The 288358-nt window shown below is 48.9% G+C and overlaps 2 protein-coding genes, 1 non-coding gene and 1 pseudogene across 6 annotated transcripts; 3 read left to right on the top strand and 1 right to left on the bottom strand.

The window, feature by feature from the left end:
- Positions 1-80259: 80259 nt before the first annotated feature.
- Coro2b (coronin 2B) lies at positions 80260-186342 on the top strand. 3 transcript variants are annotated; one of them, XM_036192165.1, is made up of 12 exons: positions 80260-80801; positions 128089-128289; positions 159987-160103; positions 173271-173420; positions 174199-174363; positions 175285-175401; positions 176450-176554; positions 177033-177129; positions 178224-178336; positions 178626-178716; positions 178911-179050; positions 184418-186342. In XM_036192165.1, exons 1-12 carry the CDS (start codon positions 80787-80789, stop codon positions 184547-184549), a joined length of 1443 nt encoding a protein of 480 aa, XP_036048058.1. In that variant the 5' UTR covers positions 80260-80786; the 3' UTR covers positions 184550-186342. The 3 variants fall into 3 exon arrangements, with proteins under 3 accessions (XP_036048058.1, XP_036048057.1, XP_036048056.1); XM_036192164.1 differs by lacking the exon at positions 80260-80801 and adding an exon at positions 97520-97727; XM_036192163.1 differs by lacking the exon at positions 80260-80801 and adding an exon at positions 97773-97814.
- A 39377-nt stretch (positions 186343-225719) lies between these two features.
- LOC118588187 lies at positions 225720-225826 on the top strand. Its single transcript, XR_004945576.1, has one exon. It is a non-coding gene; the product is annotated as a U6 spliceosomal RNA (small nuclear RNA).
- Positions 225827-235005: 9179 nt separating this feature from the next.
- Positions 235006-272872, bottom strand: Anp32a (acidic nuclear phosphoprotein 32 family member A). Of its 2 annotated transcripts, none has more exons than XM_036192152.1 (7): positions 272656-272872; positions 242359-242508; positions 242034-242156; positions 239752-239944; positions 238656-238753; positions 236440-236503; positions 235006-236198 (listed from the first exon to the last, which is right to left on the bottom strand). In XM_036192152.1, the coding sequence occupies exons 1-7, from the start codon at positions 272707-272709 to the stop codon at positions 236137-236139; spliced, it is 744 nt and encodes a 247-aa protein (XP_036048045.1). In that variant the 5' UTR covers positions 272710-272872; the 3' UTR covers positions 235006-236136. The 2 variants fall into 2 exon arrangements, with proteins under 2 accessions (XP_036048045.1, XP_036048044.1); XM_036192151.1 differs by lacking the exon at positions 272656-272872 and adding an exon at positions 271956-272114.
- LOC118586823 lies at positions 269663-273157 on the top strand (annotated as a pseudogene).
- Positions 273158-288358: the final 15201 nt, after the last annotated feature.

The following is a 288358-nucleotide window of genomic DNA, read 5'->3' as shown; positions in this document are numbered from 1 at the left end:
ATCCCTCTTCTGTCTCCTAGACTGGACTCCTGGATCTCTGCCTGGTGTTTGGCTGTGGATCTCTGCATCTGCTTCCATCAGTCATTGGAGAAAAGCTCTGTGATGACAGGGTATTCACCGGTCTGATCACTGGAGCAAGTTGAGTTCAGGCACCCTCTCCACTATTTCTAGTAGTCCAAGCTGGGGTCATCCGGGGATTCCTGGCAACTTCCCTAGCACCGGGTTTCTCTCTATCTCCATGATATCTCTCTCTATCATGGTATCTCCTTCATTGCTTTCCCACTCCATCCCTGTTCCAGCTCAACCATCACATTCCCTTATGTACTCATCCCTATCCCTTACTCTCCATTGCCCACCCTCATCCTCAGTTTACTCATGGAGATCTCATCTATTTCCACTTCTCAGGGTGATCCATGTGTCACTCTTTGCGTCTTCCTTGTTAGCTAGCTTCTCTGGAGTTGTGGGTTGTTGTCTGGTTATCTTTTGCTTTATATCTAGTATCCACTTATGAGAGGATACATACCATGTTTGTCCTTCTGAGTCTTGGTTACCTCACTCAGGAGGATATTTTCTGGTTCCATCCATTTGCCTGCAAACTTCATGATGTCATTGTTTTTCTCTGCTGAGTAGTACTCCATTGTGTATATGTACCACATTTTCTTAATCCATTCTTCAGCTGAGGGGCATCTAGGGTTTGTTTTTTTTTCCAGGTTCTGGCTATTATAAATAATGCTGCTATGAACATAGCTGAGCATGTGTCCTTGTGGTATGAGTATATGCCCAAGAGTGATATAGCTAGATCTTAAGAAAGATTGATTCCCAATTTTCTGAGAAATCGCCACACCGATTTCCCAAGTGGCTATACAAGTTTGCATTCCCACCAACAGTGGAGGAGTGTTCCCCTTGCTCCACATCCTCTCCAAGCTGTCTTCAGTGTTTTTGATCATAGCCATTCTGACAGGTATAAGATGGTATCTCAGAGTCATTTTGATTTGCATCTCCCTGATGACTAAGGATGCTGAGCAATTCCTTAAATGTCTTTCAGCCATTTGAAATTCTTCCTTTGAGAATTCTTTGTTTAGTTCTATAGCCCATTTTTAATTGGATTGTTCATTATTTTGATGTCTAGTTTCTTGAGTTCTTTATATACCTTGGAAATCAGTCCTCTGTCAGATGTGTGGTTGCTGAAGATGTTTTCCCATTCTGTAGGCTGTCGTTTTGTCTTATTTACTGTGTCCTTTGCCTTACAGAGGCTTCTCAGTTTCAGGGGTCCCATTTATTAATTGTTCTCAGTGTCTGTGCTACTGAAGTGGTCTCCTATGCCAATGCATTCAAGACTACTTCCCATTTTCTCTTCTATCAGGTTCAGTAGAACTGGCTTTATATTGAGATCTTTGATCCGCCTGGACTTGAGTTTTGTGTGTGGTGACAGGTATGGATCTATTTGCAATCTTCTACATGTTGATGTCCAGTTGTACCAGCACCATTTGTTGAAGATGCTTTTTTTCCCCCATTGTACAGTTTTGGCTTCTTTGTCAAAAATCAGGTGTTCATAGGTGTGTGGGTTAATGTCAGGGTCTTCAATTTGATTCCATTGGTCCATATGCAGATGGACAGATTTTACATCAGCTCCTACTCCCTCTCCACAGCTGTAGCCTTAGGCACTCCAGGCCTCAAAGAAAATTCTTTGAAGTGATGGCAGAATTCCAGTCTCACAGGGTCCTTTAGGGGCTGGTGATGTAGTTAAGTTGGCAGAGTGCCTGCCTAGCATGCACAACCCCCAGCACTGGATAAGTCAGGTGCCCACCTGTAATTGCAGCTCTGGAGAGATGGAGGCAGAAGGATCAGGAGGTCAAGGTCATCCTTGGCTATATCAAAGGGTCAAAAATAAAATGGGATTTTATTTATTTGTTTGTTTATGGTAAGAGTCTCACCATGTAGCCCAAAATAGGCTTTTGATTGATTGATGGTAAGAGCCTTACTATGTAGCCCAAGCTGACCAGAACTCAAAGTCCTCCTGCCTCAGCTTCCAATTCATCACTATGTCTGGCTCCATAAGGTTTTGGTTTTGACAGTGATATTGGGGATTGAACCTGGGGCCTCAGACATGCTGGGCAAGTGTCCTACGAAGTCCTCAGTAGGATCGTTTGGAGGGAGATTGCAAGTGTGCCTCCATTCCCCCATGCAGAGTTTAAACAGAGCCAGACAACCTCGTGATTTACCAGCTAACTAAAGGAAAGAGTACTGACAGCAGCCACAGCCACGGAACCTGTCTGAGAACTCCACCGCCTTTCCTAGGAGGAATATGCCACGCCTATCCCCATCCCAAGTTCACCGTCCTGTTTTCTAGCAGCTAAGCACTTGCTTCCCCAGGCACAAGGCTGCCAGGTGTCTCCACCTTCCTACCCCTGTCTCAGCCCCCAGAGAGCAGCTAGATGGTCTTATACCTCACAGTTGCATTTATTTGGATAATTTCTGCTTTATAACAGAAATTAACAATCTATAACCAAAATCTGAAGGTAATATTACTGGAGTCACACACAGCAGGCAGCCCAAGGGACAAGCAGAATGGCTGCATTTGGGGTGCCGCGTCATACTGCACATGCAGCAGGGAAGGGGAGGCAGTCCAGGAGACTCCTCCAGCAGGACAATCAGCCAGAGTGTCAGGGGCTCAGACCACATGTCTCTGTATTATTAAGAGAGCCGCATTTCTTTGAGTCTCCTAGGTCAGGGCCACATGCTGGGCCAGATTAATGTCCTTTCTGGCAAGAATGGACACTGATTTCGGCTAAGAATGGCCATCCTTGGGGGTCAAACCCAAGGATACTCACCCCCCCCCCCCGTCCCACCCCACATACACACCTCCAAAAGATCAGGTCCAGGGCATCACTGAGAGGAATGCCTAGAGGTGCGTTCAGAACCTTGGGGAAGAAGCCTTCACCAAATACTAGCCCTAGGATCCACCACACCGCACCCAGGGGAACGAGCAGGCTGGGGTCTGAGGTTCTGCCTGTGGGCTCCTGCTCCCTCTCTTCCATCCACATCTCTCACTGTGGGAGGGAGGACCCCAGTCCTTCTCACCCTGCTCCACAGTCCCTCTCCCCACCCTCCCCACTGCCCTCTCTTCTCCCCACCCTCCCCTCTGCTCTGCCCTCACCTCTCTCCCCCTCCCCTCTGCCCTCACTTCTCCCCACCCTCCCCCTGCTCTGTACTGATTACTGCTTTGCTCTTCCTACTTCATCTGCCTGGGTTTCTCTGAATGTTTCTCTTTCCTGAGCTGACCACATCTTCCAGGCCCTCTTTCTTCTCTCAGGCCTGCCTTGAATTTGCCCCTGCTTTTCCTAGCATGTGAAGTCCACTTGAAATAAGGGTCTCTGGAGACCTTGTCACAAACCCCAGGCTCTGGATCTCATCATGGAAATGTCTGTCCCCAGCCCAACCTGTGCAAGGGTGGAAGGGAGAGTTTGGGGGAAGGACAAGGATTCTGAAGTGTCTCAAATCTCCCCAGACAGTAGGGGTGGAGGTGACTTGAGGTTTGTGTTGGCAGTATCCAGAGATGGTGCAGGTCACCTAATTCTCTCCTCATTTTGGGGGATTCCAAGGAAGGCCTGAACCCAAAGGGCCCTACTGTCTTGGTGAGGAGGGCAGGAACAGCTGGAAGCTTCTAGAACCTTCTCAGTTGTCCTGAATGGGTTTTGGAAGAAGGCCCCGGAACTCTCTCATGCCCTGTCATCAGCCCCAAGAGGGCCTGCCTGGGAGCTCACAGGTGCCTTGTCTGTTCCAGAATGGGCAGAGCAGCTGGGTTTGGGAGGCAGAGACTGCCCAGGCATGGGTGGGGCTGGAGGCCTCCTCCGCCCAGGCATGGGTGGGGCTGGAGGCCTCCTCCACCCAGCTCAGCAGCCCGGCCTAGCGCTGTGATGCACTAGGTCCCTGTGGGTCCCCATCCTGGAGGATAGCTCCTTTCAACTTGAACTTGCTGCTCTCTGAAGGCTCCTCAATCCCTGAAGTACAACAGCCCTGGCTTTCAGCTCTATCCAGCTTCTTCCTCTGTGGTGTAGAGGGCAAAATGCCATCCCTGGACCCTCCCCAAATTCCACATGATCTTCCAACAGGGCGGAAAGGGTGCTGCTCTCTGGAAGATCCTGTCTCCAGGCATCTGCAGGGGGGACCTGCCTGCACCAACTCTGTAAATGCTGGCTTTGTTCAGGGAAGGACCTAGGGAAGCTTCAGGGCTGAGGGTGTGACTGCCTTCCCTCCTGGGCTACACGAGGCAAGAGGCCAATAATGTTGTGCCAAACAGGGCAGCCCACCCAGGCAGCGTGGAGAGGAGCACCTACGTCTCTGCGCACGTTTCAGGTCCTCCTCTTTCCTCTTCTATCGTCTCTTCCTCCTTCCACTGGTCTCTGTCTGTTCTCTGGCCAAATGTACTCACATCCCTTACCTCCCTGCCTCTGCATAAAATGTCCCCACCTCATCTACCCAAGGTCCAAGCCAAAGGCTGCCTCTTCCTTGAGGCCCATCTGGAATCCAGGCAGAACTGAGTGTGTGTCTCTGATGACATCTGTAAGCTTTGTTAGAGTGAGTTGCAGGCTGCCTTGCTCTGGCATTTACTGTGTCTATTATGCCTGGGTATCTTCCTCCTTCCCACACCCCAGCAAAACCCAGGCACACTCACTGTCTTAGAAGTTTTATATCCATGTAACACTATTAACTAGCTGAAAGCTAGCATTTACTGAGCGCTTACCATGTGCCTAGTGAGACTTAGAGTTTGTTATTAACTCATATAACACCCCCTCCAACTCCCCTCAGGTAAAACAGGGAAGGCCTGGAAGCTTCCATATGCCCCCACCCTCCTCACTAAGACAGCAGGAGCTGCCTCTTTGGCCCAGAGAACTAGACAGAAGGTCCTAGCCCATCCCACGACCTTGGCTGCCAAAGAATCCCAACATGCTGAGAGATGAGATGCCTCCTCACAACCCCATAGCAGGCACTAAGGAAACTAAGACACAGAGATGTTAGGTAACCTGTTTAGAGTCACACAGTAAGTTACAAAGTATGGAGCCAGCCATGGACAGCTTGGGTCCTCTGTCTGTGCCTTTCCCCCTGTTTATGTGTGGTTGTGAAGATAGGGGTTTGCCTTCTGGGATTTGAATCAGGGCTTCCCTAACTGCATGGATTTGTTAGGGCCACCTGATGCTCAGTGCCTGATGTTCCGCCTGTGTGAAACTGGTAACCATGGTTACGCATACTTCAGGGTTGAAAGAGATTTCAGTGATGGTGTGTGCAAAAGAAGTCATAGCCCAGAAAAGCCGAACTGTAGATGGAGATGACCCCAGTCTAACTGGGAGTTCACCAAGGATGCTTGGCCCCTAGTAACCTGACTGGCCACTGCTCTTTGAACTGCATGGTGCCCTTTCCACCTCTTTATCCCAAACACATTTTGCTTCTCCCAGCAGGGACTTCTGTTTATTTAGTCCACATAGATGCTAAGGTCTGTGTGAAGCTCTGGGCTCTGTTGCAGTCCCACACCACTCCTTGCACACCCATCCCACCCCCTCCCATTCATCTCCAGCTACCCCACACCTGGCCTGCTTCTCCTGGAAACTTCATCCCCACGGGGATGAAGCAGAGCAAATGGCTGCTGCTGAGCCAGCCAGAAAATTCCTGAAGTGTGAGCAGGTTGGTTTTCATCAAAAGATTCGAAAGTTCGGGATGGCCAGACATTTCTCTTTAGGGTAATGACATTTGCAGGCTCCACAGCCTGGCTCCAAGCTCCTGTACCCTGTACTCTTTGCCTTCTGAAGTAGTCCCAGAATCCCTGAGCTAGACTCCAGGAGACCTCCTCCCTCCCAGAGACTTTCTTGGGATATGATCAGATGGGACGAAGCCCAATTCTTATATACTACACGTCCCAGGCTGCTGGGATGTAGTTCCATTGTTGGGATGTAACTCCATAGTAGAGTGCTTGCCTAGCGTGCACAAAGCCCTGGAATTAGCCCCCAGTATTTCAAAGACTGGGCAAGGTGAAACCCACCTATAATCTCAAGACTTCGGGGGTGGAAGTTCAAGGTCATACTGGGCTACATAGCGAGTTCAAGAGCAGCCTGCAAGAAACTCTCTTTGAAGCAACATCATCAAAAACAACTAGATATCCTAACCAGTGGGCTGTAGGGGACCCAAGGCTCCAGGTCCTGCCAGCAACCCTCCAGCTGCTGGCCTCTATGATGATGCACCCACAGAGTCCCTCCTACCTAGCTGTTTAGTGATTGCCAACCTGGCAGGGTCTAGAATCATTTAGGCAACAAGGCTTCGGGTCCACCTGTGAGTGAGTTTCTAGATCAAGTTAACTGAGATGGAAGATTTTCCTGTGAAAAGCACCATTCTGGAGCCTGGGGTGCCAGACTTAATAAAAAGGAGACGTTGAGCTGAACACCAGCATGCATCTCTCTGCTGGGGATGCAGTGTGGCCAGTTGTCTGGAGCTCCTGCCTCCATGATGGACTGTGCCTTTGATCTGTGGGCTTAAGTTCTTGTCACAGCAACGAGAAAACTAAGACACCTCCACAGTGTGAGCAGCATCTTCTAGTCCCAGGAGCAGAGGGGTAGAAAGCAGCTGGCTGTCTTAGTTAAGGTTTCTTTTGCTGTGAAGAAACACCATGACCAAAAGCCACTTGAGAAGGAAAGGGTTTGATTGGCTTCCACTTCCACATCACTGTTTGTCATTGTTCTGGAGGTGGTGGGACCTGGGAGAGTGGAGCAGATAAAGGAGGCGGACTAAAGTCTCATGAAATAGCCAACACTTTTCAGAGCACCAGACAATTTATACTCTGAGGGTTAAGAAGATTTACATGAGTAAAGTGTACAATTCTTGCCTGTGGTGGACAAGCCACACATGGCAAAAGCATGTTTTTCATAGAGGCATATAAACAAATAACAATAACCAGTTGCATGTACTGAATAATCCGAAGTAAACTCACTCCTATCTGCTACACTTGGGAGAGGCCCGGCAGCACATTCCAAGAACAAGTCTGTGTTTTTTGAAGAAAAACACTATAAGACTCTTGTCTGTTTCCTAGAATTTTCTCACAAGCACTCAGAAATCTCACATGATTCCTGTCTTGGACTGTGTTCCAGTAACTGTTCCTTACTGGAGGAAGTCAGGACAGGAACTCAAACAGGGCAGGAACCTGAAGGCAGGAGCTGATGCAAAGGCCGTGGAGGAGTGCTGCTTACTAGCTTGCTCCAAATGGCTTGCTCAGCCTGCTTTCTTAAGCACCCAGGGCCACCAGCCCAAGGATGGCACTGCCCACAATGGGTGGGGCCTTCCCCCATTAACTCCTAATTAAGAAAATGCCAGACAGGTTTGCCTACAACCTGATCTTGTGGAGGCATTTTCTTGAGGTTCTCTTTAGCTTGTGTCAAGTTTGACATAAAACTATTCGGCACAGAGATTGAGTTCTGTTCTGTTCTACTCTACTCTACTCTGTTCTGTTCTGTTCTATTCTGTTCTGTTCTGTTCTATTCTATTCTATTCTATTCATTTCTTCTCCTCCTCTTATACCCAACCCAGACCCTCCACTTGACTAGAGGCATTGGCCCTCCACCATACATATCTCTAGGCCTTTATGTATCCGTGCCCTTGGCTTCTAGGCCTTCTGTCTTGAACTGGACATGGCATCACAGATCTCTTGATCTCCAGCTTGCAGACAGTAGATCATAGGGCCTCTTCAGCCCCCACAGTCATGACCACCATTAATATGAATCCATCTTCATTTGTAGATGTATTTGTCTAATCTGTTCTATTTTGCTGGAAGACCCTGACTAATCTGAGGTTCACTGAATAGAAGGAAATAGGATTTGGGAAGTCAGGTCAAGAAGAGTGACTGCCTCCTAGCCATCTATCAGCACTGACCACTGAAGCCTCAGGGAACCAAGCTTCTCATGCAAACCCATTTGGAAAGTTATGGCAGGGATGGGTGGGGGCTAAGGGTGCAGCTCAGTGGTAGGTGTTTCTCTCGCCTTCACCCAGCCCTGGGTCCAATCTTCAGCTTAAAACTAACAAACCTAGGCAAGATGTTATATACTTGTAAACCTGCTGTGAGGACTCCGGAGGCAGAGACAGGAAGATCACTGCTTTGGGTTTATAATCTCAGAGCTGGGGAAATGGAAGGAGAAGGACCCTGCGCCCCCCCCCCCCCCGCGTGCGCAGGCCTTAATGAGGGTATAAAGGAGGCAAGCGTGCTCCCAGAGGCTTAGGCACAGAGGGAAACGAGACACAGTCATGAACAGAACCCAGGGAAAACATAAGACGTCAGGAATAGAGAGAGGAAAAGAAGCCACAAAGAGACTGAAAGACCATGGGCAAGGAGGATAGGAAGCCATGGAGGGGTTAAAAGGAAGCCAGGCATGATGTTCAGTAAGAAGGGGGTGGGCCAGAGGCGTCCAGTGCTGGTTCCAGGCCACGTAGGTGAGAAAAGGGATAGTGAGCCCTCAGAATGCATCGGCAAGCAGGTCCCTGGCAAGCTTGGCAAAACCCATTTCTTTATGAGAGGTGGGCCAAGAATCACATTACAGTGGAGAGAATGGAGGAAGCAGGTGTGTGTGTGTGTGTGTGTGTGTGTGTGTGTGTGTGTGTGTGCAAGCACGTGTGCACATATGCATGTGTGTTCAGCTCTTTAGGCTTGAGAGAAAAAAAGAGAATTCAGAAGGAAGAAGAAGGAAAAATGGAGGGAGATTAGTACTTTTTTGGCTTTGAGTTGGGATGAGTGAATTTGCCACAGTACAGAGAAGAGACTAGAAGGGAGAGGTTGAAAGCACAGGAGGGAAAGAAGGAGGGATGGAGGGAGGGAGAGAGCAAGACAGACAGACAGAGACAGATAGAGATGCTTGAAGCTGGGCTGCAGAGAGGAGCTGCTCCCAGAAGGTAGTCAAGAGGAGAGGCAGATAGAGCGGCTCAACCCGGAAGAGACTGTAGTCCTGCAATGGACACACCCTAAGTAGGCAGGGGTGGGAGGTGGGGTGGGAGGTGGGGTGGGCGGGGGCCAGAGGCTTTAAGTGAGTCTCTGTCCCAGCTGCTCTGACCTTGTTCCCTCTGTCCCTGCTGAGCTTCTGTGTGACCTTCAGAGGTGGCCCCCACCTCATTGCCCTAGGAAGCCACTGCATCTTCCAATAGGCTCACCACCCCATGACGTCATTCTCCCTGGACTTCACAGTTTTCTGAGGAACCTAGAATATTCTTAACTCTCCAGAGTTAAGAAAAACGTGTTTTTGTTTTTGTTTTGTTTTGTTTTTACAGGAACTCTGTCATTTGTAGTCTGTGCAAGATCCCCCTGGCAGGCAGAAGAACTGTCCCTGTAAATGTCCGTGTGTCTGACTTTTGAGTCCTCTCTTTAGAATGTTACTTCTCTTGGAAAAGTGACCTCTGCCTGTGTGGATAGGATTAGGCTCAATCATCAGCCCAATGCCATAGCCAAAGTCTGTTCAAGGGAGGCGGAGGAGATGGCTTCCACCACACAAGCACAAGGACCTGAGTTTGATCCCCAGAGTCTACATTAAAAACAAAACAAACAAAAACCCTGGGTAAGGTGGCATGTGCTTGCACAGCATTAAGGAAGTAAAGACAGGTAGATCCCAGGCTCTTTGGCTGGCCAGTCCAGCCTATCCGCAAGTTCCAGGCCAGTGACAGACCTTGTTTCAAACAACAATAAAAAGAGGCAGGCCTTGCCTGAGAAATGATGCCCAATGTTTTCCTACCTCCAGGCACCCGCAGCCACATATGTACTTGCATCCATGCACACATAGGCACACACACAGGTACACATGCACAAAAACTAATTAATTCGTTAACATAAATGCAAAGGATGTGGGGGTGATCTTGTGGCATTGCTGACTTCAGTGGTGGAGGAATGCCAGGGAAGGCAAGAAAGACTCAGGCGAGAGCACAGGTACTTCCTTGGGGCTCTGAGAGCACAGCCAAAACCTTAGCTCTACCCCCAGCGGGGCTGATCTTGGTTCTGGCCTCCAGCATCAGAAAATAATAAAATTCTATTGTTTAAAGCCACTAAGTTTATGAGATCAATTGCAAACTGGTACAGGCCTGTCTAGGGTGTCTCATAGCTGCTTTTGTCCTCCAAAGAGTTTAGATGCCCTTACATCCATATTAGGCCCTACTCTGATGACTATATATAGCCATTGATATAATAATAATAGTTAATGTCTCTGGACCTGTGTATATTGATGTTGGGGAACCATCCTCAACCACTCTTATACCTTATTTATTACAGGCAGGGTCTCTCAATCAAACCCAGAGCTCACTGATATGGATAGCCTTGCTACCACCTTGCTCTGGGAATCATCTTTCTTTGTTTTCTGGAGCTGGAATTAGATGGGCTGCCACTCCTACCCAGCATTTACATGAGTTTCTGGGGGATCTGAACTCTGGTCCTTATGCTTGTACAGCAAGCTTGTTAACCTCTGAACCATCCCCCAGGGCTCTGGGTACATGACTTGAAGTTAATATTATTGCATTTTAGCTCTCATGCTTAATCATCATTTTTCTCTCAAAATTTTTTTTTTAATCTACAGGTGTTGAATCTGTGTGATACACTGGATTCCATCAACTGCCCTTGAATTTGACAGCTAAACTTTCTGTCTACAGCCTGTCACCACCAGCACTTTGGGGTGAACATCCTCATCCAGCTTCTTTACGGATCCATGAGAGAGTTTCTCTGGTTTGGGTACCCATGGGTGGATCTGTGACTCAGGAGAACCACACAAAGCTCACCCGCAAGGACCAGCTCAGTAGGTAAAGGCGCTTGCCATCAACCCTAACCTTTTGAGCTTGATTCCTGGGACTCACATGCTGGAAGGAGGAAGCTCAACTCCTGCAAGCTGTCCTCTGACCTACACACACACACACACACACACACACACACACACACACACACACACACATGCACCCTCTCCTCTATACATATAAATAAATGTAATTTTAAAAACTGGAATAAAAACAAAAACGTATTCACTAGTACCAGGCCAGTCTTCAGAATAAAGGCCCCCTCTTACCTCCCCTCCTGCTATGCAGTGACTCTCGATTCCACAGTGTTTGCTACCTGACTACCCAGTGTTGCTGGCAAGGAGGCATGTGCTGTTCGCCGGAGTCTGCCTCTCCCAGAGGATCATCTTAACCATTTGGCACTTTCCCCCTGCGACCCATGTGTTTATCATCTTTGCAGATGGATTAACAGTTGTGTGTCTCAACTCACTGAGTCAGGAGACTGCCGTTTGTCTCAGTATCTAATGGGCTTTAGTCATAGAAACCATTTGCTTCCAAGGATGCCATTTAACTCTGCACGTTGTGTTATTATTGAACAAAACCTGTTCATTTTGACCCTGACAAGCCATCACTCTTCTCTTTTAAGGTTTATGCATGTGGAGCCTTGTGTATAACGCCATCCTCTGCTCCCGGCTACATATTCTTAGACTGTCTTGCCACACTTAATTATCTTTTGTGAGCTTTCTAAAGTTATGTTTGTATCCAACTGGTGTTTATCACCATTGTAAAGTTTCACAACTCGATCCACAAATACCTTATTAATTTAACACTCTCTTGGGTGATTTGTAAACATGTTGTTCTTGTGAATTGATGTTTATTTCCAGCTCCATTTCTTGTGATATTATTTATTCTAGATACATGCTAATGAATTTTCTTGATAGGCTTTGTATCCCCTTAAATTATTTATTTTGGTTCTATTTGTTTGTATTTATCATTTTTTCCACAATTTATATTTTCACCCTTTCCTTTGCTACTTGGAATCTTCATTTCTTTTTTCTTATTTTATTACTTTGGTCATGTCCTCTAGGTCTAAGTTGAAGAGTTGTGACAGTCAGTTTTCCACTGCTATAACAAAATTCCAGAGGCCAGTAGCCTCTGGAAAGAGATGTATTTAGCTCACAGCTTTAGGCACTGAAAGCTCAAACAGCATGGCCCTAACTCTTCAAGGGGCCACATCATGGTAATGACAATATGAAGAGAGTTCACACACGAGGGAAAGATTGTGTGGTAAGACAGGAAATGAAGCATCGAGTTTGCCCTTTTATAGCAACTCCTCTCTAGAGACCTGACTCAGAGGCCCTTGAGAACCACCTTAGTGCCTAATGCCCTCACTCACTCCCAGTAGGTCTACCTCTTAAAGGTCCCAGCACCTCTCCATACTACCACACTGGGGATCAAGCCTTAGAGGACACAGCACTCAAACCAGATCCAAACACACCACCATCCAGCCAGTCTCCCAGCAGGCTGAAAATAGATCTAAAACTTTCTTGTCAAGAGTATTTGCTGTAGGCTTTTAGGATGGAGCCATTCTTAAATTAAAGATGCTTCCTTCTCTTTTGGTGTCTAAAGAGCTTTACTGTAAAGAGATGTCAAACTTTCTAAATACAATTTTTTGCACCTATTGAGATATGTGATTTTTCTCTATTCTCTTTAGATTTGATGAAAAACATCAAAACATGATACTGGGTCATTCTTGGAATCCTGGTGTGCTATTTAGAAATACTTTGTGCTGGATGTGGTGGCATGCCTCTTAATCCCAGCACTCAAGAGGCAGCGACAAGTGGATCTCTGTGATTCTGGGGCTAGCCTGGTCTACATAGTGAGTTCCTGGCCATCCAGGAATACACAGTAAGACCCTGTCTCTAAATAAATAAATAAATAAATAAATAAGTAAATAAGTAAATAAATAAATAGATAAATAGATAAATAGATAAATAGATAAATAGATAAATAAATAAATAAAACAATTTGCCAATATTTACATGGAATAAGCAGAACAGGGTCACAGAACATTGTTGATAATTTTTTTTCTTGTGTTGTTTGTAGCATGAATCCTAAATGGTCTTATAATAAAAACCTCGAGAAAGATATTGAGGTAAATGCTGAAGGATCAGAAAGACAAAGGAACAAGCCACTGCCACTTCCCACCTCACCAACTCCTTGCCCAAAAGGGGGAGTCCTGTCCATGAATCCTCAGACTGAGTGCCTCAGAGATCCTGACTCCTCCTGCCTTATATTCCTTTCTCTCCTAGCCACATCACTTCCTGTCTCAATCCTAGTGCTGGGATTAAAGGTGTGAACCATCACCACCTGGCTCTGTTTCTCTTTTAGACTGGATTAATCTCAGATAGGCCAAAGTGGCCTTGAACTCACAGAGATCTGTCCATCTCTGCCTCCCATGTGCTAGGAGTAAAGGTGTGTCCCGCCACTGCCTGGCCTCTATGGCTAACTAGTGGCGGGCTTTGCCCTCTGATCTTCAGACAAGCTTTATTAAACCATACCCAAAATATCACCACAGTTTTTGTGGAGCCTCCTAAGGGGTCCAGCAGGTCAGGCATGGTGATGCATACATGTCTCTAAACCCAACATGTAGGAGTTCAAGGCCAGCCTGGGCTACATAGCAAGACCATGCTTTCAAAACAGAGGCAGGAGTGTCTGGATCCTTCTGTGAGAGTTTTTACCAGGTGGACACTGTGCTGCCCCAGCACCCCCTCTCTGGTGCATATGGTGTCTAAAAACCATGAAGCCTGTAAGAGATGACTCGAGGTCCTTTCTAGCTGTGAGTTGTCACTAGTTAGAGGGATTGGTCACTTGAGCAAAGCTAGAGACACCAAAGCTCAAAAGAAGCAGCCTCTTTTAAATCATCATGATAAAAACGTGAACAATATTAACAGCATGCTCTGCTGCAAGCCAGTGATTGCCCTACAGACTCACATACCAACCAGCCCTGTGACACACACATTGGTCAGAATGCTTTCATCTATTCTGGGAGATGTGGTGGTTTCTTCCACTTCACCGGCTTTGCTTAGCATGAGATAGACAAAGATTCAATCACACAATTGGGTAACTGAGCGCCAGCCAGTCTGACGGCACACGGCATCACTTTTCTTGGATCTGTAAAGAATGTGTTTGTTACCGTAAAAAGGAAAGAGGAAATGTGGTCACCCTCCTTCCATTATTACAGCTGTCATCTGCTGCCCTCTTGCCATGCTGCCGCGTGCTGCCGTCCCAGGGCCAGATCACAACGGTTTTTGCCTGAAAAGATCCTTTCAAGAGGTCAGGGCTCTCTCTGAGGGAGGATGTGGCTCAGCTGGCAGAGTGCTTGCCCAGTATGCACAAAGCCCTGTGTTCCATCCCCAGCACTAAGTCAACTGCGGGTGGTATGTACTTGTAATCTCAACACTCAGGGAGATGGAGGGGGGAGGATGGGGATTTCAAGGTCATCCTTGGGTACACAGTGAGTTTGAGGCTAGCCTGGACTACATCAGATCCCGACTTAAAAAACACTTTGACAGTAACTAAGCTACTCCAGCACACGATACTGACACCACACAGTTGATGTGACAGTGACATAAACAGCCATGGTCAGATCCTGAATGAAGAATTCTATCACGGCTGTCACCTGCCAGACGGAAGTTGATGATGTGTCACTGATACCAAACACATTCTGACTCAGAGACCTGAGGAAGGAATGAGGAAGGGGCCTGTTATCGGAAAAGAGAAGTGAAGTGCTGAACTGGGGGTGAGGGCCACAGATGTGCTGCCAAGATGACTCCGAGCTCATCCCACCCTTGAGGTCTACATCTCCTCCCCTGAGCCCATCCCACCCTTGAGGTCTACATCTCCTCCCCTGAGCCCATCCCACCCTTGAGGTCATCATCTCCTCCCCTGAGCCCATCCCACCCTTGAGGTCATCATCTCCTCCCCTGAGCCCATCCCACCCTTGAGGTCTACATCTCCTCCCCTGAGGAGGTACTGTGTGACCAGCTGTCCCTCCTGCTTTGTGAGCAGCAGCACTTAGAGTCAGGCTGGCTGGGGTGCAGCTCTGTCTCCTGTCTGGGGGTGGAGGCCAGTCATGGAGCAGTGAGCTCCTGGCAGGTAGAGGCAGCCTGTAGTTGTTGTTTTTACTCTTTTCTCTTTGGGGGGAGCCACCACCCAGCTCCCAAATAATCACCCAGAGACTTATTCTTTCTTATAAATGCCCGGCCTTAGCTTGGCTTATTTTTAGCCAGCTTTTCTTAACTTAAATGATCCCATCTACCTTTTGCCTTTGGGCTTTTACCTCTGTCTATTTCTGTATATCTTTTCTTTCCTTCTTATTCTGTGGCTGGCCCCCAGCATCCTCCTCTTCTCCTCTTCTCCTTGCTCTTCTTTTCTCTCTCCTTTATTCTCTCGGCCTGCCAGCCCCACCTATTTCTCTCTCCTGCCTTGCTATTGGCCATTCAGCTCTTTTTTAGCCCAATCAGGTATTTTAGACAGGCAAAGCAACACAGCTTTATAGGGTTAAACTAATGCAACATAAAAGAATGCAGTACATCTTTGCATCATCAAACAAATATTCCACAGCATAAGTGAATGTAACACATCTTGAAATAATATTCTATAACAGCAGCCACTGAGGCCTGGAGCCCATATTCAAGGATGTTTCCTGCTCTTAGTCAGTGTTTTATTATTGCAGAGAGATGCCATGACCATGGCAATGCTTATAAAAGAAAACGTTTAGTTGGGGGCTTGCTTACAGTTTCAGAGGTTTAGTCCATGATCATCATGACAGAGAGCCATAGTGGTAGACAAGTGTGATGCTGGAGAAGTAGTTGAGAGCCATAAGTTAGTCCATAAGCAGAAAGAGAGAGAGAGAGAGAGAGACAGAGACAGAGACAGAGACAGAGACACAGAGAGACAGAGAGAGACAGAGACAGAGAGAGACAGAGACAGAGACAGAGATACAGAGACAGAGACAGAGACTTGATTTTTCTTGGCACCCCAGGGCCATTGCACAGCTCCACACTTGCTGTGTTGGCACTCTGGGACAGCCCACTACTCGGATCCAGCACAGCCAGTAGTCCAGCCTAGGGTCAGCACTGGTCACCTCCCTGGAGGATCATGGGCTCCTCTGGGAAGACGGGATTGTCTCTAGGAAAACATAGCTATGCAGCATGAGTGTTCTGGTAGCATGACGTGTAACCCAGTGGTATTGACATGTAGAGACAAGGGCCCAGGGTTATGGCTGCTCCTTCCACCTGAGTCAACAATCTCCACTAAGCCATTGATTATCTTGTTAATAAGAACTTCTGTGAGAATGAAATATAACAAAATGTTTTCAATTATAGTGGAAACTGTAAAGGGATAATAAAAATAGGTCCTGGTTGCTCTGTTGCTGTGATAAAAACACCATGACCCAAAGCAACTCAGAGAAGGAAGAGCTTCTTTTGGCTTTTGGTTCCAGGTGGGTAAGAGTCCCCCGTGGCAGGGGGAAGCAGGGCAGCCAGCAGCAGGTATGGCGGCAGGAGCTGTAGGCTGAGAGATCACTTCCTCCAGCAAGGTGACGTCTCCTAGACTTTCCTAAACAATGCCATCAAGTGGGGACCAAGTGCTCAAATGCCCGAGCCCACAGGGACATCACAGGGAAGAGGAGAGGGAAACACTGTTGACAAATGGTGCTGATTACTGGGCTTTCAATCATAGAAGGGATCCGGAAATGCGGTTCATTGGGAAAAGAGGGGGAAAGGTGTGGTGAACATGAGGGCTTGTCTCCACTCCAGAAGACACTATTACCCCATTTTGCAGATGGAGATATTGAGGCTTAAAGACTGAGCCCAGAGTTTCGTTGGGTAATGGGTGCCATGATACCTGTTGGATTTGTGAGGGATGTTTCTGATGGCTCTTTCCTCCTCCTCTTCTCTAAAAACTCTCTGCTTTTGTCCCTGGATCAGCATGGTGTGGAAGAGAAGCAGCTGAGGAGTGTTTGCTGTGGCCGCTGGGCTTCATTCTTTAGCCAAATCATTTCACTTCATCCTCAGGACAACCTTCCAAATGGGGTGTATGTTGGCGGAAAGCTCCAGAAACTGTTACAGATAAGGAAACCACACTGAATGTGGGTTGATGACTTGCCAGTAAGAAGCCGACCCAAGACTTGTGCATGTGTGTGTGTCCACATGGGTATGAGGATTTATATTCTTGTCCCATGTATGTGGGTGCACATGTGTGTGCATGCATGTGGAGGCCTGTTCCTTGGTTACTGTCTACCTCCTTCTTTGAGGCAGGGTCTCTCTCAGAGACATGAGGCTCTCCCATTTGGCTAGGCTGGCTGGCCCACAAGTCCCAAAGATCTCCCTGTCTCTATCTCCCCAGTGATGAGATTACAAGCCCAGGCCACCATTCTTGGCTTTTTCATGGGTTCAGAGGATTGAATTTGGGTCCTCATGCTTGAATGGCAAGTACTTTATTATACTATCTGAGCTCTCTCTCCAGCCATCTCCAGCTCCAAAGCCTACTCTCTTACCCTGGCATCGTCCAGAAACTACAGCAGGTGGAAGTCAAAGCCTGACCTCCAAGCCTTGCCCAACCTTCCGACAACATCTCAGTATAACTTTGACCTTGCCAAGCATGCTCATTCATAGAAAAATGAGCTTTCCCACTAACACTTGGTTCTTGGGGGTAGCCAAAGACTGAGTGAATGGTTATTAAAAGGATCCATTTGTGTCATAGATGGAAGTGGCTTGTAATGTCCTCTGAACTCTCTGCCTCTAACTTCCCTCTTCCCAATTTCCTCTCTGCCCCCAGTGTCAGAGTCAGGACAAAAGTGACAGTTTTTTTCTGAGAGTCACAAGCAGGGTCTGACCCTCAGAAAGCATACAACCCACCCACCCCTGCCTCCTGGGGATGCCCCTCATTTTCAGGCTGCTCCAAAGACCCCAAGAAGCCTGCCATGGTTCCCGGCTATGGAAATAATCAGCACTGTTCTTCCTAGTTGGAATCAAGCCTCATCGGCCTCTGTGCTGGCTGGTTTTATGTCAACTAGACACAAGCTAAAGTCATTTGAGAGGAGGGAACCCCAACTGAGAAGATGCCTCTCTAAGATGGGGCTGTGGGCTAGCCTATGGGGCAGTGATTGATGGCGAAGGGCCCAGCCCGTTATGGGTGGTGCCATCCCTGGGCACCTAGGTTCTATAAGAAAGCAGGCTGAGCAAGCCATGAGGAGGAAGCCAGTAAGTAACACCCCTCCACAGTCGGTCTCTGCATCAGCTCTTGCCTCAAGGTTCCTACCCTGCATGAGTTCCTGCGCTGATTGCTTTTGATGATGAACTGTTATATGGAACTGTGAGTGAAATAAACCCTTTCCTCCCTAACACAGCAATGGAAACCCTAAGACAGTCTCTGAAATACGATTATTCTTTGCTGTATTTCCAAATCCTCACCTGTTCTATTTTTACTTCCATAGCTAGATGAGCTCTGCAGCAGGCAATTCCAGCACAAAGGGTCCTAATTAATTTCCCCTGCCTTTAAATATACATTTTTTTCAAAGTATGCATTTGAAAAGGACATTAAACAAATCCCAAGACTCCTGAGGTGGATTCCAACGTACCTCTTGCTGTTTTCCACTTGGAATGCAGCCTGCCCCTCACAGCCTGCTGGGTGGCCTGGCTGTGGCCTGATGTTTGCAGCTGGGTAGAGCTCACCCTTCCTCCTCCTACAGGATGGACAGCCTCCTCCATCCATCTCTGGGCCACACACTGCCCTGCATGCCAGAGTCTGAGGGCCCAGGAAGAAGAGGCGGGGAAGAAAGTGGGGCTCTGAGGGCTGCAGTCTCTGAAAAAGACCAGGGCCATTGGAAAAACCATTATGGTGGATTCCTTTGCCCTGATTCTTCGCCACAGAGCCAAACCACATGTGGTGACTTATCCTCATTCTGGCCGGCTGACTTTGCAGGGATCTTCCTCAGAGTGCCTGTGTCCTTGCAAGGCCACCAGGAGTCTGAGCCAAGAGCCCAGTTTGATGGCCATACTTCTGTGATCTGAAACATGGGCTTGGGCTTATCCTGTGGGAAGGGTTCTGCCTTTGAACTTCTAGCTGAAGAAAAGGAGTTTTGAAGAGCAGATGTTTTTGGAAAACACACATGAAAAGGTTCTCCCCTTTCCCGCTCTCCACTGCCAGAGCACAGGCTCCGGTCCCTGGAATTTATCCCATAGCAAGGCAGGGAAGAGTTCCAATATGTGAATTCAGCCTACTGGATACAAGAGCCCCAGACCTGAAACCTACCATTAACTCTTGTAGGATGTGGGTGTTACCCAGTTGAGAAGCAGGTCACTGCTAGTGAGGGTGTTGTGGGTGGCAGTGACCAGGGGCCTCCCTTCTCTTCTTCTCTCCCCTACACCCTTCTCCTCTTCCCTCTGCTCTTTCTTCCTCTCTCCTGCCTGGCACTCTCCTCACCCCACACCTCAGCCTTTCTCTCTCTTTCCAGTGCCAGTGGCCATGTCAGAGGAGCAGCAGGTGGGAATTGAAGATCAAGATGTCAGCCCACCAGGAGGCAACTCCATGATGGGTGAGTCTCGCATAGGCAAGGCCCCGAGACCACAGACACCAGAATATTTTTTGCTTCTGCTGTGCCTTCACGTGTTTGCCACTGCCAACTTTCTCTGGTATCTGGCATGGTGTGAATGGGTGTGGGGAGATCCACACTGCCTGTAATGTAGTGTGTTTATCTCATGGAAACATCCTGTTCTACTGGGCATTTTTACCTGTGGATTATTATGAAGATGATTTCTTCCTAAGATGTACTGTCTAATTGATAATAATAATAATAATAATAATAATAATAATAATAATAATAATGTTAGTTTAAATAGAGTTTTGATGATAAAAAAATAAAACAAGGAAGTGTCACCACCTAGAACACATGAGTTTCTTTTAAGGAGCCATATAGATTGTGGCTTAGGTTAATGACTAAGAAAAAAACTGAGTCCCAGTAGCCCAGCTAGCTTAAATTCTTTTAACCTTGATGTTGGGAGATGTGTTCACAGGTTTCAGAGTACATCACAGCTGAAACAAAGCTCTGAAAATAACTTAAAGTTAGACTAAGATGTTTTTGTCAAATAGCTTTGAGATGAAAACCCCAAGAAGATAATCTAAAGTTTTAGAAAGGCACATAGTTGAGTGAGGAACTCTTTAAGGTCAGGGGACAAGAACAAAGCAGACCAGTTATCATTAACTGACTCGCCTTTCTTGCTAGGATTGGTTGATGACCAAAGGTGATGAGTAATTCCTTATACCCATTTCTGCCCTCAATCTCCTGAAAAAAAAACTATTGATGAGTAGGTATATAACCTAAAGATTTGAAATAGAGTTGACTGATTCTTTTCCATATATAAAAGTTTAGGTTTGTGATTCTTTTTAAGATTCTTTATATAAGATTGCCTTTGAAGATAAGTAATAAAGTGCTTGGTCCTTTCTTTGTAACTGCAAAATTCAGCCTGCCAGTAAAAGGATACCTTGCTTACTTACACTGATAGACCCCAGACTCAGGGTACTACCTTCTCGGGTGGGCACCCCAAGAACCCAGACTCCAGTCCAGCAAGAGGGTTTATTCAGGCGTTTGTACAAATGGGCTGTCTCCCCTCCTCAGAGTAAGAGAAGCCCTGAACTGCAGTCACGTACAATTTTTATAGGCCAAAAATCATAAGCTTTACATAAGACTGCGGGGCTCTACAGGATTGGTTACTTTAAAGGTTACCTTAGGTTCAATTGAGGTTTTTTTTTGAGAACTTCTGGGGGGTTTACACATCAGGGCGTGGGCAAAGGTTACAGTTGTTTTTCCCGGAACACAGTAATTATCTTAACTACAGTTGAGCAACATATCTTAACAGAAATCTTAACTATGGTTGAATAATGGTTTAGCAATTCTGCTTTTAGTACAGGTTTTAGTTCCTCATTCCTGGGGGGTGGGGGGTGGGGATAGACCTGAAGGCTCAGGGTCTTTCAACACTCTGCTAATCTATAACAAGTTGCTTGTGTATGAATGTATATGGGTTCTTGGGGTAATTTGTTTTTCACCTGTAATGTGTAAAATGTTTAATCATGTAAGGGATATGGGAAACATGCTGTTTTTACTTGTATTCATTCTTATCATCCACTTGAAAAACAAAATGTAACCACACTATACTTTTTATTTTGCCTGAAAAATTTTGCTGAGGTATATAAGCTGTAAGGGAAAGAATAAAAATAGAGTTAAAATGAGTTAGAGGGAAAACATCAAGAATGAGAGAAGAAAATTACCAGGAAAATAAAGAATAGAGAATGCAAAAGAAGAATAAATAAAGGTCTGAAGGAAACCATCAAGAGTGTGTGAGTGTCTTTTTCCCTAACCACCTCAGACAAAAAAAAAAAAAAAAAGTCTTAGTATGTGCCACCTCCCATGGATTCCATTTGAGCTGCTGGAAGCTGGTCCCCCAGGCAGCGATATTCCAGGTCTCTCCTCTCCTCCCATCTTGCTCTCCCTGGTTTCCAGGAGCAGTGTCCAGCCTCTTTCCTCAGGACAGAGCTCCCAGGAGCACTGCAGGCCTGCTGCTGGAACTTTCTGGGCCTTCTGGGCATGCTCTTCAACTGTGCCTAGAGCCGGTGATGTATTGATCTCTGCCCTGGGACTGGATGTCCTGCTTGTCCCGGGATTGACCTCTCTCTCCTCTCTGGTGGAGAAGAAAGTGTGGGCATGGCTGATGAATGTACTTTCTTTTTCTTTCCTCTTCTTTTTTTTTTTTCCTTCCGAGACAGGCTTTCTCCATGTAGCCCTGGTTGTCCTGGAACTTACTCTGTAGAGCAGGTTGGCCTCAAATTTAGAGATCTACCTGCCTCTGCCAGCACTTGGGAGGCAGAGCTAGGCAGATCTCTGTGTGTTCAAGGATACAGCCAACATGGAGACACATGTCTTTAATCCCAGAAAGCCAGCCTTTAATCCCAGGGAGTGACGGCAGAAAGTAGGAAGATACATAAGGCATGAAGACCAGAAACTAGAAGCATTTGGCTGGTTAAGCTTTTAGGCTTTGGAGCAGCACAGTTCAGCTGAGATCCATTCTGGATGAGGGCACAGAGGCTTCCAGTCAGAGGAAACAAGACCAGCTGAGGAACTGGCGAGGTGAAGAAACTGTGGCTTGTTCTGCTTCTCTGATCTTCCAGGATTCACCCCAATAACTGGCTCAGGTTTGATTTCATTAATAAGAACTCTTTAAGATTCCTGCTACATCTGGCGTGAATCTTAAAGAGCTCCTTCAGCACTCTAGTACACTGGTTACTTTTCTCATTAGTACAACAATTCCTGGCTCAAGGAAAGTCGTGCTTATTTTGGCTCACAATTTCAGAGGACTTCAGTTCATTAGCTCAGGGAAGGCAAAGAGAGCAGTTCTGTTCATGGTGACAGGAGCAGGCTGAGGGAAAGAGTGAGGGGGAGGGAGAGAGAGAGAGAGAGAGAGAGAGAGAGAGAGAGAGAGAGAGAGAGAGAGAGAGAACACTCAGGGGACATTTAAAGGCTCATCTTCAGTCACTTATTTCCACTAACTAGGCCACCCCAAAGTTTCCAGAACATCCCAAACTAGCCCCAAGCAGCTGGTGACCAAGAAACTCAAGATGTGAGCCTACAGGGGACATTTCAGATTCAGATCATAGCACCTGAAATGAGCTCCAGTCTAGGAGAATAGGCTAAAGATGAGGAGAAGGAAGAGAAGAGATGGGGACAGAGTAGAGGGAGGTGGAGGAGGGGAGGGGAGGTAGATGAGGAGAGGGGAGAGCAGAGGGGGGCAGAGGAGTGGAGAGAGGAGAGGGAAGCAGGAAGAGGGAGTGTGATGGTATTGTGTTCCCCGAAATATTGTGCACGCTAATAAATTTATCTGGGGTCAAAGAACAGGATGGCGACAATATTAAACATAGAGGTTAGGCAGTGGTGGCGCACACCTTTAATCCCAGTACTCGGGAGGCAGATCCAGGCAGATCTCTGTGAGTTCAAGGTCACATTGGAAATAGCCAGGCATGGTGACTCACACCTTTAATCCCAGAAAGTGAGCCTTTAATCCCTGGGAGTGATGGCAGAAACCAGAAAAGATATATAAGGCGTGAAGACCAGAAACTAGAAACATTTGGCTGGTTAAGCTTTTAGGCTTTGGAACAGCAGTTCAGCTGAGACCCATTTGGATGAGGACTCAGAGGCTTCCAGTCTGAGAAAACAGGGTCAGCTGAGGAACTGGCAAGGTGAGGAAGCTGTGACTTGTTCTGCTTCTCTGATCTTCCAGCATTCACCCCAATAACTGGCCTCAGGTTTGATTTTATTAATAAGAACTTTTAAGGTTCCTGATACAAGGGAGGTCGTTCCTGGCCCCTGCCCCTATACCCTCACATGCTGGCTAACAGTGACTCACATTTTGCCAGGACTGGTACCTACATCTCACGTAGGAAGGATTAAAGGTGAGTTTGCAGATCACATACCCTAAAGGCCCGGCTCTAGGCTCAAGGCTGCATATCTAGTAGTGAAGGCAGAGAAGGAGAGTGTAGGGAGCAGAGGGGTTGAACAACCCCACACACTGGAGGGCACTTGTGGGCCGCACTCCAGAACAGAAGTATCCTGAAGGGCACTTCAGGGGCACCCAACCCCAGTAGCCTGCAGAGAGGACAGCCAGGATGGGTGAGGGCTGAGGAGACAAGCACATCTCAGAGCCTGTGCAGGTACACAGCAGTGCATCCATGGGTGTGCACTGCTGCAACCTCAGAAATAGCAAAACTGGGACACATAGCAAAGACACTTTGAAAAGAAGGTGGCCAAGAATTTACCCAAAGCTTAAGGCACGTTGATTCTGTGTTAATTCTTCATTAAACCCAGAACCTAGGCAGTCTGACACATATATTTAAAATACATTTTTCATTACTAATATTAGTATTTACCCTTTCTAGGGGTTCATAAATTTCACTCATCTTTTTTTAATTTTTAAAATTCTGTTTACTAATTCTATTGTGTTTGTCTGTGTTTATGTTCATGTATGTGTATGGTTTCACAATAGCACAGTGTGTGAGACAGAGGGAGAGAGAGAGACAGAGACAGAGACAGAGAGAGAGAGAGAGGGAGAGAGAGGGAGAGAGAGGGAGAGAGAGAGAGAGAACAAAATTCTAGAATCCTCTCCTTTATATGTGGGTTCAGGGTTTAACTCACTTCTTCATGCTTAGTTGCAGATACCTTTATCAGCTGAGCCATCTTGCTGGCACATTTTCATTAATCATTTTTTAAAAAAATATTTATTTAATGTATATGAATGAGTGACCTGTCTTCATGCACGTCAGAAGGAGGGAATCAGATCCCATTGGAGATGATAGTGAGCCACCATATGGTTGCTGGAACTGAACCCAGGTCCTCTGCAAGAGCAGCCAGTGCCCTTAACCACTGAGCCATCTCTTCAGCCCTCATTAATCTTTTAAACAACTAAGTTTTGATGATAAATTTTCTTTATTATTTATATTTATCTGCTCTTGTTTCTATTATTTTTTTCCTCTAATTTTTGAGGATTATAATGTACTGAGTTTTTTTTAAATTTCTTGAGATGAATAATTATATAACTGATTTTTGGACTTCTAACAGAGAAATTTAAGGTTGCATGTATATCTCTAAACATGGCTTTAACTTTCTCTGGAGATGCACATTAGATAGATGGCTTTGGGCCTGTCTTTTTCTCTTATATAAGCAATTTTAGTTATTTTGGTTTTGGTTTCTTTTTTGGTTTTTTGAGACAGGGTTTCTCTGTGTAGCCCTGGCTATCCTGGGTCTCACTTTGTATATCAGGCTGGCCTGGAACTCACAGAGATCCTCCTGCTTCTGCTTCCTGAGTGCTGGGATTAAAGGTGTACACCACAACTGCCTGGCTTGCCATTTTAGTTATAAACTTCCCACTAGGCACAGATTTAGGTATAAGTTTTGATATTTCACATTTATCTGTCCAACTGTCCTTGGATTTCTACTGTGACTTTAAAAATCCATACCTAGAAACACAAGGCTTAAATCTTAAACATCTGAACTTTTGGTATGCAATTTTTTCTTATCAGTCCTTAGATTTCATTCACTCACTCACTCTTTCATTCCAACTAATCAGATGGATACTTTTAATCATTTCTGTCATCTGAATTTTGTTTGTTTTGAGTCAGGTTTCTTTTTTATATAAATTTTTGTGTTATTTTGTTTTTTAAGACAGGGTTTCTCTGTAGCTTTGAAGGCTGTCCTGGAACTCTCTCTGTAGACCAGGCTGGCCTCAAACTCACAGAGATCCACCTGCCTCTTCCTCCCAAGTGCTGGGATTACAGGCATGTGCCACCACCACCCAGCTATATAAAATTTTTAATGGTTTATTTGTATTTTATGTGCATTGGTGTTTTGTCTGTATGTATGTCTATGTGAGGGTGTTGGATGCCCTGGAACTGGAGTTACAGACAGCTGTGAGCTGCCATGTGGGTCCTGGGATTGAACCCTGGTCTTTTGGAAGAGCAACCAGTGCTCTAACCAACCCTCCTGCTGCAAACTCCCTGTGGATTACAGGCACACACAACCACACCATTTGCCATTTGAACTTTGTTGAGATGTGCCTGATGGGTTGGCCTGTAGTCAGTGTAGATGCAGAGCATGCCTTTTCCATCCCTTTACATGTAGATTCTCTGTACCCAAGCTTAGGTGGACTCATGCAAAGCTGTGATTTTTATGTTTAAAAAAAAAATACTGTGGTCTAGAAAGATGGCTCAGCAGCTAAGAACACAAACTGTTCTAGCAGAGGACCTGAGTTGGTTCCCAGGGGTGGCTCACAACTCCACAGGGCTGTAAGTCCAAGCATTTGATAGCCCTGTCTGGTCTCCAAGAGCACCTGCCTACATGTGCATACACACACACACACACACACACACACACACACACACACACACTAATTAAAAATAAAATAAATATTTAAAAAGGTTGAGTGTTGGCATTTTCATTTTTTTTTTTGATCATAGATTCTCCTCTCCTGCATCTTGTTCACATTTCCTCCACTCCACCCAGCTCCCCCACATCTCCCCTCTCTCCCAGATCCACTCCCCACTCCATCTCCCTTCAGTCCAAGAGACAACAACCAAACACGACAAAACAAGATGTAATAAGACAAGGTGTAAGCCTGAATATTAAGACTGGACAAGGCAACCTAAGAGCAGGCAGAAGAGTTAAATTCACACCGGCTCCCACAGATAGGAGTCTCACAGAAACACGAAGCTAACAGCTACAACATACACACAGAGGACCTGGTGCAGACCCTTGCAGACCCCATACTTGCCACTTTAGTCTCTGGGAGCCCATATGCACCCTGCTTAGTTGATTCAGTGGGCCATGTGCTCCTGGTGTCCTCCATCCCTTCTGACTCCCACAATCTTTCTGCCTCCCTTTTCCTCAACTTCCCCGAGCTCCAAGGGGAGGGACCAATGGAGACCTCCAATGTAGACTCTCTCTCTGAATAATGTCTGGCTGTGGGTCTCTGCCTCTTGCCCCTGCCTGCTGCCAGAGGAAGCCTCTCTGATGACGACTGGATAAAGTACTGATCGATGAGTATAGCAGAATATCATTAGGAATCACTTCATTGTTTTTTTTGTTTTGTTTTGTTTTGTTTTTTTAACCAGTCATGTTGTGTTCTACCCTAGATCTCTGAGCTATCTATCTGTTCTCCAGCTCCTGGCCATCCAAGCAGCGCCTGGGCATGGGCTCCCTCTCCTGGTGTGGGCCTCCAGTTCAATCAGACATTGGTTGGCCACCCCACAAGTTCTGTCCCACCACTGCCCCAGCCCATCTTACAGGCAGAACAGATTGGAGGTTTTGTAACTGGGTTAGTGCCTACATTTCTCTTTCAGTAGCCTGCAGAGTACATCCTGCACCAGAGACTAGAACGTAGGGGTGAAGGCACCACACAGGGACCAGCTCAACCTCTCTACATTTAATGTCTTTGGCAATGGGGCCCCAACGTACTGGTACTTTCATACCAGTTCAAGTTAACATTTAAAATGAGTCCTTATCAGCGGCATGGTTGTGAAATCCCCTCTTCCAAAAATCCTTGTCTTTTAGATTGAATATTTGACCCATTTAAACTTAGAGTATTCATTTCTCTGACTTGTTTGGTCTTATTATTTTTACAAATCACTTTTTTTTTTTTTTTTTACTTTTCCTACACATTTTATTGTCCTTTTTGCCTTTTTAAAAAGTTACTGTTTGTCTTCATTATTCCATCTCCTCCATTAGCATATCAGGCTTTCAAAAATCTCTTTTATTGTTTGACAGTTTCATGAATTTATACAATGAATCATATCAATTTACTGCCTCTTTAGAGACTACCCTAGATTATATGTTCTAAATCCTTAGACAATGCAGGAATTGTAGAACTTTTTTGCTCCATTTATTCCTTCTTCTTCTTCTTGTGTTATTAGTATCTGCTGAGGGCCATGGGAGTATACAGCAGGTGATAACTAGTGTTCAGCAGGTCAACTTACCAGATGAGTAATTCTCTGTAGGGGAGCCCCACTTGGCAAAGTCCATAGGGTCACTGGCTGTGGAAACTGGTTGTTTTCTGTCTGTAACTTTCTCAGGTGCCACCACTACACCTCCCTAAGAAGAACAGCTGTGGGGTTCTTTCCACAGCCCATTGGTAGTGTGTTTTACATTTGGGAAGATGATTTCTGTTTAAGCTGTATAATTCTGATGCATAGAAATAATACTGGAATGTTTTTCTTAACTGACACGGGAAAGTAACAGTATTTTCCCTCACAAAGACAGTTAATTTTAGACTTCAGAACAAATTCAAAATAGACTAAGTTGCCCATGCAGAAAATACACAAAGACTAGTTCCAGGTGTTTATTGCTAAATCAAGGTCAAGCTGTTTACACTGACACATGACCCCCCCACCACCACAATTGACTGCATGTACCGCTCAAGGTTCTGCTAACTAACTGTTATTATTTAATTTCAGTGTCATTTTCTGCCTGAGAACTCTAACCAACTTAGAGCGACATGCTTAGCCAAGCTTACTCACTGGCCAGTCAGTGTGACCTTCTCAGCCTGAGAAAAACTGTGTGACTTACCATGTGTTAGGAGAATGGGTTGGACCCTGTAAACATAACATATAATTGTCCAGAGTTTGGCTGTGAGAGAGTAGTGAGTGTGTGAGGGTGTGTAGGTATGCGTGCTGCATGAGGGATGTAGCTGAATTGGAACTAAAGAGAACTGGAACCAAAGAGTTAGACTAGAGAGAATTGGGGGAAAGGAGTGAGTGAGTGTGAGAGTGAGGGGTGTGTGTGTGTGTGTGTGTGTGTGTGTGTGCTCAAAAGGAGACAAGTGTGCAGAAGGAGTAATGTGAGAGTGAATGAATTAATGAGTAAAGAAAGAATAAACGATGTAATAATACATGAAGGGATGTAGCAGAGCAGAGAGAAGAAATGTGTGTAGAAGAGAGATGAGGAGCTGTGGGAAAAGGAGATGTCAAGGACAGTGAAGCTGTGTAGATAAGAAAAGTGACTGTCACAAGGCTATGTGGCTGTGTGGAGAATGTGTGGAGAATGCAACAGTGTGGGATGTGTGTATGTGCAGACAGATTTTCAGAGAAAGAGATTTTTCTAGATAAAGTGAAAGAGTAAGTTACCATCAGAAAGCAGGTGCAGATAGATATAAACTTATTTCTAAATATCCTCAGATAGAAAAAGTCTAGCCCTCAGATAGATAAGAATTTCTCCTAAGCCCTTTGTGGATTTCTTTTTTTTTTTTCTTTTTTCTTTTTTCTTTTTTTTTCTTTTTTTTGTGTATGTGTGTATACCCAGAGGTGGCCTTGGAACAGGCTCTCCAAAGACTACCTGTGTCATCCAATTTAGTCTTGCACATATTTTAAATTTCACATCACATTAATGTCTTACAAAGTTGATATTCATTTATACTTACACATTTAACACATCTCTTCCTACATTTCCTTCTCTCCATCTCATACAATTTTACTTTTGCTAAAGAACTCATTTGAGTGTTTATACTGGGGCAGGTCTGCAGTGGTGGAATTCTCTTGGTTCTTTTCTGTGATTTCATTTTGGTCAAACTCTCAGAAGATATTTTTGCTGGGTATGGAATTCTACTTGTCAAAAATTTTTGTTTTAGAAGCTTGAAGATACTATCTTACATTGCATGAATATTAAATGGTCTTATAATAAAAACCCAAAGACAGGTATCAGGGTGAAAGCTGAAAGATTTCAGAAGCTGAGCAAGCCACAGCCACCACCTCTTACCTCACCAACTCCTCAGCCTGAAAGAACAGGAGTTCCTGTCTCTTCCTGCCTAATATTCCTTTCTCTGCCCAGCTATATCACTTCCTGTCTCAACCTTCCTAGTGCTGAGATTAAAGATGTGTGATCCCAAGTGTTGGAATTAAAGATGTATGCCACCATTGTCTGGCTGTTTCTCTTCTAGACTGGATCAATCTCATGTAGCCCAGTGTGGTCTTGAACTTACAGAAATCCAGAAAGATCTCTGCCTCTGCCTCCGGAGTGCTAGGATGAAAGGTGTGTGCCACCACTGCCGGACCTCTATGGCTAACTCTGTGGCTAGCTCTGTCCTCTGGTCTTCAGGCAAACATTGTTTCCAAGATTACAAACAATGTATTGAGGTAGCTGTGGCTTGTTCTTCTCTCATCTTCCCGCATTCACCCCCATAACTGGCCCTGGATTTGTTTTTATTAATAAGAACTTTTAAGATTCCTGCTACATCTGGCGCCCAACGTTCATGGTACAAATTCATGAAAAAGACACTTGCTTGTGGCCTTTTGGGCCCCAGCTCAGACCTGAGCTACCCTCAGCCAGTTGTGGTGATACACACCCATAGGATTTACTGAGGGAGGCAGAGGCAGAGGATCCCTTTGCTACAGAGAAGCTTCAGCCCGGGCCGAGCCACAAACGGCGGTGGTGGGACCGTGGAGGCAGCGGCTGCTATTCCTCACATCTGGCTGCTTCTCATCGTGTTGGTGACTGTGGTGATGCTGCTACCTGGGACAAAGGGTTTACTGCTGCTTGTGCAGAGAAGAATTGCCAGGACCATTGTGTTATAAGAAAGCATCGACAAAGGTCAGTTTGGAAAAGTTTGGCAAGAGAAATGATGGGGAGAAATTGCTGTGAAGATTTTCTCTTCTAGGGAAGAACATTTGTGATTTCAAGAGACAGACATTTATCAGACTGTGATTGCTCCAAACCACAGGGGAGGCACAAAAAAAAAAAAAAGTCTGCAGGGAACCATGACCATACCTAACAGTGACTTTGAAATCTTCAAAAAGGTGACAGGATCCAACAATGATGATTCCACATGGACTATGGTAAAGCCATTAACACCACAAAAAGATCAGCTTTGGACTACATACTGCTCAGGACAATTTTGAGATGGCTAGCTGAGATAGATGATCCAGCCTGGCAGGCTACTTGAACAAGGACTTGAGACAAGCTCTGCACTTTCTCATTATGCAGCAACTGAACAAATGATACAGGACTTGTCAATTAACCCAAAAATTTTCTTTTCAGGATTCCCTAAAGATGTCTTCACCCCCAGAAAGCAGTAAGTAATTTTAAGAAAACGATGCCCACATTCCCAAGACTTGGGATGGGAGGTTTTTGGTCATTTAATGAGATTTGGATATTGTCATTGTTTACAATGATTGGTTACTAGGTGTTAATTGTTAATGGTCAGGAAAAAAGCTGAACATGGATATTAGATTCAGAGGTTTTGTTTAAAAAGAAAGGGAAAAGAAAGAAGAGAATGAGAATATAGATATGAGATGGATCATTGACTCTACTCTGAGAAAAAAGATAAATAATAGAATAAATGGGTAGATCATTGAATCTATTCTAAAAACAAAAAGGGGAAGATAATAAAAATGACAAAAGGTAGATTACTGAATCTATTATGAAAAGAAAAAATACTTTAAAAAGGAACTACTTGTTTTAAATAGGATAAGTAGTGAAATTTTTTATCTGAGTTTATCAAATGTTACTGGACTGCACATTGTTAATATATATATTAATGGAGTTTTTATCTGAATCTGTCAAATGTTAATGGACTAGACATTGTTAATGTGATTCTTGACTGTATATATTGTATATACTTATTGGATAGTCTTTCTTGTATTAGTTATAAGCTTTAAATTTTAGACAAAAAAGGGGGAAGTGTGGTGGTGGTGTTGTCCCCAAAATATTGTGCACCCTAATAAACTTATCTGGGGTCAGAGAACAGAAGAGCCACTAGATACGGAGGCTAGAAAATGATGGCACTCACACCTTTAATCCTAGCATTCCAGAGGCAGAAATCCCTCTGGATCTCTGTGAGTTTAAGACCACATTGGAAACAGCCAGGCATGGTGACACATGCCTTTAATCCCAAGGAGTGATGGCAGAAAGCAGAAAGGTATATAAGGCGTGGGGACCAGGAACTAGAAGCTTTTAGCTGGTTAAGCATTTAGGCTTTCGAGCAGCAATTCTGCTGAGATTCATTTAAACTCAGAGGCTTCCAGTCTGAGGGAACAGGATCAGCTGAGGAATTGTCAAAGTGAGGTAGCTGTGGCTTGTTCTGCTTCTCTGATCTTCCAGCATTCACCCCAATACCTGGCTCTGGGTTTGTTTTTAATTTATTAAGACCTTTTAAAATTCATGCTACAATATATCACCACAATCTTACTGTTTTCTAGCTTTCTTTTTTTCCCTTGTGCTTCTGAAGGAATATGTCTCAATACCATAATCTAGAATATTCTCTTAATCTTTGGTTACACAGGTTTACTGTGGTGCTTCTGGTTGGAATTACTTCCTGTTAAACACACTTGGACTTTGTAACATCTTTAGCTTGATGCTGTATAGTTGGTGGAAAATTCTTATTCATTATTGTTGTGTCTTTTTAAAATATCACTTCCCCATTCTTCTCTTCTTCCAAGATTCCAGTTTTATGCATATTTGTACTTTTCACCATTGCCATATGTTTCTCATATTTTTTCAAAGTATGCTGTGACCAATCTTATTCAGCTGTGCCAATCTGCTGTTGAGTTATTTATTAATCTTGTGAGTGACAATTTCAGCTTTTGAATGTCCATTTGGCTTTTTATGGATGGAGTTCTCGTGTAAAACTTTGCTTTATCTATTTATGAGAACATTAATTACGATGATTTTAAAGTCATTATCTCATGACCCTAACATCTAGACCACCTGTCTTTGGTCCTCCTGCTGTTTTTCCAGGATCCTGTAACTTGATAAACCTAGTGCTTTTTGTTTTTGTTTTTTTAAATTGGATCATAAAGAGTGTCCAAAAAAATCAGTGGAGGTCTTTGAAGATGTCATTGTCTCCATAAGATCCACCCTGCTTGCTGGGAAGCAGATAGTGTAAGTTTACCCACTAACCTCCATTCTCACCCCATCCCCTCATCCCCCCCCCCCCCCACCAACCACCCTCCCATGACAGGAAGCTGATTCTAGACTCTTCTGGCAATCTTCCCACCCATAGCATAGCCCTCCTGAGGTTCCAATTGTGGGGATATTTCCTGGATCCTTCATCCTTTAAAAATCCTAAATTTAGGGGTTGGGGATTCAGCTCAGTGGTAGAGCACTTGCCTAGCAAGCGCAAGGCCCTGGGTTCGGTCCTCAGCTCTGGAAGAAAAAAAAAATCCTATATTTAAAGCTAGGCAGTGGTGGTGTATGCCTTTAATCCCAGCACTCGGGAGGCAAAGGCAGGAGGATCTCTGAGTTTGAGGCCAGCCTGGGCTACAGAGAGAGTTCCAGGACAGCCAGGGCTACACAGAGAAACCTTGTCTCAAAAAAAAAAAAAAAAAACAACCAAAAAAACAAAAACAAAAAAAAAAACCAAACAAACAATAAATAACTATCCTAAATTTAAATTGTGTCTCCCAAGGGCCATGGGCAGTTTTGGGGTCCCTTTATTTAGCTTTGTAGGCTCTCACCCACACAGCTAAGAACTAGGAAGTACCTCAAGGAGAAGGCTGCCATGGGCCACACTCCCTTCTCCATGCTGACATCCTGTTGGCCCTTGGTCCCCCCCAACAACAGCTGCCTTAGAAGCTTAGAACTGTCTGGCTCTACTCTGTGTGGCAGCCCCTGGCTCCTCTGCATCTGTGTGGTGGACCTCTGCCTGCACCCTGTACAAAATCTGTATTGCAGCTCCTTCCCTTACATGTTCTCTTTCGTGTGCATATGTGCACAGGTGTACACATTTGTTTTGGTGTTTTTGAAACAGGGTCTCACTGTGTAGACCAGGCTGGCCTAGGACTCAGAGATCTACCTGCCTCTGCCTCCTAAGTGTCAGGATTAAAGGTCCTCACCACCCAGCTCATGTTTGCACTTTTTAAAACAGCCATTCTAAGCATTATCTTTTCTGAATCTTATCCCATAGGGATTGGGTTTTTCTCTTTTACACATTAAAAGTTGCTCAACCAGAAATGAAATGGATTGTTCTTGCACTTGGTAATTAGTGACATTTTTATTCTTCTGGCTTGAAATCTAATCACCGCATACTTATTCTTTTCTTATTTGTGTGTTCATGTGTGTGCATCTGTGGGTTGGTGTGCACATGTGTGCACATGTGAGGGCACCAGAGTTGATATTAGGTGCTTCAATTGCCTTATACTGTGTGTGTGTGTGTGTGTGTGTGTGTGTGTGTGTGTGTGTGTGCTGTTGTTATTGTTGTCCATTTGCTTGCTTGCTTGCTTTTTGAGCACTGATTAAGCTACAGTGACCAGGCAAACTCCAGGAATCCTCCCATCTCCGCCTTCCTGGCGCTGAGATCACAAATGCCCATCATTGCAGCCAGCTTTTTAACATGGGTCTGGGGATCTGAATTTGGGTCCTCACACTTGCACATCAAGCACTTTGCTGGTAGATGGAGCCATTACCCCAGTCCCACATGCTCCTTTTTTTTTTTTTTTTTTAAATCATTGTCCTTCAAAGCCAGAGCTTCTTCCTGAATTTTCCACAGGGCTCCCCAAAGGTCTGTGTATACAGTGGGTTCTCTAGGACAGCCTGCTGAGCTGATGTATGCCACGTTATAGTTGTTCATAGGCAAGGGCTCCCAGCCTGACCCTGGCTCTCAACTGTTGCATCAGATTCTATTTTAAAAAGGAAATGAAAAGAATAAATCAAATTCTAGTGCCAAAAGAAACCCACTGGAATTGATGAGGAATGCAACAGGAATTCACTGAAACTCTTACTCAGTATTTATTCTGCCCTATCTTATGTTTAGGCCCATCTGGGTGTCAGTAGGATCAGATAAATAACTACCCTCTTGTTATCCCACTAACCAGCCCCGCCCCCAGAAAAAAAAAATAAAACTAAAGCAAAGTGACATCCTGTGAGAGCTGATGGGACCAATTATGTTCTAAAATGACAGGCATGTAAACCGAAGCCTTTTCTAGAAGCTGATCAGGATTCCAGAGGCAGTGCTGGGGAACTCAGCCTGCACTCTTAGTCACAGAGCCAACTTTAAAATATCTCTAAACCAGGCCGGAAGAATTACAGATGTTTTGGAGCAAATTATTGGTAAGCTTGTCAAAATTTGGGGAAGGATGGCTTCCTCCATCTGCTTCACAGGAGGCCGTCACAGCCAGCAGAGCCCAGTGCAGCCCTCTCCCGGTCTTTCAGAGTTTGGGGGCTGTCCTTTTCAGTCCTTTAAAAGGTCTAACTACAGTTGTTTTCTTTTCTTCTTTCTTTCTTTCTTTCTTTCTTTTTTTCTTTTCTTTCCTTCCTCTTCTTCTTCTTCTTCTTCTTCTTCTTCTTCTTCTTCTTCTTCTTCTTCTTCTTCTTCCTCTTCTTCCTCTTCTTCCTCTTCTTCTTCTTCCTCTTCTTCCTCTTCTTCTTCTTCTTTTTCCGAGACAGGGTTTCTCTGTGTAGTTTTTGGTGCCTGTCCTGGAGCTCACTCTGTAGACCAGGCTGGCCTCGAACTCACAGAGATCCGCCTGGCTCTGCCTCCTGAGTGCTGGAATTAAAGGCGTGGGCCACCACCGCCCGGCCTAACTACAGTTTCTGTTACTTGTTTACTCAGTAAAGACCTCCAAGCTTCTTTCTCAAGATTATGTCTCTTTCCAACTTGGAACTGGGAGTCCAGGGCGGGGGTCAAAACTGTCAACGCTGCTTACAGAATAGGTTGCTGAGCAGTCACCCACTAGATAGAACAGAGGAAAAGAGCCTGTGCTGGGGAGATGCTCAGTTGGTAAAATGCTTGTGTTGCACAAGGGGCCGGACTAGAACCCATGTGTAAACAGTTAGGTGAGATGGCACACGCTTGTGATCTCAGCACTGGGAAGGTGGAGACAAGGTCGATAGATCCCTGGGCCTCACTGGCCAGCTTAGACAAATCAGGCAGTGAGAGACCCTGTTTCACACACATGCATACTCACCCAAAGTTTAACTTAATTTTATCAGCTCTCCTGGGATTTGTATGTACATGAACACATACAGACAGCAAAACGAATCGCTCTACAATGAGCCGTGCAGGAGGATTAACAAATGTACAGTTATGAAAATGTATGAAACTCAAGATATACAACAATCCTTTTTTAAATGTAAACTTTTCCTATCTTTTACTTGTGTGGTGGGGAGCAGGCATGCATTCAGTGTTCCCAGGTGCACACATGCAGAGGCCAGAGCAGGACATAGCATGTCTTCCTCTCTTACACCCCACCACAGGACCTTCAGACAGGGTCTGTCACCATTTAGCTCAGCTGGATGGCTTGCATGCTCTGGGGACCTGTCTGTCTCTGTCCTCCAAAGCTGGTTACAGGCACACACAGCCACGCTTGGCTTGTTACATGAATGCTTGGGATTCAAACTCAGGTTCCAAGGCTTGTAGACCAGGAGCTCTTGCCCACTGACCCACAACAATTCTTCATCCTGTTGCTTACGTTATGTTCCGATCCTGCAGTCCTGAAGCCCACCATGGCATGCCCGTGCAAGGCAGAAGACAACTTGCAGGGGGCAGCTCTTCGCTTCCACTGTGTGGGTTCTGGAGGTTGGATTTAGGGTGTCAGACTTGGCAGCAAGCACCTCTACCCGCTGTCACCTCACCAGACTAAGATTTTGTTTCTAATTGTCTATCTTCCTTTTTTTTTGTTTTGTTTGTTTGTTTGTTTGTTTGTTTGTTTGTTTTTCCCAGAGCTGAGGACCGAACCCAGGGCCTTGTGCTTGCTAGGCAAGCGCTCTACCACTGAGCTAAATCCCCAACCCATCTATCTTTCATAAATACTTCTTAGAATCCACTAGTGATTTGTTTTGGTGGAAACAAATTACAAATCCACTTTTAAAAAATAAACATGTTGTATTTGAGTTTCCAACCTCGGTTTCAATTTCTATTTTGCTCAAATTTCTCTAGGTGGCTAGGGTATGGCGAGGCATGCTTGTTATCCCAGCACTTAGGTAGTGGAGCAGGAGCATTAGGAATTCAAGGTTATCCTTGGCTACAGCACGAGTTCTAGGCTAGCCTAGCTACAGGAGACACTATCACAAATCCCTTGAAGCCAGAGGCCAGGGCCCTTACAGTGGCTCAGCAGAGAAAAGCACTTTCTGTGGAAGTCTGTCAGCCTGGGTTTAAGCCTGGAACCCACAGTGGATAGAGATACCCAAGTCCCAAAGGCTGTGCTCTGACCCAGCAGCTGATTGTTGAATATTAATACAACATTGCATTCTTGGGATAAATTCTGCTTTTATCTGGTATATTCACCCTTAAAATATTGTTAGTTGTGCTTTTTATATTTTGTAAGGATGGTTAAGTATATATTCTCACTTACACATGTCACACAACACAATAATAATAATAATATAATAAAACACTCTTAAAACTTTTAAAAGCTACTATCTAAAGCAAATTTAGAAAGCAGAAGCAGTGAAGATTGTCTGAATCTCCAAGCTCATTCGTTGTTTTTCTCTCTTAACCTCTCTGAGATACCCTCTGACCTCCAGAATTTTAATCTCGTGTGGTTTATTCTTTGATCCAAGTGTTATTTCAAAGAGTATTATTTCACTTCTATATATTGTGGGGGACTATGTTTCTGTTGTTGATTTGTGACTTATTTTTTTTTAATCAGAAAACATACTTAGTGTTCAGTTCTTCAAAATATATTGATCCTTTCTGTGGTGCAGAAAGTGGCCATCTTGTCATGCTCGTTCTCTCTCTCTCTCTCTCTCTGTACATGTGTGTGTAAATAGTGTGCTCTTGCTGAAAGAGGATGCTTACCAAATGACAATAAACCAAATTGGCCAGACAGGATGTCTTATTTAGAGTTTACAATTGCTGTGAAGAGACACCATGACCATGGCAATTCTTATGAAGAAACATTTAATTAAGGGGGCTTGCTTAGAGTTTAGAGGTTCAGTCCATCATGGTAGGGAGCATGGCAGCATGCAGGCAGATGTGGTACTGAGCTGGGAGTCCTATATCTTGACTCAGAGTCAACAGGAAGTCCACTAATTCACTGGACAATATCCTGAGTATATGAAACCTCAAAGCCCACCCCACAGTGACACACTTCCTCCAGAAGGTGTGGCCCAGACTAAAGGTGTGTTCTCCACCCTCAAGGTCTGGATTAAAGGCATGTGTCATCCAGCCTCCTCTAACAAGGCCCACTTCCTAATAGTGCCACTTCCTATGAGCTTATGAGACACTACCACACTGGGTCACTCAGTCTTTATTCTTACTGAGGTATTGATCCCTTACCCCAGCCATAGTTGAGAGGATTGTTCAAACCCCAGTAATAACTGTGAACCTGTCTATATCGTCAGAGTTTCATCATTTTCCTTCATGACTCTTAAAGCTGTAATTAAGAATAACACACATATTTAAAAAAATATTTTGAAACAGGATTTCATTGTATAGACTTGGCTGACCTAGAACTTTATGTAGACCAGCCTCAAACTCACAAAGACCCACCTGCCTCTGCCTCTGCCTCTGCCTCTTGAGTGCTGGGGTTTAAAGTGTTTGCACCCAACTTGGCCCATATTTACACTTTTTGTGTTTTCTTGATGAACCATATGCTTAATTATCATTAAACATTCATTTTTGTTTCCTCTTTCTCTAAATTTTTTATACTTATATTATCTCACCAATTCTTTTATGGTTACATTTTACATTTCTTACCTGCTTCCATCTTTGTGTTTGCAAACATTATATACCTTGTCTTTCTAGGTTTCTTGTGAGCAGCAGGCAGTTGGATCTGCCTTTTCATTTCATCTAACAATGTCTGGTTTTTAAATAGGTAATTAGACCATTTACAGTTAATATAATCAGAGTCATGACTCTTCTATCTTGTTTCTTATTTGCACTGTCTACTTTTTGAAGCTGTTGTTGTCAGTGTTTTAGTGTTGGGTGATTATGAACACTGCACTTTTGTCCCCCCCCCCATTCTGTAGTATGGCTGTATATTGATTCAATTATTTTTTTCAGTAGCTGACAAAATAGAAAAATATGTTTACTGATATATTTACGATTTTCAGTGCTCTTTATTCCTTTTGATAGATCCAAGTTTCCATCTAATGTCACTTTATTTCTGCCAGGATCACTTCCTTTAGTCTTTCTTATAGTGTAGCTCTGCCAAGATTGAACTCATTCAGCTGTGTTTATCTGCAACAATTTTTATTTTGCCTTTGTGTTTGGGGACATCCCACTGAATACAGAATTCTAGTTTGGCAGGGTTTTTCTCTTTTACTATTGTAGAGATGTCTTTTAATTGTTCCTAGTGTGCATGACTGTGACAAAAGTCTATGGTTTTGTTAATTTTTTTCTCTCTTTTTTTATAGCAGTTGAAACAGAATGAATGCCTGGATTTTTTTTTTCATTTTTCTTTATTAAGAAATTTTCTACTCACTCCACATGCTATCCACAGACCCCCCCTCCTCCCTCCTCCCACCCCCAGCCCTCTTTCCCAAGCCACCCCGCATCCCCACATCCTCCAAATCAGGGTCTCCAATGGGGAGACAGGAGAGCCCAGCACATTGAGCCTAGGCAGGTACAAGCCCTTCCCACTGCACCAAGGCTGTGCAAGGTGTCACACCACAGGCACTAGATTCCCAGAAGCCTGCCCATGCACCAGGGACAGATCCGGATCCCTCTGCCTGGGTGCCCCCAAACAGTTCGAGCCAAACAACTGTCTTCTGTATCCAGAGGGCCTAGTCCAGTCCATGGGGGCTCCACAGCAACCAGTCCACAGTTGATGGGCTTCCACTAGTGTGGCCGGTCATCTCTGCATGTCCTCCCATCATGATCTCGACGTCCTTCACCTGCAGTGAAGGGATGGTCAGACTGCAATCCACAACTCCAGAGAGGCTAGCTAACAGGGAAAGACCCTAGGAGGGACACATGGATGACCCTGTGAAGGAGAAGTGGATGAGATCTACATGAGTGGACTGGGTGGAGGAGGTGGCAGAGGGTGAGAAGTGGGGGGTGAGAACATAGGGAAATGGGAGGGTCAAGCTGGAACAGGGACAGAGTGGGAGGGCAGGGAGGAAGATACCATGATAGATGAAGACATCATGGGAATAGGAAGAGGCAGGGTGCTGGGGAGGCTCTCAGGAATCCACAAGGTTGACCCCACCTTGGTCTGCTGGCAGTGGTCCAGAGGATGTCTGGACCGGTCTACTCTGGTGACCAGCTAGCAAATAACCTAGCTGGCATCATAGAGCCTTTGTCCAGTGACAGATAGAGGCAGATACAGAGATCTATGGCCAGGCACCGGGCTGAGCTCCTGGAATCCACTGATGAGAGAGTGGATTTTTTTTCTACTTGGGGTTAATTGAAGTTCTTGGATCTGGGTGTTTGTTATGCATCAACTTTGGAAAAAGTTTTCCTAATATTCTCTACACATTTTTTTTTTCTGCCCTCCTCTGAAATGGTAGCTTCATGTATATCAGTCAGCATAATGCTGTTACATAAGTTATAGTGGCTGTGTCTACCTGTTCAGCCTTTCCCTGTATTTCAGTTTAGAAAGGTTACCACTATATCTTCAAGATTATTGCTGTTCATTCAATTTTCTGTTAACTCCACCTGGATTTTTAAATTTCACATAATGCATTTTTACTTGTAGAAACCCATGTGACTTTTTTAAAACTGTTTTTTGTATCTTCTACTTTGTCCTCATTGTGTTCACATTTCCCTTCAAGTCTGTGAACATATCACTCGTATTAATAAAAATAATTTCATTTTGTTTAAAAATATGTATTTACTTATTCTTCTGTATGTATGTGTATGATGTATGCATGTAAATGATGTGTCTGTGTACATGTTTTTGTGTGAGGTAGCATATGTGCCATCACATGCCCCTTCTCATGGACTCTGCCCTCATGTACACAACCCTACACACTTAAACATGCATATATATAAGTAAAACTTTCTTAAATCTTAAGGAATCCACCACTGGAGGCTGGAGAGATGGCTCAGAGTTTAAGAGCACCGTGCTCTTCCAGTGGTCCTAAGTTCAATTCCCAGCAACTACATGGTGGCTCACAACCCTCTGTAGTGAGATCGAGTGCCCTCTTCTGGCATGGAGGAATACATGCAAACAGAACACTGTAAACATAATAAATAAATCTTAAAAAAAAAAAAAAAAAGAATTCACCACTGTTATTTGCCTTGTATTATGACGTTTCAGCCTGCACATGTATGATGATTGATTTCACTGTTAACTGGATTTAGAATTTTCATGAAAACACACCAGTGGATATGTCTATGAGGGTGTTTCCAGAGAGTTCTAATGACGAGAGGAGACTCAGCCCAAGTGTGAGCAGCACCGTGCCATAGACTGTAGTTCTAGACTCATCCCGAGTGTGAGCAGCACCATGCCATGGACTGCAGTTCTAGACTCATCCCGAGTGTGAGCAGCACCATGCCATGGGCTGCAGTTCTAGACAGAATAAGAAAGGAGGGCATGAGCAAAGCACCAAGATGCATCTTTTTATGCTTCAGGACTGTGCATGCAATTTGATAGTCCACTGCCTTGCCTTGCTCACCATGGTGGACTGTATCCTCATAAACCATGAGCAAAGATAAACGGTTTCTCTCAGGCATTTCATCAGAATGAGGAAAGTATCTAATACAATATAGATGGTGTCTTAGTTAAGGTTTCTACTACTATGATAAAACATCATGACCAAAGCAACTTGGGGAATGTCTTAGTTTACTCTTCTATTGCTGTGAAGAGACACCATGAACAAAGTGGGGGCTTGCTTATAGTTTCAGAGAGTTGGTCTGTTATTGTCATGGAGGGGAATTGGGGTGGGGGAGCAGACCTGATCCACAGACAGGAGGCAGAGCGAGACACTGGGTCTGACTTGGGCTTTTAAAACCTCAAAGCCCACCCCCAATGACACACCTCCTCCACAAGGCCACGCCTCCTGATCCTTCCCAAACAGTTCCACCAGCTGGGGACAAAATATTCAAATAAATATACGAGTCTATGGGGATTATTCTCATTCAAGCCACTACGAGGAGGAAAGGGTTTATTTCACCTCATAGTTCGTCACTGAGGGAAGCCAGAGCAGAACTAGATCAAAAGCCAGAGAGGAATGCTGCTTACTGACTCGCTACTCCTGGCTTGCTCAGCTTGCTTTTTCATAGTACCTAGGACCACCATCCTGGGGGGGGGCTCCCACTCCAATCATCAGTCAAGGAAATGCACCACAGGTTTGCCCACAGGCCAATCTGTTGGAGGCGTTTTCTCAGCTGAGGTTTCTGCTTCTGAAAGGACTCTAGCTTGTTCAAGTTGACATAAACCTAGCCAGCACACATGGCTTCTAATTCAGCAAAAGTCCGAACTGTGTCTTATTTTGATTCACGCTTTTTCAAATTCTCTTGGTTGTCGCCTTTAGCGCATGCTGGCAAGAGTTGTCTCCACAGCTGACTTCTTAGGTTATTCCCAAACAGATCCCCTTTCCCATGGCTGCCCCATTGCTGAGGTATCTCCCTGGAGCCCTGAAATCAACAATCCGTTGTATTTCTGAGGCTAGATTTTTCAACTATAAAATGAGAATTTTGATAGTAATTAGTAATGCAATTAATTATAGTGATAATCTAACCTTAAGTTTGCTGGGGTGTTAAATGCCAATAACTTAATAAGAAGTACACTGTGAGCCACTAAAATGTTCCAAATATTCATGTTTATTATTAATATTTCATACCTAAAAATACCACTGCTCTCTCTGGTCTTCTTGCCATTCATACTTATGTGAACATTTTGAGAATGTGTTAGTACTTAAGGCAGGGACAGGCTGCTCTGGCATTGGAGGGGTATTTTTATATTTAAATTTAATTTTTATGGTATGGGAGTTTTATCTGTAAGTATGTCTGTGAATCATGTGCATACCAGGTGTCCAGGGAGACCAGAAAGGGCATTGGATTCCCTAGGATTGGAGTTATACACCATTGTAAACCATCGAGTGGGTGCTGGGAGTCAAACCTGGATCCTCTGGAAGAGCCGCCATTTTGCTCTCAACTGCTGAGAAATCTTGCCATCCCAGAGGATGCTGGAAATGCTTTGAACACTATGAACAGTCAATTTCCATGGCCAGCTCTGGGGACATAAGAGCAGAGACCAGGAGTGTCATCTCCGGGAATCACGTGGGAGTCCAAAGTTCAGGTAGCTTAAAGCTGCTGTGGGAGTCTAAAGCCTATCTCCAACATTAGGCTCTAGGCACACTTGTTCCCAGACTCGAAGTTTTGAAAGGACTTTGGATGATTCTGGAACACTGGCCTGTAATGTTCTGTGACTTTTGATTTGGGGTTTAGTGATCCTCTGCCATTTTATACCCACTGTATTCTGAAAGCTGGACTTGTAATATGTGATACTGAAAACTCAGCCCCACAGAAATTCCTCTGGCTGCAGTCATTTGGGAGTCAAAATGGGCTGTAGCGACACTGAATAATTTCAGAATTTGTTCTAGAAGAATTTTGTATTAGTCTGAAAGCCAATTGTACAAAATGTTTATTGCAATTTTGCGTATACCTTGGCCTCTAGATCCTTGTATGCAAGCATCTCAGAGATGATTCTTTAGAGTCTTATATATTCCCAAACATTTGATCAAAAGATTATCACGTGCTCGGGAAGGGTGGGTTTCATGCTTGCACCTTGGCTGAGAAGACACTTACTCAATCTGGAACATGGCCTGGAGGACTGTTATCTAAGTCCAGAATGTTGGCCCACGTACATCTTGTGTGACTTGAATTCCTTGACCTCCAATAGTTCAGGGTTCAGCCCTCTAGCCAGTGTGGCTATGACTCAGGTTTGGAACACTGCCTGCAAAAATGTGATGTGCTTTCCATGTAGGCTATCAATCAGCCTCAGCATGCCAGTGGCCACGGGTTGACTTTTCATGCCTGCTCTTTCTTGCATTCTTGATTACAGACCACTTGTTGGAGGCTGCGCCCTCAGCTACCAGAAATAAAGACCAAATTTCTCAACCATTTCTGCAGCTGTGTCTGCACTTGTTGGAAAGTCCTGGCCACGCATTAGGTCATCAAGCAGTGTGACACTCATGCCATAATCTTGTTTTGTTTGGTTTGGTTTTCAAAGCGGGTAGCCTAGGTAGCCTGGGATGCTCTCAAATTCCCTGTTTTCTTTCCTCAACCTCCTGAGTGCTGGGGTTACAGGCATGTGCCACCCACCCCTCCTGGCTCTCACTGGTGTTCTTACTGGCCCAATATCTGAATGTTGGGAAATTTGAAACTCAAGATTCTCTTTAGCAATTAGAAATGTTCCTTCATCCATAAACGACTTTCGCAAAAATGGATTACAAATTATAAAAGCCTGGGGCTGGAGAGATGGCTCAGAGGTTAAGGACACTGCTTGCTCTTCCAAAGGTCTTGAGTTCAATTCCCAGCAACCGCATGGTGGCTCACAACCATCTGTAATAAGTTCTGGTGCCCTCTTCTGGCCTGCAGGGATATGTGCAGACAGAACACTGTATACATAATAAATAAATAAATCTTTAAAAAATTATAAAAGCCAATAAACCAATGGCATGTAAACAAAAGTGATAAGACATCCTCCATAGCCGGGCGGTGGTGGTGCACACCTGTAATCCCAGCACTCAGAAGGTAGAAGCAGATGGATCTCTATGAGTTCAAGGCCAGCCTGGTCTACAGAGCTAGTCCAGGACAGGCTCCAAAGCTACAGAGAAACCCTGTCTCTAAAAACAAAACAAAACAAAAAGACATCCTCCATAAAATGTCCATCTAGAGCAGTGGTTCCAACCTTCCTTTACTGTGACCCTTTCATACAGTTCCTCATGGTGTGGTGCCCCAACCATACAATTACTTCCATTGCTACTTCAGTTACAAATCATAATGTAAATATCTGTGTTTTCTGATGTTTCCAATGGTCTTAGGTGACCACTGTAAAAGGATTGTTCAACCCCCAAAGGTCACAGCCCACCCATTGAGAAATGCTGACTAGAGGAACTGTATTTTTCTGTCCATTATCTTTGTGTGGTGATCTGAATAAGAATGACCCTCATAAGCACATATATTTTAATGCTTAGCCATGATAGAGTAGTACTTTTTGAAAGGACTAGAAGGATTAGGAGGTATGGCCTTGTCAAAGAAAATGTGTCACTAGGGGTGAGCTTTGAGGTTTCGAAAGCCCATGCCAAGTCCAGAGTCTGTCTGTCTGTCTGTTTCCCTCTCTCTCTCTCTCTCTCTCTCTCTCTCTCTCTCTCTCTCTTCTATGGATTAGAATATAGCTCTCACCTATGGCTCCAGGACCTACCTGATGCCACCATGCTCCCTGCCATGACGATAATGGACTGAACCTCTGCAACTGTAAGCCAGCCCCCAGTTAAATGCTTTCTCTTATAAGAGTTGCCTTGGTCATGGTGTCTCTTCACTGCAATAGAATGGTGACTAAGACACCTTATTGGTGATGATGTGTAGCCACTGAATCATCCAATGGCACAGGCAGAGAAGCCATGGATGGCAGAGCATCAAAAACAAAAGAGCCTGAGCTTCTGTCAGTGTGGGATGTCAAGCCCCAATCCCCATGACAGGAGAGACTTGAGTGGCTTCAGTCAAGATCTCTTAGGTTGGATCTCATGTTGCTCATGGGCCAGCCTAATCTATTGTTTAAATCCAGGAACAATGAACAGTTCTGAAGACTTGGTCCCAGTCATCCTGCTATTGTGGCTGATGGATATCAAGAGATCCACATGTGTTAGTGCACCAGATTATCTTTAGTCAACTTAGCAAAGCTTCTCCCCTCTCAAAGAGAAGAAACCAAGAACTACATTTCCCACAGTCCTCTCAGTGCAGCTCTGAATTCACTTTGCCCAGGAGGGGTACTTACATGAGAGGCTGAGGGTGATGCGGATGCCCTTATTATTGAATAGCACAGCAGACTCTAGTTGTTAAACCTTTTGATGTAGGTTGATTGACTCTAGCCTATAAATATACTACTTGTCAGTGCAAATCAAGTTTTATTGGGACAAAGCCATGTTTACATATCGTCTCTATATCTTTTAAGCTATTTACAGCGAAGTTGAGTAGCTGCTAGAGATCTATGTAAGTTGCAAAGCCTAAAATATTTATATTATGCTATTTTTTTTTCAAAAATAAAGTTTGCAGGCCCCAGCATTTGGGGACCTGTTATAGAGCATGCATTTGGAACTTAGTATTGGGTGTCAGCTGTCTGGTGTGGGGAGGAGAGTCTGGTACATAGAGTAGATGCCATGTGGTGGGAAGTGTCTCTAAGTAGGAAGTCACACATTTGCTCACACTGTTCTCATATAGTCAGAGAAATGCAGAATTTTGCTTCCCCCCCTCTAGTATTAATCTGATCTCTTCAAACACTATGCAATGAATAACAAAAGCAAGAAATCCCACAGTTTAACCTCACTGTCTTTGTCTCTGTCTGTCTATCTCTGTCTCTCTTTCTTCTTTATGGTGATACTTTATTTGTACTGAAATGTGATTTTATTTGTATGTTAATTAAGTTGCCTTGGGGTCAGAGCAAGCCACAGCAGAAGCTGGGCGGTGGTGGTACGCGCCTTTAATCCCAGCACTTGGGAGGCAGAGCTAGGCAGATCTCTGTGTGTTCAAGGATACAGCCAGCATGGCGACACATGTCTTTAATCTCAATACCAAACTTAGAAGACCTGGAGGTCTGTACAGACAGGCAGTGATGAGATCATGTGGTTGAGTTTACAACCAATGAGAAGGCAGAACAGAAAGTCTATAAAAAAGAGAAAAACACAGGAAGCAGGCCTCTTGCTGAGGGAAAGACAGCAGCAGCAGTGAAGGGTAAGGTTTTCGGCTCCCAGCTATTGCTCTGACTTCTTGGCTATTAACTATGGATTTGGCTCTGTGTTTCTTATTTAAGAAGACAGTTACATCTACACTTCTTTGTCTTCTAACTGTATAAACTAATTTATCTTCTTGTGGGCCCAAGAACATTCAGGTTTGAAAGGGTCAGCTCACAGGCTGACCCCTCGTTGAAGATCTACAGGCAGTTAGTGGTGGCTGAGAAGGGAAGAAGCTTTCTCCAGTGGTGAAGCCACTGGTAAGTTGCCCATGCTCCTGAAAAATAAAAAACTTAGTTAACTTGCCAGGTCATAAAAAGGGAGAGGGGGAGTACAAGAGGGGCCAGATGGGAAGAGAAGAGGTCAGCAGAAGTGGAGGGGGACAAAAAGGGTGATAGGGATGGAAGCACCAACATATATTATTTGCATATATGAAAATGTCTCAATGAAACCCATTATTATGTATAAGCAACACTGCTAATTTTAGCAGCTAACAATAAATAAGTCATAATTTATTTTCTTCAAGCTATGTTTGATTTCATTAGATAAAAATATGTGGGTGCAGTAGCGGGGCAGGGAGTGTGGAGGCTCCCTCAACAGGTCACTATGTGAAAGTCCTGGGTGTTTCCCTGGTGTCCACTGCTAAAGTCTGGGGCTCTTTTCATTTGCAAAGGTTCCACATTGTCCCAGCTGATTTACCTACTACAGGTTCTTTGGCAAATCCTAACCTTTGGGTTCCCACTAGATGATGGACCTGTAGAGAGAACTCTTGGTGATAAAGCCTAGCCTTTGGGTTCCCTCTGGATGACAGACCTTAACCTGGAAGAGAGAACTCTTGGGTTCATGAATAGTCTAGGAAGTCAACTCTCTCCATACTCTGGACAGTGATCCAAGTCTCCTCCTGAGGGTGTTAGCTATCATTCCCACAGCTTGAAGCCTCTCCTAGACCTGGATCTCACTGTCTTGGATGAAGGAAGAACAGCCACGGCTCCTCATTGCTCTTAGGGGAGCAGGGTTACAGCTGGATAAGGTGGGCAACATCATCTCACACAAAGACTAAACATATGGAACATCTCCAGTAATTTACTATATCCAAAAATTGCCAGCAACTGTTGAGTGTAGGTGTTTCCCTGTTTGCCCACAATTGACTGGGAGCTGTAGAGAGCTGCTGCTGGCCAGCAGGGCATGAGAGCATCACCCTGGACCTCCCTAGCCCAAGCAGAGACCAAAATTCAAAGCTTGAAGCAGTTTTCTATTGCACCACATGAAGTTAAACTATCATTGTTGGACCACTATGAGTTGATGATGGTCTGTAACTTATTTATTAGTAATTATTGTTTTATGTGCATGGATGTTTCGCCTGCATGTATATATGTGTATCATGTATGTATTTAGTGCCCACAGAGGCAAGAAGAGGATGGCAGATCTCTGGAACTGGAATTATAGACAGTTGTGAGCACTAGGAATTTGTAGTAGTTTGAATGTAATTGGCCCCATAATCTCATGGGGGGGCACTATTAGGAGGTGTGGCTTTGTCGGAGTGGGTGTGGCCTTGTTGGAGGAAGTGTGTCACTGTGGGGGCGGGCTTTGAGGTATCCTATGCTCAGGATACCACCCAGCGTGTCAGTCAACTTCCTCTTGCCTGCAAGATGTTGGACTCTCAGCTACTCCTCCAGCACCACGTCTGCCTGCACACCGCCATGTCCCACCATGATGATAATGGACTGAACCTCTGAAACTGTAAGCGAGCCACCCAAGTTAAATGTTTTCCTTTATAAGAGTTGCTGAGACCATGGTTTTTGTTCACAGCAATAAAAACTCCACTGGGACAGAACTGAACCTGGATTGTCTGAATGAGAAGCCAGTGTTCTTAACTGTGGAGCCATATCTCCAGACCCCTATAATATATTTCTATAAGAGCAACTGAGCTTCCCAAAAGGAATAAAATTATTGAAAAGACTGACATTCTTTTACAGTTTTGGAAACTGCTTTGAAACGTGTCTTTAGTAGCAGAGAGCTAAACCCTCCTGTCTGCTTTGGAAGTCAATCTATTGTGACATGTGCTAGTTGAAGTATGTTAAGAAACTCAGGTAGTAATTGGAAAGGGGAAGTTTTATTTCGCTTTTTGCTGTTTGGGGTGCTGGGGATTGAACCCAGGGCATTGCATATGTCAAACATATGTTCTACCACTGAACTCCATTCCTGATCCCAGGAAGATTATATTAGAGGTTGTTTTACTTTGTTTTGTTTTGAGACAGTGTTTTGCTGTGTAATCCTAGCTGTCTTGGAACTCACTATGTAGACCAGGCTGGCCTCAGACTCAGAGATCTGCCTGCCTCTGCCTCCTGAGTACTGGGATTAAAGGCATGCACCACTACCCATCGTGAAAAATTCATTTTTTAATTAGTGTGTATATGTGTGTATGTGCATATGCTTGTGTGGTGCATGTATGTGGGTGCAGATGCATTTACCTGTACATGTGCCCAGAAGAAGAAGTCAGAAGAAGACAACGTTGAGTGTCTCTGTTTTGTTTTACTGATTTTTCTTATCTCTCTCCATTTTTTTGAGGTAGGATCTCTCACTGAACCTGGAGCTCACCATTCTCGCTTGGCCCACAGCCAGTCTAATCTATCCACTCATCTCCATCACCCAACATATAAAATCCTTAGGGACTAGAGATTTGAACTCAGGTCCTCATGATTGCTTGGCCAGCACTTTCCCCACTGAGCCATCTCTCTGGCCCTACTCTAGAAGCCTTTAAAGATGTCTGTGGATACTCTTTGTGTGCCAAAGCTCACCAGTGAATGGATCTCAGACATTAGCTGTAACATAAAGTCTGGTAGGATGTGCTTTCCAAACAGCTACATTAAAATCTGTTTGTCAACCTCACACTTTACATGGATCTTTGCCTGTCTGTGATTTCCAAACCTCACATATTGATCATTTGGAAAATATCGGTTCACTGAGTCTTGTAGATATTCCAAATGTTATATTACACACTTGTTATGTAATGACAGAATACATTTTTTTTAATTCCTTGACATCACAACCCATCACAAAGTATTGGGAAGCTGTTGGTCTCATAGCGGCAAATACAAAATTTTCCCAAATTCTAATTTGCCCTTGAAATATTGCATTTTGTAGTTGGCAAAAACATTGTCAGTTGTTTGCTTTGGAATGTAGGATCACTGAATTTATTTTCAAGATAGTATCTGCCAAAATACCCAACTCATAATAACTATACTTTGCCTTCCCAGTAAAACATTATTCCATAAAAGAACAAAATGTCTAGTTTATCTCACCATCAAACAGTCCATATGAGGCTCTCATTTCCAGAAGACAACAGTGATAGCCTTGCATGACACAGAACTAATGGATGTGGGTGGGGGACGTAGCTCGGATGGCAGAGCGTTTGCCCACTATGCATGAGGCCCTGGGTGTGCTTCCCAGCACCTCAGAAACCAGGTGTCTTAGTTAGGGCTTCTATTGCTGTTCACAAACATCATGTCCCAGGCCACTTATAAAAGAAGCATTTAACTGCGCTTACAGTTTCAGAGGGCTGGAATCCACGGTGGCAGAAAAAAGGCCTGGCAGCAAGAACAGGTGAGAGCTCTCATCTGATCAGTAAGCAAAAACCAGAGCAAGCACTGGGGAATGGTATGGGCTTTCAAACCCCGAAAGCCCACCCTAGTGACACACACCCCAAGCAAAGGCCACACCTCTAAATCCTTCCCCAACAGTTCCACCAGCAGGGGACCAAGTATTCAAACATATATGAATTTGTGGGGACCATTCCCATTCAAACCATTCCGCAGAGCATATAATCCCAGCATTCAAGAGGTGGAGGCAGGAGGATCAATAGTTCCAGGTCAGCCTTGGTTAATAGGAAGCTTGAAGCCAGCCAGGACTATTTGATTCTCTCTCTCTCTCTCTCTCTCTCTCTCTCTCTCTCTCTCTCTCTCTCTCTCTCTCTCTTATACATACACACACACACACACACACACACACACACACACACACCACACCACACACCATACACACCACACACACTGAATTATTGATGGTTTTCTGCCATATTGTCACAATGGGTCAAAATATTTAACAGCCATTTAATTGATGGTCAGTTATGGGGTTGGGGAGGGAGTTGAGACAGGGTCTCTCTACATTGTCCTGGCTGTCCTGAAACTCATTCTGCAGACCAGGCTAGCCTTGAATTCACAGAGATCTGCCTGCCTCTGGCTCCTGAGTGCTGGGATTAAAGGCTTGCAACATTCTACCCAGCGATAGTCAATTTTTAAATTTTTAAAAAAATTATTTTTACTGCTTCTGTGAGACATCCTTAAGTAAAACAGGGTAGTTGTGTAGGACAGTGGTAGGAGCACTATCAGTACTGCCAGTCAGCACATCTGGTGCTCCTATCCTTTCCATGTTAAGCCACCAGCTGTGCTCCTGACCTCTGCATCTACACACAGGAAAAAAAAAAAAAAAAAGAGGGGGCATAATATCTTTGGTGTTTTACAAAAATACCCATGACTTTTCAGGTACTCTGAAAAATCCCAGCAGCCCCCGGCATTCTGTAGCCAGCTACTTGAAAATCATTGATGTGTTTACACTTTTATAACTAAGTCTCATTTCATGGTTTCTGGGTTCTCACTCTGCCTTGAACAAAAAGACTCTGCTTTGTCAGCATATGTGTGCTTTGGTTTTCAAAAATTACATTCATTTAGTGTGTGTGTGTGTGTGTGTGTGTGTGTGTGTGTGTGTGTGTGTGTGTTTGGGTACACATGTACCATATCACATTCGTGGAGGAGGTCAGAGGGCAACTTGTGGAAACTGTGTGGGTCCCAGAGATTGAACTTTGCTTGTTAGGCATTGCAGCAAGTGCTTTTATCCACCGGGCTCTCTCCCTGGCCCATGAGGTCACTTCCTGGCTGTGCATGGAAGATCTCAAATGATACAAATCTCATCTCCCCACTGCAGGCTGATCTACCCTTGGCCCCTTCATTTCCAAGCTCAAGCGGCCCACCTGCCTCTGAACTGCCTTCAAATCCCTTTGCTACCCTCCCCACCAAGGAATTCCAGGGGACAGCTGTTATGTGTGCATCTCCACATCACTCCTGATGGTCACTCCAGCCTCCATTCTTCACTGCCACCATGGAACCTCCAAGTGAAAGCCACATCGCTCAAGACTTTTGTAATATTCATATTTCCATGCCAGGAAGCATTGGCCCACACTACCCTCCACTCCATCCAAAGGGAGAGATACTCATGGGACACCCCAGCCACTTGAGGCTCCACCCCAATACCAGGCTTCATAGATGCGAGCTGGATAGCCATAGAAACTGGCCATTGACTCTTAAAGCTGCTGTCCCACAGGGTCAATGGTCACTTCTGATCACATTTCATAGGTCAATGCAGGTCCTACAAGCAGAGATGTGCTTTGCTACCATAGGCCAGGGCAGAGAAAATTTTTTTTCAGTTCATTATTGCGTGTGTTGGTGTTGGGGGCATTTGCATGCCATGGCCTGCATGTGGAGGTCAGAGGAAACTTCAAGGAATCAGTTCTTACTTCTTCCACGTGGTCATCTGCTTTGGCAGCAAGCACTTTTGACTGATGAGCCGTCTCTCCAGCCCAGGACAGTTATACTGGGATAAAGTATCTGACAAAAGCAGCTGAAGGAGGGAAGAAGGTCTTATTTTGGCTCACAGTTCTAGGGAATGCAGTCCATCATGGCGGGGAGAGGATTTAAGCTGCTGGTATGGCTGCTCCTACACTTGGAAAACAGAACAACGGATGTGGGTGCTCAGCTCGCGCTTTCTCCTCTTTATTCAGCCTATAAAATGATGCTGCCCACATTTGTGTTGGATTTCCCTCCTTGATTAGCTCAACTTAGATAAGCCCTCTCACATCTGCCCTGTGCCTTGTTTCTGGGGTGATTCTAAATTCCATCAGTTGATAATCAAGATTAACGGTCACCGGCAGGATCTTACTCAGCTCGGGTTTGTGTTGAGCTCCCTCTATAGGTGCCCTCACTTGAGGTTTCCTCTTCCCAGATGACCCTCGCTTGTGTCAAATTGGCAAAAAACTAAGGAGCACAGTCACCAAGGGTGACTGTCCTACTTGGGGATTCTCTTGTAGTGACAAAACACCATGACCAATGCAACTTGGGGAGGAAAGGGTTTATTTAGCTTACTCTTCCACATCACTGTTCATCATCGGAGGAAGTCAGGACAGGAATTCGTGAAGGGCAGGAACCTGGAGGCAGGAGCTGATGCAGAGGCCATGGAGGAGTGCTGCTTACTGGCTTATTTCTTTTAGCTTGCTCAGCCTGGTTTCTTATAGAACCCAGGACCACCAGCTCAGGGATAGCTCCACCCACAATGGGCTGGGCACTCACATCAATCATTCATAAACAATGTGCCTTACAAGCTTGCCTACAGCCTGATCTTATGAAAGCTTTCTCTCTCTCTCTCTCTCTCTCTCTCTCTCTCTCTCTCTCTCTCTCTCTCTCTCCTGAGTGCTGGGATTAAAGACATGCTCCACCACCACCCAGCTGGCATTTCTTAATTAAGGTTCCCTCCTCTCAGACGTCTTTGGCTTGTGTCAAATTGGCATAAAACTATGCAGCACAGTGACACAGTGACCTTGATTTTCTTATTCCCCGGCCTCCACCTTGGCCTCTGGGATTATGAACATGGAACACCATTCCAGGGCTTCATGCATGCTAGGCAAGCATACGGCTAACTAAGCTTACGTACCCATCTCCTGCTCCCCAAACAGGAATGTTTTCTACTAACTCTAACACCTTCTCAAAGGCTAGGAATAGTTCCTTTATTATCTCTGCTCCCAGTGATAGTCACTGATGACATGTGACCATTGGATGATGCTCAGCAAACCAGACATTCAGTAAGAAGCTCCCTGCCCAGACCTCTCCTGGGGTGTCAGAGTCCATGGTGGAACAAATAAACATTCACTGTCAAAGCAATGCAGATACAAACAATATCAGGAAAGTCAGTGGAGACAACACCAGAAGATTCCAGAAGCCAGAAATCCCCACGCAGCACTCAGCCAGTTTAGCCAGACCCTGTGTACTCCCAACACTGGCTCCCACTCACTGGCTCTGTGACCTTGAGTAAGTCCTATCCCCAGTGTGGCCTTCAGCATGTCCCCTTAAAAAGATGGATGATGTGAGTGGAAATTTCCCGAACAGTGGTTGGCTGGGCAGTGTCTCTGCATCCTGGACTAGCGCCTGCGGCTGAGTCACAGCTGCTCTCAGCATCCTCCTCGGACTGCACAGGGTCAGCGCATTGTTTGTCTTCATGTCTGAACTCATTCCTGACATTGCAGACACAGACTGCAATCAACCGACCGAGGGCTGGTGCTTCCCCTACCATATACTTCCTGTCCTTCCTCCCCTCACCCCAGGGGCTTGTGGGAATGACTTAAAAACACAAACTGAAGGCCAGTGGGGGCAATTTCCCAAGGCAGAGTCCAGGACTCCCATGAAACTGCTCCTGCTCCCTTCCCAGGGATCATCCCACGTCATGACTCGACTTGATCACCCCCTTGAGACCCTGGGAGCTCCTTCAGAGGAAGGCAGACATTTCCCACTTGTTCTTCTTGCCCTGGTCTCTCCCTTCGCTCCTTATCCATCTGACATCTGGGGCTTCGCAGCTGGGGCTCACCCATCCTTGGCCCAGCTGTCCCTAACTAGTTCCCACCACACAGTGTTCTCCCCTGGAAGTGTGCTGTCCTGTGTAGAACGTTCTTCTCCCTCTGGTTGTCTAAGGGGCTTCTCAGGCACCACCAGCCTGCCTCACTCCTTTCCTCGGACTCTGCAGCCACAGTTATATTACATAGTGCTTAAGGGACGAAAGTGCTAACGGCCCCTGTGGAATTCACATTCCATCTCTACCTCCCCCAAGGTCTCTCTCTCTCTCTCTCTCTCTCTCTCTCTCTCTCTCTCTCTCTCTCTCTCTCTCTGTGTGTGTGTGTGTGTGTGTGTGTGTGTGTGTGTGTGTGTGTGTGGTGGAGGGCTCTTCATCAAATCCCTCTATGGACCCTTTCATCAGCTGTGAACGTACTGAGCCTCCCATGGCTAGGCTCTGATCCAGTACTGGAACACAGAACCTAGAACTCCATCCATGCCCTCAAGGAGCCCTCTTTCAGTAAGGGAGAGAAAAGGACAAGTTGATGTTTAGACACCATGAACACACAGAACTATGTCTCTATAGCGTGAACAAGGGCACCACACCGACCCAGTCCTAAGCTCTCTGAGGACAGAGGCTTCCCTGGAGAATGCTACCAGCTGAGGACCAATCAATCACTCTAACTCTTGAGCCTAAGGGGGATTTTCCATTCAAACCACAACAATACTGTGCCTGGACCTGCTATGGGATCTTCTCCATCCCCAGCCTTGCTCCCAACTACCCGGAGTGTGGGAGGAGCCACGAGCCTGGCCGTGAACTATGGCTTCCTTCACAGGGCACTGGGCCAGGGGCAGCAGCCCATCTTTTATTTTGGAGGGGATAGCTTAGCACACCTCTTTAGTGCCAACCCCCCTTAAGCTTCATTGAAGGGTCTGGTCCCTGAACTTGGTAGTTCCCAGAATGCATACGACTCACTGAGGCCTTTAGTCCTCCTGCCTCTGGCCTGCCTTGCCCAAACAGCCTGGCATTGTCCATGGACTGGAGTCATGTGAAATGACTGTCGCATGGTCACCTACTGGCTGCATGATGGTGGTGGAGGAGAACCCTACAGTCCTGGGGTGGCATCGTGATTCATTTGGTCTTGCCACCTGTAAGTGAGTTTTCGGCCAATAGCTTTATCTTCTTGTAACTGAGCTAGAAAAGAACTTTTCCACCAACTGGTGCCTGGTCCCTGGACCCGAGTCTTATTAACCCTCTCTAACAGTGACCCTGAAAGTTGTGGGGTCAGGGGAGTTCAAGAGCAACAATGAGACAGATTACTGGGGAGTGATGAGTTTATTACAAAAATTATTAACACTGTGGACAGATAGACACAGTTCAGGCCCCGGTACTAGAGACAGGCAGTATGAGGGGATCTCTGAAGAGATGAATCAGAGGCCCCATGGCAGGATGGGGCAGGTTTCACAGAAAGATCCAGACTCTATGATTCCCAGGCAAGGGGCAGGGAAGCAGATGGGGAGCAGGATGTGTGGCCCATACTTCCTTTGACTCAAGCTCACTTCCCAGGTGAGAGATTTGACCCAGGAGACTATTAGCTAGGGCACTGGCATTCTTGGTAGGGTGCCTCTGGGCTCTGTGAGAGGGAGGCTACTTCCTGGATTCAGACATTACTTTCTTACAGATGGCATACTGGGGTCGGTACCTTGGTGGGTTACACACTCTGTCCTTGGGAGTCAGCAAGTCCCAGTCTCCTGCCCCAAGGTAGGAACCAGGGGCCTCAGGCTGACACTCTGTTACTGGGGTTGTTAGAGTCAGAGACCAGGTGCCAATCAAGGCTCAGCCACTGGTCCCCACAGTCCAGTTCAAGAGATAAGTAATAGAAAGGGGCAGAAAAGGGGGTTGACTCAACCTGCCTGTGGTGGTTGAACGGGAATGGCCCCCTTAGACTCATGTGTTAGAATGTCTGGCGCATAGGGGAGGCACTATTAGGGGGTGTGGCCTTGTTGGAGGAAATGTGTCACTGTGGGAGTGGGCTTTGAGGTGACATATGCTCAAGCTATGCCCAGTGGGACACAGTCACTTCTGTTGCCTGAGGATCAAGAGGATCAGCCCCTTCTCCAGCATCATGTCTGCCTGCACGCCACCGTGTCCCATGGTGAGGATAATGGACGAAACCTCTGAAACTATAAGCCGGTCCCAATTCAGTGTTTTCCTTTATATGAGTTGCTGTGGTCATGGAGTCCCTTCACAGCAATAGAAAACCTAAGACACTGACTATATTGGGAAAAGGAACAGAGAGGCCCAGTGACCCTCCCCCATCCCAAGTTCATCTACAGGGGTCCAACACCTGGCATAGGTTCAGCTTTAAATAGAAGGTTACAGGTATGCATTGTTAAACCATCAAGGTGTGACCGTGCTGCCTATCATCTCCACTGCAAAGTGGCTTGACAGATGGTCGGACTGTGTGTAATCTCCTTCCTGGAGACAAGTTCCTCTCTAGCCCGCAGCAGGCTTCAGCCTTTTCCTTCCCATCGTGAAATTCCCAGGGAAATACCGATTTCTTGGAGACCCTTGTCTCCGTAGTCTGATAACCAAAAGGAGGACACACGTGTCTCTTTGGAATAGCTTTGTTCCCGCCGGATTACAACCCCCCACCTGAAAGACCTGGAGCCACTTGCTGGCCTGTGAACCAGGGTGACTCCCCTCCTCAGAAATGCCTGCCTCTGGGCCTTGCTTCACTCCCTAACTTTTTAGCACGGGTGGGGTGGGAGATTCACTCACCTATTTTTGTTTTTTGTTTTTACTGACGTGGAAAAGGCACATGGCTTTGTGCATTAGGCATCCTGTGCATGAGTACAAAGTTTACATCTTGCCATTCTTTCTGCTCTCCACTCAGGCAGACACGGGTGGTAAGTTCAATTCTTTGTGTGGGGTTGTGACTTAGATGGTATCCCCCGTCTGGCTGCAGTCACTTTCCAATGCTAACATTCCCGAGCAAGGGGGAGGGCTCCCATTTGGCCTCCTCCCTCCTTCTTCTCCCTCCTTCCTCCCTCCTCCTCCATTTGATATCCCAGGCTGATTCCATGCAACCCTCTTGCAGGTTACCAGACCCTGAGCTATCAGAGTACCAGTAGTACATTCCACATGATGGATCAACAGTAATTAAGGGTCTGGATCTTTCTCACTTCCCAGGCTGCTTGGGAATCAGCCTTGTAGTGCCCTGGAACTCCCAAATTGAGTAACTGCATCCTGCTTGCCTGACCTTGACCTTGATGTCCTTCCTATGCTGATTCCCTGCTGGTCTCCACCCTCCTGAATGCTTAATGGAAGTTCCTTGTTTGTGTATCCTGCATTTGGTGTAAACAGCTTAGATGCAAGAAGGTAGAACATTCAGTAGCAAACTTCTGCCCTCCAGGGGTTCCTCCATTGTGCTGTAAGCCTGTATTTAAGGTTCTCTCCCTTCTTCAATAAACGGCGTTCGGCATCCCCTGGCGCGAATGACCCACTGTCTTTTGTCTCTGTTTTTCGATCCACAGCCCTTCGCTCGGACATGGTAAACCAGCGGGCGCTACCGCAACACAGCCTGACTCAGGCAAGGGACTCTGGTTATCAATTGCATAGCATGGGACCTCCTCTTCTCCGAAACCTATAAAGAGGGCCTCCCACACTTAGCTTCATGGGTCTGAACGCTCTTCAGAACCCATCATGACTGTCTGGCTGTGTCCTAATTAAAATCTGTCCTAATAAATCTCTTATTAAAAGGGGAATCTGCGCCAGGCGGTGGTGGCGCACGCCTTTAATCCCAGCACTCAGGAGGCAGAGCCAGGCGGATCTCTGTGAGTTCGAGGCCAGCCTGGGCTACAGAGTGAGTTCCAGGAAAGGCGCAAAGCTACACAGAAAAACCCTGTGTGGGGGGAGGGGGGAATCTGCATCAGTTTCTCCCTCAAAACAGAGACCCTTATAGTCTGAAATTAAGTTTATCATGTATAAAACAAGGACATCGTAGTACTTATCTCATATAGCTTATTATATTTTTTTTAATGAAATGACCCAGGTGCAAAATGAGCATATGTTACATTGTAACAACCATCTTTCTATCAGGAGTCTGGAGTTTCTCCTTCTCCTAGAGGATTGGTGTCATACCCAGAAAGGTCAGCAGGTGGTGCTGTCTCAGAACAAATCTTTCCATTAGTTTCTCTGCACAGGTTTTCCACGAGGTGGGTTTGTGGTGGATTTGGGGAAAGTATGGAGCACAGCTGAGAGGAAGAAGTTGTAGAGAGTGCAGCCCCCTCCTATTCCAGAGGGCATCACTAAGATCAAGAAGGGCCCACTACTTTCCACCAGCAATGACAGAGCCAGGGCTCCGACCCAGCCTCCCTTCCTTCCAGATACTGTCCACCTCCCCAGCCTCCCTTCCTTCAGGCTTCCCACTGCGGGATGGTGTGGGATACACAGATGAACAGAGCTGCTCACTGAAGTCAGCATAACCTGCTTCCCAGAGCAGTTGACCTGGGTCTGGGTAGAGGAGCAGTTTCTGACTCCGTGGAGGAGCTCAAACTGCCTGCCCCTTGGTGACTACTTTAGTTGGGGTTACTATTGTTATGATGGAATGCCATGACCAGAAGCAATTTGGGGAGGAAAGGGTTTATTTTGCCCGCAGTTCCATGTAACAGGATCCATTTAACACCATCAGGAGCAGTGTGGGCAGGAACTCAGGCAGGGCCGGAACCTGGAGGCGGGAGCTAGTACAGAGGCAGGGCAGAGGCCATGGAGGGGTGCTGCTTACTGGCTTGCTCACCATGGCTTGCTCCATCTGCTTTTCCATAGACCTCAGGACCACCAGCCCAGGCATGGCACCATCCACAATGGGCTGGGCCCTTCCCCATATTGGTCACTAATGAAGAAAATGCCTTACAGGCATGCCTGCAGCCCGATCTTAGGGAGGCATTTTCTTATTGAGGTTCCTCCTCTCAGATGACTTTAGTGTGTGTCAGGTTGACACACAACTCTCCGGTACAGTGATCCTGCATGCAATCCTGTCCAGCCTCCTTCACATTTATTTCCCCAGGTGAGCAGGGAGGGATGAAGTGGGGGAGAGTCCAAGGTATGACCCCAAAGATGGGCTGCTCCCAAAAAAGAAGCTAGGGTACTTTCTGGGACTCATTCTGTGTAATATACCCCAGACCCATACAACCACTAAGCTGCCTAGGCCCCAACTCTCAGGGGCTAGGAGGTTGAGGTTTATCCCACTCTGCCAAGGGATCCCCTGCTGGTTCAAGGCACAGCCTGGTTCTGTGGCAGTTGCCCTCATCTTTGAGACCTTCAGCTTCCAAGTCACCACAGGCTTGAGCAATGTCCTCATGGCTGTCCCTGGCCAGTCTCTGGGAGTGGAGGAAGCAGAGGTGAGCACTCGCCTCCCACCAATTTTCTCAAATACCCTCTCAAGAGAGTTCCTCCATGCTCAGACCCTACTGTGCCCACAGCCCCAGGCCCTGACTGAGCTCTAGCTTCCTCTAGAGCATGTGTTAACTTCCTCCTTCCATAGGAAGGCACCCAGATCCCTGGCAGCTCCAGTAGGGACTCCAGGCAGTGAGGAATCAGGGAGCCAGGGCTCTCACAGATGGTCAGAAACCTGGGTCATGTCTGTTTCTTTAGACTAAGAAAGGTTTGTGTGTGTGTGTGTGTGTGTGTGTGTGTGTGTGTGTGTGTATACATGTGAATGAAAATGAGACCAGAAGAGGGCGCCAGATCTCATTACAGATGGTTGTGAGCCACCATGTGGTTGCTGGGAATTGAACTCAGGACCTCTGGAAGAACAGTCAATGCTCTTAACTGCTGAGCCATCTCTCCAGCCCTAAAGGTTTTTTTTTGTTTTGTTTTGTTTTGTTTTGTTTTGTTTTGTTTTGTTTTTTGAGACAAGGTTTCTCTGTGTAGTTTTGACACCTGTCCTGGATCTCACTCTGTAGATCAGGCTGGCCTTGAATTCACAAAGATTCACCTGACTCTGCCTCCCTAGTGCTGGGATTAAAGGCGTGTGCCATGCAATATACACTCTTAACCACTGAACCATCTCTACAATAATTTCTAAAAATAACTTTTAAAATAATTTCTAAAAAAGAAAATCAAGTTCTAGAGGCTATAGCTGACTTAAAATACTTAGCACAGACAAGCAACTTCTAGAAAGGTGACAATAATATCACCCTATTAGAGATGACATGTAAAGTATAGACTGGGTGAAACTGTAGCCCAGTGGCCCTTCTTGCCTTCTCTTTGCTCCATAGATCAAGATGCCACAGGGCTGGCCGAGTAGAGGTAGAGCAGGGACCAGTCATAGAAAGGGCTGTCTCTGCCCCTCAGGTTGACAGAGATGCAAAGGGGCCCTAGTCATCAGCTCAGTCAAGCCCTCTTCCCACAGATGGGATACTGGGGTCTCAGCGAAGTCATTTGATCAAACATTCCAGAAGCCAGAGGCTGGTCCAGCAACGGGCCGAGGTCTTTCCCTCCTAGATTGATGTCCTTCCAGCTTGTAGCGGTTCAAATGGGAAAGGTAATAAATAGTACACAGGAGCCGGGCGGTGGTGGCGCACACCTTTAATCCCAGCACTCAGGAGGCAGAGGCAGGTGGATCTCTAAGTAAAGGCCAGCCTGATCTACAGAGAGAGTCCAGGCCAGACTGGCCTACAGAGTGAGTTCTAGGACAGCCAGGGCTACATAGAGAAACCCTGTCTTGGGGGGCGGGGTGGAGTACCCAGGAAAAATTTTGGCCCAGATGTCTTTCTGCTCCCTTCTCCCACCTAGGCCACCTCTACTCTCTTTTGTTCTGATGCTTAACCCATGACCCTGACCACAACAGTCACACAAAACAACCCTTTTGTCTCTTGCTGTTGGAATTTGGACAGAAGACATCCATTTGGTTAAACATGGACACAATCTAGAAAGGACAGAGCTCTCAAGGGACAGAAATGGCCATAGGAGGGATCGGGAGGCGGGGCAGAGCATTGTTGCTGGGCAACCAACTTCTTCTGTTGCCTCGGTGACAGCCCCATCAGAGGGAGGCTGTATGCAGTGTGCCTATGAGCTCCAGCTTGGTAGCACCAGCTGGCTGGGTGCCCCCCCCCCATTTCACACGGCCTCCTGCACACATGGGAAATCCCCCAAGCAAGGTTCAGATCCTTCCCCACCTCACCCCTGCCTTCTGCACAGAATCCTTCAACACAGAATCCTGTGCTTTGGGTGTCCAGGCGGTCAGCTTGCTTCCAGACTCCTGTTCAAGCACTCACTCACTCAACACACACGCAGCCTATGCCAGGCCCCAGGACGTAGGAAAGCCGGTAGGACCACACAGGCCCAAGCAGTGCCTAACGGGGTAGGCTGACATGTAAGTGGATAGTGAATAGTCCTGATCAATAGTCATACCAGAGAACCGAGGAGGCACAGAACATGCTGCCTCCCATCTGAGGGAGGGAAGGGGGAAGGGGCGGGCTGAGTAACAAACTCCCAAGATGCCTTGCTCTCCTCTCCAGAACTTGAGTAGTTCCTTCCCATTGAAGCAAAGGGAACATGTAGCTGTGCCTGAATTAGGGATTGTGTGATGGGGAGTTTTACCCAAATCATCTTGGTTGTCCTGAATGTAACCACGGGTCTTCTAAGAAAGAGAGAGAAGACTTAGATAGAGCAATAGATAGATAGATAGATAGATAGATAGATAGATAGATAGATAGATAGATAGATGATAGATGATAGATTGATAGATAGATAGATGATAGATAGATAGATGATTGATAGATAGATAGATAGACAGATAGATAGACGATAGATAGATAGATAGATAGATAGGTAGATGATAGATGATAGATTGATAGATAGATAGATGATAGATAGATAGATAGATAGATAGATAGATGATAGATAGATAGATAGATGATAGATAGATAGATAGATAGATTGATTGATTGATTGATAGATAGATAGATAGATGTGATGGTAGAAGCTGAAGGTAGGTACCTGTGAGGAGGGCCACAGATGAGGTGTGTGTATAGAACCATCTGCTTGATCCCGGCTCCATACCATCCATCCATTTTGAACTTCTGAATTCTAGAGCTGTGTAAGAATACATTGGCCTCATTTCAAATCATCAAATTTGTGGTCATTTGTTAGAGTGGCCACAGGAAACTAATGGAGGTTGGAAAGTTTCTTGGAGGAGGTGACGTCTAACAGAACTCTAAAGAATTAAGAATGAGTCCCTCAAAGGACAGCGAAACCCACTTGGACAAAGGCCAGGACAAGACTGCCCTGGTACTTCTGTGCTTTAGCAAGTCAGTAAGGGCAGTGAGGGGAAGGAGAAGCTGATGGCCATGAGGAAGGAGATGAGTCAGCAGCCAATCACACCAGACATCCTAGGGAGCAACAGGGAGTCATAGGGAGCCACTGAAGGTCACAGGGAGAGGCGGCTTGATCATACTGCATTACTGGGGAGGTCACTGGCTTCAGCAGAAAGGAGTGTAGAAGCAGTACAGTCCAGGTAGGATATGAGAACAGCAGTGATGGGATGGGGAGTTACTCTGGGCTGAACTGAGGGCTGGCACCATCCTACTGTGGGATAGACAAAAAAAAAAAAAAAGCAGGTAATGGGTGGGTTGTTCTTGCCAGTAGGTGGCGCCATTGGCCACATTTGGGGAGCTGAGCGAGTGGTAGGGAGCCTGAAATCTGAGATAGCTGTAGGGAGGAACCTACTGTTCTGGAGCAACACCTCCCAGGAGGTGGGAACTATTTACTGGGAACGAGAGGGCACTCCCCAGAGAACCTGTAACTGCTAGGGTCCAGCTCATCTTCCTCCAGGGAGACAACAGCCCAGTCACCCTCCCCTGTAGTCCAAGAAGGGACCAGACACAGACAGACAGAGGCCACATCTCTGAGGCTGGGGCACTGGCTGGGTCCTAGTGAACAGCTCTGTGTTTCCAATCCCTCAACTCCAATTCCTTTTTAAAACAGGCAGGATCTACTCCACCCTGGGGGCGGGCAAGCTGTAGATCTCCCGGCCTCTCCCATCTTCCGGTTGCCCCAATATCCAGGAGCTCTGGGAGTGACTGTGGGGCCTGGAAGTAACCAGAACACAGGTGGAGAAACGAGTCTCAGCTGTATGGAAAGTCTAAGAAGTGACAATTACCCATAAGCATCCTCACATCCAACTATGGGGGCACATGTGTGAAACGTCGGGGTGTGAACTGGTAAACTGGAGAGTAACTTAAAAATGTCCACCCTAGAAAAAATACTCACTCATGTCGGGTGTGGAGGCACACACCTTTAATCCTAGCAGACTCAGAGGCCGGTGGATTTTGTCAGTTGGAGGCCAGCCTGGTCTAGGAAGTGAGTTCTAGGCTATCCAGGGCTACATAGTGAGACCCTGTCCCAAATATATAGATTAAATACATAAAATGTATTCTTTTTACTCAGTAATTTCAGATTTTGAGGCATGTCTTAAAGAATAAGCAGAAATGGGAATTGAAATATCTAGGTGCGGAGATGTGTACAGTGGAAGTGTTTGTAGTTGATCAGACTGAAACAACCTATTTATTTAACCACAGGGCAATAGTGAGGGTAATATAGCTGTTAGGGAAAAGAATATTATAATCCCCCAAAAGAGATGTTTGAGATGGGCCTGGTGGTGCACAGCTATAATCCTAGCACTTAGGAAGTAGAGGCAGGAAGATCAAGCGTTCCAAGTCATCCTTGCTGAAATAGTGAGTTTGAAGGTAGCCTAGGCTATCTGAGATCTTGTTTCCACAAACAAGGATATATTTGGGGAAAAATGCACATATGTACATGAGTATATACTCACAAAAATGTTACATACTTCCATGGCACAAAATTGTTGTCCTGTTGCAATTCAATCCTGATAAATGTAACAAAAACAAGAAAAACAAATGAGCGGTGGGGATGGTTCCTCAGAGAAAGGCACTTTGAGGCAGGCCTGAGGACCTGAGTTTAGTCTCTGGGTGAAAGACCACCCAGTGGAAAGAGGGCACCCACTCAAGCATGTTGACCTCTGACCTCCAAAATGTGTGATATGGCACAAGCCAGGCCCCCAACAAATAAATAATAAAACATTACAAAGACACTTAAAGGCAGATGTGAAAGGAAATCTCAATTGGCTACGGTTTCAAGGCTTTGGTGTTCTCTTCGGTTTTTGTTGTTATTGTTCTTTTATAGTTTTCTGAATTGTACCACATTTTCCACAATAAATAGACACCACTTCAACATATAGAAAAAAAATTGGTTAACCAAAATATCCATTTTGAAACCAGCCATTAAAAGGCAGGGCCAGGCCTGACTCTAAAATGCAGCACCCAGTCTGAAAGAGCAGCCCAGTGACAGGACTGGATTGTCCAGTGGGTACCTCCCAGGCCCACGACAGAGGACCTGAGCGGTGGGCAACGTTTTCCACACTGTCCAGGCTAGGGCAGCCTGGGCTCTCCCCTTTTCTGTGAGGGAGTCTGCTGTCTCCATGGGCTTGTGGCCCAGCCTCACCAACTCTGAAGACTATCTCCAGAAGGTCTCCAGTGACACCGTGTTGAGGACACCAGGGCAGAGAGGTGTGGCTGTGCCAGAGGAGCTCAGCTGCCCTCCTTTGGTGGGTTCCAGGCCCTGTCCCTTGGCTTCAGTTCCACAGCACAGGCCAGTCACCCTGGGCCATCTGCCTGATTCTTAAGCCTCTGTCGGTGACAGAGAGGCCTGTGCCCAGGCCTGCACCCTCAGAACAACCCGAGAGCGCTGTGGGGAAGGAAGCTACCCACAGAACAGACTATCAGCTCTGCCTGTGGGACCCGGCACACAGACGCAGGGTAGAGGCCATCAGGCGACTCTCACACCTGGTGACTTCAGGCCTGCCTTCTCCTCCCCTGGACAGCAGGGAGACGGGGTGGGAGTGTTGTGATCAAACCTCCTGCCCAAGTGTCTGAGCAGTAAGAGGGCTGACAGGGCAACCCGATAGCTTGTCTCCTGTAGCTACCCCCTCCACAGGGCCAGAGAAGACTCTGGAGCCAGTTGGGGTCTTGCACATGCGCAAACAGGGGGGCCCAGAGAAGGCGCACCCTGAGCTGAGGGAAACCTGTCCATTTATGACAAAGTTGGGGGAATACTAGAAGAGGCAGGCCTCACCTTGCAGCCTGTCCCTGGATCTCTGTCATCGAGATGACCCCTGAGGACATGGCCCCTGCAGCCACTTGGGAATGTGTTCTTCTCTTTCCCTTACCTCTCGTCTGCAGTTCTGCTAGGTGAACACTGACTGAGCACCGGCTTTGCCCAGAGGCTCCCCTTAAGGGAAAAAAAAAAAAAAATCTCCCCGCAGCAGATTTGCCCATTGCAGGAAGAGCCGCAGCCTGGTTCCAGAATTAGAAACTTTGAAGGCTTTTTTGCTTTGAAAGTTTAGGAGATTTCTCACGGTACCATCAGAGCCCCCGGCAGCGCCTGGGTGATCCGGAGCGCATCAGCGGATTCCAAGACCAGCACCTGGCCTACGCCAGTACATGGGTGAAGTGCAGAGGGGCAGGGTCTGCAATACCAGCCAGGACCCGCAAGAAGAGCTGAAGGGACAGAAGAGACAGCCTTGGTGGTGGTAGGGTACTCCCAAGACGTATCTTTATGTCTAACTCCTTTCCTCGGCCTCCAGTTCCTGCAGTGACCTTTCAGGGTCTCATAGGGAACAGCATTTGGGGCACCTCTCCAAGCGCTGTACAAAGCCCTAGACCCTGGAGCTGTAGTTCCAAGAAGTGTCCACCAGGTGGCACAGCGACCACATTCTTTTGGATTCAGTGGCCCCTGTCCAGCACGAGCGCTCACACACACTCAGAGGACTGAGTCTCGCACCTGGAAGTTGGGGTGCCAACTGGGGTGTTGAGACAGAGTTAGGGATGCAAAGAGCTTAGGATCGGCCCCACCCTGAGAAAGCTGAAGTCTCTGCTGTCTGGAGATCTGACCACCTTCCAAAACACCAGGAGACTGGGGAGCCAGGGTGTCCTCTGGGGAGTCCCACAAGGAGACGACACTAACCCCAAGTCCTTTTTAGATGGGAGGTAGCAAGGTGTGGAAGCAAGGTCCCTTGCAAGACCATCGTCCTACTCTCTTGCTGGGCTAATTGTAACCTCTTGAAGGTTCAGCTTCAAAACCTGCAGGGCAGGGTGGCCCTGGGAACCCTGTGAGGGAAGAGCACACACCCTGGGCTCTGGGGTGACTTTGTAAGGTGTAGGTCAGTGGATCTCCCAGGTTGCCAGTGGCACCATGGAGCATGACTCCTCACCAGCCCTCAGGAATAGTATCCACCATGGGACCAGAGTGGAGCATTTACCTCAAAGGAACTAGGAAGTCCTGACGTTGCTCAGAGTTCTCTCTCACACAGTCCAGCACAGACTCTCCTCTCAGTGCTAACCGGGCCTCAGGAAAGGGAACTGGAGAGAGCTATTTCAGACCGATCACCTGAGAGACACCAGGGAGATAAGGTTGGGGTAGGCGGGAAGAACTTGGGAGTGAAAGGGGAACAGGGTAAACGCTGCAGATGCCACATGCTCTGTCCCCTCTTCCCGGTCTTCTCAGGCACCATGATGCCCATCTGCCATTCTGGAATACATGGGCAGTGCCTACAGCCCCCATCTCCCAAGCCCAGATGGTCACCTCTTGTAGACATGTGTGAGGGGCCACGTGTCTGCAAGTAGAGTGTGCTTCTGTGGTTTTTCGAGTGTGAAGCGATATCTATCCACCAGCACATGGGATGGGTCTGTGTTTGTACACGGGAATGTCTGTCTGGTAAGATGTTCAGGCATGAACACATGTGTGTGCACATGCATATGAATGGGGGTGGGTGGGGAGCTTGTGGTTGTATGTGCCCACCAGGCCTGTGCCCTTCCTCAACCACAAAGGCAGCACTAACTAGGTACCCAGGCTCAGGACCCAAGAGGAAGGCCCAGATGTTTCTCTCCCCTGCTACCCATGCCCCATGTCTACCAGGACAAGCTGAGAAAAAGTGGCTGGTTGATACCCAGGACTATGCAAAGGGGATTTCAGATGCTGGACACTAAGTGGTTATGGAGTGGAAGTAGGGGAGGGACGACCTGATGGACCCAAGAAGGAACAGGAGCCTCGGTGCAAAGGCCTGATTAACTCCATCAACTTCCACGGCAAGGCTGAGCTGCCCTTTCCCAACTCTTCTGCTGAGTCTGGGGTTCCCAGTGCAAGGGTTTGAAGTCACCCCTTGAATGTTTCTATGCCCTTAAAGAATGCTGTGCCTAGGGAGAGATGGCTCAGGCTAAGAGCCCTCTCCACTTTTCCTAAGAACCCAAGTTTGGTTCCCAGAACCCACGTCAGGTTGTTCACAACCACTTGTCACTCTGGCTCCAGTGGGCTCCAGCGCCCTCTTCTGGCCTGTAAGGACATTGCATGTCTACAGTACACATACACATAAAAATAGACTCTACATTTTTCCTTGGTATAGTGCTCCCAGATAAAAATTTGGATTTCAGATTGTAAAAACTCTAACATAAATGAACCCCGTGTGTTTTACAAAAAGTACTTGTATAAAACAATTTCTCAGTGTTCCTCGAAGTTCAAATATAACTAAGCAACCTGTGTTTTTATTTGCTAAATCTGGTAAGTGTGTACTGAAGCAAGCCCACCACAGGCACAAACAGATTAAAGTAAAAAGATAAGTAAAAATATTCCTCATAAATGACAACCAATATTTTAAAATGACTTTATAAAAATTTTTACAGAGATAAAAAAGTATATGCATTGATTAAAAAGTCAATCTATCCAGATATAATAACTGAAATATGTAAATGCCCAATAACAGAGCCCTCAAATATATAAAGCAAATATTGACAAAAACCCAACACAGTTCTACAATAGTTAGAAATTTTGATGTCTCACCTTCAATACTGCATAGACCAGCTAGATGGAAGGTCAGTACAGAGACAGGGGACCTAAAGGATACTCACAAAAAAAGTAGACTGGCTGTGGTTTGAGCCTTCCAATCAGTGCTCACCGAAACTTAGTCCCCTTTGGGAGAGGTTAATTAAGAGGAGAGAAACCCAATTTGTCTGTGACTTTTGGAGGTGGGACCTGTAGGGGATGATAAGGTTAATGGAGTCATGCAGCTGGAGTATTCATTCAATGGGAACATGGCCATATAAAGAGAGGACACTTAGTTCCTGTCATCAGGAGAAGTCTTTGAGACTGGTAGAGCCCTCACCAGATACAAAGTCTCAACTTCTCATCGTTCTAAACTATGAGCCAGATAAACCTCTTTGGTTCGTAAACTACCCAGTTTGCAGTATTCAGTTATGGCATTAGCAAACAGACTATCAACAGACATAGGAAGGATGCTCCACTCAGAACCGGCAGAGTCCAGCCTTTTCCCCAGTACACCCGGGCAAGCTCCAGAGCACACCGTTCATCAGGCAAGAAGACAAAGCTCGGTACATTTTAAAAATTGAAATCACCCATAATCACCTTCTCTGACCACAGTGGGCTACAAGTAGGAACAAGAGGAGAAAAACTGGAGAATTCACAAATATGTGGAGAAGTAAACAATGCGTTCTCCAATGTGTGCATGAAAAAAACCACCAGGGAAATGGAGGTGGGGGAGGGTGGAGTAAAATGCTTGGAGACGAAGCAAAACCACAGCATATTAAAACTCCTAGGATCCCGCAGGAACTGTCCCCAGACGGGCATTTATAGTGCCCCGTGCCAGCACCGGATGAGGAGATGCGTGGGTTCTCTCTACACCCTAAGGTACTGCAAAGTGAAGCAGAAACTGAACTCAAATCAAGAGGGACGGGAAGGACACAAATTAGAACAGAGGTGAACAAGATAGGCAGAAAAAGCAGCAGGGAAGACCGAGCAGCCCAAAGGCTGGTTCTCTGAGAGCCACAGAACCGCACATGCGCAGGGAGGTTGACCAAGCAGGAAGACCTGCGCACGCACATGCTCTCCCTGAGCACAGGGCTGTGGGTTCAGCTTGCTCGGTCTCCACCTCGCTCCGTCTCCACCTCCCGTACACCGGTAATCTAGGCCATTCGACACCCCCACTCAGCTCTTACACGGGTGCTGGGGAACTGAACTCTGGCCCTCACACGTGTGTGGCAAAGTGCTTCTTCCCTCACTGAGCCATACCCCCACCCGACCCCCAGTCCTCTTTCTGAACCTTTACTTTCACATTTTATATTTTGTTTTTGGCTTGTTTGTTTTGTTGTTGTTTTGAGACAGGGTCTCTGCAGTCCTAGCTTCTCTGGAACTCACTCACATATAGACCAAGCTGTCCTTGAACTCAGAGACCTTCCCACCTCTGCCTCCCTAGTGCTTCACCACACTCCTTCTTTTCAACAAGGACCATGCGTGACTGAGTTAGCAGTGTAGGGGACCGGTAACCCTATTCCCGGATCCTTTGTGTGGAAGGAGCAGGGTCAGATGCCTTCTGGAGACCACTGCTTCAGAAAGACAGTTTGAGTCCTGAGGAACCTGGCCCAGCAGATGCCTGTGTGTCTGTTCTCACTTTCTGGAACCTTCCAGCCATGCTGGCAGCAAACTGCTTGGGCCCTGCTGGGACACACAGCCTTGGCTGATGTTCCCCAGGTCCCCTCTCCCCTGGGTCCAGCTGTTTCCCCCTTTTTCCTGTGTTCTTGGCCCCAAGCCAGCAGGGAGCCGGCTGGAGGGATGAGCAGGAGGAAGCCTCCCTGTGTTAATTGGCGCTAATGAATTCTTGCAGCCCTTTCTGCATCCTCCTCTGCTGCTGCAGGAAGCTGCTGAGACAGCACCTTGGCACAGTGCTCTGTGCACTAAATCCAAGCAGCGCTCTTGGCCACCTGAGGTGCCCTGCTGGGTGAGGAGAGGAGAGAGATCTAGGATGTGAGTGAGGTTTAAAATAGTATCAGAGCCCCCTGAAGTGCCTTCAAAATGTCTTCCTCCTGTAACCATCAGTACATGGGAAGCCTGATTAAAATCCCTATTGTGTGTATGTATTTACGTTTTTTCACGTGTGTGTAAGCCAAAGATCAACCTCAGTGTCACCCTTCAGACACCAGCCAACTCAGGATTTTTTGAGATAGGATCTCTCACCTAGAGCTCACCATACATGTAGGCTGAGCTGTCTCTCTGGCAAGCTCCAGGGATCCACTTGTCTCTGCCCCCTCAGAGCAGGAATTAGATGCATGCACTGTCTTAGAGTTTTATTGCTGTGTAGAGACACCATGACCATGGCGACTCTTACAATGGGAAAAATTCATTGGGGCTTACAGTTTCAGAGGTTTAGTGGATCTTCGTCGTAATAGCAGGAAACATTGCTGCATGCAGGCAGACATGGTGCTGGAGAAGGAGCTGAGAGTTCTACATCTTGATCCACAGGCAGCAGGAGATACTGTGTGCCACCCTGGGCAGCTTGAGCATATATGAGACCTCAAAGCCTGCCCCCACAGAGACACACTTCCTCCAACAAGGCCATACCTCCTCATAGTGCCTCCCCTATGGGCCAAGCATTCAAACACATGAGTCTTTGGGGGCCATACCTATTCAAACCACCACAACCACAACTACCATCCCTGTTTTTTAAAAACACAGGTTCTGGGGATTGAACGCAGGTCCTCATGTGCACTCACCAAGCAATCTTCTGACAGCGGTTTCCTCGGGCCTAGAACCCTCACCTCATATGTTGAGCTACTATATTGAACCCTTGCTCTGGAAGTCCCTGTAGCAGGCTAGCAAGCTCTCTATCACTGAACTTTCTTTCTCAGTGGTCACCCAGACCTCTTCTCTGGGAAGGCTCCTTGTTAACTTCAGGCCACTTGAGCCCTCTGGGCACCAAAGGGCAGGTGCCTGCAGGGACCCCAGACTCCAGCTTCCTCTGCACCCTCCACAGCCGGTGGTCCCAGATGCTCTTCAGTCTGTCCCTCTCGGCTGACAGGAGCTATTCCCGCCCCACAGCCCTCCTCCATGTCACTGGGAGTGAGTCAGCTGGGGTGGGGCAGCTGCCCTGGGTGAACTTGGCATGAGACAGGCAGGCAAAATGCCAATACACATAAAATAGAAAGAGGAAGGAGTAGGAAGAAAGGAAGGTGCCCGGGGAACAGTGCCTGAGGTTATCCTGTGGCCTCCATACACATGCGTGAACACACACACACACACACACACACACACACACACACACACTCTCTCAACCCCAACCCCCTCATTGATGTTTTTGCTTTTTTGAAACAGGATCTCACTATTTGGCCCAGGTAGGTATAGAACTCATCATGTAGTCCAGGTGAGTCTTGAACTTGTGATCTTCAATTCCAAGTGCTGGGATGAAAAGTGTGCACTATCACACCTGGCCCTTGACATCCTAAAGTCTAGGAAAGGTTCCTGTATGGAATTAAGATGCTAACTGCTAAATCATCTTTTTTTGGATTTATAAGACTCAGAACATCTGGTGACCTTCACTTATCATTGGAATTCTTACTCTTTAATCATGAACGTAAACTACCACATTTATATTACTTGAAGGTAAGTAATACATCTGCTAAAAGAAAACAGAGGAGCTGGCCCCAGTGCTCAAGGCTGATTACAATATTCCAGCAGAGAGAAAAGGAGGCACATGTTTTGGTCTATGAATTAAATTGGCATGAGGTAGATGAACAGGAGTAAAACCATATTTAATTATGTTGGTGTGTTGGGGAGTCCCACGGGGGACCCAAAGATGGGTCAGATAATTGTCACTAACAGCATCCTGAAATACAGAATGGAATCATGGGGACTTGGGGCTTCTGAGAGTGTTAGAGACAAGTCTTTGGGAGGGGGTGGGGATAACGATCGGCTGGTTACAGATAACATCTCCTAGCTGATAGAAGCTGCTGGGAGCAGCCATCATTGTGATATAATTTACCAATGTGGATGTCAGTTTCTCCCACAGAAGTACAGCTTTTCAGCATTCCCATGTCTTCAGATCCTCAGAATAGCTGCCTCAAAATACATCAAGGAAGTGTATTTCAGGGTGGCATATTCTGGTCTCCCAAAGTCATATTTTTGGGTGGTATGATGAGTCCCAAAAAGTGAGAGCAGAGGCAAGGGGAGTCATCTGCCTTCGATGCAATCAGGCCCCAAGAGCTGTGCTGCTATGAATAAGGATGATACCCTTACCTTCTCCTGGAAGTGGAGCTGAGGAATTAACCAGCAAAGGCATGTGAGCAATGAAGAACACAGAGAGGTGGTTTCTGGACCGGAACAGGAGAAGATGGTTCTTGGACCTTGCAAAGACTCTGTATTTCAAAAATACTGTGTTATTTATGTACTGTGTGTGGAGGTGTGCACATGCCACGGTACACACGTGGAGGTCAGGGGACTCTGAGGGTCCGTTCTCTTCTTCTGCTATGTGGGTCCTGGGGAAGAAACCCAGGTCCTCAGGCTTGGTGCTTCACCTTGAGGAGATGCCAAGTATGAGGAGCTCAGTGAGAGGAGAGGACAGCGATGCTGGGGTAGAGGGAGGAGTTCCTTTTCATGAGAATACCCTCCATTGAGATGGGGAGAAAAATGGTCCCCAGGGGCCCAGGCGCAGAGGGACAGGAGTGAGCAGCTCTGGAGATACTACTGTTCTAGAAGAGGAAACATCTGGGAAGGGGCTTCTGGCCTCCATGTGAAAGTCCAGGTTTTCCTCCCAGTCTCTAAGGCCACATTCTTGTTACCAAATACAGGCCTCTCCCATGAGGCAACTGAGATACTTGCTCTTCCCTCCTCTGCGGGTGGCTCAAGACAAGAGGGACTAATGTAGTCCTGTGCAGCCTGGGGCTGCCACACAAAGACCTTCAAACCCTCCTGACCCTCACCTAATCTCTGCTCTCTGCTCTCCATCATCCGTGTGGGCCCCTTGTGTCCAGTACAGGCTTTGAAAAGCCTCTGACTCACCTGTGTGACTCAGGAGTCAGAGATAACGTGGCTTCTGCATGCCTTGTCTGACAGGGCACTCACCACACAGGAAAAAAACAAATAATTCTTTGCAACCTGAGGTAGATATGGGAAGGCCCAGGAGCCCACCCCACTGCCCAGGAGTTTTGGATCCTGGTGAGGTGGAGAATCTGCATTTCTAACATGTTCTAGGGTCACACTCCTACTCTGAGAGGTGGTGCAAAGTTTAGGCCCTAAAGGTGCCACGGGTTAGGAAGGAATCTGCTTTCCAACCCAGTTTATGTTGGGCTTGCGGGTGCCCTCTGTTGGTGAGTGGCAGGTCAGCAGGCCTTTCCCACCAATGAGCACTGCTAACATCCAGTGCGTGCTAGGAGGGATCATTCCGAATAAGAGGCTCTCTGCTGATCCCTCTAGGTCAACACTCCTGAAGAGTAGCAGTTGCAGAGGGACATGAGTGGGCAGGATCAAGACAGGCTGGAGAGATGGCTCAGCAGTTAAGAGCACTGGCTGCTCTTCCAAAGGACCGGGGTTCAGTTCCCAGCACCTACATGGCAGATCTATCTGTAACACCAGTTCCAGGATCTAACCTTCATATAGACATACATGCGGGCAAAATACCAATGAATGTACATAAAATAAATTAAAAAAATGAAAAATTAAGATAAAAATAAAAAAGCCAGGTGGTGGTGGCACCTTTAATCCCAGCACTTGGGAGGCAGAGGCAGGTGTATCTCCTAGTTCAAGGCCAGCCTGTTCTATTGAGTGGGTTCCAGGACAGCCAGGACTAAACAGAGAAGCTCTGTCTCAAAAAAAGAAAAGAAAAAAGAAAAAAGAAAGAGAAAGAGAAAGAAATAAAAAGAGACTATCCCACTCCAAAAGCATTTCTTGGGAATGTTTCGTAATGGTCCTTCAGGGACATTGCAGACACAGAATGACTCAGAAAAGCTGCCCTTTTGTAAAAACAAATCTAGAGATTGGGAGGGACGGGTCTGGTGGTGAAGTGTTTGCTGCATAAGCCTGAGAACTGAGTTCAGATCCCAAGCGCTTGCATACAGAGCTGAATGCAGTGTGCCCATCATCCCAGAGCCGGGAAAAGAGAGACAGGTGAGTCCCCGTGGCTTTGCTGACCAGCCGGTCTAGACAAACCCATGAGCTCTGGATTTGAGAGACCCTGTCTCAAAACATCAACACAGATGGCTGCTTCTGCACAGGCGGCGCTTGCTCCGCGGGAGCCACCTCCCTCTGCCACCCAGCCTTCAGGTTCTCAAGATGCCTCATATGCGATAATGAACCTGTCATTGTCTTCGGTGGATTTTCGGTTTACTTCATAGGCCCTTTGTTGAAGCTGGGAAAGCTCCCTTCCCCCTTGAGTCATTAAGATGTGTGTGGGCTTCTGATCCCAGTCTGTGGATAGAAACTGAGGCTGGATGGGCTGTGTGGGGTTTGTATGCCCCACGCTCAGAGACCTGGAACTGGGGCCCTTGAGTCCTTCCCCTTTGCCCTGGCTCTTTAATGCACCCCGCAGGGAAGAGTTCTGTGTCTGCAGGAAGCAGAGCTCTGGGGAAGTGGCAGTCACAAGCAGGACACCTGCTAAGACTGTTTCCTGGGCACAGCTAAGTGAAGTGATACCTAGGATCTGAGTCCACTGCTGGTCCTGTGGCCCCGGCAAGCCCACAGGTGGCCATAGTGCCTCCATTTTCTTTTCTGATGGTAGTTGTCTACCCTACCCTCACTCCAAGATTGCCTATAGGAGCTTCCTGCTGTCTCGCTGTGAATAGCGGCAGTTAGGGGTGGCTCCAGAGTCCCCTGCTTTCTCTCAGTGGGGTCTAGTCCGGACTCTTTTTACATTTATGTATTTATTTCACAGGGGAGTATTTGTGTGTCGCAGCATACAAGTAGAGGTCAGAGGATACCTTACTGGAGTCTCTTCCTTCAGACGTGTGGGTTCTGGGGATTGAACTCTGGCCGTCATTCTGAGCAGCAGGCACCATTAGCCGCTGAGCCATCTCACAAGCCCCAAGCAGTAGATCTCTAAGACCAAGACTATTACTGCTGTCCATTGCACAGGAGAGAAGCATGCAGTGTGGAGGCTCCAACAAGTGACTATTCACACCACGTGGCCGAGATGCGGGAGAGGCAGGATTTGAATCCAGGCCTCTGGAGCCAGGCTTCTAACCGCTGGACTCTAAATACTGAGCAGAATTTTGGATACCATCAGCTCCCGGCTGCCCATATAGTGCCGAGGAGGCCAACCCTTTGGGGCCAGCCATCTGTTTTCCCACGCTGACCATGTGTGTTTACTGTTGGGGCCCCAGGAGCTTGGGAGAATGAAGCTCTGGGAGGAACTAGCCTCAGAAAACCCTTAATGACCCTGGTTCTGTGGTCCCCCAACTCTCCAGTACGCCCACACACACACACACAGGCACACACACGCACATGCATGAGAGCAGAGCCCCCACACTCTCTCAACCTCACAGAGAAGGCCACGGGACCAAGACTGCGGCTCAGTGGAGGCATCGCTAGCCTAGGCTGCTGTTTAAGGGCTCAGGCCTGCCTGCTGTCAGTAGCCCATCATTTTCCACCCTTCAGATGCGGAGTGGAAGGGAGGTCCCACCTGCCTGACATCCCTCTCACTTAAAGTCAGTACCCTGAGTATCCTCTATCCGAGAGCCGTGGAGAGAAGCTGAGCAGAGCAGGAGAGTGAGACAAAGATGAGGCACACGGAGCCTGGGGAGATGGCCCAATGGGTAAGCACCTCTCTGCTCCTTCAGGGGTCCCAGTTCCATCCCCAGCACCCACACTGGTGGCTCACAGTCGCCTGCAACTTCCGTTCCAGGAGGACCTGTCACCTCTGGCCTCTGCAGGCACATGCCCTTACGTGTACACACCTCCCCACTCCATCCACATCATTAAAACATAATAAAAACAAGTCTAAATCCACAAAAGATGAGGAACATGGGGCTGCCGTCACAGAATGACAGAGGCTGAGGTGGGGGGGTAGGAGGGGCAAGGTGACATAAGCTGGTAGGGCACAGGGCTGGAGATGGCACGGGAAGGAGAGCAAGGGTGCATAGAGGAGTTGGGAGGCAGGTGAGCCCCAGGTGGGGCTCTCAGCGGGAGAGGCACGGGGTGATTAAAGCCACGGGGGTGGGGGGGGGGGGTGGGGGTGAGCTGCAGGGGAGGGTGGGAGCGGTGAAGGGAGAGGCTGCAAGACAAAGAGATGGAGACGGAAAAATGCAGCCCTAAGAACCGTGAACAGGGAAGGGGTGGGGAGCAGCAGCTGACAGCCATGTCCAGGCCCTGCCAGGCAGAAGAGCCAGCCCCTGTGGTCCCCAGCCCACCCGTTCATTCTCACAGGGAATGAAACACACACACACACACACACACACACACACACACACACGCAGAAGGGGGGCAGGCAGAGTGACATCCTGATTAAGCACACAGAGTGGGCTCAGAGTGCCATTGCAGCTGGGGATTCGAAACCTCCTTGGATGCATCCAGGAGGGCTTCCTGGAAGAGGCAGAGCTGGGGGTGGGGGAGGCTGAAGAAGCAGCTAGAGCTTCAGGCCAAGGAATGGTAAGAGTTAGGTGAGGCAGACCTAGAGGGACAAGGGGCAGAGACGGGTCCTGAGGACTCTGTTCGGGCCTTAAGCTGACGGCAACGGGGAGCCTCTGCAAGGTTTTACAAACGCAGATCCATGTGTCTGAGCAGAAGTGCAGGAACTTCCAGCCAGAGGACAGATGGTGAGCGCAGAAGGCAGGCAGCCAAGGCCAAGTGAAGCAGAAGAAAATGCTGAGGGAAGAGGAGAGGAGGGGGAGGTTGGGCTTCTGCCATGGGGCCAGCAAGACTGTCGGAGCTGGAAGGCTGAGTAGCCGAGGGAGGCTAGAACGTGGCATGATGGAGATGGGGGCCAGGGGAACTCTTCCCTCCCTCCAGCTTCTTCACTGGGGGGGGGGGGTTCTCTCCCTCTCTCTGCCCCACCTCTCTGGCTCCTTGCTGTAGGACAGCTCCTATTTTCAGTACCCAGGGGGTGCTCACTTCAGTGTGTCTTTCCTGGGAAACTGGAGCCTCCTGCAGGCCAGGAACAAGCCTCCCTCCCTCTGTATGGAGGCGTCCAATACAGGGCTGGGCTAAGGCCGGGCAAGTGAGCATCTAAGGCCAGGGAAGCCTCAGGCCTAGAGGGCCTGATATCTTGCTGTGTGGAGCAGGGGCCTGAGTCCGATGGCTACTGAGGCAGGTGCTAAAGAAGCCCATGGAAGGAAGCCTTCTTGGGTGGCTGGAAGCTGCCCAGAACCTCCTAGGTGCCTGTTGGAGAGAGAACAGAAGGAGGAGAAGGAGGGTTAGTCACAGCCCTTAAAGGGACAAGTAAACAGATTCCACCAGGGGAGTTATTCCCTGGGACTCAGGCAATACCAGGAGAGTCACACAGAGATGACATTTGCGCTGGGCTTTGGAGGATGAATGTGAGTTTTGTCCTGCTAAAAACAAGGAATAAAGGTGTTGGAGGGTGAGCAAAACGTGTCAGAAAGCTTTGGGGGCACAAACACCTCTAAAAGACACTGGAGCTTTTGATGGGAACTCTTCCTTACCCCATGATTTGTGACGTACAACCTGGGCTAGCCTGGGCTTGATTTGCCACATAGCTCAATACATGATCCAAGGATCTCAGACTGGAGTCTCGTGGATACCACTATAAGTAAGAGCCCCACTTCTGTCTAGGACATGCCCTGAAATGGAGTGTCCTGGACTCCCAGCCCAAAAGCACAGTGCTGAGGAAGAGTGTGGTTGAGTGCTCTGCCCTTCCTGACTGACAGCAGCCAGGTGACTCTCCGTATGCACCCTCCTCCAATGGGCCCCAGCAGTGTCCTTGAAAACACATTTTGCCAACCTTGGGGCCACTGTATCTCCTCCTTCACTCCAGGTGAACCTCAAGTCCATCTGTGCTCTCAAGCATGGCTCCAAGTGGTAGGCACTATGGCTGGGGGACAGGCCTGGTGGTGCTGACAGTGTACTGTGGGAATGCTCACAGCTCTGAGTCCTTCCTTCAGGCTGATCCTACACCTGGCACCAGAGGACTGGGCTTCTCCGTGAAGTATTCTGCCCATCTAGACCCTGTCTCTTTCTGAGGAGATGGAGATGTAGCAGAAGGGATGAGCCAGCAGCGTGCGAGGGATCCTGAGTGTCTCCTCTCTGCCTCTGGAGCCTGTCACGTGGGTTCTGGGGACTGCAGATTGATGCTCCTAATTACTTTTGGCTCAAGATGACATTAAGCATTTGTCTTGTTCCCAGAGCCCATAACAACAGCAGACAGTAGGGAAGGTGCCAAGAGGCATGCTGGGTAGCTGAGGATGACAATCTGGGATCGGAAGTGAGATGGGTGATGGGTGTTGGGTGCTGGTGTTCTTGGCTGGCCCTCCAGTGGTTTCTAGTAGGGTCATAGGGCTGGAGTAGCCTGGCTTAAGGCTCGCCTACTCAAGACCACCTGTCCCAACTTGGAATCTGAATCCTTCTGATAGTGGCCAGCTGGCTGCTGGGAAATGTTTTTATGGGTCTAGTTTACATTTCTTCCACTGGTAGAACATTTATTTTGCTCAAAGTGCGTGTGTGTGTGTGTGTGTGTGTGTGTGTGTGTGTGTGTGTGTGGCAGAGAATGAAACCTGGAGCCCTGTGCATACTAGATAAGCATTCTGTCTTTGAGATGCACCTTATCTTTGTTGTGAGTGTATATCTGCACACGTGTATGATAGCCCAAAATCAACACTGGGTGTCTCTCTCGATCATTCTCTGCCTTTATTAGTGCTGTTGCTGTGACAGGATCTCTCACTGAGCCCAGGGCTCATTGGTTAGCTAGACCTGCCTCACACCTGCCCCACACTGGGATTACAGGTGTGCATCAACATACCTAGCTGGGGATTTGAACTCAGGTCCTCATGACAAACACTTTACTGACTAAGGCAATCTCCCCAGCTCCTATACAACATCCTTGATTTGTACCTGGTGACATTAAAATTCCCTGGAGCTTTGCACATACTCGGCAAGCATTCTGTCATTGAGTTACACCCTATCTGTGTGTGTGTGCACACGCGTGTGCGCATGCATGCGTTTGAAGGCCAGAAGTCAACATTGGATATCTTTTTGTTGATGTTCTTGTTTCTTTGTTTGTTTGTTTTATTTCAAGAGAGGGTTTCTCACCCTGGTTGTCCTGGAACTAGCTCTGTAGACCAGGCTGGCTTTGAACTCACAGAGATCCATCTCCTCTGCCTCCCAAGAACTGGGATTAAAGGTATATGCCACCATCACACTTGGGTGCCTTTATTTTTGTTGTTGTTGAGACAGGGTCTCTATTGTGTGCCCCAGCACACACAGGAGGAGGAGGCATACCTAGAAGTCAGCTAGCTCCCTTCTGTACTCCACACACATGGAAGAAACTCAGATACTCTAAACTAAGTGTATTAGTGCACAGATCTGTGGTTGGAATACCAGGTAATAGCAGGGTGCCAGAGATGGGGTGCAGCTGGACAGCCGCAGAGAATGAGGTGGGCATTCCTGGAGCAGGGGTGAGGCAGTAAAGACTTGAGGTCTCACATGACCATGCCTGAGAGGGGTCTGGCACAGAGCCAATGCCTGAGGCTGGAGGCTGCATCTACTCTCCCTAAGGACCTAGTAAGTTGCTCCAAGGCCCCTGGAGACTCTAGGGCATTTATATCCCGCCTAAGACACATAAGAGGTTCAAAGATGGCAACAGCTGTGGAGGAACCCTGTGGCTCACAGGCTCAAGTCCTGGCTCTGCCATTATGCCATCCCTTGCATTTGGGGCTGAAAAAAAAAAAAAAAAAGAAAGAAAGCGTGTAAATACAAACAACATCGGGGTCTGCCGCAAAGCACTTCACAGAGATCGTCATAGTGACCGTCGTCGTTCTAGTCTACAAGCACAGCTGGGGAATGGGCAAGTATCCCACCTTCCTGTTCCCGCACTTTCCTCCAGAGCAGGTGGTGCTCATGTGTGGCCTGGGTCTGGTTGTTAAGGTGAACTGCTGTGAAGAAACTCTGGGAGCAAGTGGCACACTTCAGAACCCCAGGAGAGAGTGAGGTGCCCCCAATAACGCGCTCCCTCCTCCCCCTTCCATGGCCGCAGCACCTCCTTGTCTGTCCAAACCGGTTCTGCCCAGGTAGTTGCGTGGCTATATTCAGACAATTGTAGTTCAAATTCCTGCAGCGGCTGCAGGGTGCAGGTGACCCGGCCCGGATTCCCGCAGCACACCAGCACCTGTCAAACAGTGCTGTGGACATTCTTGAGGAGGGTCGACCCTGTCCCTCCTATAGATGGCTCCCTGGTTGTCCTTATAACTACACAACGCAGGGTCTGCAAAGGGGGCTACTAAGAAGCTTGCCACCAGGCGGAGAGCCGCAGGCGAATCTGGTGGGCCAACCGGGTCCTATGCCCCTGTCCAAGTCACTTCCCACTCAGGTCCTGTCTCTTTCTATGTAACGTGGACCACGGTGGCCTCGGGGCGAGCTCATCTCTGAGGACTTAGATCCAAAGGAGTGCTTCCTGGCAACCGTGAACGAGCCCTCCTGGCAACCCTGAACTGGTGTGGCAGCTGGGGGACTCGTAGCGGGTGGACTTTCGGAACCTCCAGGGGGCGACCGGACCTGGGAAGGCATCTCGGCCGTGCGCCGCGCCGTCCAGCGTGTGACTTCACCCAGCGCCCCGGAGCCAACGCGGCACACAGGGCCGGGTTGCCGCCCACGCCCCCGGCCGCAGGTGCCAGCAGCCCAAGGGGGCCGCGCCTGGACGCACGGGGCTGGGGACCGCCAGGCGTCCGGACTGCGCTCCCGCCTCTGCCTCCGCCTTCTCTTTGTAGCGAGTCCCCGGTCGGTCCTCCCCGCCCCCCGCGCGGCCCGCCGCCCGCCTTTCTTCCTGCCTCGCCTTCCTGCGGCGCGGCGGCCTCATCTATTATAGATGCTCGGCCGCGGCTGACATCAGCCAGCGGCCTCCCGAGCGTGCGGTCCCCAGCCCGGCCCAGCAGCCCGCCGCCGCCCGCGCCCGGCCCCGCCGCCCGCTTTCTGCATGACTGTCACAAAGGTAAGCAGCGCAGACCGTCGCCGAGCTGGGGACCCGCGGGCGTTGCAGCCTCCCGGGCCCCTGGCTGAGGGGCGCAGGAAGGGATCGCGCGCACTCTCCGGCTCCCAGGAGTCGCTCGGCCCCCGGGAGACTGCAAGATGCCGGGAAGGGATGCTCCTTCGTTGCTGCCCTGGGCGGTGTGGACCACATCCCTGCGCGCCCTGGGACTGCATTTTTAACCCTTATGGAAGATGCTGCAGTTTTAACCCCTGGAGAGCTGCTTGGGGCTGGCGGGCGCACTGGGTGTCTGTCCCTCAGTGTCACGCGCCCGTGAGGACTGAGGGCCCGCATGCTGATGATGCAGGGATAGGCTGGCCATCCTGGTCAGGCTCACAAGGGAAGCTGCACCCCACCTGCCCGCTTCTGCTGTGTACCCCGGGAGCCCGTGCCCCACTCCAAAGCTACTCAGTGGAGGCGCTGCCTGATCCCTGAGTAGCTGCCAGAGATAGGGAAGGTTCTACTGCATGAGGGCGGGAAGGGAAGGAGTGGAGCAGGGAAGAGACGGTGGGTATCCTGGCAGCCCCCATGCTGGAGGAAGTTCTTGGGCTTGTCACAGGAGCCCGGGTTTGTTAAAGAACTTTGTGGGATGTCTTCCCTGCCGCCGCCATAGGAAACATAGAGTTAAGAGGACAGCCCATTGGGGCAGTGGGATAGGCCCAGAGCTAAGACAGACTTGACCTCATCGCTACAGGAGGGTTAGGCCTACTTTGGGCTTCAGTTTCCTCTTGTGCAATGGGAGAGTGACAAGATGGCAAAACTAGTGAGGACAATGAACTGTACTCTTCCCAGGTTCTGTCAGAGGCCAGACCTCACATCCTGGCAGTGGGCTTGGGCCTTGGCATTGCCCATGGATTTAGTCATCCATACACCTGGGGCCAGACTCTACCATTCCCAGCTGCTCACTGGCTCTCACAGCTGGGGAGGTGAAAGCCAAGCAGGACAGGCAGCCTGCTGTGGTCAGAGTCAGCAGAGAAAGCTTATCCATTCTAGATCCTTCTAATAAGCCCCATGCCCCAGGGACATGCTCACTCTGGCTTGAACTCCACTTCAGACCTTGTCATCAGTTTTGGGACTTGGGGGCATTACGAGAATGTGAACTTGAGGGCTGGGGGTGTATATGCCTGTGCTTGGGGTGGTCTGTCAAGATGGCTGTATCAAGTGGTGGGATGCTTGGCATTTTAAAGTTCATCCAAATGTCGTTAGGCTGAGAGATGGTTCTTGAGGTTGTGAATGCCAAAGCTGCAGGCAGGTGGGGGCTGAAGGGTAATACATGGGCCTGGGGGGGGGGGGGAGGGGTAAGTGCTGGGACTGGTGATCATAGCACCAAGGATTGACTGAGCAATCCCTCTGTCTATGTAAACAGGTTTGGACAACTTTTCTCCATTGTTGTGTAAGACTCTAGTGAACTGAGGAAGAACCAGAGGCTCAGAGAGGTGAGGTGACGTGCCTAAGGTCACACAGCAAATATATGGCAGGCGTAGGATTTGCCCTCAAGTCTGCCTCAGTCTCCAGGTGGAGACCTTCCCATTGCTCAGTACTATTGAATGCCTGGGACTCCTGGACTTCCATGGCAGAGGGTCACTGCCTGGAGGCCTGGACCCTGGACTGGAATGGGACAGGGAGGTAATAATTGTGGGGACCACTTAGCCCACTGTCAGATCTTGCCTTTAGGTACACAAAGATTATTCTCTGCCACCACCCAGCCCCCCAACAGGCCCTTCCCTGTGTCTCTTGTCTCCTGCTCAAACCAATGTGGCTTTGGCTTAAGCCAGATCAGAGGATTAAATAAAATCCCCACTTTAACCCTGTCTTTTCTCTCCACGCCAGCCCTGCACAGCACGGCCCCCACGCCTGTAAGGCACAGGGAGGCCTGCTGCACGTGGCCCTGAGACTTAGAAGGCATGGCCTCTAGTCCTAGGTTGACCACTGACAGGAGATATGACCTTGGACCCGTCGACTCTCTCCTCAGGCCTCTGGCAGGAGCTGGTTCCAGTGATCCACGTCTTCTGCTCTTGGCAAGGTGTACTTGGGACTCTGTCATCTGGGGGAGGTCCAGTTACTCACTTATTAAAAAGAAGAATCCAATAAAGAATGTGGGAGATGGGATCACTGCAGAGGAGAGAGTGACAAGAGATGATCCCCTGGTCACCCTGCTCCAGGTAAAGAGTCATGGTGTCCCTGTAGGTCCCCTGCTAGAGCCCTCTGGGTCAGTGCTTGGTGGAGGTCACAGGCTCTGAGCCCTCAGAAGGACCTGGCAAGTAGACAGGGCAAAAGCAAGCAGTAAGTCGCTAGACTGTCAGCGGCACTTCCTTCCTGGAGCTCAACCTCAGTTTCCCACTTACCACTCTGTCATTCTGATGTCCCCAGCCCTTTCCTTGTGGGAAGCCACTATATCTAAAGTCTAGGGATCTGTGGAGGGATGCCTGCCCTAATTGACGCCTATGCCAACAGTGACATGGTCATGCTGTGACCTTCTATGCTGGTGGCATGTTAGGACATCTTTGACATGATGCTCAGCTCTGTTGGATGTGTTTTAGCAAGCTACCTAATTCTTTTATGGAAGCGGGAGGTCAGAAATGCAGTAGAGGGAAGGACCAGATGCAGCTTCCCAGCCTGTAGACACTGGGTCAAGGCCATGCCTCTGCTAGTGTCTCTACAAAGCAAGCCCTCCAGGGAGAGCCCAGAGGCTGCTTCCTGGTGACAGGAGCTCCAGACCACGCTCCAGCTCAGGTTTTCCCACCTGATTTCCTAGTGATCTACCTCGATTCAGTCCCTGACACACGCTTGTGCAGGTGTCGCTCCCCAACCTTACAACATCTGAACTGCTGTCAGATGGAAGATCGGAGCATAAAAGGAACCAGAATCGTGTGCAAAGTACAAGTTCGTGGGCTGGAAGAAAAGTCTGTGCACCGCATGTAGGCATTTCACTGATCCGTCCCTCTAGCCTGATCTCTTGGAGCTTGTGAGTCCAGGAAGAGATAGATCCCTTACACTGGCTGGGCTTGTCCATTCTATATGCTGTGTAGAGGTAGAGGCTTGTCTTCTTAATGTCTTCAGGCTCTGAGGCTAACTTGGAGATCACAGTGTACCCCACATGGCAGGAACCAGCTGTACAGGAGCAGAACCTAGAGGTGAGCATCTGAGTAGAGGCCACTCTCTACGGCGGCCACCTTCTATCTGAACAGTGATTCCAGGAAAGGGGCTAACACTGTAACCATGCCTATGCCCTTCTTTGTAAGCCAGCCTTCTCCCTCTGCCTTAATCGGAGCCTCAGCCTGTTTACAGGAGCCCCTGCCTTTCACTGAAAGGGAAGGGGCCAAGGATGGCATTACCCTTCCCACCAAACAAGAGTTTGGCAAAGATCAGATGCCTCCTGGGCATCTGTGAAGCCACCAGAGGAAAGCAAAATGTTGGAGATGTCAAACATCCTACGCTTTCCCTTGGAAAATGAGGGACCTAAGATGCTGGGAGCACAGGTCATGACCTGCTCCAGCCATTGGCCAGCCCAGGGCTGGAGGGCTGAAAGCTGGTCTTTCAGATTCTGAATGGCCTCTCTCCTTGTGGAGTTACTCTGCAAAGGGGACCTCAGACAGCCTGAATGGAAGTGTTCAGCTGAATTCTAGTCACCCTCCCCACTCAGCTTTCCGTGTCTGTGTTGCTGGAGTCTGGATTTCTCTCTGCTAGACCATCTCCTCCTCCTCTTCGTGTGTGTGTGTGTGTGTGTGTGTGTGTGTGTGTGTGTGTGTGAGAGAGAGAGAGAGAGAGAGAGAGAGAGAGAGAGAGAGAGAATGCACGCACCAAAGTAATGATGGAGTCTCACTGTCGGGATGGCCTGGGTCCCAGCAGCCCATTCCTAATTCCTCTCTTTTGCCTACTTCCGAATGGGAAAGGGGGGTGGGCTGAAGTGTCAGAGAAGACCCAGCTCTCCATCCCACAGGCCCTCCTGCCTCCTCTGGCCTGTGCCCTGCTTCCAGGTTTCTGGTACTCTGGTGTTCCTCAGGAAGGTGTGTGGCTCAACCATTCAGTATGTACTCAGCCCTCATCCTCAGAATACCTACCTGGACCAGGCCATGGCTAGTTACTAGGGACACAAAAAACACAAGCCCCTGCCCTCCAGGACCTCAGAGGAGCAGAGATAGAAGAGATGTGTGTGACAAGAGCCCCAAGTTAGATCTCAAGGCTGCGTGGGTAGCAGTCAGGAGCAGTCAATCTTGCCTGCATGCTCTACGCACTCAATAGATGCAGGCTCCTTCCTTTCCTTCCTTCCTTCTTCCTTCCCATCTCTGCCACAGGGTGGTAAAGCCCATTCTCTAGAAAAGCCATTAGATCTTTTTCCTGCTAGATCCAGAAGCCCTGTGTTCTCTGACAGGAGGCCTTGCCCTAGGTACCTGTGGTCACTCTGAGAGATGTCCGGGAAGGGCTGTGAAGCCAGTGCAGGCCTGAGCTATGCCAGTTAGGAGCATGGCTGCTGGCAGGACCCCTGGCCTGGCAGCATCAGCCCTGGAGTCTCAGGGATGGAGTGAGTTTTTCCACTGCTCTTGGGCAGGCCCAGCTAACTGGAGCAGACACAGCCCCAGCCGGCACCGCGGCAGCCACCACTGCCAGCGGAGTCTCGGCTCCTGGCACCGGGGCAGCCAGGGGCTGATTTGCATCTGCCTGGCCCACAGAGCTGGTCGGCTGTCCAGAAGATGAGGGAATGTGCAGATTCCCTGTGTGCCCAGCCCTGCGCCTTCCCCCTTCTGTAGAGTCCTGAGCTTACTAGGTAGCCTCTGGGGACCCAGGCCCCAGCTCCAGAGCAGCCTGGAGCCAGGGCAGCTGGGAGCAGCTGGCACAGGGCAGGCAGACCCTGCCAGGACAGGGCAGATGCAAAGCCAGTGGCTGCCACATGAGAAGGAGCTGTTTAGAATGAGCCTCCCTTTGTAGGTCTGCAGTGGCACCAGCTGCTCAGGGGCATGAAAGAGTGGGGGAGGGGAGCTGCCACTTCCTTCTTTCTCTCACCCCTGCGGAGGCCCCTGGGGGGACTTGGTAATCAGTTTCTGGCCTGGTCCTTCTAATTAATTAAGGCACTGAGGGTCTGCTGGGGGCTTGGTTTACAGAGTGTTTGTGTGCGCCACTGCCCTGAATCCTTAGACCATCTGCACCCGGAGAGTCCCCTTGGTTTAAAGGATGAGCAAACAGAGCCTTGAGGGTGGAGAGGTCACCACACCCTAGTCACAGAGCTGATGTAGGTCAGAGGCAGCCGCAGCCCACATCTGGCTTGGAAACTCAGCCTCCTTTCCAATCTCATCTTCATAGCCCCTTCACCTTTCACCATCGTCACAGTGGGACCAGTATACGTCCTGGGCACATGGGAACATATAGACCTTGCAGAACTGGGAGTGGGTGTATGTCTGTTCTAAGGACAGAGGGAATCTTGTCCAGCACATGGTGTCTGTCATAACAGCGAGTGACATCTGAAGATTCACCTCTATTCCCCTGACACCAAGAATGCAGACTTTGGTCCAGACCTACAGATCCATCCAGAGGTAGCCTTGATTTCCAAGAGGTTCCTGCTGATGAGGGGTGCCACTGGCATGGAGGAGAAGGCAGGCTTTGAGGTCAGATAGATGGTCTCTCTCATGTACTTGCTCTGTGTTCTTGGGCAAACTACCTAAGCTCTCTGGATATGCTCCCTCATCTAGTAGTGGTTTTTGATAACAGGAATACTTACAAGGATTATTATTATTACTAATTCCAAGGGAGCCTGTCCATGTGAAGCACTTACCACATGCCTGGCAGTGAGTGTTAATACAGAAGGCAGGAAGTCAATTAACATGCATCCTGGGGGCTGTGAAATCAGCAGCTTCAGGGGCTCTGGAGCGGCCTCCATTCTGCCCTGCTGCCTCTGGTAGGGGTCAGGAAGTAACGTGAGCTGTGCTAAGAAGAATGAAGAGGAGGTAGCAGGTGAAACGGGTCGCCTAGGGGTAGGTGAGAGGCACAGGGTCAGGATGGGCAAATGTCTGGAATTGAACTCTAATATCACTGGTGACTTTGCCCGTGTACCACAGAGAGGAATGTGGAATATGGGCATCAGCTCACGTAATCCTCAGGATGCCATGCAGCACAATGCTCTTCTTATCTTCACTTTACAGATGAAAAATCCAGCACTCACTCCAAGTGACCTGCAGAAGGTGGTGCAATCAGGCAGAATGGAGGCCATCCAGATGTGGGCCTCCTACCCATGGCTTCCTTCTCTCCCTTGGCCCAAGAGTTGACAATGGGAGAGAGGCCCCAACCTGGCCAGGGGATGTGGACATGGCATGGTCAGTCACTCTGGCTCTGTCCCTAGAGCCTTCCTGGACTTCAAGGAGGGCAATGGTCATGCTGGACCCAGGCTGCAAAGTGAGATCATTTGTTTCCAGATGAGCTCTGGAAAAAAGGGCAAGTTGGCTTTGGCAGAGAGCTCCCTGCCTTCCATCTCCAGAAAGATCAATCATGACAATTTGTGTTCGTTCAGCTTTTCTTGTTATCTAGATGGGCCTGGGACTTTAAAGTGGGCCTGTGGAGATATACATGCAGGTGTTCGAAGGCCACTGCTCTGCGGTTGGCCATCTACACACCTGGAGCATCAGGAAGATAAGGGCTAAAGACAGCACACATGCCACAGGCTTAACTCCACGGGGGCCTGTGAGGACCACGGCTCATGCCCAGGAAGCTCTGGCCACACAGAGACAAAGACAAAAGGGCGTTCCCACTGAGGAAGGTTCCAGGGGTTCCAGGCTCAGAGTTAACTCCGAGGGAGCCTAGGATCGTAGGGTCAAGCTCCCTGAACCTGTGAACCCCACAGAAACATTTGGGGGTTAGGAATGGTCCTGTCTGTCCCTGCTGTGTAAGGAAGCAGGTCTCAGCCTTTCTCCAGGTGGAGATTCCTGTCTCCAAGGGACGCACAGAGGGGACAGCAAAAGGAAGGGAGGTAGCTAACACTCCCCTAGGCTATGTCAAGTGTGTGATGTGTGTGTGTGTGTGTGTGTGTGTGTGTGTGTGTGTGTGTGTGTAAGAGAGAAAGAAAGAGAGAAAAAACACATGCACATGGAAGACCGGCCTGGAGTTCACTGATTTGAAGTCTGGCTGGCTTAGTGACCCTCCCACCTCTGCCTCCTGAGCCCTAGGATTACAACCGTGTGCCACCACACTGGGATCCAACCCAAGACTTCCTGCTTGCAAGGCCAGCATCTTCCTGACTGAATTATCACCCCCGCCCACACTGAAAGTATTTTTAGAGGGGCTGAGGGTTTGGCTCACTGATGGAGCACTTGCCCAGCAATGGCAGGACCTGGGCTCTACCCCTAGCACTGCCAAATGATTACCTTCCATTCTTAGATTATTAATCTGTATGGAAATCTCTGCGGTCTGTGCTGCTATCAGTACTCTTCCTGAAGTCACAGAGACTGAGGCCAGTGAGGAGAGAGCTAAGACATACAGCAAGTCCTTGGCTCAGCCCGACTCCAGGGCCTTTAGTCTCTCTACTGTCAGGCAAGGCCACACGGAGCCCGGAACACGGCGAGAAAAGAGAGCTTGAGACTGAAGACCCAGGCCTTGTCTTTGTTTCTGTTCTTTACCGTGAGGTGCTGGCCTAGGTCCTCCATCTCTAAGCGCCGTCCTTTTACGGTAGCCTCTCCCACTGTAACATGTAAGTCACGTGGACATTGGGTGCTTTGCAGATGTCACAGAAAGAGATGACCTGTTGTGCTCTTCTCCTTGTTCCTCCTCCGTCCATGCCAGTAGCTCACAGTCTGCAGAGCTAGACAGTCTCCCTCCATAGCTTGCTCCTGGCTCCCCTACTGCAGTCCTGACCAGAACTGATTCATAGTCTGTGGGCGGAAAGGAAGCTCTTCCAAACAGTTCCTGTTCTGCTCCATGTAGATGAGAAGTTGCTGTTCTTTCTCCCTGTTTGGTCGATGGGTGCTGTTTCAATCTGCTTGGGACCCACAAAATGCCTGTAAAACGACTGTGTTCTGGGTCTGTGGAGAGATGGTTTGGGCAGCAAAGTGTTTGCATAAACATGAGGGCCTGAGTTTGGATCCCAGCACCCATGCAAAAAAACCAGGCGTGGTTACATGGGCTGTGATCCCAGGACTGGGCAGACAGAGAGAGATGGGAGCATCTGGGGCTTGTTGGCCAGCCAGTCTAGCCTAATTGATGTTTCAGGTTTGGCGCGTGCACGTGTGCACACATACACACGCACACACACACACACACACACACACACACACACACACACTGGTATGTTGCTTTAATTAAAAAACAAACAAACAAACAAAAAGCAGATAAAGCACTGAAACCCTGGTGTGGCATCTCACTTCCAGGGAGCTAAGCTCCCCATGGAAGGGGAAGGTCCCAGATGGGCCCATCACTGCAGGTCACCATCAGATGAACAGGATCCTTGCTGCAGATACACCCTGGCCCCTGGAGTGCTGGCCTGCTTTGTCTTGGGGTTCCTGAGAAGGAATACCCTTGCTGGCTTGAGGCCCCTGCATCAAGCCACTTAAATGTCTTGACTTTCATTTCTGAACTCACAGCTTTGGGATCTGGAAGCTGGTGGGATTGCCAGGGCCTGGGAAAGCTATCGGGAAGGAAGGGGACAGAAGAACCCCACTCTTGGGTCTTCTGTTCATGTCTCTCTGCTGACCACAGGAAAGGCCGCTTTGCAGAAATCCCCAGCGAGGAAAGTAGGGCTTGTGGGGAAGAGGATTTCTGCAGACCTGAAGAGTCGTCTGATAACTTTGTCAGCCATTTGTTTTCTAAAGATCCCATGTCTAGCTTCCTGTTATACTCATGATGGCCTCTGGGAACAGACCCAAGTTATTATAGATTGAGGTTACTTTGGGACCTAAGCTAGCCCTTTCTTTTGGGGTCCTGGGGCACATTAATTTCTTAGCTCTTAGAACTCTAAGACTCCAGTATCCCAGGCACCAGGTAGAGCCCCACACATGTGCTGTGTGCTATTAGCTCTTCTTTTTCTTTTCTTTTCTTCCTTTCTTCCTTCCTTCCTTCCTTCCTTCCTTCCTTCCTTCCTTCCTTTTTTCCTTCCTTCCTTTCTTTTTTTCAGACATGGTTTCAGGGTTAGCCTCAAACTCACTGTGTAGCAAGGGGGGACTTTGAACTCCTGATTCTTCTGCCTCTACTTCCTGACTGTTAGGATTACTGGCATCCACTCCCACCCCGGCTTACACAGTGCTGGTAACTGAACCGGGATCTTCATGAATGCTAGGCAAGTTCTCCTCACACTGGACTACATCCCTAGCCGCTTGATGATTTCTGAGTATTTGCTCTGGCTCCCCGACTTAACTGTGAGTCTGTTGAGGCTCCAGGCTTATCCCTTTTGGTTCCTCTCATGACATCTGTCCAAGAGCCATGCACTTTAGCAAGGGTACATGAGAATCTCTGGAACAAGATTTGAGCAAACCCAAGACACCGGCTAACGGCTGCTGCTGCTGGGGCTCAGCTCTCACTGTCAGAGACCCAGGGTCCGCAGGAGCCAGAGGGGCACTGAAGATGAATAGGGATATGTTCCGCCCCTGCCGCCCAGAAGCTCTGCCTCAGGGGGGGCCTGGGGAGGATCTAGCTCTGTGGGATCAGGGTCCCTGTCCCCCAAATGAGTCAGCTGCAGTTAAGCAGGAGTTTCTCAGCTTCTTGTACTTGCCTGATACTAACAGTTCAAGGACTGATTGAAAGGTTGAAGGTGGAAAGTTCCAGAATCTTGAAACTTAGAGAACTTAGTCTGGATTGGAGGCGGGGGTGGGCCCTGAGTGGAGAGGCTTGGTTCCCCGGGGGACCAGCCAAGAGTGCTCTGTCTTGAGGCCTGGTTCTGGCAGTAGCAGAGATAGGAGGAGCTGGGATTATGGGGGGCTGGCAGCTGCCAGCTCTACATGCCAGGCTGTCACTGTGGCCTCTGCTGTCCCTGCTGGAAGCCTCTTCCTGGCACGCTGGGCTCTGGCCAGCTCTCTCTCCTTTTATCGCTGAGGCCCTGGGTTGGGAGCCTGGGTTGCTAAGAGCTCTCCTCTGGCCAGCCCCTATCACCAGCCAGAGGAGATTCTCAGCCAAGTCGTGGCTGAAACTCTGGCTTGAGGGAGAGAAAGAGAAGGTGGGGGAGGGGAAGGAATGGGTTCTCAAAAGCAGTGAACAAAGCGACCCCTGTGGCCAGGGAGGGCCATCTTGCTGGAGCGGCCTGGAGCTGGGACTGTGTGGGCCTTGGCTTTAGGTAAAGGAGTGGGAAGAAGGGTCCTCCCAGCCTGCCCCTCTGCTGTGCACTACATGGCCGCTACCTCATGCACCCCACAGCTCTGCAGCGATCCACAGTTTTCAACTGGGGAAACTGAGTCTCCAGGAAGGTGCCTAAAACTACGAACACCCTGGCTCACATAGCAGGGGAGGGTAGAAGGAATCAACCCTGGGATGCATAGTACCAAGTGTCTACAGGAGCATTGAAAACCATGGCCTGGCTGTGGACGGTAGATAATGGATGATACCCTGGATGTGCCTTCCCAAGCCTCCAGCTTAGACCTGCGTTAGACTTCAGTCCCTTTGGGGCCTTGAGTTTTTGTTGTTTTCAGACAGGGTTTCATGCAGCCCAAGTTAGCCTTGAATTTACTATACATCCCTAGGATAACCTTGAACTTCTTACCTGCATGCCTTCACCTTCCCAGCACTGGGATCATAGGTGTGCATCACCATGCAGTGTCTTTATTTTTGTTGTTGTTGTTGTTTCAATGAAGTTCTGAGGCTCGAACCCAGAGCCTTGTTCATGCCAGGCAAGCATTGTATCAACTGAGCTACCTCCCAGGACCCCTTTGGGTGTTTAGATGTTGTAAGTCCTTTGGAGGACTAACAACCACTCAGCAGTTCTCGTTTCCTGGGCCTGGCCTCCGGAACAAGGTCCTGAAGTACTGAAAAGTCAGGAGAGGTTCTTGAAGGGAAAGTGAGGCAAGGTGAGCTCCAGTTCTGAAGCGGGGAGGGGAGAGAGGGGAGGGAAGGGAAGGGAAGGGAAGGGAAGGGAAGGGAAGGGAAGGGAAGGGAAGGGAAGGGAAGGAAAGGAAAGGGAAAGGAAGGGAAGGGAAGGAGGGGAAGGGCATAGCCAGCTTCTCCGGCCAGCTCTGAACTGGCCACCTTCCTACCCCTTGCCCCCTGTGCAAACATAGAGAGACCCCAGAGTCACTCAGAACACACTTGTGAAGATTTGTGAGCTAGACCCTCGGCTGCCTGGGGTACATACAGGGTTGAACCAAAGTGTCCAGGGCACTCATAAGAACTCATGGATGCAGGGGTGCTAGGGAAGAGGATGCCAGGCAGGGCATAGAGAACAGTGAGAGAGATGTCTGCTCGGACTTATGGTGCCCTTAGGAGTGGACTGGAAAGGTGGAACAGTATCTGGAGGAAGCAGCCTGGCTCTGCCTTCAAGGATGCTCAGGTGAGGACGGGTGAGGGGCCAGGAGACATTCCAGATGGGGGTGTGTGAGCAACAGTGTGGGAGCGTTACAAATTTAGTTCGCTGTGGGCCAGACAGGAGCTGGCAGCTACCGAGCAGAGAGGATGAGCCATGGCAGAGAGGCAAGGAGGAGCCACGGGACTCTGGATTCTGAGCCTTACAGAGAGTTTAAGGGAAGTAAACCATGGCCCTGTTTGCACTTTTGGAGGGCCTGCCTCTACCTGTGTTGGCCTGGAGACAGAGAATGAGCAGACACTTGCAGCACCTACCCATTTCCGAAGGACAGCTCCTAGCAGGCCACTCCATGACACTGCCCTGCCCTTCATCCTAGACTTCAGAATGATAGATGGAGAGGAAGCTGGGTAAGGCTCATCTCCTTCCAGAAAGACATAGCCAGAGCACAGTGACAAGGCTGTGTGGGACCTGGGGATTCTGCCCAAATCCTGACCTTTACTTTTGATGTGACCTTGGTTGGTCCCTCCTGCTGAGACTCGGTTTCCTCAGCTGTCCGAGGATTCAGGAGTGACTAGAGCCCTGCAGCTGTCCCACTGTGACCTCTGCTTACCCTTCTCTCCTCCCCGAGTTCCCAGACCCTGAAACCTGCATCTCTTTCCCAGCGTATTCTCCAACGTGCACACACCTCATCCTTCCTCCTTCAGGGAGGACCGCAGGAGACTTCAGGCAGAGAGGCGGAGTTTGTGTCCTGTCCCCCACCTGCCCAGTGGCCTGAGAAAAGGTATTCATCTCTTGAGTTCTAGGTTTATTGCTGTATGATTGGTACCCTGGTGCCCAGGACACATGGGAAGGGTATCTTCCCAGCCAGGGCCTTGCCTAGCTGTGCCTATCTGCCTTCATTCAGCAACAGAGCTCTTCTCTGGTGAGATTTTTCCCACTTTCAGTGGTATCTGGGAGTGTGAGGTCCTGTACAAGAACCTTCTAGATGGACAGTGGTTGACATGAATGTACATGTGCATAAACATCCACTACTCCATCACTCTACACACTTAGGGGTTGTGCACCAGGGCATGCTGTGTGTGTGTATGTGTGTGTGTGTGTGTGTGTGTGTGTGTGTGTGTGTGTGTGTGTGTATTACATATAAAATGTGTAAAGGCATAGGCAGAAGGAGGAGGAGGAGGAGGAGGAGGAGGAGACTCTCTGACTCTCAGAAACCAACCCACTCTAAGGATGCGGCTTTGTGTTCCAGAGAGCCCAGATCTGGGGGATCAGGGGGGTAGGTCTGGGGTCTGCACTGGGACCTTAGGAATGCAGAACCCACAGTGGCTCTCTATTGCCACTGGTGGTGAATTCAGTCCCGCCTGGGGCTCATCTGGCCCCGTCTGACCCCTGCCTCTGGGGCTGGCTTGTGGATCTGCACCCTGGATGGTGCTGATTCTCTGTTCTCCAGTGATCAGCTCGAAGTTACTCAGAGTTCTGCAACACAGTTCATTAGTTGGTCCTCCCAACTTGGCATCTGAGGGATTTCAGGGAGGTGGCCTGGGTGGCAGTGTGCTTCCTAGAGATCCCTTCCAGACCTAGCAGTGGCCCACAGACAGCCGGTGACACAGGAGCTGCAGTTGGCTCTCTAGGGACAATGTGATGAAGGGGAGTGCCATAGAAGTGGTTTCTGGATAGTGGCCAGAGCCACAATGGGGAGAGGAGAGGGGCAAGGCAATGCAGGATGGTGATCAAGTAAGGCTTGTTGGAGGTGACAGTGGCACTTCTGAGCCAATGGACAGAGAAAATACAAACAGGCAGAAGTCTGTTGGAAAGGAAAGGACTGGTCTGAGTAAGTGGGAAGCTATAAAGGGGGATCTCGGCCTCCAGAGAGTGTGGAGCAAAGAGCCCTGAGCTTGGGAGGCAGGGTAGGGCTGGATGAGAGCACAGGAAACGACCATCTGAAAATCAGAATCCCATTGGCAACAGGAGCTACCGAATATTCCAGATCCAAGAATAATGTGCCCCACAGAAAGTTGGGATAAATAAACAAAAGGGACTGGTGCAAGGCACCCTCGGAGAGTCTGAGTTTCCTCATAGTTCAGGGTTCGATTCTCCTGTGGGTGGTGCCTTTCTGTGGGAGATCCTGGCATCCCTGCAGTGGTGACTGAAGTATCCTCAAGAACAGCAGACACAGAGCAGACTAAGGCCTCCTGGCAGGCAGTGGGGAGCGTTGCTTCTGACAAGAACTGAACTCTAGATTCCAGCTCTCTGCAGGTTACATCCCCATGAGCAGCCTCAGCAGGAAGGGCTGTTTCCTGCCATCCCCTGTCTCCCCCCCCCACTACCCTGGGGGCTCTGGAGTGCTGGGGTTGGGGAGCTCTGCGTGGGAGAGACCCCTGTTTCTAGCTAGCAGCAGTAGATCAAAAGCAGGTCTGTTTGTTTGTGTTGCCTGAAATGTTTACAGGAAGATGAGAAAGTAGCTATGTTTATTGAACACATCCTCCAGGGCAGAAGCCACAGGGAAAGGCGGCTTCCGGTGTCTCAGTGAGCACTGGTGGGATTGGTCTGGGTTTTAAGCCTGGCAGAGCTCAAGCTTTTGCAGGAAGGAGGAGTGAGAATTCTGAGGAGGAGAGAGAATTCTGAAGAGGCCTCTCATCCTTCCTGACTCCATCCAGGCTTCAGAAAGCCTTTCCTGCCAACTTCAAACAGTAACTGAAACCTTAGCCTGCCTTCTGTCCTGAGCTCTACCTCTACTATGCTGAGCGACCATGGGCAACTTATTTAACCTCTCTGGGCCTTTATTTCCAATTTTAGAAGGAGGGAGTGATCAATTCAGTCCTGTCTGCTCCTCGAGAGTGTTTGGAGGGTCAGAAGGATTCTCGTGTAGCCAGGCACATAGAATTGTTGCACTGTGCCAAGGTACCACTATGCAAGATTTAAAGCCAAAGAAACGGCTGACTGAGAAGTCCCCAACCCAGGTGAGTCTATGGGGTCAGGACAGAGGGTGTGCCCCCTTGACACAGGCACTACCCTCCCTCAGCAGCTGGGACAAAAGGCCCCTTCTTCCTTTAGCTAGACCTGCATGTCCCTTGTCCCTGAGAACGCCCGCAGGATTTCCTCCCAGGAAGGGGATTCGTTGTCCGGTTTACATCCCTTGGGGAGTTGCAGGCACCAAGGAGCAAGGTAGCAGTTCCTCCCGACAGTACGTGGACTTCAGACGTGAAAGCCTGGGGCTCCGTGCCAGCCTGTGTAGCAGAGTCAGCTCAACTGGCACTCATGAGAAGGGGATCCAGAGCTGCCTCTGTTTGCCCTAGGACACTGTATCAGGTGTCTCTGGGACCCTCCTGGGCTGAAGTTCCATTCTCAGCCTCATGACCAGCCTGCTGCCCCTGGTCCCAGGGTGGATTTTGTGCCTGGTATAGTTAATCACAGTTAGTTTCCTCAGAGCAATCAAGACTATACACAAACCTTCACCCAGTAAGCACTTGCTATATGCCATCTATTGCTCTGCCTTGGAGGACACAGAGGAGATAGACTTGCCCAGCTTTCAAGGAAGCAGAACTCTGGGAAGCAAGTAGGCAGACAAATTTGAGGAAGTGTGTGAATGAGGACTGAGCAGGAATCCCAAGGACTGAGGGGACCCACAGAGCTGCTCAGGCTCTGGAACAGGGGAGGCACATTCTTGAACATGAATATGAGTGAGGAGCCCTGGTGGCTGGGAAGATGGAAGTCTGGTGGTGGCTCAGTGGGAGGTAGTGCAGGCCTGTCCAGCTGTGCATCATCCCACGGTCGCAAAGGGAAACGATGCAATCAAGCAGTCCAGTGGAGTCCACAGCATTCCTCACTAAGGGCGTGTTGGACCAGCAAATGTTCTAGAAAATGGGACACATCCACACGGTGATCAAAACAGAAAAGGTCCCTGCCCTCAAGGACTGGCTCAGGAGGGTGGGGAGGCTGTGCAGAGCACAAATAAACATCCCATCGGTTGGAAGTAAATGACATTAACGCAGCCGGGCAAGGGCCGGAATGACCGAGCAGCCACGCTGAGTCAAGTGGAGAGAAGGGTGGAGCATGGGAAATCTGAAGACTCTCTAGCTGAGAGCGGCCAGCTGGGAAGAACCTGCCTGCCACAGACAAAACACAGCCCCTGGGGGCAGTACCAGAAGCAGGGGTCAGAAGGGAGGCTGAGGAGGAAGCATTCTCTGCCTCTGGCTACTGACTGAGAGCTGTGGGGAGGGCTGGTGGGTGGGAGATAAGTCGGAGGCAGCTGTGGTTACCCAGCAGCCATGATGAACTATGAGGGTCTAAGCCAGGGCACAGGTGTGGAAAGAGATGCAATCAGAGATGCCTGAATGTTGGTGCCTGAGTAGGACTAAGGACTCTACCAAGTGACACGCAGGGTATCCCCAAACATTTGAGGATCCTGGCATCACTTGCCCAGACCTGCTGGCCATGGATCCAGTCAGTAGCTTCACCTGTTACCTCTCCTCTCCTCTCCCGAGGATTCTTCAAACTGGGCTATGTGTTCCTGCTGGGCCAGTTATGCTCAGGATGGCTCAGGACGTCCTCAGGGTTGCCTTCCCTTGCCTTCCAGCCTCTCTGCTCATTAGTGTTTTTGAGCAGAAGCAGCTCACTCTCTCTCTATCTTCCTTCCCTGTGGGGAATTGGAGCTCTGGTTGGTTCAAATTGAGTAAAGCAAAGAGCAATTAAGTCACAGAGATCTTGGTCAAGGAGACGAGACAAGAAGAAAGAATTCACTGCTTGCCAGGCCTCTGGGCACAGCTTTTCTGGGCTGGCCTGGTTTGGGGACTCAGGTGGTGGAGATGCTGTGAGATTTAAATCTGTCAGGAGAGCCAAGTGTGGAGTGAGAAGCACAGAGGTATCCTCATTTTCTATCCTGCCCCAGCCTATGTGGAAGCCCTCCACCTGGCTCTCCTAACATCCTGCCCACAGCCTGTGCACACTATCTATCTTGCGGAGGGGCACACTGAGGCTCAGAGAGCCTTGGTAACATAGTCAATGTCACATAGCAGGCTGAGATGGCTCCAGATTTGATCACATGTCTTATGATGATTGCCTCGCTCAGAACCACTGCCTGTAGCCAATAATGTCTCCTGGTTGCTGCTCTCCTCCCACCACAGAAGGAAAGAAAGGGAAAAGCCCTACCAAACAAACCATTCTGTTGCCATGGAGCTCAGCAGTATCACCAGGGTGACTGTGGTAAACCAGGGCAGAGAGAAGAGGGCTTGGGCAAAACTACCCCCATTCCCCGTCAGCACAGGGAGACAGACCCACGGCTCTTGGTAGCTCAGAGGCAGCTGGTCAGTGTCAGAGCCATTGTGGTAGGCCATGTACCAGGCACAAACTTGCCAGCTGGGAGGCGTGAGAGCTGGAGGTCTGCAGCCTTGGCAAACCACCCTACCCCTCTGATACTGCATGGCCCAGAGGTGATGCTCTGGGACGTTCCACCTTCCAGAAGCCAACAGGTTAGTGCCAGAGAGGTAGGCACCTGGAGGAACAAACAGATCTTTGTGGAGATGAGCGAGGACCAAGAGGCGCTTCTGCAGAAGGAAGTACGTTCCTGTGAGGGTTGCTGGGACCTGAAAGGGAGATTTTCTTTGAGAGGAGCTGGTGGGGATGGAAGTCAGGGTAGTCATGCTGTGGGTGCCCCAGAGAGGGCTTGGCTGGGTTACAGGAGCAGGAAGTAGAGAAGAGACCTTCCACCAGCAACCTTCTTCCAAACCACTCACCTGGACATTGAATACCTTCTTTCTCTGGTCATGCACACCTCCATAACTGCTGTTTCGATTGACTGCTGTTCTTCTAGCTTCTTCACATTCCATCCGACCATCTCTGCTTCCTTTCTACTGGAGATGCCTCCTGATCTCGTCTTTTATGACCCGGTCAAAAGGCTGCTTCTTCTCTGAGCTCTGGCCTTACGTCACTGCCAGGGTGAGATAGCTGTATTAGAATGTGTCTTACCTTTACCTCCATAGAGTGAGCTCTGAGGCCGGCGGCAAGGAGGAAGGGATTCCACAGGGGTGCTCCCTCTTTGCTTGGTGCTGTACATGCTCAATTAGAGCAGCGGTTCTCAACCTTCCTAAAGCTGGGACCCTTTAATACAGTTCCTCATGCTGTGGTGACCCTCAGCCATAAGATTATTTTTGTTGCTACTTCATAACTGTAATTTTGCTACTGTTATGAATTATAATGTAAATATCTGATATGCAGGATGTCTTATATGTAACCCCTGTGAAAGGGTTGAGAACCACTGTTCTAGAGGGTACAGAATACAGCCTCTACCCAGGAAGGGAAGTATCTAGAATAAATATGGGCCTTATTCTTCTTGCCCAGACTGAGGCAGGGCTGCCCTGGAACAATTCTGAAGGAGAAGTGCTCCTCAGGGCAACTCAGTTCCCCAGTCCTAGAGAAGCAGGCCCTGGTGACCCTGGGACAACAGTGTGCCCTCTTAGGCTCAGGCCTCCCCTGGGAGATTGCCATATGCCTTCCGGACATCCGGGTCTCATTATGCCACAACTCAAAAATCCATCTTGTCTAATTGTGCTCCAGGCCTGAGTGAATTCAGAGACTATTAGCCAGGCTCTGGGGGGCCCCAGGTCTCCATGGTAACAGAGGATGCGTCCTAATGAACTACGTCCTTGGAGACTGGCTGGGGGTGGGAGTCCCTTGCCCGTCTCTTTGTGTGAACTGCTTTTGCTGTCTCTGCTTCTGAGACAGGCCCCCTTGAGAAGGGACACTGGGCTGGGTGGAGGACACTGAGATGACTGTGAGTGGCCCATGGTATGTCCTTGTACTGCGTGGAAGGAAGAATCTTCTAGCTGATCCCACGGCTGCTGCCAAAGATTTCTTCAACCTACAAACAAACAGCGCTTCATCTAAAGTGAACGGTACACGTGCATATGCAGACACAACACACATGCATACATGTATGCATGTGTATACATACATATTTGCACACATATGTAATGCACTCGCCCATGTATACATGTGCACACACCCATATGCCTGCCTGCCTGCACACACATGCATATGTCCATAGGCACACATATACACACACAGCACTCTAAATTCTTTTTTTTTTTTTTTTTAAATGGTTTTTCATGACAGGGTGTCTCTGTCTTTCCTGGGACTAACTTGGTAGTCCAGGCTGGCCTCGAACTCACAGAGATCTGCCTGCCTCTGCCTCCCAAGTGCTGGGATTAAAGGCGAGTGCCACCACCGCCCGGCAAATACTCCAAATTCTAAGAGCTTAAGTACTACTTTTTCTGCACTTTCCTTCCTGAAATGAGTGGCATTCCTTGGCTCTTGGGCACCTCCTCCGGGTAGCCCTCTCAGAGTCCTACTTCTAGGATGATACTTGGCTAACTCACGCCCCAGGGTCCTCTTGCAGCCTGGTCCTAGGCCTGCACCTCCCAAAGGACACACTACTTCTTTGCCATGAGTGACAGCTTCTACGGTGGGTCTCTCTCTCTCTCCCTCTCCCTCAGGGCTCATTCAGCTGGGGAAAGGAATTGCCAGTATCTCCTTTCTCCTAAGCCTGGGAGCATGACTGTTGATATGGTTCCTGGGGACGCTACAGGCTCTGCTGCCTCTCTTGGCAGCTATGATAGCCCCCAGCGGAAGAGGGTGACCTAAAATCAGGACTCTGGAGAAGGAGGGGAGATTAAAGGAAGCCCCAGTGACCTTCAGCTTGCAGGGCTCCCAGGCCCAAAGCCCCTGAGATCCCCAGCCTGGTGCAGCAGGATGTATGGGAGACATGCAGATCCAGCAATTTCTCCACGCTGCCACCCCTCCCTTCCACTGCCCTGCTGATTGTGGGTTTCTAGAAAGAGAGAGAAGAATGAGGAGGGAGGAAGCTGGCTGGCTGATTTTTAATTAAAAGGGACTGGACACCTCCCAGCTACCCTTTGGGGCAGTGGCATTCCTGGGGCGTGTGTCTGCATCAAGAGGAACAAGGTGGCATGCAGTGTGGGGGTGGCTAGCCAGCAGAGCAGTCAGAAAATCTATGCAGAGAACAGAGGCTTCTGCGGATCTGCACCCCCACCCCCCGCCCCTAGGGCTCGATCACTCTTAGCAGCCACCGCTGCACCTGTGCTGAGTCTGCATCAGCCCCGGCTGCATTGAAGGTGATGCTGCTGCCCTGGCTTCTGGACTGTGGGCAAGTGGGTTGGCATGCGGTGGGGGCTCACAGATTGGGGACCTGTCTGTCCTGGACCCCATCCATCCAGTATCCCCTGAACGTTGCCTTTTGTAAGTCTCTGGAATTAAAACATAAATGTGGTGGCCAGCAAGGTCACAGTCAAGGGCAGTGTGGGAGTGAGGCTGCTGGGGTGACCAGGCAACTGCCAGACACTGCAATGAGGAATTCTGGGAGGAAGACAGGGCAGGCAGGGGCAGCAGAGGAGAGGAGGTTTGCTTCAGGTGGTGACACTGATGGAAATCTTTCAGAAGAGAAAGACAGTGACCAGTTGGCAGAGGCAGAGGAGACAGCCCGGTGTACAAAGGCCCTGGGGAGCGCAGGGCTCTGAAGCATGTGGAAAAGCTGAGCACAGCCAGCGCCTTGCTGTGTTTTGTCGGGGCGCAGGTCTGGAGGACCCTTATAGTCCCATTTGCAAGGACCATGCACTTGACCCGAGGAACGGGCACTGGGGAACGCAGGGAGTCATGCCAGATTTGGGGGCTTGCTTTTGTTTTGTTTTTCTAAGACAGAGTCTCACTAATGTAACTCAACTGATCTGGAACTTGCAAACCCCCCCCACACACACACCTGCCTCAGCCTACCAGGTGATAGGACTCCAGGTGTGTGCGCCATGCCTGGCTCCGGATTTGGAGATCCTGCTTAAACTGTAAATATTTTCATGAAAACATAGAATCAACTTGACATGGTGCCGCAGGCCTGTAATCCCAGCACTTGGGGGTCTGAGGCAGAAGGTCTTGAGTTCTAGGCCAGCCTGAGCTGTGGAATGAAACTCACAAAAAAAAAAAAAGCAACCAAAACCAAACAAAAAAGCATGTCTAAGCTTTCTTGTCTACGCAGTGCTGTGGAAGGAATGGAGGGTGTTGTGTTCCCAGACGATATGGATATCCCGGAAGCTCAGATCAGCGTGGCTGGCGGGAGCCCCTTTGACTCTATCTGCTGTAAGTCTCCCTTCTCTCCTGGCTCCCTCAAGGTAGGCATGATAGGTGACAGGCAGGTAGGAGGCTCCAGGAGCTGAACGAAGCCCACACCACAGGCCCCCTGCAATAAAACACCAGGACACACTGCCTGTCTGTTTCCTGTGGCCACATTTCACAGAAGCATGCCTGTTTCTCAGGCTCTGGGGACCACGTGTACTGAGTGTGCCCAGCACACACTAAGTGTGCCTCATCTTGGCACCTGTGTCCTCTTATCTTCTGGGTGACTTGCAATCCTTTGTCCAGAAACAGCGGCCACCTTGAATCTACAACTCTGTCCCCACTCCAAGCAAGAAAGTGTCTAAAAGCGCTGTGTGTGTGTGTGTGTGTGTGTGTGTGTGTGTGTGTGTGTGTATGTGTGTTGGTCGCTCTGAGAGGTCAGGGAGTGTCTGAGGTGGGCAGGCTTGGGCGAGCACAGTGCAGGGCTGAGGGAGAAGGTGTTCACTGGGCAGCAGCTGGGCGGAAGGTCTGACCTGATGAATGGATGAAGTGAATGAGTAAATGGGGAACATGAACGGGTTAGTGAAAGTGGCCTGAAACCTCCAAATAACCACGGTCTAGCGAGAAAGAAAGGCATGCTCGTGGACAGCACTGACGTGAGGCCCCATGGTAGGACGGCCTTTAATAAATAATGTGGGTGTGTGTGTTCATGTGTGAATGGGTGTGAGGGGGAGGTGGCAGGCATGCACCTGTGCTCGCATTCATGTGGAGGCCAGAGGACAATCTCAGGTGTCGTCCTTGGGAACACAGCCAGCCTCCTTTGAGACAGAATCTCTCATTGGCCTGGAGCTCACCAGTTAGGGCCCTGAGGCTGGCTGTCCAGCCAGCTCCAGGGTATCCGGCTGTCTCCACCTCCCCACTGCTGGGATTATAAACTCCTGTAATCATGCTTGGCATTATTATGTGAGTTCTGAAGATTTAACTCAGGTTCTGGCGCTTGCAAGGCAAGCACTCTGCTGACTGAGCTGTTCTCAGGACCTGTGTCACAATGCGAGGTCACATGACAAGGTCAGGGCGGGTAGGTTTGTAGGAGACAGAGTTAGGGTACTGTTGAACAAACAGGACAGAATGAGTTGGTCGGTGTGCTCCTTGGCTCATATATTGAAGGTCTAACACACCCCCCCCCCCCCCCCCCGTTGCATTTGGAGATGATGCATTTGATGAGGTAATTAGGGTTGAACAATGGAGGAGGAGGGGACCTATCCCACAGGGCCTGGTGTCCTCCCACACAGTACTAATCAGGCCCAACCCTGCTAAGCTTCAAATGAAGTTGAGAACATTCAAGAAGTCAAGGCCTCAAGCAAGACTGGTGTCCTAAGTGGGGTGCAGGGGTCACCGAAGAGAGGAAAGGTCACATGAGGATGTAACAAGAAAGTGACAGTCTGTGAATCAGGAAGAGAGGCTTCACCAGAAACCAGCCTTCCTGGGCCTTGTTCTTGGACTTCCGGCTTCCAGAATTCCGAGAAAAGAATTCTTAGAGTTAAGCCATCCAGCCTGTGGTATTCTGTTGCACAGCTGCTGTAGACTGAGATGTGAGGATGCTAGCCTGGGGTGAGAGGTAGAGATAGACAGGATAAGGGGAAAGCGGGCCTCCTGCTGTACCAGAATTCAGTGTAGCTGGTCTCATTCACGATTCAGAGTGCGAGCCAGGCTGTAGGGTGAGAGGTCCAGGTTCCAATCCTTCTCTACCCTCCTGCTCTGAGGTTCTGGATAAGCTTTGAACCCCCAGTTTCCTCATCAGGAAGTGGGGAGAACAATAGCCTCTCCACAGGCAGAGGTGTTGTTAAGTGTTCAGTGTGTGTTCCATGTGCAAAGCACCAGACACAGAATGTGTGCAACACTGCAGACCTGAGCCGTCCCTTCTCACCCTTACCATGTCTGCTCAAGGCTGTCAATGCAGAGCCCATTATCTCTCTTTAGCACTAGCCTCGAAGGTTAGGAAATAGGCTTGGCTCTTCACGGCCTGCCTAGCCACCTCCTCATTGTGAATAGACCAAGTTTGTGTCTGAGTGAGTCTGCATCATGCCCAAGGACAGGAACCCAGCTGGTGAAGGCAAAGATGCCTGCTTAGAAGATACCCCTGATGAGCCTTGCTGGTCCTCTGTTGGATTTCACATTGTTAAAGGAAGGAGATGTGGTATCCATGTGGCTAGACTGTGCATGCCTTCCCAGGGACACTCTGTGTGTAAGCTGTGATTAAAATCAACCTTCGGGCTGTAGAGATGGCTCAGGGGTTAGAGCGCTGCCTCTTCTTCCCGAGGACCCGAGTTCAATTCCCAGCACCCACATGGCAGCTCACACCTGTCTGTCACTCCAGTTTCAAGGGACTCTGACACCCATGGCAAAAACACAAATACACATAAAAATAAAATAAAATATATTTAAAATCAACCTTCTCACTTCCTGGTGAATTCAGTCCCAAATTTCAGCCTCGCATTCCAACACTGGAAATCCCTACCTTCTGAGAAGACGAGGAGAGAAAGGAGGGTCCAGTGCTTTTATTCTGAATGGCTACTGCCGTTCTCACTGCCGTTCTACACCACACATATATTATCTCAATAGTCAGGAGAATGTTACGCAACTTTAAAGATGTTTCTCAAAAGAAAGAAAAAGTCCAAAGTCTCAGCTGCCTAGCGTCATCCTGGGTCCTGGGGCAATGTGGTCCAAAACTGTATAAACCATTATCAAAGACACACAAAGTAAAGAGGTGTCTGCCTTTTGGAGAGCAATTTGGCAACATGTATCACAAGCCATAAAAATGTCCACATCCTGTGACCTAGTAATCCCACTTCTGGGAATGTGTCCAAAGGAAGTAATCCAACGCAGAGAAAGGCTCCGAGCATCAAGATGCTCATCACAGCACTATTTACACAGCTCCAAAGGGGACGCAGGAAGGGCCTGACAAGAGGAGGCTGGCTAAGCGCATTAAGGAGCACATATCCATGGAACATTCTGCAGCTGTTAAAAACTGCAGTACCAAGGGCTGGGGAGATGGCTAAATTGGTAAAGGGTGTGCCACACAAGCACCAGGGCCTGAATTCCTATCCTGAGATACACACACACACACACACACACACCAGACATAATAGTGCTTTGTACTTGAAGGCTCGGAAAGGAAGACACAGAAGGAGCCCTGAGGATCCTTGGCCAGCCTAGCCTACTTGGCAAGTTTCATGTCAGTGAGAGGTTCTATCTCAAAAAACAAGGTAGATAGTGTCTAAGGAATGGCGGCTCTGGCCTCCACATACACGTGCACACATGTATGTGCACACACACTGGTAACACTGAAATGCTGTTCTGTCAGTGTGGGAAATGCTAAGCAGAAACAATGGTGGGGACCAGTGAGGTGGTTCAGCAGGTAAAGACACCTGCCATGTCTTTATGACATCCCACCTGAGTGAGATGTCTGCCACCCATGGGACGGTGAAAGGAGGGAACCGACTCTGTTCTCTGACCTCCAGGTGGCTCAGTGAGAGACCTCAACCCAAAAAACAAGGTGAAGAGTGATAGAAGACACCTAGTGTCAGCTTCTGGCCTCCACATATACACACACCAAAAAATAGGGTGAAAAGGTGTTTATTAACGTTTATTAACAATTACCAATGGTGTTTAAAGGTAGAGCCTTTGGGAAGTAATCAAGACTGGTTAACATCATCAGGGTGGAGATAATGAGAGACTCTCCAGTAGAAAGTCCAATGCTAGATGAATCCCCTTGACCTTGGGTTTCCAAACCTCTTTTCTTTATAAAATTGCCAACCTTAAGTATTGTATCATAGCAATGAAAACCAGATGAATGTATCAAGTCCTGTGTCTGTTTCCTATTCCTGAGTAGCTGTTACTTCCGGCTCTCCCTGGTCTCTCAGGGAGTTAGCATGTTTATTTCACTTATCAAAACAGCTTGTCGCCTTGCAGAATAAAATACTCTGAGGTCTAGCTGAAGAATTTCAGATCCGGTGAGGGGGAGGTCTGGGGGAGGGATCAATACAGCATGGGACAATATCAGAGTAGAAATGGACCAGAGACTCCACCCTGCCCTTAGCCCTAGAGTCAATAGAGAGCCAACAGTGACAGGTGGCACCTTCCCTTTCACACCACAGAAGCAGCCAAGAAAAGAGACCAAGGGGGAAAGAAAAGAAGCACTTTGGACAATGGTGTATTTGTCTTCACAAGAGACTGGGCAATGGTCCATGTTCTGGACAACTCAGCTGAGCAGGCACTGGGCCCTGCCATGGCTTGTGGGAACAGCTCTCGGCACATACATTCCTACCATGATAGGGAACAAAGTCAGAGGGCCCTGGGGTCTGGGATGGAGCTGGAGAGCCAAGGGATATTGGGATGAAAGGGAGTATTCGGTAAGATTGGCATACTTCCAAGTCCCTCTGGACTTGGCTGTTCCAGCAGTTGGGACAGTCTAGAAAGAACCCTGAACTGGGCATGACGGGGCCATCTGGGTTCAAGCTGGGGCCTGCTGATGGCTTTCTCTTCTGCCAGCTGCAAATGTGACCTCAGGTCTTCGCACCTTCATGGCATCCTCTGTAAATAAGAGAGTGGGACTGGATAGTGTCTGGCTCCCTCCAGCTCTGCATTTGGCCTTCCCAACATGGCTTCTAACTGACCCCAGCCATCTGCTTCTTTGTTGCTCATTTGCCTCTCTCTTCCTGAAACAGCTTCTGAATCCCTTACCCTGCTCCAGAATGTCAGGGCCATTCCCCAGGCTGCAGAGAGAATGCTCCAGCCAGGTCCCCCAGAGACTCCTGCTGCTAGTTCCTAGGGGGTGGGCGGTGGAGGATGGAGGCGTTGAGCTGCAGCTGTATGCTTTTACCTAAGCTGGCACTCTCAAAACCAGGCCGTCCACACCCTGCACCCACGCAGTGTCATGAAAGCTTAGAGGAGTTAGACACAATGCTTAGGGCAAAGACATGATTCGGGATGCTCTAATAGGAACTCAAAGTAGCATGACCAAAACAGAAGTCCATTCACCGTATCACAGTCTAGAAGTAAGTGTGATGGTTATTCAGGTGACTCGCCTTTTCTAAGCTGTAGGGGCCCAGGTTCCTTCTCTCTCATTGCTCAGTCATCTAAAATGGCTCTCTGAAATGTCCACACTTCTCTCTCTGTTAAGTGAAGGTAGTAGAAGCCCCTTCTTTCACAGATTACCAGGAGCTGCCAGTGTTAATTATCTGATTGGCCAAACGTTGTCATGTGACCACATGCTAAATTGCAAAGGTTCTTGGGAAATGTAGTCCTTTCATCCCCGGTTAAAAAACTAAGGCTATAATTAGGAGAGACCAAGACAGCTACTGGAGAGAAATGAGATGAGCCATCTCAGCAAAAATTAAAACACACACACACACACACACACACACACACACACACACACACACACACACACAAACCCACAAAAAAACCTGCAAACTCAGTGCTTCTGGGCTTCAAACATCTGTGTGGTGATAGCAGCCGCTCATTAGCATGGCTTACCAAACTGCCTTGTGTCAGAATATATCAAACATGATTCCTCCCCCATCTTAGACCTCTCAGCTGTCTTTAATTTCCATTCAGTGAACCTTGAAGGACCCATCTTTCATCCAGCGGCAGGGAGCAAGGATCTTGTTTATTTGTTTTCCCTTTTGAGGCAGCTTCTCCCTTATGCCCAGGCTGGTCTCTTAACTCTCTGTGTAGCTGGAGATGCTCTTGACCTTCTGAGCCTCATGCCTCCATCTCCTGTGAGTGATCTGATTGCAGACACATGCCATCGTGCCTGGTTTCTGTGGTGATGGACACGGAACCCACAGCTTCGTGCTTGCTAGGCAAGTGTGCTACAAAACCCCGCCCCTCCCTTCTCTGGCTTCTTCAAGACTGACAACACAATTCCAAACATTTCTATTTCATTGTGCAACTAAAGCTTACTTTCAAACACCCTTCTGATGTCAATAGGGGTTAGAAGACCATGGCATTTATAAACCTAAACTAGAATAATCCTAGAGGGGCTGGAAACTGACATCTGCTAAGATGTCTACCTCCACCCTAGCCCATGGCAAAGCTCCTCTGTATGCGCCTGTGTCGATGGCTACAGATGCAGAGGGTCTCGGCGAAGACTCTTGCCCTGTGCCATCTTGAGGTGGCTCCAGAGTCCAGTTACCATCGTTCCTGCTTTTCAACAACAGGGGGCTGCGTGTTTAGCTTCCTACAGATTTGGTTCCAGCAGCTTGCCCTCCAGCGTATGGTCTCTGTTTGAAGTCTGTATCATTTCCTCATTAACCTCTGTGTCCCAAATATGTGGTCTGTGACTACATGTATCGGGTTCTCCGGGGTGCTTATTAAAGTGTGGATCTCGGGCTCTTGTCCTGGCCTCCTGAGTCACAAACGCTGGCTGGTTGGCCCTGGAATAAGTGTCTGCACCTGAAAGAACCCGTGAACTCATCTTTAATATATTGGCAGAAGGGTTCAAAAGCAAGTGCCGAAGACCCCTCCTGCTACAACAATTGACTGTGTAGCACCCACCCTGCATGGAGGGACAGGCTGTGTGTGGTTTCATTCCACTCAAATATCTGTCGACAGAAAGGTGTCATCACACAAAGCTGTGAACAGCTTCTTCTTCTTCTTCTTCTTCTTCTTCTTCTTCTTCTTCTTCTTCTTCTTTTTCTTCTTCTTCTTCTTCTTCTTCTTCTTCTTCTTCTTCTTCTTCTTCTTCTTTTCTTCTTCTTCTTCTAAGCATGTAGTGTGACATTGTTCACTGTGTTCTTTGTTCCTGGGTGGTTTTCCCACACATGTGTTGCTCCAGAAAGGAGCCTGAGGAACCTGTGAGCCAAACAGGATCAGAAACCATGACCTAAGACTGTAAGGAGCATCTCAGATCCTGATGAGGCAGTGACACCTGCTCATGGGGAGGAGGGGTGCGAGACAGGAAGAGTGCCTAGCACCCCCACACACAGTCACAGGGGAGAGCAGCTAAGCCTCGGAGGTCAAGGATGTGGCTGGGGGGTCACTGGGAGGATTTCAGGACTCTGCAGAGTCCTTGGGAGACTGGCCGTTTTTCCATCTCCATCCTGTGCCCTGGGGGAAGGGCCCTTTGTCCAGTCTTCAGCCGTGACTAGAAATCATTGTGTCCTGACTATACCCCTCACAGCCTCTTAGTGACAGGCCTGTTGTCCAAGATGCGCCCGAGGCTGGTCCAGGCCTGCGCCCATGTATTATGAAGTAATAATTGGAACAAAGCTGCAGTGTGTAGGAGCTGGCTGGGGTGGAGGCAGATCCCCCCACCGTCCTGTTTACCAGGCACTGGGAGGCAAGAGGGTGGAAAGGGGTGCTGAGTGTTAAAAACAGGCTTCTCAGAGGGGTCCCTGAGAGGAGAGGGGCATGCAGAGTCATAGGCATGGCTGTAGATCTTGCTGGTTGACAAAGGAGTTGGGAGAGAAATTGTCCCTCTGCTTCCCAGAACACCCAGGCTTTCTTGGCCATTATCAGGGACTCTACAACTGACTGTGACCCCCCAGTCAGCCAGTCATTCCCTGGGATGCCTACAGTGTGTCCTGAGGGCCTTGGACACCCAAAAGAGAAGACTTGGGGTAATCCCCTGATCAGAGCAAACTCAATCATTCCCCAGGGTCAGGGAGCTCCTTGAGTGGGTAGCCAGGTTTTGTTTCTCTCTGAACATCCTAATCCAGAGCCTGGTACAGGGTGTCCCCATGATGAGTGTTTATGGGGTGTAGAAGAGTTACCGTCCCATGCTATGTGCATACAACTTAGAGAAGCAGATGTGATGTGCCTTAGGCATGTACATCCTCCCCAGAACATAACTATTACTGTTGTTGTTGTCTTATGGTACTGGGGACTGAACTTGGAGCTTGTGCATGCTGAGAAAATGCTCCATCAGTTAAGCTACTTTTCTAGTCCTTTTTTCTGAAATGGGATCGTTGTAAGTTGCCCAGGCTGCCCCTGAACCCACAAGATAGCTCAGACTGGACTTGAACTTGCAATCCTCATCCCTCAGTCACTTAGGTAGCTATGATGACGGGTTTATCCTACCATGACTGCCTCTCCTAAATTTCTTATGCTGAAGTTTTCATTCCCCAAGTGGTGATATTAGGAGGTAGGGCTTTTAGGTGGTGATTTTTATATCACAAGGGCAGAGCCTTCATGAATGGTTGGTTGAGTGCTTGCCTAGCATGCATGAGGCCCTGGGTTCAATACCCAACACTAATAAATAGTGTATGAAGGTGCACACGTGTCATCCCAGCACTTAGGAAGTGGAGTCAGAAAGATCAGAGGTTCAAGGCCATCCTTGGCCATATATAGAGTTTTAGGGCAACTGAGGATGTCTGAGAGTCTCCAAATTTAACTGAATGAATAAATCAATCAATCCTGTCAGGCTTTTACCCTTTCCACAATGTCAAAATAAACTAGAAGTTTGCACCTATGCACGAGAGAGTGAGCCCTCACCAAATACCAAAACTGTTGGTACCTTGACCTTGGAGTCCCCATTACGTATAAGCCATCCAATCTAGAACAACCAGAATGGGCTAAACCAAAGAGAGACTCTGGAGCCCCGCTGCTTGATGCTGACTGCTGGGTGGAAGATGCAAACCAGGAGAGTGGAGAAGCAGTCATGGAGAGAACCAGCTCGGGAAGATGCCATGCAGGGCAGTTTGTGCACATGGCTCATGCCCTCCTCAAGTGGCCCTGTCTATCTGAGGTCTCCTGTCCTTGAGAAAAACCTGTGCTGATAGAGAATCCTTGGTCAGGTTGGTCAGATGAATTCCCAAGGCCTGACCTATAGCTGTGCTATGAACAGCATAATGAGAAGCATAAGTAGGTCACTGCTGGGGACCTCTAACTGAACGACCTCAGATTCCTGTATAAACCAGGGTCTTTGCTCCTTCTCTACCTCCAAGTTACCATATGTAGCACTGGGGGCAGGGGGGGGTTAAGCATCTGGGTGTCACTGTGGTAAAGCAGGTACCTAGCAAGTGGGGGGCCCTAGGTTCAACTGTTAGCACCAAAAAATAAAAAGTAAACCCCCTGAGGCAGGATGTGCGTTGCTGGAAAAAGCTCCTCTTGTCCTAGTTCTTTCTTCTGAGAGAGAGTTAGCTTTTTAAAGTCGTATTTATAGACTTCAGAATTGTGCCGTTTATCCCACTGCAGAGAAAGGCCTCACTCAAGGTCATCCAGCCCCTGGTCCCCTGTTGCCTGGCCTGCCTGTCTTTATCTTATAACACTCCCTCACCCAGGAAGCTACCTAAGGGGCCCAGGTTTAAAGATCCTCCTGGATGCTGTGGCCATTTTAAGTCTTCTAGGTAATGTCCACTCCGAGACAGGCCATGAGTGTGCCATACCAGCCTGTGGAACACAACATGCTCGGCCAATTCTGGCCAGAGCCATCTACAGCATGTGTGCAAGAAAGGCCTGGTTACCGAGAACCAGGAACTGACGCTTGTATGCGGAGCACCCATCATTATAGACGGGAGTCAGATGGGCTCACGGGGAGACAGGCCAGAACTGGTACACTGTGTACAGAACTCACACAGCCAGACGCTTCCAACCGTGCAGATCTGAGAGGGAATTTGGAACTGAGGATTTACAAGAAGGGTGTGTGGAAGCCATGGCTGAAGAGAGAGGATGAATGTTCATATGTGTCCGTGTGCACATGCCCTCAGCTCACAGGAATCTGAGGGGGCAAGGGACTTGGGTGGACAAAAAGCTTACTGAAATGAAGTAATGGCATCCAACTGACAAAAAACTGGGGGAGTTTAGACATTGCAGGTGTCTGCACAGAAGATATGGGCCGAGGGGTTCTGTTTTTACCTGGGAGAATCGCTGAGATGGAATAAAGGCATTTTGAGGGAAGGTAGGAGAGAGAAGAAAGGCACATGTCATGAACACTTCACTGGTGTTTAACTTGCCTTGTTCAGTCCTCCCAGTCAAAGCCAAAAACAGGGAAGTTGTAATCTAGCTGCCCAAAGGACCACCAGGCTCTGAGAGGTTCAAAATGGTTGAGGGATTGTCAGGGCACAGATGCAGCCTAGGCCCACCAGCTTCTCAGCCCTCACCCTCCACTCCATGGCTCTACAGTCAAATGGGGAACCAATTTGGCGTGGTGGCCCTGAAGAGCTGCAGCGAGGGACCCAGGAACCCAGAGATAAAGGAGCAGAGCAAGGGATGAATATGCCAGCCAGTGCCTTCCCCTTCATATCTGCAGACCCTGGAGCTAGCCACTGGCTCCAGCCTCCTTCTGAGAGGAGCCTGACCTGCTTTCCAGCCCCTTCTCCATGTGTGATCTAATTTGTCCCTTGGGAGACTTAGCTCTATCTCGGCTCGCTGATGGAGTCTGTCCAACCCCACGTTGGGCCTCTGCATTCCCACCTACGAGGTGAGGAGAAGTGGGAGTGTCCATCGGGAGTGTGTGGGTTTATGGTCAGCAAGCTCAGCAAGGAGAGCTGGATCAGATGAACACTGTCTTCTCCTCACTGTGTTCCCAGTTACTCCCACTTTCTAAGACATGAAAGTGGGTTCTTCATGGTGAGTCTCAGGCAGGCAGGGACGAAGGCACATTCTTCTCTTCACAGCCGGTAACCTCAGTCTCAAGTCCCCGTTGAAGGCTGGCCATCCCACCGAATCTGGAGGGTCCCTGGGCAGTTAGGGCAGATTGTACGGTTGACCCGAGCAGATTCCTGCACTACACTCATGAAAGTCATCCTCTGGATTTCTGAACTTTCCAGCTCATTTGGAGAATCACTTATTCAGCAGCTGGCATGTGTCAAGCTCTGTGTTAAGCAGTGGAGACAGGTGGATCGTTACCCTCCAGCAGCCCATGCTGAACGCTGTGGCATGCAGACTTGTGGAGCTACAAGGCCCAGGAAGAAAATTACTGGAGTTCAGTTGGTACAGCAATTACCTAGCACCGTCCAGGCTGAGGGCCCAAATGTGGCATCACATACACAAAAGAAAAGAAAAGAAAAGAAAAGAAAAGAAAAGAAAAGAAAAGAAAAGAAAAGAAAAGAAAAGAAAAAAGGAAGGAAAGAAGGAAGGGAAGACATAATGTATGTTTTATATGTACAAAAACTAAAACAAAAGCAGTGTCGTGCACAAAAAGCATTTATTGTGCTTCTAGTCGGCTTCACTTAAAAACAAAACAAAACAAAAACCCTACTGGGTTCAAGATGGCCCATGAAGTAAAGGTACTGGCCTCTAAGCCTGCCGATCCAGCTTTGATTCCCAGGACTCACGTGGTGGAAAGAGAGAACTGACTTCCACAAGTTATTCTCTGACCTCCGTAAGATCACCATGGTAAATGCACCAACACCAGCTCGTGTGTGTGTGTGTGTGTGTGTGTGTGTGTGTGTGTGTGTGTGTGTACACGTACATGCACATAAAATAAATGAAATTGTAATTTAAAAGAATTTTTAATGTGCTTAAAAAAAAAAAAAGATTACTGGTCGAAAGGTATCTTTCTGATTGGATAAGATGCTGGTAGGAGGCGGGCCTCCAGTGTGAGGCACCAGCCAGTATTTCCTGTGTTGATGGACTGCACCGCATTTAATTCTATGCTGTGGGAAAAGAGAGCAAGGATGAGTTGTTTTGATTGAGAAATCAGAGGCGATCCCCAGTTCAAGTGGCACTTGAACCTGATCCAGAAGTGTGCTGAGAATTCAGTAAACAGAAAGGGAGGCCGTGGCCAGGCGGAAGCTCCCTCCTGCAGGCACACAGCCTGCGGGGAGCAAGGAGGAGCGGAGGCACGAGAGCATGCGCCTGGTGCATGGACCGGCTTCTTCTAGTCCTGAGGCTCAGTGCGGAGTCATCCTGGGCACGGGCACGAGGCCTCAGCCATCTTTACTTTGCAGTGGTTCTCAGCCTCCCTAATGCTGCGACCCTTTAATACAGTCCCTCATGTTATGCTGACCCCCAACCATCAAATCATTTCATTGCTCCTTCGTAACTGTAATTTTGCTACAGTTAGGAATCATAATGTAAATATCTGATAGGCAGATCTTATACATGACCTCCCCCAGAAGGGGTTGTGACTTACCGCAGCTTTAGGGGCATAGATGAGGGCATTGTTCCTATGTCATATGCTGATGAGAAGAAAAAAACAGTTCATACTTCCTTTTTTACATTGACTGCTGGGAAGCTGGAAACCCGGCTCTACAGTGTGTGTGTGTGTGTGTGTGTGTGTGTGTGTGTGTGTGTGTGTGTGTGTGTGTGTTCTAGGGAGCACGTGAGAGCTGTAATCCCTGTGTGGACTCCTTCACTTTGCCTTGGTTCTCTAACCTCACCATCCTTTAACCTTAATTTCATCTCCCTTGATGCTGCTGAATTACATCATCTTGGTACAGTGTCTTTTTTTTTTTCTTTTTCTTTTTTCTTTTTTGGTTTTTCGAGACAGGGTTTCTCTCTGTAGCTTTGGAGCCTTTCCTGGATCTCGCTCTGTAGCCCAGGCTGGCCTCGAACTCACAGAGATCCACCTGCCTTTGCCTCCCGAGTGCTGGGATTAAAGGTGTGCGCCACTGCCGCCGCCACCCCCACCCCCACCCCCACCCCCACCCAGCTGGTGCAGTGTCTTCAGGGTAGTAGGCTTTACTCAAGCTGGGCAGTGGTGGTGCACACCTTTAGTCCCAGCACTCAGGAGGCAGAAGCAGGTGGATCTCTGTGAGTTCAAAGCCAGCCTGGCTACACAGAGAAACCCTGACTCACCGCCCCCACGAAAAAAGAGGAGTCTTTATCTAAACCACATGGAAGTAACAGAAGTTTGTTTTTTCTCAGGAGAAATTAGGAGGGGGGGGACTTCTGGGCGTCTGTCCGAGTGTCCGGTGATGGACAGATATGGTCCTTATCTCGAAGGGTCCTCCTTCTCTTTGCTTCGTAAGGAATGACCAGGACCACCAGTGCCATGAAGATAGATTCGGAGGCCCATGAGCGTGCTTTGGTTTAACCGCCATGTGTTTATTTAGTAAGCATATGAGCGATGCCAAGTCTAAACTTGCTGAGAAGGAGACTCAGGTAGATGCTTAGGTTTCAGAGTGAAAGGAAGGCCTAAGAGCTGGGGTGCAGGGTAGAGTACTCTCCCAGCACATTCCATCACTGTGTGAAAACAAACAAAAAGCTGAAACAAACAAGACTTGGGGGCTGGCACGATAGCTCAATGGGCAAAGCGCTTACCATCAAACGCGGTCCAAGGCCCGGACCCCAAGATGCTGTGCTGTGCCCTTGTAATCCCAGAACTGGGGGGATGGGGACAGGAGGGTCCCTGGGGCCTCCAGCCAGCCAGCCAAACAGTGAGCTCCAGGTTCAGTGAGAAGAGCAACTGAGGAAGATAGCTGAAATTAAATAGGCCTACACACACACACACACACACACACACACACACACACACACACAGACAGAGAGAGAGAGAGAGAGAGAGAGAGAGAGACAGAGAGAGATAGACAGACAGACAGACAGACAGAGACAGAGAGAGAGAGGGAGAGAGGGAGGGAGAGACAGAGACAGAGAGGCCAAATGTTATTTGTATGGTTGGTAGAAATGGTAAGAGTTGATGCTGGGCCACTCACAAAGCGACATTTGGAAAATTCTAACTCCATTCTACCTCCTGTTGGATGGATGACTAAACTGAGTCCCCAGAAGGACAGATCATGTGTCTGGGGGTCTTGTCAGTTTTTTTTTTTTTTTAAAGCCGTGAGGTGAAGAAAGGCTTCCCCCTCCAAACTCACTCTACCACCTGAGTGTAGGGATCTCCTGGCTGTGTATCTTGCGTTCGAATCTTTACTTGGGGAGTCCTCTTAGGAGCAGGAATGACAGGAGATGAGAGATGACAAAGCCTGGCTGACCTTGAGTGCCCAGGACATGAATGATGAGGATGGTGGCCATGGGGTGGCTGTGGAGGATGGGGACTCAGATGTCATCCTGCTGGCGAGGGGATGTGACGCAGCATGCACAAAGGTGATCTTCACTTGGGTGTGGACCCCTGAGCAGATGTGCCTGAGAGCTGCCAGTGGCCGGGAGGCAAAGCGGACAGTTCAGCCTGTCATTCACTCTGTGTCCCCCAAGTCAACCAGAACCTGCTGTTGAGTCCCAGCTCTAACACCTTCACCAAGGGGCTCTCCACTTCTTCTTTTCTTTGTGTGTGTGTGTGTGTGTGTGTGTGTGTGTGTGTGTGTGTGTGTGTATTATACATCTTTGTGTGTGTTATACATCTTCATGTGTGTGTCATACAGTTTGGTGTGTGTGTGTATATGTGCGTTATATATCTTGGTATGTGTGTGTGTGTTATACATCTTAGTGTATGTGTATTATACATCTTGGGTGTGTGTGTGTGTGTGTGTGTGTGTGTGTGTGTTAAACATCTTGGGGGGGTGTCAATACATCTTCATGTGGGTGTGTACAGGTGTGTAAAGTCCAGAGGTCAATGTTGAGTATCTTCCTCAGTCACTCTCTACCTATTTTCTGAAGCAGGGTTTTCTTTGGAACATGAAGTGCACTGATTGGCTGACTGGTCAGTGAGCTCTACACATCCCCTTGTCTCCACATCCCAGCACTGGGATTACAAGCATGCATCTCTACACCCAGATTTTTATGTGGGTGCTGGGCACTCAGTTCCTCATGCTTGCATGCCACACACTTTCCTCACCAAGCTGTCTCCCTAACTCTGCCCTCCCATTCTTTAATGCCTTCAGTGACGAGGAGTTCACCTCTTCCCAACTCAGCCCAGCCTTCCCCTGGACACCACCAACTCCTTAGAGACTAAAGTAGCTCACCCCAGGGAGTGCTTCAGGAGGGACACCCCACACCCACTCACTCATGGACATGCAGGAAGTGTCTCCATAGGTAGGCTGCCCAAAGTCCCGGGTGCCACAGAGGAAAAAGCAGGCATATGCTCTACCCTTGGGGAGTTTCGCTTACATGCTGCCATGCTTGGTTTCTATGTGGATTCTGGAGATCTGAACTTAGATATGTGAACACAACAAGTACATTGCCAACAGCACTGTCACCATCTCCTCAGCGCCCCCACTTTATTAATTTAGTTTGTGTAGTCATACTGCGTAGCCTAGGCTGACCACACAGCCTATTCTCCTTGGCTTCCCCAGATCTGGGATTGTAGGAATGTGCCACCTCATCCAACTTTCGCCATGGGTTTTTCAGAAGAAGAGGGCTCCAAGTGCTTGATTGGAGGGAGCACTCCATGGAAGCAGCCTCCATCTTACACCCCTCGCTGTGCTCCAGACACCTCGACTTGCTAGGGCAGCCAAGCAGAAGCCAGGCCTGCCACCAGTACAGGCCCTGGGTCCTTTCTCACCTCCCCCTCCTCAGAGGTGAGGACGAGGGAGGCAGAAACAGACCATACAGGAATCATAGTGGCAGGCACATGTGAGAAAACTTGACATGTGTGACCTCCAGTCCACCTCACCCACAGCTGTGCGCCATCCACCTCCCTACCCCACCCAACCCATCCTAGGGGAGAGCAGTGGGTGAGGTCAGCCCTCCCACCCACCACGTGAACTGAGACCAATCAGGAGGACTGGGAGGCTGCTTGGGCCAGTTGGGTGGGTTTTAGGGAGAAGCCCAGGGAAGCCTTCTGTCTGTCCAGAAACCCTACCTGGAGCCCGGTCTCCTGAAAATGGCAGTGTGGGCAGGCTGGCTGAGGGGGGAGGAGGGGAGGGGCACTGCAGGTTGAATTCCAGGTCCCAGAAAACCCAGTGTGATGGTTAATATTGTCAGTTTGACAGGGTTCGGAAACACCCAGAAGACACATCTCTGGGCACATCTATGAGGGAGTTTCTAGATTGAGTTCACTGACGTGGGAAGACCCACTTCAACTGTATGTGCCACGCTGTACAGTAGGATCTTGGACTAAATAAAAAGGAGAGGGTTGGGGATTTAGCTCAGTGGTTGAGCGCTTGCCTAACAAGCTCAAGGTTCGATCCTCAGCTCAAAAAAAAGAGAGAAAGCAAGCTGAACTCCAGCATGCATATCTCTCTCTCTCTCTCTCTCTCTCTCTCTCTCTCTCTCTCTCTCTCTCTGCTTCCTGGCTAGAGATGCAGTGTGGGTTCACCAGCTGCCTCGTGTTCCTGCTGTGACTTCCCTGGGAACCTGGACTGGCTGGTTTTGTGTGTCAACTTGACACAAGCTAGAGACATCAGAGAGGAAGGAGCCTCTGTTGAGGAAATGCCTCCATGAGATCCAGCTGTAAGGCATTTTCTCTATTAGTAATTGTGGTGGTTTGAAAGAAAATAACCCCCAAAGGGCATGGCACTATTAGGAAGTGTGGTCTTTACCACTGAGCTAAATCCCCAACCTTGTTGGAGGAAGTGCGTCACTGGGGAGGTAGGCTTATATGCTCAAGCCACACCCAGTGAGACAGACCACTTCTTGTTGCCTGTGAGTCTAGATGCAAGACTCTCAGCTCCTGCTCTAGCACCACATCTGCCTGCATACTGCCGTGTCCCACCATGATGATAATGGACTGAACCTCTAAACTGTAAGAGAGCCACCCCATTAAATGTTTGTCTTTGTTTTTTGTTTTGTTTTGTTTTGTTTTTGGTAAGGGTTTCCATGGTCACCACATCTCTTCACAGTAATAGAAACCCTAAGACAGCAGTCAATGGGGGAGGGGCCAGCCCATGGTGGGTGGTGCCATCCCTGGGCTGGTGTTCCTGGATTCTATAAGAAAGCAGGCTGAGCAAGCTAGTAAGCAGCACCCCTCCATGGCCTCTGCATCAGCTCCTGCCTCCAGGTTCCTGTCCTGTTTGAGTTCCTGTCCTGACTTCCTTCAGTGATGAACAGCAATGTAGAAGTGTAAACCTAATAAACCCTTTCCTCCCCACCTTGCTTTTTGGTCATAGTGCATCGTTGCAGCAATAGAAACCCTAAGACAGACCCAAATAAACCTTGTGTGCCTTAGTTTGACTTTCGACAGGTATTTCGTCATAGAAACAAGAGAAGTAAGGAACACATCTCATTTGTGGCACTTGTCAGGATGAGATGGGAGGAGATGGGCATGTTGGAGCCCCTGAAGTCCTGAATATTAAACCCAGGGCTTTGCACATGCTAGACCAGTCCTCTCCCACTATCCACATGCATAACCCAGGTAGTTTTTTAAAGTCTGGTTTACTGAGATGTATTTTACATGGAGTTAAAGCTATCCCATTTGGGGTTCCCCATCCCCTCAGAATCCTGTGCTCTGCTTGACACAAATGCATGAAGCTATGAAACCATCATTCCTAGGATAGAAAGAGTCTCCTTACCCTCAGGGATGCCCTCCTGTCTGTGGTCAGCTCTCCTCCTTCCTGTTCCTGCCACAGCTCACCTGTGTGTCCTCATAGTTCAGGCTTCCCTGGGATAACCCAGAAATGGAATAGTTGGGCTTGTAGCTCTTGGCTCTGCTCACCTTGTTCAGCTGAGTGTACTTGGGACTCACCCAGAAGCTGCTGGGGATTGGAGACTTGGGCCTTGTATTTCTCAGCTGTGTTTCAGAGTGAGTAAGCCCCAGCTTATCTTTCCAAGGTCAGTGTTCATCCAAACAACACCATCTAGCCAGAAATGTGATTTGCTTGATTCACACATAGATTCCTCCACATTAGGTACTTCAAAAGCCAAAAGGCAGGGCTGGCAAGATGGCTCAGTGGTTAAAAGCACTGAGTTCCACTGGCTGGAACTTGGGTTCAATTCCCAGCAACCATGTGGCAGCTCACAACTGTCTGTAACTCCAGTTCCGGACCCTCATGCAGACATACATGCAGGTCGGGGTTAGTGGATGAAGCCCCTGGGTGATGAGGCCACTGAGAAGATGCCAGGGAGCTCCAGAGTATGTGAAGGGTGGGGTAGGGCAGCCCTGAGCTGGTCACAGAGCTCCACAACAGACACTCTGGAGTGTTTTAATGCCTGAGAATGGCACTGAGGTTGGGAGCTCAGGAGGGTCTGAGAAGCTCCTCATTCGGGCTGTACCCAGCAGCAAAGCAGCTGGCAGAAATGAGAAGGGGCTGAAATCCAACCCTGACTCCAGACTGTGTAAACTGTCACTACCACTGTCACAGGGAGATGCACACTTCCTTGTTCCCTGGGGGCTGGGGTCCCAAATGCATGCCTAGGGTCAGTAGAGACTTCAGTGGCAGAAGCCAGTCTGCAGAGTGCAAACAGTATGGTTCTTGAGTGATCTCACCTTGGATTTGAGAATATCAGAGAAAAGAGCCTGTGGCCAGGACAAGGCAGAGAGGGTAGCTGTCTTAGTTACCTTTGTTTTTAATTTGGGGATCTCAGTCCCAGAAGGTTAGAGTTCATGACCATCATGGGGAAGCATGACAGCAGGCAGCCAAGCATGGCATTGATCAGTGCTGAGAACTCACATCTTGATCCACAAGCAGAGAGGGGGGGGGGGAGAGGAGAGAGGAGAGAGGAGAGAGGAGAGAGGAGAGAGGAGAGAGAGAGAGAGAGAGAGAGAGAGAGAGAGAGAGAGAGAGAGAGAGAGAGAGCTAAGAATGACATGGGTGTTTGAAACCTCAAAGCTTGCCCCATCCTCTGACACACCTCCTCCAACAAGGCCACACCTCCTAATCCTTCCCAAACTGTTCCACCAACTGTGGACCAAGCATTCAAATATATCAGCCTATGTATGGGGGCCATTCTCATTCAAACTACCACGAAGTATATACAAAGATCCCCAAGGATTCCTAGTGCTTACAGAAGGGTCAAGGAGCCTGGGTCAGTTCAGGAGGATCTGGAAGAAGCAAACTGAGAATCCTGACATGATGACCATGTCCCCAGCTCACAGAGGGAAGATGTTGGGCATAGTCACATATGCTGATACTGCAGCTAGCCAGTATGTCTAACCTGCAGCTCACGGACCTCATGAGACCCAGAGCAGCTATGAATACAACCCAATACAAATTCTAAACTTACCTAAAACATCATGAGCTGTTTTATGATTTCTTTTGTGTGTGTAACTTTGTAGATGGCAGTCTCTATGGCAGTGTCAAAAGGTCAGACTTACTGAAGGGAAAAGAGCCAGAACTCAAAAAGACTGGAAGAGCCGGTACCAGAGGCAGCAGCCCCACCAAGGTTAGAGGTGCCCATGGGCGGGTGTGCTGGTCACCAGCCTTGCCCTCGTGTGTCAGTTTTCACCGTGTTCCATCTCGCCTTTCCTCCTCCAGGCTTCTGTAGTTAGACAGCATCTGTAGGATGAAGAAGAGAGAGCTATTGCTCTGCCAGGCTCAGCATGGACACTGTTCCAAGCGGGGCTCTGAAGGACAAGGAATAGGAAGAAAAGGGTCATCTATTGTTTTTCCCAGCCATCATGGTTCTGACCCCTGTGCTATGTAACGTGTGCCACACACAGGCTGTTGCACCAGCTCACTGAGGGCCTCTTCAGAGGGGCGGGAGGAACACAGAGAAGCCCCTGGCTTCCTGTGCTCCTAGCAGGGGAAGCATCTGTTGGCTTGGGTGGGTTTTGTTTTGTTTTGTTTTGTTTTGTTTTCAATCCTTTTGGTCTGCCTTATCTTTCTGTTTGCTTTTTGGGGTTATGCTGCTTGTTACCTCCTGGCCTCAAGATGGCTGCTCCAGCTCCAGGCTTTACATTGTCAGGTGCAAACAAAGACAGGAAGTTGTGCCTTAGATAACGTGCTGAGAAAACCTTTCTTGTTTGTCTCTTTTCTATTGTTAATTAAGAAAAATAAGATCTTTCCCACCTCCTCCCCAGCAGATTTCCTCTGTGTGTGTGTGTGTGTGTGTGTGTGTGTGTGTGTGTGTGTGTATGCCTGTGTATGCAGGTATGTGTGTGCAAGGGTGTGTGTGCATGTGTATAGACACATACATATATATATATATATATATATATATATATATATATATATATATATGTGTCTATGAAAGTGTGTGTATGCAGGTGCACTCAGGTGTTACTCCTCAGGAACTGTCTGCCTTGTTATTTGAGACAGGCTCTTTCACTAGAACTTGGGGACCACCAATCAGGCTGTCCTCCAAACCCCATAAATCCACCTGTCTCCACTCCCTAGCACTAGAATTAGAAGTGCATGCCACCATGCCCAGAGGGTTTTTTGTTTTGTTTTTAGAATTATTTATTTATTTTGTATTCAGTGTTCTGCCTGCAGGCCAGAAGAGAGCACCAGATCTCATCACAGATGGTTGTGAGCCACCATGTGGTTGCTGGGAATTGAACTCAGGACCTTAGGAAGAGCAGCCAATGCTCTTAACAGCTGAGCCATCTCTCCACCCCCCACCCCCTTTTTTTTACAATGGTTCTAGAGATTGAACATAGATCCTCATGCTTGTCTGGCAAGCACTTTACTGACTGAGCCATCTCCTTAGGCCCATGTACCCATTTCCACAGATAAGAACACAGCCCCCAAAGTTAATGAACAAGTGCGGACTGATAGGCAGTGCTGGGATTGGGACCAGCTACACCTGACTTTAGCATCCCTGTATGCCCTCGGGGCTAACCAGTGACAACTGATGAACCTTCAGAGAAGTTAAGTTCTACCAACCTCAGAGCATTGCCAAATCCCATGGTGCATACGGAGTGCCAGACACCAGATGCATTGCCAGTGCTGGGTGGCAAAGCCCCAGTGGGGCCAGTTTACAAGGCACCGACCTTAAGAAGTTCCAGCATCCCCTGGGAGGGAGAGGCCTCCCAGGAATTTCCAGGAATGGGCTGCCTCTGCTAGCCTAATGTGGATGGGCTGCTGGGACAGCTGGGGATGGCCAGAGTTGCAGTGGTCACCCCTCAGTACCTCTGCAGTATGCTAGAAACACACTGTGCCCATCTTCAGTTAGAAGTAGTAGAGAAGCTGGCAGCCACCCTCCTGCCCCTGGGAGCAGGGTCCTCTGCTGCAGAGCAGGCAGGCACTCAGAACTTCCTGCTGGTCTTGTCTGCCTCTGGGGTAACAATGACTGCCCCGCCCTGGCCTCTTGTCCCTGTGGCTCCTTCTTCATGACTCCAAGGACACCATTCACACTGTCCCTTTAGCACGATGCAGCCTTCATGCCCCATATGATCCCTCCCAACTCGGATGGGCAAAGATACAGATGAGCTCCACCTGCAGATGACCAGGATAAATACATGTGCCATTAGTGGAGCCAGCCTGAGTTCACATTGTCATGTGATAGCCCAAGGCTCTTTGGGGTGATTTGGCTTCTGCTTGGATGCCAGAAATGGAAGGGGGAGGGAGATGGCACATGTCCTGGCAGACGGCCACTGAAGTAACCATTCTGTCCTATCCTGGGCATTCTTGGGCATCTGCAGTTGGCTAATTCCTGTTTCCTTTTCCTCCTGATTCTGTTAGCAAGAGCCATTTCTCAACAGGGCCTTTGCTGGCTTTGCTGGGCCCTAGTCTCAATGACCATCTTACCCAGGCCCAGGCTGGCTCTTCATGGCCTCGAACGCTAATGACTTGTCCCATCACATAGCATCTTCCTGGTTGCCTATGACTCTCAGACCTCCACACCCATCATAGGTCTAGTGCAAGAAGTGCATGCTAGGCTTCCCTGGCTGTTGCCCCGCGCCCCCGGCCATCTTGATTCACCTAAGCCACCTTTTACTCAGCCAGCTGTTCCGAAGTGTTCTCTTTCCTTCCAGACCCCAACCTGGAAGTCCCCAAGTCTCCAGTGCCTTCCCACCACCTCCACCAGAGGCTTTTCATTCCTCTGGGTGTGATCGGGATGCCTCTACGTTAGGGTGGCTTCTCTGTTGCCCTCATTTGGAGGCCAAGCTAGCCAAGCCTCATGCACTAAATCCACCTCTGGGCTGTTGCATTGTTGCAAACTCCCAGTAGGGGTGTCGGACTGGGAGTGTTTGAACACTGCTTTCACAGTCCCACCGTTCTCTGGGTAAGGGAATGCTAGTTCTCGAAAGAGCATGCTCCGGTTTCACTCTGTTATGACAAACACTGTGAGCAAAAGCAGCTTCGAGGAGAAAAGGGTTTATTTTAGCGAACAGGTTACAGTCCATGGCTAAGGAAGACAGGGCAGGAACCTGAAGCCAGGCTTGCTGGCTATTCCGCACACATTACCTCCGACCAAGGAACTTGCTGCACACTACAGTACAGCAGAAGAGGGGTAGCGATTGTCTACAGAGAAGGATACCACTCTCTGGCTCCCTCCACTCTTGCTTAGCCAGCTTTCTTACACAGCCCAGGGCCACTTGCCGCAGCCGTTGGTGTGAACGTGTGCAGGCCCCAGCACCCATGGAAATACTAGGTGGATTTGAGGGACCTCCTCTAATCCTAGATTTGGAAGGCAGAAGCAGAGGATCCCCAGAGCAAGCTGGCTAGGGAAACTAACCACATCGGTGAGCTCTGAGTTTGATTTAGAGGCCCTGCTTCATTAAGTAAGGTGAAAGAGCCATGGAGGATGATTTCACCTTGGGCCCCACAGGTACACACACACACACACACACACACACACACACACACACACACTCCATGAAAATGGGAGAATATACACACATTTTTCAAAAAGCAAGGTGAGTGGCTCCTGAGGAATGACCCCAGAAGCTGACACACCCATGCATGTGCTTATACAAACCTGCAAACACGAAGACACAGAGCCAGCCCCCCCATATTCCCCTACCCTCTCTCCTCCACCCTCTTCCCTGCATCCCTGCCTCTGCCGCCAACCCTGGCTCAATTTGCCCTTCAAGGGGAGCAGCCGACTAGCCTGCCATCCCCCAAGTATGCCACTCTTTCTGAGCAGCATTCTGAGCCGAAAGGCCATGTGGAACACAGCACAGTCACCTAGGATGAGGCTGTGTCCCTTGTGAGCTGGGACAACAGAGGCTCTTGCCCAGGAATTGTTGGCCAAGGATCACCAAGATGCCCCCTTCCTTGCTAACTCAGATTCTTTCTGCAAGGCAGTGACTGCCAAGCAGGGAGCCCCGAGAGTTACCAGACGGGTGCCCACACAAAGCCCTTCTATTTTCTCAGCAACGTGAAGTTCCATCAGAAAGCTGCTGCTCCAGTTTCAAAGCCTGCAGCTGCTGAGGCCCCTTGAAGGGCTCCTAAGGTTCAGGAGGAGATGTGATTCACACACACACACACACACACACACACACACACACACACACACACACGTGCGCAGCATGCACAAACCTGCTCTGGGCACGCACATATGTGGCTTGGCACCTGCTTCCCTATGGGCGAGGTGATGATACAACGCCCACTTTGCTCTCAATGATTGACAGTACTACAGTGTTCTCATTATTTAGAGTGCTGAGGTTTGCCTCCTCTCTCCTTCAAATGAGATATCCCGGCTTTCACCAGCAAGCGTCCCCACCCCCTTAGTGGTGACCCCAAGAGGTCATCTGAGGAAGGGAAGGGGCAGCCAAGCCCTATCACCAAGTTCCCCAGGGACATCTTATCAGTACCCCCTTCTTTTCCATGGCCAAGTGACAGGAAGCCAAGCTCTTCATCTTTGAGGCAGCAGTCTGAAGGCCCATTGGGTCTAGGGACCAAAGTGTAGGGTGCAGTGTAGGACCGTAGGGCCAAAGAGAGATAACATCATTCCCTGTATCCCCTGGGCAGCACAGATGCATCCCCTCCCCTGCACGCACATATAGCACATCCATCATTTGGAAGGTTTTTCTGCCTGTATCTAAATAACTATAACCATGTGCCCTGGCTTGGAGACTCCCAGAGATTATCACCCCTCAGGAGGAAGGATCCCTACCCTGGAGGCTCTTTGAACACAGAGTCCCAAACCTTACAGAGAGCAAGGACCAGCTTTTAGCCTCAACTGTAAATTAGCCTAGTGTATAAAGTGACTCTGTTTGGCCAAACATGGAAAGTTCAAAACCAGCCAAAGCTACATAGAGAGTCCATATCAGAAAAATGAATAAAGACAAAAGCAGAGGCTAGGATTATAGCTCAAGTTACAGAATGTGTGCCTGGCATGCATGAAATACAAGGTTTGATCCCCAGTGCTGCAGAAACTGGGTGTAGTATCCCACACCTGTGATCTCAGAACTTGGGAGATATAGGCAGGAGGATCAGGCGTTCAAGGTTATCTTGAGCTACATACCAAATTGAGGTCAACCTGGGCTACATGTTCTAGGGAGAGGAGGAAGAGGCAGCATGTCAGCATGCCTATCAAGACCAGCCACATCTTATCTGTCACTGCGCCTGAGAACTGGGAGCTGGGGCAGGAGAGAGAGAGAGAAAAGGACAGAGTGGGAGAGATGGTGCAGGGGGGGCAATGGGGGGGGTTTGGAGAGGCATCAGTGGAGGTGATGGACGCCAGCTGAGATGGTGCAGCTGAGGGCTCCCCAGGAATATCTGGGGTAAATAAGGTGTGGGAGGCTCAGGAGAACCTGAGGTCAGCATGCCCTGTGCTGGGCTTGAGCTGGGCAGCTTGATGCTGACTCTGCCTATGTCTTTGGAGGTGAGGGGATATCAGCTTCCCTTCTGTAAGAGCAGATAGAAGGGCACAGAGAAGTTCAGAGTCTTGTCCAAGTCACACAGCTGCTCTGCAGAAGGATGGACTTGAGTCTAGACATGTGTGGATTCCAGTTTAGGCTTGTCACCCTTGCCTGGAAGCCCCGGGAGGCCTCACAAGGTGGTCGTCACTGGAACTGAGCAGGTCCCAGGACCACAGGAGGCACTGGTGATGGAGGTTTCCTGAGCTCTCTGCCTTGTGCTCCCTGGAGGATGTGGGAGGGGCTGGGCCATCATCAGACTTGACAGGACATCCTGACTGCGGAACCCTGCTGGGCAGGCCAGGAACACCGTGCTGAAACTCAGCTCTGCTCAGAAGGCCCTGGTCCTTCTTCCTGCTGTCCCCAAGAGGAATCTGGCACCTGAGAAGGAGAGCCTGAGGGCTATCCCAGCAGCAGGAAGAGGTCTGAGTCAGCTCTGAGGCTGGCTCTGACGTTAAACTGTGGCTGGGCAGAAAAAAGTGCATGCCCAACCAGAACAGTACTGGAAGAAGCTAGAGCGGGCAAGCACAGCACCTCCCCTAGGGAACTGTGGAGCCTAGAATGTTCTACCTGGCAGGGAGAGTGTGTTTACCACTCAGATGGCTCTCTAAGCGGGTGACAGACCTGTAGTGTATTTTTCACACCATGTTTTTTTTAACTGACCTTTCCTTCCTTTTCCTTTTTTTTTTTTTTAGCCTCATTAGCACTTATTCACAAAAGCATCTGTGACATCCAGGGTCTGAAACTTGTGTTATATTTTTTCTAATGTAAATTAAAATAAACATACAACATCTAAAAATTAAAAACTTCATCTCCTAGTCAGGTGGCACATGCCTTTAATCTTAGCACTCAGGAGGCAGAGGCAGGTGGATCTCTGTGAGTTCAAGGCCAGCCTGGTCTACAGGTACACATTGAGACCCTGTCCCAAAAAAAAAAAAAAAAAAAAAAAAAAAGATTCCTTCTTGACCTTTTGGCTAAGGTCAAGTACAGAGCTGTGAGATCACTGCACAGGACCCTTACTAAGTGCCGAGTGCCTGCCGTGTGCACCCTGGCTGGGCTCACTTCTACACTGGAAGGCTTCCATGCAAGAGGTACCTTCCCATAGAAGGCCACCATGGACCCTCCACTCACCCTCCACGGGCATCAAAAGTAAGGCCTGCTGACTAGTCAGAGCCTAGACAGTGGGCAGGGTGAGCTGAGGAGAGCCTACTGGAACAAGACTCTCAAACTTCAGGGTATTTTTGTGTCATTTAGGGGTGGGCAAGAGAACTGGGTCACCATACTGAGTGTTGGACCCCACTCTCCCCTCCCCCCCTTTCGGCTCCTTCTCTGTGTAGTTTTGGTGCCTGTCCTGGATCTCGCTCTGTCGACCAGGCTGGCCTTGAACTCATAGAGATCTATCTGGCTCTGCCTCCCGAGTGCTGGGATTAAAGGCGGGCACCACCACTGCTCGGCCCGACCCCACTCTTAAAATACTGCACTGGATTGTTAGACCCAGCCTGGGACCCAGGAACTGCATCTTCAAGAAATGATGCAGGAACTCAGAGACCTCCCTCACCTTCAGTGATTATGATGTAGGTGATCTTCAGGTCACACATTGAAGACTTCATTCCAGACTCAAAAGGCTCCACACTCAGTGTCTTCCCCTGTAGCACACTCAGCTGGGTGACCTGGTCCAGTCACTTAACTTTTCTGTGCCTGGTGGTAATGATGGTGGAGATGATAAAATGGAGAACTAAGAGGTTGTTGAGGGCATGCTCACAGGGGAGGAATTAGGAAGAATCAAAAGATGATGAAATGTGGTGGCTTACTTCCTTGAGCATTAGGTGGTGACCCCACCCCTACTACTGTCATTGTCCTCAGCCTTTGTGACCCAGCCTACTGACCTCCAGGGCTGAGTGAAATGAGTTTGGACAGTCGGGACACCATCATGTGTGACTGGCTTGCTGTACCACATGTCATTATCATTGGTAGTGAGAGGACCCTACCTTCTTTCTATAATATTGTTGGGCATGTGGACAATAAACAGGAAAGTTGGGAACATCCTCCTGCTGGGCTCTGTCAGAGAGACCGTCTCAGCAAGCAGCCAGCCCCCTAGAGGCCCCATTTCTTGGTGGCTGCATCCGCTCTCATCCCTCCAGGAAGGAGAGATCGCTTGCTCCCTGCCTCTCTCACTCTCCAGTGCCCTGCCCAGCTCCTTCATGAACAGTCAGCCTAAACTCGCCTCTGTCCGTCCCTTGCAGATGTCCTGGCGACCGCAGTACCGCAGTTCCAAGTTCCGGAACGTGTACGGGAAGGTGGCCAACCGGGAGCACTGCTTTGATGGGATCCCCATCACCAAGAACGTCCATGACAACCACTTCTGCGCTGTCAATGCCCGCTTCCTGGCCATAGTCACCGAGAGTGCGGGAGGTGGCTCCTTCCTTGTCATCCCCCTGGAGCAGGTAGGTGGCCCTGGTTTCCCTGAGACCCTGAAGGAGGATGGGGCCGGACCTGGGAGGCCTGAGATTCTGTTTTCTGTGCATCTAGATAGATCCCTGCCTGGAGGATTGGAACACACCTGTCTCTAGGGCCAGCTTGGCTTCTGCCATCGCGGTGTCCTTTTGGTATAGAGCAGGAGGGAAGCAGAGACAGTTGTGGGTACCTTGGGATCTGCAAAAAACCTGTGCACTTAGGAAACCGCCCTCTGCTGCGCGGCCCTGGTGCCCACTTCCCGTCTGGAGGCTTTGGCCCCGGGGCTGCTGACGTGACTGCCGCAGGTTAAGCCCACAAAGCTTACTGCTGCGATTTTGATGGCAAAGCCATTCAGGCACAGTCCCAGGAGGCCCGTGGGAGGTCACGAGCCTCAGGCAAAGTGCTTGCTGTCAGTTTCGCTTGTTTATGCCTGAGCTCCTCTTCCCCGCCTGACTCATCCCGGCTCCAGGGAGGAGGCGCTCATAGAAGGAAACGGGTTCTAGAGAGGCAGTCAGCTGGTCCAAGGGACAGTTTCCAGGATTTCCTCCCACGGAGGAGGCGCAGCTTTGGGGACTGTGTAGGACACATCCTCCTTCCCACCACAGGACCAGCTAGTGTGGTCCTGAGGAAGGGCCGAGGAGTGACTCAGGCACCTGCAAGCCGGAGGCTTTCCTCCTGCGTGTCTTGTGTTTCTCTGTGCTGATAACGCAGGGGTAAGCTCCTCTCCCTGCACTGGTCACATGGCTCAAGTGGCCACAGACACGCGTGTTGTCTAGGAGCCGCACGGCAGAGTATGTTGGTGACGAGGGTCGTTTGTGAGCCACACGGTAGCGATGGTTGTTGTTTCCTTGGTGAAGTTGGCAGTTTTGCGCACGGACCTCTGAAACACCGCTTGCCTTTTTTCCAAACCCTCAACTCCCTGCCATGGGGCAAGATCAGCCCTGTGCACCCCGGGCTGGGTGAGCTGCCTGCGCCATGTCATGTTTACTTCATGACTTACACAAGTCAACAGCAAAAGTCCTAGATGGTTTAAACGGGAAGAGGCAAGGGGAAGGGAAGAGGAAGAGAAAGGGAGCCTGGCAGGAAGTGTGAGTCTATGATCCCAGCACTTGGGAGGTTGGAGCAGGTACTCACCTGAGATTTTTCTCAAAGGAAGGAAAAAAGAAAGGAGGTAAAATGAGAAGATGGCTGGTATATCAGGAAAAAGCAGAAAGCATTTTAAAAGGTTTTAATATTAATTTTTAAATTATATTTACTTTGTGTGTGTATGTATTGTGATGCGTATGTATGTGTGGTGTGAACATGTGTGTGTGTGTGTGGTGTGTGCATAGTGTTTGGTGTGTATGTGTGGTGTGTGCATGTGTGTATATGTGTGTATTATGTGGTGTGGGTGGGTGTGGGGGTGTGTGTACATGTGTAGTGTGTGCATGTGTGCATGTATATATGTGTGTGTGGTATGTGTGTGTGTGGTGTGTGCAGTGTGTATGTGGGTTTTGCAGTGTGTGTGTATGTAGTATGTGCAGTGTATGTGCCTGTGTGTGGTATATGTGTATGTGTGTATGTATGTGGTGTATGTTTTGTATGTATATGTGTGTGGTATGTGTATATGCATGTGTTTATATGTGTACATATGTGTATGATGGGAAGGTAGGATATGTGCTATGGTGCATGTCTGAGGATAGCTTTCAGAAGCCAGTTCCTCCCCTCTACTGTGTGGGTCCCGTGTACAGCACTCAGGTCATCAAGGATTGGCAGCCCCTTTATCCACGGAGCCATCTCACTGGCAGCGGAACATTTTTAAAATCATGCTGTGTGGAAAGGCGTGATATGTCAAAGCATCTCCCCAAACACCAGGAAATGATTGATACAATAGAATATATTTGCAAACAGCTAAGTCCCTGTACTGCAATGATGTGCCTACACAAAACTAAAAGGAAACACATGCTTGAGCAGAATATTGTCAGTGTGTAATAAGTGAAGGCTTGTGTTCTGGAACATGGGGGTCCCAGAGAAATCAGTACAAAAGAAAAGTGGACAAAAGACCTGCATAGGCCATTCACAGAAGACATAACATTTAATAGAGAACTCCCAGGACTGTGGAATGTGGAGCACAGGTGTGAGATGGAGGGAGGAAGGGAGCTAGGCGCCACCTGTTCACCTCTGAACACATGGACAGACGGGCAGACGAAGTCCACCTCAGGCATCAGCCCAGTTGTCTTCAGGTGTATTTAAAAAGTTAGCAGATGGGTGTGGTGGCACAGTGCTGTGATCTCAGCAAGAGGAAGCAGAGTTATCCCACCATTGCCTTTGGGCTATGTATCAAGTTCTAGGTCAGCCAGGACTATAGCAAGACTGTCTTTAAAATCAAAAAGGACATCAGACATGGTGACACACGTCTAAGGCATGTCTTACGTGAGCTACACAGAGGGACCCTGTCTCTAACAGATGCACACACTCAAATGTCTGCAGCTTTTCTTTAATTATTTTGAGAAAGGGTTTCACTACCTATAGCTCTGGCAGGGCTGGAACTCGCTGTGTGGACCAGGCTAATTTTGAACTCACATTGATCCGGGAGGTAATGGTGCACATCTTTAGTCCCAGCACTCGGGAGGCAGAGCCAGGCTCTGTGAGTTCGAGGCCAGCTGGACTACAGAATGATTTCTAGGACAGGCACTAAAACTACACAGAGAAACCCTGTCTCGGGAAAGAAAGAAAAAAAAGGTGTGCACAGTCATGCCCAGCTTATTCGAAGCATTTTAAACTCCAGGGTTATTTAAAAAACAAAACAAAACAAAACAACAACAACAAAAAAACCTTCTCTGTAAAGTTGTGTCTTAGCCACTGTTCTATTGCTCTGAAGAAACACAAGGCCATGCTTATAAAAGAAAGCATTTAATTGGGGACTTGCTTATAGTTCCAGAGGCTTGTTGTTATCATCATGGCAAGGAGCATGATTGGCAGGCAGAAGTGGTGCTGGAGAAGCATCTGAGAGCCACCCTTATCTACAAGCAGAGTGAGAGAACTGGACTTAGCATGGGCTTTTGAAACCTCAAAACCCATCCCCAGTGACACACTTCCCCCACTAAGGCCACACCTGATCCTTCTAATCCTATTAAAGAGTTCTACTCCCTGGTAACTAAGCATTCAAATATATGAGCTTATGGGGCCATTCCTAGTCAAACTATCACAAATTGCTTAAAAGCTTTTAAATTTTGTACTCTATACAGAGAAGTTGCCCTCCCTGGAAACACACTCACTCTCTCTCTCTCTCTCTCTCTCTCTCTCTCTCTCTCTCTCTTTCTCTCTCCCAACTTCATTTGTTCACATCCCTGAGGTCCCACTCACATGGAGTGGGTACCCTGATTGACAGGTGTGATGTAATAGTGAAAATTTGCATGCGCCCTGCAGGCCCGTCATGGAGAAAACAGGTGGCATGGCTCCCTTTCCTTGGGTTCTGTGGTCATCAAGACAGGCCCTGTTCAGTACAGTCTCCGGATCACTTTCCTCACTTCCGGATGATGAAGAATTCTAAAGGGCTTTTGTTCACTTAAATTATATCTGTCATCACAGCATGTTCATCACAAACATGAAATCATCTTGGGCTGGGGATGTAGCTCAGTTGGTAGGGCAATTGCTTAGCATTCATGAAGCCCTGGCCACCATGCTGCACAGATCAAGTATAGTGGCTCATGGCTCAGGATTGTAGTTCTCCTAGTTCCTTTTTTTTCTTCCTTTTTCTGGAGCTGAGGACTGAACCCAGGGCCTTGCACTTGCTGGACAAGTGCTCTACCACTGAGCTAAATCCCCAACCCCTCTCCTAGTTCTTAGGAGGTAGAGGCAGGAGGATCAGAAGTTCAAGGATTCTCTGCAATGTAGTGAGTTTGAGGCTATCCTGGGCTATATGAGACCCTGTCTTTAAAAATAAAACCTCGCCAGGCGGTGGTGGCACATGCCTTTCATCCCAGCACGTGGGAGGCAGAGCCAGGTGGATCTCTGTGAGTTCAAGGCCAGCCTGGTCTACAGAGGGAGATCCAGGGGAGGCTCCAAAGCTACACAGAGAAACCCTGTCTTGGACAAAAACCAAAAATAAATAAATAAATAAATAAATAAATAAAATCTTTAAAATATGTATCAATGAATTAAAGTAATAGCAAACTTATTTCACATACTCCAGGGAAACATATTTTTATGAAAAATACTATTTTAGTGAGAAATGGTATTTTCTAAAGCCCCAAAGTTAATGAGGGTTTAAAGATGGGTCCGGGGAGAAGAGTGCCCACCTAGCATGCAGAAGGCTCTTGGCTGGATTCCCAGCGCTGACAAAAAGAAGAGAATGACAAGAACAGCATTGTTTTCCACTTTTCAAATCCCTTTTACTATTCCCTGGCTTGACAGAGGACAGCTGCACTTGCACATCTGCTTCTGCATTCAGCCTCTGGCAGTATCGCCCGAGAAGTTGCTTTGAAAAATACCATATACTCATGAGATTGGATAAGCAGGGATGGAGGGTGAGCTGTGCCCAAAGTAGTTTTGATCCCATGATTCCCTGGACTATAGGAGACCCTCTCAAAAGATGTTTCTCCAGGAAAGGTAGGCCCTGTCCTCATAAACTGCAGACAGCTGTAATGGCAGGAATGAATTCAGTCTTACATAATCTTCTCAGAATTCAGGGAGCCATCTCCATCTTCCGTGCGGAGAAACTGAGGCTTCAGAGACAACAGGAGCTAGATCTGAGGTCAGCTTCCAGGCCAGGACAGGCATTGACTAAAGCCCGCTCTCCTACATCTGTTCCCACAGCTGGCAGTACTGTGCTGCTGACAGACAGGTCCTTTTGGCTCTGGGTGGGGTTCAGAGGAGTGGCCCGTCTTCCCGGCTCTTGCTCAGCCTCTGCTGTGGTGGCCATCGCCTGATGTTTTCCTAGTTAACATGCAGCTTCCAGCTCCCGCCTCTCAGGAGTGGAATGTTAAGTTGCAGATGGGCAAGCAGTCAGCGCCCTGATTGCCTGGCACGGCTGGCGGGCCCTTATGAATATTACAGAAGCCAGGCGCTGTGCCCAGCACCTATTAGCCACCCGGTGCCCCACCCCTTTCTTCCTGCACTCCCCAGGGTCCACCAAACCCCTAGAAGACCAGGGCTGGAAGCAGAGGCCCTTGCCAGTTACTAAGTGGCAGCTGGTGGGCAGGAAGGACCCTAGCCTGATGTCAAGTGTCTAGCTCCTTCCCACAGCCAAGAAGAACTGTACAGTCATCACCTGGGAACTTTCTGAGAGTGTAACACCCTGTGAAAATGCAGTCACCCCCTGCCTTTACAGAGGAAGAGACAGAAGCACCAAGAAATCCACTCCCCAAGACAGCACAGCACACAAGGTGCACAGCTAGACTCTAAAGCCCCAGCTCTCCCGGATGCCTGCCTAGTTACCACACAGAGGGTTAGAAAGCGGCGCTTCTGCAGGCATGCCCCGTGTTACTGTGACTGGAATACAGAGCAAATGCTGCCTGGCTCTGCAGAAGCCACTGAGCAGAAACAGGAAGTGAATCTTATAGCTGCACTGGCTAGCCGGAGAGCCAGCAGTTGAGGAAGCCAGAGGACTCTGGTCCCCAAATCTGAACACACCTTTCCATTTCATCACCAGTTCGTATATCCTACACCAGAACAGAGGCAGTCAGTCACTCATTCCAAGATTTGGTTGTGTCCCTCTGGGCATGTTCTCAGCCTCGTCTCCGAGTCTCTCTCCTTATCTCTTCCTTTGTATTTCCCTCAGTATTGTCTCCCTGGGAAGTGGGGATTTCCAAATATCCAAGCCCACTGAGTCACATTTCTCCTGAGCTGTTTTCAGTGTGTATGTGCAGGTTCCTTCCGGCAATGTGAGGTAGAGATGTGACCTTATAGAATACAAATGTCCCTGTCACTGTTACTCTAGGGAGATTCTGCCACATGCTAGCCAGAGGTGAGGAGACCAGGTTGGGGAATGAAGCAATGGTGGCCCTTGTCAAAGAGAGACGGGGAAGGAAGGGGTCCTGGAGAGGAAGCCAGACAACCTAACTTCATTCCTTCAGCCTTCGTGCAAGGGCGGGAGCCTTAGCACCATGCTGGGAATCCTAGATCCATGTGCCACCAGGTCTGATCTTCCGAAGGCCCCATGGGCATTACCATGCGGGTCATGCATCTGGCTCAAGCCTCAACTCTATCAGATAGATGAGCATTTGAGTTCAAGTATCTAGTGCTTCCACTAGTGGAAGAAAAATGACAGAGTGTGATTGCACCCTCCATGTCCTGGAGCATCTGGCCGACATACTCTCAGCTGCTGTTCGTCTCTGGGTGGGGTCAAACCCACAGCTTCCCTGCCTTTTGCCCATCATGCCATGCAGATGGTCTTGGCTTACAGGAAACACATTGCATAACCTATGACCTGGGTCTCGCTGGCCCAAGTCAGCTTAGAGCTAGTTATGCAACCTGATATTCCTGCCTCTACCTCCCAAGTGCTGAGGTTACCAACAGCACACTGCACCTGGCTCCATGGCCATCTCTTGACTTTTCTTTGTCTCTGATCCCTGGAGGAAGCACATATCCACCAGGCAGTCTGAGGAGAGCAGAGCTCTGGGAGCAGTAGTTCAGGATGGTGACTGGGACCCAGGCTCCGGGAGCAGACATCCTGTTCCAATCTCTGTCATGATCCTCAGGTGCTGTGTGACCTCTGGAGTCACTTAACCTTGCTATGCCCTGGTTTTTCTAGCCACAAACTGATACGGTTGGACTCCATGATCTGTAGAACTCACTGTAGCTCTTACATTTCTGTCCCTTGCTAACACCATTTTATTCAGAAATGTCCTCACCAGTGTTTCAAGTTGGTGCTGTACAGGAGACAAAGATGGCTGCTCCCTCTCAAGATCCATCTCAAATGCCAGCTCTGTGAAACCTTTGCCAGCCCCAAACCTTGCTACAGATAGTCTATGTCTCCTCTGCTAGAGCACTTACCTGCTTCCTTATTGGCCATATGGTTATACCATCTACCCATTCACGCATCCATCCATCTATCCATTCACCCATCCACCCTCCCACTCATCCATCCATCCACCCACCCATCTATCCATCCATCCACTCATCCATGCATCCATTCATCTATCCACTCACCCATCCACCCATCCACTCACCCATCCATCCACCCACCCATCTATCCACACACAGCCATCCATCCCTCCATCCAAGAGCCATTCAACAAATGCTGATTGAGCCCCCACCAGCCTTCAGTCACAGCTCCTGCCCAGGGGTGGTGGCACATGACTTTAATCCCACCATTCGAAAGGCAGGCAGATCTCTGTGAGTCTGAGGCCAACCTGGTCTACACAGTGAGCTCCAGCCCTGCCAAGTCTACATAGTAAGACCCTGCCAAAAGCAAAAGCAAGAAAAAAAACAAGTTCCTACACCAGGATGGAAATAAACAAGACCTTATCCACATGAGTTCACAGTCATATTGGCCGCCTGGGTGGTGAGGGCATGTCTAGTTTGCACAGTGGCAAAAGAAAGATCAGCTACAGATGGCTTCACACCTGGCATCTGGGACGACCTGAGACTTGTCCCAGAGGCATGGTCCCTCTCTTCCCTTACAGACAGCCTAGCCTGCTGACCCAGCAGCAGCGTTCACTAAGGAGTCAAGTTCAAAAATCACTTAGCCAGACAATTCCATGGCTCATAGCATGGTAGGATGCCCAGCCTAGAGGACTTCGGGGAAGTCAGCTTTCCTGCCACCCCACTCGCCTCTAAAATCAGCTCTGAACTACTTCCTATTTAGACAGCTCCCTCGCCAGCCTCCCCTTTCTCCTAGGGAATTCAGAGAGCTTTTCTAAACCCATTTTTCCATCTTTCCTCAGTTATCCTTTGTTCTTCAAGCCCGGCTTCCACTCGATGCAATTTGCATCTCAAAGCCCGTGACAGGCTGAGTAGAGTAGGTGACTCTGGCAAAGGGGGAGACTCAGGCTGTGAGCGAGAACACCACCAGAACTCCCAACTCCATTCCATTTGTCTGAGGCCTGAGATCGACAGTCTTGCTTTGTGGTTTTCCCTTTTTTGGAAGAACAGATTCTTATTTTTGGAAAAAAGGTGAAGACAAACCCTTCCTTGGAGATGGGAATGTCTCGAATTCATTTGATTTTCAAAGTTAAGAGATGAGGTACTCTGTGATTTGGGGGGTCTCTAAACTGGGAATGCAGCATCGCTGGTGGGTATTCGGGGGGGGGGGAGGCTGAGAATTCATCTGTGGAGCTGGCCCCTGCCCCCAGAGGGGCTTCCCATCATTCCACCAACGTCTAGAAACAATAGCACCAGGTTTCCTGGACCAGGAACCTGCAGTGCTGAATCCGGTCGTGAATGGATGCCCCCTCGGCACTGCACTGCAAAAGCCCTTTGTTAGTCTGATCTGCTCCCCGTTTTCTGAGGCATTTGGGGGTCATAGCCCAACCCCTAGTTGTACAACCCTAGCCACGTTGCCTCAGTTTCCCCGTGTGTGAAACCCTAATGGTCCCTGTTTCTCGGGGTGTTGCGGTGATTAAATGAGGTGCTCCATAAAATGCCTGCCACAGTCTGCTCCACAGCATGTGCTCAATTGACCAGGAGCCACAGTGATATTAAGGCCTTCTGGTCATCCCGCTTTCTCAGCAACGGCCACTAAAGCCTGCAGCCAGCAAAAGGGAGGCCTGTCTGGAACAGTCCCCTGGGACCCCTGTCCGTGAGCACTCACCTTTCCAGAGGAGAAGCACACACACAAGTGAAACCAGTTTTGTCCGAAGGGGAGTTGCAGGGAGGGTGTTGAAGGCTCCAGGGTCATGGCTGCTGCGGCTGGGTGCTGGAAATGGAAGCTTTGGGGAGCCTGGTGGTGCCCCTGCCAGCTTCCCTGAGGAGGGGTTGGCTGCCTGGAAATGTGGGACTCCCTCAGGCCAGAGCTTCCATGGTGTTGTAGGATAAACTCCAGGTGGGTGGGAGAAACAGGGTAGGGCCAGGGCCTCTCTGAACCCAGCTGGTGTGGATGGAGACCAACCCTCCCGGAAACTGAGTTGGAGATTCTGTGTGCTGAGCTGGCCTGGTGCCACAGGGTCTACCCCGTGCCACCTCGCAGAGTCCCAGTCCTAGGTTGAGGCAGATACACAAGTCAGAAGGGACCCGATGGTCACCTATCTAAGGGCCTCACAACTGGGACAAGTTCTGACCCCTAAGAGATGTGTTGTGAACCATCTGACACGGTGTGTCTGCCCCTTCCCAGGAATTCCGCCCTTGGTCACTTCTGAGTTCTAAGTCTCTCTACAAAGGTGATGAGGACAATAGCTCCTTCCCCAGGGAATGTGCACTGGAGCCCCAGAGGAGTTGCTGATGAAATTCCAGCTGGCAGTGAAATGTGCCACGTGGGGTAGCCATACCCAAGCTCCTGGGAGAGGGAGACCGAAAACAGCACCCACCCCTCCACCTGAGCCTGGGCGTTTCCAGCTCTACCTCCCAGAGCTTAAAGAAACAAGTGTCACAGGATGTGCAGGAGTAGGGAGGGACTGAACCGCCTCTCAGGGCCCACTGGGCTCCAGAGGCCTCAGCAGGACTCCTACACTGCTCCTCCTCTGTCTAAGGAACTATGGCTCCTCAGAACCCCCAGACCTGGGCTAGCCCTTGGGGCACTGTTCATTTCTGGATGTCCCTCCTCCTCCCTGCCCCCCATTTCCATCCCAAGGCTTTTAAAGTCATCTTGACTTGTAGGGAAGAAGAATGGGTCACTGCATCCATAGCCTCTCAGAACACAGGCTGCTGGCTCTGCGGATCCGCTCACACTCACAGAGTGTTCCTGCTTCTCTTCTGCCTCCCTCCCCCCCAAAGCTGTACTCATCAAAGACCTTGATTTTAGTTGCTAAGCAACCTGTGTCTAAATTTCCAAGTAGGTCTTCAGGTGAATGCAGAAGGAGGAAGTCAGGGGGAAGCAGTGTTTAAAACTGCAGTCTATGTGTGGAGACACCAGGGCCCTGAGCGGGTGAGAGACTTGGTAGAGGCTGTATGGCTAGTGTGTGTGTGTGTGTGTGTGTGTGTGTGTGTGTGTGTGTGTGTGTGTGTGTTTGTCCACACACACGCATGTCAGAGGTTGATATCAGGTATCGTATTCAATTGCTTTTCAAAAAAAAAATTTTTTTTTTTTTGAGACAGGCTCCAATTGTCTAGTTAGCAAGACAGTTTCCTCTCTAGCCCTGGGATTATAGGATCACACCACCACACCTAGTGGTTACATGGACAGTGGGGCTTGAACTTGGGTCCTAACGCTTTAAGAACTGACTCATTTCCCCAGCTAAGAGAGGCAGGCAGCCCCGGGTGGCACAGGCGTTCCAGGGACCTGCCTTATGAAGTGCTGGCTTCCTCAACAGGAAGGCGGCATGCCCAGTGGGAATCAGGCACAGACCCCTTGGGCATTCAAAAAAAATTACAGGTCCCTCCTTAGAACAAAGTCGATAAGAGCATAAACCAGATGAACAGAGGAAACGGGTTCCATGACAGCAGCCGTTACATGTGTGCCAGCCCTATGAACATGCGGGGTGGAGCTTTAACTGTAGTGTGCTCAGGACTTCAAACTAGCAGGGAGAGGCAGGGGCATAGCTCAGCGGCAAAGTGCTTGCCTGGTGTTTGTGAGGCCTTAGGTCCAATCCCTAACACTGCTGACAAGAAGAAGGGAGGGAGGGAGGGAAGGAAGGGGAGGCAGGGAGGGAGGGAGGGAGGGAGGGAAGGGGAGGGAGGGAGGGAGGGAAGGGGAGGGAGGGAAGGAGGGAGGGAGGGAGGGAAGGGGAGGGAGGGAAGGAGGGAGGGAGGGAAGGGGAGGGAGGGAGAAAGAGAGTAGTGGGTAGCACAGACAGTATTTTGAAGCCATAGAAGAATATGACCTGGATATCTCACACTGCCTATTAATGAAAGCACTACTGGCTCTGCTAAACCCACGGGGCTTTGTTCCTTATATTTATAAACAAAGAATGGGTGAGACTTAAGGAGCATGCTTAAGAAAATACAATTTTCCTCAAAAAACTCATGGGCCTCACTTCGGAGTGTGTGGACACACCTGGGCTAAAGGCCCCAGAAACAGAATCTCAGACAGGAAATCACTCAATAACACAGGGACGGGCAGAGCTGCCCTAGATGAAGGCCTGGCTGGTTTGAGTGTCCCACACCCGGGGAGTGTCCCAAATCCAGAGCTTATCTAGCGCAGTCGGGAAGGTTGCCCTCTCTGACAGGTTCTTTGGAGCCTTGGTCAAGTCCTTTGTCTCTTCCGGGCTTCTGTTCCCCTCATCTGTAAAGTGAGCTGTTGAGCAGTGGTCCTCCAAGGTCTTGGTCTTGCGGTCTCTGACATCAGGGAGTCTGCATTCCTCCTACCCCAAGAGACAAAGCCCCAGAGCATGGGTGTGTGGGCACCCTGGACGGCTGAGCAGGAACAGCTGGGGCCAGCCTGGCTGGCTCCCAATTGTTCAAGGGAGTGGAGGAGGGCTAGATAGGGGCCTCCAAAGCGACAGCTGGGTGAGCCTGGCTGGGGGCCTGGGCCACGCCTGCCATCTGGGCCTCCTTCCTGCCTTCCCTGCAGGGCAATGGGGGTGTGGACCAGGCCAGGGCCAGACTGCAGCCTGGAGGAGGGAAGTACCAGCCTGCTGGCTCCTGGAGGTTAACATGTCCCCTGCCCTTTCTCATCCAAGTCTCATACAATTCTGGAGAGGAGGGGACCCACAGTCCCAGGTCCAGTTAGCCCACATTGTCAGAGGACAGCTTGCAGGAATTGGTTCTCTCCTTCAGCTGTGTGGGTACCAGGGACCTAACGCAAGTTGTCAGGCTTGGCTGCAAGTGCCTCTATCTGCTCTGGATCTTTCTCCCTTTGCGTGCCCCTTCCCTACTAGGATTCACCTACAGAAACTCCACCACCTGGGACCCCATCTACTCATACACAAGCCCCTGTTCCAGACACCAGATCCTGCATGCAGCTGAAACCTCAAAAACGAAGCTACTCAGATCCTTCATGGGGGCAATCGGCATGTTGGCATGATCAGTGTCTTCCCCCAAGATTTACACACACACACACACACACACACACACACACACACACACACACACACACGAAGGGGGAGAGAGAGAGAGAGAGAGAGAGAGAGAGAGAGAGAGAGAGAGAGAGATTGGGGGAGCAATTCACACGCAGGAACGCAGACACACACAGTTTTCTACTCAAGTTTTTTTTTGTGTGGACTGGCAAGGTGGGTCAGCAGGTAAAGGGATTTGGTTCCCAAATCTGACAACTTGAGTTCAATCCCTGGGACCCATATGATAGAAGAAGAGAACTGTGATTCCAGAAAGCTATCTCCTGCCCTCACACTATAGTGTGGATGGGGGGAGAGGACAGGGCGGGAAGATATTCCAGAAGATCAGCTCTCTCCTGGCAGCTGGTGGGAACTCCCTTTCTTCACTGCTTCCCTTCCTCAGTTCCTCCCCAGCGGATTCTCCTGGCAGAATTCCAAAGACGGGGAAGTGGCCTGAGAAGATCCTTCTAGCTTCCCTGAGTGAACTCCGGATGGCTTGTGAGGAGAGGGGGGATGCAGGCATGGAGTGAGTGTGCTGGTGTTGGAGGATGAGGGAGACACAGACAAGCTCTGGGCCTCTCCCAGCCCTGCGAGGGACAAGGGGCTTTCCAGTGGTTCCAACCTCTTGACACTGAGACACAACATGGCCATCCAAAAAGGTTCACATTCAAGTTGTCCAGTAGAGTTACATAAAAATTAAATCATGAAAGACACCTTCATAATGTTTTAAGCAAGTTTATAAGTTTGTCTGCATTCAGAGTCACTCTTGGCTGCATGGGGATCCAATTTGATCACACTTGATAGACTACTGCCATCACCCTGAGTAAAATTACTCAGAAAAGTTAGGAAAGAAAGTGCAATGCTGGGTTGGTGACTCTGTGGATAAAAGTTTGTTGTGCAAACATTGGGACCTGAGTTCGAATTTCCAGCACCTGCATAAAAAAAGCCAGGTATAACCAGGGTCACATATAACCATCGCACTTGGAGGGCCGGAGACAGGATTTCTGGGATTTGCTGTCTGCCAACCCAGATCCAGGTTCAGTGACAGACCCTGTCTCATGGTGACAAATGGAGAGTGGCAGAGGAGGATACCCAACATCCTCTTCTGGCCTCTGTTTGTGCAGCATCACATATATGTACACATATCATACACACACACACACCATACCCACTTAATACACTTGCATACATACATACACAAACAATATACATAGGTAGATGGATGGATGGATGGATGGATGGATGGATGGATGGATGGATGGACGGATGGACGGATGGACAGATAAGGAGGATGATTGATAGGTAGGTATGTAGATGGACGGGTGGATGGATGGGTGGATGAATGGATAAGAACACACATGGGTTTTAGTCAGGATGTGGGATTGGTGACCATGCTGCCAGAAACTATGGCAAGACTGTAGCTGAATTGGTGGCCCTCAACTCTTGCTCCCGAGGAAGATGATGCCCTTCTCAGCTGAGGCAAACACTGCCCTTATTGAGGGAGTCTTGCTTGGCTCCCTGTCCCCAGCATAACCAACAAAAATAGCCCTTTTTCTGTCCAGGGTCACTTGTTACTTTGAAGTCCCCAAGGCTCCCTGCTTCTGGTCCAACCCCCTCTTGGCTCCGCCCCCTGCCTCTCCTGTCCTGGCTCCAGCCCAGAGACTAGCTCTCCTGGGCTTCCCTACTACCATGTCCTCTCCTGCCCATTCCGGGCCAGCTTGCTTCTTCCCACTGTGTCCCCTCCACGTTAGGAATGTAGAGCTCAGCCTACCTCCACCCTACTGTCCTGCTATGCTCAGCCACACTGAGCCAAAGATGCTAGTTCTTTGAGGCTGCTGCTCCACCAGACCATCCTTCCTCCAGGACAGCCAGGCTGGGCTGGGACGCCAGGCAGTCCTGTTGGAAGGAGACCTTTAGTGGCTGAGTGTGCTGCAGACCGTTGACGGTGGTCTAGGTGTGTCTGGTGATAGGGCTTTAGATTGCAGACCCCAGGTCAGTGAGGAGATCTGCAAGCTCTGCGAACAGGGCAGGGTTTCCTGCAGACCCTACTCCATCCACAACCACTCCCTCAGGGACAAACAGCCTCTTGGGGGGTCAGCAAATTGGAGTCTGGAAGCCAGGTTTGCACTGGGCTTGGCTCCTTGCTCCCTCTCAGCCTCATTGTGCCTCATCTGTGGCATGGGGCCATGCACTGAAGACAGCTGGTAAAGGAAGACAGGGTTGGCTCTGGGCTGTGCAGAAGGAAGATGGGAGGGGGGGAGGGTCGGCAGAGCAGTAAATAGTATGTGTGGCCATAAAGGACATTGGTGGTGAGTCTTAGAACACCGACTCAGCCACTTCCTAGCCCAGTTAGAACCAGAGCCTTAGCTTTCCGTGTGTGTGTGTGTGTGTGTGTGTGTGTGTGTGTGTGTGTGTGTGACTGTGTGTGCGCATGTGTGTGTGTATATTTGTGTACTTTAAGTTGACATCTAATGTGTCCCCCTTACTTACTGAATATGGGGCTCCCCAGTTCAGGTAGGCTGGCTGACCATTAAGCTCCAGGGATCCACCTGTCTCCACCTCCCAGAGCTGGGATTGCAAGTAGCTACTGCCTGACTTTTTTGTGGGTTCTGGGGGATGGGATTTGGGTTATAACTCTTGGGTAGAAAGCACATTACTGACTGAGCCCTCTCCCTCAGTCCTGTCTCTCCTCTTCTGTCTGAGACTGGGTCTCCCTGTGTAGCCCTGCCTGACCATAAGCATGCTCTGATTCTCCTGCCTCTGCCTCCAAGTGCCAGAGTTAGAGACATCAGCCACCATGAGTGGCTAGTTTGTTTTCTTATTTACAAACCAGAAGCCAATAAATCCTACCTTGCAGGGCTTTGAGGGATGATTAGCACGCATCTATTGAGGGTTCTCATGGGCCCAGGGCTGGTAGAATCGGGATGGTTCTCACCAGATAGTCATAGCAACCCTAACAAGGGCCCCTATTTCATAGGTGAGAAAACTAGGCACTGAGAACTTGGGCCACTTACCTAAAGTCACCCAGGCAGACAGTGACAAGGCCAGAATAGAATGGGAGATGTGAGCCAGCTAGTGAACATAGTACCTGGCACTCAGCGAGTCCCCATCTGAGAGATGGCCTGGGCCATCTGCCACTCCAAGGGTCCATCTGCAGACACAGGTCTGACAGTAGGGAGAAGCCAGGGAACTCCAAGAGATCAGAGACCCTTCTGGATCTTGGCAAGCCAGTCAAGATGCAAACAAGAAAGAAAACATACGCTATGACTGTTTCCAACCATGATGGTATGGTAGAAACTGGGGGTATTGGGGGTGGCTATGAGGTGAGTGGGTCAGGGAGGCCTCTTTTGATGCAAAGGTGCCAGGCATGCAGTAGGATCAAGAATGTCTTAGGAAGAGACACATGAACTGAGGCAGGAGAAAGGCCCATAGAGGTAGAGCCCCAAGGGTGAGCATACACAGTCCATGAGGCAGGCAGAGGCTAAAGGTCTGCTAAGGCTTTGGATTTTCTTTTATGAGCCATGAGAAGCCACCGGAGGGTTTCAAGTTCAAGTTGGCATCTTACTTGAACAATGGAAACCATGTAATAATACATCTCTCAGATTTTGAAGTGGGACTTCCTATTCATGAACCCTCAGCTAAGGTGAAAGTTGTCCATGGCCTTTGTCTCTCAGGTCCTAACTGGGTGGGGTTTTGTTGTTGAGAATGGGTCTCGGGTAGTCCAGCCTGGCCTTGAACTCATAGACAGCCAAGGATGACCTTGAACATCGAATCCTCCTGCCTCTACCTCCCTATCCTATAATGGGATTATGGGCATGTACCACTTTACTCAGTTCTGGGGTTAAACCCCGGGCTTCTTGAATGCCAGGCTTATACACTTTACCAAATGAACTGCATCACACCGTGGTGTTTACATCTACAGGGGCCTCCACTTCCCTGAAAATGGTCAACTTCCCAATGGGAACCACACGCACCCCCTCTGGCCCAGGCAGATTCAGAAACAGGAGGCCAGAGTGTGGTAGATCTTCTGGGGAGGGGAGATGCGGAACTAGTAGTCTCTCTGAGAGAAATGCAATACTTTGCATAAACACAGGCGGGGCCACAGCCAGGGAACCAACCAGGTGACTCCATCTTGGTGACCCACTTGACCCTGGGCCCCAGTCTCGTGAAGAGCAGTGTGTGAGGCTGCCTCTGGATTAGCTGTGATGTGTGCTTCTGAGCTTGAAGAAGAAACCCAAATTTACTGGAGAAACCATTCTTAGGGCAGGCTTGGGCTCATCAGAGAAACCCCTGACAGTTTCCAGGTAACAAAGATTTTGTTTAGAGCCGCCAAGATAGCTCAGCAGGTAAAGGTGCCCGCCTGCCACCAAGCCTGAAAAACTTGAGTTTGACTGGGACTCACACGGTAGAAGGAAAGAACCCCCTCTCCAAAGCTGTCTTTGCCTTGGAAAGGGCTGACCTGCCTCCTAATGAAACCTTGAACAGTGCAGCTGCTGCCCTCTGCTGGTGAAACTGCAGTAGCACAGCCTCCTTGTTATAACTGTGACCCTCCCTGGTAACCACCCCTTGAGTGTCTGTAATGGGGAATGACCACAGGTCTTGCCCCTAGGTATTGAATGTGTGCCCTCCGTCAATCAGAGGGCTAGCCCACCTCTCCTGTGACCAAGTGATGCAGATTGTCCTCTGTCCTGCTAGTACCCACCTGGGGAGTAATGGAAGGCAGAGGCAGAAAAAAATCTCATGTTCAAGGCCAGCCTGGGAGAGAGGGACTGTGGGGATAGCGGATCCAAAGCATCCATGTAAAACTAAAGGTGACAGCATGTATCTGCAGTCCCAGTGGCCCGACTGTAAGGGGTTTGTCCTTAATCACGTCATCATCCTGGGACAAGGGCCAGCCTAAAAAGCGGCGGACCCTCTGTGCCCCCCCCTTCTCTCTTTCTGCCCTCCGCACGGTCTCTCTGTCTCTGTCTCTCTTTCTCTCTCTCTCTCCCTCCCTCCTTCTCTCAATAAAGCTCTAAAGGGGTAACCATGGCTCTGGAAAGCTGCAGGTGGGCTAGCCTGGCTTTCACACTGTAGAACTAGAAGGGGCTGGAAGGATACCTCAGTGGTTAAGATGGACAGATGGCTCAGTGGTTAAGAGCAATTGCTGCTTTTGCAAAGGACCTGATTTTTGGTTCCTGACACCCATGTCAGGCAAATCACAACCCCCATATCTCCAACTCCTGGGCTTCTGACATCCTCTTCTGGCCTCCACAGGCACACACAGACACATACATAAAAATACATCTTAAAAAAATAAAAATAAACAAAAACAAAAAAGCACAAGGTATTGTCACACATACTCTTAAAGCAAGCATGTCTCTATGAGCTCTGAGCCAGCCAGAGTTACGTAGTGTGGTGGTTTGAATGAGATGACCCAAATAAGTCTTGGACGTTTCAATTATTTGGTCTCCCGTTGGTGTCTGTTTAGGGAGGATTAGGAGCCGGGTCTTTGCTAGAGGAAGTGTGTCACTGAGGGCGGGCCTTGAGGTTTTAAAGGACTCTTGGCTTTTGCCATTCTGAGTTAGTTCCCTCTGACTCCTGCTTCAGAAGATGCGGGCTCTTCTACCTCCTGGCGCACGCCTTTGCTCCACCAAATGGACTTCAATTCTGAAGCTATACGCCCAACTAAATGCTTTCCTTTTTAAGTTGCCTTGGTCATGGCGTTTTATCACAGCAATGGAAACGTAACCAATATACATTCATAGTAAGATCTTGTCTCAACAACAACAAACCAACCAACAAAAAGAAGTTCCATTGTCCCAAATAACGTGGAAGGTGAAGACCTCTAACCTCCACACGTGCGCTGTGGCACGTACTCGCTGTCACTCAAGCTGGCTCCTCCCACTGTGGCTGCCTTAGCAACCGGTAAGTCTGGAGCCACGAGGCGGAGCGCTAAAGGAATGAATCTCGGTGGTAGAGTTTCTGGTCTCAGCCGACTTGAGTCCTTTTTACAAAGCAGCAAGGTTAGGAAAGGCGGTGATCTCGTCCCTCCCATTCATTCCAGCCTGCCCCAGGGCTGAAGTGCTTGCTACGTGGCTCTCAGCTCCCTGAGCCGTGCAGTAATTGGGAAATAGAGCAGAAGGTAATGTGGAGAAAGCAGCCGTCCTCGCGGAAAGCTGCTAATCTAGCAGGGCCCGGGGAGTTTGTATCCCCCCCCCCCCCCCCTGCAGTGTGCTCTGAATCCCCCTTCTAGTCAGTGTTTCAAGATCGGTCAGCCAATCTTGGACCTCTGTGACTTGAACAAGCCTGTGCCCCTTCACCCTTCCTTGGGGAGGCTCCCAGATCGCCTTCACTTCCTCAAGCTCCTCCCCAACAGCGCCGGGTATCCTGGGATCTGCAAGGACTGGGGACTAGGAGGAAACGAAGTCACAGGGTCCAGTTTCAGCTCCACCATTTACTTACAGTGTGACCTTGAGCAGGTCCCCCCCCCCCCATCCTTTGGAGCCTCAAGTCTCCTGTGCCTAATGTTAGGGAGATAACACCTCCCCCAAGAGGAGGGTGAAACCTCAATAAGATGTGTATACGCTTGTTTGTAAACCTTCCATGCAAGATGGCTAGTGGAATAATGCAGAATTCTAGTCCCCAGACATCTTCACTTGGAATTCTGCCTCTCTCCTGTGACTTTGGGAAGTCACACAAACAGTTAAGAGGTTAGAGAAACAGCTTGGCACTTCACAGTGTGGACTCCGGCAGAGGATGGAGTGTGATTTCCAGCACCCACACAGGGTGGCTTCCTGCGGCCTGTGACTCCAGCTCCAGGGAAGCTGATGTCCTCTTCTGGTATGGCTTACCCTGGAAGAGAACTTTCTCCACTATACCCGCTGAGCACCTACTATGTACAAGGCACCATGGGAAGTGCTGGGGACCCTGCAATGACAAAAATAGGAAAAAGGGGTGGGAAAAGAAAAACAGCCCAGCCTTCCTGGGGCCTACATTTGAATGAGGGAAACAGATAATAAAATAAGGCACTCACAGAGAAGGGCCATAAGAGGAGGAGGAAAAATAAATTAGGGAGAAGCATGGGAGTTCGGGTGAAGGGGACCTGATTGGCTCAGTCTGAATTAAATATTCATCCTGATCCAGTCAGCTGTGTGTATGTGTGAGAGGGTGGGAGGCCAGAGACCAAGAAGTGTGATTGGCTTGGCTTTAATTAGCCGCTCATTCTGATCCAGTTTGCTTAGTGTGTATGTATGTGAGCACACTGAGCATGGCCCCGACTACAAGCTAAATGCAGCCGCTAGTCTCTGCATCTAGCATGGGGAAGAAAGCTAGAGCTGAGCCAGTCCTTCCATTCCCTCTCCATCTCCTTCCTCTTCCTCTGCTCCCTTTCCACCTTCAAGTCTCGGGACAATGACTAAAGGCATTTCTGAGGTAGGAGGGTAAGGGTTAGCTCCAGTAGCTGGGATAGCCACCATCCATGAGCCCTGCAGCACCAGCTGCCTCCATTCTGCCCACTGTTTGTGGGCACCCATCAGAGACAGAACTGGAATCTAACACCCCAGTGCCTGTGGCTGCCTCTGAGTGGGTGAATACATAGGAACCCTGGAGATGGGTTTCAAGTGCTTCTGCCCTGAGACCCACAGTCAGTGGGCATGGAGGTGGCTCAGGATGTTTTATACATCTGTGACTGCAGGACCATGACCTTGGCAGGCCTCACATCTTTGCCATCACACCCTCCCTCCCTGGACTGGTGTTGCTCACCTTCTCTTCCTTCCGTTTTCTGAAGGCACTGCTGCTCCTCTCACTCCCAGGAGCCCCTCAAGGTGTCCTGCACCCCATGAGCCTGAACAGAGACCTCAGAAGTTACTCAGCACAGCTTTCTGCAGACAGTGCAGAGACAGCTCAGGCATCAGCAGGAGCAAAGGCCCTGGGGCTGCCAGGAAAGATGCTGAGGCCAGATCCCAGGGCTCCGGGGATTTGCCTGGAGAGACAAAGCTTGTTTAGGGAATGGAGACACAGCTCAGTTGGTTGAGTTCCTGCTTCTCAGCACAAAGCCCCGGGACCAACAACCAGGAGTACGTAAACTAGGTGTGGTGGTGCACACCTGTAATAGAAGCCCCAAGGTGGCCACAGAGGCGTGGGGCATGAGTCAAGGCAGCTGAAGAATGAAAATATCCTCTACATCAGGAAGTGGGGGATTCCTGACTCCCTAAATATCGTAAAGGTGGCTATGTAGTGCACAGAAAATGCCAGGTGCAGTGCAAGGTGAAAGTCACAGATGGACCCACATGGGGTCCACGCCGACTAGTTTAGAAGCCAGCTCGAGTGCTGAAGAGACAGCTCAGAGAGAGCTTGCTGCCAAGTTGGAAGACCTGAGTTCAATCCCTGGAACCAGCTTGGTGGAAGGAAAAGACTGACTCCTGAAAGTCGGCTTCTGATGTCTACATGTGCACCCTATGCTCACTAAATAAAAATTTATATACATATAGATATTATATGTGAGATTTTATATATATATATATATATATATATATATATATATATATATATATAATCAGCTGGAATTCTCTTGAGGGTCGGGTGGCCCTGAAGGAAGGAAGGGCTAATGTTCAGCTGTTCAGCCTTGGTGGGGATTAATTCCACAAGGCCTCTGTGGGGCTTAGGGATGGCTCAGAAGCTAACAGCAATCAGAGCTCTCTGGACCCCATGCCGCCAGGCTGACGCCGAAACTCCATCTCATTCGCCCACTTATGTCTCCTGCCCACAACTCTCTGAATATTAGGCTTGGACAGGACTCCATGAATGAATAGGAATGTCTGCCAGGGAGGCAGAAGGACCACGGTGGCGATTTCACCCAGTCTGATTGCCCTTTCTTTAAACCTTGACTTTTCACTCTGAGACCAAAAAGGCAAAAACTCAGGCAGGGATACACAGCTATGGAGCCACAGGGGGGAGATGAACAGTCCTTGTCACCTGCTGCTGTTGTCCAGTTGTGACTGTGGCTTGGAAATGCTCCTGAGTGGGCTAGCCTACAACTACACTAGATGAACTGAACAGGCTGCATGTGATAGGAAGATCTTCTGGTCACCTGCTCCTCTCCTCTCCTCTTCCTGGCTCTGATGAGTTATGGAGGAAGAGAACTATAGACATGGCTGACACAGAAGACCTGGCAGGCCCTCTGAGAGATGTTTCTGTACCACAGATGCCCGGCCTCACTGGAGACTGATCTAGAGGGTGGCTCCTGACTGGTGTCATCCATGCCGCATCTCTGTCTAGGTCTCTCCCACTGCACAGCCTCTCTGGAGCAGGTACAGTGTCCAGGAAAAAGCCAGAATGACTAAGGCCTGTGCCTTATTTCAGGTTTCTATTGGTGTGATAAAACACTATGACCGCTGGGCGCAGTTTTAATCCCAGCACTGAGGAGGCAGAGCCAGGTAGATCTCTGTGAGTTCGAGGCCAGCCTGGTCTACAGAGCGAGATCCAGGACAGGCATCAAAACTACATGGAGAAACTCTGTCTCAAAAAACCAAAAAAACCCCACCGTGACCAAGAGCAACTTGGAAAGGATTTGTTTCATCTTACAATCCTCAGGTCACACTCCATCTCTGAGGGAAGTCAGGACAGGACCTGAAGCAGAGGCCATGCTGCTTACTGGCTTGCTTCTCTTAGCTTGCTCAGCCTGCATTCTTATCCACCCCAGGACCACCTGCCCAAGGGTGGCACCACTCACAGTGTTGGGCCCTCCCACATCAATCCCTAATCAAGAAAATGTCCACAGGCTAGTCTGATGGAGGCGTTTTCTCAGTTGAAGTTCCCTCTTCCCAGATGACATCTGTTCAAGGCAAGAATCAAAAAGCCCCTGAAGTCCCTGAGCTCACACTATGGTGGTCTAGGCTATGTCTCCAGCATTCCATGCCTTCCTGTTAGGCACAGCTCTGGCTGGTGATGACAGCCCAGGGCTGGGGCCCCAACTTCTCTTTCTCTTGCCTGAACCAGAAAGTTCCCTTCTCCTCGCTGCAGTCCACATAATGCAAAGGCTTCAGCACCAGGCCTGTGAGCTTCCAGATGTTTGCAGACACTTCTTAAATATTCCCAACAGATCCAGTGTTCTGTGTGCCACAGTCTGCTCCATGGTAGAGACTCAGCGCTGGAGTTAGAATGTTGGCAACCTGCCTTCCTCCACTGTCTTCCCACCCCATCATGCTTAAGGCCTTGAATGCCAGAAGAGCACGGTTTCGTCAGCTCAGGGCACGAGGCTCTTCATAGACAGTTTATTCCCCTGAGAGCAAGTCCTGGGCAGGGTCTGGTAGCTGCGCCACCCACTCTGTGGTGTTACATGACCTTGAACAAGGTTGTTGGCTCTGAGCCTCGGTTTCTCTCTTCTGTCACACTGAGAGGTGTGCCTACATGCCTCAGCTACCTACGTGTCCTGCTGGAGACCAGGGCACAGAGGTTAGCTGGAGATCAGCTCAGCTCTGCCAGGTGCGCAGGAAGAGAAAAAGATCTGGAGATGATCCTCCAGGTAGGCTGGCTGTTACAGAGCTCAGCTACCTGTCTGTCCACTACTATAGAAGAACAGCTTGGAAACAGCTAGCTGAAGGGATGGCAGGGTATTGGTGGAATTATTAAGGCGACTCCACGTAGTTAAAAGGGAGGTTTATTTTGTGGCGTAACTTACAAATGAAGGGATAGGTAGATTGTAGGGTCTGGCAAAGGTATGGCACAGTCTGGCGGTGTTCTCTGGAGAACTCTGCTTGGTCTACCTCTAGCATCCAGGGTCCGGGCACCAAGAGATCCTTCTCATTTGGATCCTGGGTCTTCAGCGTCCTCTCCTGGCCCCGCCTTGTAGGCGTGACCATTACCGAAGCCTCAATGGGGGTTGGAACTTCCAGACCAATGCTGGAATGGCTACCCACTACAGCAGGGGGAGCCTCAGTGGCACAGCGTGTGAAGGTGTTGGTGTCATGCAAGGCTTGCTCATGGGGTCAATGCCCCCTGCCCTCTCCAAGAATACTGGTAACTTTCTGACATGCTTCTGAATGCTCCAGCAGGGCATTCCACCTGCATAGGATGATCCACGGCGGAAGTTCCTCAGCAGTCTGAGCCAAGCCTTCCTCTCTGGTCTGGCCCTTCTCCATGTTTTCAGCTCTTCTAAGCAGATCCAGACATCTGCAGGTATAGGGCATCCTGAAGCTTAGGTGTCCCCCTGCCTCCGTCTTTGGATCTTGCTTGCCCTCCGTCTCCCTGCCCCCTGCCCTATACACAAACCCTTCTCTCAACAAGACACAATCCCCTGTACTGCAGTACTCTGGCTCTTTGCCTTCCTCACCTGATAGGCAGAGAACAGCCAGGGGGAAGGAATTAGACTCCCTGCCAGATTGTCCCCAAAAGCCTGCTTTCCTCTTTTCCACAGGTCTGCCAGGCTCGGCAGTGTGGTGGAGAGTTCCTATTGTCTTTGGGTTTTAGCACAGAGCTTCATGAAAAGGGCCAGTAACCAGCACACAGAAAAGACAAGCCTGGGCTCTGAAGCTTGCCCTGGCAGGAATCCCTGGGCACCAGAGAGCCAGCCTCCTCCCAACACACACTCACATACACACTCCACTACTCAGGGCCTTCCAGTCTCAGGGGAACCTCTTGTCTATGTTGAGGACTCCAGACAGATACTTCCCAGAACCAAAGACAGAGATGGCCCCAGTACCTCCTTTCTGGAGCCAGGAGAAGTGGGCATGTTCTCGGGAGCTAATGCTGGGACCACTGGGAATGGGCTGTAACTGGCACCATGGATGAAGGACCCCTGTGTGAGGGAACATGAGATGCCTTCCCAGCTCCATAGTGTTTATTGCTCTTAACCTGCACAAACTCATCCCAGCTGTCACCATCAGGTGGGCTAGGGACCAGTTTCCTCACCTATCAATCACCTTCTCTAGGTGATACTATGAAGATGAGGTGTGTGGAGGATACTGAACCCAGATTGGGGCAAAGACTCCATAGAGCGCAGAGCCTGAGGCACAGGGCACCTGACCTTTCCTGCAGGCTTTGGGAAGATGGATGACAGCCCCAGGTGATGATGAGCTCATTAATACTACTAGCTTCCCTCCAGAGGAGAGCAAGGAATACCAACAGTCCATCCATTGCCTTGGGACTAAGAGACAGCACACAGAAGAGGGAAGCAACCGGGAAAAGACAGTGCCTACAGATGTCACTCAAAATGAGGCTTCGGACTCACAGGGGACAACCCTTATATGGCCCATCACCAATGTGGGTTTGGTCTTCCCATGTGTGGTATTGAATTTCAGGTAGGCTGATGTCCCATCATGCTTTCGGGTCACATGCCACCACCTCCCATCTCATCCCCACTCCACCCCACCCCCATGGATAAGGCTGCCTGCAGCATCAGCCCTGTCTATCTGTAGGAGAGTCTCAGGTACATTCCGGTGTGGGGAATCCAGGCTCCAAGAGAATATAGGTATCACAGTAGTGGTTTCCAAACATGGCCACCCACGGATAACGGCAATCTCTCAGACGCACCGAAGTCCAGCCTCCCACTTAGACACAGTGATAGTGATAGCTAAGCTCTGTAGCCAGGTATGGGAGTTTTAGAAACTTCCCAGGTGATTCTAAAGTGTAGTGAGGGTTCAGAAGCACAAGAAAGAGGGGGCACCAGGTGAGAAGGGAACAGGGTGGAAGTTCTACTGATGTTCAATGCCTTTCACTGGTACCTCATCTCCAACCAGAACAGCAGGGATGCCAGTGAGTAAGAGAGCCAGGTGCAGGCTGCAGCACCTGCCTCCCGTCTGCCTCACCTGGGCGAGTCCTTCTAGAGCTCAGTTTCTCATCCGTAAACCACGCTGGTGAGTTGGCTCAGCAGTTAAAAGCACCTTCTGTGCAAGCCTGATAACCTGAGTTCAATCCCTGGGACCCACATAATGGTGGAAGGAGAGAACTGGCTCCAGAGTTGTCCTCTGCCTGCCACACTACACATTCTCTACTACTACTACTACTACTACTACTAATAATAATAATTATTATTATTATTATTATTATTATTATTATTATTATTATTAAACCAGGGGTCTGACGAAGTGGTTCAGCAGGTAAAGACACCTCTCACCAAACCTACTGACCTAAGTTCCATCCCCAGGACCCACATGGTGGAAGGAGATAACTGACTTCTCCCACAAGTTGTCCTGTGACCTCTGCATGTCAGCCATGAGACATAAGTACCCTCCACACACATGGAAGGAAGGAAAGGAGGAAGGGAGGGAGGGAGGGAGGGAGGGAGGGAGGGAGGAAGGAAGGAAGGAAGGAAGGAAGGAAGGAAGGAAGGAAGGACCTGATCCGCTGGAACTAGAGCTACAGATGGTCGTGAGCTGCCATGTGGGTGCTGAGTCTCACATGTGGGTCCTCTGCAAGAGCTACGGAGCCACCTCTTCAGCCCCAACTGTTTAAACTTTTATAACAATATTCATGGAGCTAGGGGTTTATCTTGGCTTGCATGGTATACACCAGAACCTAGGTCAATCCCCAACACTACAAAAAAATGTTTTAAATTTGGGGGAAAAAAGTCTATCTTTATCTTTTAAATTAAAATGTTAAATATTGGGGTATAGCTCATCTCAGCAGGGTAGTACTTATCTAGCATACCTACATCTGTGGCTCTATCACCAAAATTAAAAACCATCTTTTTACTTTTAAGATTTTAATTTTAAGATAGGGGCTAGAAAGATGGCTCAGTGGCTAAAAGAGGTTACTTCTCTTGCAAAGGACCCACCAGTTCAGTTCCCAGAACCCACCTGGGTGGCTCACAATCTATCATTCCTGCTTCAGAGACTCCAAGACCCTCTTCTGGCCTTTACAAGTAAGCACACACACATAGCAGACACACAGATAGCCAGAGGTACATAAATAAAAATAATTTTTTGTTTGTTTATTTTGTTGTTTTGAGACAGGGTTTCTCTGTGTAGCCTTGGCTGTCCTGGATCTCACTCTGTAGACCAGGCTGGCATTGAACTCACAGAGATCCGCCTGCCTCTGTCTTTCGAGTGCTGAGATTAAAGGTGTGCATCATTACCACCTGGCTTAAAAATAAATCCTTTAAAAAAGATTTTAAAATTTAATGTTTATTATTGTCTTAGTTGGGTCTATTATTGCTGTTCTGAGGCACCATGACCAAAAACAGCTTGGGGAGGAAAGTGTTTATTTCACTCACGGTTCCATATAACAGCTCATCATCAAAAGCAGTGAGGGCAGGAACCTGGAGGCAGGAGCTGATGCATGCAGAGGCCACAGAGGGGTGCTGCTTACTGGCTTGTTTCCTATGGTGTTGCTGGTTGTTTATTATTTTGGGGGGTCTGCCACCCAGCTCCCAAATAAATCACACACAGAGGCTTATTCTTAATTATAAATGCCTGGCCTTAGCTTGGCTTGTTTCTTGCCAACTCTCCTTAACTTAAATCATCCTATCTACCTTTTGCCTCTGGGCTTTTCCCATTCTCTTACTCTTCTGTAATCTTACTCTTACTCCATGGCTTGCTGTGCAGCTGGGTGGCTGGCCCTAATGTCCTCCTCCTTCCTCTCTCATTCTTTCTTTCTTTTTCTCCCAGATTTCTCCTCCTATTTATTCTCTCTGCCTGCCAGCCCTGCCTATCCTTTCTCCTGCCTTGCCATTGGCCATTCAGTTCTTTATTAGACCACCAGGTGCTTTAGACAGGCACAGTAACACAGCTTCACAGAGTTAAACAAATGCAACATAAACAAAAGTAACACACCTTAAAATAATATTCTACAACACTATGGCTTGCTCAGACTGCTTTCTTATAGAACCCAGGACCACCAGACTGGGGTGCCACCACCCACATCAATCACTAATTAAGAAGATGCCCTACAGGCAGCCCCATGTTATGGAGGTATTTTCTCAGTTGAGGCTCCCTCCTCTCTGATGACTCTGGCTTGTGTCAAGTTGGAAAAATAAAAATAAAAAACTAGCCAGCACCTTTACAAAAGAATCAGAAGTCATTACTAATACTCAGCTAGTTAGGAATACTCACGACGAACATTATAGTGTGTTTTCTTACAGATTGTGCAGTTTCTAGTAATGATGATTATTTCGTGTATAGAACACAATTCTGTTTCAGTAAATGTTAGGTCTTTAGCACTCCTTGTGCCGATAAATGTTCCTCAGTTTAACAGTGCCATTGCTATTAAACTGGCCTGCTGTGACTCTTCCATGCAGGGCTTCTGCAGGGGAAAAATAATGGTGTCTTGGTGTGCTTCCCTGGAGTAAATTCTCCAAGGGGAACTGTTACTCAGGGGCCATGAACCTGTTACAGTGTGGTGAGTGGTAGAGCTCTGTGCTTGCTTAGGGCAAGTGGTTCATGCCTAGAATGCCAGAACCCGGGATGTGGAGACAGGAAGGTAAGTTGAAGTCAGCTACAAACTGAGTCAGAGGCTGACCTGATGGGCTACGTGAGATGCTGTCTTGAAAATAAAATACAGAACCAGTGAGATGGTCAGTTCAGTGGGTAAAGGCTCTTGCCATCAAGCCTGGCCATCTGAGTTTGACCCCAGGACCCACAGGATGGAAGGAGAGAACTGACTCTTGAAAGTTTTCCCATGACCTCCAGGGCATGCTTACTCACATTCCTGCACATGTATGCATAGGTGTGCCCTTCTTCACACACTAAATAAATACTTGTAAAAAATGAATGCAATAAAAGTACTAGAATGATCTTGCCCAGTGGGCCTCCAGGAGCCACTCCCCAAGCTTGGAATATCGACAGGTGGAATGGATTCCCATGCAACCTAATCCTGGTCTGTATTCTTTCCTCCCCATGATCCCTCCCATTCATCCTACACTAAGTCCCTGTCTGGCTCTGTAGAAGCTAAAGCCTTCAGAGGCTCAGGGACCAGATGGCCTCTTACACTCCAACCCCCAAGGAACCTACTATAGAGACAGCTCTGTGCACCGAGGCTATCAAGGCTGTCCAACCTTTTGACACTACAATATAACATTGTATCTACAAATAAGTTGGGATGCATTCATGGCTCTTCTGGGATACTTGCAGCCCACAGGCCACAGGAAATACAAGCCTGCAAGTCATTCTGATGTGTCACACTAGAAAACCCTGGGCACACTCACAAGCAATCCAAACTTGTTTTCTTAGCTGTAAAATTGAGCTGTCCTGAGGTTTAAATCTGATTGTATTTGGTAAAATATATTAATAATAGCAGTCTGTGTTAGAGTCAGCAGCAATATTGGTGGGGAGCTTGCATTAAGTATGAGAGGGTGGCACTGGATGGCAGCCAGGAGCCACTTTGAAGACTGGCAAGTGAAAGGGTCCACTCTCTCCTTTGAGCGTGTGTGTGTGTGTGTGTGTGTGTGTGTGTGTGTGTGTATAGAGGCCAGAGGTTGGTATGGAGTGTCTTCCTCAGCCATTCTATGCCTTGAGTTTTTGAGAGGAGCTCTCTCACTGAACCTGGAACTTGCCAGTTCAGGTAGACCAGCTGTCCATCAAACCCCAGGGATCTGCCTGTTTCTGAACTTCCAAGGTTATAGATGAACACCACTGTGCCTGGCTTTTTACAGGGTGCTACAGATCCAAGCTCAGGTCCTCAGGTCTGAAAACACTGTACCAGCTAAGCCATCTCTCTAGCCCCAGATTTGATTATACTAATATATATTAGTAGTATCTGTCCACACTGGTGTCAGAGTGAGTACTAGTGGGGCTAGCATTAAGTATTGGAAGAAGAAGTCAGCAGCTTGCAGCCAGGCCTGGAGACAGACAGATGAGGGTCTGCTTTATTCACAGCCCCTATGGGGAATGGATTAGTTACTTTATTTATTTGTTTGTTTGTGTATTCATTTATTTATTTATGAGGCACTCTGTCTATGTAGCCTAGTCTAGCCTCAAATTCAGATCCTCCTGTCGCTGATTTACACACACACACACACACACACACACACACACACACACGAATATGATTTTAGAATGTCTGGCTTGTTATTTCATCATTATGTCAATGTAGCAAATGTGCAGAAGTCCTGGTAGAACTAGGAGTGTTGTGTTGTATCAGTGTGTGCTGTCTTACGAGAGCCTACGGCTAATTTTCTAGGAAATTTTTAAAGCCGATTGTTAAGTATGGCCTTTATTAAAAATTAAATTACATTAACTTACAATTAAATAAATTATAATAAAAGCCGAGGCCCAGAGTATTAAAAATTCATCACAGCTTAACTGTTTCATTGTGTTCACGAGGTTCTTTGCATCTATTACATCTGCCCAACTGTGCTCCACTAACAGTCTTTTTGGGGCCGGAGATGTAGCTCAATTGGTTGGGTGTTTGCCTAACCCTAGCACAAAGCCCTAGGCTCCATCTCCAGCCCAGTGTAAACCCGAGAGCGGCAAACCTAGCTAGCACTCAGGAGCTGGAGCATAAGGGACAGAAGCTCAAAGTTAACGATGAGTATCGAGTTCAAAGCCAGCCCGGGCTACATGAGATTTTGTCTTTAAGACAAGCAAGTCTTAAAAAACAGAAAAATGTCGCAGCAGGTAAAGATGCTTGTACACAGCACAAGCCTAATGACTTGAGGTCTAGTCCCAGAATTCATGTCCTCTGACCTCCACATGCCTGCACACACACACACACACACACACACACACACACACACACAAACACACACACACACACACACACACCACACACACACACACACACACACACACACACCACACACATACACAAACACACACACACCACACACACACACACACACACACAAACACACACACACACTACACACACATAAACACACACACACTCCCAGAGCATGGCTCCCGTCTGTCTCTTCTCACTCAGCACAGGGTCCAGGAATGTGGCAGACCTCTCCCTCCGGTGGCAGTGTATCCCCGTGGGCTCCTAGATCAGTATTCCTGATGGCCGGCTATTGACGGCCTTGGTGCCTCTCAGAGTGGCCTGGGCTGGGCTGGGTGCCAGAAGCTTGATGCAGCTTTGCTCAGCAAACACTCAAGTGCAGCTTTGAGATGAGCCGGAAGCAGTGGCTTTGGGGAGAGAGTGAGGGCACTGGCAAGATCCCGCTGCCAAGCTGAGGGGCATAGGAGAGGGGCACTGGCTAAGAGCAAGAAGGTTCAGAGGCCTTACCCCGAGGAATCACACTGTTTGGAAATCCAAGCCTGGACTTGCGCTGTTTGATTTGGGGATGCTAATCCGCCTTTCTGGTCTTCCTTAGTAGATCCCAGGTCATAGAAGCTGGCTCAGTCTCAGCTTACGTCTTATTATAAAAAATTATAGTCTAAGGCTGGAGGTGTGTGTAGATTGGTTGGTAGTGTGTTTGCCTGGGTGGCACAAAGCACTGGATCCCACTTGCACCTAGTACCAAATAAACCGGATACGGTGGTGCATGCCTGTAATCCCAGCCCCTGGAGGGCTATTAGAAGGAGCACCAGGAATTCTAGGCCAGCCAGGGCTACAGAGTGAGTTCTATCAAGTAAAGAGTGAGAACTTGCTTCAATAAAACAAAAACAAACGAAAAAGTTGTTGGAGAGATGGCTCAGTGGTTAAGAACATTTGTTGCTCTTCCAAAGGACTCAGGTTTGAATCCCAAAACCTATATGGTGGTTCACAACTGTCTCTAAAGCTAGTTCCAAGGGATCTGACACACTCTTCTGGCCTCTGAGGACTCATGTGTGGCACACAGACATACATATAAAACAAAAATAAGCTAAAACAAAAGATGGCATTAATGGGGCAATTGAGATGATGCAACTTAGTACAAAGTGTCTCCTGTGCACGCCTGAAAACCTGAGTTTAACCCCCAGAATCCACATAAAAGATGGGGGGGCACAGTAGCACATGCTTACAACCCCAGTGACTGGGGGAAAAAACCTCACAGGTTCCCTGGAGCTGGTTGGCCTGCCATGTCACAGCTGGTTGGTGAGCCCCATGTCACAGTGAGAGACCCTGTCTCTAAAAATAAGGTGATGGCTTCTGAGGAACACCAGAGGTTGACCCCTGACCTCCAGCCTACACACACACACACACACACACACACACACACACACACACACACACACATACACACACTCCAAAAAATAGCATAATTCTAACCAGAAAAGACTCCCAAGGTGTCCCCCAGACACCTGGGACTCTGAGGAAAGAGCCACTGCAAGTGACAAGGTTCAAGCATTGATGATGTTGACTTACTGAGGGCTGTGACTGGCCTTGAAGTGTCCCCTCCCTGAGTGAAGGGGCTGGGTGGAGCCTGTGTGAGGGTTTAAGGAATTTGGGCTCAAGAATGGAGGAGGCAGGGTTTCTTACCCCTCTATTTTGGGCAGTAGCCTTGACACCTTTATCAGAGCCTAGGAATGTCCAGGTCCTGGCTGTGGCTCCAGCCTGCTGAGAAAAACCAGCCACTGGCTGGACCACAAAAGCCAAAACAGCCTATGAGTTTCCATCAGGACACAGAAAGTAAGTAAAGGGCCCGAGGAACCCATCCCAGTGAAGGAGCCCCACTCTAGCAGAGGAGGCCCACCTCAGCAGAGGAGCCCAGGCAAAGATCTTTCCTTTCTGAGCCACTCTGAGTGGGGTCACCAAACTAATGCTTTGTCTCTCCCTTGCAGACAGGCAGAATCGAGCCAAACTACCCCAAGGTATGCGGCCATCAAGGCAACGTGCTGGACATCAAATGGAACCCCTTCATTGACAACATCATCGCCTCCTGCTCCGAGGACACTTCGGTGAGCTGAGCAGTGGATGGTCCTCAGGAATGACCCTGAGCTCACACCTCCCTGCTTCCCCCGGAGAGAGCCTCTGTCCACACACTACACACTTTCTGCTCTCAGCCCTGTCCCACACCTCTCCCTCCTCCAGCTAGTCCCAGAATAGAGAGGACAGGGGTCAGGGAGGGACCGAGGAGAGGATCTTTGCTGGGCACACCCATGCTTCAGTGGCTGACTGAGTGTGGAAGTGTAGGTGAGAACCAGAATCAAAAAATTCCGTGTGATTCAGCCTCTGCCTGTGCTCTGTGATGCAGGGCAGGAGGGAGAGGGAGGTGCAGAGGAGAAGGAAGGAAGGGATGAGGCAAGGGGAGGAGGGTTCCTGAGCCTTGCGGGCTCACCTGGTAAATGTCCCATAGTTGGTCCTCTGGAGCTGTGGTTTCAAGGACAGTGGTGACAAGGATCATCCTAAGGGTGTTGTAGAATTCCATCTTTCTACATCCTACCCCTGGTGGGAAGATAAACAGAAGAGAGAGTGGAGGAAATGGGGTGGGTGGAGAGCAGGTGAATGTGTAGATGCGAGGGAGGAGAAGGAGGAGGAGCTGGGGACACGTTCAAGTTGGTAAAGTGCTGGCTATGGAAGCATGAGGACCTGAGTTCAGTCCCCAGAGATGGAGGTAGAAAGGGGCTGAAAATCCAGGGACACTGGCTTCAACACAGCCTTGTACCCACTCCCTCCTCAGGTCTGGCTGTCTCAGAGGGTCAGTGGAACAGAGGAGGATTCAAAGTGTTAGCCAAGCTGGTACCGGGGTCCCTTTGTTCCCAAGTGAAGATGGCTCTACTCTTCAGCCAGGCCACTGGGGCTACCTGTGTTACCTGGCATAGTCTGAGGACAGGCCATGAGCCCAGGGTACTAGAACTGGAAACAACTTCATAGCTGTGTCCCTGACTTCCCAGGCTGGACAAACAAAAAAAACCCACCTACTGCAGATTGAATGAACAGTTAGATGCATCAATGGAAGGACTTGTGCATGGATGCATGCATGGCTGGAAGAATGCACACATGGATGGATGGTTGGACATCTGGGTGCATGGACTGACAGAGAAATGGTTTCATGGATGGATATATGGTTGGATAAAAGGTAGATAGACAGACAGATAGATATAGAAAATGAATGAATGAATGAATGAATGAATGAATGAATGAATGAATGAATGAATATGATGGGAAAGGAGTTATTGACCATGGCATCTCCATGAATTCATCAAGTTGACAGTGAGATTAGCAGGCTCAAAACTTACACACAGAGAGGTAGGTGGAGGGAGCTGGAGAAGTGGAGAGGACTTGACTGGCTGGAGGGATTCCTGAGGCCAGCGCTTGTGAAGGAAGTGCCTGTAGGGACAGTGAATGAAGGCGGTAAAGGAAGCCTGTTGGTTTTGTTACTGTCTTTAGCCTCTTCAGGGTCCAAGTGATGGAGGGGGGGGCAGCTAGCAGGGGCCAGGTCACAGGAAGAGTAGAGCTGCAGACACGTGGGCAGGAGGTGGTGGAGCCAGGAAATGTGACAGGGAAAATCACTGGCTGCTCCCTGGGCTGAGAAGAAGGCAGGTGGAGCTGGTGAGTCCAGGGTACACTGTGGTCAGATCAAGAAAGGCTCTGGGCTCAGGAGGAAGGAGGGCAGGCAAGAAGGATGGGTCCAGGGAGCCTGGAAGGACAGGGCTTGCCTCTGGCTCTGTCCCTGCCTGCTGAAGTGTGGAGTGACTGACTCCCAGACAGCAGGAAGCACTCAGAGAAGTGAGACTCTCACATGCACTCTGGGGGTGGGGGGACACATCACATGACACCCTGGAGGACAGGCCGATGAGGGAAGGTGTAGCACACAAAGGAGCAGTATAAGACCCAGCTGGGAAGGAGAAACAACCAGGTCATCTGGGTCTGGAGAAGAGCGGATCAGGCCCCAGCTCTTGGGACTACCGCCTCCCTTGGGTCACAGATTCTTTTGCCTACATCAAGGCGAGATGGACCTGCCTGGTGCTACCTTGGCCTCTTCTTCCACCCAGTGCTACTCCATCCTGCTGGATGCAGCCAATGCACAAGACATCCACGGTGTGTGGTCACATAAGCTCAGGGCTCAGCCCTGCTATAGGAGCCAGACGATTGGTACCCATTGACAAACTGGGCCTGATGAGCTCCTGAGGTCCCAAGAGAACTCAACTGCAGGATCTGGTGGCCTTGGAATAAGACCTCAGGGCCACTGCTTAGCAGGGTGCCCAGGGTATATGGCTTCACCTCTCGAGGCCCTGGCTCTGTTCATTTCAGAGACCATTAGTAACAGGGCCCTTATCAGCATCAGTGAAGGCGTATGAGGAAGCCCATACCTAGCCCTGCGCCTGGCACCTCACAGATACCTGCTGTCTCAGTCTGGCTCAGCAAACAGCCCCCACAAGGAGGCAGGGCCCACCAGCTAGAGAGAAGACACATGCAGATGAGTCAGGGCTACACCGAAGTTCCACAAATAGCGTGGGCACAGACAAGAGAGAGGGACCAACGATGACCCAGATACAGGAAAGCGGACTTGGGAGGGCTGGGCCTGGAAGACTCGGGATTATTTTGTTAGGGCCAGAGCTTGGGCCAGCCATGCTCAATAGGCCAATTCAACAGACAAAGTAGTAGTGAAACAATAGAAAGACGATTCATTTGGAAAATTATTTATCCAGTAGGCATTCCTGGTGGGCTACAGCCCTGTCCATCACTGACCCATCAAGGATGGGCTCCAGTCTCTTTGTCAAGGTGCCCAAATGAGCTTCTGAAACTGTGTGAAACCTCTTTCCTTGAGACAAGCTTTGCCTCTGGCTGACATCAGGATTCAGCCTCTTGTTTCTCCCTGCGCGAGATTCCTGCGGGAATTGTCATTTCCTGGGGGCCATTGTCTCAACAGTCTAGTAACAAAAAGGAGGGCACACGTTTCCTTAGTGTATCTTCACTCCTGCTGGTATGATAACACTTGGACCCGAAGAGAAAGGGTTAAAGTGGCCCCAGGAAGAGCCCTGGCCCAGGCCCCAGCCAGGAGGAGGTGCACAGGGTGCCTAAGAAAGGAGAGTGGGTGATGTCACTAGGGGAGTGAGCAGGAGAAGGCTGTCAAGGGAGGTTGGGTAGATAAGGCTGGGTGAGCAGTGACACCTGAGCCTCCCAAGCCAACTGAGCATCCTCTGGGATCCAGGGGGTGGGGGTGGGAGCCTCAAGGGGTCACAGCCACATTTTTTTTGGAGAACATGAAGCTCCAGGCAACTGTCTGGACGGGCAGACAGATAGAAAGACATGTGCAGGCACGCACGAGCACACACACACACACACACACACACACACACACACACACACACACACTGGTGGGTGGAGCTCTGAGGTGGAAGGAGGGGAGCAAAAGCTCGGTACTGCAGAGAATGGGAACAGCCCCCCACCCCACCCCCCAGGATGCTGATCTAGACAGGTGATTCATCTGAGATCAGGGAGGAGCTAAGCTTTAGGCAGCTGCCAGGCCAGCTGCTCCAGAAGCCAGGCTCTGAGTCCCGCCTTAGCCCTCGGGTTTCTGCCCACACCTGTCCAGGGCCTAGGACCTAGGAGCCCACAGGCCCTAGGGTGAAGCTCCCCTCTCCTGGAGAACTGAAGCCTGAAACCAAGGTTACATGGGGAACCTAATCAGCTCCCCACACTCCTGCCCTGCTACCTTGTCAAGGCTCTGTTTCTATGGGGGAGGGGCGGGCAGGGACGACCAAGGGTCACAACTGTAACAGGCTGGCAGGCTGGAGCCATTGAACACTCCATCTTTCTGTCCTCTTTGTGTGGCCCATGCAAGAGAGTCATCTCCATCTGGTCCTGGAAACCAGAAAGTAAGAAGTCTCTGACAGGCCTTCCTGCTCTAAGTTCTCCTGGACTTCCTCCACCAACCCATTCCAGCCTGAAGGGTCAACTTACTGTGCATCATACATGCAGAGGTGGGTCTGGGAGATCCACAGGTATGCCAGACACAGTGACCCCTAGCAGGACTGGGAACAGCATCTGGAAGGATCTCAGAAAGAAGCCTTTGCTACAGGTCTGGCCCTTTCCCCTGGAAGTATGTGCCCATCCCTTACTGACCCCATTGTTCTCTGGTCCCAAAACATCCAGAGGATGCTGCTGGGAGACAGGGAGAGTCCAGCAGCTCCTCCCCATCCCTCACAGGGAAATCTTTAGCACAGGCAGGATTGCTGTGTCCCTTGGGATCAATTCCCCTCCTCCAAGGCATGAGAGTCTTTTGTAGTCTATCCCTTACATCCCTGCAGGATTCAGGAAGCTTCTTCCCCAGAGGCCTCCTCCTGGGGGAGGGATGGGACCATAACTCTGCCTGGCATCTGGCAGAGAATCCAGTTCTTTTCGCCAGCCTGCTGGGTGATGTCACCTACTGTTGAAGGGCTGTGCTTTTTATAGCTTCTGCTGCAGCTAGGGAGGGCAGCTGGCAGACAGGCAGGGAAGGGCAGTACAGCTTTCTTTCCAAGGCTCAAGCTCCCTGGCCTTCATGGGATAGCCCCCTACTCAGAGGGAGATGATAGAGCATGAGAGAGAGAGAGAGAGAGAGAGAGAGAGAGAGAGAGAGAGAGAGAGAGAGAGATTTAGTTAGTTCAAGGGGAGAGGGGAGAAGATTTCCAAGAGAAAAGAGGGTCATGAGCATCGAGAGGGAGGTCCCTCTCCCTGGTGGGCCAAGTTCGGTGTCTTTCCTTCTGTTCAGACTCTACCACCACATCTGTTCTCTACAACCCAAAGCTAAAGTCCCTCCTGAGGAGCTCAGTGGTAGAGTACTTGCCTAGCAGACTTAAGGGCCTGTATTCCATCTCCATTACAAGGAAGGACAGAAGGAAGGAAGGAAGGAAGGAAGGAAGGAAGGAAGGAAGGAAGGAAGGAAGGAAGGAAAATACATCCTGGGTGCGCATTCTGTGCCAGGCAGCATTCTTCCTTGCTGGGAAGGCAGGTAGAGTGGTCTGCCCCATGGGGCTGGGCATCAGTAGATGGTCTTTGCACCCTAAAAATGGTGAGTACAGCCGGGTGGTGGTGGTGCACGCCTTTAATCCCAGCACTCGGGAGGCAGAGACAGGCAGATCTTTGTGAGTTCGAGGCCAGCCTGGTCTACAGAGCGAGATCCAGGAAAGGCACAAAGCTACACAGAGAAACCCTGTCTTGAAAAACCAAACAAACAAACAAAAAAGTGAGTACATAGTGGCATTTCCCATTAGAATGGACAGAGCAGCTGACATGCCCACAGGAAACTGCTATGGCCTGGTGGATCTGTAACTGCCATAATGCCACAGTACTGTACATTTTGACACTGATGTCAGCAGAGCTGCTGTGCTACCTTTCCTGTGAAGAACAGCAAGTGCAAAGCCCAGTGTGGTCTTGAATCCCAGCACTCGAGAGGCAGAGGCAGGCAGATCTCTGTGAGTTCAAGGTCAGCCTAGTCTACAAAGTAAGTTCCAGGACAGCCAGGACTGTTATACAGAGAAACCCTGTCTTGAAAAACAAGAAAGATAGATGGATGGATGGATGGATGGATGGATGGATGGATGGATGGATGGATGGATGGGTAGATGGATGGGTGGATGGATGGGTGGATAGATAGATAGATAGATAGATAGATAGATAGATAGATAGATAGATAGATAGATAGATAGGGCTGGCCTTTTGGGAGTCAGGAGATGTCTCCCTGGGTAGTAACCCTTACTCTGCAAGCATGAGGACCTGAGTACAAATCCCTAGAATCCACTAAAATCCATACACACATGTACACAGACACACACAAAACAAAATCAACTTTAAGAAGAAAAGCACAGGACATAATGACAGTCAGCCCTGAGACTTGATAGTGATGATAAACCACCGTGTTCCTGGTTTGTGTGCCTGTGCGTGATTTTAATTGTTGTTTTAAAGTGTATTCCTATGGAACAACCACAGGCAGGCCTTCAGGAGAGAGCCAGAGGAGACACTGTTGTCACAGGAGGCCATGGCTGTGTGTGTTGCTTTCCTGAAGACCTAGACTTTGCAGGGACAAAAGATGCAGAGGCGAAAGACATCGATACTGATGATCCTGACCCTGTAGGTGTGGGCTGGTGTGGGCGTCGCACCTTGGTTTTGATAATAAAATAAAAAGGCAGGCACTGCAGATCATACCTCTAATCTCAGCATTGAGAAGTAGAAGGAGAACAGAGCTCAAGGTCATCCCCAGGTACATGATGAGTTCAAGGGCAACCTGGGCCATATGAGACCCTGTCTCAAAACACCAACTCAAAAAGAAAGAAAGAAAGAAAGAAAGAAAGAAAGAAAGAAAGAAAGAAAGAAAGAAAGGAAGGAAGGAAGGAAGGAAGGGAGACGGAGGGAGGGAGGGAGGGAGGGGAGAAGAGAAGAGAAGAGAAGAGAAGAGAAGAGAAGAGAAGAGAAGAGAAGAGAAGAGAAGAGAAGAGAAGAGAAGGGCCGGAGAGATGGCCCAGTGGCTAAGAGCGCCTGCTGCTCTTGCACCCTGCACCCATGACAGGTGACTTACAATCTCCTGTAACTCCAGCCCCAGGGGATGCAATGCTGTCTTCTGGCCTCTACAAGCATCGGCATGCACAAACACATGTGCACATATACAATCACACACACATTTGTTGATTTGTTTGTTTGTTTTAAATATTTGCTTATTTTATGTATATGAATGCTTTGTTTTCACCCACACCAGAAGAGGGCGCCAGATCTCATTACAGATGGCTGTGAGCCACCATGTGGTTGCTGGGAGTTGAACTCAGGACCTCTGGAACAGCAGCCAGTGCTCTTAACCTCTGAGCTACTTATCCAGCTCCCAAAAATATGTATCCCATTCTGGCCTTGAACTCGAGATCCTCCTGCCTCTGCCTCCTTCAGCAAATCCTACCAGCCTGTGCCACCAGAACCGACTATTTAATTTTAAAAAGAAAAAAGAGTCACACCTAAAGTTTTATCTATAGAAAAGTAGTCTATAGGGGGCTGGAGAGATGGCTCAGCAGTTAAGAGCACTGGCTGCTCTTCCAGAGGTCCCAGGTTCAACTCACAGCACCCATATAGCAGCTCACACCTGTCTGTAACTCCAGTTCCAGGCTTCTAACACCCTCACACAGACACATATGCAGGCAAAACATCAATGGACATAAAAAATTAATTATAGAATTATGATCCTCAATTTTACATGAACATTACTTAAGTAAGTATTGTAAATCCATGGTCATTGGCTTAGTTAGGGTTTCTCTTGCTGTGATGAAACACCATTACCAAAAGAAATCTAGGGAGGAAAGGATTTATTTGTATTATACTTCCACATCACAGTCCATCATCCAAGACAGTCAGGACAGGAACTCAGGGCAGGAACCTGGAGACAGGAACTAATTCAGATGCCATGGAGAAGTGCTGCTTACTAGCCTGCTTTCCATGGCTTGCTCAGCCTGCTTTCTTATAGCACCCAGGACCACCAGCCCAATGGTAGTACCACCCACAGCACGCTGTACCCTCTCACATCAACCATCAATCAAGAAAATGCACTGTGACCCAATCTGGTGGGTGCTTTTTCTCAACAGCGGTTCCCTCTTCCAAAATGAGGCTGGCTTGTGTCAAGCTGACATAAAATTAGCCAATGGTCATCTTCCCGGGAAGGTACATATTCACTTGTGTAGATGAGAAACATGGTACAGGTAGAGCTACCCTTCAGCTGAGGAAACGTGTTCAGAAAAATCTAAGAAACCTGGCCACAGACTACACAGTGGCTGAGGTCAGAGCCTGAATTTGCAGGGAGCTTGTGAGAGCTCACGGCCCAGCTTTGTTGGCTAGCTGCCCTGTCCCCACCCATGCAGACACTGGTTTTGAGGCTTTATCTACTGTCCCTAATGCTCTGACCTTGCACTCACCATAATGCACATGTCTGTTGTCTTGCAGAATTCTCTGAGCTCCTGGGAGCCAGGAAACCCCCTGCCCTTAGCTAATGGATTGGATGTGACTGAATGTGACCAGACCCTGGCTCTGGGCTGGAAGGGGACTCTCAGGGGCACAGCTGGCTTGCTGGAGAAGCACTTCTCTCCACCCCTTCCTTCCCCAAATCCTGTTTGGCAGACTCTTGGGCTTCCTGTTTTATTGAAGTAAGATCCCAGCACACCCTCTGGGCAGAACCACAGTGTTCCTCCCACATCCCAGATACACTTTGTTTCCAGCAAATTCCATGCATTCTGAGGGAACAGAGTTCCCTTCTGGGTGTTGTAAGCACACTGTGAACAGCAGCTCCTCTTTAGCTTTTTTAAGTATCTGGTGCCAACTTTTGGCTGTGGGTCAAGGTTCCTTCCCACAGGTGTTCACACAGCAATGTCAGGGAACTCTGGGAGATCAACTAACTGGGCTTAATATGTAGATGAGAAAGCTGGGCCCAGGAGGGGAACTGCCAGGTGTCAAACAGGGATACCTCTCATTTCGGTATTTATTCTCTCTGGTCCCCCAAACCCTGCTTGAGATCCTACATTTAACAATTGCTGGTGTCCACCTGTAGCTCTCTCTCTCAGGCTTAAATCCTTCCCAGGAGCTGGAGCTGGGGTCCCACCTCCCTTATGTTACCCCTTAAACACATCAATTCACATGACTCTGAACCCACAAGCCTCTGCAAGGCACATGGGTCTCTTTATTTTCTAGACCAAGAGCCAGAGCCTCTGAGGGGTTAATGGCCCACCCAGTGTCACTCAGCTAGTGAGTGGGGTTGGACCCCTGGGCAGAAGCCATGCCTCAACTCTCGGCCTCAACATGCATGAACACACACAAAAGAACGTGTATATACGTATGTATTCATATTATAGACACAAACACATATAAATATATATGTTTTATATATATATATATATATATATATATATATATATATATATATATATGCCTATACATGTAATGTATATATGGTATTGTTGTGCCCATGTTACGAGACCCCCCAAGCAAGACCACCACAGAGCCGATATTCGATGCAAAACACACAGGGGTTTATTGATAACAAGCAAGCCCAGGCTTGGTCTGTGTCCAGCACTCAGACACAGCGGGTGGAGGAGGATGGCCCTGAGCTGTCCGAGTGAGGGGTTTTTAAAGAGAAAAACCACAAGCAGGGTGATACAAGCCTTTGTATCATATGATTGGGTGAGGGTGTGTAACCTTTGAATCTACTGGTTAGGGGTTACAGTTATCATTTTGGGGCAGGCCTGGCAAGACCCAGGCTCTGTCCTTGAACAGCCATGGAGGCTGGCTGGCCTAGCATGCTCTCATTGACCCATGCGCGTAGCTCTAAGTTGGTGAGGGGTCCCAGACGGTAAACAGCTGGCTGAACCTTGAGTGGTCAGAGTATGTGCAGAAAGGGAGCTACTGCAAGGACTAGGTCTTTTGTTCACGGCCCTCCCAGAAACTGCCTGCCCAAGTCTCAGGAAACTGAAGTTGAGGCCTGATCTCTGAGAGAAGACTGAGCAGCCTGTTATGGCGTCTGCTTGGTCCTTTCAGTATATCTGTGCATAATGGTATGCAAAGACATTCACTATTTAAAATCACATGAAAAAAGAACAACAACAAAATAAGTTGAGGAACATGCATAACAGTAGCCTTTGGAGACAAAAGAAGAAAGTGTGTGTGTGTGTGTGTGTGTGTGTGTGTGTGTGTGTGTGTGTGTTGTACACATGTCTAATCCAAGCATTAGTTGTCTCAATTCAGGAGTCACCTTCCTGTAGTACATTTCAGGGACAAAAAGAATGTGTATCTTCCTAGTCATCACCCTGGCTCCTCTGTCCCCATTTTTTCTAAACTAGTCCCCATCCCCAGGTCCTTGTGCAGGCTGTTGGAAGACAGCAGTAGGTCACATGGGGTCCCTTTCAGTCACTCCTGCACCCTCACAGGTGGTGGCGGGCACAGGGCTTTACTGCTAGAACCACCAAGGATCCCAAAGAGGAAACTTGTTGAGAATGGTGGTCTAACGTCCCCCATGGAAAGGCTTTCTTTCTTACCAAGTTGATAGATGAGTTAAAGGGGCTTTTGGGGGGAGGTCCTTGTTACCATAGTCTGAGGAAGTTGTACCCTATTGGTCAAGAAAGTTGGCAAAGGTGTTCCCTTCAAGCACCCCAGTTCCTGCCTTTGGCTCCCTTTAAGATGCTTTCTGTGATGGTCTAGCCTTCAGGTTTATAATAAATGGATACATGACATCATCTATTAAGTAGTTCCACTAAGTCACTTGTATTGTGTCACAGGGAATATCTGCATGCCTTCCTAGGTGTATTAGTAACTTTTCTGTTGCTGTGAGAAAGCACCACAACCAAGACAACTTATAGAAGAATTTGTTTGGGCTTATGGTTCCAAAGGGATAAGAGTCCATCAAGGCAGGGAAGCGTGGCGGCGGCGGCAGCAGCAGGAAGCTGAGGCTCATATCCTTTACCATAAACATGAAGCAGAGAGTCAACTGGATGAGAGAGTCTTTGGATACTCAAAACCCACCTCCAATAAGAAACTTCCTCCAACAAGGCCACACCTCCTAAACTTCCCCAAATGGCATCACCAACTGGGGATGGAGTGTTCACAGAACCTATGGGGAACATTCTCATCCAAACCACCACAGTACATCACAGAGAATCACAAAAGGGGCTGGAGAAATGATCCAATGATTAATTAAGTGCTCTTACTTCTCTTCCAGAGGATCCAAGTTTGGTTCCTAGCACCCATACCAGGTGCTGCAAGTCCAGTTCCAAGTGATCCAATGCCCTCTTCTGGCCTCCTTGAGCACTGCACTCAAGTGCATATACCTAAGTAGACACAGACATGTATAGATACACACATAGATACACATTCACAGAGAGAGACAATTTAGAATAAAATAAATATATTTTAAAAAATAAAATATTTGTCCTCATCCTGGGTCACCTTGCCCAGTCTTTAGGACTTGGGGAGAAGCTTAGGCTTACTGCAACTTGATCTGCCATGTTTTGGGTCAGGGGAGACCTGTCCTTTCCTAAACAGAAATGGAAGAGAAGTGGATTGGGGATGGGAACAGAGTGGGCTGCAGGGGAGGGACTGGGAAGAGAGGAGGGAGGGGAAACTGCAGCTGGGATGTAAAATAAAGAAAGAAATTTATTATTCTTTTAAATTTTAATTAGCAAAGTAAAAAAAAGAATATACAGTATATGTATGTACATATGTATGTATTTGCCCAACCTGAAGTTAATTACATTAAAATGTTAATATACTCCCCTCAAAAAGTATTTAAAAGTATCATCTGTCTTGGTGGCCCTTCCAAACCACTACCAAGTGCCATCCGGAAGAGGCCCTCAAACTTAGAATACCACCAATGCCCATGGTTTCCAGGCATTCTAGCAAAATCTTGCCAATCACTGACTCTCACCACCCCCCTTTTTTTCCAAGTTGCCTACTCTGGCCAACTTTAAATTCTATCTCAAAGCTTTGAAAGGGGGTTATTTTAAAGGCATCCGAAGGCCAGTGAGATGGCTCACTGAGTAAAAACACTTGCTGAGCAAGCCCAAGAACCCGAGTTCCATCCCCAAGTCCCACAGTGAAGGAGAGAAATTACTCCCAAATTTATCCTCTGGTCTTCACAGGCACATTGTGGCAAAAGTGTGCCCATACTCACAAGCATATCTCACACACACACACACACACACACACACACACACACACACACACAAATAAATAATAAATAAGTAAACAAACAAATAAACAAACAAATAAATAAATAAATGTTTAAGATGTAAAACTAAAGGTGCCCAGAGTTGTTGTCGTGGATGGTCTTCCCTCTTCAGCTGGTCACACTCCAGAAATAATATCAACAATGATAAAAAAAAAAAAAAAAAGCACTGCATGGTTATTCTGTTTGGGCAAGGCCCTGAGCTCAAACCCCAGAATCACTGAAAGAAAAAGAGAGAAAGAAGGGAGGGAGGAAGGGAGGGAGGGAGGGAGGGAAGAAGGAAGGAAGGAAGGAAGGAAGGAAGGAAGGAAGGAAGGAAGGAAGGAAGGAAAGGAGGGAGGGAAGACCCCTTCTCATCATAATTCTGTAGCTCTACACAACACCTTATAGCTGATAAGCATTGCCACCACTATCTCATTTTGCATCCCAGTGGGCCAGACAGGGCAAGGACACTCCCCACCCTCATCCCCATCCAACACACACACACTGCCTTGCAGATGACATGGCAAGGATCCAGAAGCATGCTTGGATGGAGCCATCGAAGTCCGCTGGGGCGAGTATCAGCAACCAAGATCTGAGGCCCAGTGCCTCTCCCTGGAGCTGTGTATGCTCTTCTCTGGAGCTCTCCACCTGGACCATTCTTGGCCCATCCTCCTCTCCACAGACCACCCTTTTCTGCTTTTTTTTTTTTTTTTTTTTTTTTGCTACCACAAGACTGTAAACAGCAGCTCCATTATCCAGGCTTAGGCCTGACCTCTATACTGACGTCAAGGATTCTGCCCTTGAGTCCATTTATCTCCTAGCATAGACCAGAGCCTCCCTCTGCCCAGATGTCTATCCAGGGTCAGGGACAGAGTAAGGGGCCCACCATGAAGGACACACAGAGGAGCTGAGGCAGAAGAAGGAGAGGCAGATTTTCTTCGGGGAGTTGCTGGAGGGAAACAAAGTCAGATTTTTAATTTGGCACTTGCTAAAAGCTGCTGGGACAGCCTGAGCTTGGTAGGAGGAGAACAGCATGCTGGGGGGCTGGAGATGTGGCTCTGTTGGTAGAGTACTTCTCTGGCGTGCATGAAACCCTGAGTTCAATCCCCAGCAACCCATAAAACAGATGTGGTCAAACTAGGCACACTGCTGTAATCTCAACACTCTGGAGATGGCAGTAGGATCAGGAGCTTCCGGTCATTTTGAGATACATAGTGAGACCAGCCTGAGCTACATTAGATCTTGTCCCCCCAAAAAAGTGAAAACAATGTTCATTGTCTGAGGACAGAACAGAAGAGAATACCTAAGGCCGAAGAGGGATGCTCTCTGCCATCTCTAACACTAGCCCCCTCCCCCAAAGTCTCTGTCTACTACCCTGCGCCAGCAGGCACCTCCCTCAGCAACCTAGGAACAGGGCCATTTGTGGTACTCCCTACCCCTGCTCATGCAGCTAATGCCCAGACTCTTTCCTCTGCAGGTGCGGATCTGGGAGATTCCTGAGGGCGGGCTGAAGCGGAACATGACTGAGGCTCTCCTGGAGCTCCACGGACACAGCCGGCGTGTAGGACTGGTTGAGTGGCACCCCACGACCAACAACATTCTGTTCAGTGCCGGCTATGACTACAAGGTGTGGGACCCGGGTGAGGGGCGGCCTGGTTAGAGCTGGCTCAGTGGGGAGGGATGGGGGAGAGCAAGGGATAGCCTAAGCATGTTGACTGGCATTTGTCCGTTCCTTCAATCTGCACAAGACTGAGCATCTCCTGTGCACAATGTTTTCCTGGGGGACCTTGGGACTTAAGGCATCTTTCCTGTCTTCTCTGGAGTTTTGTGGACTAGAAAAGAAGGGCTGTATCCTTTGCCTGGTAACTTCCTAACCAAGAGACGACCATGCATCCTGGTAGGAAAATTGAGCCATCCAAGCTGTAGTACAGGGGAGGTTGCAGCCCCAAATCCTAACATGCCAGTCATCAAGGGCCAGTTATGGGATGTCTCTCCTTGCTTCTTGAAGAAACCAAGACTGGTCTGGGGACTTGTTGAGGCTGCTCACACCGCGTCTGTGGTCAGGAAGCAGAGATGAGTGTTGGTGCTTTTTATTCAACTGCTGTCCATGTGAGGAAGGTCTTCCCACCTCAGCTAACCCAGTCCAAAAACTCCCTCACAGACATGCCCAGAGCTTCGTTGTCTAGGTGATCTTTAGATCCTGTCAGGGTGATGACGAACATCGGGGTATAGTTGAGCTGCTTCTGCCTCTCTGAACAGAACCCTTGACAGCGTGCCTGCAGCCCAGCATAGCCCAGGCCATGTGCAGGCAGCTCCTGCCAGGGTCTGTTGGTGTGGGTGGAGGACAGGCACCCGGGACCACAGCCGCTGCCTCCGACTTTACCTCCTGCATGTCTGCTGCACAGGTCCTCATCTGGAACCTGGACATAGGCGAGCCAGTGAAAATGATTGACTGCCACACAGATGTGATCCTCTGCATGTCCTTCAACACAGATGGCAGCCTGCTCACCACCACGTGCAAGGATAAGAAGCTCCGTGTGATTGAACCCCGCTCTGGCCGGGTGCTGCAGGTGGAGCTCTACATCTTGTTGACAGGGAGGAGGTGTTGGGGTCTGTGGGGGAAGGGTTTGTGCTGGGGCCCTGCTCGTGCACCTCGCCCACACATGCTGGTCAGCCTGCCGGCTTAGGGCCATGCTCAGCCTGTAGGACTTCTGACTTGCTATGGGTGGGAAGGAACCAGAGGACTCTTTCATGCACAGTGACCTCTCCTCTAAATGGGATTCTTCAGCCTACTGCAATGAGCCTTCAGTCCCTGAGTCCCAGGGGTTAACCAAGTCTCATCATGGGTACAGAGGGAGGGGACTTTGGACTCACTGCCCAGCCACCTGTACAGGATGATCCTGGGGCAAATGGCACACAGGTCCAGGTCCACAGATGGCTCCACGTGGGGAGTCTGGTGGTGAGGTTAGTCCCTGAGTCTCAGATTAAAAGCACTGAGTGCTATTTGGGAATAACCAATGACCGTTTCTTGAGTTTTCACTCCATGCCAACTGTATGGCTCTGGAAGATGAAAAATATGGATAGGCAGGACAGAGGACAGAGAAGTACTTGGCTAAGAAGGAGCAGTTGATAGACAGCTTGCCTACCATGCACAAAGACCTGGGTTTGATCCCCAGCACTGTCTGAAACTGTGTGTGGTGGTACATGCCTGGGATCCCAGCATATGAGGACAAAGGCAGGAGGACGGGATGATTCTTTCCAGGAGATGTTGTGTGGGTTAAAAGAAATGCATGGCGACAGTCCTTGACGCAGTTCCCTGAGGGGGATAGTGAAGGTTAACCTAGCCCTTCCCTGTTTCCGCTGCTCTGGGTAATGCAGGACCCTTGCTTCCTGATTCCACGGGTTTCTTGGGGGAACTGCCATCCCATTCAGCTTTCTGCAGACCCTCATGTTGGGGGTTCTGGCTCACCTATGGTCTCTGTCCCCACCAGGAGGCAAACTGCAAAAACCACAGAGTGAATCGGGTAGTGTTCCTGGGCAACATGAAGCGGCTCCTCACGACAGGGGTCTCCAGGTGGAACACGAGACAGATCGCCCTCTGGGACCAGGTCAGCCGCAGGGATGCCAGCAGGATGTCGAGGAGGGGCAGGCAGCCTAGATCTGAGCTCCCAGGACCTCTGATTTCCAGATGGGGCAAGGGTAGAGTGAAGTCCGTGGTCTGGGGGCCTGGGGCCTCCATGCAGATGGACGGAGAATATACTAGAAAAGGGCTGGAATGAAGCCCGTGTCGGGGAAGAAGCCAAGAGTGATGCTTCTAAAAGTATTCACCCTGGCCCGTCCTGTGTGGAGAGTGGACGGGACAGGGCCGCCTCAGTAGGGCTTAGATGGTGCTCACAAACCCCCTGGACATGGTCATACATTTAAATAAGCACCCACACCATGCTCTGGGGCCCCTAGAGTCCCCAAGCAACTGAGTCATCACTTTCCCTTAACAAACAGGAGCTGAGCTTAGCTCCATGCCCATTGGCATGTATCCGTGCCTATATTCCAGCTGCACCGTCCAGCAGGCCTGGCTGGTCTCCGGCTAGGTCTGTAGGATGGTGAGCACCCTTGTGCAATCTCCTCCCCTGTCCTCTCACCCACCTCCCCCTCTGCCAGAGCAGTCTAATGGGCCAGCGACCAGGCCTGGAGGGCAGCAGCGAGTGCCAAAGCCCTGTGTGGCTTGAAGACAGGCACATTTTCTATTCTCAGCGACACAGAGGACAGAAAGCCATTCCTCAGGTCCTTCCAGTCGCATCCTAGCTGTGCCCTGAGGAGAGCTTCCCATGGTTCTCTAAGTAGAGTGGGAGTGGGCTAGAAGGCCACGAGGTGAGAAGCAGGAGTGGCCATCTGGGTCCTCAGAAAGCCAGGTCCCTGCTGGCACAGTCAGCCTCTTATGGCATCACCAGCAAGGATCAGACAGAGACCTCAGGAGATGGAGCCTGGGGACCAGACAGGCTTCCAGACAATGCCTTGCTCACTTGCAAGATACTTGCAGGCTTCCTTTCAACCCATGTCTTTTCAGCATCTTGGGGAGTCTTCCAAAGAAGGGGCTATGCTGGGAAGGAAACGTGCCCTCCTCCTAAATGCAGACTGACCCACATCCCCTCCCCACAGGAGGATCTGTCCATGCCGATGATTGAGGAGGAGATTGATGGACTCTCAGGCCTCCTCTTCCCATTCTATGATGCTGACACCCACATGCTCTACCTGGCTGGAAAGGTAGTGGGGTGAGGGGGGGCTGCCAATCAGTGGGGGGCTCCAGTCCCCATTAGAACTCCACTCTTGCCTTACCCCTAAGAAAACCAACCTAACCTTTGTGGCTTCCCATGAGCCAGCTCAGCCCCGGCTCTCACTGCTTTCATCTACACCTCTCTTGTTTTTACTAAAGTGTCAATGACTGAAAACTATACAAACATACCACACTGTAGTCATGCCACACACATACACACTGTACTCATTATCACCCAAATCTCATACCCCATACAGACACACACTAAGAGCACACATACATACATATCACATGTACACCATGCCATCTCCACCCCTGCCTCCAGTAGAGTTACCAAGGTCTAAACCGCAGGTCTCCTTGGTCTCCTGGCCACCTCTGAGGCATAAGGGCAGCTCTTCTCCAGAGCCCCCGGGGGCTGGGTTTGCTGGACCCTGCCCTCCATCCTCATTGCCTCTCTGCTACCCTCAGGGGGATGGAAACATCCGATACTATGAGATCAGCACGGAGAAGCCCTACCTGAGCTACCTCATGGAGTTCCGCTCCCCAGCCCCACAGAAAGGCCTAGGTAAGAAGGACCCAGAGGGTTTCCCAGGATCCCAGCATTCAAAGAGGCCGAGGGGCTGCTCTGTGCAGAATGGGAGACGGCATTGGCTTGTGCGTCATATGCCCCTTTACACAGTAGCCAGACTCCAAAGCCACACTCCATGGGCAGGTGGGAATGGGACCCACAGATGCTGCTTCAGCCGGCCAGCTGCCCCTCCAGCCCGCTGTCACTCATGGCACTAGCTTGGCCATCTCTGCCCAGCAGCAGCCTGCAGGGCACGGGCTCTGTGTCTTCTTCCCCAGCCGTCGATGGAGAGACTCACTCCACAGTGGGGCTCGCATGGTACAAGGTGGCTCAGTGGCTCGGAAGCCAGGGCTCCAGCCCCAAGCTGCAGCCCTGCCCCAGGCCAGAAGAGCAGGCAGAAGTTCACCATTTTCCTAGGATCCCAGAACTCAAAGAGGGAAAGCAGAAGATTGTGAGTTCAAGGTCAGATTAGGGGCTGTGAAGCCAGACCCTGTCTCAATGAAGAAAAAGAGAGGAAGAGAACTGGAAGGGAGGGCATTCTAGAATTCCGTTTGGAAGAGTAGCTTCCATTCCAGTGGGAAAGACCTAGACCCTCACTCACACTACAGGAGATAAAGCTGTTAGGGACATCATGGCTAGTGAAACACACACGTACTAGACAACACACACACGTACTAGACAACACACACACATACTATTGGTTCTAGAAGATAAACAATGGACGCCCTCTCTTAGGCTGTATTGAAACCTCTGGATGAGTGGGGGATGGCTTTGCCCTCCATTTTGTCCTCTGCAGACTGAGACCTAGGGCTAAGGGAAGACAGTTCACCCCAGAAGGTGCTGGCCCTGAAGCCTTGCTACACCTTTATATGTTGAGTTTGAGGCCAGCCTGAGATATGTGACCTTGACTCTGCCCATGCCACCCCCCACCCCCACAAAAAAGAAATGACCATCTAGAGTCAGAGGCTGACTCAAGACATCATGGCCACCCTCTCTCCTCTGGATGGATCGTTGCCCTGCTTTCTTCCTGAGAACACCAGGCAGTGAGCAGGGACAGGGAGATCCCCACAAAGCCATGCATCTCTCCGTAGGCGTCATGCCCAAGCATGGGTTGGATGTGTCTGCCTGTGAGGTGTTCCGTTTCTACAAGCTGGTGACACTCAAGGGCCTGATTGAACCTATCTCCATGATTGTGCCCCGGAGGGTGAGTGGGGCTGGGCTGGGCTGCAAAGGGCCCCATGCTGAATCTTACGAACCAGAAGCCAAGAGATACCCAGATAAAAGAGGCATCACAGACTAGAATACTCAGGCTCCACCTGGGGGAGAGGGTGGAGGACACGCTCGGGTGGGGATGGTTGGTTTGCATGAAAGGGGACAGTTCTAGATGGGAGGCCTGAGGAGGGCAGTGACAGTGCAGAGTTGTGCCAGGCTGGGTGGCAAGGGCTTCCTCAGTAGTCACCAGATATCCTTTCTCTTCTTCCTCCTTCATGCAGTCAGATTCCTACCAAGAAGACATTTACCCCATGACCCCAGGCACGGAGCCAGCTCTGACCCCAGATGAATGGCTGGGAGGCATCAACCGAGGTACCTCAGCAGGCAGGCGCCGCACAAGAGCCCAGGAGGCTGCAGGCTTTACTACTCCCTAGCTCGCCCAGCTTCCTCTGCATGATCCTCCATCCAGATGTCCCCTCCCTCCCACACAGCCAGCTCAATGCAGTGAGGCTCCCTCACTCTACAGTCTGACCCATTATATGACGCTGTCTCCCTTGCCTTCCTAGATCCTGTACTGATGTCTTTGAAGGAAGGCTATAAGAAATCTTCAAAGGTGGTGTTTAAGGCCCCCATCCGAGAAAAGAAGAGCGTTGTCGTGAATGGCATAGATTTATTAGAAAATGTCCCACCTAGGACAGAAAACGAGGTAAGGTGCAGGGTCTCTCCCACAGCTCAGGAAGAGTCAGGCCTTTCTGTTACCACTATGAGCTTCGGGCTTGGAAGCAAGCTCTGTTCTGGGACATTTTTCTTTCAGTGGCAAATTCTGTAAGTAGTGTGTGGTTGGCTTCCTTTGCCTCTGACCTCAGTGAAGAGAGTGAGAAGTCAGAAAGATCTGTGCCCCTCCAACCTCAAATTCACCGACACAGGGGTTGAACATCTCCTTATGAATCCACCACAGGGTGTTACTGTCAGGTGTTGTTATGAGGATTGTAAATTACCAGCAAACAGGATCCAACTAGGCCTCATCATCAGAGGCTGCCTTGCCTTCCTGCTTGATGGTCTGTGGTGTTTCCTGCCTCGGTGGAAGAGGCTGGAGGTCTATGAAAGGCTCTTTGTACCATCTAGAAGGGATGCAAGCCCATTCTGGGAGAGCTGGAGCTGAGCCGTTCTTGACCATGCCCTCTGAAGTCATTTCCATTCAGTCTATACCCCCAGGCCCACATGCCAACAGAGCTCAGCTCAGCTGGCAGATATGGGATGCCTGCTCTGTGCCAGGCCCTTGGCCTGATGCAGCTGGAAGAGTGATTGGTTGTATGGCCCATCTGTGTGTGAATACTGGCTCTGCAATTTTCTGGCTGGGACTGGGTGAGTTTCCTGACTTTTCCAACAGCTGTGACATTTAAGAGATCATGCACAAGTACCCAGTATTCTTCAGAGCTCATACTAGGTGCGCAAAGAGGCTGGCTATGTTAGCTCTGTATTGCTATGTAATAAATTACCCCAGAGCACATTAACTTCACCCCATGTACTAGTTACTTTTCTCATTGTTGGGACCAAAACACCTGAAGGAGCTAGCAGAGAGGGTTTACTTGGGCTTACAGTTCAAGGGGATACAGTCCATGATGGCAGCATTGGGGGAGGCATCTGGTCATGTCCCCTCCACAGTCAGGAAGCAGAGAGCGAACAGGAAGTGAAGCAGGGCTACAAAACTTCTAATCTCACCCTACTTCATCCAGGGAGGCCTTGCCTCCTAAAGATTCCACAACCTTTTCCCAAACAGCACCACCAGTTGGAGACGGTGTTAAAACACATAATCCTCTAGGGCGCACTCAAAGCCCAATGCCTCACAAAGGCATCTATGGGTGCCTATGGCTCAAGTCACTCATGAAGCTGCAGTTCTATCAGCTGGGCCTGCAGTCACATGCCAGGTCCTGGCTAAGGGAGGACCTGCTTGGATATGTATTCACATGGCTGCTGTCACACCAATGGTCTCAGTCCCCACTGTCCGCCATGTGGATTTCGATACATGCTAGCTTTCATCATGGCAGCCAGCTTCCCATAGAGCAAGAAGAGTCCAAGATGGAGGCCAAAACAGTTCTGTAACTAATCCTGGGAAGACACATCATTGCTCCTACTGTGCCCTGTTTGCTTGACACTGTTAGGTCCGGTTCAGTCTTGAGGGGAGAGAATAACACAGCATCATCTTAGACTAGGCTGCTGGCCCACAAACGTGGGCTGTCACCATCATTAATAAAAGTCAGACTGTAATCGACCTCAGGGATTGCCTTAAAAGACAGGCATTTGGTCACAGGCATGAAATGTGTTTATGTGGGCTGGGGCTGGGGCTCAGTGGGTGAAATGTTTGTCTAGCATACTCAAGGACCCAGGTTCAATACCCAGTACCATATAAACTGGGCATAGTGATAGACATCTGTAATCCCAATGTTTTTTAGGTAGAATCCAGCCTGAGCTAGACACCTGGGAGAGGGAGAGAAAGGGATGTGGGGTCGTGTGCCACTGTGGAAGATTTCTAGAATGGATGAAATCTTATGATAAACAGGGTTCTCTTCAAAATAACCCCCAGGAGGAGGGCAGCGCAGGGCAGCGGTGGAGAGTTGGAGCAGGGGTGAAGCTGGATGACTCCTGGCACTGGGGATTCCTGGTGCTACGTTTCCTAGTTTCGTTTATATTTAATATTCAGTCTTTAAAACGTTAAGTACTCTGCCTTTTGGAGGTAGAAACATGGGTTGTTGAGATTGCCCAGGAGAGCAGCACCTGTTGGAGAGTTGGAGCCCTGTCTCAGCCCTGAGGGTGGAGAGGGAGGCCTGGAGGGGATTAATGGAGTGACACCCAGCTACCAGGATGTCCATGTGGATGGAAGTGAGGATGGGGGAAACATTCACAGGTTCTCTGCTCAGGTGAGGCGGAATCCACTATCCTCCCGTAGCAAAGCTGTACCTCTCCCATCTTGGGAAGAAGTATCTCAGGCCGCACAGATCCACCTTTACCCATGACTGTAGTCATTCCAAAAGCTCAGAAGCCACCAATGAGAAAGAGGGGCATGAAAGGAAAACACGGTGACCTAAGTAAGGACAAGGAGATAACTCGTAAGCAGGGCATGCTGATACGTGCTTGAAATCCCAGCACTCGAGAAGCTGAGGCAGGAGGATTGCCATGAGTTTGAGATCAGCCTGAACTACATATTGAATTCTGGGTCAGACTAGGCTACAGAATAAGACTCTATCTCAAAAACAGGACAAAGAGAGGGAGAAAGAGAGAGGGAGGGAGAGAAAAGAAAGAGAGGGAGGGAGGGAAGGTACATGGTTGTATATCTCAGTTACTTTACTGAAAATATGTGGATGTTATGGTCTGTGTTTGTACCTCAATTGTACCTCAAAAGCCATGTTTTGAAGTGGGCATGGTGGTGCATGCATGTAATACCAGAAGTTGGGAGGCAAAGGCAGTGGGACTGCCGTGAGTTCAAAGCTAGCCTGGGCTACAAGCCTGTAGTCCCAGCACTCAAGAGGTTTGAGGCAGGAGTAGTTCAAATCCCAGGCTAGCCTGTGCTATATATAATGGGACTCTGCCTCAGCAACCCCCACCCAATAATATTATTAATTCATTAATTTTAAAACAAGGAAAATCAGTGAAAGAAGGGAATCATAGAAGTGAGGCATTCTTGTTTGTTTACTTGCTTGTTTGTTTGAGACAAGACTTCTCTGTGTAGCCTTGGCTCTCCTGGAACTCACCATGTAGACCAGGCCAGCCTTGAACTCTGAGAGATCTGCTTGCCTCTACCTCCTGAGAGCTGGGATTAAAGGCTTGCACCACCATGACCAAGTAAGTAGTGAATTATTCAAACCATTGACTTCTGTTCGAAACATAAAATATATGCACTCATTCAATAGTTCAGAGAAGGGAGTTGAAACTGGATCTCCTTGAACAACCCAGGCCAAGCTCCAACTCTCCATCCTCCTGCCTCAGCCAGCTGGGATTACAAGTGCTCCACCACTAGTCCTCAAACTACTTTTGAGACAGGTACGATGAGGTAGAAAATTCTTTCTTTGATATGTGTATATATGAGGGTGTTTTGTTTCATTTTGTGACAGGGTTTCCTGTAGCCCTGGCTGCCCTCAAACTCACTATTTAACCAAGGGTCATCTTGAAGTTCTCATCCTTCTCTGTCTCTTGATTGCTGTGATTTTAGGCATGTGACACCATATCTGATTTATACAGTGCCGGGTATCAAACCCAAAGCTATGTGCATGCTGGGCAAGTACTCTACCAAGTGAGCTCCACCCCCAGCCCCAGGTCTGTGATTTTTGACAAGTGCATACAGTTGGAAGGCCACTATAACCAATCTCCATGGTTACACCAACCTTACTCTGCATTCTGCCACAACTGTTTAAGCATCAACTTTAGCAAGACTTTCTACTTGTTTTTTTAATAGAAATGGCAATTCTTTGTACTCATCTCATCAATATACATTATATTTAATTAAATGACAAAAGTACATGCAATATCAAATGGAGTTCATGTTGGAGTCTCACACCACAGTGGCTGTGGGGTCCTAGTTCACTTTCTATGGCTCTGATAAGTCACTGTGTCCAAAAGTGAGTGGGAGAAGAATGAGTTGATTCAACTTCCACTGACATATCACATGCCATCGCTGGGGGAAGTCAGGGCAGAACTTCAAGGCAGGAACTTGGAAGCAGGAACGGAAGCAGAGACCATGGGAAAATGCAGCTTACTGGCTGCTCCTCATGGCGTGCTCCAGTGCAGGGGCTCCCCAACAGCCTACTTCCCACTCATTGTTTTGTGGGCATCTGTTAGAATATTTCACTGAAGCCACGAGAATCTGGGAGATCCAGGGAGTCAACTGCATGAAAGGCTGCCAAAATACCAGGGCTTTGCCCATCCATGTTTGCCAGGAGCTGAACCACTGCCCAGACTTTGGTATTTCAGTCACAGTCTCATGTTTTAAACAAGATTCTCAGTGGTACAGCACTTTCCCAGCATGCCCTGAACTCTGTACATACATACATACCACCACCACCACCACCACCACCACCATCGCCGCCATCGCCACCATCGCCAAGGCTAAGCACCATTCTGTACCCTTGGTTTCCTCAAGAAGAGAAGAGGAACTGAGTACACAGATCAGGCCCTGGCTTCAATCACCCCCTACAACTGCAAAAACCGAGACACATGCTTATAATCCTAGCACCAGAAAGATCCTAAGTTCAAGGTCATGCTCAGCTACTTAGTGAGTTTGAGGCCAGCTGGCTATGACCTTGTCTTAAAAAGAAAAGTCTAAGCCAGGCATATTGGTACGTGCCTTTAATCCCAGCACTCAGGAGGCAGAATCCCAGCACTCAGGAGGCAGAGGCAGGTGGATCTCTAAGTTCAAGGCCATCCTGGTCTACAACTCAAGTCCCAGGACAGCCTAGGTAACACAGAAAAACTCTGAAAAAACAACAAGAACAAAAATGTCATTAGGAGCTGGGCAGGGTGGTATATACCTCTCTGTAACCCCAGCACTCATGAAACAGAAGCAGTAGTACATGGAATGCAAGCCATTCTCCACCACATAGCAAGTTTGAATGTAGCCAACCTAAACTGTAAGAAAGAAGAAAAGGAAGGCCAGAAGAAGGGAGGGAGGAAAAAGAGAGAAGAAAGAAAAGAAGGGGAAGTGGAGGCAGGAGGGTCAGGAGTTCGAAGCCAGCCTCTGCTATATGACAGTGGACTGCAGAGTAAGACCCTGTCTCAAACAAAGGCTTCAGATTCAGACCCATAAAGGGGCAAGCTTGGGATGGCAGAAACTGGCCTCCCTCAGGCAGGTCTGCTTGGACAGGGGGCTTTCCAGTCTCACTTCAAGGGTAGATAGGAGCCCTGGAGGGATGAGCCTGGAGAATAGCTGCAGGGAGCGCTGGGCTGGCTGTCCCTGGGTGGCAGGAGGCAAGTGGACGGTGAACGGGCAAGGCAGGCCTGGGTGGGGTGGGGTGTCTGAGAGCCCTGGTGCTCCAAAGTCCTCCTCACCTGCTCTCTCCCTGCACCCCTTGCTCCACCCCAGCTCCTCAGGATGTTCTTCAGGCAGCAGGATGAGATCCGGAGGTTGAAGGAGGAGCTGGCACAGAAGGACATACGGCTCCGTCAGCTCCAGCTGGAACTGAAAAACCTGCGCAACAACCCCAAGAACTGTTAGCCCCTCTGTGGGCTGTTTTCCAAGCCGATCTCTCCGTTGTTTCTACTGGTCCCTAAACTGCCCCTTATCTATTGAGCCCAGAGACAGGGCCTGGACTGGAGCTAGGGACCAGCCGGTAGACCCTACCTACCACCTCAAGAACTGGAAGCTGACCTTTGACCTCCTGACTTCATGCTAACACCGGTCCCCCTGCCTCTCCTGGAGAGCCCACCCTTGACTGGCAGCCTCTTTCCCTGTAACCCTGGGAGCCAGGCTTCCCCTGGGCTCCCCTCGGGATGCTCTCCAAGGCATGGAGAGAGCAGGATTACAGCCCGACTTAGAACTTGAATCTGTCCCCTGCAGGGGGGCTGCCAGGACCTACCTATGTAGGGATTGGCTGCTGCTCCTGGTCTCAGTATCACTTCTGGAGCACAGGGAGGCTGGATGGAGGGTGGAGTGCTCCGCCCACCTCCCCCCTTCATTCTGCTCTCAGATGCTCCACAAGCCCTGCTCATCTCACCCAGCAGTGAGCACCTGGCAGCCCACCCTTTTCTTTCTGAACTCTCCCCGCCCCCCTTGTCCTCAGGGAATGAAGAGGACGCTGTCTAAGGCCATAACGACCCCTTGCCTTCCCCGTGGTTCTCTTCAAAGCTCTTTTGCACCCCTTTCCCGTTTCATTTGTGATCCAGGCAGGGACGGGATCAGTGGCCCCACTTGTCAAATGCCAGAACTGAGGGTCGCAATCAGGTTTCAACTCTCAAAATCACCCAGAGGGGCAGCAGCAGACCGAGTACCCTTGGCATCCAGACCCCCCTGGCCAGGGCCTTTCCCAGTCTATTGAGATGCCAATCCTTGTGTGGGCTTCCCCAGAATAGACCTGGAAGCCATTTCTACTGTCTGCCCAACACCAGTAGTGCCAACATGCCATACTGCCCGGTTGAGGCCCCTCACACTCAGCGCCCCTGGACCCTCCTGGCCTGCACTCTTCGCTCTCACTCCCCCCAGGGGGCTCCATCTGAGATGAGGTCTCTTCCTGGAGGCTGAGGCTGAGAAGGGTAGAGCCCGGCCCTAGGGCAGGCAGAGCAAGGGTCTGATGGCCTCCAGGGATGCTGTCTGCCTGCGTCTCCCTCTACCTTCCCCTCCCCACTTCCAGCCCTGCTATCTCAGCCACTTTCAGCCTTACACACGCAGGATGACCACAGCCACTCCATCCACATAGCACTTTGAAGTGTACCCAGTTTTGTGACACATAGATCTCACCGACTCTTGCATCTGCCCTACTTTACAGTGGCAGAAACAGGGAAGTGGCCCTCAGGCACGCAGCTCTGAGATGCTACATCCCCTTGGGTCTTCTACTGGCTTGCTTTACTCCTTCTCTCCTCCCTCTTTCCATTCCCCACCTACCACACGGAGCTCAAAAGCACTGATGTCGTGACAGTCACCGCCACTTGGGCAGAGGAGATGTGGGTATCTCTGTCGTGGCCTGGGATCTGCTACACACAGGACACTCCTTGCCTGCCCTTTCTGTGGCCACCCTGCAAAACTTCCCAACCCCAGAGGCCCTGCTGGGGAGCAGGAAGGTGAGATTCCACAGTCTTAGGGCCTCTGCTCTCCACGAAGTGATGGTTCTTGCACCCAGCCTGCTGAAGCAGCTTCTCCTCCCGTACCACCACAGCTAGACTGCCAGCTCTCATCGCCTCCTCCACACTTCCGGCGCTTTCTTTCTCTCCATTGACCTTTGTGGTCTTCTGTGATTATTTATGCTGCCTCCCAAGGATAGAATTGAAATAAAATGTTTTCACTTATCAAGCCAAGGCATGGCCATGTCATTTAGCCCCAGGGAGACCCTACTAAGTCACCACCTGGTCTCTATGGTTAGCTGCACACTCCTTTGTCTTTCTGGAATGATGGCTACCTCTGTACAGCTCTCCTCCCATGTTCCATTCATCTGGCACTTTGGATATCGTAGGACCAACAGTACTTTGCTGTGGGGGCTGCCCTGTACATCGTACAAGTACTCATCAGTGTCCCTGGCCTAACACATCAGATGTCATAGCAATTTCCACCTGGTTCTGACAGACAAAAATGCCCCTGATGTTCCTCAGCACCTTTGGGGGTATCAGAATCACCCCCAATTCAGAACTAATGTTCTGGGGCTGGTGAGATGGTTCAGCAGGAAAAGGGACCTGTCACCAAACCTAACAACCTGAGTCGTAGGAGGAGAGAAGTGACTCTAATTGTCCTCCGACCTCCACACATTTGACATGGCATTCTTATACACTTGTACGTACACACACACACACACACACACACACACACACACACACACAGAGAGAGAGAGAGAGAGAGAGAGAGAGAGAGAGAGAGAGAGAGAGAGAATTACAATTTTTTAATGAACTACTTCCTACAGCTATTCAAAAAGGCATTTGCTATGGCCAAGTATAGTGGCTCATGTCTATAATTCTACCACTCAGAGGTTGAGGCAGGAGGATTATCAAGAGTTCCAGCCCAGGAGATATACCGCAAGACCTTATCTGAGCAGAGGTCTACACTAGGGTGTAGCTCAATTGGTAGGGTGTTTATCTGGAATGCATGAAGTCCTGGATGTGGTCATATGCACTACATAAACTGGGGGCGGTAGCACATATCTGTAATCCTAGCACTTGGGAGGTGGGGAAAGATCAGAAGTTCAAAGTTAACCTTGGCTATATAGGGAATTCAAGGTCAGTCTTGGCTATAGAAGACTATGTCTGTTCAGTATCCAATCTTGTGTTGGGGTCTGGGAAGACTAGTGTCTTACATTGGAAAGGCACAGTATCTGCAAGATGCTGATCCATGTGTTTGACTTCCTAGGTCCTATTACTGTGCTGGTGGAACAGTGAGTGAAGTACCCAAGGTCACTAAGCCAGGTCATGGAGAAGCCAAAAGATGGAGGTTTTCTAGGTCTAGGGACAGAGGAGCTGAATACACCAGTACTCCCTCACCAAGCCAGGCCTCTCTGAGAAGAAGGTTGTCAGTTGCCAAGGGGATGCCACAGGTAACTCAGGGAGCCAGAGGAACTAGTACAAGCTTAAGTGAGGAGCATCAGAGGACTGTAGGGAAACTGTGCACAGGACACTGGGCAGATGAGGGTTTAGATCCCATTCTGGCCCCAATGTGGGAAATCCTGCATATCATTTTTCTGCACTGGGCAATATTTCCCATTTGTACAATAAGAGGGTGGGAACAATTCCCAGGGGCCCTTCCTGGTCAAACACCTGTGGTTTCCATGATGCTGAGAGGATGAACGAATTCCCAATGCCTGGCACAAGTGATACAAACAAGCTCGTCAGGGAAAGGTGGGGCTCCTGTGAGGCCCAAGGGCAGCATTGCCGAACGTGAGTTTGAGCAAAGGTACTCCTGGAGTTTCTGCCTCTAGGTCAATTCTCAAAGCCTAGGTTTTAAGGAATCCTGAATCCATTCAGAGTATGGTCCATGTAAGCTCCTTCTTATCAGATGTCAGGGAAGATAGAGCTGTCACCTGGCTGAGACTATCCTGCCTGGGCCCAGGAGAGCAGGTAAATGAGTGAACAAGATGATCTGTCTGCCCCTCTGGCCCACCCATTCTGAGCCCAGCAACACAACTCTTTAACCATGACTCATAACGGTAAATTAGCCAAGGTCAACCTGTGTCTCCTCCCCCTTAGCAGCCCATTTTCCAAACTGTGTTTGTTGAATAATTAGCTTCTCATTGATTACCTATGTGTCCTTAAATTCTTATGTGTTGCACTGGGGATGTAGCTCAACAGAGTGCTTGCTTAAGAATGCTGAAATCCCTGAGTTTGGTCCCCACCACTGCATAAACCGGACATGATAGCATATGCCTGTAATCTCAGCACTTGGGAGGTGGAAGAATGAGGTCCAAGTGTTTGAGAATATCTTTGACTACATAGTGAGTTCAGGCCAGCCTGAGCTACATGAGACCTTTAAAAAAAAAATTCTTATGCTATGATATCTTCTACACCTAGTCTGTTATGCTGGTCTCTCTACCAATGATGACTCAAAGCACCACACAGCTTTAATTACTTAAAGATGGAGAGTGGAGGAGCCCTCCATGGTCCTTTGAACCACCTCCATTGACTTGCTTCCCACCAGATAGTATTCTCGCTTTTTCCCTAGGTAAGGATGTGTTGGTTTAAATTCCAGATCCTTCTCTTCTATGAATAGGCCTTTATGTCTCTACAGACAAGGGTACCTCTCCTAGGCATGACTAGAACTCCTATCCTCCCCTGAAACCTGACTGAATTTCCAACTTGATTTAGCACACACCAACGGAGCTGGATAACTGAGTCATGGGCACTGAGCCTCAGGGACTCCAGCCATATCTATCTATGGCATCTAACCATCAATAGGACACAGAGCACTGAGCGTGGAGGAGCCTTCCTCTGGGATAGGTTCAAGATAGGGTGGTCATCAGTCTGGGGAGGTTGTTGGCTCCTAGGCTGTCTTCCAGCTAGTCTCCTGAGATCTTAAGATGGGTTCAGGCATTTTTAGACTCCTAGCACTGGGCAGGCATCCAAGACTGTCAGTGGACCCGTGCAGAACCCGGCTGCTTCTTCACTGTGGGAAATGATTTCATACTGAAAACAACCCCCAGCCCTGCCCTGCCTTCCAGCTTGGAAGAACAAAGATGCCATTACAGGGGCTACACGTAGCAGTGGCAGACATTTAACCTTGGCCACTGGAAGAATGACTAGATGCCCTGGGGCCTGTAGGTCTGTGGCACAGAGTGTGTGTGTGTGTGTGTGTGTGTGTGTGTGTGTGTGTGTGTGTGTGTGACTCCTGCTGGGACAACAAGCTCGCAGTTCTGGGGAATGTTTCCTATTTTGAAATAACCTGCAGTTTGCTATTTCAATTTAGCAACAAGGACAATTTAGCCTTATTCTGACCCCTTCCCTGACACCTGGGTCCTAGGAGATCACTGCCTGGCAGCACCATCCCTTAAGGTTAGCCATTGACTTCCCAGAGCACTGTGCGAGCACACACACACACACACACACACACACACACACACACACACCCTGGTGTGAACTGGTTAAACGATGAGGCCTAAATGAGAGGGGAAAGGGGGCGGAGAACTGAGGATACAGATCTTAGATTTCAAGGTCATACTGATCACCCAGCAAGAGCCGAAGACCAGAAAGAATTTGCTAGAAACTTGAACCTAGCCAGCAGGTGGTAGATTACGGCTTTCCTGGAGACTGTTCTGAGCTGGGTGCCTTCTGACACCTCCCACTTCTGAATGAGTGACCCAAACACAGACCACCGGGGCCTTCTGGTAAAGCTCAGCTCTGAACCACCCAGGCACAGGTGAGGGAGGCTGTCTAGGGACCCGCAGGCTCCTGGCCCAGGAAGACGGCGTTCAGAGAGGGGCCAGAGGAGGGCGCTCGCCTCCCCCTTCCTAGATCCTGCTGTCACAGCGGGCTGCGCGCCTACTTGCCTGGGAGCTGGAAGGAGGCTGAGGCTGGCTTCCAGTCCCAGCGCGGATCTGACCTGCTCGGTGACCTTGAGCAAGGTTCCCACAGGGACAATAACTGGGAGGGGCCCTTTCTGCCGGGAGACTCGGCTGTTCCAAGAGGTTTGGGGCAGAGCGGGAAAGAGAAGGGGAGGGCTGAAAGGAGCTGGGAGGAGGAGCCAGGGGTCCAGGGCAGACCCTGGTAGCCGAGGGTCACCGCCCAGCCCAGGCCTGGGGCTCGCCAGCTCCAGCCTACGCAATCTCCAGGAAGCTGCTGGTGAGAGAAACAGAAGCCGTCCTCCCCCTGCCTCCCGCCCTGGAAAACAAAAGTGTCCATGGCCGGAGATGAGGGTGGAGCCAGCCAGAGAGGCTGCACCCTTCTCGGGTTAGAAGCGGAGGAGGGACCTGGAGAGAAGCGACACTAGTCCCCGGGCTTCGACCCGAGGGGATTAAAGGGCATCGTTGAAGCAGCAGCCACACCAGGTCCAGCTCGGGGTGGGGGTGGGGGTGGGAGGGCAGTGGCCTGGATAAGGGTGAGAGAGCGGGCTGAGCTATGGAATTGACCTTGATTGAGGGAGACAGAGAGCACGGGGACACATTAGGAGAACGCTTGGGACTGCAACTAGAGATGAATTGAGATGACCCCCACTATCAAAGGGGACACGCCATGGAGCTTAGCAGATGTCCCTTGAGATACTGAAAGGAGGAGACAGTCTTAGAAAATGTGCAGGCTGCTTCTCTCTGCTTCTCTGCCTCTCAGATCAGATGTAAAATATATGCCGAGTACTTTCTTTTTCCTGAGTGAGGAGGGGTGCAGGATTTCTTGGAGCTCAAAGTGCCCTTGAAATCAAAAGGTAGCCGAAGATGACTTAGATGACTTTGAACTCCTGATCCCTCTGTTTCCACCCTCCAAGTGCTGAGATCATCTGCATGAGCCTCCACACCCGACCTATGTCGCACTTAAGAGCCACCCCCAGGACTTATGTGTTCTAGACAAGCACCCTACCAACCAAGCTACATCCCGACCCTGCTGGCTACTTTTATCGCTGAAAGACGGGGCAGCCCCTTGGGGCTTCCTAGCAGTATGACTAGAAAGTCCCCTCATACCTCTCCGGTCTCCTTCCCTAACATCATCTCCCATCAACTTCTTGAGATGCTTGGAATTCACAGTTCCCCACAAATCATTTGCAAAAATAATTTCCTCTTTTTTTTTTTTTTTTTTTTTTTTTGCCTACTGAGATTTTGGAGAAATTTTCATTAAAAATTTATTTAGCCAGATGCTCCTCACATGTCCTTCCACACCCTAGACTCTGCTGGATGCTGAAACCAAGGAACAAGGAAGAGTCATTGGCTCTGTGCAGTGTGTAATTCATGTAGCGGTTCAGTCTGGCATGTAACTTAGGTGCATATGCAGGACTAAGATAGCAGGGGATGTCTCAGCATGAGGGCGAGCAGGCTGAGCCTGGGAGGCTGAAGGGATGGCTCTGAGGTGAATGAGCATTCAGGATTCCAGTTCCACTCCTCGAATCCAGCTCCACAGAATCTAATGCCCTCTTCTGGCTCCTGAGGGCACACATACACACAAGTGACATGTATACACACACACACACACACACACACACACACACACTTCATAAAAAAAAAACAAAAAAACAAAACAGAAGTCTACATTTTCAATAGCTCACGGTTGTTTTCCACAGGAGATGGGTTTTCATTTGTTTTGTTATTTGAGACCGTGATTCATACAGCCCAGACTGACCTTGAATTTACTATGTAGCTCAGGCTCTTCTTGATCCCCCATGCCTCCACTGCCCATGCCTAACTCTCAGTCCTTGGATTTTTGAGACAAGATCTTACTAAGTAGCCCAGGCCAGCCTCAAACTTGTGATCCTCCATCCTCAGACTCCTTTGTCAGACCCCAAGTGTTGGGATCACAGGTATGTGCACCACACCTGGGGGTACATGGATTGTTTTTAATGAACGTTTGCCTGAATGTATGGCTAGGCGCCACAAGCCTCCAATGCCCAAGGAGGCCCGAAGAATGTGTCAAATGCCCTGGAACTGGGGTTACAGATAACATAAGCCTCCCAGTGGGTATTGGGAACTGAGCCTGAATCCTCTGGAAGAGCAGCCCTCCACCCCCTCCCTGGATCTTCTTGATGTACATTGCTTGATGGTCTCCCCCTGTTCTACCCACAAACCCCCTCCCTCTCTTGCCTTTGGAGGGTGGAGCATGACTGTGTCTACCCTCTCCTCTCCCTAGCCTACTGTGTGTAGCATAAACCCTATGACCTCCCTCCCCCGGCAATGGGCCCTTTCCTTCAAGTCAGAGGCCTGGCTTTCAAGTCTATTGCAGATTGTCTCAGCTGTGATCTTTGTTTTTGTTTTCAATTTTGAGACTGTCTACAGTAGCCTCAAATTCACTGCAAAGCCAAAAATGGAACAACTGGCCCTCTAAACTTTGCTTTTTTGTTTTGTTTTGTTTTGTTTTGTTTTGCTTTTGGAGACAGGGTTTCTCTGTGTAGCCCTGGAACTCATTCTGTAGACCAGGCTGGCCTCGAACTCACAGAGATCCACCTGCCTCTGCCTCCCGAGTGCTGGGATTAAAGGCGTGTGCCGCCACTGCCACCGCCACCACTGCCACCACCAATCATCTGCCTCCACCTTTTGAGTGAGTGTGAGGCCAGGCTTGTCCCCCATCCCCAACTATCAGCCATGAACTTCTGAAATCTGTTCAGAAAACTAAAGGTTGAATATTGACTATTATTGTCTATGCTTTCCAACTATCAAAAAATCTGATAATCAGGCTTGGTGGGGTGTAGTTCATTTGTTAGGGTGCTTGCCCAGCATCACAAAGGCCTGGGTTTGATCCCCAGCACTGCATAAGCTGAACAGTAATGTTCACCTGTCTTTTAAAAAAGAAAGAAGAGAGGGAAGGGGGAGGGAGGGAGGTGTGCAGGCCTCATTGGAAGGGAGGTGCTTCAGTAACTATAGAATCAGCTGTTGTGATTATTTCCAAAGCCCACATTCACCACCTTCTCTCACCATGCATATACAACTGGATCATTAAAATGGCCAAAGAGATTACAACCACATGGAATGGGGGGGGGTGTTAATTAATAATGTGGTTTGAATAAAATGCCTCCCCAGGCTTATAGAGAATGGCATTATTTGAAAGGATTAGGACATGTGACCTTGCTGAAATAGGTGCAGCTTTATTGGAGGAAGTGTGTCACCGGGGGTGGGTTTTGAGGTTTCGGAAGCTCCAGCCAGGCCCAGTGGCTTGCTCTTTCTTCCTGCTGCCTGCCAATCTGGATGCATGCCACCACACTTCCCACCATGACAGTAATGGACCAAACCTCTGAACTGTAAGCCAGCGCTAATTAAATATTTTCCTGTATAAGAGTTGCTGGTCATGGTGTCCCTTCACAGCACTAAAAATCCTAACTAAAACAAATGATAATACAAAACTAGAGAACAATGTTCTTTTGCTAATTTTCAATCAACATCTGCTAGACAACCATTCTGAGGTAGGTACCAGTGACATAGAACAGGCTGAAAAGAACATGTGTGGTGGGCACGTACAGATCAACAGTTGAAGGTCCCCCTCGGCTACTGAGTGGGTTTGAGACCAACCTGGGATATGAGATCCTGTCCCAAGTGGGGAACAGAAGACACTGAGACCCATCACTGGTTTAGCAAGAGATACAGGTATGTGGGGCAGGAAGTCCATTTGGTTCAATGAGTATATACTAGAGCAGTCATACTGCAGAGGGCAAAGGAAAAGTATCCCCCAAAGAGAAAGAAAGGCCTTGGAGAAACATATGTCCAAAGTCACTGGGAAGGCCAGCAGCTGGCACAAAGTGAGCCTGGAATGGCTGGAGACAAGGGAAGTTGTCAAACTACTTAGAAGTTAGTCTTCGGGCCTGGAGAAACTTCCTTAGTTTTACTCCAGGCTAGCTGTCTAGAAATCTTGCAGGAGTCTCCTGTTTAGGCCCAACCTGGCCAGAGTCATGCAGGGATTACAGACACTTGCCACTGTCACCAACTTTTACATGGCTTCCATGGATCCAAACTTGAGGCATCAGGCTCACCCTACACGCACTTTCACCCACTGACCTATCTTTCCTGTCCAATCCTGGGCAAATGTGTCCACGTGAGCAAATGAGGTCAGAATACTTTTCCTAGTGTGTGTCTTCAGATAGAGGTGGGAGGTAAGAGAAGATACATTTCACAATCAACGGGGTTTGGTAGCCTCTTGCCTAGGAGAGGCGAGTAGTGCCAACCAGAGAGGAGCTGTCACCAAGGTTCCCAGCAGAATGCCACCATGCCCGCCAGCAGGGACGGCTTCCGAGGGAATAGTTGCTAATAGGAACTAATCCTTGAAGAGGCTCAGGTGTGAACGAAGCTGGTAGAGAAGTAAGTCATGGCTGAGAGGAAGTCTTGGGAGCCAGCAGCCCTGGCTGCAGTATCGTGGTATACAGGGTCCCTCCCAGCCATTTTAGTCAGATTTTTCTTTGGGCTGCCAGCTCACAAATAACAACACAGAGACTTATTAATTATAAAAGCTGGGCCTTAGCTTAGGCTTGTTGCTAACTAGTTCTTATAACTTAAGTTAACCCATATCCTTTAATCTATGTTCTTTTATATGGCTGGGTTATCCTTACTCTCTACTCCCCATCCTGCTTCCTCCACACCTGGCTGGCAACTCTGCCTTTCTTCTTCCCAGAGACCTCTCTCTGCCCAGAAGTCCCACCTATCTCTCCTGCCTAACTGTTGGCTCTTCAGCTTTTTATTACACCGCTCACAGCAACACGTCTTCACACATTGCACAAATATCCACAACAAGCCATCCCTCCCGAACAGCTCAGGATGGTTATCCTAGGGAGATGACATTCCAAGCTCTGTGACAAAAAGAGACAGGCTCTGCTGACAGCTCTGTCTGTCCCTTGTGCACTTCTGTGACACCTGTCTACCAAACAGCCCGACTCCTTGGACCTTCCTTACAGGGACAGAAAGCAAGTTTACCCTCAAAATCGCTGGCTTGATCGACTAGCAAAGTATATTTTCCATTTTCCTGAAAACTCTCCCAGAGAAACAACTGGATGGGTTTAGGCTCTAGCTCTTCCTTCGTAAAATGGGCTACCGTGTTACATAACTAGGTATGGTGGCTCAGGCTTGTGACCCCAGCACTTGGGAGGCAGAGGCAGGAAGATTAGGAGTTCAAGGTCAGCCTCAGCTACATGTTGAGTTTGAGACCTGCTTGGGTTACTTGAGATCCTATCTCGAAAACAAAAAAAAGGAAGGAAGGGAGGGAGGGAGGAAGAAAGGATAGGAGAAAGAAAAGAAGGAAGAAAGGGAAGGAAGGAAGGACAGAAAAAAAACAAAACAAAACAAAACAAAAAAAACAGTGGTGGGTCCTGTAACCGCAGCATTGGGAAGGCCAAGGCAGGGATATTACCATGAATGCGAGTCCAGCCAGGAACTAAAAAATCAATAATAAAACAAAATGTGTTAGCTGGAGCTACCCAGCCTTCTCCTGGACTGCAAGAGCTCCACGGAGGTGATGGCTGATAAACAAAGAAAGCCACCAGAGTGCCGTCCTCAGCACTGGCCACAAGTCCCAGGAAAGTCAAGAGGCCAAAGAGTAATTACAACTTGGCAACCTTGTCGCAGATGGGAGAGATTAGTTACTATTTTATCAGCTGAGGCCAGAGTTCCTCTGAGGAAAGGAAGTCTCTTTGTTTAGGAAAAATGCCATGATGGGTAAGGGCGAGGACAGGGATTCGGAGGAAAAACAGCAGATAGCCAAAGACTCTTGTCCGGGGAATAAGCAGGATTCTGGGGTGAGGAAGAACAAAAGAGAAGGAATCTGAAGTTACAGCGGCTGAGGCAGACACCATGGCTTCAGCATTGAGAGCCTGGGGCAGGAGGATCAGCGGTTGGAGGCCAGCATGGGCTATACAGTAAGATCTCAGTTCAAAACACAAAACAACAAACCCACTAGGGGTAGGAGGGATGGCTTAGAGGTTAAGGTCCTTGTGCTCCTACAGAGGACCCAGCACCCACATAGTGACCTGTAACTTTAATTCTAGGGAGTCTGAGACCCTCTTCTGGCTTCCTAGGGCACTGCACACATGTGGTACACATAAGTGTGTGCAAGCAAATACACATACATATAAATCGATTAATTTAAAAATACTAGTTAAAAAAGCCTTGTGAAAGCTTCCTAAGCTCTTTTTATTTGTTTAAGATTTATTTATTTCATGTGTATGAGTATTTTGCCTGAATGTATGTACCATGTGTGTACCTAGCTCCCACAGAGGGGAGAAGAGGCCATTGCATTACCTGGAAATGTAGTTAAGAATGGTTGTAAACCACCATATACCATGCTAGGAACCCAACCCAGGTCCTCTGGAAAAGCAACAAGTGCTCTTGACCACTGAACAGTAGTAAGATTTAAGAGCAGTAGTAAGATTTAACCTAACCTTTTTCCCCCAATATAATACACATATTCAAATTGCCAATAAATGCCACCACCTCCACCACTCCAGCAGCAAATGAACAGGGATTAGAGGAGAGTGGTCTTTGTTCACTTTTGGGGCAATGCAGGGGTACAGGCCCATAAGACAACTAAGAGGGAACTTTCGAATCCCAAGCTAGGGAATTCTCAGAGCTAGTGGAGGTACATGATGCTTTCTTTCCCTAGTGTGTGATATGGAATTTACATGGTTCCTGTAGTCACTGTGTTAGGATCAGCCCAGCAGACACCTGAAAGTGTTCTGGCCACAGTTCTTGTGTTATCCAGGTAAACATTTTCTCTAGGCTTCTCTCTGGCTGAGGTCAGTTCTGTTGACTGTTCAGGCTGAACTTCAGTCCTGACTTGGGAATCAACCAGATAAGAGATGACCTTAGCTTCTGGCTTCCCTTTTCTAACTGCCTAGGGCCACTCTAGGCTCTGGGCAATGCTTATCTGATGTAACGGTACAGGTGAGTCCTTAGTGATAACAATCTGCTGTGCCTGTTAGCAAGGTGAAGTCTCCCCACCATCTTATCTTGTTGAATTCTGGTCATGAGAAGCCCAGAAGAGCGGAAAAGCAATAGAGAGAAGAGCAAAGGCTCAGAACTCACGTGTGGATTGGGCGTGAGAAGCAAGCTCTGAAGGGACAGAATAAAAAGACTATTACCACGAAAGAAATAGAAAGAAGTACAAAAATATGTAGCTAGGCTTGGCAGCATGTGTCCACAATCCCAGAAATCTGACATAGATGTAAGAGGATTGGGAGTTCAAGGTCACTCTCAGATACCTAGTGAGTTTGAAGGCCAGCCTCGGCTACATGAAGCCCTGACTTTATAAAAACAATAAAATAAAAATAAAATTCAAGGCCTATGAAATGGCCTAAGTGGGTCAGAGCAGTTGCTGGATAAACCCTGATGATCTGAATTTGAACCTTGGAGCCCACAGCGGTAGGAAAACTGATTCTTATGTGTGGGGGTGAGGGGTGGAGGGGATTTCAAGATAAGATTTTACTATGTAGCCCAGCTGTCCTGAAACTCACTCTGTAGACCTGCCTAGCCTCCAGAGATCCGCCTGCTTCTGCCTCTTGAGTGCTGGGATTAAAGACATATGCCATACTGCCCTGTGGGAAAACTGATTTCTTTGGGGTTTTGTTTTGGTTTGGTTTTTGGGTTTTGGAGACAAGGTTTCTCTGTGTAGCTTTGGAGCCTTTCCTGGAACTCACTCTTTAGCCCAGGTTGGCCTCGAACTCACAGAAATCTGCCTGCCTCTGCCTCCCAAGTGTTGGGATTAAAGACACGTGCCACCACCACCCAGTGGGAAAACTGATTCTTGAAAGTTGTCCTCAGACTTCCACAGGTGGCTGTGGCACACTTACACATATGCTCTCTCTCTCTCTCTTTTTCTGTGTGTGTCACATACACCAAACATACAACTATGTGAATAAAAACAAATAAGACATTGTTAAGACTGATTGGGGACATAACCAAGTCAGTGGAGTACCCACTCACATGCACAAAGCCCTGGGTTCAACTACAGCACTGTATAAAACCAGAATTATGTATGGCACATGCATGTCAGAAGTGTAAAATGTTCTTTGATTAAGCAGTGAGTTCAAAGCCACTTTATCACAACAAACCTTGGAGTCAGCCTGGGGAATGCCTGCTTATCTCAACCCGTTCCCAGGCCTCAGCACCCTACTCTACCCAGTTTGATGGGCCACCTTGTACATACACCCCAGTGATAGATAATTACATGTCCACACTGTTGGGCTTGCTCGGCAGACCGCCTAACTATTTCCGGTGTAGAATAGCCATCTCCAGGTCAGACATCTCACGGGACCGGGACTCTGTGGCTTTACGTGGTTGTGTAAAGTGCGCGCGCAGCCATGTAATCTACGCGCATGCGTGGAGTACCCACAGGAGTTCCTGTACGCATGCGCGGCCCAACCTTTAAAAAGCCGGTGCCATCTTGCATGAGTCTCTCTCTCTCCCCCCCCCCCTTATCTCCTCACCCACGTGTGTTTCACACAGGCCTGTCACCTCTATCCTTTTTAATAAAACTCTTCTGTGGTCTTGTCATGTTCGGGACGTGTTCCTAGCACCGCTTAAGTACTAACACCCAGCAACAGCATGCAGAGCCCTCTCTACACCTGCAGGACCAAGTGCTGAAGAATGTCACCTGCCAGAGCCAACCCCTGAAGGTATTTGCCACAAGGAGGTTGGGGGTCGGGGTGGGGTGTCTCTGCCGGTGTCCAGCATGGAAGCAAACCGTGGAGAGGTGAGAAGGAAAACTTCATTCTTTGACTCAACCTAGATCAAACCTTGGGGAGTCTGATGCCCGGCATTTCCTTGTCAGCATATTATGTTTGTTACGCCCAGTCCGTTGTGCACCAGGAGGAAGAAGAGAGACAACATTTCTGGGTTCCCAAGATTTTATGAAATCACCATATAAGCAGGTCACTGATGGACTGCAGGACCAGGAGTCTTGTTTCTCCTGACAACCCCGAGCAAGGGCAGAAGCCGGGTTTATAAACACAGAATTCTCAAACATTTGTTGCCAAGTTACAGTTACAATTTTCACCAATCAGAAATCAAAGATAAGCCTTTTAGTCCAGCCAATCAGATTCACTTGTTCTTTCTGTTGTTAGGAAAAGTCATAATGTTTCTAGAGAACTAAAGATGCATAAAAAACTATTTCTATGGTTTAATGATGAGGTTGATCAGCCATTGGAAAGCTCAGCTTCCCTAAGGCTTGGAAAACTGGATTTATTTCACCCTGCAGGCAAAATGACATCTGAAGTCAAAATGTCGATACGTAGGCCCAGGTACTTTTGTCTGCCCCCTTCAGTGTGTTTGTTTGGTTTTGCTTTTTTGAGACAGGGTTTCTCTGTGTAGCCCTGATTGTCCTGGAACTCACTCTGCAGAGCAGGATGGCCTCAAACTCATGGAGATTGGCCTGCTTCTTCCTCCCAAGCGCTGGGAAAGCCACCACCATTTAGCTCATTGTCAGCATATTTAAAACACCATACAATTTAGAGCCAGGCAGTGGTGGCACACATCTTTAATCCCAGCACTCGGGAGGCAGAGGCAGGCGGATCTCTGTGAGTTCAAGGCCAGCCTGCTCTACAGAGCAAGTTTCAGGACAGCCACGGCTACACAGAGAAACCTTGTCTCAAAAAACCAAATCAAACCAAAACAACAAAAACACTCCTTTGCAAAGTACATGTGACCATGAAGGTAGGTTCTATAGCTTAAAGGTCTAGAAAACACACACACACACACACACACACACACACACACACACACACACACACACACAATGTATTTTGTAAATTTAATTCTCAGACTGGAGAGATGGTGCATTGATTAAAAGCACACTCTGCTCTTGCAGAGGACCGAAGGGTTCTCAGCACCCACACTGTGCAGTTCACAACTGCCTAGGACTCACGTTCCAGGCTTTCTCAGGCACTTGCACTCACATGCATACACCCTCATGTACACACAATTTAAAACTAGTAAATCAGGGTTGGGGATTTAGCTTAGTGGCCCTGGTTTGGTCCAGAAAAAAAAAATTAATTAAATTCTCAAAGAATTTTTTTAACTTCGTCTATCCTGGTTGAGTTTTTTTGTTTGTTTGTTTTTTGTCAACTTAACACAAACTAGAGTCATTTGGAAAGAGAGATTCTCGTAAGACTGGCCTGTAAGCAAGTCTGTGAGGCATTTTCCTCATTAATGATTAATGTAGAAGGGCCCAACCTATTGTAGGTGATGTCATCCCTGGGCAGGTAGTCCTGGGTTCTATAAGAAAGCAGGCTGAGCAAGCCATGGGGAGCAAGCCAGTAAGCAGCACTCCACCACGGCCTCTGCTTCAGCTCCTGCCTCCAGGTTCCTGCCTGAGTTCCTTCAGTGTGTGACCTGAGAGCTGTAAGCTGGAAGGATTTACTTTTACTCCCCAAGTTGCTTTTGGTCATGGTGCTTTATCACAGCAACAGAAACCTAACCAAGACACTGCCTGTTCATCCGTGTGTCACAGCGGCCCCTCTGAGTTCCCAGCAATAGTTTTAGGTGCCTGTGTGGCTAAGCCTGCACCCGGACTCCTCAAGGATATTACAAACCAGCAGACATGCTTCAACTCACTGCTCTGGCCTGGCTGAGGCATGAAAAGGTGAGAAAGAAGGTCAGAGTCTGAGAACAAAGACAGGGCCATGACTGGCAAGCTGCGGGCACAGGACTGAAGTCCTGCACCCCAAGCAGCTGAATTCTACCAGCACCCCGAGTGAGCTTGTGAGTGGGTTCTCCACAAGAGCCTTTGGGCAAGAGCCCAGAGCTGCTAAACTTTGGATTTCAGCCTCCTAAGGACCCAGCTGAGCTTACTGCTCTTCTCCTACACACTACTGCGAGATGAGAAGTTTACTGTGGTGGCACATAGTCACAGGTGGGTCTCTGTAAGTTGGAGGCTAGCCTGGGCTTAATACTAGTTGCAGGCCAGGCAGGAAAACATGGCAAGGCTCTGTTTCTGGGGAAAATTTTTTTTTTTAATTTATGCTGTGGAGGCTGATGAGATGGCTCAGTGGTTAAGAGTACTGGCTGTTCTTCCAGAGGTCCCGGGTTCAACTTCCGGCACCCACATGGCTCCTCACAACTGTCTATAACTCCATTTTTGGGGAGATCTGACTCCTTCACATAGACAAATGTGCAGGCAACACACCCATGCACATGTAATAAAAATAAAATAAATTGATTTTTTAAAATGTGTGTTGTGGGCTGGAGCGATGGTTCAGTGGCTCTTCTTCCAGAGGACCTGGGTTTGATCCTAGTTCCCACAGGGCATCTTGTGCCTGTCTTCATCTTTAGCTCCAGAGGATCTGAGGCCTTCTACAGGCCCACATGGTGCCTAAACACACAATCAGATGAAATAAAACACCCTCGCATATAAACTAGATAAATTATTTTTTCTGTATGTTGTCAGCATGTTCTAGGTTCAACCCCAGCAAAAAATGAATAAGTAAATAAATAAATGTTTATTATTATTTTTTAAGAGAATAGGCATAGGAGGCTGGAAATGTAGCCCAGTTTATGGAATGCTTGCCTAGCACGGACAAAGCCCTGGTTTCAATCCCCAGTACTGTACAAACTTAGCATGGTGGTATATCCTTGTAATGCCAGCCTGGCCTACAGAGTGAGCTTCAGGACAGCTGTAGCATGAATCTTAAAGGTGCTTATTAATAAAATCAAACCTGAGGCCAGTTATTGGGGTGAATGCTGGAAGATCAGAGAGACAGAACAAGCCACAACTATCTCACCTTGCTAGTTCCTCAGGTGATCCTGTTTCCTCAGGCTGGAAACCTCTGTTGCCTCATCCCAATGGCTCTCAGCTGAACTGTGCTGCTCAAAGCCTAAAAGCTTAACCAGCCGAATGCTGCTAGTTTCTGGTCTTCACACCTTATTTATCTTTCTCTTTCTGCCGTCACTCCCTGGGATTAAAGGCTCGCTTTCTGGGATTAAAGGAGTGTGTCTCCATGCTGGCTGAATTGTATCCTTGAACACACGGAGATCCGCCTAGCTCTGCCTCCCAAGTGCTGGGATTAAAGGCGTGCACCACCACCACCCAGCTTCTGCTATGGCTTGCTCTGACCCATTTTCTAGCCACCATTTTTGGCTCTGTATCTAGTGGCTGTCTGTTCTCTGACCCCAGATAAATTTATTAGGGTGCACAATATTTTGGGGAACACAATACTACCACAAACACCCAAGGCTACACAGAGAAACCCTATCTGGAAAAAAAAAAAGAGCTTGGGTGCTATTGGCAGAGCACCTGCCTAACATTCAACCTCCAGCACCACATAACCAACCCACCATGGACGTATACCCTTTAAGCTCAAGCCTCGAAGAAGGAGGCAGGAGGACCAGAAGCTTAAGGTCATCCCTGGCCTATGGGAGGACTCTGTGTTCAAAAGAGAAGAGAGAGCCTTTCCCAGGAGAAAGGCCCACCACTCCAGAGCATGGTGTGAGGACCCACCCAGCTGCGGGTCAAGAAAGGTGTTCAGCTTTGGCGAGGGCACTCAAAGAACATGGAGTGAGTGCCTTGCAGGAGGGCCTATGGAGGGTGGCTTTAGACCTACAGAGCCAGAAAGGGATTGCAAGCCTCGGCTTCCTGCGGTGCTGTGGGAGAGGATGAGTCACAGACTTACAGAGAGAAGAAAATATGATCTGCATTCCAAAGGGCTCCAGAGATGCAGTGAGCAGGCCACTACATCGCAGCTCACAAGCAAAAAAAAAAAAAAAAAAAAAAAATGTGTCTGATACTCTGATTCCAGGAGCCTCATTTCTTCACTTTTTTTTTTTTTTTTTTTGAGGGGGTGTGCAGTTTCATGTATCCACAGCTGGCCTCAAACTCATTAAGTAGCTGAAGATGACCTTGAACGTCTGATTCTCCTGCCTCCATCTCCTCAGTGCTGGGATTACATGTGTGTTCCACCATGCCGGGTTAACACGGTACTGGGGATGGGATCCGGGGCTTCGGACATGCTAGACAAACCTCACCCCATTGTGCTCCAGCTGTCATGTCCTTCTTTGACAGCACCCTCCCAGCCAGGCAGCTGTCTTGAGGGCCTGCCGCTGCCTCACCTCAGTGCCAGCCAAGAGAGCTACAAAGAACAAGACCAAGTGACCTTGTAAGAATGCTGCTGCTCCAGCTTCTTGGTGATGGAGCACAGCTCTGTGTCCAGAAACGTGTCTGCCACGGATGCTGGACCACAGCCACACAGGAGACCCAGACTGCAAGATTGGGAAGTCTCAGGGATGCTATCACTCATCAATTTTGCTGCTATTTTTCTTTTCTAATTCGTACACAAGAGGGGTGTATGATATAAGAAAAACAACCTGTGTAAAGCAGTTTAAAGGAACCTTTTGATCACTGCAACACTGAGAGAACGTTCTAAGATAGGAACAGGAGCCCTGAGACTGGGGAGACAGCTCAGTTGGCAAAGCGCTTGCTGAGGCGGCCTGAGAACCTGAGATACTTTCCAAGAACCCTTGTTAAAAACAAAAACAAAATAACTAGGCATGAAAGCATGGATTTATAATCCCAGCACTCAGGAGGCAGACAGGAAAATTCCTCTGGCTGTCCAGCCTTGGCCTTATCTGCAAACTGCAGGACAAAGAGAAACTTCGTCTCAAAACCCAAGATTGTGGGGCTGGCGAGACCATCAGTGGCACTTTAGGCAGCTCACAACTGCTTATAAATCCAGCTCCAGGGATCCAACAACTGCTTCTGACCTCTGGGAGGACCTGCACTTGCTTGCACATAGCCACACACTTAATTTAAAGCCGGGCGGTGGCGGTGCACACTTTTAATCCCAGCACTCGGGAGGCAGAGCCAGGCAGATCTCTGTGAGTTCGAGGCTAGCCTGGTCTACAAAGCGAGTTCCAGGAAAGGTACAAAGCTACACAGAGAAACCCTATCTCAAAAAACAAACAAACAAACAAACAAATAAAAAAAAGATTTAAAATTTTTTTTGCTGGGCGGCGGTGTCGTGAGACTATAATACTAGGACTCAGGAGGCAGAGGCAGGTGGATCTCTGTCAGTTCGAGGCTAGCCTGGTCTACAAAGCTAGTCCAGGACAGGCTCCAAAGCTACAGAGAAACCCTGTCTTGAAAAACGGAAAAAAAAAAAAAATTATTTAAAAAAAAAAAAACAGCAAGGTGGCTAGCTCCTGAGGAATAATACCTGAGGTACTCCTCTGGCCTTCACACACACACACACACACACACACACACACACACACACACACACACACGAAGATACTAACAAAATACATGAGTTGCCAGATGTAGCAATCACACTTGTGATCCCAGCCCTCAGCTGGCAGACACATTAAGATTATCCATAAATTTCAGGACAGCAAAAGCTGAGAAGTGAGACCTTGTCCCAAACAAAAACAAAATATACAAGTTTTGGTTTTTGGTTTTGCCCAAATAACTACTACATGAGGCCCTACCTCCAAATAAAAAGAAATGAAGTTAAAATACAGAGGCCATGGGGTGCCCAGCCCCAGTTGATACATCTTCAACATAATGCCAGCACCTACTGCTCGAGGGACATCTTGGAAGAGGAGGCAGTCAGACTGTAAGAGCCTGAGGCTCAGGAAATCTGCCATGAGATTGTGTCCTGTAGAAATGATGGAAAAACTACATTCATGAAGTCTCACCAATGTGGCGTGGGCTGCCTAAACAAGACCTGAACCATCACACACAGACACGATAATGTGGAAGGGAGAAATTTCATGGGGCCCCACCCTAGACAAAGAACTACGGGCGACTCAGAAATGTTTAGAGGGAGAGAAATAGTCTTTCCCCGGGAGAAGCTTCCTAATTGGTTATCCAATACCAAGTGGTCAGCCCTGTAATTACATACGTAAGATGTGTGTGTGTGTGTGTGTGTGTGTGTGTGTGTGAATTTGACACAGATGGATATGAGGACACGGGAAGAGTTGGAGAAAGGATGGAAGAGGAGGAAATGATGTAATTACATTTGAATTTTAAAAAAAGGTTTTGTTGCCAGGCAGTGGTGGGGCACGCCTTTAATCCCAGCACTCAGGAGGCAGAGGCAGGCCAATCTCTGTGAGTTCAAGGCCAGCCTGGTCTCCAAAGCCAGTTCCAGGACAGGCGCAAAGCTACACAGAGAAACCCTGTCTCAAAAAATCAAAAAAAAAAAAAAGGTTTTGTTTTTGAGACAGGGTTCTCTCTGTGTAGTCCTGGCTGTCCTAGAACTAGCTCTATTGACCAGGCTAGACTCAATAAAAAATGTTTTAAATCAGCCAGGTGGTGTTGGCACTACCTTTAATCCCAGCACTCGGGAGGGAGAGGCAGGAGGATCTCTGTGAGTTTGAGGCCAGCCTGGTCTACCAAGTTACTTCCCAGGACAGTCAAGGCTACACAGAGAAACCCTGTCTCGAAAACAAACAAACAAAAGTTTAAATCTCAATTTAAAAACAAACAAACATTCTGGCTGGGTGGTGGTGGTGGTGGTGGTGGTGCCATCCAATAGGAAAGCAGATCTCTATGAGCCAGACTGCATGACTGTCAGTGAATCAGGCAACACAGAGAAACCCTGTTTAGAAAATCCAAAAACCAAAAAAGAAGAAAAAGAAAGAGAAATAAAGGGAGAAAAAAAGATATAATATATCATGATTAAGCAAACTTTATTCCTAGATTTCAAGGTTGATTTGACAGAATAAAGGATGAAATCCCTAACAGCCATCTCAACATGTGGAGAAAAAGAAGTTCAGAAGCGAGAACACTCATTCACAACTTAAAACTCCTCTAGAGATTTATTTTTATTATTTTAAATGTGCATGGGTCTGTGTTTGGATAAACACAGAGAGTGCAAGAGCCCGTGGAGACCAGAGGTGGAGTTACAAACCTGTGTGAGCTGTGGGATGTGGGCTGCAGGATGTAAGCTGCGGGATGTGGCCCAGGCCACCAAACTCGGGTCCTCCAAGAGCAGCAAGCCCCCTTCACCACTGAGCCATCTCTTCAGCCCACAGTTTAAAACTCTTACAAACTAGAGGGGAAAGGGTGCTCTCACTCCTGCAAAGGGTGTGTAAACCAAGTGTGCTGGGACACACATGTAGTCCTAGTGCTTGGAGGTTGAGAGCAGGATCTCAGGTTCAAGGCTTGTCTGGGCTTTTTTGTTTTGTTTTTTGTTTTTGTTTTGTTTTTAGAGACGCAGTTTCTCTGTGTAGCTTTGCACTCTTCCTGGAACTCACTTGGTAGCCCAGGCTGGCCTCGAACTCACAGAGATCTACCTGGCTCTGCCTCCCAAGTGCTGGGATTAAAGGCGTGCGCCACCACCGCCTGGCTTTGTCTGGGCTTTGTAACCAGTCCTAGGCAGCTTGGGTCCCAAATAAACAAATAGCAAGAAAAGGGGTTCAACAAGGAAAAATATCAATAGCTGTTGTACCGTTCCGAGACAGTCTTAAAGTGGATTAGACAGTCTGTATTGCTGGCCAGGGGCGACCAGGGGGAACGTGCTCAAGTCATGCCACCCAAGCCTCGCCAGTCTTCACCTTCCTTTTACGCACAGAAACCACATCCTGTTGACACACTTCGGTTAGCAAGAACAGCTCTGGCCTGTTACAGTTTCACTGGTTTTTAAGATGGGTTCCTGAGTCAGTAGACTCTCTTTTCTGTCAGAAGCTGTGGCGTCTGCAGTGTTGGGGAGTTAGCTGAGCCCTGAGCTTTGCCCTGTGTCTAGACAAAAAGCAACTCTCCCTCCCAAGTGCATAGCCCAGACTGGCTGTAAAGAGGAAGGGCGGGGATGGGAGGGGGAGGCGACGGGAGGAAAGGGTACCAGCTGCTCTGCAACCTCCTTTTGTATTGATAGTCATGAGCCAGAGCTGGGGGTCCACGCCTTTGACCCCAGCACTGGGGAGGCAGTCGGATCTTGGTGAGTATGAGGCCAGCCTGCTCTACATAGTGAGTTCCAGCCAAAGCTACAAAGTGAGGAGGCTCTTTAAAGGAAAAAAAAAAAGTTATTTATGTAGCTTTTGTGATTCTAAGAATCAAGTCTAGGACCTAACAAATGCTAAGCAAGCTGTGTACCTCTGAGTTATATACCTCCAGCCCTTTAAAAATATTTTAGTTTTCTTCAGGCTATCGAGATGGCTCATAGGGTGAAGATACTTGCAAAACAAACATGCTAACGTGAGTTCCATTCCCAGAAACCCAGGCTAAGATGGAAGGAGAGAACCGATACCACAAAGTTGACCTCTGACCTCCACATGAGCACTAGGGCATGCAGGCATACACACACACACACACACACACACACACACACTAATAAATATTATAGATGGTTGTGAGTCTACCATAGGTGCTGGAAACTAAATCTGGGTCTTCTTTGAGAACAGCAAGTACTCTTAATCCCTCAGCCACCTCTCCCACCCCCAGATGTAACCTCTCTCACCAGTCAATACATTGTGGACACATGGTGTTGGTGTACAGATTTATTTCATTCTTTGTCATGGCTGTACGCATTCCACAGCTAAGTCGTTTGTTTGATTTGGTGTTATTTGTTTGTTTGTCTTTCAAGACAGGATTTTTGTTATGTTTTGTTTTTTGTTTTTTCGAGACAGGGTTTCTCCATGTAGTTTTGGTGCCTGTCCTGGATCTCCCTCTGTAGACCAGGCTGGTCTCGATCTCACAGAGATCTGCCTGGCTCTGCCTCCTGAGTACTGGGATTAAAGGTCACTGCCACCACACTCAAGACAGGATTTTTACTGTGTAGCCCTGGCTATCCTGGAACTCACTCTGTAGGCCAGGCTGGCCCCAAATTCACAGAGCTCCTCCTGCCTCTGCTTCCCAAGCAACAGCACAGTTTCATAATAATATTAACTAACTCCCTTTGGAAGGTTTGTTTGTTTGTTATGTGTACAGAAGAGGGCGCCAGATCTCATTACAGATGGTTGTGAGCCACCATGTGGGTGCTGGGAATTGAACTCAGGACCTCTGGAAGAGCAGTCAGTGAGTGCTCTTAAGCCAGGCGCTCAGAGGTTAAGAGCACTGGTTGCTCTTCCAGAGGTCCTGAGTTCAATTCCCAGCACCCACTTGGTGGCTCACAACCATCTGTAATGAGATCTGGTGCCCTCTTCTGGCCTGCAGGCACACATGCTGTATACATAATAAATAAATCTTTAAAAAAAGAAAAAAAAAAAAAACCAATTCAAACCTCTGAGTCATCTCTCCAGTCCCCATTTTTGTTTGTTTGTTTGTTTGTTTGTTTTTAAAACACCATTTCAAAACTGTGTTTGTGCACTGCAGGGTGCAGACTAATACCTGGTGGCTGGCTCTGTTGTTCTTCTCAGTGGGCTAGTTTCTCCCTGCGCACTTCAAGTTTCCTGGTCTGCAAAACGGAGCTGCTAGCCCCGACCCCACAGTGCCATGAGACCGAAGGTTTCTGTAAAGCTCTGAGCAGGTAGGTGCCTTCCTGCTTTTATCACTGCCCGTGTATGTCTTGACCACTTTGTGTGAGCATTTCTGTAAGACAGTTTTCTAGAAACAGACAGTGCCATGAGATGGGACTAGTAGTTCCTGCCACTTGATCTCTGCACCAGGGAAGCTCAGGCAGGAAGATTGCAAGCTCAGAGTCAGCCTGGGTTATACAGCTGGGCTACAGAACTACACCCTGTATCAAAAGAAGAAGGAGAAGGAGGAGGAGGAGGAGGAGGAGGAGGAGGAGGAGGAGGAGGAGGAGGAAAAGAGAGAGAAGGGGGGGGGAGGAAGGAAGGGAGGGACAAAGGCAGGCAGGCAGGCAGACCAGGAGAGTGCCAAAGTGCCTGTCACCAGCTTCCACAGCCACTGGTAGTATCTGAGATGCCCCTCTGCCATACACTTGTTCTTCTTCCATTAGGTCCAGCCTTTTAAATACTTCTTTTCAGACATTCACGGGCTGGGGATGTGGCTCAGCTGGTGGAGTGCTTGTCTAGTGTGCACAAAGCCCCAACATTGCATAAACCAGCCACAGTAGCTCACCCATAATCCCAGCACTGGTAGGTAGAAAAAAAAGATCAGAAGTTCAAGGGCATCCTTGACTATATAGTAAGTTTGAAGTTAGCCTGGGCTCAATTAAACATTCGCGGTTAGAAGCAGCCTTGAATTTTAAAACTTGGGTTTAACAGAGCTACAAAAGTTTCAAGTTCAGGTGCTTGTTGACCTCAAGACACCAACTCTGGAAATGAATCATCCAGGCTTGCAAGACAATCCAGCTACAGAGAACACAACATGGCTTCTTTTGTAACAGTGACATCCTGGAAAACAGTAGAGGACTGGTTAAATAATTCACCACTTGCCCACATAGAGGATTACTATGTAGCCATTTAAAATAGAAAGAAGGCTCTCTCCATAACCAAAACAATATTCAAGATGTAATTTTTAATAAAAATCCAAAAGTGGAGTACCAGCAGCCAAATCCCTCCTTTCCCTGAGCCGGACATATGCGCTTCTTCACCCAGTAACATATTTGAAATGAAGATAGATTACTATCGAAGGCCTGCCGTAATTCAATTGGAATGGTTTTTCACTCTTAGTATATAAAATAATGTCATGTTTTACAATATATAGCATCTGGAAATTTATGAAAGTCAATAGCATTTACCAAGTTCAAGGCATTGTCAAGTGATGTGCAGATATTACATATAGATTTTTTTCTTTTTATTACATTTATTTTGTTAGTATGTAAGTGACTGTGTGCGCGTGCATTGGAGCGAGTACAAGAGCATGCTTGCCTGCTCAGGCACACAGACACATGTGTGTAGATGAGTAGATGAGCAGGCAAGAGGACAGACAGCCACAGGACTTGGTTCTTTCCTTGACAGCCACAGGACTTGGTTCTTTCCTTCCACCGTGTAAGTCTGGGAGTCAAATTCAGGTCATTGGACTCAGCAGCAAGCACTTTTACTGAGTTATCTGGCAGCCCCTTCCACACACACACACACACACACACACACACACACACACACTCACACACTCACACACACACACACATCACAACACCCTATGACAGTGGGCCGTCTACATTCTATAGATCAGAAAATAAGATTGACCTTAGGTACTCTTTGGATTTCCAGAGCCGGTGTTCTTAGGCTCAGGAGCCAAAGCTACCAATACTAATGGCAATGTCACAGATAGAGGGCTCTCTGGGTTCCAGGCCTGTCATCAATGCTTCCTGTATTAGCTCACTTAGTTCTCAATTAGTGGACAATGAGGGTGACAAGGACATCTCTCATGTATGTGCAAATGAGAAGCAAGCATTGAAAGGTAAGGACACAGCTCACAGGTCAGCTGAGCAGCCCTTCACACCTCAATTAACCTAGTCCAGACAACCACTCACAGACATGTCCCGAGATTTGTCTCCGAGGTGTATCAAGTTAATAATCAACATAAGCCATCACACCAGGCATGTAGGAAGCCCCTGGGTTCTGTCCCCAGCACCACATAAACAGAGAATGATAAGAATTGTAGTGGGATATTCGATCACACTGTGAACCCCTAGTTTGCATTTACGTGAATTCAATTAACCTTGACACAGAGAGGCTGAGTTAGCAACGAGCTGACAGGAGGAAGGAATCATAGAACAGAGGACAGCTGGTAGAGATAGAAAGATGCACAGGGAGTAAGTAACAGGGAGGGACTGAGTGTAGCATCTTCCAGGGACACCAGCAAGGAGAGAAAGTTAGCTAGTTGCTAACTCTCTGAGCTCAGAGGTTTTCACCCCAGCCTTTGAATCTTGAGTTTCATTTATAAATAGAACAGCAGAGATTTAGTTAAAGCTACCTTTAGTGGCAGCAACAGAGCCGTTGCCAGGGAATATTGCCAGGGCTTAGAAGGGGTTGGGGGGAAGAAGGGGGGAACACAGTCCCCACCAGGCTGAGGTCTCAGCAGCCGGGCAGCTGTCAGAGAAGCAGGCCTGTAACTTTGGAGTCGCAAAGGTAAAGTAGCAGTGGATGCCTATAACCAAAGCTCTAGCAAAGTAGAGGCAAGAAGAAGATGAGTTCAAAGCCATCCTCATGTACACAGCAAGTTTGAGCCCAGCCTGCGCTATATGAAACCCTGTCTCAAGCTAATAGTAATGATAATTTGTATTTATAAAATGGAATTTTGGAAGGAATGAAAAGAAACTGAGGCACGTGTGTTGCTTGAAGTGTGGGACTAGGAATAGAGGGGTATAATGGGAATGAAAAACTTTATTCTACCCCTTTTTTAATGGCACTTGATTTTGGGGTCCGTGTGAATACATGACCTGTTTAAAACTAAATCAAACCAGCATTTTAACTTTGCTTCAAATGAGCAAACCACTGTTGTGAGAGAAACGCACCTGGAGTCAGTAAGATCCCACAGCCATTTGTTGTTTTGATATTCTGATATTTATCTCTTAAGCTGCTAACAGATTTCATCTTGTTATTTGGAAGGATCGAGGGACAACAGATGAATGCCTCCCTTTAGCCTGACCACACAGGCCATGATGTCAAGGCTCCAATCCCATGGCATCGCCCCACACGTGGGTCCCCCAGATCAGGCCAACAGAAGGGCATCGCCACGGCTAACCAGCAAGGAAATCCGCTCCCCTCTGAGGATGGCAGCGTGGATGCCAGCTGTGTTGGCATGGGGATTTGTCTATTAAGTCCTTTATCTCCCCAAAGATTCAGTGGGGTTGACTCTCTGACATCCTCCTCATGAGCCGCAGGGTCTGAATTGCTTAAATATTGAGATTCAAAACAGCATCTACCCCGCCTCCCGAATTTTTAAAGATGTGTGTGTGCGTGTGCGTGTGCATGTGCGTGTGCGTGTGCGTGTGCGTGTGTGTGTGTGTGTGTGTGTGTGTGTGATGTGCAAGCATGGGCACAAGGTCAGAGGATAACTCTACAGAATTTATTTTGTTCTTTCACCTCTATGTGGCTCTGGGGATGAAACTCAGGCATATTACATGGGATATCAAACTCCCTTGTTCACTGAGTCATCCCACCAGGCACTGTTCTGTTGGGGCACTGGATCTCAAACAGTCCAAGCTGCCTCCAACTCCTAAATGCTGGGATTACAAGCATGCATTACCATGCCCAGTTTATGCTGAGGATGAAACCCATGGCTTCCTGTGTGCCAGGCAGGCAAACACTGCCATTGGAGCTCCACCCCAACCCCTCAAAATGCCATCAGAAAAGGTTGGAGTTTGGGCTGCTTCTACCTGTGCTTACATTATTCCAGCTATGGCATCAGATAAGATGCTAAATCTCTTTCCGTTTCCAGAAAAGATTATAAAATGTCCACTTTCACTGGGTAGTGGTGGTGCACTCCTTTAATCCCAGCACTCAGGAGGCAGAGCCAGGCAGATCTCTGAGGCTAGCCTGGTCTACAGATCAAGATTAAGGACAGGCACCAAAAACTACATGGAGAAATCCTGTCTCGAAAAATAAACAAACAAACAAAATGTCCACTTTCAATAAATGTTTGGCTTGCAAAGATCTTTTGCTATCACTTCCCCCAAAGGACATGATATGTTGCCTTTCAGTTTTATTCAATGTTACAAGAGTTGGGAGATCAGCATGCCAGCCTGATGCATCATGGGAATGTGTGTGTGTGTGTGTGTGTGTGTGTGTGTGTGTGTGTGTGTGTGTGTGTGTTATTGTGTTCCCTGAAAAATTGTGCAGGCTAATAAACTTATCTGGGGTCAGAGAACAGGACGGCCACAATATTAAACATGAAGATAGGCAGTGGTAGCACACACCTTTAACCCTAGCATTCCAGAGAGAGAAATCCCTGTGTATCTCTGTGAGTTCAAAGCCACTGGAAATAGCCAGGCATGATGACACATGCCTTTAATCCCAGGGAGTGATGGCAGAAAGCAGAAAGGTATATAAGGCGTGAAGACCAGAAACTAGAAGCTTTTGGCTGGTTAAGCTTTTAGGCTTTGAGCAGCACAGTTCAGCTGAGACCCATTCTGGATGAGGACTCAGAAGCTTGCAGTCTGAGGAAACAAGACCAGCTGAGGAACTGAGGTGAGGTGAGGAAGCTGTGGCTTGTTCTGTTTCTCTGATCTTCCAGTATTCACCCTAATAACTGGCCTCAGGTTTGATTTTATTAATAAGACCTCTTAAGCTTCGTGTGTGTGTGTGTGTGTGTGTGTGTGTGTGTGTGTGTGTGTGTGTGTGTAACCAGCCTTCTAATAAAGATGCTTCTGAGAGTTGCCCCAGTATAAGTATCGGATATCTGGATTCTCTCTCTGTCTAAAAGACATACAAAGGCCTGCACCATCAACAGCCATCAGAGATGTGAGCTCACTGTATTCCCAGGACTCAGGACTCACAGCACACAGACCCCAGAACCCTTAGGAGATCCATGATAAGGCTGAGGATGTAATGGTCAGTAGAGTATCCAGCATGAGGGAAGCCCTGGGTTCCAACCCTCCAACTATGAGAACTAGGCACAGTAGGTGACACATTCTTGTAGTCCCAGCCCTTGGGTGGTGGAAGCAGGAGGAACAGCATTTCAAAGCCACCCTTAGTGACATAGTTAAATTCAAGGTCAGCCTAGGCAACAGGAGACCCTGTCTCAAAACAAACAAACAAACAAACAAACAAAACAAACAAAAATAAAGTTAATGTCAAATAGAGTCTTTTGTTGTTTGGCTGTTTTGTTTTTAAGAGTTACTTATTTTATAGTTGGGGATTTAGCTCAGTGGTAGAGCGCTTGCCTAGCAAGCACAAGGCCCTGGGTTTGGTCCTCAGCTCTGGAAAAGAGAGTTACTTATTTTAGCCGACAGTGGTGGTACACATCTTTAATCTCAGTACTCGGGAGACAGAGGCAGAGGTGGATCTCTGTAAATTCGAGGCTAGCCAGGAATAGAGCAAGTTCCAGGACAGCCAGGACTGTTACACAGAGAAACCCTATCTCAAAAAGCCCCCCCCCCAAAAAGGGGGGGGCCAGGCATGGAGATGCATCCACTCATTTCATCACTTGGGAGGCAGAGGCAGGATGATCTCTGGGCCAGCCAGGACTACATAGTGAGACCCTGTCTCAAATAACAAAACAAAAGACTAACTCTTTTTTTGTTTGTTTTTGTTTTTTTTTTTTTGAGACGGGGTTTCTGTGTAGCTTTGGAGCCTGTCCTGGACTAGCTCTGTAGACCAGGCTGGCCTCGAACTCATAGAGATCCACCTGCCTCTGCCTCCCGAGTGCTAGGATTACAGGCATGTGTCATCACCGCCAGGCCATTTTTATTTTATGTATACGAGTATTTTGCCTGCATGTACAGAAGGGCACTGCTTGCCTTCCTGGTAACCCTGAAAGCCAGAAGAGGGCACAAGAGTTGTAAACGGTTATAAGCCATCCTGTGGGTGCTAAGAACTGAACCAGGGTCCTCTGCAAAAGCAGCAAATGCTCTTAACCGCTGAAAGATTGCTCCAGTCCCACTAAAGTCACATTTTAAGTACTTGTGATAAATTATACAACAAAGAGATACCCAAGCAGGCTCACACACACACAAAAAAATGTGGTGTATTTTAAATATATGTATTTTAATTGGATTTTATTTTATTTCACTTCATTTTATAGAAAAATCTCATATATCAAAGTCTGTATGAAACTACAGATGACTAAAATAGGCCCTTTTAGTACAAAAAAAAAGTTAAAAATAATTCATTTTGAGGCTGCAGGTGCCACTACACTGAACAAGTATGTTATGGAATCTGGTGGCGGTGGTGGCTCGCAGCCTTAATCCCAGCACTCGGGAGGCAGCCTGGCAGATCTCCATGAACACAAGGCCAGCCTGATCTACAGAGTGAGTTTCAGAACAGCCAGGGCTACACAGAGAAACCCTGTCTGGAAAAAGAAACCAACTAACAAATACGTGATGGAGAGGTGAGGAAAGATAGAAAAACGGAATGGTATGTGGGCTCCGGAGAGAGGCAGAACTGGAGGCTATGGTGGTGACAGGCATGAGAGATGGCTGAGGTCTGCAGTAGAACGTGTCCTTGCCCTGTAGGGTTGGCAGAGTAAGTATGCAAGCAGTTGGAGCTTATGCAGATGCAGACTCAGTCCCCCAACATGCTGCCCACTTCAGGAGCGCTCTGGCTCTGGGCAACAGTGGAGGCCAGAGATGAGCAACATTTCACTTTCTAGACTGGACCTCCTTGAAGGACAACCTGTGAATACCTCTGCAGGCCATGTTGGTGTCTGTGGTCCATGCTGCCCCAGGCCATGGTGAAGCCTGAGATCCAAGACCACAGCCTGTGCTGCCGACTGAAGCCATGCTGCGACCAGGGGCCATATCTGGGTCCCTAGTCCTACTGCAGCCGGGGTCTGTGTTGATGTCTGTGGACCATGTCACCACCAAAGGCCATGTGGAAGTCTGTGGTCTGTGCTTCAGCCTGAAGCCATGTTGATGTCTGTGGGTCATACTTCCACCAGTAGCCATTGATGTGGGTGACCTGTGCTGCCATCTAAGGCCATGTCAATGTCTGTGGTCTAGGCTGCCTCTGAGGGCCTTGCCTGAATCTGTGTTCCTATTGCAGCTGGGGGCCATCATGTGCATGGACTATGTTGTCATCAGAAACCAGGTGGAAGCCCATGATCTGAGCTCCCTCTGACTGTAAGGAGCAAGGAAGCTGCTTTTGCAATGATATTGATGACTGCAGACTCCCAGTTGAGAAAGAGGGGCATGGAAGGCTTCTGTGACAACCCCAACACTCCCCACATCCCCCCAAAAAAGTAACAGCCTAAACAGGAAGCCACTGAAGAGAACCTTTAAAAAGTGTGATAGGGATGCCGAAGTGTAAGTGCTCCCCAATTGGTGGTTTCTGGCAGGGATGAGGTAAGGGGAAGGACTCAGTGCTATTTGAGGCCCGGGCAGGCCACTGAGAGTGTGACCACTCTCCAGTGAGGATGTAGCTAACAGAAATTGGACTTGTTTTTTCTTTATTTTTCTATTTTTAAAAAATTATTTGGAGGGTCACAAGGGTGGGGAGCAGACACAGAATGACTGGGAAGTGAGAGGTGGGGTGTGTGGTGTGAAATCCCCAAAGGATCAATAAAAATATTATGTTAAATAAATAAATAAATACATTCATTTTATTTTGCTAACCAGGAGATAATTACAGAATTCATAAACATTCACCCACAGTGCAATAGTTATACATTCCTGACGTGAAAAATCACATTATCTGCAATTACTTCAAAATCAAAATGAATTGAAAGGTAAACACAAACTGAGAAAAACAAATGTAACCAGCACATGAGGCATGGGATTAATACTGTTACCTCACAAAGAGCTCCCACGAACTTCACAAAAAACACTAACAATCCGTCTTCCCAAGTGAGGGAAAGGACAGGGAGATGATTCAAGGAAAATATGAGTTTTATCATGTGACTCAGTGTATTGAAGGTCCTGGGTTCAAGACACAGCTTCTCTCTCTCTCTCTCTCTCTCTCTCTCTCTCTCTCACACACACACACACACACACACACACACACACACACACACATCACTAATAATAACTCAAATTAAAAAATATTGAACTTGTAAGAGGCCTGGAGAGATAGTGGTTAAGAGCACTTGCTGCTTTTGCAGAGGACCTGGGTTCAGTTCCCAGCATCCACATCAGGGGGCTTGTAACCAAGTAACTTCAGTTCCAGAGGGTATAGCAGGTCTGGCCTCCTCAGGCACCTGCACACACATGGGACACACACCTACAGGCACACACACTTAAAAATAACAAATCTTGCCGGGTGGTGGTGGTGGTGGTGGTGGTGGTGGTGGTGCACACCTTTAATCCCAGCACTCGGGAGGCAGAGGCAGGCGACTCTCTGTGAGTTCGAGGCCAGCCTGGTCTACAAATCGAGTTCCAGGAAAGGTGCAAAGCTACACAGAGAAACCCTGTCTTGAAAAACAAAAACAAAACAAAACAAAACAAAACCCAAATCTTTTAAAATATTTAATTCAGGTCACCAAGATGGCTCAGCAGATAAGAGTATTTGCCACACAACCCCAAGGAGGGGAATTCAGTTCCCAAGGCCCATGCTGGTGGAAGGCAAGAACTGATTTCCGAGAGCTGTCCTCTAACTTTCTTGTACACATGTGTTCACCAGTGGGTGCATATGTGCACACACATACTAATAAAGGTTAATTTAAAAAAATTATAAACTATTTAACTTTATTAGCATTCAAAAATGTGATTTAAAATTGAAATTTGCCAAGCGGTGGTGGTGCATGCCTTTAATCCCAGCACTCAGGAGGCAGAGCCAGGTGGATCTTTGTGAGTTCGAGACCAGCCTGGTCTATGGAGTGAGATCCAGGAAAGGCGCAAAGCTACACAGAGAAACCCTGTCTTGAAAAAACAAAAAACCAAAAAAAAAAAAAAAAAGAAAAAGAAAAAAAGAAAAAGAAAAAAATTGAAATTAAACCAATTTCCTCCTATGAAACGGGGGTGGGGGGAAGCACAAATAAATTGAAAGGAAACCCAAAGGTAACCATGATGTAGGCAAACAGACCCTCTCATGTACCACAAGGAATAGAGAAATTAAAAACTGCCTGGAAAATAATTGGCTAATATTGAATGCTCAAAAAGTAAAACAAAACTGCCAACCTCTGGTGCAGTTATCAAGGAACCCACGTTAAGGAAGGAAAACTCAAAATGTGACCTGAGACCTACTCAAGGCACTGTTGCCCCAGCCTTGTTGTAGATAAGGTAAAGGTGAGCCAACACGTGACTAACAGGAAGCCAGGAAGCCGTATATACAGACAGCATGCTTACAGTGGAGTACATCGCTAACTGAAAATCATGCTTTTGAAGTCTCCTTAGGGAGATGTGCTCTTGAGTGAAAAAGGAAGCATGTTTCTATGTGAATCATGAGATTGACTGATTTGTTGGTTGAGACAGGGTCTCACTACATAGCCCTGGCTGGCCTGGAACCCACTGTGTGCAATGGATTAGCCTTGAACTCATAGAGATCTGCCTGTCTCTGCATTCTGAATGTGGGATTGCAGGTGTTAGCCACAATATCCAACCACAGTCTGAAGTTTCTATATATAGTTATGTGTGTTCATGAATATGTGTGTGTGTGTGTGTGTGTGTGTGTGTGTGTGTGTGTGTACACATGTGCATGTACAGAAGTCAGAGGATAACTTTAAGAGGTTAGTTTTCTCTTCCCACCTTGGGTCCAGGTTCCTGGGATCAAACTTAGGTGGTCAGGCTTGGCATCAGGCACCTTCAATTCACTGAGCTATCTCACAGCCCTTTTTACTTCGGTAATACAAAAAAATCATGTTTTAGTTGAATGTAAAAACATGTCAACCTTCTAGGTGATTACAAATGGCTATGGTTGTCATTTTATAATCTTGGTTTTGCATATAATCTTCGCACTGTTGTTTCATGACAACATTTTTCATATTCACAGAAAAGCTGATAATGTATTTACCACCTCTACTCTGTAATTAACCTTTTTCTATATTTACTTTATCACATGTACATTGATACATCTAATTTTTATGCATTACTGAACAAATTCCAGAAATCAGTGCCATTTCATCTCTGAATGCTTCAGCACACACGCCATTAGCTGTGGCTCACTGTTTATTTACAGTGATGTGGCTTTTTCGTTTACACACAGTGAAATTCATAAATCTTACATGGCTGATGAATTTTGATAAATGCATACACATGTGTAATCCATATGCCAATTAAGATGTAGAGTAATTCTGCCATTCCAGGTCCATCCTCCTGCCTCTCTCTATACAGTCCCATCCCTGTGCTCCTGGTGACAAACCTGTGTTGGACATGTATCACTGTAGGCTACTTTCGCTTGTTACTACACTTCCTATGAGGGTTTGGGGATGTAACTCAGTGGTAGAACATGTTTAGTGTGTACAGAGCTCTGGGTCCCACCCCCCAACACCACACACACACACACACACACACACACACACACACACACACACTCCAGGTGGGCCAAGGGAGATTGCTTAGTGGGTAGTATTTGCTGTGTAAGCATGAGGACCTGAAATCAGATCCCCAGAACCTACAGAAAAGCAATGGGTGGTAGAAAGCACGTGACCTCAGCACTGAGTAGGGTAGAGACAGAGGATCCTGGGAGTTTACTGATAAACAAGTCACGCTCACTAGGCAGAGGCTAGCAGATCCTTGTGAGTTTGAGGCCAGCCTGGTACGTCTGGCTGGCAACTCTGCCCTTCTTCTTCCCAGCATTCTCTCAGTCTGGCTCTCCTGCTTAACCTCTCTGTCTCCTCTTTCTGTCTAGCTATTGGCCAGTTGGCTCTTTATTAAACCAATGAGTGCAAGCCATCTTCACAGTGTACAAAGGGATTATTTCACAGCAGCCAGGGTTACATAGAGAAACTGTCTCAAAAAACAAGCAAATGCTCTGATTTCTTAGTGGGTCTAGAAAACATCAAGAGGAAAGCATTGGGTGGGATGTAGCTCAGCAGAGTTCTTGCCTAGCATACATGGAGCCCTGGGTTCAAACCCCAGCACCACATTACCAGAGCATGTCTATAGTCCTAGCACTAGGGAAGTGGAGACAGGAGGGTCAGAAGTTCAAAGTATTCCTTGGCTACATAGCAGGTGGAAGGCCTGCCTGGAATACATGAGACCCTGCCTCAGACAAACAAACAAACAAAACACGAGCACACCCACAGATTCCCCTGGAATGGGGCCCTGGTGGTTCTTCCTGCACTACTGGGAGGGTTCTGTCACTCAAGGTTGGAGTGCCCTGGCCAGACAACTGGAGCAGTGTTGGTGTCTGGTCCGATGTAGAGATGAATGTCCCCCAATAGCTCGGATGGAGAAATTTGATTCCCAGCTGGTAGATGCTGCCAGTGGGAAGTGATTGGGTCATGAGGGCTTTGGCTCCATCATGAGCTCACCTGTTGATAGATCCGTAACTGACAGCGTTGTTGCATGGTGGCAGAGACATCAGGAAGTAGATCACTGGAGACAGGTCTTCGAAGGGTGGCATACGTTGTCTCCTTCCCTTTCTCATATCTCTTCTCTGCTTCCTAGCCACCATGAGGTGAGCAGCTGCTCTGGTCCACCCTGCCTTTCCACCATGGCATGTTACCTCAGAGGCCTACACTCAAGGGAGCCAGCAGGCCAGACGACCTCTGAAACAGTGAGCAGGATTAAATATGCCTTCCTTTTATCTCGGTTCTCTCAATATCTGTCACAGCAACAGAAATTAGCATGCTGTCTGTCAGGTCCCAGAGAAACCTGGGACAAGTCTCATCCCCTACCAGTGGCTCCGCCCAGCACGTCTCATCCCGCCCCTACCCTTCACCTCTCCAACCCAGGGACTGGGCTTCGGGTACCCCCAGCTTCGGATTCCAATGTAACGCAGCCATTTTGGTCACGTGCCCTCTCTTCCCTCCTGTTGCTCCCCACCCCTCCCCTCGTGGTCCGGTTCCGTCTGGACTCTTCAGGCGCCTGTGGCTGTTCTCGCCCTCATATCTACAATAGAACCCTTCTCCTCAACCACACCTTGGAGCTGTCGTGTCCTCCATTTCATTCACCGTAGAAAGCAGGAACTGTCCGACCAGGGCAAGGTTCCCTGCTGCAGATGGTAAGTGGCCCAAACAGCTTGTTTTGGCTGGGACTTGCAGAGAACAGCGGGGCTAACTGATGCCCAAGGTCCTGGGTGTTTTGGGTGACAGAAGGGCATTTGTCTTTTCCAATGCCCGTGTGTGCTCTCTCCACAGCTGGGCTGCTGCAGGTGCCCCTGATTTTCTCCTTGACATCTGACTTCCAGCAATGAGATCCGGAATGCTGGCCAAAAGAATGTCAGTAGAGGGAACACCTGACGTCTGTATGGTTAAGTGGGTGTGTACCGGGAGGCTCCGTCCCAGAACTTCCCGCTGGAACTGGTCTAGGAGAGTGGATGGACCCCAGGTGACAGGAGAGGACTACCCCTGTACCCAGCTACAACAGAGAATGGGGAGGTGTGGGGCCACAGAAAACTAAAAGGCTCCCAAACGAGGGCCAGCAAGCCCCAAAGACTCAGAAACAGCAGAAGACATTCAGCAACTCTGTGAACACCTTGCGTTAGGATTCTGTACATGCGCAGCTGGGGTCCTGTGTCTCACGCCTTACATCATCATCAGGTGCTGGTGACTTTGTGGTCATGCAATCCCCACCTTAAAAAGCCAGACACAGACCCCCAAGCTCTGGCGCTCTCTCTCTCTCTGCACTCTCTTCCTGTGTTTCCTCTCTCTGTTCCCACTCTTCCCCCTCCACCAGGCTTGGCTCTCTCTTTCCCTTCTAATAAAGTTCTAAAAACTAAAACTGTGTTCTGCTGTGGCCTGTGACTTTTGCACCAACTAACCAGCGCTGTTTTACTATCATTGGTGCCATAGACTCCGACAGGAAATTCTGTGCACTCAGCATTGAGGACCTGCGACTGCCCAGTGACTGTCAGATCCACTTTTTCCATTTTCTCAGCTGCTGGACCGGGTGGGGGGGGTGTCTTCAGGCTGCACTGGCAAGGACACATTTTATCTTGACGAAATATAGGACCGGGTGGTCCACGTGCTATGTACGCTCCCAGCCCTTACTCATACTGTGACAACAGTTTGGGTAACCTGTGCTGATTCATAGATCCTTCTCCTTGCCTCAGGGATGCTTGAGATAGGAGCCTAGGATCCTGGTTTGTTATTTTAATTTTTTATTTTTCTCTCTTGGCTGCAGCCGTGGGACATAAGGGTGGATATCAGCAAATCTGGCCACATAATGGCTTCACGGGAACTTCTGCCAGCGAACGGGCAAATGAAAAGTTACCTTATCCCCAAGCTTCCTACTGAAGCTCTGAATCCATCCCCCTCCTCCTACAGCCCCTTGCCATGTGCAACCATTTCTGTCTATCTGACTTCTGCTTTCCGACAGTGGGTAGGCTTTAACCCACCTCACCTTAACTCCAGAACCAGTAGATGGCCTCTCTAGTGTTGTGTGGGCCGCTTTGCTGACTCTCACTTTAACTCACCTTAACTCCTTCCACTCATTCTCAAGCTGCTGTGAGAGACACAGACAGGTCTGGAAGCTGGCTAGGATGCATGCAAATAAGTTTACGATCAGGACCTACATGGGGATCACAGTAATAAGGATGACTCTTTAGCCAGAGATCAGTTTATAGCCTGCCTCATGGCAGATCTTCCTAAAGCTGTCCTCAAGCCAGCAAATATCAAGGAAAAAAATTCAAGTCATGGAGTAAAATCTGTCTCTTGTCCTTCAGACCTCCCCAACATGGGACTAAAACTTAAGCTTGTGGAGAGCAAGGCTCCTAACCCCACAGATGAAAGTGTCATCTCTGGTATTCAAGGCATACCAGGGAAGAGATAAACAAAAGCCTGAGAATAAATTGGCTAACTACTGGCACACCCTGGCTCCTGAAAGCCGTTGGGTCCCTGTTTTAAGTGAGGAAAAAAGGCCACGTGGGCTATTGAGTGCCCTGCCAGGCCATCAATTGAGCCTTGTTGAAAGTGCTGCCTAGAAAGACACCCAGTCAGCTGACTGCCCCCAGGTACCAAGATGGCATGGGAACATCAAGCTAAGACCTCTAGCAGACCTAGGCTTGGCCACAGGCTCGTGGAGAACCCAGAATGCAGCATGGAAGTGATCTGTTTCTTTCCTTCTGGACCCCAGAGCCACTGACCCAGTCCTGGGAGTTTTGGGGCGACATCTCTCCTTGTTTCCCTATTGTTGGGGTAGGGAGGACAGCCTTACCCAACTCATCCAGACTTAACTGTACTTTCAGGGTTACTTAATGGGAAAAGATTTTCCAGCTAAGGTAGGAGCTTCCATTTCATTGCTCCCTCCATGGGCCTCACTGCTGACCTGTCAGCAGTGCTTCTTCTCCTCATGCACAGGGACACAGACAAGGCCCTGCTCTCTGCCTTGTCCGTAATTAAAATAAATAAATAAGTTCTCATGCACCACAAGCTTTTCTCTTCCCAGTTCCCTCTTCTAACTCACTGTTCAGCTAATGGTTATAGGATCACCACAGAACTGGAGTCTGGAGATCATCAAGTACGAAACTGTAACAGCTAAAAGGTATTTACACCCCCAGACCTAAAAGTGTCTGGGCTCTACAAAAACAGACTTTAATATAACCATCTATTACTGTTAAAACGAGTGCCTTAAATAATCTGTCTCTGATAAAGCTTAACATGTTCTAATCTCTCTGTCTCTCCCATTAACACTAACCAATACAAGCAGAGTACTAAACACCACAAATGGTCACTAACTTTCTCATGGCTGCTTCTTAACATGTTCAAAATTTTTCCCAAGCTCCAGAAACCAGCTTAAATTCATCTGGACAGGTCAGATCTACTTCAGGTCTTTTCTGTCTCACCAGCATCCTGTCAGATACAAAAGCAGCCAGAATGCCAAGCCAAGAGGGATGGATGGCTCCAGGGCAGCAGGACAGCCCATCATCCCAGAATGCCTGTCTACCTCGGAAAATCCTCCTTCCCTATTCCCCCTAAGAGCCAACCAACGCCTACCAAGTAAGCTGGCAGAAGTTTTTTCCAGGAGGAACAACACTCCTATTCCTACTCACTCACTTGTTTATAATAAAAGTCTGGAATGTTAGGATTCTGTACATGCACAGCTTGGGGTCCTGTGTCCTACGTCTTATATCATCATCAGGTGCTAGCAGGTGCTAGTGTGATGGTCACGAAATCCCCCACCTTAAAAAGCTGGAAATGGACCCCCATACTCTCTCTGTGCTCTTTTTATGTGTTTCCTCTCTGCTCTCTGCTCTGTTCCCTCCCACCATCTTCCTCTTCCTTTCTCTCCAGGCCTGGTTTCTTTCTAATGAAGCTCTTTCTAACTCTGGTAGTTGTGGCTGTGGCTTGTGACTTTTCCGCCGGTAACCAGCGCCACCCACAAGCGCCGTTTTAACTATCACCTTGACTACCGAATGGGAGCACATAGTGTTCTTCCTGCCCCCAACTCTGTCCCATGATCTACTTGAAATGTGTGGAAGTTGCAGGCAGAAGAACAAATGCTATTTTCCTTCTTATTACATCTACGTATTTATTTAGTTATGTGTGATGTGTTTGGGTGCAAACATAACAACGTGCTCATGTGGAGATCAGAAAACAATTTGCTGAAGTTGGTTCTCTCCATGTGGGTCTTGGGGACAGAACTTGGGTCTCCAGTGTCAACAGCAAGCATCTTCACCTGCTGAGCCCAGAAGGGTTATGTTCTGCCTCTTACACCTCAACTTAAGAATCAAATGTGGCGGGGCGGTGGTGGCGCACACCTGTAATCCCAGCACTAGGGAGGCAGAGGCAGGTGGATCTCTTTGAGTTCGAGGCCAGCTTGGTCTAAAAGCGAGTTCCAGGACAGCCTCCAAAGCCACAGAGAAACCCTGTTTCGAAAAACCAAAAAAAAAAAAAAAAAAAAAAAAAAAAAGAATCAAGTGTGATGGCTCATTTTGATTACCAGTTTGATAGAATCACCATAAAAATAAACTTCTGGTTGCCATGAGCTGCACAGCTTTGGAGCTGACCTGACTGGAGCACCAGGGTGTGAAGAAATAACAGACACATGTTCAGAGAAACTGGGATCGTGTGAGTTATGCGCTCTTGTGGAGATGCAGCAGCCGCCGCCGGGAAACTCAGGGAGTTTGATATACAGCGGTAAGAAGGAAGGTAGCGAGTCTTGGTGGGAGGTCTCTGCAGGTGAGCAGTCATCAAGGAGGAGGAAGCTGCAATTGATAGTTCCTACATACAATGTCAACCTGAAAACTCAAATCCAGGGAAGACCGCCATTCCTATGGGTCCGAGGCACTGGGGTCTTTGACGTAATTATCTGTGCTCATGTCAATAACATCCTCTCCCCACATCTAAGTATGTCTAGGAGGGACCTTCTAGATTGAGCTAATTAAATTAAGGAGACCCACCCCGAATGTGGGCGACACCATCCCCTGGGCTGGAGTCCTAGACTGAATGAAAAGAAAAAAGTGAGCTGAGCAGCCTTGTTCTCTCTGCTTCCCGACTGTAGAGCCACTGTGACCAGCTCCATTATGTACCTTCCTCTGTGACTACCCCCAAACTGTACCCACAAATGGTGAGTCGAGCAAACCTTTCCATCCTTAGCTGTCTTTGTCTCTCGTTTTGTTAGCGCAATGAGAAAAGTATCTCATACACTAGGTGTAGCACAGTGGTTAGCAGATGACAGGCCTCCTCCCTTGCACACTGCCTGATGGAGCACCTTCCTGGTGGCCTCTGGCTCTGTTGGATGACCCTGTGCCCCTGAAGTCTTCGAGTGAAGACTGGAAGCCACAGGGAAGCTGTCCTTTTTTCATGTGTTCCTGAACCCAGACTTGGGGAATTCTTTCCATTCTCCATTACTACTTCATTTCCATCCCCCACCCCACCCCCCACCTCCTCTAAAGAGCTTCCTGCTTTGGAGGCTTAGTTATTTTCTGTCACTATGGTGGTTTGAAAGAAAATGGCCCCCAAAGGGAGTGGCACTATTAGGAGGTGTGGCTTTGGTGGAGTGGGTGTGGCTTTGTTGGAGGAAGTGTGTCATTGTGGGGGCAGGCTTTGAGGTCTCATATATGCTCAAGCCATACCCAGTGTCTCAGTTCACTTCTGGTTGCCTGCAAGATGTAGAACTCGTGCTCACTTTGGCAGCACATATACTAAAATTGGAATGATACAGAGAAGATTAGCATGGCCCCTGCTCAAGGATGACGTGCAAATTCATGAAGCATTCCATATTAAAAAAAAAAAAAAGATGTAGAACTCTAAGCTAACTCTCTAGCACCATGTCTGCCTACACACTGTCATATCCTACCATGATAATAATGGATTCAACCTCTAAAACTGTAAGCCACCCCAATAAAATGTTTTCCTTTATACGAGTTGTGGTCGCCAGGCAGTGGTGGCTCATGACTCCCAGCACTTGGGAGGCAGAGGCAGGCAGATCTTTGTGAGTTCGAGGCCAGCCTGGTCTACAGAGCAAGATCCAGGAAAGGCACAAAGCTACACAGAGAAACCCTGTCTCGAAAAAACAACAACAACAACAAAAAGAGCTGTGGTCATGGTGTCTCTTCACAGCAGTAGAAACCCTAACTAAGACAATCACTATGACAAATGATTTAAAAAGACAAACTGTCTCCTTTGGCTCATGGCTTCAGAGGTCTTAGTCCATGGTCAACTGAGTCCATTGTTTCTGGGTTTGTGCTGAGGTAGGAAGTTATTGTGGAAGGGCATGGTTGAATAAAGCTGTTTACCTCAAAGGGGAGATGTGGAGGAAGCGTAGAGAGAAAGGGTTGGAACACTTCTTGAGAAAAGACCTCAGAGAGCCCAGGTTGGCTAGGAGCTGACTAAGGCTGAGAACGACCTTGAACTCCTGATGTCTTTGCTTCTATCTCTGAAGTGCTGGGAAAACACCACTCACTTCCACCTAGGAATCACTCACCCCCACAGTTACGTCTCTTTTCTTTTCCTATCTCTGTTTCTCCTTGAACATCTTCACCTCTGGCCTTCAGCACCTCTACTGGCCTTCCACTTCCTTCTGGTCAACCCTGACTCACCTCCTTAACTAGCTTAGAGCTCAAACTGCAGCCTTGGAGTTGGGGATTTAGCTCAGTGGTAGAGCGCTTGCCTAGCAAGCACAAGGCCCTGGGTTCTATCCTCGGCTCCGGCAAAATAAATAAAAATAAATAAAAAAAAAAAAACTGCAGCCTTATAACTTCCCAAACACTCTACCTTAGAGGGCTACTGTTTGTTTGTTTTGAGCCAAAGTCTCATGTATCCCAGACTGGCATTGAACACAGTATGCAGCTGAAGATGACCATGAACTTCTGATCCTTTCACCTCTGCCTCCCAAGTGCCAAGATTGTGGGTATACACCACCATGTCCAGTGTTTGCAGAGCTGGGGAAAGAACTTGGACTTTGCACATCCTAGATAAGAACTCTACCCACTGAGCTATAGCCCCAACTCCTGAACATCCTACTTTAAAGCCACACTCAATGGCAGCCTACCTTCTGTTACCCTGTGGCTGCTTTCCAACACCCAGAAAAACCACCTTATGCCTTCTGTCCCCACCTCCAACCCCTGCCCCCACCCCACCCTTCACTGTGCCTGTCTTTTTTTTTTTTAATTTATTTATTTATTATGTATACAGTGTTCTGTTTGCACGTGTCCCTGCAGGCCAGAAGAGGGCACCAGATCTCATTACAGATGGTTGTGAGCCTCCATGTGGTTGCTGGGAATTGAACTCAGGACCTCTGGAAGAACAGCCACTGCTCTTAACCTCTGAGCCATCTCTCCAGCCCCCTCCTGTGTCTTTCTTATTGATGACCCTGGACTACATTTTCTTCAGAAGCTAACCAGTACCCTCTTCCCAATTTCCCACCAGTGAACCTTCTCACTCAGGCAGTCTATGGCCTTTCTTTTCCTCTTCTGTTACAAAGGATGAGATGCCCCATCTCTATGGGAGACTATTTATTGATGAGGTTTCTCTAGAGCAACCAAACTTACAGAATGATGCTCTCTCCATATAAAGAGGATTTATTGGAATGACTTATAGGTGCCGTCTAGTTAACCCAACAATGGCTGGCTGTGAATGCAAAGTCCAAGAATCTAATAGTTGCTCAGTTCATGAGGCTGGATGCCTTAGCTGGTCTTCAGTAGACACTGGAATTCTGAAGATGTGGGTTCTAATGCCAGTGAAGGAATGAACTTGCTGGCAAGGTGAGGGCAAGCAGGCAAAGAGCAAAAGCATCCTTCTTCCATGTCCTTAAATGGGCTTCCAGCAGAAGGTGTGGCCCAGATTAAAGGTCTGTCTTCCCGCCTCAAGATCCAGACTAAAGGCATATGTCTTCTACCTTCAAGATCTGGATTAGAAGTGGATCTTCCTACTTCAAATTAAGCAAAAATCCCTCACTGGTGTGCTCTCCATTCTTGGATTTCTGCTAATTCCAGATATTGTCAAGTTGACATCCAAGAACAGCCATTACAAGCCGAACTTCCAAGATGGCATACTTGCCCACCTCCCCGTGTCATCCACAGCTCTTCTCCTCACACAGTCTCTAGCAGAATGTGTGCTCTGACCTCCTGAGCCTGCTGGAGCTGGGCAGTGAGAGGTGCCTTGTCATATGGCACTGGCTTGGGATGATCCCAGCAGAGTTTGGCCCTCCAGCCTTGCAGCCTCGGCTGATTTTTTTTTTTTTTTAAGCACCGGAAGCTACTGATGTTGGAAACAGCCAGTACCTGGCTGGCAGCAGAGGCCCATTCTCCTCATACCTGAGTTTCAGAACATGTTTGCTGTGAGACATCTGTCCCCAGGGATGGTGGGAACACTTTGTCACTGTCTTGGAAGCAGAGAGAGCTGCAGAGATGAGAGGGGGGGGACTGGGCTGTGTCTGAGAGCTAGAATCTTGAGAAAGGGTATGAAATTAGTCAAGATGAATCTTGCTATGGTTAACTGTGAGCTGAGCTAGCCCTGAGAGCTAAGATCCACTTCTAATCCAGATCTTGAAGGTAGAAGACATATGCCTTTAATCTGGATCTTGAGGTGGGACGACAGACCTTTAATCTGGGCCACACCTTCTGCTGGAAGCCCATTTAAGGTCATGGAAGAAGGATGCTTTTGCTCTGTATTGCAGACCAGGAGGCTGTGGGTTCTAATGCTACCGATGCCTTTCTGGTTGAGTGACCTTGGATAATGACTATCTTGAAGACAGTTTTGGGCAATAAAACAGTTTTGGGCAATAAAAAATACTCCCAATGTGACTGCCTGTGCTGGCTGGTTGTTTGTTTGTTTGGGTTTGTTTGTTTGTTGTTTCTCTCGAGACAGGGTTTCCTTGTGTAGCCCTGGCTGTCCTGTAACTAGCTCTGTTGACCTGGCTGGCCTAGAATTTACAGAGATCCGCTTGCCTCAGCCTCCTGAGTGCTGGGATTAAAGGTGTGTCTCTCTACTTCCCAGCTCTAGCTGGCTAGTTTTATGTCAGTTTGACACAAACTAAATTTATGTAAAAAGAGGGAACCTCAATTAAGAAAAGCCTCCATAAGATCTGACTGTAGGGTATTTTCTTAATTAGTGATTGATGGGCAAGGGCCCAGCCCATTATAGGTGGTGCTATCCCTGGGCTGATGGTCCTTGGTTCTTCTATAAGAAAGCAAGCTGAGCAAGCCATTAGGAGCAAGCCAGTAAGCAGCACTCCCCATCACTGCCATGGTCTCTGCATCAGCTCGTGCCTCCAGGTTCCGGCCCTGTTTGAGTTCCTGTCCTGACTTCCTTCAACATGAACGGTGATGTGGAAGTGTAAGCCTCCTCAAGTTGCTTTTTGGTCATGGTGTTTCATCACAGCAACAGAAACCCTGACCAAGACAGTGTCCACACTGTTCTCTTCACAGCCCCGAGAGCTAGTCAGTCTCAGAGCTAGGATGAAAATCCAGGTCTCTAGGCTCCTGATGCCTGCAACACCTCAAGGAAGGGTAAGGAAATTCCCAAGGACAAAGCTATTTCTTTTTACAACCAAGAATGAGTCCAGCCAAATGAGTTAGTGTCCCGCCAGCCAGGGCTGCATAGTAAAGCCCTACCTATCTCAAAACCAAAAGAAGAACTGAGGGCTGGGGAGATGGCCCTGTCAGTATGCTTAACCCTGGCTTTGATTCTCAGGGCCACATGAAATCTCTACACTTGGGAGGTGAAGGGAGGCAGGAGCAGCAGAATTTCAAGGCCACTCATTGTTGGCTACACATAGAAAGTGTGGCCATCATGTAATATATGAGATCCTGTCTGGTAAAAAATAATTAAGTCTGTGAACTGCATCATTACACCAAATTAACGTATCAACTTTACTGTATATACATTTCAAAAGGGAAGCAGGGACAGTTTCTGTGTTGTTGGCTTTGTGTTGTTTTAAATGTTGAATACCATATTCAACCCAAAGCCCCAGGCATGGCTTTATCCCTAGCCCTTTTATTTTGTGTTAGGGGTGAGTGTCACAGTGCCAGTGTGGAGGTCAAGGACAACTTGTGAAAGCCTGCTCTCTCTTTTCACCATGAGTATCACGAGCTTGACCTCAGACTGGTAGTCTTGGCAGCAAGCACCATTCCCATCTTGTCTGCTCAAGATTGTTTTAATTACCGAGCAGCATGGAGAACTTTGTTCTCCATGTGTCATGGAGCTGTTTGAGTTGCTTGAATTCTTTACTGGGAAATCACCACCATTGTGTTTGAAATGTTGAGATTCATGTGGTGATATATTGTGTACCCTAATAAAATTTGCCTGAAGATCAGAGGACAGAGCAAGCCACTAGATTAAAAATAGAGGGCAGGCAGTGGTGGCACACACCTTTAATCCTAGCACTCGGAAGGCAGAGATCCTCTGGATCTCTGTGAGTTCAAAGCCACCTTGAATTACATGAGATTGATTCAGTCTAGGAGAGAAACAGAGGCAGGCAGTGGTGGTACACACCTTTAATCCCAGTACTGGGGAATCACACGCCTTTAATCCTAGTATTTGGGAAGCACACACCTTTTTTTGGTGGTGGTGGGGGTTTCTGAGACAAGGTTTCTCTGTGTAGCTTTGTGCCTTTCCTGAAACTTGCTTTGGAGTCCAGGCTGGCCTTGAACTCACAGAGATCCGCCAGGCTCTGCCTCCCGAGTGCTGGGATTAAAGACATGCCCCACCACGCCCGGCTAGGAAGCACACACCTTTAATCCCAGCACTAGGAAGGAAGTAAATAGCTGGGCAGAGAAAGGTATATAAGGCATGAGAAGACAGGAACTAAAGCTTTTTCAGGCTGAGGAGCCCTAGAGGTGAGACATGGCAATGGCTTGTTCCTTTGTCTCTCTGGTCTTTCAGCATTTACCCCAATATCTGGCTAAGACTTATTAGATTTTGAGCTACAGATTCAACCTAGGGTCTTACATGTGTTAGGCACACACTCAACCACTGAGCTATATTTCCAGCTAGCCATCTTTTTTTTTTTTTTTTTTTTTTTTAAATTACATTTACTTGCTGGGTGTAGTGGTGCATGCTTTTGATCCCAGCACTTGGGAGGCAGAGGTGGGCAGATCTCTGTGAGTAGGAGGCCAACCGGGTCTACAAATCAAGTTCCAGGACAGCCAGGGCTATTACACAGAGAAACCCTGTCACACGCATGCTGGCCTTGAACTCAGAGATCCACCTGCCTGGGTTTTTTGTTTGTTTGTTTGTTTTTTTGAGACTGGGTCTTACTTTGTAGTCCTGACTGGCCTAGAACTATGTAGACCATGGTAGCCTTGAACTGTCAGAGATCCATCCTCTTCCTGAGTGCTGAGGTTAAAGGTGTTTGCCACCATGCCTGGCCTAAGCATTCTCTTAATAAACTGTCTCCATGGAACAGGAGAGGAGGCTGTGTTTGCAGAGGACCTGAGTTTGATTCCCAGCATTTGCACTGGGTGGCTCACAACTGCCTGTAACTCCAGCTCCAGAGTAGACGACTTCCTTTTCTGGCCTCCTTGGGTACCTGCACTCATGTGTATTTACCAACGCCCCCTACTCGTAATTTCAAGTAATAGAAGTCTTTCAAACAGCAAAACTGTCTCTATTCTACCACTATCCACAGGTCTCTGGACACTAGGCAGACTGTGTAAACACCCTCAATCCTTGAGAGTGCGCAGTGAGACATCATCCAACGGAACTTCAGGAACAGAGTGTTCCCATCCACATTCCAATGGTCCCCGACTAAGATGAACTGTTATGTCTCCTGCGTCTGCTTCTGGGGTCCCAGTGACAATGTCTCACTGGGTTTGGCTTTCTCCAATCTCTAGAGGGTATGCCAAGTCACTCAGCTTCAAACGTTTCCCCATCTCTGGCCTTCTTCAGCCTTCCACAGCGACCGCTTGTTAGTGACCCAGTGTGGGAATCCTTCCAAATGTGAACAATGAATTTCCGAACCAGGATATAAATAGTCTTTGCAAGTCAGCAAGTGAGCCAGCCTGAATTGCTCACCTCTGGCCTGCATCTGCTAGCACTTCTAACACAGGCTAACAGCAGTGTCTCTGGTGTCAGGGACCTGGGGCTGTAAGGCGGTTACTAGCTGGATGGTCTTCTTGCTTCTGAAGCTCAATTTCCATCTTTGTGCAGTCTAGGTGACTAAAGGGAGCGATAGACTCAAAGCTTGTTGGCCTGGAGGTCACACCCAGAGTACCACCACCACCCCTAGCCCCCCTCCTCTCTCTGGGCAGTGACTGCACCAGGAAGGAGGTGCAGAACCTCCTACTGGTCGTCAGCATCAGGAATGTGGAGAACTCTTGATGGGTTCTATCAGCACACGGAACCTGGGGGTTTGCTCTGTTCCTCCTGGAAAACACTGCCCTTCATCCCTCCCATCCTCACTGTAGAGCCCTCCCTCAGCCACACAATTCAGTAGAGGCATGTACCAAAGCCCAGAAAGGGCATCCTGGGCTAAAGGCACGGCTCTTCCATTCCCTTGTGGTGTGACTATCACTTGCCCTCCCAAAACTTCAAGGGATAAGGTGAACTGGGAGGCTTCTGGTTTATTTTTTGGACAAATTCTCCTGTAAGCAGACTGTCCAAAACCTTGTTATGTAGCCAAGGATGGCCTTGAACTTCTGATCCTCTAGCTAGCCTCCAACTTCCAAGTTGGCTCTTTGGGTAGGTGCCACTGTGGACAGCTGGAGCTGGGTAACTCCTTGGTGCTCATCTGTATAGATAGCACTTGCTAGCACATTGGTGGCTTGAGTCATGCTGGTGTGAGCTGAGGAACCATCTCATGATGTCTCACCTAGCAAGCCACGAGTCAAAGATGCAGGAGGCCAGAGATAAGACCAAGGTTGGCTCTGGGACCAGACATAGCTCCTCCGGGCTCTTCTGTCTGTGTGACCTTCTAGGAGACTACAAGAGCCTACCGACTGGCTGCATTTAAAGTATTAGAACGTTCACTTTTTCCTTCCCATTCAATGAAACAATTATTACAGGAACCAGAGTGGCTTCACCTTTTATTCCCAAGCTACTCAGCCTTTCTCATTTATAGAGGAGTGGGGTTCCCGGGAGACCAGAGCACGGACTCATGTGTGCAAACATGTAGCGGTCAGAGGTCAACCTTAATGGTTGCTCCTAGCTATTCACTTTGCTTTCTGACACAGGGTCTCTCAGTAGAATCTAGGGTTGGCCAACCAGTGAGACCCAGGGATCTGCCTGTCTATTTCCCAATGCTTGTTACAAGTACATGCCACTTCCAGCTCTGTACAATGGACGCTGAGGCTGGTACCCAGGTCCTCGAGGTTATAGTTGACTGACTGAGCCAACTCTCCAGCACCTTCGTATTTAAAATATCACAGCAACTTTTCTCAAAGGTTGATGGAAATACATGGACTGGTACAGCAAGGGTGTCCCCTAGAGGCTGTCTGCAGAGCTTGTTCACTACCCACTCTGCCAATTAAAGCCACCACAGAGGGGGTTTAGGGTCAGCAGCACCGTTCTGACACATCACTTCATATTCTTACCCTCTGGCAGACACAGGACACGTGTACCTGATTTCTGGCCCCCATGACCACAGAGCTTAGCCCAAGTCCACTTGACCTTACTTCCAGAGCCAGACTGGGTAGCTAGCCTAAAAGAGCAGGTGTCAGGGTGAGGTGAGCCCCAGGTCCTCTCAGAAGCATTTAAGAGTCATTAGAACTACTCAACCACGTCTGTAAGATTGTGAGGGCTTGCTATGGGGTGCAAAGCTATATGGCTGTGAAGAGGTGTGCATATCACTGGTGCACCCACAGATTGCTATTTTGGAAATTTTTAGGGAAATCTCATCAAGACCTTTACAAAAATGCTAGGGGAATTTTGGCCCAGTGATCATCTTGTCTACTAGAGAGACAGAGGCAGGCAGATTGAATGCCAGCCTGAAACACAGAGAGAGAAGAGAGTGTTAGTTTCAGGCCAGCCAGGGCTACTTAATTAAACTCTGATTAAAAATAAGTTCCTGACGGGCGGTCTTGGTGTACACCTTTAATCCCAGCACTCGGGAGGTGGAGGCAGACAAATCTCTGTGAGTTCGAGGCCAGAGTGAGTTTCAGGACAGGCTCTAAAGCTACACAGAGAAACCCTGTCTTGAAAAACAAAAACAAAACAAAAGTTCTTGAGGCTGGTAAGATAGAAGCAGACTATCAAATAAAAGCTTTGCCCTAGAGTCTGATGCCCCAAGTTCAATCTGAGACCCACATACCATGGAGAAAACTGATTCCCAAAGGTTGTCCTGACATGCGTCCTTACATTCACACATAGACACACACAATAAATGAGAATAGATTTTTACAATTTTAAATGTAAATACTTATCAGAATGTCTGCTGCAGGGGAAATCAGAAATAATCCAATGACCTACATATATGGTAACAATTAAGCCAATCAGAGACCAGCCACACAGGATTAACAGGGAGCCAGTCTGACTGCTTGGGAAAACTACAACAGAGATGCCCAGGACTGTAAGTAAAAAGTACCCAATAAACACCAGCTGTAACTCTAGGGTTTGTTAAATGTTTTATATGTTCCTGAGTTTTCAAAGCATACATTCTTTTACAATATGAAAAAAAAAACCATGAAAGATATTTGAAGATATTAAAAGACAAATGCTATTATTATTGGTCTGTCTTTTGAGTGTTTTATTATAAGTAAAGTCTCGTACTCTTTTTTTTTTTGGAGCTGAGGTTCGAACCCAGGGCCTTGCACTTGCTAGGCAAGCGCTCTACCACTGAGCTAAATCCCCAACCCTCTTTTTTTTTTTTTTTAATGTAGCCTTTATACATCCCACCTAGCCTTGCTTTGAGAGCAAAGTCTCCAGCTTTGGTGTAAGGTGACATTAACAAGATTTCCCTCCTGGGCCAGCGGTTGATCCTTGGAAGATCAGTGGCTCGAAAGGACTCAAAAGAAGCCATCCCCCAAAAAATTGTATCAAAAAGATTTATTGAAATTTATCAATGACAAACAGACATAAAACTCCAAGTTTGGCTTTTGTCAAGGGTGGGAGAAAAGTGGGTTGCAGATGTTCTTTGTACAGATGAGACACAGGGTAGGAAACAGCATGTCACTTCTAAAGCAATCTGGAAGGAGGACGCTGAAAGCAGGCAGCATTCGCCAGGAGGAGCCTGCGGTCACTTCAGAGTCCACCAGGCAAGAAAACACGACTGTGCTCCAAGGTATGCGAGCAGGAGAACAAAACAAAACAAAGCTACCCAGTGGACATGCAGCGAGCCTCCAGGGCTTAGATTTGCCAAAAAAAACGTCCTAAGCTGGAGTACCTCCTGTCATTTCTGCAAAACAGACTGCTCTAGTATTTTACACAACAAGATAGGACAGACTATTATTTTGTCTTAAGAAGTTGAAATATGAAGGTTCACTTGTTCTCAATATGATGGCTAAACCCATTTTACTTGTCCCTCTTGCCGGCTTTTGGATCTCAGGATCACAGCTTCAGAGCAACACAAGCTCTCTTCTGCAAAAGCAAAGCCCACTGCCATCTGCGAAGGGGGAGAAGGGATGAGAGATGGGGAATGTCCCCAAACCAGTGCCAAAATACGCCTTTAGGTTGCTATTTACAAACCCGGGTGCTGGGTGCCTCTAGCAGAGACCACATGAACCAGAACAGAGTTACTGAAGACAGGGGCTGGGATTCGGTGCCTCCTGGGCTGTGAGTCACCTGGTGGAGGCCAGCCACCGCCTCCTGACCACCTCTGGGGATGTGGGACACACCAAAAGGAGACCTCAAAGCCACCCTCTCCAGAGAGTAAGAACAAACACTTGCGCGGTGCGTACTAAGCTATTGCATTACGGGGACAAAACCAGACACAAGGAAAAAGGAGGGGAAAATAAAGAGCGGCAGTAAAAATAGTATTTTATTCCTCCCCCTCCCCCCCCCCCCCGGCAACCCCCAGTACACTTTTCCCCTCTCATTCCCACAGCAACGCTACAATCAGAAAAAAATAAGTTTCGGGGGGCAGGAATAGGAGGGGGGAGGGGATATGGGTAAAAACAGTCAGATCACAATAGGAATTTCCCCAAATAGGTTAATTCCCCTTTAGTCATCCTCTTCGCCCTCGTCTTCCGGTTCTCGTTTTCGCTTCTGACTCCTTTCTTCTTCTGGAAAAGCGAGGAAAAAGGGACGGTTAACAGGCAGCCATCTTCCAGTCAGCCCCGCCCCCGCGGGAACCCAGGGCGGCACATGGAGGAAGCGCGGCCATCGATGAAACAAGGCGTGAAAAGTGTCTGGGCCCTTGGATGGGTACCCCCTTCCACCGCCAGCCCGCACAGCCCAAGCAAGTCAATGCCAGAGCCAAAGGGACCCGGCTGCCACCAGGACATAGCAAAAAGGCTGACGTACCACCTGCATCTTCTTCATCTTCCTCCTCATCCACCTCCCCATCATTGTAACCTTCTTCATCCTCCTAGGGGCAAAGACAGACAGCAGGAGGTTAGCCGTGCCCCCCCCCCCTCCATGGGTCTGGGGATGGGGCTCAGTGGCAGCTAAGCCCAAGGGCCAAGCTCCATCCCAGCACCTATGTAAAAGCTGACACCTGTGTATCCCCACCACACAGACAGGTGGATGCCTACAGCTCAGTGGCAGACAGTTTAGCCGAGTCAACGAGCTCCAGGGTCAGTGAGAGAGCTTGGCTCAAAATAAAAGGTGGAGAGTAATTAAGAAAGACACCTGGTATTGACTTCTGGCCTCCACACATTGTGTGCACACACAAGTACATACACTCTACCTGTATACATACATGAGTTCAAAAAAAAAAAAAAGAGAGAAGGAGAATGCCCTGCCTAGGAAGGCCTTGTCTCCCACCTCAGAGCTCATAATAATGCCTGCAGCTCAGGGCAAACACACAGTAGGGCTTCTTACTGTTTTGTATCAAGGAACCATTTGAGTCAGAAGCCTTTCAACATGTGCCCTAAGACATTTCCAACATCACATAAGACATTGGCAAACCACCTTGGGGGCAGAGCAGTTGTGGACTGCCCCATGTTAGGGACTCCGGATGTGAAGGCCCTGGAACTCAGGCAGCTTGCCAGTGTGCAGGCTCCCCAGGCAGTGCTCTGTCACGGAAACTAGGCCATCCTTTCTTGCATCTGTCCCCAATATGGTTTTGGCTTCAAGGGAAGACTCCGGTTTCAGCAAAACCCAGAATCAAGTGGACAAGCCCAGCTCTCCTCTCCCGGCCACTCTCCCAAGCCAAGCCTAGGCAGCCGGGGGTCGGGGGAGAACTCAGGGCCCCTTGAGGATTTCACTTCCAACTTGCTTTGGATTCAGCCAAGCCTGTGACTTCATCCTCTCTACCCAGGGCCCTTGCTCTGGGTCCTTCCCAGGGTTCCATGCTGACTACTCTGTACCTGAAGCCCCTGGTTCTAAGGCATGCAGCTGCCTACTGTTTCTGAGAACTGTTGAAGTAAATTTGCTTTCATGTCATGTCTCTCCCTGGTCTGTTTGCTAAGACTGTGTGTGTATGTATTTAAGGGCTTCTTCACTGGTAACTGGAAATGGGCAGATGGTCAACGAGATTACAGAAAAACAAAACAAAATCCACACATGGGGCTCTTATGACAGGCAAGAACAGCACAATGGATAACCTACCAGCCGGTATGTCCCACTACCCTGTCCTCAGGGAAAGACATTCCCTCCCCCAAGTATCCCTTAAAGATGTGCCTGGCAGCTTGGGCCCAGAAGAAAGAGACACTGTAGGAACAGATGGGAGCCGGCTTTCCTGCTGGCATTCACCATCCCGCGCCCTGGGGTAGGCAGGCTGGGAAGCCTGCTCAGGTGGTGTGTGTGGCAGGTGGACTTGCACTATCAAGCAAGAAGGCAGAAAACTAGGAGAGAAGGTGTGTGTACCGTGTGCGCTCGTGCCCGGAGGCCTCTATCAAGGAGCTTGCTGTCTTTCCCGGTATACTAGCCACTAGTGGCAAGAACAGAGTTAGCATTGCAAACGCATGGGAAATGACCCCGCTATTGGGAGACCCTGAGCGTCCGAACAAAAAACCCAGCACACCTAGAACGAAGAGGAGAGTGTGGACAGCTGCGACCCGGGGTGGCCGCCAAACACCCCTCACGTCAGTGTGTACTTTACTCTCAATAACCCAGTGAGGAAGGTCACATGATTCCTACTTCACAGATACGAAGAGGCTCGGAAAAGCCAAGCGGTGTCCAAGGACACACAGCTAGCACAGGGCAGGGCTGGAATTGGTTACTAAATAAGTAGGGGCTGGCAAGATGGGGCAGTGAAGGAAGGGTGCTTGCGGCCAAGCCTGACAACCTGAATCTAAAAACCAAAAGTCACACCGTGAAAAGAATAAAACCGGCCCCCAAACGTTGTCCCCAAAGCACAATGAGCCCTTGCGTCTAGCACTCTCTTCCCTACCCTGAAGCCAACTTCCCCAGAACTTTGTATGTCTGTACAGCAAACAGCCTTAGCAAGGGGCTCCCTTTCCTTCCCTGCGGGTGGGCGGGGGACAGACAACCCAAGGCTCCTGGGTGCCCTGACTGATAATTGAGGTATAGGGTGGATCAGGTGGATCACACAGGTGCCAGCCCTATCTCCTTACCTCCTCTTCTCCACTCACATCCTCTTCCTCCCCTTCTTCCTCCTCATCCTCTTCCTCTTCATCTTCCACTAGCTGGGCATATTCATCATACTCCTCCTCTGTGGGGGATGGGTACAAGAACAGGACAGGGATTGAGATGACTGGAGGCCCACGTCTGCCCTGCCCCCACCAAAGCCCGGAGTCCAACTGCTCGAACGCACAGACGTAGTGATCACACAGCCAAACATACTAAATAAAACATGTTAGAGCCTTCCTCCAAGTCACACGGATGGAAGACCCTATGTGTGGGTAAGGCCACAGAGACACTGAGCTCTGAGCAAGAAGTTCCGGGGCCCAGGGAAGCAGAGAGGTCAAGTCACCGTAACTCCTCCCTCTTCAGAAAAATGACTTGCTCAAGGCCATGCATGGCCTGTGTAGTGGAGTAACAGGGCACTGTGACACGGGCCCCTGTCACATGCTACAGCACCACATCGTGCCCCCAACAGGGAGACACAATCTATGGGGAAAAGAACCTCCACCAAGGCCAACAGACCATCTGAACATCTCACAGAAGACCCCAGACCAACAAGGAAAACTTATGTCTACATTGACTGGGCTCTTAGCTTTGCTTAGGCTGTAAAAACATGCAGGGGACCTGCAGGGGACAATGGGAAGGGACTAGAAGGAAGGGCCTTTAGTCTCTCATTCTTCCCCAAGGGGTCTGACATTGCCTACAGCCCCCAACTTCCCAGCCGGGGGCCCCTGAGCAGCCCAATGCTGGCCTGCGTTCCTGCATGCTGCAACCACCAGGGGGCACCACAACCTCTCCAGCAGAAGACCTGGTCTCCCAGATGGGGGAAAGTCCCCAAGTCACCCTCTATTGGCCTCTTCTCCTCCCGCGTCTGGGGCGACACTAGAGAGATGCACAGAGTGACCTTCCCTGGGGGACTTGCGAAAAGACCAAATTTGAAAGGATGATTGTTAACAACCGGCAAGTCTCAAGATGTCTTTCAGGAGACGACCCATAAGACTAATTAGGGACCTGTGAGATGAGGTTCAAAGGCTTTGAAAAGAGATGGCAGGTGGCTGGCCAGCTGGCCCAGGGTAAGTCACCCACCGTCCTCATCTTCCTCGTCGTCATCCTCCACGTAGCCCTCAACATCGGAGTCTGGGGCCTCCTTGCTCTCCCGGTCATAACCATCGAGGTATGTGACCTGGGGCAGGAGCTTGAACACGTTTTCTCGGTAGTCATTCAGGTTGGTCACCTCACAGTTAAACAGGTCTAGGCTCTTGAGGTTCTCTAACTTCTTCTGCAAGTGGAGAAAGGGGGTCCATGGTGAGGGTCACTGTGGAAAGTGGGTGAGAAGGGGGAAACAGCCCAGGGAAAGGCAGCATGGACAGCCCCAAATTAGCGAGCAGCGCGCGCGAGCGTGTGTGAGAGAGTGTATGTGCACACTTGAGTGCTCATCTTAGTTGTACTTGCCCTGACCCCAGTACACAAAAAAGTTTGTTCTTGAGGGTTTGAAAAGCCTCACCCAAAGTTAACACTTTATTCAGCTGTCGCCTAACTGTGACTGCCTTGAAGTCAACCCTGAGCCCTTTTGGTACATGAGAGGAGAGCTCCGATGCACCCCTGCGACAAGCTGTCAGTCCAAAGGGAGTGACAAAAACAGCGTGAACTAACTGACTCCTGCATCGAATCGTCACCTTAGCACAGCTCTTGATGCACTGAGTCAACATGCATTAAGTCACCGTATCCTCCAACCCCTGTAAGGCAGAACTAACGACCAGTGTGCTGCCCAGCTGAGGAACGAGAGGCGAGGGCCTGCACTCTTAGTCTGTTAAATATACTGTCCACGAGGGCAGGAAAAGAAGCGGTGGAGGACCCCAGTTCTGTCGGGAACACTGAACACGGTATCTCTATCAGGTCAGACCAGTCCTTGCCCGTGTTATCTCGTTGGACAGTTGGGAAAACTGAGGCCCACGAAGTAAAGAGGCACACAGTTAGCAAGTGAGGCAGCTAGATCCTGACCACCCCCCTCATTCATTAAGCACTCATTCCACAAGGAGTCCCTGTTGCCATGGTGACCAGGTCAACTAGGAAGAGCAGACCCTTCTGGGTCAGAGTAGATTCTCTACCACTTTTGTATGCAGACCTAGGCAATTCTTAGCCAAGGGGCAAGAAGGCAAGGAAGGACATGAGTTCCAGTCTTTGTGAGGGGGCCCAGCACTCCCCAACCTAAAACAGGTTCCGATCTCGGGAGGACAGAGGACATCATATCAATAACCAGGGTGAGAAGCTACATAAATCATGTGATCTGCGTGCCGGGAAGTGAGGACATGTGCGTATGTGTGATCTCCTGTGGTGACCCTGCCACACTGTTTTATGAGGATTTTACAGACACACTCCCAACACAGGTGATTCAGAACTTCAAAGACGTTTCTTTTCATAACAACATGATGACATCAGGACTTCCAGGCAGATGAAAATAGTTCTGCCTTCTCCTGGGTGATTAGTGGGAGACCTGGAAAGAACTTTCTGTGGTCGGTGTGTTTTATTAGCTGACCCCAAGACACAGACAGAAAGGTAAAGTCTGAGCTCGAAAAGCCAACACCAGCTAGCTAACACTGTCACCTGACAGTTAGCGAGAGTGTGCAGAGACAGAGGGCCACTGCTACTTGGACCAGTCACTTTGGCAACGTCCCGGGGCCTTCCTCATGTCCACAGTGCCAGGCACTGTGCATATTTTCAACAACAAGCTTGCTGAACTGGCTACTTTTTTCTACCAAAGGATTTTTTCTGTCACATCTTCGGGTGGTTTCTTTAAAAAAAAAAAAAAAAAAAAAAATCAAAAGAATGTTGCACTTCATATCTTGGCCACAGCGAATGTCATTCTGACCAAAATTTCCCTTTCTAACTAGAAAATGAGTAAAAGGAAGAACAAGAAGTGTCACCCATCATGTCACCAACAGACACACTTTCCTCCACAAACGCAAAGGCAGGCCTGTACCAGGCTCCCACCGGGCCGGCATCTGTCCTAACCCCAAGAAGAAACACTGGTTCGAGTCAGCTTAGAACCAGATTGCTCCTCTCTCCTCAAAGGGTGGCAAGCCAGTCAGGCTGTGAGCCCAGACATGCACACACCAGACAGGGTCCATTCCCTGGCCCACACTGGTTGCCCATTTTGGCCAGAGGACCTTGGTCAAAGCGCCAAACTTTCCACCTTTGCTCACAGCACAGATGAGATTCAAAGGAATGGAGATAAGCAGGGAAACGAACTCAACACACACACACACACACACACACACACACACACACACACACACACACACACAAGTTGGGCTCCCCACCCAAGCCCCACTGCCCCCAAGGAAAGGGGAGGACCCCAAGGGACTCACCAGCGGCTCTATTGTGCTGAGGTCTTTTATTTTGTTACCACTTAAATTTAGATGCTTAAGGTTCGGACATTTTTCTGCCAATACTTCCAGGTCCCCTGAGATTCTGTTATCGCTTAGTTCAAGCTGTACGAGGCAGAGAGGGGGAAGACGCTCTTAACGCAAAGGCTCAGGGCCCCAGGCCTCCTAGCTCTCCCCAGCCAGCAGGAAGGGAACATCCCCAGAGGACACACCAGCGAGTTGCAGCATGCACCTGGCCTTGCCCTTAATTATGCTCCCTGAGCACAAAGCAGCCCCCACCCCCAGCCTCCCAGCTCCCAAGCTTTACCTTCTTGAGTTTGTTTAACTTTGGTAAGTTCGCAATGGAGGTGAGGCCTACGTTGATTGTACTTAAGAATTCCAGTTCTTCAAACTCATCTGTGAGGCCTTTGATTTTGCCTTCAATTGACCGACAGTTGTCCAGGACGAGTTCCTTCACCTGGAAAGGGAAGGACGGTGTGAGTGGAAGTGGGGACAGGTCAGAGATGCACCCCCCCCACCACCATGCACACAAACACACACACCCCATTGTCACATCTTCTGGCTCGTACAGATCAGAGCTGCCTCAGAGCAAAGGATCACCAGCCTACCCAGATCTTTCTGCCATTAGCAGGATCCGGACAGGAGAATATTGAGTAAGCCCACTTCTAGAACAGGGAGTCACTTCAGAGAGGCCAACCAGTAGGCTCTGCCATCACTGAGGCTGCTGTGTGTGTGTGTGTGTGTGTGTGTGTGTGTGTGTGTGTGTGTAAGTAACAACATCCTGCTACATGCTCTTCAACCCCAGCATACAATGAAAATCAGTCACCACTACCCATAGGCACCAGCCACAGTGCTGGGGTCAGTGTTGGTGGCATCTGGTATCCCTGCCTACAAATGCCAGGCCAGATCACCCAGTGGAGGCAGGCTACTCACTTCCCATGCTCAGTCCCACCATCCACTCCCCCAAATGCTCATGGCTCGCACCGAACACACTCACACTTGCTTTCTCTCCTTCCTTCGGCCTCAGCCTGCCCACTGAGGCCTGGCACTCATCCCTGTGATCACGTCCCCCGCCCCGCCCCACCATAGGGGCAGCACAGCAGAACCCCCTTCTAAATCCTCACGCCTAGACAACACTGTTCAGAAGAAATTCCCACCAGACTGGAAAGGTTTGGTGCTGTCCAAGAACAGATCCATGAGCTTCGAATGTGGCCCTGAACACCTGGTGTTATTTCAAGTATACAGAGAGGCAAGGCGTACTTGCTGGACCACATAGTTCATGGATGTGTCCCCTTAATCCCTGCCTAGTAGATGGAGACGAGGAAACCTGTACTCCTAGGATGGCCCACATTGAAATATGATGGCCAGCAAGGTCCTAAGGCCAACTAAAGAAGGTGCCCTCATGGGCCTGTAAGCCCTCACCCATTCCCTGTCCAAAGGCGGGGAGGGTCTTTTGTTTTTGACCAAGCAAAAAGCCACTCTGGTGAGGAGGTTCCAAGTCAAATTCACTGCAGGAACAGTTGCTAGCTCCAGTGAACACATCAAATGGATGACAGGCCAGGAGAAAGCCAGCGGGTCTCAGGTAGTCACAAACAGCCCAAGGGGTTGGCAGACAGACCAAAGTTCCCCTGGGCAAGCCAGGTGCTTGGGGGACCCAGCCTGTGGGGGATGGAAGGAACCTTACTGTGGTATTCAGCTGACAATTGAGCCTTGGCCCTCACATATGCTAGGCAAGAATCTCCCTTCATGTTATTGAATTTTAACACAGGTTCTCTTTAAGTTGCCTAAGTTGGACCCTTGTATATAGCTATTTAAAAAAGGCCTTGGGTTTGTAGTCCTCCTGTCTAGAGATCTGTGGTACTAGACCTGGCTGAAAAGAGTCTAAAGAGAAGACGTCCCCTCCTAACGGCACTTGTCTCGGTTTGTCCTTGCACACCAGGACACTGCCTCCGAACCACACTGCAGCCTCTGGGAAGTATCAAGAATACTGACTAGGTATGCTGCACCCTCCATTCTTGGGACTTCACTACAGGCCCACACGGCTCACCACTGTCCTCTGACCCTTTCCTTCCCCTGGACAAACAGCCCACGAGCCATGGCTGCCCCTCTCTAAGAAGGGGACATAGCCTTGAGTTTTCTACAGATAGAATAGTTTGCTCTGGTCTCCCACAAGCCCTTGTACTCAGTGACCCTGCAGGGAACAGAGTCCACCCTGCCCTCTTTCTTCCCTGTGGATGAAGGTACAGTGAGTGTTTCATGCAGGTCAGCATAGCAGGCATTCAGAGTTCCACCCGAAAGGAAAGGAAGCCAGAAACACCACCTTCCTCACTGAATCGCAAGCTCCAGTCCTGGCCATGCTCCATCTTTTTGATGGATCTGGGAGCCAAAGAAGCCCCAAAGGCCACGGGTCCAGGTCAAGCCTCACTCACTAGGTAGAGTCCCTAAGAATAAAGGCAGGTGGCCCTTCACTCTAGGGCATGAAAACTGTAGAGAGGAAAGCAGGTTGCTGGGAGCAAGCAAATGTGGGGAGAGGCTGTGGGCAGAGGGACACCAGTAATAAATGCTGGACTCCGGGGGCCGGTCTTCTTCCTTCACTGGTTTTCCTGGGAATCCCTGCTTCCAGAGGCAGGTCCCAGTCAAAGATGGCAGACATAATGTGGTTTTCTAGAGTGGTCAAAGGCCTCTCTTCATCATGCCATTTAGCCAAGAGTAAGAGGGCCTGGGATGGGGAGGTAATGCTAGAGAGTCAATGGAATTCATCAGGAAGTTGCCTCTATCCTGAGGGGGCACAGCCCCTCCCCAACTCCTGCTCTCCGGGCAGGCTGCCTAGCATTTCTACAAAAAAATGACCAGTCTCCACCTCCCAGCACCACACCCAACCTGGGATCCCCCACCCCTCCAGGGATAATATGCAATTCACCACAGCTACGGTTTAAAAAAAAAAAAAAAAAAATCACTGCCCTCCCCCACAACAGACCCATTTTAAGTATTTCACACACAGTTTCATTTCAACACCCCAGCTACACCCTGGAGGGGGATTCTCTCTATTAGCAACCCACATTAAAAACACTTGTCTTGGGTTGGTGGTGTGGCTCAGTTGGTAGTGCTTGCCCAGCATGCACGAAACCCTGGGTTTGATCCCCAGCACCACACCAACCAGGTGTTTTCAAAGTCATCCTTGGCTACACAGACATGTCTGAAGCCAGCCTGGACTGTATGGGACCTTAAAAAAGAAAAAAAGAAAAGCTCTTATCCTGAAATTCAGGACAGCCACAGCAGGCATCTGCCGAACCAACGTGGTCAACAATGGCCACACAACATAGTGGTCCCTTGAAGCACCTCTGACATTCCAAGGTTTAGGGCACGTGTCTCCACAGGCTCCCAGGGCTAATGGTTTCCTTTCAGCCCTTTCCTGCCTCCCCAGCTGGGTGGACACCACTTCTACCTCAGCCCCCCAGGTGCAGAGCTCAACCTGGCCACGACTCAGATGGCTGTGCGCTCCCCTCCCACCATGGGGTGTAGGTCCCCAAGGGGCAGGGGCTGCTTACACTCTCTCTGGGAAAACTCTCAGGTAGCCTTCCCCAGTCTCCTTTGCTCCTGCCCCTCCTTGACAGGTGTCCTGCACCGGAGGTAAGATGGAGGGTCCAGGACATAGACCCTAAGGTTTCAGTATTCCGTAGAAGCCCAGACCATGCAGGCTCACAATGAGATAAGGCAGGTGAGTTGCCTGAGAAGGCTCAAAGGGGACAAAACAAAAACTCGAGCCATGGTCCCCTCTGTGAGTCATCTGGCTGACCCCCTTCGAACGAGAGGACCCACCCTGCAATTGCTATCATTTCCAACCCACTTCCTCCATACTTGGCAGCCTCTTCTCTAGCCCTTCCCTGGGAGGAGAACATCTCCTTTGTATTCGGGGTGTGCTGTACTTAAAAACAAAACAACAACAACAAAGGCCCACTTCCCTTGCCCAGGCCTGAGTGTGAGCAAACTACAAGTTAAAATTAAACAGAAAGTTTGTACTTCGGGTGTAGATGTCCTCCAGGTTCCACCAGCCATTTTTCAAATATCCCAACACAGTTAGTCACTCTGTGTAGCCCCGGCGACCAGGACTACTCTGCTTACACAGGAACTTCCAGCCCCAGGCAGGAGGCAATCTTCATTCTCCCAGAGGTCACACCCAGGAGGAGGCTGGCACTCACATCCTGCTGGCAGTGGGGAGGTACCGCAGATTCCCAAGAAGTCAGCCTGCCCTTGCTCCCCTGTTCTTAAAAAACAAAAAAAAAAACAACAAAAACCCGATCCACCCCACCCCAAGCTTGGGTTTGCCATAGTTCCTCACCAGTGGGAGCTGAATTTCATGATAAACACTAACACACTCACTCTGCTCAAGAATTTGTTTGTTTCAAAACCAGCGAATCTGTCTTTACAGATTTCTCAGAGGTGACCTTTCTCCTACATCTCTAACGCTGCAGCCCCGGTCACTGCCATCAAGCTACTTCAAACTGGGAGGCTGTGACCTCAGAGGAGGATGTGGTTAGGCGACAGCCTGGTCTACTGGTAACAGAAATCACCCTGGATGCAAGACCCCCTACCCTGGGCTCAATGATACCATCTCTGTCCTCTGGAGTCCAAGCTTCTACCTCTTAGAAAGAGGGGGTGACATCTGTTTAACCTACAAAGTGTACAGTACAGCCTCAAAAAAAACCAAAAACCAAAAAACAAAACAAAAAAACAAAAAACCGCTGGGAAAATGTTTAAGTTTCTAAATGTGATCCACAAGCCTCTCCTCATCACCTACCCCTGTACCCAAATCTAGTTCAAGCTCCCCCCGCCCCCCAAGTCATCCTTGTAATTGGTGCTGAGCACCCAGGCTGGGCTCCGGGCTCAGAGGCGGTTGCTGCATGAATCATTTAATCGTGTATTAAGCATCTGATCCTCCTAGAGGTCAGAGACTGTCCTTCCCCATAATCAGCCTAGCAGGAACGCACACCACAGCACTGCTTAGCAAATGCCCTCCTTATTGGTCCAGGCACAATGTAAGTCCTGGAAACACCAAAAGAGAGGGGCAAAACAGCCCTGACACACAGCGCGTAGACGGTGTGCTGTAACCGGTGGAAATCAATGCCGCATGAGCTCTGTCTTTCATCCAGCAGCCTTGGGTATGTGCCTATGCCAGTCAGGCACCAGCCCTGACAGCCCATCAGCTGCGACCCGACCAAACTGGCCCAGCACTCAGCATATAGGCCTTCAGTTCTCCCTACACAGGGTACTCCTGCCACACTGTTGACTGAAGAGACACAGAAGCCATGGTGAACCAAGATGGGGGTTAGGGGAGGAGTCTACCAGAAAGAGCAGCGGCTGGTGGCATGCGGGGAGATGACAGCTAGCTGGTAAATAGTCTCATCCCAGAGCACCAAGTAGTAGGATGAGTTAGGGACTCAGTATTCTTCAAATGTCCCTAGTAGATAAGACAGGCCACTGAGGGCAGATCGGAGGCACCCAGAAAGACCAGAGGGAGATGCTGTCTCTGCCAGGAATGGCTATGTAACTACAGCCTGGTGCAAAATGAAAAGGTGGGTCCCTTGTTCACAGGATACAAAACAAAATCTCATAAAATTTTATGATGGTGACAGCCAAGTATGTGTGTGGGTCACATGGCTCTGATTAAAATGGACAGGTTGGGGGGGGGGGGGTGGGGATTAAGCTCAGTGGTAGAGTGCCCCCTGGGTTCGGTCCTCAGCCCTAGAAAAAATAAAATAAATAAAATAAAATAAAATGGACAGCTTGGATCTACAACAGCTTTCTAAAAAATCAAGTCCCAGGCGGAAAGATACTTTGAGAGCTCCACTCCGTACTTTTTTTGGAACTTCTGTGGTAACTGAGAGAGCGGGCAAGAGGCAGGCAGGCTTTGTAGTCAAGCAGACCTGGCTCTGGTCCAAGTTTCTCTCTCTAGCCCAGTGGTTCTCAACCTGTGGGTCGAGACCTCTTAGAGGATGGACGACCCTTTCTCAAGGGTCTCCTAAGACCACCAGAAAACACAGATGTTTACATTACAATTCACAACAGTAGCAAAACTACAGTTAGGAAGCAGCAACAAAATAACTTTCTGGCTGGGGAGGGGCAGTCAGCACACCATGAGGAACTGTATTAAAGGGTCTCAGCATTAGGAAGGTTGAGAACCACTGCTCTAGGACATCTCACCTCCCTGGGCTTCTAGTTTCCTGTCACAACTCTAGTGCCAACCACCTAGGGCTGGATTAAACAAGATGTCCTAGCCTAGAACTTCACCGGCTTGGAAAAGCCACCCATCATCCCCTTGACCCACAGCTGGCCCGACTGTAGTACCCACACATGTATAGCATCCACAATGAAGATGCCACCTTGGAAAACAAAAGCACCTAACCTGTCCCTGTCCTCCAAGCTGCCTGCCATGGGCTCCTAGCTCAACATCCTGAGCCTCCCACACTGATCCGGAGATGCATAGGGTACTCAAAACATACCCTCTATGTTCAGCCTCTACCTCTTGTTTTGCCGGGTTTTCTATACCAAGCTCCAGCCACGATGTTCCTTTCCTTTACTGAGAAATAATCAAATAAATATACGTGGCTTTGTTTTCAACCTTGTCAGCCCCTCACCAATTTAGGCTCCAAGTTCCAGGCTTCGAACAGAAGACTCCAATCAGATTGACCCTGTGTTTTTCGGTGCTCCTGGGTTTTAACTAGGTCAGCTTTTAAATGGGCCATCCCCCGTTGCAGATCCCATTTCTAGCTAGAAGGCCAAATCGTATGAGTCATCGGGGTTTCAGACAGAGATAATAGATGCATGCTTGCGTTTGTTTTAACGGTAATCTGTTTACCAACCCTTGTGGTGAAACCTGCAAAACTCAATCGGGTTCCACGAGGGAAGGGACTCAACTCAGCTCTGGGTCGGAAGCTGGATATTTTGAAAACTGGAGGGATCTTAGGGACCAGAGGCCAGTGGCTTTCTGATCACAACCACTGCAAGGTACACGTTTTCGGGGCTAGAGACGGTTCACAAGTTAGGGCACTCGCTGCTCTTGCAGAGGGCCAGCCAGACTTCGGTTGGTGCGCAGCACCCAGGGTCGAGGCTCACAAGCCTGTAACCCCAGCTAGGGAGGAGGGTGGATTTGTGACCTAGTCTCCCCAGTCTCCCCAGGGACCTGCATATGTACACGTGTACACACACACACAAACACACACCCCTAATATAAACAAACCTAAAAAACAAAAAAACCATTTTACTCAGAGCATGCACTTTTTGTGTGTATACGCACACAGTGAAAACAAACACCACACTTAGAATTTCATCTATTAATGTTTTAAAATCTTATTTTTTATTTATGTGCCTCTGTGTGGGAATGCCACGTGTGTGGGGGGGGGGGTGCCTGAGGAGGGCAAATCTCTTGGAGGGAAGAGTTACAGGGTGCTCTGAGTGCTGAGAACAGAATCCAGGTCCTCTTTAAGAGCTGCAAGTGCTCTTAACTGCCGAGCCATCTCTCCAGCCCTCTTATTACTGGCCCACAGTGAGGGGTGAGGTGGGTCAGAGCCATCGATTGTTGAGCGGCTTAAAGAGCCCTTGTTTTAGCGGAGGACGCAGGTGCAGGTCTGGGCAGACAGCGCAAGGAATTCTGGGCTGGGTAATTTTTCTCTTCTGCCACACCACGCACGGACACCTGTCCTAGGTCAGAATCACAGCCCCTGGCAGAAAGCAAGGGAACCCACACACCTTCCACCAAGCTCCCGAGTTCCTGCAGCCTCGGCGGCAGCCAGGGCTTGGGGTCTCCACGCCTCTCAAGATCTTGCGTAGTCGCAGCTAGGGGCAAAGTTCTTCCTCGCTTTAAAAACAAACAAAACCCTCCCCAAGAATTGAAAGCATCTCTGGGCCTTGGATTTCTGCTGCTGCGTACAAAGCCGCTCGGCAGGCAGCCGGGGAGCACGTGGCGCGGGCAGCGGTGACGCCATCCTCATTACTTGGAGGCGGGAGGGCGGGCCAAGGGAGATCTGGCCGGCTCATAGGTCCAGCAGGCAGGGCCGGCCCGACCGCACCAGCCCGCCAGCCCCGTGACTCGCTCTTATCGCCCGCTGCCCCCACCCCCCACCCCGCGCGAGGTCGGGTGACTTGGCCTCCACTTCCCGCAGAAGGAGTCGGTACAGGGGACGCTTCCTCTCACTGGAACCGGCTTGGTGGTTTAGCTGGAGGGCCCGGTGCAGGCCGGCTTGCTCAAGAGGATGTCTACCTTCTGCCCCAGCCTGCATACTATGCCTTTGCATTCCTCTTATCTTGGTTTAAGATTAAAAAAAATGTGTTACGAGTGTTTTGCTCGCGAGCCCTGTGCCCGCAGGGGCCAGAAGAGATCGTTGGATATTCTGAAACTGGTGTTACAAACGTCTGTGAGCGACTTGTGGGTTCTGGGAACCGAACCCTGGGAGTCTACAAGGGCAGCAAGCGCTCTTAACTGTTGGATTATCTCTCCAGCTCCCTTTATTCCTTCTCTTAAAGCCTCGCTCCTGCTTTCCATCTCAACCATCGATTCCTCCGGCTCCAAGCCTTCCTTGCCTGGCTGCCTGGCCCTGCCCTAGTCGTGACTGACTTTCAGGTAACGGAAAGTTACCAGAGAGGCCTGAAACAGCCTAGCCTAGCCTGCTGTGGGTCTGACTTTGGCTTGTCTGAAGGTACAGTGGCGAAAGAAAGATGGTGTGGAGAGAGGTATGGGAAGCCGGAGCTGATGATGAAAGCTAACAGGCGCCATTCTCTGAACAGGTGTTTCCTTCTTGGCTTCCTGTGTGGCCTGGAATACAGGGAGAGAGATCACCAGTCCAGGTGCTCAGAAAAAGGGGTTGGCCAAGAAGCATTCAAAGAATATGCAAGGATGCTACAGGCAGTCTCTTGACTTGGCTTCTGTTTCTGCTGTGTCTCTGAATTTGCTGTGTGCCCTGGGAGAAGTTGCTGCTCACTCTGGGCTTCTGCCCCATCCTCCAGACTTCACACTGGCCAGTGGAGCTGGCATAGAGAGATGAGGCCCTTCTGGTCCCAACTTGGAACTACTATGAACTTTGAATACCTGGTATTCCCTCTAGATCTAAACTCAGGCAAGACTCCCTAAAGAAGACAGGGGGCCTCAGGGACGGAGGAGCTCAGGATTCAGCGTGCAAAGGAGCCAGGCTGTTCATTATTCTAGATAATACCTAAGATGGAGAAACAAATCAGCTAGACTCTTTCGACACACCATGATCACAAAAATAGTCCACAGAGGCCTAGGGTGTGGGTTTCCAAATATGGGAGTCTGTCAGTCATCTCACAGAGCACCCAGTGGCACCCAGGCCCCTCTTGAGGTAAGGGCAATGGGCAGGAACCGCCTCCACTCACCAACACTGCAATTCCTGATAAAACCCACGGTGGGTGCTGTGTTCTTATTAGAGAGCCACAGCACTGTCCCCATGCAATAGAAAAGCGGGGTTGGATTGGGGCAGATCCAGTGATGTTGCATTATGGCTCATTATTCCCCCTAAAGCCTTTAATGGCCATGAAGATCAAGGGCAAACCCAGAGCAGGATTCTCAGGACCCCCACCCCACACCTCTTTCCAAGGCAGCTATCTCTGCCTCACCCCACTGCTAGCTAGCCCTTCTCTGCAGCAAAAAAATGGTGACACCACATGGCACTGCATGTCACAGGAGTTCTGCCTCACCTACCCTTCCAGGAGCCTGTCTGTCCCTGACTACCAGGGCCCTCTGAGAGTTGCTGCACAGGTCTACAGACTCAGTGTCCCCCAGGAGCCCTGTACAGAGGGACTGGCCATCAATGCATGCTCACTGAGTGGTCACACGGGAACAAGCCACTCAGGCTGGAAGAAAGGTTGAGGCACAGGTGGACAATCGTCCTTGAAAAGCTTCTAGATGACTAGTCCCTTCTCCGATGTCTGAGGGGAAACATCCCACTAGAACCACTCATGGGCAGACCAACTGTACCAGCAGCTGAAACCAGATGGGAGATTTTAACCAGTGATTCTGGGACGTCTAATGGCCTTGAGGCTGGAGGCTGGAAAGCCCTGGGCACACTCCCTAGGGCTTCTACCTTGAGATGTTGACTGCTCAACACAAAGGACACCATTTCCCAGTTTCACTGGCAAGTCAATGATTCTGCCCATCATGACCGCCTCCAAAGGCACAAAGCCATTCAGACTCAAGAGGCTGGGACACTGGAGCCTTGGTGTGGAGATCCACCCCATTTCCAGCTGACCTCTAAATAAAACAAACAAACAAGGAAACCAAACAAACAAGCGCTCCAGGAATGGAAATGTAGCTCACTTGGTAGCATGCATGAAACCTGGGTTTGATCCCCAGCACCAAATAAGCCATGCCGGATGGAATGCCTCTAGACTTAGCCCTCAGCGGGTAGAGAGGTCAAGGCTGCCTAATGAGTTAGAAACCTGTAATGTATTCGAAGATCAGAGTCAACCCGGGACGGAAACCTTGGGCTTTTTCTGTCCTCTCAGCCTAGGGCTCAAAGGCAAAGAGAGTCCCATCCAGAGAGTCCTCCTCAAAGCAAGAGGAAACATAGGAGGCAAATAAAAAGGACGGAGAGGGAAGTACCCAGACCCAACCTGGGTTGGGGGGGGGGAGGCCCCCAGGCAGGCCTCATACACCTTAGCAGGCATGGGAATATGCATGAGAGGCCAAACAGCCCCAGAGAAGAAGCCTTGCCCTTGGCTTCCTTCCTGTCCCTTCTCTCTCAGACCTGACAGAGTCTCCTTGTCACAGGAGCTGAAGCCCCGGCATCTAAAAGGGAACAAATAATTTGGGCAGAGATGGAAACCAAGCACGCAGAAGAACCTTACTAATTAAGAAGGGAATCAATCAGCTGTTTCTCCCTCAGCCTAACAGGATGCACTCAACTTGCCTAAGTGAACAAATCAAATACATATGGCAAAAATCCTGGTACAGAAGGAGGGGGAAGAGCAGAAGAGAGGAGGGAGAGACGGGGAGACAGAGAGGTTGGGGGAAAGGAGGAGGAAAGGGGGGACAATGGAGAGAGGGAGGGAGGAAAAGGGAGGGGAAGGTAAGCCAAACCAGGCGGTGCAGGTTTGGTTTAGTGTCCTGAGAGCCATTCTCTTGCTGGTGAACCTGACCTACACTTATTATCTTAAAAACAGAACACAGGGGCGGTGGTGGCACACACCTTTAATCCCAGCACTCGGGAGGCAGAGGCAGGCAGGTATCTGTTAGTTCGAAGCCAGCCTGGTCTACAAAGCAAGTTCCAGGATAGTCAGAGCTACCCAAAGAAACCCTGTTTCGAAAAAAAACAAAAACCCCAACACAGATTGAGTTAACCATTGTTCACAGATCTACAGTTACTTTAATCTTAAAATTCTAAAAACCAAAATAAAGAACCCCAAATGTCACAACTTTGAGGACTGTTTGAGAGTCAGGGAGGGGCTTGAGATAGGTGGATAAGATAGGTGGAGATAGGCTGGAGGTGGTTGATAAGGCTCAGATCAGTGCCTGAAGGAGTACCCACCCCCCATTCCATCACAGTAGCCTACACAGACAAAGCTATTTGAGCTATGTTAAGAGAAATGAGCAGGAATGGGCGGGAGGTGTGGCTCACTAGTAGAGTGCTTGCCTAGCATGTACCAGCATGCCTTATGTTCAAGCTCTAGTATCAAGGATTTGGGGGGAAGGGGACCTCAGTGGCTAAAGTCGCTCAGTCACCAAGCCTGAGACCTGTGTTTGATATTTGAAACCCCACACGTGGAGAGAACCCACACTTGCAAGTTGTCCGCTGACCTCCACCCGCATACTATGTATGACACTCATCTGTGAGCACACAACTGCACATAAAATCTAACAAAACCTTAAAAAAAAAAAGACAAGTGGAAAAAACCAAGGCTCCTTGGTGGGAGTGTCACAAAGCCTAGCTTCACCAAAAGACCAAGCCTTAAATTCTGGAACCTCACGGGCAGGCTGAAGAAGGCGACTAGGATGGGAAGGCATCTGAAAACCGGGCGCTGGACAACTGAAGGAGCCAGGGGTGCCCGGGCTGGAAGATGGGAGACCCACAACAATCAAAGGATGCTAAGCAACCATCTGCGAAGAGCTCTGTACACAGACTGTGCTGAACGCCCATTAAATGGATGAGTAATGCATTCTGAAGCTCTGCTAAGCAGTGCCGTGGGTCTTCTCCTAGAAATGCTGCTTTGGTTGTTGCTCTGAAGGAGGGTTACCTGCTCAGACCACGGGCCCAATCAATCATTCAGTTGTCTTTAATGAGTAGCCACAGTATGCCAGGCAGTGTGCTAGGTGGTAAGGTATGGCATGGCAGAAAACCCATATGGTGCCTGCCCTCCCCCGTCTCTGCCTTCCAGTGGGGGAAGCAGACACTAAGCCAGTGATTGTATACACCTGTATTTACAGCTGAAGCGCAGAGGGGGACAAAAGAAAAGCAGCAGTGACAAGGGACAGTATTAAAAGGTGGCTAAAGAAGGCCATCCAAGGTGGATTTGAGTGCAGACTTGAGTCCCACATTGTCTGTGATCAGGGCCCTTAACAATGGAAGGAACAGCCACGGCAGAGACTCTTTAAGTGGGAAGCATGCTTGGCCACCCTCGGCAGCTGGGAAGCTGTAAGAGAATCTGTGAAGGGAGGGCCTGGTGAGAGAGCTTGGTGGGTAAAAGGTGCTTAACCTGATGAACCGAGTCTGGTAAAGGAGGGAACAGACTCAAGACGAGGCATCTGACCTCCACATGAGCAATGGGACTTTACCGAGGGCTGCGAATGGTCACGTTCTCTGGTAGAAGTGGACTACGCTACACAATGGGAGACATCCTATGGAATATTGCTTTGATTATTATCGTAGGGACACATGAGACACAGTCTGGCTTGGCTCTAGGCGTCTCCACTTAAGAACGGAGACATTTTTTTTATCTGTTTGTTGTTTTTGAGACAAGGTCTCATGTAGCCCAGACAGTCAAAAACACTCTATTGCAATTGAAGATGACCTTCAACTTCTGATCTTCCTGCCTCTACCATCCAAGTTCTAGGAACTCAAGTGTGTACCCATTTTAAGTTGTGCTGGGGATCAAACCCAAGGCTTCGGGCATGCTAGGAAAACTCTACAAACTGAGCTACATCCCCGGGCCAGAGCTGTGGTTTTGGGCAGGACTTCACCAACCCTGTTCACCACTAGAACGGGAAGAAGAGTCTATACCCCCACAGAACCAGGCCAGATGCCAGGTGGGAAGGCACTTGGGAAGCCTTCGTGTGCTTGGTGCTTCTGCAGTCCATTTCACAAGCATGTTCTTTACCAAGTAAGAAGCTGCAGCCCATAGACTACAGAGGAGGTGCCGTACACCCAAGTCCCCTACTCCTCCATGTCTGCTGATCAGAAAGGCATTAGAAATAATCTGGGAAAAATCCTGTGGTTTTACTTTTCTGGAACACTCTCCGCCGTACCCTTCACTTCACTCTGTTGGGAGAAGAACCAACTGAGTTACACCATGGCAGTGTGCTGGAGGATAAACCCCAGGGATGGAGTCAAGGGTCGACACCTGGAGGTTCCTTGCTATGTGCCATCGAAGCCTTACTCGAACTTCCTGAGAGCCAGACACCAGGGTGTTCCCGTCTGGACAGAGCAAGAAGCTACGTGATATACAATAGAATATCTGGTCCAAAATCAATTTTCTATTGTGGCCTGTTTTGTTTTCTAGGTGATGATGATGATGATGATGATGATGATCATCATCATCATCATCATCATCTAGTAATACATTCATTCTCCTGGTTTCAGAATCAGACAAGAAAATTCAGTGAACCTCTCACCACCACCTTCTGTTGGTCTAGTAACTAACTTCTCCACCTATCTCCAGGGTGTGTTTAGATTCAATGAGCAAATTTTTGAATCATTTTTCTCTCCTTTACCTCCAAACTAGCCTATAACACTGATTTGTTTGTTTGTTTGTTTTGGTTTTTCTTTCTTTCTTTTTTTGGCCTTTCCTTCTCTCATAGAGTTCACATCTGCCTTGGCTGGGCATGATGGCACATTCCTGTCACCTGAGCATTTGGGAGCCTCAGAGAATCACGAGGCCAACATAAGCAAGACAGCCAGGCTGTTTTCAGTAACAAAACCCCACCCAAGATCCTCCCTGGCAGTGCTGGAGATTGAACCTGAGACTGCCTGCATGCCAGGCAAAGCTCTACCACCGACCACTGACAACCCTTTTTATGTCCCGTCGTGTGAATGGCCTTTTTTTTTTTTTAAACCCAGGCCATTCTTCATGGATATTTGGGTGGCTTCCAATCATAGCTGTAATAAATAATCACGGAATACAAAGAAGCTGGCACATGTCATTTTGCATCCACCTGGCTTAGTGATAAGTATTGAAATCAGATCCCACCCTGATTAGAGGGTCACAGTCTACAGACTCCTGCAAACCTAAGGGTCTCATCACTGCACACCTGTCTGGATGGGTTACTCAACCTCAATCCATCCCACAAATGCCTAGAACTCACTCAGTGGAGACTGCAACGGGAGATGGAGCTACAGCAACAATGTCGTCCTCGCCTCCTGACCCAAGGGTGTCTAGTCTGGGAGGGGCATGCAAAAAGAGGCCACTGCCACACAAAAGAGAGGTCCAGCCTACCACCCTGACCTCCCCGGGCCAGTCTTCCTATCTCAAAAACAAGTGGTCGAACCTACACCTTGCGGTGCGCTAATAGATCCAAAAGGTAATGTTTACCAAGCACCTAGCAACAGGCGCCACCCAAAACTCACTCTAGGCGCTCAGGAAGGGTCAAGTAAGCCTCCTCTTATCCCAGGAGAGGGCTTAGCTCAACAGGGTAGGGAGGTGCTCTGATGCCCTTGCTGAAGAGGATGCCAAGCCCTGCTCCTGTTTGCTCCTAATTACATTTTAGCTTACTTTCATTGGAAAACAATGTCGTCTCTTTTCCTACTTTCCAGGTCTCAGTCAAAGTCTCTGGGTATGTGGGCATAAACTTACTGTATAAAGTATGTCAGAGCCAGGAAGAGAAAGGACCTTCCCCAGGACCCTGGCACAGCCTGAGGCCTGTTGGCAGTCTCAGCACTCAGGAGGCTGAGAGCTGCAGGAGAACCCAGGTCCACAGTGAGACAAAAGGGGAGGAAAGTGTGTGTGTGTGGGGGGGCACGTCAAAGCTAAGGTTCTAGGTTGCATGCACAGCTCTGAAGTTGACCTGGCTATGCACCCAGGACAGCTCCTCAGTAGCCATGACCTTGATCAAGAACTCTCTGCAGCCTCTGTAGCCTCATCCCCTCACCTCCTACAAGGGAACACTCTTAACTACTTTGTAGCACTTCTGTAGTTTAAACAAGGCATCTGGCACACAGGCATAAAACAGTACCAAGCAAACAAAACACGATTTAAAAGACTCACATCACTGTTCCTCACTGTGTAGCACCAAGTCGCTTCCTTTTAAAAGCTCAAAGGACAGCAGCATAATATTATGGAACACCACAAACACCAGGAAGGCCCACCCGAGTCAGAAGCTCCTTTCAAATTCTCTGAGTAAAATCCAGTGGCCCAAGGTGATTCACCCTGGCCCTTGGGACAAGCCGGTCAAGTTCTCTCCCCACAAATACCAGTGCAAGGGGCACTGGGAACCTGCATCCACGTGCAGACTAAGGGCAGTACAGAGTTCTATCCAGTCCACTCCAAAGCACCTGGGCCTCCACTCACGGGTGTAAAGGCAGGAAAGGTGTAGACAGAATCCAGAGAACAGAGATGGGTGTTCTCCAGATCCACTGTAACACCAGGGTAGAGCTGGGTCTGGTGGCGCACGCCTTTAATCCCAGCACTCAATAGGCAGAGGCAGGCAGATCTCTGTGAGTTCCAGGTCAGGCTGGTCTACAGGACAGCCAAGGCTACACAGAGAAACCCTGTCTCAAAGAAAAGAAAAAAAAAAAAAAAAAAGACAGACAGACCAGGTTACCACAATGGGTGGAATCTCCGTCCAGACAAAGAAAGACTACTGAAAAGTAGTTAGTCTTGCCTGGAAGGATGGCTGCCAGATACAGACAGATGTGGTCATAGTCCACTCCCTCCAACACACCCAGCCACAGCTGAAAAGGTAAATTAACAAATGCATTTCAAAGTTCAGATCACTCAAGGCAGAAGCCCCAAGAGGCTAACAAGACATGCTGGGACAGCATGGTCCTGCCTAGGGCTGCTGGGAACACAATACTGGCTAGCCAGGAAATCAGAGTCGTCCCCACTTTTGTACGTTCATTTAGATCACCCGACTGTGTTCAACTGTCCTACCCCCTCTCCCTTCCCCCTGCCTCCCTGAACTCCTCATCCCTCCTGCCTCAGTCTCCCAAGTGCTGGAATTACAGACACACGCCACCCAACCCGGTCTTGTATAGTACCGTGAATTGAACCCAGGGTTCTGTGCATGCTAGGCAAGAACTCTGCCACTGAGCTACATCCCGGCTCTCTTTTTACCTTTTAATTAACACAAGAGTATCACTGAGTTGCCCAGGTTAGCCTGGAACTTACTCTGTGGCCCATCCAGGCCTTAATCTTGCCATCCTCTTGCCCCCCCCCCCCACTATAGGTATTCACATTTTATTCTCCTGGGATCTCAATCTTATTCTCCTGGGGTCTCGGGTGTTCTTCGGGAAATAACAGTAAAGACATTTCTGACTAGCTGGATTTTAAGCTACAAATCCAGCAGAGGTTATTATGCTGCCCACTCAAATGTCACCTCCTCCAAGAAGCCCTCCTGGACCACAGCTCTTTTTTTTTTTTTTTTTTTTCTGGTGGTTTATTAACTGACTCCTCATGAAGGGAGGCTGTGTGGGCACAGCAGGTGATGTGACGGTATGCTTAACGGTCGTACTTAGAAAGCCTGCAATATACCCAGTACACAGCAGGTGTTCAGTCCCCGAAAGAATGGAAGCAGCCAAGGCTGGGGGGGGGGGCAGAGGGATCGGTCGTCAGAGGGGAGATGGGATTCCAGTCCTGTACTACTGTTTGCCATCTGGGAAATGCCAGGTAAGCTGCATAGAACTGGTTATATAACTGCATATAACATCAGCCGGTTTGGGGCTGCTTGCCACGGAGACATCCATGCCCATAACCCTCATGGAGCTAATGCATTCAGGGAATACAGGTCTGTGTGCTGTGCAGAGGGTCTCCTCCCTCTATGTCCAAAACCAAGATTTAATTTGGCCAGGGTTTAACGGCCACTGGTCAAACTCAGGGGCACACGTGAACTTGTCCTGTGCCACTCCTGACAATGACCACACTGGCCACTGGAGTAGAAAGTCCGTGGATGCTCCCAGAAAACAAACATGTGCCCTGAACTCAGTATTCCAATTGGGCTCCTGACATCCCATCCCACAGCAGCCTAGAGGGTTGCTCCAGAAACCGCCCCAGACTCACGGATGCACCCTGAAGAACAGATACACCGGCATTCACTCAAGATACCTATGAGTGAGTACGTCTGCAACAGAACCACAAACTAGATGGTGTTCAAGAGTGGAGCTGCTTGCCATGGCTGCAGGCCAGCCTCGGCAGAAGTTCCCCCAGCCTCCCAGAGCACACTGACAGCCCACTACCTTAGGCAACGTCCAATCCTCATGGCAGGGGGAGACCTATGGTAGAGGAAGGCCAGCTCCCGGTCCTGCATGTGGAAGGGGGCCCTTCCCACATGGCAGGAGGCTGAGAAGCATCTGTCACCAGGGAACCTCCCTGTTCCTGCTGCAGGATGTCACACTAGACCCCCGATCACCCTCAGTATGCTCCCTGGCAAATGTACAGAGAAGCACTAACCAGATGTACAGCACACTCCCATGAGGTGATAGGGGAGTCCACTGGGGAGACAGACCACCGTGCATGGCCTCACATCCTGGATACCACCTGGGCAGAGGTCCCTCCAGTGGGTCCAGTAGGACTTCCTGGGGAAGGGGCATCTGGGGAGCTGTTTGAAAGATAAAGAAGCAGCAGCCCAGAGCTCTGTGGAGAAGCAGAAGGGCTGGCGCCCTGGGGCAGCTGGTATGGAAAAGGCCAGTCAGGCAGCCTCATCCCCAGAGTCCCAGAGCAGAGCATGCCTGAAGCTGCCTTCCTCCCTACAGTCCACCTCAACACAAGCCAGAGGCTCTTTCCTTTCCTCAGGTCTCCCATCTGCTTTTGAAGCTCCTCTACCACATAGCAACAGCCTTCTTCAGCTCAGCTGGCTCCCCAACCGCTCCTTCACCCTCAGGCTCTGCCTCACATACCCAGTGCAAACCATCCTCTTTCCATTCTGGACACAGACCCTAGAAAAAGGCATGGCTGTTATTTGCCACTTTACAGCAATGGTACCTGAGGCCCAGAAGGGACCTGCTGATATCATCAAAATCCTGCCTCCTACACCCGACTGCCCGGACCCAGCAGCCACACTTCCGTTCTAAAAGCCTATTGGCTCTTTCAAGCCTCTGGGACTAAGGAATGACCAAGTCCCTGAGTGCTGTGTGCACATGTTTGTGTGGATCAACATCTGACGTCTGTCTTCCCCCATTATTCTCCATCTAGTTTTCTGAAGCAGGGTCTCTCACTGAATCTGGAGCTCACCGATTAGGCCAGGCTGGCCAGCCAATGAGCTCAAGGATCCCCGTTTCCCCTCATGCTTACATGACCTACCATTTCACCCACCATCTCCCCAGGCCCCAGGATCCACTCTTGGACATACTCTAGTGGGACATCAGCCTCGTGGGACACAGGTTCGTAAACCACCCCCCAAGCGTGGTAGGCAGAACGTGGGCATGTCTGAATTTGCCATGAATGCATGGTGGGGATAGGGAGAGAGACACAGGCCAAATGGGTCCTCGCATCCCAGCACATTAAAGCTCGGACCATCCTTTAGCTCCGTTTTCCTCTTTTACTTCCATTTAACATGCGTCTTCCTATCTACTGGGAAAGTTCTGCACCCTGCTTCAATGTGGCTACACCCAACTGTGCCTCCAAGTACCCCCTAGAGCTTTCTAAAAATACATGCATTAGGGTACCACCCAGAGACAGATTCGGCAGTTGGGGTAGAGCCTGGGAAGTTCCTCAGATACTCCCCTGGTAGGTAGTTCTGGTGCCCAGATGAGGCTGCAGTCTGAGTCACTAGCCACATTCTTTCCTCCTGTCTATCACCCAAGCTCCGCCGCAAGACAGGCATCAGCACTCTCTGCAATCTAGTCCTCCCACACCTCTGCCCCACCCAAGCCACCCAAGACACAGGAACGGAATGCAATGAACTAAGTTTGCCGTGCGGATGGCTTCGGGGAACCCAGCCTTATTCTGATGCCGCTGCTTTGGACATGGCTGACGGGCAGGGAACAGGACTGTGGGGTCGGTCCTCTCTTACTTTTCGTCACAGTCACAGTCACAGTCACGTTGGCCTCCTGTAAGGTCAGGGTAAGGTGACGACGAGCTGGTTACAGTGAGTGGGACCGAGTCCCTCCTCCAGATGTCTGAGCCCTCTAAGTTTACGACATAACAGATTCTTGCCTCCACCCTGCCAGCCCCCTTTCCCCTCCACGGTCCTCATGACTTTTGCAGAGAGGCAGCTGAATGGAGAAATCCAGGTCTGGGTCCTGTGGCCGACTGCAGTCAGCCTCAGCTGCAGCCTCACACAGCAATACTGGCAGGCACACACACACCAGCCGTCTGAACCTCTTTCTTCCTTTCCATTGCCGATCTGCAGATCCTTCCCTGGTGGTATTCTCAAAGAAAAGCAAGAGAGAATCACCCAGGTACCCACTGGCCGAGTCGCTGGTATATGGGAATGAGATCCTCTCACTATGCCCACTCCTGGCTTCTCAGGCTATCACCATGCCCCCCATGCCAAGGCTGGGAAGATCAGCACATAGACAACGTTTGGCATTTCTTTTACAGCTTTTATAACGAAGTTAAAAATAAAGAAGCAAGCCAGATGCCGTGGCACAAACGGTTAATCTCAGCACTTAGATGACAAAGGCAGGTAAATCTTGGAGAGTTCCAGACCAGCCACAACTATAGTGAGACACTGCCTTTTTTGTTGTTGTTGTTTTTGTTTTTGTAGACAGGGTTTCTCTATGTAGCTTTGCGCCTTTCCTGGATCTCGCTTTGTAGCCCAGACTGGCCTCGAACTCACAGAGATCCGCCTGCCTCTGCCTCCCGAGTGCTGGGATTAAAGGCGTGTGCGCCACCACCGCCCGGCAGACACTGTCTTAAGAAAAAAAAAAAAGAGCCAAGTGGTGGTGGCGTACACCTTTAACTCTCTGTGAGTTCGAGGCCAGCCTAGGCTACAGAGCTAGTCCAGGACAGGCTCCAAAGCTACAGAGAAACCCTGACTCGGAAAACAAAATAAAACAAAACAAAAAAACCAACCAAACAAACAAAAACACCTGAAAGCCCACTGACATGCTGAGAGACCGCATATCAACCACGCCGAGGCACCTCAATCAGGAGGCACCTCAATCAGAAACTTCTGACAATCAGCAGGGCTTCCAGCTCCTACCTGCCAGACAGTGAGGGTTAAGAAGAAACCAGTCCACGTAAGTACTGCAACGCCCTCACTCCAACACTAGGAGAATGCCTGCTTTGGTGCCAAGTGTGGGTACGCTGCAGAGCTCTGGGGATACCCCAGGGTGAAGGAAACCCAGGCCCCTTAAAGCACACTGGCTTTCTCCAAGAGAAAGAGATGCTAGTTAACGGGGCCAGGTATGTGCAATTACAAGGGAAATCTTAGGAAAGTTTTACAACAAAAGAAATCTGACCTAGACCCTCCCCGGAAGGAAGGGGAGGGGAGAATTAGCTACAAACTGGCTGCAGTGGTTTGGATTGGAATGAAAGGGGAAAGTGCTAGAAGCCCAGGGGAGGGTAAAGACCAGTTAAAAGGCCAGAGCGGGGTGAATCACGTGGACCTTGTTCATCGTACTAAGGATTTTTAGACTTTATCCCAGTGGTGAATTTTATACACAGGATGGCAAAACCAAACCAAACCATGTCATCTGAAGTTGGAAGCCTGGCTTCAAAGAGATCAGAACTGTGTGGTGGAGAGGCCAACCGGGATAGAGTAAGAAGACAGTGTTGTAAACAGGACATGTGGTGGGTAGAAAGGAGGGGTGGGCAGGCGGGGTACAGAGGTCTGAGTTCCCTTTGGACTTGAATGCAGGGTGCTGCTGGGTACCCAGCTGGCGTGTGGCTAAGAGGTAAATACCACAGCGCAGGCACTCAGTATCTGCAGGTATCAAGGCATGAGATGTCCTAGGGAAGGGCGTAGAGTAGAGGGGGCCCAGGTCCCACATTCGACTGAGTTTAACATGTTAGAAAGTTGAGAAGTGGCCAGAACCATAAAGGACACGTCCAGAAAGACTAATGATATATTCACAAAAGTCTAGGACTCCAAACACTGCAAGAGTCATGGGAGAAAAGAAACAAAGGTTGACGGATCCCCAGAGCTATATCCAGGAAGCAAAGCTCCTTAGAGAGGAGACAGGGATGGCAAATGCAGTTACAATAACCCGAAAGACGGGAGACACCAACTACGGAGCGGCACAGCTCAATCAAGGGGGTCTTGTGGTTTGGGGTTTTTTTTTGTTTTTGTTTTTTTGTTTTTGCTGTTTGTTTGTTTGTTTGTTTGTTTTGAGTCAAGTTCTTGATTGTGTAGCACAGGCTGGCTTTGTGATTCTCCTGTCTCAGTGTCCAGAGTGCTGCCCCTGTCCAGGTCCAGTGCTCTAAGACCAACCATAGAAGTATCTTCAGCTAGAAAAGAATCTAGAGAGCAATCAGGAGAGATGGCTCAGCAGGTAAATAAAGGTGCCAGCTGCTACCCCTGACTGTTTAATTCCCAGGACCCACACGGTGGAAGGATAGAAGCAACTGCAATTGTCCTTTGATTTCCAGAAGCATAGCATACATGCATATGCGCGTGTGCGCGGACACACACACACACACACACACACACACACACACACACACACACACCCCAAGAGGGAACGGCAGGGCCACTATGCAGGGAAGGGAAAGAGGGCTGCTTAGGAAACCAGGAGACTGGCTTTTCTTGCGGAAGCTGTCTCAGGACAGGAGAAGGAGCAGGAGGCAATCTGAGAGGATGCTTCACACTTTTCTCACTGTGCGGTGAGAAAAGGAGCTGCCCAGAGAGGGCTGAGCATACACATCACGCTCTACAGAAACGATGGTGGGAAGGCAGTGCAGGACTGAGGGCTGGGCTGGGCTGGGCTGGGCTGGGCTGGGCTGGGCTGCTCTGCAAAGCTGCAGCTGCTTCTGGCCCTACAGTGCGTCCTGGGGCCCACGGCCGCTACTGAACTGCTCCTTCTGGCAAGTTGGCATCTCCAGATTCTAACCTCTTTTCCTACACACGAGTACTACTTACTTTAAAGTAAGTCACTTCTCTCTCCGGGGTGTGTGTGTGTGTGTGTGTGTGTGTGTGTGTGTGTGTGTACACAGTACTCAGGGCACAACCATAGGTGCTGGTCCTTGAATTCCACCTTGTTGAGGCAGAGTCTACTCTTTTTCTGTTGCATATAGCAAGCTTCCATTGTTGGTCTTGTTTCCACCTCTCTGGAGCCCCAGATTACAGATGTCACACCTCCACATCTCCAGCTTTCATGTGGGTGGAGAATTTGAACTCAGGTCAAGGTAGTGTGGCAAGTGATTTACCACTGAGCCCTCTTCCTAGCCTCATCTTCCTTCCTTCCTTCCTCCCTTCCTTCCTTTCTCTCTCTTCCTTCGCATGTGTCCTTGCAGGCCAGAAGAGGGCACCAGATCTCCTTACAGATGGTTGTGAGCCACCATGTGGTTGCTGGGAATTGAACTCAGGACCTCTGGAAGATCAGTCAGTGCTCCTAACCACTGAGCCATCTCTCCAGGCCGCCTCCCCTTTCTTTTTTTGAAATGACTGCCAGCCACCACATAGCATGGCAGCAGTAGTGCTTCCGGTGCCCGAGACCGTTGGTAGGCACTATGACACAGCCTCACTTAGAGACTGCTAGACACTGTGAGGGACGGAAGAGACAGAGACAGACCCACACTAGGCACCCTTCTCTAAACTCTGACTCAGTGAAAGAAAGCGTGGGTACCCTTCCTGGTGTACAGCATAAAGGGCTAGGGGCCACGGCAGCAAAGAGCGTCGGCATAGCCAATACCTCTGGCAGGCACCCATCTAGGATAGGCACTTAAGCTAATGGCTACTTTTACCATGAGGTTGTCTGGGGGTAGACAATAGACAAGAGTAACCTGAGCAGCTGGGGACTCGGGGACCAGCGCTGGGTTGTTAGGAAATTGAGAGAAGAAACTGAGAAAAGCGCTGTTGCCTCACTGCAGAGAAAATACATGCTCTATTCCCAAACCCAAACCACAAGACAGCTGAAGGAATTTTAATATCCAACTTTTAATTTTTCAAACAGTAATAGAGTGGAATCAAGAGTCTAAACCAGCGTGTTTTCTTCTCAAGAATCAAGTGAGTTTTAAAAATATGTATGTATGTATTATGTATGTATATACATACATGTGCTGAGCAACAGTATGGATCATGTTACCAGCGGGCTCAAAAAGTCTGAAGACCACTGAACTGAGCTAATAATTCAGCACCTCCACATTATTTATTTGGACAGGGTCTTATATAGCACAGGCTAACCTTGAGCTCAGCATGTAGTTGAGGATGGCCTTCTGATACTCCAGCCTCCACCCTTGAAGTGCCGGGCTTGCAGCTGAGTGCTGGGATTACATCTGGTTTTATGCAGTGTGGAAAGTAGAACCTAGAGATCTGTCTATTCCAGCCAGGCACTCTAGTAAGCAAATTACATACACCCCAACCCTAAACACACCCTCCTTCACTTTAGATGGCGAGACAAAAGCTGAGCAACTTGTCCAACTCCAGTTAATGACAAAGCTGAGGAGTACATCCAAGTCTCGAATAGTATTCAATAATTTCCTCACTAAGAAAGACTCTCAAAGTGCAAATACACCAGAGTAAGGAATTAGTAGAGTAGGGGGTCATCTCTTAAGCCTGGAGCCAGTTTGGTAAAGAAATGGTAGAATGGGGGTGGGGAGTTGCACAGCATGGAGCTCAAACAAAGTCAGGTTGAGACCCCACCCCTCGCCCCAGGGCTTGACACACAGAAAGAAGGCACTAGTACTGTCGGGACAATTGGTTCTATACAAGGAGTCTGTTTCTGTGTCTGGGAAGGTGGGTGAAGGCCACGGGTGCTTTGCCCCTGTGGCTTCAGCAGATTTTATTAAATGAGATGTTCTGAGTGAGTAACTACCTCTGTGCCAGCCAGATGCCCTTTCTTTCACTCAAACACGCTGGGTGTTCAGTATTCGTTGTATAATTATATTCCAATGTAATATAAGTCAAGTTCGTGGTTCTTGACCTGTCTGTGGGAAGCAAGTGCTGGGCACTGATGGAGAGCGGTACTAGGAGATAAGAGTCCAGAAGGGAAAGTCCCCAAGTCAGAATTCAGGCCAGAATGCTGGACCACGTTCATTGCATCAGATGCCAATCACAGCCACTCAGCAATGAGCTCTGGACTCCCGAGTAGAGGGAAGAGAGTGAGCAGACAGCTGATGTAAACATCACCCAGCTCTTCAGCATGGTGAGTTAGTAGCAAGTCAGGCACCTCTTCCACTACGCTGATAGGAAGAAAGGCTAACTGCAGACGTCCCAAGGAAGTCACCTTGAGAGGCTGCTGATGTGTCCCCAGCCAAGAGACGGGACAGGGTCTGAAACTATTGTCAGGAATGTCACCTTCCACTCACTCCTCCTCAGTAGCTCAGGCACTGAGAGGCAGCAGTTAGACAAGGGTTTTGAAGCCAAAGCCATTTTGCTTTGCTGTGGGTTGTCTCCCCAGGAAGCATGCACAGTGGAGGAGCAGCAGGCCTGAGACGGAGGTGCCAGGGGTGACGTGGGGTTTTCAGTGATCTGTGCTGATCCTGATGCCAGCCACTGAATACAGGGCAGCTTTGCCTTCAGTAGGCCTCCAAGCCTGGAATTGGGTGGTTTAAAGTTCTCCTCTACCTCTGAGGTAGAGGGTTGCTCCACAGGGAGCCAGGAATGAGAACAACTTCCTACAGGGGCTGGTGAGCTGGGGCTCAGTTCTGTGAGGATCCAACCAGCTTAAAGGTATATACAGAAGGTCTTGGAAAATCCACAATGCACCATCAAATGTAGGACTTGCCACATGCCTTAAAAAAAAAAAAAAAATCAAAGCACAGGACCCCAGGGACCTCCCCTAGACTGAGATGAACAAACCTTCCAGGCAGTAAACTTCACTGAGAAGCAACCTTGAGAACTCAACACAGGTGCTTTTATGACAAAAAGATACATACATCCCTGTAATTCTTTTATTGATCAAGTTCAAAATATAATGGGTACAGGTCGTCCCCCCCGCCCCCCCCCCATCTGTAGGAGGAGGAATCAAAGGTTGTTGTCCCACATCAAATCCCTTAGTGTTCATATGTACAAACTGTTTCCAACTCATGTGGCTTAAGACAAGCCACTTAGCTGCAGTCCAGTGACCCAGCAGTAAACCTAAACCCAGGGAGGTGGAGCCCAGGAATCTGCATTTCACCCGCTCCCCTGGTGAGCTGGTCATATAGGTCATGTTTGGGCTTTAGTGAACTACAGAGCCATGCAACTTCCAGTCTCTACTGTCCACACAGATGGCCTCTGAGGTTGACTCTGAGCCCTAGGTGATCCATCCTCACAGCGGGGAGTTTGTCTGTCCTGCCTTGCCATCCCTAAGGAATGGAGGCAGGGTTAGGCAGGTGGCTCTTGGCAGTGTTATTAGCATACCACACTCCAACACCAAAAGCCTGCCTATTCTGTCCAGAGTTGTTCTTTCTGTAGAGAAGGCAAATAAAAACAGGAAGTGCATTCTAGCTAAGACCCCAAATAAGCACTAGCTAAGAATGGCTCCTGCTTGTCTTCTCATTACCCCAAAAGTGTGCCCCCAACATCTAAGAGGCCAGATTCATCTGACCTTAAAACGATGTATATTTACATTCAAAACCAAGGTAAGGCTTCCCCTTAAAATGCCTACCCACCCTGCCCGTCTGACCCCATCTAAAGCTTCAACAGGAAGCCATGCTTTGTTTCAATGCCCTCAATACCAACAAACCCAAACCCACCCTCTCGCTAATAAGGTGGCATAACTCCAAGGCTGAAGGAGAAAAAAGCCCTTCCCCGTGGTGCTTAACAAAAATACCACTAACTAGTCATGGTGCTTCAAGGCAGTACAGAAGCTGAGTCTGTCCAACGAGTTAGAATCTGGGTCCTGCGCTGGCAGTGACCTGGAGCTCTGCCTCAGTTTCCTTACATTTAATATAACAACGGTCCTTAACACAGTGCCCTTGTGAGGATAAATTAACTGATGTGTGTAATCCACTTAGCAACATGCCAGACACAGTAAGAGACTGTGTATTATTGTTGGAGTTGTTAGTTATTTTAAACCTCCAGGACGCCTTAAGTTATCCCTCACCGTCCCCCAGCATCTGAGACTAAACGATGCACCTGCTAAGGGCCAAATCAAACCATTTTTGTCACTAATTGAGGAAGCAGCACTGCCTCCACCTTACAGGACATATGTGCAAAGCTCTGGAGATAAACTGAGTTAACCTGTCCCAAACCACAGGTTAGTACGTGTAGCTGGTGAATTTCAAACCCAGGTCTGTGTGGCTTCAGATTCACCATGGAACTTCAGATTCAAAACAAGCAGCCCCGGCTGCCGGTCACAAGACTCAACTGATCACCACCACACCATGGTCTCTGCCCCTGAATCTCCGCTTGGCTTGCATAAATTGGAGCAAATACCGGGCCACTTGAACCCAATTAGGCAGTAAGTCAGCCTGGAAAAAAAAAAAAAAAAAAACAACCATGCAATGCCGGCTCGGATGGCAGCCTTTGCCGTCCACTTCCAAGGAAGTTAGTCTCTGTACGCAGACACCAGCCTACAGCCAGGGAGGTGCCTACCACACGTTTGAGTCCCACATCCGGACCAGCACTGGGAACAAATTGCCTGAGTCTTAAGTCAACACAAAAAGACAGTTTACTTTTTTTTTTTTTTTTTAAAGGAAAGTCCTATTTCTCTTTCGGTTTAGGCTGGCGGTTAGTTTGTAGTTAGCTACCTTCCCCACCAAAACAAGAAAATAAAGGGGGAGGAGGGCAAAGGATAAAGAGCGAGAGAGCTCCCCCAGCCTGCAGGGTGCTGCGACACCCACCTGAAACTCGACCAACCTTTCCAGAGAGCCCAGCCCCGGAGGGCGTTTCCCCAGAGCATCCCGACAACTCGTCCCTCCCGGGTAGGAGGCCGACGCCCTCGACTTCAGTTAAGGCTACTAGACTGGCGAGCCTGAGCCCCTCCCGCCCTCCAGTTTCACCCCCCCCCCCCCAACACCACCCTATCATTTCCGCCGAAGGCGCAAACACCAGAGCAATCGCTTCGCCTTCAAGGCCACCTTTCACTACGTGCAGAGCGCAGCGGGAGCCACCGCGGAAAACCGAGCAGAGGGCGGGGGTGGGGGTGGGGGTGAGAGGAGACAGGGAGTCGAGGAGGGGGGGGGGGCGCCTGCTAAGGAGACCGTCACCTTCTCAGGGCGCGGGGTGGGAGCCCCCGTAAGACCGAATGCGATAGTGGGGTGGGGGTGTCCCTGGGGCCAGCTCCCCCAGAAGCCACCTCGCTGGAGGGCGGCCGTCGGGGCGATGGCGTAAGCCTCTCCCCCCACCCCCAGCACGACAACAGCCACGGTGACAAAATGGCAGCTCGGTGCCCGACAGGCGAGCCACCGGCGCAGAGCCGGGGACGGCCGCCCCTGCACCCCGAGAATGCCAGGCACCCTGGGGCTGGGTCTCCCGCCGGCCTAGCAGTGCAAATGACGAGGACAGGGGCCCGCAGGTCCGAGCCGGTCGAAAGCCCCCGGCCCGCCTCGCCCTCTCTAAACCCAATCCCCAGGCCCGCGCCGCCGGGCTTCTGCTGCGCCTGTGCGCGCCCGGGTCCCCTCCGCTGGGCACCCGGGTCCCCGCCGAGCCGGGTCCGCGGCCGCCGTGGGGGAGGGGCGGGCCGCCGGCGCCCCGGGAAACATGGCTGCTCGTCCTAGTTCGGCGGCGTCGCGGCCACCAGTCCCCGAGATGCGACTTGGGAGAGAGGTTGCAGAAGGTGGGTGCGTGGCGGGGGACGGGGAGGGGTGGACGACGACGACGACGGGACTCTGGGGAGGGAGGCTCCCCGGAATGATCTGTTTTCCCAAAAAAACGTTTGTTTGAAAAAACAAAAAACCAGAAAAACAACAACAACAAAAAAAGCCAGTTCCTCCTCCCCCACCCCTTTTGTCCCTCTTTCGAGAGCTTTCTGCCCTCCCCTCCCCCATGCGCAGCAAGTGCCCCCTCCCCCGCCACCCGCGCGCCCCACCCCGCCGGGAGCCCCGGGGCCGGCGAGTGGGCCGCGGACTCACGGCGAGGGGGCGAAGCGTGAGAAATCGCGCCCAGCCCAGAGCGCCCGCCCCTCCCCCAGCGCACACACTCGGGGAAGTTTAAAGAGCCGGTTCGACCCGCTTTCCGTTTCGCTCCGGGTTGGCTAGTACTGGGGATCGCTCGGGCCAGCCCAGCGCTTCTGCGCACCTACTCGCCGCGACCCCGGAGCCCCCCAACTACGTACAGGGGTCTTCCGGAAAGTACGCGGGAAGCCCGCCTTCGGCTCCCTCCCCCAGCACCACACCCAGCCCCCTCCACCCCCGGGATCGGGCACCGGCTCTGGGTCGGGACGCCACCGGGTAGCCCCGCGGCAGGTCCTGCTGCTGGCGGCGCCCCCTCCTCCCCGCCCTGCGCGCCATAAGGCTGTAGCACGTCTCCAGTGCACAGCTGCGTGAGGATGGGCGGACGGCAGAAAAGGAGCTTGTTTTCAAAAGTCTTACTCAGGTTTGGAGGGAGGAACTAGGGGAAAAGAGGAAACGAGGCCTGCCTTTGTCAGGATTCGAGGGGCCAAGTGACTGGGGGGCGACAGGTCAGCGCAACGTGCTGCGCGAGCCCCTAACTCGCCCGAACCCCAGGCTGGACCTGGGAATCTTCCCGCCCGCGAGACCCTTCTCCCCATGACCGGGCCTTGAGGGGAAGTCGGCTAGGGTTTCCACGGCTAGGGTCTCTCGGATGGGCCAACTCGTAGGGACAACACCACGAGTGTGTGAAAGCGAGAGGGAGACAAAAATAAACAGTAGCGTTCGAGTCACCCACCCACCCTTACTTCCCCTAGCAGTGGGCTCGCGCCCAGCCTGCCTATTCCCACCGGTGTAAGTTTCCTCCTGCCATACTCCCGCCGCTGCCCAATCCATAACGGCGACGGCCAGACGAACTGCCCATCCCAGAGCTGCGTGCCAGCCGTGCCCGCAAGAATGTAGACCGGGCCGGTCCCCACAGCAGCACCAGCTCTGGGCACCTCGGGTCCTGATAAAGTTTCCCGTGCCCATTTATTAACCAGGAGCCGAATGGCTGCCAGGGAGCCCACCTCGGGAGAAGCAGGGACCCGGAGGTGGGGTAGCTGGTGCCGATGGGGCATCAGGGTGCCAAGGCTGGCATCTGGGGAGGAAGCCCGGGGCCAGGGGCTCACCGGGACGCAGCCTTCGGGCAACTTACACTAGCGAACGCTCGTGGTTGGGGAGGCGTGAGGATTATCTGAGCATTTGCACACTCCACAATCCCTCCCCCTCCTCCTAAGGTACCCCCCCTCTTTCCGCGAGGAAGAAGGGAGAAAAGACAGCATCTGGCCCAAAGGTGGGGTGGAAAGAGTGAGAGAGAAAGGAGAAGAAGGAAGGCAGGCAGAGAAAGGGAGGGAGGGAGAGAAAGGGCGCGTTCACGAACACGACAAAGTTACAAATATGGCTCCCCACCTCTCGCCTCATCCCCGCAGAGAAACGAAGACGCGCTTTAAACTCGAGCCATCTCCCAACTCCGCAGCAGCCGGGTCCCCACGCGCTCTCCCCGGGGGCCTCGGGCCACATTGATCAGAAACTAAACCGGACCCGCGAATCCCAAAACTTATTGTGTGCGAGAGAACGAGCGAGCGAAAGAGAGACGGCAAAGGGAGGGGGTAGGCGCGGGAGGGGGCGGAAAGGGGGGTACGTTTCTAAAATATAACACCCCCTTTTTGTTGTTTAATCCAGGAGGCAGCCCATCTCCTCCCCTCGATCATCTTTTCCATCCAGACGCTAGTCGTGGGAGCTGAGAGCTCGGACGAGGGTGAGATCGCCGCGTTCCCTCCGACCCGAACGCGTGCGCCCCGCCGGCCCCCAGCTGGGTGCACACTCGCACGCACACCCTCGCACCCATACCCGCACACGCGGGAGCACACGCACAGGTAGTCACACACCAAGGGCAGCGGCGGCAGTGGCCGGAATATGCTCCGATGGCATTGCAACAGCCCCCCCCCCCCCCAAGCCAACCTTGCAATTCATTTGCAGTCCTACCCCAAGCCCTACACCACCCCGGACCCCCTCCATAAAAAAAAAGTGCCTTCCCCCCAAACACACACGCACACATAACACAAAGTAGGAGAATGGACCGACAGAGATATTTTTGGCAAATGCTCACATCAGAGGGCGTCCTGTTCCGCAGCTCTAAATGAATCCGTTTGTCCATATCCATCTCTCGCGCTCTCTCTCTGCAGAGGATCCTGCGCCAGCGGAATTCAATCAATAAACCCCGAACCCACGGCCGCGCGTTTTAGGACTTTGAAGGCTCAACCAGCTCCGCTCGGTTCTCGAGCCCCCAGCACCCGCGGCGCACACTAACCTGATCGCCGTGGAGGCGGGACTTGCGGCTCCGGCGTGGAGCGGCGGCAGCACGAGCCAATCGAGTGGCGAGACTCCGGATGCCAGCCAATGGTGACGGCGGCGGCGGGGGGCAGGGTCCAATGGGCGGCCTGCGCAGCGGGCCAGGGAGGCTCAGCCATTTGGCTGTGGTGCCGGAGACGGACCCCTTTAGATACCCGGGCGGCCGAGGAGGAGTGCGGCTGCAGCTTGATGGCTGCGCGCGGGGGGGCGGGAGGGAAGGCAGGGCAGGTGCGTGGACCTGAAGGTTCGTGGCTGGGGGCGGGGCCGCAGGTGCGTGGACGCGGGAGGGGCGGGGTCCTCGCGGGGGCATCCTCTAGGTGCTTGGCGGGCGGACGAGGCCTGGGGCGCGCGGGCGCCGGGCAGGCCCAGGGAGGGCGCGCATTCTGGGATCGCAGGAAGGACAGATCACACCCCTGGGCTGCTGCCTCGGCGCATCCCTTCGGACTGGGTCTACTTCCATTCCTGCAATTAAATAAGCAAGTCTAAGCGCATGCTGTTCCCACCTTCCGAGGAGCGAGGGCGGGATCGCGACCCAGAGGCTTGGCATTCTGATGTCCTGCCAGGGCAGCTTTAAAAGAAGCGATTCCCCGAGAGCCACCCGAGACCTTGTGTAGGGCAATAGTTGAATGAAAAGGCCGCGGATGCAGAACTGTATAGAATATTAAAAAGTGCGAAAGGAAGGTGCTAGTAACTGCCGATTTTCAGAGCCGCACATAATTTACGGGCTTTATAGGTTTTGTCCAGAGAGAGAGAGAGAGAGCGTTGCACGTTTCATTCTAATCGCCCACCAGAGTCGTTTGGTTACATCTGAGTTGCCAAGGAGTCGCTAACTGGAACACTTATCGAGGTCTTTTGGTTGCTTTGGGTTTTGTTTTTTGTTTTTTGTTTTTTTCTTCTTCGACCACGTTACGTTTTTAAGAGACCTTAAAAGCCCTGGTTGCCACTGGGTTACAGCTTCCTATGGGCAACCCTGGGACTTCATGCACTGCGTGGATATCTGTGGCTGTGGACAAATCACGGGGATGACTGTCAACAGGGACACATGTTTAATGTCATCCACACAACTGTATTGTAGTGTCTGTTTCTCTTCGACTACACTCTTCCGCAAATACCCCAAGGTAGTTTTATCTTTGTGGATACATTGGAACTGAGCATTTTATTCAGTAAGTTCTTTTAGATCAAATAATAAATGAATTTGAAAGCCAATAAATATTTATCCTAAGTAACTGGAAGTACGAAATAAAAACATGTCATCTGGGTGAATATGGCATAATTGTTTTAAGTTCATTTAACATGTCTTTAGATTTTGTTAACCTATATAAAGACTGTGTAATTGGAATTTTTCAATTTTATTGGTTCCCTTCTAAAATACAGGGGACTCCAAATTAACTCTTTGTCATTGAATCGGTTGGTATTTCCGGATATGATAGTTAACATTTTTTTAAAGATTTATTTATTTATTATGTATGTAGAAGAGAGTACCAGATCTCATTACAGATAGTTGTGAGCCACCATGTAGTTGCTGGAAATTGAACTCAGGACCTCTGGAAGAGCAGTTAGTGCTCTTAACCTCTGAGCCATCTCTCCAGCCCGATAGTTAACATTTTTAAAGCAATAACTTTTCATCACAAATATATTAGAGGGTATGGTGTGCAGAATCTATATAGCAGGAGTCTTGAAATTCATATCCTTTGGGATGGTAAATGCTCATTTGCTACTTAAACTTTGAGCCATAGTTGAGGTCCCTGCTAACAGCAGTATTGTGGGAGAGTCCTTTCTGCAGAAATAACTCCTTCAAAGTCCATCTAAGCAGAGAAGTGCCCAATTCTCCTCTGCTGAGTAGAAGCAAATGGCTCACATGACAGGGACAGAAGAGAACTACTTGGAACCCACACCCCCCATACACACCTTTCATGGAGAATATACAGAAACAAAAGTATGAAAAGGCAGGCATTTCATATGGTCTGAAGAGAAACCAGAATACTAGAGACTAAATTATAATAGAAAAAAAAAAGAGGTTATCTTGTCACTGAAAGTATTAAATACACCTTGTTTTTGGAGCATCTCACCTTTACAGATGCTGAATAACAGCTTTTGTATTTAGTATCACAAAACTGAAAGATGTTATCATTCGCTGGATGTCAGGGCATGTAGAAGCATAAATATCAAGGCACTTTGAGTATTGCCCTCTTGCTAGTACATGTTGAAGGAAGAAAGTTCTCTTGTAGTTTATCTAAGAAAGTTTTAATAGGACTTTGGTGGTTTTATTAAAAATCAGGAAGGTAGCTCAGCCATTTGCCCTGTAAGACTTGGGTATATATACACAATGAATGTGAATGTGTAATTATTATTTACAGGGTTATTATAGTTTTATTGTGTATTATAGTAGTAATACTGCTCTGAACAAATCTGCCTTTCAGGAAGGTAGTATGAGAGGCCATGCCTCCAGGGCTCTTGGAGGAACTTTTATATGGACAGGAAACAGGTGCAGTTCCCCCTTACAGACTGAACCTATAGCAGGCTTTAGGTGAGGAGGCATAGATGGTCTGCAACAGGGTTTGATTCCTGCTGAGAAAGAAATAGATACAAATCAAGTTTTGAGCCCCTACAAAAAGGGGTGCTTTTCAAATTAAGGGAACCTTCCTCTAAGGAAGCCACCAAGAAGCACCCCAAACTAATGAGCAGCCACTTCTCAAAAATGAGAGCAATGAGTGTCCCTGGCACCCTGCTTTTTGAAGGTTTATTTTATTTTTTGTTTGGTTGTTTTGTTTCCGAGACAGGATTTCACTGTGTAGCCTGGGCTATCCTGGAACTCACTCTTAAGTCCAGGCTGGTCTCAAAATCAGAGCTCTGCCTGCCTCTGCCTCCCACGTGCGAGGATTAAAGGCATGTGCCACCACTGCCTGGCTGAAGATTTTATCTTTATATGTGTGTGTGTGTGTGTGTGTGTGTGTGTGTGTGTGTGTGTGTGTGTGCAGTTGCCCAAGGAGGCTGGATGAGAACATTGGATCCCTCTAGAACTGAAGTTACAGGTGCCTGTGAACTGACATACAGGTGCTGGGACATGTACTTGGGCCCTGTGCAGGAGCAGTAAGTGCTGCTAACTGCTGAACCATCTCACCAGCCGCCTCAGCACGTCTGACATGTTGAGAAGTCCTGTATTAGAAATACCCACCCCGTGGCTGCCTATGTTTTAGCTCTTAGCCCTGTTCAGCCCCTGAAGGAGACCCTTTGGTTTTTATGAGTCAAGCTAATGTGTGCACATTCAACTTGTTCTTCAGCCCGAAGCCTCTAGACTGGACCCCGGCCATCAGGCTCTTCAGCTCACACCAGGCCTCTGCTGCTTGGATCCCAGAGACAATGACATGGAAAGGTTCCAGCTTGCTTGTGTGCTCTTCTGTCCTTACATATAAATAGCTTTTAGAAATAACGTATTCTTTTGAAACCCATGGTAACAATGTGAAGATGTCTGCATTTTGATTTGAATAGCCAAGATCTGAAAAGTTACTCGTAATTTTCTATTGCTTAGTTTTGGGTTTTTGTTTTGTTTTGTTTTAAAGATTTATTTATTTTATTACGTATACAGTGTTCTGTCTACATGTATGCCTGCAGGCCAGAAGATGGCACCATATCTCATTACAGTTGGGTGTGAGCCACCATGTGGTTGCTGGGAATTGAACTCAGGACCTCTGGAAGACTAGAAGAACATTCAGTGTTCTTAACCTCTGAGCCATCTCTCCAGCCCCGAAGCATTGGGTTTTAAAGTGTATATTACATTTATTTTTGTGTGTCCAGGGTGGGGGGTCATGTGCTACTGCATGTGCCTGGAGATCATTGGAAAACTTTCAGGAGTCAGCTCTCCTACCATGTAGGACTCAGGGATTGAAGTCAGGTCTTCAGGCTCGGCACTTTTACCCAAAGAGCCATCTGGCTAACCTAGGTGACTTATTAAAAAAAAAAAAAAATGCCTTAATGATTGAATGGTTACCTTGTTAATGAGTTGGTCATGGAGAAAAAGCAGTGTTAACCAAAAATAGTTATTACAGGTCATTTTTTTTTTTAAAGTAAAGTAACAGACTGGCCATGGTGACTCATGCCTGTCTCTACTAGCAGCAGAACTCTGGAAGTGAATCACGATGGATTTGAAGCAGCCTGGGCTATTGGGTAACACCCTGTTCCAAGAAGTCAGGCATGGTAGCCTATGTCCCAGCGTGGCAGCAGGAGGATCAAGGGCATCCTCTGCTACATAGGAGTAAGCTTGAGGCTAGCCTGGGCTACCTGACCCTGTATTAAAATTTAAGTAGGACTTGAGAGCTGGCTCAGAAATTTAGAGCACTAGCTGCTCCTCCAGGGACCTTAGGTTCAGTTCCTGGCACCCAGGTGACTGTTCACAACTGTCTAAAACACCAGTTCCAGGGGATCTGATGTCTTCTGGCCCCTAAGGGCATCAGGCACACACATGGTGCACAAACATGCATCCATGAAAGATACCTATACATATTTTTTAAAGTTTTAAATAAAATAAAATATGGCTAAAAAAAGTAAGACTGGAGAGATGGCTCAACATCTGGAGCAGCTGTTGCTCTTGGAGAGAACCTAGGTTAGGTCCCAGCACCTAGATGATGGCTCACAACCATCTATAATTTCAGTTCCAGGGGAACTGAGGCCCTTTTCTCATCTCTCTGAGCACCAGGCCCATGTAGTACACAAATATACGTGCAGACAAAACATCTACGTGTATAAATTGAGAAAAGGAAAAGTAAGTGGGCATTGTGATGCACACCTATAATCCCAGTACTCAGGAGATAAGAGCAAGAGAGTCCGAGGTTCAGAGTCATCTTTGGCTCCTGAGTGAGTTTGAGGCTCACTCAAGAAAACAATAGCAAAAAGACAGTGCAGGGGCTGGAGAGATGGCCAAATGGTTAAGAGCACCTGTTGCTCTTACAAAGGACTGGGTTTGGTTCCCAGCACCAACATCCACAACCATCTGTAATTCCCAGTCACTCAGACAGTGCACATTCATATGTGTAAAATCTGAAAGAAAAAAGGACGATGGAGGGGTTGGGATTTAGCTCAGTGGTAGAGCACTTGCCTAGCAAGCGTAAGGCCCTGGGTTCGATCCTCAGCTCTGGAAAAAAAAAAATCTTAAAAGACAATGGAATGTGAAGTCACCAAACAATGCTGTGACTAAAGGCAAGTCAGGTAAAGAATACAGAAAAAAATTAATTAATGTTGAATGTATTAATTGAGTTTTAACCAATATAGAGTTGATGCTTACCTCTATAGCAAAGTATTAGAATACATTACAAGCTGAGTGTGGTGGTGCACATCTTTAATCCAAGCACTTAGGAGGCTGAGGCAAGCAGATTTCTGAGTTTAGGGTCAGCCTGGTCTACATAGTGAGTTCCAGACCTTGTCTCACTACTAAAAGGAAATATATTAATACAGACGTGACCCAGGTCAAACTTTATAAGAGCTCTTAGCACATTTGTATTTGCAAGTGCTCTTCATTAGCATCCAAAGCTTCTCTGCCCCTCAGATTCTCCGCTTTCTAAAGGCAGTTATCATTTGAACTTACACGTATTTGAAGGTACACTCCATTACTCTCCTGGAGTCAGAAGTCAGCTGAATGCACTGGGATAAATTATTAAGTTTGTACTATATTTTCAGTTGGAATGTTGAGCCATCCCAGAAGAGTATTACAAATGCTTTACACCTTCTCTGGCTACTCTGGATGCTTGTAACTCAAATAAAAAGTTGTTTTGTTTTTTTTTTAAGAAAAAAACTTTTAAAATTTATATTTCTATGTGTGGATATCAGAGGACAGCCACGGAGTGAGTTCTCTCCTACCGTGTGCCTCCTGGGGATGGAACTCAGACCATCAAACTTGGTAGCAAGTGCTTCTCCTGAGCCATCTCAACAACAGGAATAGAAAATTGTTGAAATCATTTGCATGTGACCAGAGGAGATGACCGTTAGGACTTTGAGGACTCTTGCCCAGCAGAAGGACACGTGTTCTCAGACTAGCTACTTGTTCTAAATGCGTATTATACCCCTCTTGTGTTTCAGAATTGTGTCACTTGCACATGTATTTAGTTAGAGGCAAATTTAGCAAGTGTGACAAATATGTTTCACTCAGCCTGATGGAATCTTTGTGTCTAGATCAGTGTGACACAGCACTGCTGTAGCTAAAGCCCGAGAACATGCATGATCGGGAAATGTGTGAGACAAGATGCAGGACCAGCATGTGTATGTGCTGTCAAGTCACTTCCAGGATGGCTAACGGAAACCAAACAAACAAAAAAGGAATGTTGTGTCTCCAGAGTAAAGGTCGGGGAGGGTCAAACAGAACCGGCTGGTCTTGTTCACTGAGTAGCTGATGGATGACTTTGAGGTTCTAATCCTGCCTCCCAGTCCCGAGTCTGAGAGAAAGGTTAGTATCCACCTTGCTCACGCATTGGTGTTCCTCCTGTTTGCTGCTCTTACTGGAAAAGGACTTCATTACATATTTAGGTTGGTCCTGAAGCAGAGTTAACATCTGAAATCTTTTTTTTTTTTTTTGAGCTGAGGATCGAACCCAGGGCCTTGCGCTTGCTAGGCAAGCGCTCTACCACTGAGCTAAATCCCCAACCCAACATCTGAAATCTTAATGTTTTTTTTGAGCCCCTCTTTCCTACCCCAGTATAAACAATCCCTCACAGCTGTCGGCCAGCAGCCCTGACAAGAACCTCAAGACTTTGCAAGAAGCCATCTCCAGTCCAGATAGTAGATCTTAAATTAGGATTCACTCTTAAAAGGTAATCTAAAGATAAGAATAATCCATCTACTACATGTTATGTGCGACTGTAGAGACCTCTAGCTATTGAGTGGTAGGAATAATAAGTTTCAGTCTGCTGCTATAAACTAGGGTCCAGACTCAGGTGCATATGTGAGATTTGCAGTGAAAAATCCCCGGAAGTAGATAAGTGGTCCCTAGGGTCATGGCAGGATGTGGACACCTTAAAGACCATTTTGGGGAAAACAGAAAATATTGATGGCAAAGTGAATGCAAAACCCACGGACACATCAACAAGACTAGTATTTCTGGGGACAGAACGGTCATTGAGCTTGTGTGTGTAGAAAACGTATGGGTACTGGTTGGAGCTGGTGCTGCAGGCCAGTAATCTTAGCTTCTTGGGAGGCTGAGGCAGGCTAAAAAAAAATTCAAGGCTTGCCTGGGCTTTGGGATGAGCTCAAGGGACCCAGGGATATAGATCAGTGGTAGAGGACTTGCCTGCCACACAAGAGACCCAGAGTTTGACCTCCACGATTGAAAAATAACGTCAATGCTGAAATATACTGCCTCACATACCATTTCAAGTCAGTTATATTAAACTGCTTTTCAACTACAAAAAGCACACACACACACACACACAAATGTGATTTTTAATGTAAGAGAAGTGATATCAGAATTCCGTATTTTTCTGTTAAAGTGTGATTGCATTTGTTATTTTTTGTTGCCGTGATAGAACATCAGGGCCAAACTGACTTTCAGCTGAAAGTTTGGCTAGCTGTTTTGGCTAGCTGTTCTAGAGGCAGAATGCATGATGGCAGGGGAGGCGCGACTGCAGGGGAGTTGGAGCAGGTGGCTGAGGGATCACATCTCAGCCACACACAGAAAGCAGACAGCTAGTACTCAAGCTGGGTGAGGCTATAAATTCTCAAGGCCTGCCTCAGTGGTGCACTTTCTCAGCAAGGCTCCATGTCCTAAGGTCCCCGACTGGCACCACCAGCTGGAGGCCCAGGGTTCGAATGACTGAGCCTGGGGGACATTTTTTAAAGCCAGCACAGCTGTTGTATGAATGATGTTTTCGTCAGTGTCTATGAGTTCTTTACACAGAAATGACACTAACGACCTGCTCACTGATGATAAAAAAAAAATGTTCTTTTTTAAATGTCAGTTTTTATAAAGACCTACTTATTTATTATGTGTACAGTGTTCTGTCCGCATGTCTCCCTGCCCGCCAGAAGAGGGCACCAGATCTCATTACAGATGGTTGTGAGCCACCATGTGGTTGCTGGAAATGAGCCATCTCTCCAGCCCCAAAATGTTCTTATAACCAAGAACTCAGTTTACTGGGATTTAGAAATCATGACAGACTGCTAATTATTTACGAAAATCCATTTTCTCTTCTTCCTGAATACAGAAAGCTTGACCATGCTTCCCAGCGACCCTGCTGTGGAATAATTCTCCTGTACTCTGTAAAGATTTGTCACTCAAATTGGTTTAATAAAACACTGATTGGCCAGTAACTGACAGGAAGTTAGGCAGTAAAGCCAAACTGAGAATGATGGGAAGGAGAGCAGAGTCAGGGAGTTGTCAGCCAGATGCAGAGGAAGCAAGATAAGAATGTCATACTGAGAAAAGGTACCAAGCCATGTAGCTAAACATAGATAAGAATTATGGGTTAATTTAAGTGTCAGAGCTAGTCAGTAATAAGCCTTAGCTGCCAGCCAAGCATTTATAAGTAATATTAAGCCTTATTTGGGAATTGGCTGTGGACATTTGGGAATTGCTGGTGAGACAGAAACTAAGGCTTTTACTTCCCATGCAGCTAGATGGGATCATGTTACTGAGTTCTAACCAACAGAGTTTGAATGTCAGTGAGGCTGCCACTTGAGGATCTAAAGCCGCCAGTGCATGCCAAGATGGATGTGACAGGATGGCCTGAGCAACCATGTATTCATGAGGTGGGACTTCCCTCAGCCTGCATCCCCTAGAGCCGTTCCAGCAACCTACTCATCTGTCTGTCAAGAGATAAGCTGAGGAGTCAGTCAGCCCATTGGATAAAAGAGCTTGCCACCAAGCTTGATGACCCTGGGACCCACATGGTGGAAAAAGAAAACAGAGTTGTCCTATGACCTCCACACGTGAGCCATATGTGTCTACACTCTAAATAGGTAGGTAGATAGATAGATAGATAGATAGATAGATAGATAGATAGATAGATGGTAGACAGATGACAGGTAGATGATAGATAAATAGATAAACAATAGATAGATGATAGATAAGTGACAGATAGATTATAAATAGATGATAGACAGATGACAGGTAGATGATAGATAGACAGCTAGCTAGCTAGATGATAGATGATAAATGATAGAATTTTTAAAGAACTGAGGGTAGGAGGAGAAATGATGGTAAAGACAGAAACACTTTTTTTCTTTGTGTATTGGGGATTGTGCCCAGGACTTCACACTTGCACATGCTAGGCAAGTGTTCTCCTCCTGAGCTACCCAGGCTCTCTTTTCTGTACTTTTCATTTTTAGGCAGAGTCTCTCTAAGTAGCCCAGGGTGTCTTTGAACTCATTCTGTAGTCCAGGCAAGACCTGGAACTTATCATCCTCCTGCCTCAGCCTCCTGAGTAGCTGTGATTACAAGCCCGTGTTATCAGGGCCAGTTCCAGATAGAAACTATGGCTGTGTGCCTCGATGTAGTTGATTTGTTCCTGCAGCCTATTCTCATCATCACGACACTAACAGTTTTTAAAATGTTCAGTCCTACGGTTGTATCCACTTCTGATTCTACAGATCAACCAGGAATCTGAATAGTGTTATACTTACACACCATAGAGCAAACAATATATCTCCATGAAAAATTCTGAATGAAGAGTTATAAAAGAGGCCAAGAAATGGCAGGCACATAGGCTAGGAGATGGTTCAGCTTGCTGGGCAATCAGAACCAGAGTTCAACAACTCAGCACTCATATAAAATATCAAAATATCCACACTGAGCAGAGCAGAGTAAGTACCTAATAGCCAGGTATGATAGCACACCTGCAGTTCAGATCTGGGGCAGCCTGGATTACTGCATAGGGAGACACTGTCTTTAAAACAACACAAAAATAAAAACCACTTTTGTAGATGAATTTCTAAACAATCCTAGTAAATAAGAAACACAGAGGCAAATACAGAGGTAATAGCCAAAGAGATCAGAGAGCCATGATTACTTTACCTTACCACCTCACCCCTGTGGCTTCCCCAGAGAGAGCTTCTTCCTGTGTGAGTTGTGTTTTTATTGCTTTCCCGTTCTGTCTTCTCATTGGCTCTAAGCCCAGCCACATGACCTCCTCATCAGTGCCTGTCTATACAGACCTCCAGGTCTCTATGGTTGATACTGAGATTAAAGGCATATGTCACCATGCTTGGCTGTGTCCTTGACCACACAGAGACTCTGCCCACCATGTGATCAGATTAAGGGCGTGTACTACCACCATCCGACTTCTGCTTAATGGCTATTTGACCTCTGATCTCCAGGCAACTTTACTTATTAACATGCAAATAAAATATCACATTTCATCACATATAAAATATCACCACACACTTCAGAAATAACTTTGATCCTATATGGCCATGTCCCTGTGCTTGGAAGCTAAGTAGGGTCAGGACTGGTTAGCATTTGGATGGGAGAAATATCTTTACTCATCAATGCCAGTTACATAGCAGCAGGGTACTGGATAAACAGGATTGCTAAGTAACTTCTTTCTAACACACGGGGAACAAAAATAAATTCCTGTTTCTAGGACTATAATACAGAGGGCTTCCTACTATGAAAGCTTTATTTTAGGCATCTCAAGAATTGTCTTTATTTGAGGCTCCTACTTGGGATTTGAATTGTCTGAGGACGTTGTTGGAGAAATGGAGATTGCAGGATTTCTCGGCTGTTTACACGGGTCCAAGTGTGTGTGCTAATGTCAGTGTCCACACCCTCCCGACTGTCCGAGGCACGCATGCCTGGCCTTTGATGGGAGTGCTCGGATCTGAACACAGATCCCGATGTTTTCGGGGCACGTGCTCTTTCTTACCTACTGAGACAGCGCCCCAGCCCTTTATTTTTTTATTTTAATTAGTTAATTTACTTAAGTAGGGTTTACTCTGTAGCCCTCAGGCTAGCCCTGGCCTCGCCTCTTCCGCTTCAATGTCTCACGTGCTGAGAGTACAGCTGTGAAACACTACAGTTTTCCTTTGTTTTAGATTTCTCTCATGTGTGTGTGCGTGTGCGCGCATGTGTGCACATGTGTGTGTGTGTGTGTGTGTGTGTGTGTGTGTGTGTGTGTGTGTGTACGTACGTACAGGTGTCCAGGGAAGCCAAAAGGCATTGGCTGCCATGGAGCTGGAGTTGCAGGCAGTGTGAGCCACCGAAAGGGTGCTGGGAGCTGAACTTCAGTCCTCCAAAAGAGCAGCAAGTGCTCTTAACTGCTGAGCCACCTCTCCAGACCCTCTTTGCTTCCGCTTTACTGTATTTTCTATTTTGAGCCAATCTTCCTATGTAACCTTGGCTGGCCTTGAACTGGCAATACTCCTGCCTCATGCTGTCTTGTATTGAGACTATGGGGTGGACAGTCTTGTCACACCTTTTGTTAATATTTGAAGGAAATCTTTTTGTTTCTGTTTTGTTTTGATTTGATTTGATTAGATTTTTTGAGACAGAGTCTCACTATGTAGTCCTAGATAGACTGGAACTCTCTGTAGAACAGGCTGGCTTTGAACTCACAGAGCTCTGCCTGTCCCTGCCTCCTAGGTGCTGGGATTACAGAAATGGGCCATCTATCACACTGGCTTTTTTGAAGGTCTCAGCACTTACACACCCATCTCTTTGAGCTGACATGTTTCTTCTTCCCCCAAATGGCCTTTCAATATAAAAATCAATGTGTAGGATTATTGGGGATTTAGCTCAGTGGTAGAGCGCTGGCAAGCACAAGGCCCTGGGTTCAATCCTCAGCTCCAGAAACAGAAAAAAGAAAAGAAAAAAAAAATCGATGTGTAAATTCTCAGCTTGAGGGCCGGGAGGTAGTGGCACACGCCTTTAATCCCAGCACTCGGGAGGCAGAGCCAGGTGGATCTTTGTGAGTTCAAGGCCAGCCTGGTCTCCAAATCGAGTTCCAGGAAAGGCACAAAGCTACACAGAGAAACCCTGTCTCCGGAAAAAAAAAAAAAATTCAGCTTGACTCTGATTATATGAATGATAAGATGAAGCTCAGTGTGCTTCATGAATTATTAAGTGGTTTATTACGGAAGACATCACTTGTTGGGATAGCACTTGCTCACCTTGTGGGAAGCCCGTGGTTCCAGCCACACACAAAAAGGAAAAGCTCCAGGGGCCAGTGAGAATTCCTAACCAGGAGAAGTGCTTGCCACGTGAGCCTGACCACCTGAGTTATGTCCCCAACTCTCAACCATTGTCATCTGACAACACACCCTGATAATAGGTGCATACCCCCCCAACATACATGGATGCATGCACACAGTGCCACCAGCACCCTGACAAATTAAATGGGGTGGGTAGAGAGAATGCTCAGTGGTTAGAGCTCTTCTGCTCCTCCAGGGGACTTAGGTTGCCTCCCAGCACACACATTGGGCAGCTCATAGCTTCCCATCATGCCCTCTCCAAGGGATCCAACATCTCTGGTCTCTGGGGTACCTACACTCATGTGCACATACCCACACAATTCAAAGTAAAACAAATTTAAATTAAAGGATAAAAGCTCTAAAATAAGGGCTATTAAAGAAACCGTACGGATGGTCTGAAGATAAAAGAACGCTACTCAAATATGGGACTTTGAGTTTGAAGTCATGTGGTAGGAGGTATGTTCTGTTGGCCTTGAACTATAGCTAGAGCTGAGAAAATGTAATATTTTTCTGACATTAGTATCTTTAAAAACAATTATCTAGCCCTGGCTGTCCTGTAACTCGCTCTGTAGACTAGGCTGGCATCGAACTCAGAGATCTTTGTGAGCCACCACTACCTGGCTAAGAATTCTCTTTTTAAAGCGTTGGTTTTATCTTTATTTTTGTACCTATGTGCATGTCAATGTCCATGCAGGCCTGAAGAGGGCGCTGTAATCCCCTCAGTTGGGGTTACAGGTGCTTGTGAACTGCTGCTGGATGAGGATGCTGGGAGCCAAACCCTGGTCCTCTGCAAGAGTGGCAATCACTCTTAACACTGAGCCATCCTCCAGCATCTAAAAGAAAGTATCTCGCGGGTAGCACAGGCCTTTCCAGAGGGAACACCCAGGTTACAGAATGTGAAGGCTGTGGCCAGCTAGAGCAGGGTTTACAAAGCCCCATTAAAAACACTGTAAACACATGTCCCCTCATCCCAGAAACACCAGCTTTAGTAGCCTGTGGGTAGAAGAATACCAGCTGATGCTGTCCAGATCCCCTGGAACGTCTCCAGGACGTGAGTAAAAGCACGAGGAAGTTTGTGCCCAAGAAACCACCAAAGCCTGAGTCTGGGCTTGGGTCTTCGCTGGCCTTCACCTGGAGTCGCAGTCATTGCCACTGTCAATACAGCCACCCAGACTTGCCACCAACTCACAAAGCATGAACGAAAAAGTCAGCAAATACCAAAGAAACAGGGCAGGTGAGACGGCCAGTGAGTAAAGGGCAGGGCCGTCCTGGTGACTGACCTGAGTTTCATACCAGAAAGCTACATAGAGGTGGAAAGAGAGAACAAGGTCCACACTGTGGCATGTGTGCTCACACATACATATATACACAGGCAGTAATTTTTAAAAAGTAAGCAGAAAGAGCCCATTTCATGGACTAGAAGAACTAAGATTGTTATAATGTCCCTTACCCAAAGTAATCCATAGACTCTATGGAAAACAGATCAAAATACCAATGACAGGCTGGGTTTGCCAGGCACACACTCATCCTAGCACTGGGGAAGCAGGGGCTGAAAGACTGATGTTGCTTCAAGATAATGTGGTCTAAATAGTGAGTTCCAAAGCTGGGCGGTGGTGGCACACGCCTTTAATCCCAGCACTTGGGAGGCAGAGCCAGGCAGATCTCTAGGAGTTCCAGGCCAGCCTGGGCTACAGAGCAAGATCCAGGACAGGCACCAAAGCTACATGGAGAAACCCTGTCTTGAAAAAGCTAAAAAAAGAAAGAAATTCGTGTTACAGATATGTATGGTGTATGAGCATGTGATGCGCCCATCCAGGTGCTCAGAGGCCAGCAGATGACATCAGGTGTTCTAATCTCACTTTCTGCCTTATGTCATTGAGACAAGTTTTCTCACTGCACTAGGGCTAGACTAGCACTCAGCAAATCCCAGCAATCCTTCATCTCTGCCCCCCAATGGTGATGGGGCTACAGGACCACTCAGCCAACCCCATCTTTCACATGGTTGCTGGGAACTAGACCTCAGCTCTGCTTGTCTGTTCAGCAAGTGCCTTACCCACTGAGCCATCTCCCAGCTCCTAATTAATTTTTTCTCTCTCTCCCTCTCTCTTGCTTTCTTTCTCTTTCTTCCTTTTCTTTTTCTTTCTTTCCTTTTTTTTTTTCTTAAAGATTTGCCAGGTATGATGGAGCATGCCTTTAATCCCAGCACTTAGGAGGCAGAAGCAGGTGGATCTCTGAGTTCAAGTCTAGCTTGGGCTACAGAACAAGTTCCAGGACAGGAAAACCTACACAAAGAGACTCTGTCTTAAAAAACAAAAACAAATAAACAAGGAAGGAAGGGAGGAAGGAAGGAAGGAATGAAGGAAGGAAGGAAACGTTCTATAAATCTGTGCCTATACCTAAATTAAAACAAAAATTACCAGCGAGTGTTGGTGGGGGTTCAGAGCAGGTGTCCTAAGCTGTTGGTGTCTAAATGGCACAAATTCCAGAAACAGTGTGTTCTAATGAGTTGAAGTTGCATCTACCCTCAGACCCACCCACTCCACTCCCAGAAACATTCACAAAGAGCTTGTGTGGTCTTAGCAGATGTATTTAACATGGTGCCAAACTGGCAAGAGTCTTCACTGTTAAGAAAATAGGCAGGGGCTTGGAGAAGTGGTTCAGTGGTTAAGAGCACTGACTGAGGACCTGGGTTCAGTTCCCAGCACCCACATGGTGGCTTGTCAACACCTGTAATTCCAGACCAGGAACTCTGAAGCCCTCTGCTGGCCTCTGTAGGCATTGCATGCACATAGAACACAAAAGCCACAGAAACAGCCACACACATACAATAAAAATAAAGGTTTAAAAAAGAAAGTAGATAAATAAACTGACTTATCTACACACTGGAATCCTATCCAGCAATAACTACAAAATACGAATGAACTTCAGATATGCAGAATGAGATGTGTGAATCTGAGTGACAGACACCAAGCACAGAGGAGTCGGGCTGAGGAGTCCATTTATATGCAGTTAAGTGCACTCAAAGCTCAACTATAATAATGAGAATTGCCCAGTTGTTGCTGAGCAGGTGTGGAGACCAACCAGGGAAGGCGGAGGGAAGTTTCCAGACACAAGCCTGCTTTACATCTTATTAAGTGGTAGTGTGTGTGTGTGTGTGTGTGTGTGTGTGTGTGTGTGTGTGTAGTGTGTGTGTGTAGTGTGTGTGTGTGTGTAGTGTGTGTGTATAGTGTGTGTGTGTGTGTGTGTGTATAGTGTGTGTGTGTGTATAGTGTGTGTGTGTGTATAGTGTGTGT

The sequence above is a fragment of the Onychomys torridus genome, chromosome 7 (genome assembly GCF_903995425.1).
Source record: "Onychomys torridus chromosome 7, mOncTor1.1, whole genome shotgun sequence".
NCBI classification, from domain to species: domain Eukaryota; kingdom Metazoa; phylum Chordata; class Mammalia; order Rodentia; family Cricetidae; genus Onychomys; species Onychomys torridus.
The sequence above is the reverse complement of the archived record's forward strand: the minus strand, read 5'-3'. Positions and strand labels throughout refer to the sequence as shown.

Excerpts from the sequence above, each read along its gene's own strand:
- Coro2b (XM_036192164.1), top strand. The coding sequence starts at position 97,692 with ATGCTCTGGGACGTTCCACCTTCCAGAAGCCAACAG. Across the intron at positions 173,421-174,198 it reads GTGCCGGCTATGACTACAAG|GTCCTCATCTGGAACCTGGA; the intron begins GTGTGGGACCCG and ends TCTGCTGCACAG. Across the intron at positions 178,337-178,625 it reads CCATGATTGTGCCCCGGAGG|TCAGATTCCTACCAAGAAGA; the intron begins GTGAGTGGGGCT and ends TCCTTCATGCAG.
- Anp32a (XM_036192151.1), bottom strand. The coding sequence starts at position 272,066 with ATGTGGCCCGAGGCCCCCGGGGAGAGCGCGTGGGGACCCGGCTGCTGC. Across the intron at positions 242,509-271,955 it reads CTGCGGGGATGAGGCGAGAG|GTGAAGGAACTCGTCCTGGA; the intron begins GTGGGGAGCCAT and ends TTCCCTTTCCAG. Across the intron at positions 242,157-242,358 it reads AGTTAAACAAACTCAAGAAG|CTTGAACTAAGCGATAACAG; the intron begins GTAAAGCTTGGG and ends TGCCTCGTACAG.